This window comes from Pimephales promelas, chromosome 3 (genome assembly GCF_988280905.1).
Source record: "Pimephales promelas chromosome 3, fPimPro1.hap1.1, whole genome shotgun sequence".
Taxonomy (NCBI): domain Eukaryota; kingdom Metazoa; phylum Chordata; class Actinopteri; order Cypriniformes; family Leuciscidae; genus Pimephales; species Pimephales promelas.
The window spans coordinates 30,959,313-31,231,861 of record NC_142771.1 but is presented as its reverse complement, the minus strand read 5'-3'; the positions used below and the strand labels follow the sequence as shown (position 1 = coordinate 31,231,861).

At 38.3% G+C, this 272,549-nt stretch overlaps 4 protein-coding genes across 4 annotated transcripts; 3 read left to right on the top strand and 1 right to left on the bottom strand.

The window, feature by feature from the left end:
• Positions 1-40,612: 40,612 nt before the first annotated feature.
• On the bottom strand, positions 40,613-55,063 carry LOC148982044 (uncharacterized). Its single transcript, XM_089128741.1, has 2 exons — positions 54,580-55,063; positions 40,613-46,895 (listed from the first exon to the last, which is right to left on the bottom strand). The coding sequence occupies exon 2, from the start codon at positions 46,536-46,538 to the stop codon at positions 45,801-45,803; it is 738 nt and encodes a 245-aa protein (XP_088984867.1). The 5' UTR covers positions 46,539-46,895; positions 54,580-55,063; the 3' UTR covers positions 40,613-45,800.
• A 19,522-nt stretch (positions 55,064-74,585) lies between these two features.
• On the top strand, positions 74,586-180,028 carry elfn1a (extracellular leucine rich repeat and fibronectin type III domain containing 1a). The gene is made up of 3 exons (XM_039675077.2): positions 74,586-75,082; positions 141,637-141,700; positions 175,382-180,028. The coding sequence occupies exon 3, from the start codon at positions 175,787-175,789 to the stop codon at positions 178,178-178,180; it is 2,394 nt and encodes a 797-aa protein (XP_039531011.2). The 5' UTR covers positions 74,586-75,082; positions 141,637-141,700; positions 175,382-175,786; the 3' UTR covers positions 178,181-180,028.
• A 6,189-nt stretch (positions 180,029-186,217) lies between these two features.
• LOC120489037 (uncharacterized) lies at positions 186,218-187,959 on the top strand. Its single transcript, XM_089128739.1, has 2 exons — positions 186,218-186,376; positions 186,542-187,959. The coding sequence occupies exons 1-2, from the start codon at positions 186,319-186,321 to the stop codon at positions 187,810-187,812; spliced, it is 1,329 nt and encodes a 442-aa protein (XP_088984865.1). The 5' UTR covers positions 186,218-186,318; the 3' UTR covers positions 187,813-187,959.
• Positions 187,960-190,905: 2,946 nt separating this feature from the next.
• On the top strand, positions 190,906-196,012 carry LOC148982043 (uncharacterized). Its single transcript, XM_089128740.1, has 3 exons — positions 190,906-191,060; positions 191,257-191,825; positions 195,280-196,012. Exons 1-3 carry the CDS (start codon positions 191,003-191,005, stop codon positions 195,862-195,864), a joined length of 1,212 nt encoding a protein of 403 aa, XP_088984866.1. The 5' UTR covers positions 190,906-191,002; the 3' UTR covers positions 195,865-196,012.
• Positions 196,013-272,549: the final 76,537 nt, after the last annotated feature.

Below are 272,549 nucleotides of genomic sequence, written 5' to 3'. Positions count from 1 at the left end.
CTGTTTCAAACATGGCATTTCAAAGGAGTCATGCTTGTTTCATATGGAGGTTCAAGTCTATCTATTTTAATTTACGAAGTTTTGTTCAGGTTTTTTGATATATATATTTTTTATAATATATATATATATATATATATATATATATATATATATTATTTTTTTTTTTAATAGACAAACATACAGACATGTAAATCTATTTCACAATGTTTTGTATTATTCTCTCTATCCACCTGGAACTGCCTGATTGTGTGTGGTTTGCCTGCATAACTTTATCTTCTGGCTCCTTCACTGGCTGCCTCGCTCCTGTCAGTGGATCTAGTGTGGATGTGTCATACTTTTGCTGAGTCTAGTCCATTTGACAGTGTGTGCCATGTTCACTGAGGCTGCTCTTTGTGTTCCAGACTGTAGCTACTCTGCCAGACTTATCCTGAAGCCTTTGAGCTTTACATCTGCCTGAAAGAAGTTGCCATCTTTGCACATTCGTCACAAGGTTGACTAGAAGTGCCAATGTACTAGCTCTCTTTCTCTCTCTCTCTCTCTCTCTCTCTCTCTCTCTCTCTCTCTCTCTCTCTCTTGCAGACCATCTGGTGAATGGAGTGTAGGTGAATGGAGGATTAGTGCTGTGAAATGTCATTTAAAATGTCACTAATTCACATCAACATACTTGCTTGTTTTAGAATGAAATCAACAGTGCAGTGTCAGTCTGTCATGACTGTTATTGTAGGTTGTTTTCATTTTGTTTTTCATTCTATTTTAAGTTGTTTATTGAAGCCAGAACCTAGTCTAAAGCCAGGTGCACACAGTACACTGTATGATTTTTACGGTCCTTAGTGATTGTTGCTTGTCAGACTGTACAAAATGATCCCAGTGGGATCGGCACACGATAACCATAATATAGCTTAAGCCCTATTCGAATAGGATTAGTTTAACATGGAGTGGTGAAGTAATTATTACCAGAGCTTCTCAGTGATTTTAAGTCTCATTAATGTGCCATCTCAGTAATCATTAAGAACAATGCCAGTAAAGATTCCGGCGACATTACCTTCTGTAAAAAAGTTGCGGAAAAATTACCTCAAGTAATACTAATCCTGTGCGAATAGACCCGCTGTACCTAAATATGTACGTAATTATTCCCTCATTTTGTATATGGAGGCGCTTGAAAAAGCATTCAGTTGCAGTCTAGGTGGTGGGGCAAGTCTGTGGCTAGCATGCATTGGGGAACGCAACATGCACTGGGGTTTAGGACTGTGTTTTTCAACAAGAATGTTGTCAAAATCCAAATAACTTTATAGATCTTGATCTTCATTGTAAAGGGTTTAAACAATGTTTTCCATGCATTTTCAATTAACCATATCAATTCATTAACATGCACATGTGGAATGGTCGTAACAGCTTACAGAGAGTAGGCATTTAAGGTCACAGTTCTAAAAATGCAGGACACTAAAGAGACTTGTCAACCAACTGTGAAAAACACCCAAAGAAAGATGCCCAGGGTCCCTGCTCATCTGCGTGAATGTCCATTAGGCATGCTGCAGGGAGGCATGAGGACTGCTGATGTGGCCAGGGCAATCGATTGCGGGATCGATTTGGATGGGGGGTCCCCACCGCAAAATGGAGCTGCAGCGTTTCCAAACTTCTCCATTTTAGGTATTTGTTTTTTCCGTTTTAGTCTGGACGGGGGGTGCAAACGTAACAAAAGGTCTCCGTTTTTAAAGGGATAGTTTACTTTGAAATTAAGTTTTGATATGTTTTAGTTTACCTCAAGAGGATCCAAGATGTAAGTGTCTTTGTTTCCACAGTATTTTCAATTTTGACATTTTTTGGTCAAACCGTTGTTTTTTGTCAGTCATACACTGGAGGTGAAGGGGGTCCTCAATCGGTTCACCTCAAAGAGCATGCAGAGAAGTCAAAATTAAACATGATTTAATGACTCGTACATGTAGGTACACATTGATGGCCTAAGACACGAAACGAGCGGTTTGTGTGAGAAAACGAACAGTATTTATATTGTTTTACCTCTTGTAATCATAGCCATGACAAAATGATCTGACGGCACGGGCGCTTCGGTCTGCACATGCGCCGGAAGTGATCGCTTGCGCGACTATTTTATACAGAGATTTCTGAAGTTTTACATTTCACTAAACATATTTAGATATACGGGAAACCGCAATGGAAGACGATTTTGTTATCTAAATATGTTTAGTAAAAGGTAAAACTTCCGAAATCTCCGCGTAAATATTGAGTGACGTCACACGCAAGCGATCACTTCCGGCGTAACATTGAACTGATTCAGTTCGGTTCAGTTGGACATTGAACAACTGATTCAGATCACTTGGATTACACTAGGTAAAAACGATATAAATACTGTTCGTTTTCTCACAAAAAACGCTCGTTTCGTGTCTTAGGCCATCAATGTGTACTTACATTTACGGGTCATTAAATCATGTTTAATTTTGACTTCTCTGTGCATGCTTTTTGGTGGACCCCCTTTGCCTCCAGTGTATGACTGATAGACAACAACGGTTTGACTGAAAAATGTCAAAATTGAAAATACTGTGGAAACAAAGACACTTACATCTTGGATGCCCTTGAGGTAAGCTAAAACATATCAAAAATTAATTTCAAAGTGAACTATCCCTTTAAGCAAAAACGCAGCAGTGTGGACGGAGCCTAAAAAAAACCTATAACTAAAACTCCAATACTTGACCTTGAAGCTACATCAATTATTCCATCTGTCAGTCAAAAACTTTGGTATCACTCTTGACCCTTCACTGATCTTCGATGCTTACATTCGTCAACTCGCAAAGCTTAATTTGTTCAACTTTTCCGTTTTGCCAAACTCCGGCCCTATGTCAGCCCAAAAGACGATGAATCGCTGGTACATGCGTTCATCACATCTCGCCTCGACTACTGTAATATAATTCTGGACTACCAGCACATTCTATCTCACGTTTGCAATAAAACTCTGCCAGAGATTACTAACTTACACCAAACAAACCGCCGTATGACTCCAATTCTGTTCAAACTCCACTGGCTGCCAGTGTCTTCCTGCATTACTTACAAAATTATTTTTCTTACCTTTAAATCACTCAATGGTCTTGCTTCTCCTTACTCTCACCTTATATTCCCCCTTTCGTTTTAGCCCTAAGCTTTGGAACTCTCTCGGTCATGACACGTTTTTCTTAAACATACTTCATAACTTTGTATTACAGTCATAAAATTAAATTGTATACCATTAGTCTTTTGCATCTTTACTTCAACTGTCCACCTTCCTGTCTGTATATAGTGTTGTTTTTGATGGTATTTAAAAATGAAATGCGGTATGCAACTGCAATCGCTCGGACTGGGCAAATGTCTATTGTCCATTCATGTGTGAACTGATTGTTTTTTTGTACTGATATTGTTCAGCGTCCTTGAGCTTGGGAAAGGCGCTATATGAATTAAATTTATTATTATTATTATTAATATTATTATCATGTAAAGTGAAACTTGTTTACAAAAACAAACCTCAAATGTGCCATTTTTCCTCCAAAGCAGCATAATTACTCTCAGCTATTAGCATTAGGTAAAATGGGCATGCATGTTATAAACATGCTGTGAAGTGATTTGCTGTTCAAAGTGCTATAAAGAGGCACCAATCAGAAGCTTTATGGGTTTTGTGCGCCGGAGCCTGAGGAAGGAGCAAACGAAATGCCTATCATGGTCGATAAAAGGAAGGAACAAGCACATTCATTGTTCATGAACACCTCCCACTGAAGAGGACTATCATTTTAATATCTCTTTTATGTTCTGCTGGAAATATGCATGTCGTTTGGGTTCTTTCTGTTCCCACAGCGGAAAGATAAGTCTGATTGGCTGGTGGGATTTAATTAGAGGTACATTTTATCCTTGTGTAAGCCTCACATTTTGCCACATACCTACACTCTTTTGTTCAGACTCCCTTTCATTGATATTCTGAATGAGAACAGGATTATATACAGACGTGATGGACGTCCATTTCCATTTTTCAGGTTGGGGGACATGACTTAAAACGTGATATTTAAGATTTTTGTTTCATTCATGTCGTGAGCAATTATTCACATTGACTTGTCAGAATCATGACAATGGAAACATTAAGCACTGAATGTTGTCAGTACTCCCTACAGTTTTAGAATTTAAAGGAATAGTTCAACTGAAAATTAAAATTTCGTGTTGTTGCTGGATACAACTTTTGGGTGAGTAAAATAATGACTTTTTGATTGAACTATCCCTTTAATTCAAGAATAATCAAAGAAAACTGATGTAGATAAAGAAGATACACCTGGATGTATGTTTTGGACATCTTGATATGTCTTTCATGTGTGGAGTGCAGCTTCCTGTCAGAATGTGTGTTGTCAGATTCAAAGAGTCGGAGTTAAGGCTCGGGGCGCACCGCAGACCCACATATCCCTGAAAGAGTGCACTCACCAGGGGTTAATGAGAGCTGCCATGGGTCGGTTACCTCACAGAATGCTTTCTGCTCCATTGATATGACAACCCACCCCTGGCAACAATCATCTGTGTGTGTTCTGCACACCCACAGACACGCAGAGAACAGTTGCGGGATGGGGAATTTACACTAACACGCTAATTTATGTTGAGTTAAACATGATAAGGGTAAAAAATATAGGGTTGGACTAGGAATTGAGAGAAAGTTTTGGACTAGTGGTTAGAATCCCGCACTAAATACTGGCTCTAAATGATTTGCGTGATATTTTATATGCGTACATATTTGTGTACATCTTAATTTCTTTCGCCAGTGTGGATGGAATGCTATAAAATACAAAGTGAGGTGTATTTTTTTTTTTTTACACTGTTGACAAAAGTCGGAACACGGTTCTCGGTTTTCGGCCGATTGAGTAAGTTAAATTTGCTATTAAGCTCGTTGATAGGAGAGATCATTCTGATTGGCTGTTCAGCTTGAACCAGCATACGGTTAGAAAAACGGAAGTGAGGAAAGTCAGTCTTTTGGTTTCTCTTGTAAAATATCAAATACAGACTACTTCCACCTGCTGGTGTGGAGAGTTATGGAAAATAAGTTTTTAGCAAAAATAAATTAATTTCGGTAATTTGATTTTGATTATGAAGTGAAATTATAATTATATTTTTCTCTCTTTGGAATAACATGCACAGAATCATTAACAATGAGACCAGGAATGTGCTTAAAAAACTAAATGGAGTTGATTTTGATTTCCTGTTGACTTTAAATATCCAACAATCATCAGAGTTACTTCCTCCTCCTTTCACTGTTATCACAAACAGCCTTATGCATATTCATGGGCATCTACGTCACATGAAATACATCATCAGCACTCTTTGAGAGAGGTTGAATGCACCAGTTCATCCACGGCATCGCCGTCTCAGTCGCTTGGAGTCTGATTCATGTTGATCTGTAAGGCTAGATTCATGATGTGAGTGGAAGTCAACAATACATGTAATGAAAATTGCTCTTCTACCATCTGGAGCCTCATGTCAGGGGCTCATTCATGAAATAAGTGTACCAACGAGGACATACACACACAAGAGAGAAATGAATGTTCCCCAAGTTACCACTAGAGTGCTGTGCAACATTAGAGATAGCATTCCCACAATGTTAATGTTTGGAGTTAAACACACTGACTGCATTAGAATTGTGGCCTTTTAAAAGCAGGCTTCACATTATGGATTTCCCATAATGCTCATAGAGTCTTGAGTATTGAATCACTCTTAAATTAATGCCTGACATTTAAAAAGCTTTTTTTTTTTCCAGACGTTCTGTGATATTTAACTACTGTATAATGAACATGCTTTGAATAATTGTTCCAGGAATGCTTTTTGTTTTTTGTTATTGTTTTAGTGTTGTTGTTTAACATTTAAAGTACATGTAGTCTCTAGAAATTATTCCATTGGCAAGCTAATAGTCCTTGAAACATAAAAAAAAACTAAATAAAAAAAACCTAGGGCCAATTGAGATTCATATCAACACAAAAGCAGAACAATTTTGTTATATATCTTGGCTACATGGCTAACTTAAAGACAGTTGGAAAGATCCAGTTCAAATGAACTGTTGCCAGACCATCTTAAATGCAAATTACAGCAAAGCCTATTAAACAAACATATTTAAAAGAAAGAAGAAAAGAAAATTCAGAATGAGTACAAGCATGGTATTTTAGCTTAGAATTAATACAAATAAACTGTAAATATAAATTGAGAAAAAAAAATTGAAAAACAAATTACATTTTAAAATATAATAAAATAGAAAATACTTGTAATGATTTTTCCTAATATTACTGTAACGCTCAGTTCAGTACGTTTACACAACAACAATGTTCTTTTCTTATTTTCATAGTCAAAACGATCCCAGTTCACACGGATCTGCGAAAACGACTAAAAATTATTAGTATTATTCATGCCAGGCCAGTTGGCAATTCCACTTTGTAAAGAAACACTACGCACCTACAGACTTAACGCGTAATAGACTACGCATGCACAGGACAGGACGTCACCGTTTTTACAAATTCACGTTTTTTGGCGATGGCGGTATTGTTCACAAAAACGTTGCACTTTGAATTCTGTTTTCAAAAGTTTGCATTTTCAGGCCCCCAAAATGTAAATTCAAGGCCAAAACGCATACATTTTTGGTTGAAAATAGTGTTGTGTAAATGGCCCCAGTTTGTATTTCTGTTTCCTTTTTGTTTCCATGGTTCCTTATCATGTTTTCATTTGTTGTCATGGTGACTCATTGTTTCATTGATTTGATTCACGTGCTCCTTGTTTAGCTGTTTGGTTTCTGTTTATTAATAGCTCTTAGTTTTAGACATTCTCGGTCGATTGTATAGTCGGTTGTTTTTCTCCTGCGTGTTTGTTGTGAAAAAATGTAACTGCTGGGAACAGATCCTGCTTCAACTTTTGTACTCTCTATCTGCAACAAACCGTGACAATTACTGTTTTACTGCATTTTTTTTAAAAATCTAAAATGCAGCCTTGGTGAATATAAGGTACTTATTCCAAAAATAAATCTTTCAACCTTTAAATGTTTGTGTCTGTTTTTTCGTTCATGTTTTTTTTATATTTTATATTTTGTATTTTGTATTTCTTCATTGCCTTGGCAGTCAATGCAGTGTAGGTGAAACACTGATCTTTAACCCTCTCATCTAATTCAGTGACTGTGTTCAGTGGTGTGAGGTGACTATATCTCTAGTTCTGGCGGGCAGGGCAGGGCAGGACTAGTGGAGGTGGATGTAGTCACACTGATTAAGAACCTCCGCAGTGAGAGAGCAGGGCAGCAGCCTACTCCCATGATACCGGCTGACCTTGCACAATTCAGCTCCATGAAGCCAAGTCACAGTCATCAAGAAAAGCTTGCTGACCATATGGGTCATGCCTAAAAACACTGTTTCCCTTCCTGTGTTACAAACTGCCCCCAACCTAGAAAACTGCACACAAAGCATTTAATGTAGCAGCAGCCTATAAAATGCTCTGAGCCATAGGGAAAACATTTTGCAGAATATGACATCATTATTACCGTATTATTGTTTGTATTCTAAACTAGCCTCGAGGAAAATGAAACATTTGCCATGATGTTGGCCTACTCGCCCTCATGTTGTACCGAACCAACCCGATCTCATGGCAATTTGTACGAATTCATACGACCTCACTCATACTGTTCATAGGAATTGGTCGGGAGACAGCGTTCTCCAAACTCAGACACTGTTATCTTTTCAGAAGAACTCAAAGGAATATAGTCTTCACACAACTATTTTCCATAGCATCGATGGCACAATATTCCAAATCTGCATGAATTCAAAAATGTGAGGAACAGTCCTAAGTTTAAGTAATTATTCACAGATAGTCTTCCTCTCCAGTGAGCTGTCAACTCCAGAACTCCAGATCAATGTGAATTTGTTTGCAAAACCCTTCTTAGACTTTAGGTAACACTTCAAAGGATCCATTTATTAGTTTTAATGAACTACATTAGTTAACTTGACATAAGATTGATAAATGATGTAGAAGTATTGTTCATTGTTAGTTCAAGTTAGTTTAAAATTTATTCATATGTTTTCAAAAACCAATTTGAGCTAACATGCATAAGCAGTGAACAATTGCATTTGTATTACCTACTGTACAGTAACAATGACAAAGATTAATAATTGCTCTAAGAAATTGTTCATTGTTAGTTTTTGCTTGCTAGATGGGAATTTGCTTTAAAGTGATTAAATGCCTGTAACACCTTATTAACTAATAATAAGCAGTAATTGGAGTTTGAGGCAAAAGTTGCAGTTGGTAACATTTTACAATAAGGTTCCATCATTAGTTAAGGCATTAGTTAACATAAACCATGAACAATGCATGTAAATAGCTTCACTGTTTAAGGTTAACTTACTGTACATATTTACATTAGTTTATGTAGCAATTGACACACACTAAGTATGAACATGTCTAACTCACCATGTTACCCTAAATGTACTCTTTCATATATATAAAAGCCATTGATTTGTTGGTAAACATAATTTTACAGCAGAAAACAAATGTTAGTAACACATCAGTTAATGTTGAACAGTGAACACTTTACAATAAGCTTAATACATTTATTAATGGTAAGTCATGTAAATCAAGAGTCTACAAATGTTAGTAACACATCAGTTAATGTTGAACAGTGAACACTTTACACTAAGGTTTATAAATTCCATTCACAAATGCTTGTGATAACTAATGTTAAAGGGTTAGTTCACCCAAAAATAAAAATTCTGTCAGTGTTTACTCACCCTCATGTTGTTCCAACCCCGTAAGACCTTTGTTCATCTTCAGAACACAAATTAAGATATTTAAGATATTAAGATTGCTCCTGCATACTAGTCCATAGGCTTCTTGAGGGAATGACTTGCTGGCAGAATTATATTTACCAACAAATCAATGCCTTACCTATATATATGAAAGAGTGTTGATAAGGTACACAACAGTATTTTCACATTTAAGGTAACATGGTGAACATGTTCATACTTAGTGTGAGTCAACTGCTACGTAAACTAATGTAAATATGTAAGTTAACCTTAAAAAACAGTAAAGTTATTTACAGGCATTGTTCATGGTTAGTTCATGTTAACTAATGCATTAACTTATGTTAACTAACTGTGTTGTTAACGTAAATTGATGCATTAGGAGCATTTTGACCATGCTTCAATATCTGACGCTTTAGGAGCCCTAGGATCGCGTGTAACCCTACCCCTACCCCAGACCTAAACCTACCCACGTCATCTAACTGACACGCTTTCCTTTAGCGTCAGTTAGATGACCCCATAGGATCGCATCATCTAACTGACACTAAAGGGTGCCTATAGCGTTGAATATTGAAGCATGGTCAAAAGGTGACGCCTTGGGGTGAGAATGCGTTGATTATTAACTGCTGAGCAGAGGTGTTGTTCATGTTAACTAATGCATTAACTAATGTTAAGTAATTTCGCTGTTAATGTGAATTTATGCATTAGTACACACACGTTAAGAAATATTAACTAATGCTGAACAGAGATGTTGTTCATGGCTAGTTCATGTTAACTAGTGCATTAACTAATGTTAACTAATGGAAACTTATTGTAAAGCAGTTAATAGAGAGATTTGGACCAAGTACTTGTTCATTTATTCTATGTACATATGTATAAATGTTGAAATTAGCATTAAGACTAATACATGCTAGAAGTATTTTCCATTGTTAGTTCATGATACCAACTAATGTCAACAAATTAAACAGTGACACTTTACAAGGTCCCATTTGTCAACTAACAATGAGCAGTTTCTTTTAAACCATTTATTAACCTTTGTTGGTGATGGTCAATAAAAATGTGTATAATTAATTAACTGATGTTAACAACATTTGATATTAAAAATGTATTTGTTAATGTTGAGATTAACTTGGATAAATGCTTTAGGAGGGTTGTTCATTGTTAGTTCATAATGTTAACAAAAGGAACTTTATGATTAAACCTTATTGTAATGTGTTTAAAAAAAAAGATTTAGTTGAATTCAGACTGAACATTTTGTTCATTAATCAAATGGATCCAGTTCCTAAGTGCATCTCACTGTAATCTGTTCCAGAATTAAAATTCTTGATTATGCCTTTCAGGCAACACAGTTGTTTTTTTCTTCTTCTTCAGAATGACTTTTTGGAAAGTCTATCCTCGCAGCATGAATGTTCAGGGCGAATATAAATAAATATATTGATTTGTGCACAGAGGTGTATTAGTGTGGATGGTAACAGCAGACACAACAACTTCTGATTAGTCTGTTGGTCAGAGTACGAAAGAAAACCAGTGGATGTCTGAATAATCAAAGCCTGCGTCCCTGTGTGCTGTCTGCCAATAGACCCCCTCATTACTGGGATGTTGACAACCAGCTACAGCAATGGTGACACCATTTCCTACTCCATCATAGGCACTGGAAAGCACTTGTACAATAGAGAGACATGCTTTGTATAACAACAACAGCTTGTTTCTTCCACCTCTTTCACATATGAGTTTGCTGGCATGTTCTGCCCTGCAATGTTCTTTCCTGTTCTCTTTCTCTCGTGGCACTAATTACACACACTAAGCTATTATTAGGCATCCTCTTTGTTTACTTATGGCTGTTTTTGAGTGCACGTGTGTGTGTGTGAGTGTGTTTTGTATGTAATCTTAGTGTCTAGATGAGTACGCAACCAGGCAAATTTGTACAGTCACTAAAAAAAGACTGATAATAACTTTGAGATACTACCATTGCTCAGAAGTGTAATGAAATTCGGGATCAAAATCAATATAATTCTACTGCCTTCTGGACTGCTGCGTGAACGGATTCACACAGATTATTCACACAAAATTACTGATTTATTGAGCCAGATATTTACACTCTCCATTATGAATAATGAGGTAGGCTGAATATTGTTTTGAAAGATTTTATATAGAAACTTTCAACATGGTCAGATTATTTTTTTTCCAGCATCATTCAGATTATACATAATTTAGTTAACCTGTAACAACCGCTTTCATTTTTTCCATTTTATGAAATTCAAAACGACCTCTTCAATGCTTTTGTTTTTCAGTGTTCAATTGAAATATCATTAAACGTTTGATGCGATTTACATGGACCTTGAAATAACTTGCCATGGGCCTGTTCTATTATTGACCAATTAGACAGTAATTTAATCAGAACACTTATTTATCTATGTGTATAATGGGAAGATTTATCTGTGTGCTTTGTAAGACTCAGAGAAAGTGCCTTTAATGGAACCATTTCATCTATTATGGCCAGTGCTTTACTCTAATTTAAAATAAAGACATGAGACTTTAAAATGTAATTTCATTATTATTACCTGCACCATTAGGGGACTTTACCATTATGAGCATATTTGCAGCGAGGGAACTAAAGCATGACGACATTCAACACACAATAACCTGCCGGGGTGTCACATGGTGTATTCATTCAGAAAATGACACCATTAAAATTGATCAAGTGTATGAGAAAATATCAGGATCCATGGGGTGAACCCCTCTTTCAAACAAAACCTTCATATGCAGTCTAACGTACCTCCATCAAACCCCTGTTGTCATCTAACTCCTATGTGTTAGCCATATATAAATGAGCAGCTATAAATGAAAAGAGTGGTGCTGATGAAATTTAGGGAATGTGAGAACTTCATGTGAACTACCGCATAGATTAGGCTATACAGTGTGGAGCTATTCGATGTAACAATGTCAACGGGATGAAGTAAATTATGGGGCGGTTTGTTTAGCTATGCCAAAACATTGCAGAAATTGAGAAATAGGAGACTCATTTAAAATTATAATGGGAAGCACCGCAACACCTCTCTTGCTTCCCATGAGCCCATTGAGTTTGTTCCCCTACAGCGCGCCGTGGGTTTGGCGTGTTCTTGCTCTGCTCATGGAATAAATATATCTCTGGTTGAGCAAGGTTTTATGGTGTATTTACTTTAAATGTGCAAGAAAATGATACACGGGATTAATCGTGTGTAGCGCAATTGCTAACAGAGGCATTGCCTCCAAATCCCCGCGTGTGACTTTTCCTCATTCATTCTCAATGCTAATGTTGCTTTCTTTAACATTTGTACTAAAAACTGCAAAGTTTTTACTTTGCTTTTTTTTCGTGGACAGATTGTCAAAACAATCCCCGTTCACATGTATTTGTGAAAATGATTAAAATTCATGCCAGGCCAGTAGTTGGCGATGTCACTTTGTAAAGAAACACTGAGCGCCTATAGACTGAACACGTAATATGCAGGTGCATGGTGTCACCGTTTTCACAAATTCACGTTTTTAGTAGTTTACATGGAGACTATAACGAAAAACTTGCACTTTAAATCCTGTTTTCAAAAGTTACTATTTTCAGGCCCCAAAACGCTGTTGTTGTGTAAATGAATGTCTAAAATGTATAAAAAGTTTTCGTTATTTATTTATTTATTAAATGGTATTGTGCTAACGGCCCTGTAGTGTAAACTACAAAAACACGAATTTGTGAAAACGCCAAACGGTTATGTCATGCGCATATGTATTTCGTGTTCCTTCTATTACGCGTTGTGTTTGTTTACAAATTGACTTCGCCAACTGGCCTGGCAGCAGAATACAGCATTTTTAATCGTTGTTCCGGATCCTTGTGAACGCAGATTGTTTTGATGTTGTCGTCTGTCTGCGGAAAGCGCAAAAAAACAAACAAAAAACTTTTTTGCCTGAGACGGAGGTTCAAGAGATTTCCACGACACATGCGCGAGAACTGAACTGAAGTAGTTGAAGGTGATCGCAATTCTCACGCATGCGTCATGGAAATCTCTTGAAATCTCCTCTCAGGCTTACAAGGAAGAAAAGGAATAGTCGAATAAAGTCGTTATTTTTGTTTGTTTTTTCGTACAAAAAGTATTCTCGTCGCTTGATTAACTTGAGCCACTGTAGTCACATGGAATATTTAAACATTTTCTTCAATGACTTTCTGGGCCGTCAAGTTTCGATCCCTTAGCAGCCTATGTAGGAGTGATCCACCTCTCAAAGTTAATCAAAAATATCTTCATTTGTGTTCCGAAGACGAACGAAGGTCTTACGGGGTTGGTACAGCATTGGGGTGAGTAAGTAATGACTTAATTTTCATTTTTGGTTGAACTAACCCATTAAAATAAATGTCCAAAGCAAACTGTTTGCTGAAATACCCATGTAATTGACAACCACACTGAAATTAGAGCGTGTGGTTGTTTAAGGAATACAACTTTCACGTGCATCTGTTTATCTATTGTAGGGTTCGGAAGTTTTCTTGAACCAGCATTGGTTCAATACATTTTTACCGTGATGCGTGATTTGTAAACTAATACATCATTATTTAACACAGTCTCATCCCAAAAAGTCATATAACTGACGTTTTGGGACGTCTTTTGACCATACGTCAATATCCGCCTCTTTAGGGCCCCCTTAAACGTCGGTAGATGGCGATCCCGGGCCGTCATACAACTGACGGTTTACCTTTAACGTCAGTTAGGTGACGGGTTAGGTTTAGGTCTGGGGTAGAGTTAGGATCCCATAACCTCATCTACCGACGTTTAAGGGGGCCCTAAAAAGGCGAATATTGACGTATGGTCAAAAGACGTCCCAAAACGTCAGTTATATGACGTCTTGGGATGAGACCGGGTTGCATTATTTGTCTCACATAAACAGCTCCATAAGCTCACATTGTTACAGCACTGTTTGGGCGATTGGGTTTTGAGTTTTTATCTCACATTTACTTTTGTTTACATTATTAGTTAGGTTTAGGTGCTACGCTATTGTTATATGCGATCATTAACCTTTTTGCAACACTCACTGCACATTTTATTTCCAAACTGCTGCGATACGTACAACAACCAACAAAATAAATGTGCTAGATTCACCTTCATCTGTATCTGAAATAACAATGCGCCTTTAGGCTGCTCATTTCACTTTAAAAAAAGTATTGTGAAACGCAACATGCAATGTAATATAATTTTGCTTAAATGTCACCACCAGCACGGTTTTCCATTGAGCCTGGGTTGACTGTTGAGTGGAAATTTAACAGGGAGACCATTGAAGCTTTATCTTTGTCTTCAAGGGCAACCCAAAAAGAAAGAAGAATCCAATGCATCTCGGTGTTCGGCAGTCTCAAGGTGACTACACTTTGAATGACTTCTGATTTTTAATTGAACACGCAGAGACATTCACAAGGCCCAGGAGAATCTGTGGTCGTGGTGTGCATGAATGCATAGTGCTATGCAAATGGCTTCATTCCCCCTCTCACGATAATTAGAGTATGTTCCCTTATTCCACAGAAGTTGTTGCTGACTTGCAGTGGATTCCTCTCTAATGCAAATGTAGCTGGCAATATCGAGAGCAGCGCATCAGCCAATTCATGCGAGACCAGAGATCAAAACACGTATGGACCGCGTCATGCATACTTCATAGGGCGTATCCTTTCAGAATCTTGTGCTGCTATTAAGAGGAGATAGGCTTTTGGATTGCATCCCATGAAGAATGCATTTCTTCAGAATCCCATCATGGAAGCTACAATGTGCACAGAGAGTTTAATGGCAGGGTAAGATCAGCCAACGAAAGTGAAGCTGTAAATCAATCAATGATTAAAACAACACTGCTGGCTTCTCGTTGGATGGCCTGGCTGCTTTTAATTTCTAGCCCAAACCAGCCTCCGCGCCCTTTTCAATTTTTCAGCGATCCCTCAAAGTTGCCGCTCCGCCAACATGTCTCCAGAGAACCGCTGCTGTTGTCTCGCTCGTCCCGCCGCCAGTTCGGGAAAGTGGCTGGAGGGGCTTCTCCTGATGATGCCAGTGGAAAAAAAGGCCCTATTAATTACTGATGTGGTCTCAGAGCAGGGGCATGACAGCAGGTAAATGAGATTCAGGAAGAACAGCTGCAGCTCCTCATCTCCTGTGCCGGCTATTCTTGGAAGATAAAGAGCAGGCCGGATGGCCACTTGCCGAACGAGCCGATGAAATGAACAGTTTCGAAATATCCTCGGATAATGGACCTTTCCACCCCTTAAATGGTGTGATTCTGTGATTATTTTTTATTTTGCATGTCGTGCGGAAATGGGGGACTGGAGACCAAACAAGGGCAGAGAAATTTGAGGCGAATTCGAGGAAACATCCGAAAGCAGAAATATAGCAGATTCCTGTAGATCATTTCAACACCTGAGAACACACGCAGAGGTCGAGGTTTTGAGTTCCCACGCAGAGGTCGAATCAAAGATTCATCAACTTTCCTTGGTCTTTACTGAGGGATGATTCAAACGATGAATTTGTTCTATAAGTAAATTCATCTCCTCAAAGTGAGACACGGGTCAAACCCTTTACAATGGTGATTGATTTATGCGTCTCCTGAAATGTGGCTCATTTGCTTGTAAAGTTTCTTTCCCAAATCGTCGTCTGGGTGTTCATCCGTATGCTTGTGGTGTAATGTATTCGCATTAACGCTCCTGTCACTCATCATACAACCTGATGAATTCGCCGCAATATCTATTTATTTTGGGGGTGAAATAATGGGTTCTGCATTTTGCAGCAAAAGTGATGTTTTTGTGGGTGGGCTGAGCTGAATTTCGGCATCAATCTTTCCCTCTCCCTGCTGATGATGGGAGGTGCAAGGCGGATGCTGAGCACAGGTTAGTTGAAAGGTCCCAGATTCCAGCACAGCATTATTTACTGTGGTGGGAGACACACATACATTACAGACATCTGAGGAAAGGTCATAGAGAAAGATGGAGAGCTGCGGTAAATTGCCTCTCCATCACATTATTGGGCTTTCATATTGCCAAGTCAGTCATGCTGGCACACGAAGGGCCCTGACCTGACTGGTTATTCCGTACACTAGTAACATCAGCCTGGATGTCTCATATGTGAAATATGAAAGCCTAATAGCTATTTTGGGGATTTGTCTAAGATTATTCACACTAGTATCTGTTCTGTGAATCAAATCTGGATAGAATGAATTTTGGTTTTGCATCTTAAAACTATAGGGCTTGTTTCATTAAGACTTAACTCAACCTTTTGATTCGAAATAAGATAATTAATCAGATTGATCAACATTTTTCTGTTTATAGACAATATCTATATATAATTGTCTAGTCATTGAGGCCCTTAACGAATATGTATGTATTCTGATAAGGAATCTGCATATTAATTTGATTATCATTTATTAATTGGCAGCCCTAATTAAATCCCATCTGGATCCATTCTGAAATTACTTGAAATACTCTCAAACAAAAGAATGAGGAGAGATGACAGGATTAATGGAATATTTGATCAGGTAAGTCCCTAAAAGGGCCTGGAATCATAATGTAACCGAACAGAGTGATTTATCACTGCTGACTTCTATGATCATTGTTTACAATCCTTGAGTTCTGATTGAAATAAAGTGCTGGGAATGTTTTCCCAGGACATGCAATTTCAGAGATGAATGACCCGTCCTCATTTGCTCCCAGAGATCGAGGTCCACAGTGCATCTAAGTTCTTATGTGGCCATTACACTGAAAACGTTCGGAAGGATCTGAGACGTTGGAAACTGGGATTTCACCTCAGGCACTTTCTGACAAAAGACTGTGACTAACTTTAAATCTGACCCTGTGGGAGCCTTAATGACTTGAAAGAATACATTTTGCGTACCGCACCGCACGTCGTTGATGGACCTGCTAATGGAATGCCTCAACTCCTTCATTTATTCCTTCGTCCAAATTGACTCGGTCAACTGCTGATTCCATTTATACCGTACATATCCATGAAATTGTATGAGCGGAAGTCGAATTAAAGACTTGCTGTTTATCATACTCCATAAAGACATTTCACAGATGTCATGCTCAACCAAAATCCTACTTTTTGGCTCCACCGGCTAATCACACATGTTCAGACGACATCTATGAAGATGTTGCAGACAGGTTTTTGGATGTTGAACAGTGTTTCGGATTTGCTTGGCTCCGTGTTTATCTAACAGTGTTTTTTTTACAGCCCAGTGCCCTGAAATCCCATATTCCAGATGTAGCCGTGCATCATTTCCATATATGAATGAGCACAATCTCTCCATAGGGATGGTGTAAATTTGTGTAACTCAGCAAATCAGCCCCACTCCATCCGGTAGCTTGAGTAAATGAACAACATAACATCACTTCAGAACATGAGTGAAAAGACTTGTAGTCAACCACAAAAGGATCGGGACATCTGTACGGGAGCGTGTTTGATGGGGCGCCGGGGTGCATGCAGCAGACCTGTGTTGTGTTTGCTTCAGTCAAGGGTCTGTTTTGGAAAGATTCTCTGCTAAGCTGAACACAGCGAGCTGTGGTTTTCTCAAGTGTACTTAGTGTCCAATGCATGTCTGACAGAAGGAGGATAAATCTGTCAATTGAATGTGCCAACTGAGCAGGAAAATTACGTTTGACTTCACCTGTTCTTATCTGGCCCACATCAGGATTTTTCAGGCTCTAATTTACTTCCTCACAAACAAAACCACAAATGGCAGTTTATCATAACTCGCCACTTTAGACAAACGTAAAATTAAAAAATAAAATTCTGAGCGTGTCCGTTATGCCATTAAACAAACAAAAAAAAGCAATATATCCTTTCAGCAGGACACAGTGGTTTCACTATAAATGTTCCACCTCCACTATCAGTCTTCCATTATTTCTGTTTACTGGATTCTCTCCCTGCTGGGAACCCTTGTGGCCTCTGGCTGAAGAATCAAGTTTGGCTTCAGACAACACCCAAAGAAAGGCAAAGCTGTTGTTTTCCAGCTTGAAAGTCAATACGTTGCTGTTATATGACTTGCTCAATCTGTCTTTTTTGATTTATTTTTAAACACAGACAAATATGTCCTTATCTTCATCAAGAATTAACAGCATTCATCTTTTGTCTTCTCGGAGATGAAGAATATGCACATGGATATTTCTCAAGCCTACATCAAATAAAGTCCAACAATGGACATATGCATCACTGAAAAACGGTTTTGTTTTGTCATTATTTTTCTTAAAGTCAAGAATATTTCCACCATATCTCAAATGATGTATTGTATTCAACGGCATTCAGCGATAAAAACAATAAATGACAATGTTATCTTGCTAAGGCTAATTTCACTTCTAGCATTTTATGTGTGTAAATAGCGCAGTTTATAGCATCTAGCTTGTTATACGGCAATTATTTTGACACGGAGCTGTGGTAAACGTCGAATTAATACTTGCAGCCCCTCCGAAGAGGCAAAAGGTATGTTAAATCATTGGATAAAGATCGTTTTGTCTGTTTATATGCCAGTTTTTGCACAAATGTAAGACCGCATGTGAATGTGAACTATGTTAGCTGATTAGTACATGTTTTTGTATACATTTCAGCTCTTACGTTGGTAATATGGTGAACGGATTACGGTTCATAAAGATTAAACATCATAAAACCATCAGTAAAACTCTCATCCTTGATCGGGGGGCATGCTACAATGTGTCTTAAATGCACACTTTAAAACTTAAAGAGATGGTTACAATTTATTTTGATGGGCCACTTTACATTCTGCTGACTACAGGTAACTTTTCAACTACATGTCAACTACCTCTCATTAGAGTATTTTCTGCTATCTGCTAACACTTTATTTTGATGCTCCACAACCGACATTTTACTGACGACAAGTAACTTTGCAACATGTCAGCTAACGCTCACTAAAGTATTAGTAGACTGTCTGCTTAATATCTGCTGACTCTTTGTTGTGATGCTTCACAACCAACACTCCACTGACTACAAGTAACTTTGCAACTACATGTTAACTACCTCTCATTAGAGTATTTTCTGCTAAATATCTTATTTTAAAGTGTCCAAGATTATTTAATGTGACATTCATAAAACAGAAAGAAAACTGTTAGTTTGAATAAAAATCAACTCCTGGGACATTAAAGTGCCTGCAGTTGAAGAAACACCCACATCCTGCTGTGTGACTAATGCTGCATTTATCCAGTAAAACTCAAATGCAAATCCCTGATGTTCTTTTTTTTTTTTTTTTTTTTTTTGTATGCGTGATATATTATCGGATGACAGAGTGCAGACTTGCATCTCTCATGTGTCGTTCATCACTGTTCTTATGAGCCCACAAACTCAGAGCCAAAAGCTCTTTTGTCATAATCATAGAATTCCATTTCACTCATATGGCGTTTTGTGTTTGACCCATTGATATAATATATAGGCTCAGTATAAAAGCATACAAAGTCAATTGAAAGTCTCCACCATAAAAACAGTTTGTGTTTGGTCTTATTTGTCTATCCATCTCAATCATAATGAAATCTGAAAATTGTGAGACACTTCCTTGTTGGGTAAAAATGTATACCTTTTTTATATTGCCCTAAAATTGAATAAAACAAAAGGTTATTAACACAAATGTAGATTTCATCATGATGTGAGCATTGTAAAGGTTCTGTAAATGTCTCTAGAAACTTCTGTGGTCTAGTAAAATACTGTAGCGCATCATGTTAGTGATCGTATCTTAGACACGGAGGCACATTTTATTTTGGGATTTGATACATCTGACCTGTACTAATACCATCCCTCCCACATTTTTGGTTTCTAGCAGCAGGTAAAGGGACTGTTTTTCAAGAGCAGACTGTTCATCCTAGTTCCATGGTGCAGATAAATAGCAGCCGAACTGAGAGGTGGCGGAAAGCTCAGGAAGCTACTAAAAGAAAGTTACTTGATAGGTCACAATTCATTTTCATGAGCCGGTCGAGCCAAACATAGAGTGGGCACAATTCTGTGAAACTGTCCTGAATATGGAGCTTTTGTTTTTGATGTGTGTGGACTGAGGCAGCGCATATGAAGCCTATGCCAGGCTCCTCCACTGCTCAAGTATTTTAGGCTCAATCCCAATTCATCACTTGGCCCTACCCCTTGTTTTCGAGTGTACCCCTTGGCCCTTAAAACAGAGTTACAAGGGCCAAGGGATTGAAATATTTCCCTACGAAATGGAACAACCCTTCATCAACCCGATATGTCATCAGTCGTCGGCGATGGCTCTGCCGTTACAGAGTTTTTACAGGATTTCTCAATGACAACGACTGACAATCAGCACAGCTGCTCTTAACTCTGAGGAAACCTGATGATTATAACATTCCTTCCTCCAAATGTATGTCTTTTCTGATTCAGAAATGTAATTTATTAATCAATTTCTTCATTTAAATGACTATAGTATTATTATAAGGGTAAATAAAGTGCATGGTGGTATCATCAGGTGCTAAATTTAAATGTTTAACCGTTTGCAATGCCACCTCCTTTTTGAGGTCTACGTAGCTCTACCCTTTGATCTCAACAAGAATTGGGACACCCTACCCCTAGACATGAACATGCAAAATGGAGGGGTAGGGCCAAGGGGTGAATTGGGATTGAGCCTTAGTAATCGACTGATTATTCCATCAATTAATATGATAAAAAAAAAAATATACCGAGCAAAATTATAAATGCAAAACTTTTGTTTTTGCCCCCATTTTTCATGAGCTAAACTTAAAGATCTAAGATTTTTTCTGAGTACATGGGGGCCGGGGAACCGGGGAAACCAGTCAGTATTTGGTGTGACCACCATTTCCCTCACGAAGTGCAACACATCTCCTTCGCATAGAGTTGATCAGGTTGTTGAATGTGGCCTGTGGAATGTTGGTCCACTCCTCTTCAATGGCTGTGCGAAGTTGCTGGATATTGGCATGAACTGGAACACGCTGTGGTATACGTCGATCCAGAGCATCCCAAACATGCTCAATGGGTGACATGTCCGGTGAATTGATCCTGGCCACACAAGAACTGGGATGTTTTCAGCTTCCAGGAATTGTGTACAGATCCTTGCAACATGGGGCCCAGCATCATCATGCTGCAACATGAGGTGATGGTCGTGGATGAATGGCACAACAAAGGGCCTCAGGATCTTGTCACGGTATCTCTGTGCATTCAAAATGCCATCAATGTGTTCGTTGTCCATAACATACGCCTGCCCATACCATAACCCCACCGCCACCATGGGGCCACTCGATCCACAGTATTGACATCAGCAAACCGCTCACCCACACAATGCCACACACGGTGTCTGCCATCTGCCCTGTGAAAACCGGGATTCATCTGTGAAGAGAACCCCTCTCCAAAGTGCCAGACGCCATCAAATGTGAGGAATTGGCCACTCAAGTTGGTTACGACGACAGACTGCAGTCAGGCCGAGACCCCGATGAGGACGACGAGCATGCAGATGAGCTTCCCTGAGACTGTTTCTGACCGCTTGTGCAGAAATCCTTTGGATATGCAAACCGATTGTTGCAGCAGCTGTTCTATACTGTGCGACAGAGAGCCTATAAGTCAATTTTCACAAAAACTGCTATTATGGGGCCATAATGTAAGATACAAGCCTTTTATACATTGTCATCATGCTTTAGAAATAAACAATAAAAGTTGCCCTCTAGTATGATTTTTTTTCTATCTTTCCTTCTTTCTGAGGGCTCAGGAGACTGATGTGTTAGCATGAGGTAACTTGTCACTACAAATATGGAAGACAAGTTGGAGCCTGTGTAGTGAAGCATCTCTCTCTCTCTCTCCCCTCCCTTTTAAGAAATCATAATCTTTCAGTTTTTTCTGCTTGTATTCTGAATGCCAAATTCTAAATGTCGGGACATGGGGGTAAAAATCCACACGGATATAAATCAATTTTTTGGTTCGTTTGAGGAAAGGATTTCATGTTACAGTTAAACTCCTGTAAATAAAAATCAGATGAGATGTTTAATGTAATGCCAGGGTGAAAGGTGCAAGGCAAATTAATGGTTGCATTTATAACTTCCCTCGAAAACATTGTCAGGATTGACTTAACACATTTCCATTAGCCAATTGCTTGGTGCTAAAGCACTAAAAGCCTATAGGCATGTAAACATCCTTTAGGGAATGAAATTGTCCTCATGATATGATCATTTTTCTGTATGGAGGCGCCTCACTTACCATATCAAACAAGGATGGTTAATCTGTGTAAACAAACATGATACTTGTCTTAGGATACGTTTACACCACAATGGTGTACTAAAAACTGAAAAGTTTTTCCTTTGTGTTTTTCACATACAGACGGCAACACTGTCAAAACGATCCCCGTAAACACGGATCTGCGAAAATGACAAAAAACGCAATTACGCTGCCAGGCCAGTAGTTGGCAATGTCACTTTGTAAAGAAACACTAAGCAACTATAGAATGAACATGTAATACACATGTGCATGACGTCATCGTTTTTACAAATTCACGTTTTTGTAGTTTACATGCATAGGCGGAAATCGCGGGGGGGTCGGGGGGGTCAGGACCCCCCCTATCTGAGGGTTGTCCCCCCCAAAAAAAACATTAAAATATGTGTATTTTAAATAATGTAATGATATATTCTTAAAATAATTAAGAAAAAAAATAACACAAATGCAAACGGGGCAATATCGAAAAAAACGTTCTAAACATTTTGAGACCCCCCTCCCTTGCCTCACAGTGCATTGGTCCACTGCCTCCGTCCCTTTTACCTCAGACGCCTCCGTCCCTTTTACCTCAGACACACACATTCCGGTGGCGGGAGAGAAAAACATAGTTTTTGAGTAGTTGTGGAACTCCAGTAAAGGGGTCGCACACCGGACGAGAAGTATCGCATCGCGCAGCGCCACGTCTTTAAAATTTGAACACATTATTCTCTATGAGTGTACACACACCGGCGGCGCCGTTCGGCGTCTTTCCGCGGCGCCCAGCAACGGCTCACGACCGTGTTCAAAACCCTGCTGCGACACAGAGCGCCATTTACATAGTTTTATATACAATTTAAATTATTTTTTGTCTCAAATCGGTGCTGACGGATCCTGACTTCGCCCTATGCTGCAATATGCATTTAGTTTTGCATTTATTTACAGAAATCAGCTGCTTGAATGACAATTGCTGGTGTTATTGGATTTTTCAGGTGAGATTCTCAATTCATTCAGTAAACGGATACTCTGAGGTAAAGTTTACAGACTGCAGACTCAGGAACGATTGTATTTAATTGTACAGTACAATAATAACTTAGAACAGACATTATCTTCATGTCATTAAACATTACAATATTGCTGGCCATACACTGGTGAGAAAGTCTGGGTGCGCTGTACATTTAGATTGTAACGCTTTCACTGTGATTTAGTTGGTTTATATCATTTAATATAGTTAAAGAATGAGTCAATGAATGAAATAAAATCGCTGCGCTGCGTGAGGAGAGTATGTAAACAGATTCGCCGCTGGCTTAAACCAGAAAGACATTTTAAGAAGTATAATGAAATGGTCTCCATGCTACACTAATAATAGTAGTAAGGCTTTCCTCTGTATTTTTTTACCTGTATTATTGGTGTCCCCTTCAAAATTTGCTCTTGAGAATTGTTATGTTTATTGTCCCCCCCAACATTTTGATGAAATTTTCGCCCCTGTTTACATGGAGACGATAACGATAAATTTAGCATTTTCAAGCCCCCAAAACACTGTTGTAAATAAACAACTAAAACACATTTCATTTCACACTAGACATTTTACCTTCAACTAGCATATGTCTGAATGAATAATTCCTCAGATAATCGTTCGGTTATGCAATAATCAGCTGAAGCTTTATTTGAAAAGACTTCAAGGTACAATATTTAAGAACTTTGTACTAAAATATCCCAAAATCACTTTCACAGTGCGATATATTTCCTGCAGTTGTGTACTTTCAATATCCCAAAAGTTTCCAAAGATTTTTAACTTCAGAGAAATTTCAATTTTAAAAAAATAGGCCGTCCCGGACTCCCTGTTCCCATAGTAACCATGGCGACAGACGTGGACAACAGCGTTATGTCTAGCGGCTGGTTCATGCTGTTGTTGTAGTTTCATTCAAACATTATGACCAAGGCAAGCAGACTTTTGGACAAAAGGACAACTAAAACGAGGATCAATATCAGTGTGGTGTTTTCAAGATGCTACACCTTTGTTGCTGTAAGAGGTTAGCGATCCCTAGCTGTGAAAAAATTACTTAATGAAGTCCCAGCTCAGCCGCAACTGTTATCAGCATTTGAAAATTTTATTGTATTAATTTCAAATCAATGTTGGAATTATATATCAGGTTTAACCTACCTTAATGCTTTATTAATTGCTTGATTAATTTGAGTGTTGAGAAGACAATAATTATGACCATATATTATGTTTGTCATAACATTTCATGAATGCAGTTCAATTGTAGTGTTAAAAAAGCTGATGAAACTGAACATGGAGTTTTGCTTAACATCTGACTCATGGGAAAACAGGTACCATACAGGGAAAGTTTTTGTTCCAGACAGTTCCAGACATCTGTTAAAGCATCTCTTTATGAATTATTCTGTGCTGTATTATTTTGGTAAAACTTTATTTTGATGCTCCATTTCAAATACGCTCCGCTAGACTTTCAACTAACTAACTATAAGTACCTTTCCAACAACATGTCAACTACCTCTCATTAGAGTACTGTCTGCTTAATATCTGCTAACATTTTATGTTGATGCTCCACAACAGACATGCTGAAGTAACTTTGCTACATGTCAACTTATTCTACTAACCTGAACCCTAACCTAACAGTCTATTACAGTCTACTAATACTCTAATGAGAGTTAGTTAGTAGAAAGTCGGCATGCAATGGCAAGAATAAATGTAGGGCAGGACTTGATTTTGTCCATTGGGAATTGATTGGATGTTTGTGGTTTGCTATTGGTTGATCTCATGTGATTGACAGGTTGCCCCGCCCTCATGTGATTACAAGGGCACATGAATTTAAAGATAATTTTGTGCACAGATAAATCATAATAAATACTGTTGAAATGTCAACTTTCATTTTAGCCACATGTTTATTCACAAACCATGTGGATGGAGTCGAAAACGGATTTTTGCGACATAGGGAGAACGAGATTTCATGTACAAAGATTCATCAACCCACACAAACGGAGGCCTGCTGTTTTAACACTATGGCACTTGAAACATATCTAAAGACTACATGCATTATTCAGGGCTGTAATCTGTGTGCCACATTAATCAATGTGCGTTTTGACAGGAAGTGTCAATTTCTGGGTGCCTGCTTTGACAGATTGAATGGGATTGTTATTGTCTGTGGTTGTTAAAAGAGTCATGAAATGGGTGTAGATAGCTGTGAGAAGAAGGAAGGGGAGTGGGTGTGGGATCACTGTCATCGCCAATGTCCCATGCATATCAACGGTCACTAAAAAGCAGTGGTAAAACGTTAGTAAATGCTAGATTTTTTTATATAGCTGGCAAAGTTAAAGTCTTATGAAATACACTGACACTTTATTATTGTTCTTTTAAAAGTAACTTTGCCCTGGTAAATATATTAGCCTACAGTAATCATAATTCTATTTAAAATATATGAATGTAGGCTAGAGCCAGACCGATATATCGGCCGGCCGATATTATCGGCTGATATTAGGCATTTTCCAAAATATCGGTATCGGCAGTTATAATGGCCGATAAATGAATATTTAAAAAATAAATTAAAAACAGACGAAACACGCTTCAATCATTTCTCCTTGGCCTGTTATATTGAAAATTTATGTTTTACAATTTGCAGTATGATGTTATCCATTGCTAAATTATGGCTCATCGTAGACTAAGCTAGCTAATGCCACTATCATCAGTGGAAGACCGTTAACGTTAACATTAATGAGCTTGGAAACCACAATGAACTTTTTCTGCCTAAATAAAGTAATGATTACTGTATTTATAACTAGCATATCTCTAGTTACAGTCCCTGCATTGTAAAATGTAAGTTAGAACATTCTTGTGCAGAAAAGTTAGCTTTTCTTTTACACGTGTGTGAAATCCAACAATATTTAATAAAAAAAATAAAAATATCGGCTGATATATCGGATTTTAAAACCCAAAAATATTTGTATCGGTATCGGCCTTCAAAATCCTTTATCGGTCGGGCTCTAATGTAGGCTACATGTATAATTATAATGTCATTATAAAATAGTGGTTTATATGCAATAGTGAATGTATGGGATATAACAATATTTTTTTACTTTCCCACTCTATGCTCAGTAAGTTCAATATATGTCGAGAATTAACAAACCAGAGGCTGGAAACTAATTTTCATAATTTATTCACAAAGAGAAGGGAAAAAATAGAAATAAACACTATAAAACTGGACAAGATGCAGGCCCACTTACAGTAGATTTGAAATAATCCATGCTTAAGTTACAGTTCACTGTACTAGTCTCACACTATAAGTATAAAAACAATATACACCCTTCTTCTTGGCTTATACTGTTAAGACCCACCAAACTCCACACTTAATGCAAATAAACGCCAATTAAAAAGACCACAACATGTATAAACCCAGTTAATAATGATTAAAGAGCTACATTAATTTCTCCCCACCACAATCAACACACTAATGCGAGTCAGACAAGTATAAAGGTTATCATCATCCAATTAACTACAATAAAATTGTACAAAAGTCAGTAATATTGCACTTTGCCCTAGTTCAAAATGGTACAAATAAAAATAAATAAATGAAAGAAAATTAACAAACCAATTAGGCCTAAACCCTAACAGAGTGAAAGAAAAACAGTGACAGGCAATCACACTGACAGTCTCCTACAAGGAAAAACAATTACAAGACATTCCCACATTTTGCCAAATACATGTTTATGTACATACATATACAACTACCCAATATGTTATAGACATCATTGTACCTTTTATCACGTCGGTTGCACCCAGCCTATAGACCATTTTGCAAGATGTAAACAACACTGGTCCAGAAGCACTTCCTGTTTCAGTTTTGTAACACTACATGGGATAAAATACAACCAACAGAACATATAAAACTGAATCAAAAAGTTAAACAAATATCTTTAAGATGTTTTCTTTACATGTGAAATAAAGAAAACAGTTACAAACTGAAACAGGAAGTGTCATCTAGTAAAATGGTCTATAATGTGTGCACACCGTACGGGCAACACTAAGAACCAGAGAAAATAATTGTCACTCTTTGTATTATTGTCATTCTATTAAATATTAAAGTAAATTTAATTTATATTAATTTATACGTTTAATAGGGAAACCAGGGACCGGTATGTGGATAAAACGGCACTTTTAATGGGTTGGATCCATTTGAAATTTCCAACAAACAGTGGGAGCACAGTACGTTATGCTAACTTAATCCGGAAAAAAAAACGTGAGGGTTGACAGCTAACGTTACTAACTATCTGTCCGGATTACTGTGTTCCCACTGTTTGCCGACGCTCTTTGTTGGAAATTCCATATTGATCCAAATCGTTAAAAGTGCCGGTTTATTCCACATACCGGTCACTGGCTTCCCTATTTAACATATCCCGGTAAATTCCACAACCTTTTAGGGATTTTAACATCTTTTTTCTTTTCTTTATCTCAACTCTCCTGCTTCTCCTCGTTCGACTTGCTGTGTGTTTACATGCGCGAAGCTGCCAACATGGCCGCCACGCCAGTAATGATGTCACAATGCCCAAGCCCTATTCTATAAACTCACATGACCCCATTACATATAGACCAACGCATTCTCATCCTTTAGCGTCATATAAAACGCTATATGACAAAACGGTGCTATACTACGCACATGGTACCCGTTATTGTTAATATAACACGTGCTGTGTAGTCTCATATTATGCTAAAGGATTTATGACGCCTTGGGTTCGCGTGAATATTAACGATAAAGGGTGCCATGTGCGTAGTATAGCGCGGTTTTGTCATATAGCGTTCTATGTGATGCTAAAGGATGTGAACGGGCTGTATAGACACTATAAATGCATTTGAAAATTATGAATTTTCCGCTTAAAAAAATGTTACGTGTAAAGCCTAGATCTATGTGCCCCCTGAACCCCCATAATAAAGATGGCTCTGCGAAGGTTGACGACTTCTCATTTTAGACACACACACACCTCAGAAGGGATAGAAAGGTCCTTGGGACTTGGTACCGCATCACTCGCAAGACACAACTTGGATTGGTTGTAAACAAGGCGAATTGCACCATTATAGGCTTGTTTGAGATGCGCCTTGCCTCGCCTGAAATGTATGCAAGAGTAGGCGGCTGCAGGGAGAGGAGGCGTGAAAAAAGCGCAGGCAAGCCGGACAGATCTCACTTCTCGCCGTGGATCTGACACCTATGAGATCAAAAACTGATATCGCGGGATTCACAGGGTTCACGCTCGTGCACGGTGTTGCTAATAAACTGAATGTAATTTAAGTACTGTTGCTATTATATGAAAATAAATATAATGAACAAGACACCTAAAGTACTTGTTATTTAATTACATTCCAAATATGTGTTTATCTATCATTTTTTCTTTAATACAGACATGTGTTTTTATATCTTGTTTTAAGAAAAATGACATCACATAATAACCCATATCACACTGTCAGAGAGTTTATTCACCCATAACATATGTATAGACATAAAACATGATTTCAGAGAGTTTTAAAATCAAACATTAAGATTTTTTTGCAGTCTTGCTCTGTGACATTTGTATTTCACATAGCAAGAGTAACAAGGGCCGCCAAGGAGTGACATTGGGTCACACACAATGAGTCTATTAAAAGCACTAGAAGAAACATCTACATTATCTCACAATCCTTAGTGGGCATTCTTTGGTTATTTCAGGTACGAAAATGTCTAACATAACCTCCACCCCCCAGCACTTAGAATGATTAGCTGTTGCATAACCTTTAACAGTGCCAAAGGGTTAAAGCTCAGTTTTAATGTAATACGTACATTAATGAGCCTCAGAGGTTTTCTTGGGCTGCAATCCAAAAGAACAATTTAGAAGAATTATGGGAAGCACATTAAGTTGTCAACATCACCGTTCACTCCGTGAAAAGCTGAAGTAACGTGTTGTTAAAACGAGCAGAAAATCTGCGCCTCACCTGGGCACTATGAAGAGATAAGACACAAAAGAACTGTCATTACCTTTTCTGATGGTGTCCATTTGTTATGCAAGTTTGGGGAGATCTCATCGTGTATAAATGTTGGTGACATGAAGAGCCATTGTATTGATAACACACAGGTTGTGTGGGCTACGAAATGAACGGCTGTATTGACCCTCATGGCTAATAACAATAAAAATAGATTCCAAATTAACATTCACAGCATCATTCTGTTGCATCTTGGTAATGATCCCATTCCTGTACTCAAGGTAATAAACGACACATAAAGAACACATACCACATATCAGTGCCAAAGCAGTGAAATACGTGCATGCTTTGAATATACTGTATGATAAAACATTTATGGTGTTAGATTATTTAAAGTATACTTAAAAAAGATAAAGTATGCTTGTTCTGACAGTGTCATAGACTGCAGTGGGGAAAAAACAATGCTAAATTCAAATAATAATAAGCATTTTAATACTATATATTACTATGTATTAGATTATAGGTGTAGTTATATCGTTTTTTATTATTTATATTATTTCATATGTCAGGCTTTACAAAGTTTAATACTTTTTAATGTTTGATTTTAAAGAATTGTTTACTTTTGTACATTAAACAATTTTGGCACCGTAATGTTTATCTCACGACCAATTCGTACGAATTCGTACGAGTGATTAAAAAGTAGCTAATTCATACGACCTCACTTGTACGAATTCGTACGATTTTTCTAAACCCACATGATGGGTAGATTTAGGGGGTCAGGGGTAGGTCATTCGTACGAATTCATACAAATTGGCCAACTCGTAAAATATGTACGTGTACGATGTAGCAAAAATCGTACTAATTCGTATGAGTGAGGTCGTACGAATTGTTACGAATTAGCCACCTCGTAAATTCGTCTAAAAACTTTAAAATTGAATACATAATGCAATACACATTTTAAACAATAGTATGTTGCAATGTCACATGACCTCATAACATTTGCATGTAAAGTTCAGGAAGCTATTGTCTCGGAGATAGAATGTTTTATTTTATTTTTTTTAATTCAGTTTTATGTACAAATAGGAAATAGCCTACTTGGTCTGATCAAGAATAAGTTAAGAAGATGGTGTTAAATTTCAGCTGACAAAAATTAAATCTATTTGAGTCAGTTGTATTGTGCAATGCAGTATTCTCTGTTGTATACTACGCATTAAAAAAAGAATAGGTTACACTTTATTTCGATACTCACTTTAGACGTTCTACTAATTACAAGTAACTTTTCAACTACGTGTCAACTAACACTTAGAGTATTAGTAGACTGTCAGTAGACTGTTAGGGTGTTAGGCTTTGGGTTAGGAGAATAAGTCTTGCCAAGTTACTTATAGTCAGTTGAATGTCTGTTGGGGGAACAACAAATAAAGTGTTAGCAGATATTAAGCTGACAGTCTACTAATAGTCTAACGACAGTTAGTTAACATGTACAAAGTAGTTGAAAAGTTACTTATAGTTAGTATAATGTCTAAAGTGGACTATCAAAATAAAGTGTTACCAAAGAATAAACTATCTCCATTAAAAAAAAAGCATTTAAAATAATGCATTAACAAATGCTGAACAATTATTGTAAATATCACATTCTTTAATTGTTTTAGTTTCATTTTCAGGGACGTTTCCCTTGGGTTGTCATGGTGACAAATTTTTTAACACTTGTTTAGTTCATTTATTAGCTTTGTATATATTACTATATATTGTTTTTCTCTTATTGGATTACTTATTTGTTTTGTTTAATAAAGTGTTGCTGATATTTAATCCGCTACGTTTTACCTCATCTTCTCTGACTTGAATGTGACCATAAAGTTTTACCTTTTTTTTTTAATAAAGCACAGAGTGCGTGTATATACTGCAAAAATAGTTATCATATTGTAGTATGCCTGTGTTTCACCACTATATCAGTGACCTTGAAGCCTGCAGACCACATTTCTGCGTTCAGTTTACATTTCATTCTTTTCAATGTTATTGCTTTTTGTAAACACCACGAAATATATTAAATCACTGACAATAACTTGCTTACCACCTGAGAATATCTGGAGGGAATTTTTTGGTTATTACTCGTTCACGATCTAGGCTTGCCCAAAGTTTTTCTCCATCAAAATGCTAGGCTGAAAATTGAAAGGAGGAATGTGGTGGAGGTTTCCTTTAATAGAGCCCCCCTCCCCCCAAACTCCCCTCATGATTATTATTTTTTCCCACGCACCTGCTAGTATGCAGCATCTATGCAAATGCACTGCACATTCATTTCAACAAATCAGTGTCGGATTGAGGCATCTCTGCCTTTGAAGTGACTGGCAAGCAGCTCCCCTGGTGATCCACCCGCTGGTAGTGAGGGACGCAATACAGAAAATTGTCCTTGTAGGACAATCTGATCTAAACTCAAAGTGTCACAAAGTGCAGCTCTTTGGTTTAGATGAGAGAATTAGATGAGCCGGCGCTACTCATGAGGCAGAACCCTGGGTTGAACGGCTACTTAAAAAACATGAAAGCACCCTCAAAGGAACTGGACATGTCAGAGCTGGACATCTTCAGTGAAGTACCAACCAAACAACTGATCCTCCATGTTTTCCACTTCTCTATATGCAATCGGTAAGGTCAGTGATGATGATGACCTAATCCTGCTCAAGAATTTGTACATGGAAAATTGAAAGTCAGAAATGAAATTGTACCAATTTTTTCACCCTCGTGTTGTTTCAGACTGGTATGACTTTTAATTTTTTTTTGTGGAACATTAAATGATATTTTTTGAAAAATACATTTGTGGTGTTGTTTTTTCCTTCCAATAATATTCTTTGAAATGTCTGCAGTTTTGCCTTTACTAGCCCTTACGGGCATTTGCCTCTGCACTTTGTCCCATTCACTTTAGCATGGAAGCCTCTTTCCGCCGTGGAATAAAAATTAAAAAATAAAAAATAAATGTAAAAGGCAACTGTGACCTTTTCTCAATACAGAAAAACAAAGTGAGATACACATTTTTGAGATTATTATTATTATTTTTTTTCAAGTCAGACTTGTAAGATGTATACTCTTAGCCTAGCGGCAGCAAAAATTATTTTGCAGCAAAGTGTGGTCTAGCAACTCTCCGAAATGGAAAAACCAAACTCTGGTCAGGCCAATCACATCGTGCATAGAGTTGGTGGGCGAGCTTAATACAATGACGGCAGTGATTTCGCCGTGATTTCCCTGCTACTTAAAAACAAACAAGATGCTGCTGGTGAACAGCGGTCTTTCGATTCGGCTTTGGCCGCAACTCTGGATGACTTGGAGTTAAGAGAACGTCACTTAAGTCATTCTTGAAAAAGGAAGATGTGTTCGGAGTTTTGACGACCGGATACGGCAAAAGTTTAATATATCAACTTGCTCCGCTGGAGGGAAAACGCATTGGACTCACTCAGCCAAAGCCGTTCGTTGCCGTGGTTGGTTGTGGCGCTATCCTATATTGCTTGAAGAGGGATATTGAAAGACAACCTTTTATCCCGCCCCTCGGATTGAGGTATGCCAATTGTGAGTTCCCAGACCTAACATCTTGATAGGTCTGGCTTGCCAGGCTAGTATACTCTCAATTGCAAATTATAAAGTCTAATTCTGAGGGAAAAAAAGTCAGCTCACAATTCTGACATTTTCTCAAAATTTTGGGTTTATATTTCGGAATTCTGACTTTGAAACTTGCAATTGCGATATAATATCTTGCAATTACAAAAAAGTCTGAAAAGTTGCAATTACCTTTAGTTTTATGAACTGAGTTAGAAAGTCATGACTGTGAGATTTAAGCCCGGTTTAACAGACAAGGCTTAGATTAAGTCAGGATTAAGCCTTAGTTCATTTAAGTATCTTTTATAAACATGCCTTAGAAAAACAAACATTAATGGTGTGAATTTTGAGACAAAACAATGGCAGTGATATATTTTAAGGTATGTCAGTGTAAGTTGCTTTGTTAAAACAACTCAAACATGCATTTTAGTCTGGGACTAGCTTAGGCCTCATGTTCACAACTGGTCCATAAACTCCCAATTCTGAGAACTAAAGTCAATTGCGATAAACAAGATCATAATTTAGAGTTTATATGTCATACTTCTGACTTTATAATTTGTAATTGTGAGGATACAAAGTCACAATTATTCTTTTTTTTTCTTCAGTAGTGTAAACAAGCAATTTTTTTTAAGAATGCAGCCACAGTTAAATGCCTTATTTAGAAAGACACAAAAGTCAGTATAAAACAAACAACAGATTCTTTTGACTAAGAAAAAATATATATTTTTTATCTTTCCCAAAATGTGAACTCACTGTTCGTTATATTTCTGCTAAGATTCAAGCAGAAACATTTGTAGCTCACATACTGTATTCTGGCTTGGGAGATAATAAACAAACCATCGCAGTGCTGACTTCATATGTAGCCTACTTTTTAGAGCGTTCCTCAACCAAGTAAACTCGAGGACCGGAACTTACTGTAGAGTTTATAACTTGGTCATCCACTTATATGTTCCGTAAATTCCATAATCATTGCTTGCAGTCAGATCTTAATCACGGGCCTGTAAGCAAATAATTACAGATCTGGGCAATGATGACATTTTGTTTTCTCAGTGCTGGAGCAGAAGCTAATGGTACACAGCATCATTCCACCATTTCACTGCCCTTCTCATCTGCTCACTTTCGTTCATGAAAGCCCTAAAGCCATTGGTTTCACAAGACAATGAACATGAATCTAAAAATGCCTATTAAAACATCAGAAATTAACAGTTTTATCTATGATTACAGCAAATACCATTGTACCATGAGTTAGTTTTGAAATTATGATCTACAAGATATTTTGTGCCGTTATTGTTGATGAATTATTTCAGCCCGATCTCATGAAAGTTCGTATCTATGGCACGAATGTTATTTCTCGTGGCATTTATACGGCAAAAACAGTTTTTGCGTGTATATGGCACGCGATTTTCGCGTACATATGATACGCACTTTTTTGCGTATAATACGCACGAACTCCCCACCCCCCTCCCTCCTAAACCTAACCCAGGGTTTTTTAGTGCGTACCATATACACGAAAAAAAAAACACTTTTGGCGTATAAATGCCACGAGAAATGACACTCGTGGTATAGATACGCATCTTCATGAGACTGTGTTGATTATTTAAAGGACACAGACTGGCTTGAACTCCATTGAAAGCTTCAAATCCAATTCTCAAACATTCAAAACAGCCAAAAACAGTAAAGCAACCCTCTCGGCTTACAGTAGACTAGAGGATTGTTAATTGCCACCAATTAGCATCTGTAAGAAAATACATTAAACAAACATTTTATTCATTACGACCGAGTAAATATTGGCAGTTTGAACATTATGCGGGACACTCTCAAGAACAGAAGAGAAAGCTTAATGCATCTTAGGAACGCTGAAGGATCCCGTAGCCGTAGATGTATACAGTTTACACGGCACGCTGTGTTCCTCAGTCTCCCCTTAATTGGGATTGATGCTGCACCAAATCAAGGGGAACATTATAGATCTGCCAAAGAACTAGAGATGACAAGATTTACTGAGAGGCAATCTAGCCTTTCCTCAGTACATTTCTTATACACAGATAAGCGAATCGTGCAGCAGAAAGGAAAAACAGCCAAAGTAACAGCATTGGTAGTTTTTATTTGGACAACCAAGCATTTAACGGTTTATAAGGTACCATTTTTCAGGGGACTGCAGTGCTTGTCCTCATTGGCTGTTTGTGAACCATGAGTGTTAACAATGTTGTCACAAATCCAAGTTTCAGAATGGCTACAGAAGTCACTAACTGAACTCCTCAATGGATGGTCATTGAACATAATTGGAGGTGAAAGTTGAAAGCATATTTTATGGCGGCCTCTTGCTCAGGAAGTATGAAAACATGGCTTATCTTAAAGAAGCATGTGGTTCAAAGTGGGGATTTAATGTTTAACGGATGAAATTAAATGAACAAGCCTGAATCAAAGCCCAAAATGTCTTCTCTAGTATGTCTTTAATTTTCAAATGTACACCATTATGTCTGTGATGCGTTTCATGTGTGTGGGAGTAAGTATAGAGGGGGGGGGGGGGGGGGGAAATAATGAAGACTTTGTGCATTTCATTTAAGCTGTCCTCTTTATATTGGCTTCAGACGGGAACTTAAAAAAAGAGCTTGTCAAATGCATTACCTGTTCAAAACGATATCGGTCTAAACCGTTTACGAGTTCATTTTCTGAGGCCGTGCCACAGTGCGGTCAAGGAATTGACTTGTGGGACATACTGTATTAATATGACTATAAATCTGCTGCATGCTGTTTGGTGATTCATGATATGCTCTTTGAGGGTAATTTGAATGATTTCTGGAGGGAAAATACACTTACTCAAAGTACTTTTACTGGTTGTGCAAAAAGCACACAAGCTTATCGTCTTCATTTATTCAAGTCCATATTTTGCTCATGAAATTACCATTCAGAATGCTTCATATTCACAGGCATATTCACCTTGTGACCCTCTCAAAAGAGCATAAATGTCCATGGAATTTTAAAGTGCCAGTAATAAGATCTTTTTGTGGTGAGGTTAGAAGGTCCTTTTCTTAATTTAACCATTATGGCAGCAATCAATTGCTGGTCTGTCATGATATAGCAATCTCACTTTATGGTGACATATAATCAAAGTACAAATGGGATTTATATGAGAAATGTGCCCAAATCCATGAGTCAGCTTCTAAGATTGACAAGGGTTTGTGCCATGAGCTATTATTTAGATATAAAATTAATTAGTAATGAAAGATATATGATCCTTTTTCATGGCCTCTGAATCATTAATCTTGGGAATATGTTAAAAATGTATTCTGATGATTCTTATATAAATTTGATGAACGCATGCGAGAAATACCTTGCGGCACAAGAGCATTTGTGAATGAATTTGGAATCAATTCTCATCTTTTGTATTTCCAGGAAAGCTTGTTCATTGTTGGAGCACATGTTCATCCTCAACAGGAGGAAGAAGCAATCTACTGTGCTTTCTTTGATACATTTATTTTTCATTTCATTTGCACAACACATTTTAGAATATCAAAAAAACACTCAAAAATAGCCAATGTCATAATAACAGGTGCAATTTATTTACTTTCAGAGATTTCACAAGTCTGTGTCTGTGTTGATGTCAGAATGCAGAGTTGAATTCATTGCAGTTCTTGAGGATGAATCTTAGATGAAGAATCTAGACGTGTTCTCCCACAGATATGAACATTTTTTTTTGCCCCCAAAGCAGAGAAAACAGAGATGATTCAGCTAAAATGACACAAGAATGAGACTTGTATATCAAATTGCTCTTCAGTTTACTATCTTTATCATTTTGAACTTTTGATGAGCTGGCTGGTAAACAACAATGGCTTCATTCATTCATTTTTTGTTTTTTAGATTTTTTTATGCTAACTTGCATGAATTAACTTGCCTAGCAATTTTTCAAAATCATGAACATTGCTTGAGTTCTTTTGTAACATTATTTTGATGGATGACTCACATTTGGGTAAACTTAAATTGTACATTGAGTCACACTGACATTGTTCCTTTTTAAACTTACTGGTAGAATGCTGAATTTTACTCCAAGGGTAATGAAGCAGTCATTTTTAGAAATTGTTTTGTAACCTCTGAACAACAACAATACATTTTCTTTTGTCCTAAGAAATCTTTGTCTTTTAAGCCCCCAAAAAGTATTCTCATCACTTCATAACATTAAGTTTAAAAAACTGTAGTCACATGGACTATTTTAACATTGTTTTTACCACGTTTCTGGGCCTTAAAAGTTGAAATGAAGTTGCGGTCAATGGAGGGACAGAAAGCTCTCAGATTTCATCAAAAATATCTTCATTTGTGTTCCAGGTCTTACGGGTTTAGAATGACATGAGGGTGAGTAATGAATTACATAATTTTCATTTTTGGGTAAAACTGCCGTGAAAAAAGATTCCTAGAGTTTCTGACGTCACAAACTACCTTGTAACAAATCACGCCAACGTGTCACTGCTGTGAAGCAGTCTCAAGAGAAGACACTATATTTTTCTGTTGATATGAAAAATCAGCTATATTTAGCAATATAGCGGGTGAATAAGGTAATGTATATTACCATGTTATGATGAAATATATGCCTTTCTCCTTGATGTTCCAAGTTTTTCAAAGCGTTCTAAGGATACTGATTGAAGGCAGCTGTCTGACTCTAGATGGCGAACGCAAACATGGTTTGTGTAACATTAGTTATACCTTATTAGCTGTTTGATTATATTAATCTTAATCTAAACCTAACCTAAAGTGTTAACCAAAGCAAACATGATATAAAAAACACATTTGCTGAAGCAATCATGCCATTTTAGCTTGCTTCTTGGCATGATTTAGAACAAATCTTTTTTTGAGTCATTTGGTTCATTCAATGAACAAAATAAATGAAATGACTCGAAAAAAGATTCGTTGGTTCAACCGCTTGGCACGCAGTGAAGTCCATTATACGGTGAAAAATGGAATGTTTTCATCAAAAACCTTAATTTCTTTTCGACTGAAGAAAGAAAGTCATGGACATCTTGGATGACATGGGGGTGAGTAAATTATCAGCAAATGTTTTTAAAAAAGTCAACTACTCCTTTAAATTAGATTTTCCAAATGTGGCACTGGCCACTTTTATCTTTTGACAGTTGTAATGGTTGCTTTGTTAGACCTATAAAACAAAAGCAAAATCTTTCTAAGTATTCCCTGAAGCACCTACCCCTGGTTGAGAATCAAGGTAACAATAATAAACCAATTTAATCTCAAATCACTAACTTTCTTTCACAACTTCATGTGGCTTTATTCAGGCAGAGGCGAACTGACAAACAGCAGCCAAAGTTAATTCTACAGGTCAGGTGCCGACATGCAGAGCATTTTAATTTTGCAATTATAGCAAGAGAGCTGGGGACTGAATGAATGACTATCTAATTATTTAGCTGTTCTTGAAGGGATATTGTCTGTCACGCAACAAATGTGCGGCAGCAGAGAAAGAGCATGTTCCAGGTTGCTGGGTGTATCGTTTTTCATTAATTCAGTTTTCTGTCCAGTCTACTTATTTGTGTTAATGGGCAGAATGTAAGAGGGTTTTACCTCTTGATCCACATTCACTGGATTAGATAGTAAAATGTGACAAACACAGGAATCAATCCATGGGTCCAGCCTGCCTCTATACAGATATCATGAATAGAAATCTCGCTGGACCAAGCCCACGATGAGGCCATGCCTCTAGTGGAATGGGTCCTGATGCCCATAGAGCATTGCAGGTGCTTTGACGCATAGACTGCTGCAACAGCGTCCACTATCCATCTGGACTGGCTATGTTTCGAGGAGGCGAGACCCCTGGTGCGCCCTCCTGGATAGGGATGCAACACCGATCCGCCGGCTTGAGAGAGGAGATCTCTTCTCACCGGGATAGGCCACGGGGCTATTTGCGACAGCCTCACCAACTCTGGGAACCAGGTCTGCAGTGCATAGCCTTTCTTTACTGTGTTCAACACCCAATCTGAAGAGCCCGGGATAGCTTCCCATGCTTTTGCATGTAGATCTCCAGGATCCGATCGCCAAAAACTGTGGGCTCGAGGATCTGTGTAGGAGGCATGGGTGCAGTGCACGCACTCTCTGTGCTGGAAAACGGCGACTCGCTTATAGCGAGGTCCCAGTGGCTTTGGGCGGGGAGGAAATCGTGAGGGGAAGGGGGTACGGATAAAATGCTCTTCAGTGAGTGTGAGTGTGAGTGACCAGATTTACATCTGCAAAACGACTGGCGGGGCGCAACCTTGAAACAGAGCAGGCAGTGAGTGTGTGCAGGCACGGGGACATGGGCACATGTTCTACAATTAACACTCAAGCGGCTTTCGCCAGCTTTATGAGAGTGGGCTCTGTGAGGATGTTTCTACACTTGAAACACGCATGGTGTGAGCCGTATAACCAGACATGATGCTCTTTTCGAGATTTCTCTGAGTCACCGTAAAATAGTCAGTTGTGTGCAGGCGAGTGAGTTGTGTTACCGGCTCGTTGGCTGCGAAATACACATCTGCAGTAGCGGGGCTTAACCGTCTTTTCCTTCCTTGAACTGCTAGGAGGACTTCGCGGGCTCTGGCTTTGGCGCGATCTTAGGCCGGGTCCCCACGGAGGAAGAGGCGGCCTATGACGGCTGGCTGAGCGCGATCTACAGCGGCCGCCCTGTCGTCTCTGCGAATGCGATGGCTGGGCTGGACGCTGGGCGTAGCTCCGTGCACGCTGGTCCCGAAGGCGGTGTGCAGCAGAGTTTGAACGACGCGGCAAAAAGAGATTAATGGCCTGCGTGGTATTTTGCGCCTCCGAGAAACGTTTGTAGCGCAAAGGAAAAGGTCGTCATATTTTCCGTCTTCAAACCAAACTTAGGTCTTCATCTGACAAAGTTGATTTCCCATCTGGCTAGCACACTTCCCATAGTGTTTATGCATTAGGTCAGTAGGCGGAGAGTAGGCGGTCTTTTATGGTTGTGAGTGTTTACACCACAATCAAATGAAAGCAATCAAATGCATTTTTGACTACCTCTGGAGTGGTCAAAAGTGGACAACGTTTTTAGACCACTTGAGCGTTGTCCACTTGAGATCCGGTCAACAAAATCACATCTTAACACCAGGTGTAAACATAAGACCACAAATGACCAAAAGCAAGAGTTTCAAATTACAAGGATTTTACAGGATTAACCCAAAATAAGCAACCAACATTTCTGTTTTCAAAGTCATTTACTGTACATAAAAGAACTCTACGTTTTGAAAAATAAGGAATGAAGGCTTTGGAAAACAAGCTGCAGGGAGAATATCATCCTCCCCCAGATGAGGGCTTATGATGCATGTATGGACATACAGGGCTTGGTGAGAGCATCATTTGCCAAGTAGCAAAACACAAGAAGCATAACTAGAAAATTCACTGAGGCCAGCAGCAAAGTCCCAAACACTAATAATGTAAATTCACTAACTAATTGGCCCCACACCATCTGTTTCCAGATTAGAATAATGAGAACTATTGTGTTTGCGTTTCCGTGGAAGACGTTCGGAGGCTGATATACATTCGTTCATTCAATCCCAGCAGAGTGTGCTCAAGTTATGCAAAAAGCCAAAATATTGGCTGTAATAAATCACAGTGCCATTATGCAGAGAGTTGATTTCATCTGCTTTGAGGGGTTGTCTTTGATAAGTATAGACAGTGGTGTCACATTCTCAGCGCTGCTGATTGACTGATAATTTCCCGCCTGGATGTTCCGGTGGATGCCGACTCCTCATCAGTCTTGCAGATTGTCCTAATCCCTGCACCTCTTAATGGCTGGCTGCACTGTATGATTGTATGCAGATGAAGGAACCTGATGAAGTCATTATGGGCTTATGCATAACTGCTGGCCCTTTGCCGCTTGAGTCCCACGTATTAATGATCTGTGTGAAGGCAGCGCTTATTTAACGAAGTGCAAGACGAAGGAGGGAATTTAATATCGAGTGAGTTGTGCCCACTGATGGCGCCGTTCACGCACACGTGCTGTCTGGGCTGTTGTAGCTCCCGAGTCACTGAAGGAATTAGGCAAGTAACAATGCAAACACACCCACAACAATCTGTGCTGGCCCGGATACAATTTGCATGATGTTGTTTCGGAGCAGGTTGTGCAGGATGCAAACTACCGATCTGACATGCTTCAGTGGGACTGTGGAGCATCACTTCACCACTCCGATCCAATAACCTAAATCGGCTCCTCTTTAACATGCAGAGAGAGCACTTGTCTACTCCACAAGTCTGGATGTATAGCCGCCCAACGCTGTTCTTCATAATTGGATCATCATTTGATGAATAACTGCTGCCATGATCAATAGAAAATGTAAACAAATGTAGACAGGAGGCGTTTGAGTTGAAAAAAAAAGGGCTTTATTCACTAACACTTTCTTTCAAATCTGCAAACATTTTCAGACAGATCATGATCCATCAAGTTCGCACTTTTTTCCTCTAAATTTCCAAACTGAAACCACCACACATACTGTATATGCAAAAATCACATACATTAAAATGAGCTTAAGCACAGTTGGCAATTTAATATATGCACATATAAAAACTTAGGTGATGTACAGAAAGCCCATATGGACACATTTTGGGCACTATGGTATTATGTGCAGCAGGGATAACATATTTTTGTAGATCAAAACTCAGAAACAAGTGACATTAAACGTCATCACACCGAAAAGGTAAAGTAATCTATTCTAAGCGGCAACAGTCTAATCTAAAAAATGAAGCCTACTCGGAAGTGCGAAAAACTGCATTGCATCGAAAATCCAAATGCAAATGTCCATAGACCCCCATGTTAAAATGTCCGTTTTCACAGCATAAATTCATGTTTTTACAGGATGGTCCCATGGACTTTTATTGTGTTTTTCGATATGTTCCGAGTGCCTGACAACTGTGAGGGGGTGAATTTTTTTCTAACTCGTTAGTTTAGATCGTATTTAGATATAAAATGTATGACAAATAAGGTTAACTTTGACTAATAGCTTGATTGAGAGCTGATAACGGGCTGCGCGCCGAGTGAAATTCCTGAAATTTGACGTCTTGGCCATGATCTGACAACACATCATACCACCTCTGTATCCTTTCTGAAAAGATTTTCCAAGATGGCGCCGCACATGCCCCCCATAAACGCTCTCAAAACTGTTCTCCAGAAAGTCTATGGGTGACGTCACAGCTTTGTCCATATTTTTTACAGTCTTCACTAGCCTACGTTTACAGCTTCATCAAGTTAATACAGTGTAAATTCAGCTGAAAAACAGTGAAAAATCAACCTCATTAATTATTCAAGGGCCAGTGCATGTTGGGCACCAGTATCAGAAAAGTTGAGTAGTTTTACTTAATCTTATAACGTTGATATTTACGCTTTCAATTCTACACACTTGAATTGAATATACTAATATATAATTTATAATTTATTTTGTTTTTTTTAATACATGCCTGAACTAACTTTTTCATGTAAATTACATTGTTTTTTTTCTGTAGTATCACCACAAAAACATTTTTATCGGTATATGCAAATTTGCAGGCATGCAATTCATTATTTAGACTATAATGAACTGGTGATGAATGCCCCGTGATGGTCCTCTGTTGAATAACTGTGTTTATTCTGTGAATTCGCTCCAAAAAAAGTGAGTAAATTAATTACACCTTCCTTTTCTGCACCTTGCAATTGCAATTGTCCTGTAAATGCAAACCATATAGTGAAAATTATATATTTGTATATTTCCCCGTAACAGCTTCAAAATTGCTCCTGTTTCGTTGGAAGGTATTTTACCTCACATTTATTTGGATTATTGCATTTAAACAAGGCTGTTTATGCAAATCACAATATCTGCAAATCCTTGGATGTAACTGCACCGATGCCGACTGCAGAATGACAATTCTACTGTCAAAGTACCAACAATTACGGATGGAGAAAGGTTGACTGAGGCATGTTAAAACAATGATAAAGAGTTTGAACCATTATTTGGCATTTGGGGTGGGTGGAGATACTAAATCACTGTCATTATATGTGCACATACACCACAGACAGCACATGTGATTTATGTGCACATTAATGAAAGATAATGTTTCATGGACTTGTGCAAAACATGTTAAGATTAATGCATATTTGAAATGAATAGCAATTGTTCTTTATCTCCACCATGAATTTAAATCACAGAGAATGACTTTGTGACCAGGATGTCAGGGACATAATGAAAGCCAGCTTTCCTGTGCATGACCCTGTTTTAAATCATTTCAACAAGGTACTTTTCATTGTCATTAAGGATTGTAGCTGTGGTGTGCGGTATAGCGGCTCGTAACAAATGCTGTGGTTATGACTGTAACATTGATTCTCTGAAGAGGGATCGAGACGTTGTGTCAACTGACGCTAAGGGAACGTTTTGCGTGATAATGTATTAAAGCAAATGAAAAATCAGTCCAATGGTGTGACGGGATCTCAGAGGCGGGTGACATCTGAACCAGGAAACTATATAATCCGGTTCAAACCCAGCTGCTACACGGTCTGAACAAGTCACTTACAGGCACGTAGGAGATATGTCAGGTGATACAACATCTCATTCCCGAGGTTACAGTCATAACCGAGGTGTTCCTAATGAATGACTGAGTTGAGGACCAGCCTGCCGCATCACAAACGTCTTGTAGCGGAACTCCTGACACATAAGGCCTTAGAGGCCACCATACTCCTAGTAGAGTGAGAAAGAACAGCCATAGGGGAAGGCTGTCCGGTTGACTCATAAGCAAGTGAGATAGCCTCGTCCACCCACTTGCTCATCATTTGCTTAGATGCAGGGGACCCTTTGTTAGGGGGTCCAGAACAAACAAATAACTGTTTGGATTTACGCCACAGGGCAGCTCTGCGGATGTAAGCATCCAAAGCACTAGTAAATTGTGCCTTTCCTGGTCCGCATCCTGGCATGGAGGAGGACAAAAGGCCTGCAGCACTATAGATCAGGCCACATTAGTAGGGAACTTAGGAACATGACCTGGTCTATGATGAAGGAATACTTTGACCATGCCAGGTGCAAATTCCAAGCACGAGGGTGCCTGAAGATCTTGTATTCTTTTAAGGGAAGAAATGGAGAGGAGGAACCGAGTTTTTAATGTAAGAAAACTGGCTGGAACTTCCTCCAGGCGCTCGAAGGGAGCCTGGGAAAGGCCTTGGCGGACAATTGCCAGGTCTTAAGTAACAATAGTGCGCACAGCAGACCTCAGCCTCAACGTGCCACATAGAAAACGAGACACCAAAGGGTCTTTTCCCACAGATATTGTGGAAATAGCTGGCCAGCCGGTCCATATTATATTCCCCATACAGTTCGGCTCAACCAAAAGAGCCAGAAATGCATGAGAGTAGTCTGCGCATGACATATATGGGCAAGACATACACACCGCTCATACTGGCAGAAGTCTAGCCTGCAAGGTGGGAACTTCCAGGTTTTAAAACCTAACAAATGTAGACAGAGAGGCCCAGCCTGCCGCCTCTGGTGGAATGTGCCCTAATGCCCAGGAGGCATTGCATACCTCTAGATTTATAAGCAGATGCGATAGCTTCCACTATCCATCTAGACACGCTCTGTTTCGAGGCAGCGAGACCTTTGGTGCACCAACCAAATTAAACAAAAAGCTGTTCTGAACCCCTGAAAGGGACAGAGCGCGTAATGTAAGCCCTCAACGCCCTGACAGGGCAGAGGAGATTAACATCACCCTCACTACCAGATGCTGGCAGAGCCGAGAGAGAAATGACCTGTGCTCTGAACGGAGTGCCAATAATTTTTGGGACATAGCCGGGCCTTGGCCTGAGGATGACTTGAGTCATTTAGCCGGAACTCAAGACATGCAGCGTTAACAGATAGTGTGTGCAAATCCCCTACGTGTTTTACTGATGACAGAGCTGTCAGAAAAATTACTTTGAGCGAGACTTACTCTAGGTCCACAGAGTCCATTGGTTCAAAGGGGAAAGCTTTCAGGGCCTCAAGGACCAATGAAATGTCCCACATGGGAACCGATGGCGTTCGCGGAGGGTTTATCCTTCTGGTTCCTCTAAGAAAGCAGGTGACAAGCTTGTTACTTCCTATCGACTGACTGTGTGTCGACTCAGTGAACGCTGCAACGGCCGCCACATATACTTTAAACGTGGATGGGGACCTGCCCTTATCCAACAGCTCTTGAAGGAAGCCAAGCAACCACGGGACCCCACATTTTCATCGGTCTGGATCTCTATCGATACACCGTTTGGAGAACACCGACCATTTAGACACGTAAAGCCGCCTTGTAGAGGGAGCTCTGGATTGCGTAATCGTATTCATCACTCCTTCTGGCAAGACAACGGGTATCTGTTGATTACCCATGCATGCAGAGACCAGCGCTCTGGATAGGGATGCCAGATGCTTGAGAGAGGAGATCTCTCCTCACCGGAATTGGCCAAGGGGCTGTGTGTGACAGCTGCATCAGTTCCGGGAACCAGATTTGATTCTCCCAACGCGGGTCAATAAGGAGCACCGTGTGGTGCATTTCCCTGATCCTCTTGATTATCTGTGGTAACAGAGAGAAAGGAGGAAAAGCATAAAGAGGGAGGCTGGGCAAGGTTTGGGCCAGCGCATCCTCATTCTTTGAAAAGAACAGCGGGCAATGAATGTTGTCTTTTGATGCAAACAGGTAGACTTTTGCTTTGCCAAAAAGGCGCTACAGTGACTGGAATGTTTGGGGTGCAGGGGAACCTGGGGGAACATGGTCCCAGGATAGCTTGTCTGGGCCGTCGTTTAGCTTTCAGCGAGCGCAGGAGGTGCTGAAACCAAACGAGAAGGCGTTCTGTCAGACAAGAAGGCATTCTGTCAGATGGCAGAGTCTCCTGACACCACCCTGACGGGTTATGTAGGACACCACAGACATGTTGTCCGAGCGGACTAGATCATGGTGGTCCTGTATGAACAGGACTAAGCGCCTGAACAGGTTTTCGACCATTATCATTTCCTGACAGTTTATGTGGAAACGTCTCTCTTGGTCTGACCATAGGCCAAAGATGGTCTGCCCTTGAAGAGGGTGGTACCCCGCTGGTACCAGTCGGCCGCCAACCAGAGCTAAAATGCTGCTCTGAGTAACTCTGATCTGTTTGCGGCCTGAGGCCAATGCCTGGTGAGGCACTCGGACGCATGCGCAGCAGACCCAGCTGAAACACAGCCCAGTTCAATGCCAGACAGCCCAGCATTTTCAGGAATGTTTTCAGAGAAGTCCTGCTGCCCTCCTGGAAAAAAGCGGCCAGCTTTTGGACACAGCGTGCATGCTGTGCTGACAAGTGGGCCGTCATGGACACAAACGGGGAGACACTTGGGAGAGCGCCAAGGAGACATGTGATTGGAGCCTCTTGGAGAATGGTGCGCTCCAAGATTTTGAGAGCTCAACATGAAGTTCCTGCAGAAACGGCGCAGATCTGGAAACGGGCGGTGGGCAGTGGCTGTGGAGGAAACAGCCGTGGAGCCTATTGGGCATGGGCTCCTTAGGCGGTGACCAATCCAAGCCGAGTTGGACGACGGCCTTCGAGAGGAGGCACAAATGTTCAGCGTCCACGCCAGCCCGAGTCCTGCTGGATTCCTGGACCGAGGAGGAGGCGGAGTGATAAGAACTCCACCACTCCTCAATATCCGATGCCAGGATGGAACAGCTGTCACCCAGGTCAATTCTTTCAACTTTGTCCCCTGAGGCGGCGGCAGTGTGGGCCGAAGACGGCAGCTGTGCGTCCGGAAGGGGCGGAGAAGGAGAGTGTGAGGTTGGCCGGAAGCAATCCGGCGAGCCCTTCACCGTGATCTCAGTCTCCGGTATCCTCTGCGAACGGCGCTGCTTGCGGAGTGGAGTGACAGCAACCGTGGTGAAGGCTTCAAGTCGAGCCCACAGGGTCGACAACAGAAGCACTTCACAGTCCATGCAACCTCCTGAATCCAGGGCGAGGGCTGCGTGGTGTGGGCCCAGGCAGAGAGTGCAAATCACGTGGCGGTTTCCGGCGCTAAGCGGGGCTCGGTACGAGCCACAGGAAATGTAAGGCATTTTGAGAAAAGCGCTCACGGTCTTTTAGAGAAGGAAAATGTCTCAGTGCGAACACTCACGAGATAATAGCACAGTAAAAAGGATACTTGACGCTGGATGGTTGGCCAGTTTCTTCTTCAGGCGCTGTCATCTGCTTTCTGGTCACTAGTTTCAACGGCGGATGGCTTCTCTTGCAGTCCAGCAATGCGGAAAGCTTGTTGAAGATGTTGAAGACGCTAAGCCACCCCCCTTCTGGTGGGCTGTGATGTGTAGAGGGTGCGAAGTCACGCTCGAGGCTCAGTGATAGGCTGCAGCAATTGCTGCAGGGGAGCCAATGAGCACGCGAGATAGCCTGTTCTAGGTCTGCTGGCTGCGGCACTGCGTTGAAAATATATGAAAAATTAAGGATTATGCTTATGCTTTGGCTTCAATATCTCGAGAAAAGATTACTTTACCCATAGTGTTAGCTAACTTACGCAATACGAGAGAACCTGTCGTAAGAGAACCTGTGCTGTTTCCATTATACGCCAAAGCGCCACAGGGTATAAATCCACAGCATATTTCAAATAGCACTTGTGCTATTAATGAACTGTTGAAATTGACCTTTTTTTCTGAACTCCAGCCAATTAGGACAAGGGCAGTGCAAGCTAATACAACAACTATACAAGAAAGAATGTCATCGGTTGTACTTTTTATATAGTTCACCTAAAAAAAAAGATTAAAGATTATTTACTAAACCTCATGTCATTTCAAAATTGTTTTTTTTTTTTTTAAAGTTTATTTCTTTTTCATGCATTACACAGGGCTGAAACAGGCAAGCCATCAAAGAGGGCAAAGAATATTCACTATATTCAATAAATTATAAATCTTCTAATTTTTGGGAAACATACTGGTCAACTTTCAAAGTAACACTTTTTACATATTACATAGCATTTTTTGTTGTTGTTGTTGTTGTTATAATAATGTTATAATAATGTATGATTTTTTTCAATATATACATATTTAATGCTCAAGAAACATTATAAATCACAATATCACCATATTAGAATGATTTCTGAAGGATCATGTGACACTGAAGACTGATGCTGAAAATTCAGCTTTTGCATCACATGCAAAAATTACACTTTAAACTATAGGGTATAAAACAGTTATTCAAATGTATAACAATATTCCACAATATCATCTTTTTACTGCTTTTCTGATCGAATAAATGCAGTCTAGGTGAGCATAAACCCAGCAAACACAGAACATTCCCCTAACGTTCCCCAAATGGTCCCACAAGGTTATTTTTTTTGGGAACCAAACAAGAACGTTATAGGAACTTTCCATGTAGGTTATTTCTAGGTTCCATTTTTATAACATAAGGAGAATGGGAACGTTTCCCTAACCTTAAGGGTTAGTTCTAAGAATGTTCTGGGAGCCAAAAACTAACGTTCCCAGAACCTAAATTTGTTTGCTGGGAAAGAGTCTTAAATTCATGATTCAAGGATATTCAAGTTGTTAAAGGATAACAATGACAACTTTTCAGTGAATAACATCTGACATTTTCATTACATTTTATGCTTTAAAAAGCTATATGTGGTATGTGGTACTTTTCATTCTTTCTTTTTTTTTTTTAAACTTGAGCTCTCCAGCAACCTTCATTGCAATTGCATCTTCAGAATTGTTCCATTTTGTGTACCACAGAAGAGTACAAGGCCAAAAATGTTTAGATAGAAATGAAGTGTAAATGATGACATACATTGTTAGATAATCTATTCCTTTAACTGACTGCCTCCTCCCATTTGGTCTGTGATCTTCATTGATCAAGTGTTTCCCAGCCTCTGCATTTCTCTTCTCTTGTAGGTTTAGCAGCAATTCACTGACTAGGCAGGAGCAACGACAAACCAACACATCACCGTGAGTCACCCTGAACTGTCGAATCACAGTTAAATAGGTAGAACTTTTCTTGACATGAAGGGCGAGGCTTTTTGAACTGCCCTGAAAGCGTACTTCGCAGTTCGCACTAACCTGCCTTGTTTTGATTGGAAAATATGCCTAACTGTCATAAATAGCACAGATGTTTTCACAATCTGAAAATGCTCTTACGCATGAAACAGAATGACGTCTGTTAGAACAGGGTGGGCTGATGTGGCTATAAAAGAATGATGAGCGCTGATCCACTCTAATGTTACCATGGTGCAAACAGAGTTGTACTCAGTGTGTCATCTTTGTTCGGCTTTTCAGTCCACTGCTTCCATATGCTGCATTCTTCACACATGAGAGCCACGGGGGCCTGAGACAGGACAGGAGCTGCTCTCAATGGACATGTCCCCACACTCACTCTGTCTCCAGGGCTTCCGGCGGGTACTATGTGTGACACTTCATCCACATGGAGCACTGAACCTTTCTTCTACAAATGGGTTGTAATCTTTCTCAAGAATGACACACCTGGAAAACGCTTTGAACAGACCGTGGATGACAAGTGTTGTCCGAGAAGTTTTATGCACAGTTTTATTTGTGGTATATTCTGCTGCAGCTGCACGAGTCATTCATGGTCATTAAATCAAGTATACAAGGTGACAGTAAAATTGAAGCAAGTATAGTGATGCACAAAATAAGACTATAGTGTCAGTTATAATCATTTAATAATGAATTGATGTGAACTGCTTGAAAAGACTTAAAAAAACAAGTTGTTCACAAAGCAGACAGATTGCATCTATTTTTATTACCACATTTGATCAGATTACTCGATTAATCAATGGAATAATTGGTAGAATACCCGATTACTAAAATAACAACGCATTCTCACCCCAAGGCATCACCTTTTGACCATGCTTCAATATTTGACGCTTTAGGCGCCCTTCAGCGTCAGTTAAATGACGCGATCCAACGGCATCATCTAACTGACGCTAAAGGAAAAGGGGTAGGGTTACACGCGATCCTAGGGCATCATCTAACTGACGCTAGAGGGCGCCTAAAGCATATTGAAGCATGGTCAAAATGCTTCGCAAAATGCGTCAGTTATGTGACGCCTTGGGGGTGAGAATGGGCTGAAAATAAGCAGCCCTACTCGGCCAGCCTCACTCTCATCACTTCTAAAAGGACACAACAGACAGGAATAACAGAATATTAGAAAACGTTACTTTTGTTATATGAGAAACCAAGGGTTGAACCGGAACAAATTCCCACCTACCAGGATTCCGTTTTCAATCAATCAATTAATGAGTGGCTTGTCTTTGAATACTAGCACAGCCTTATTCATCCAAGACTCCTACATCCAGCAGTAGGCTACATCTTCAACCGAAACTCCCACATTACTAACACGTCTGAATGACAGGGATGATGCTCCCACAAGGCCCGATTTCCAAATTCACAACTTACAGAATGTTTTAATTTAAGTTTTCCCAAAGTTATAATGAAATAAAGAGAAAATTAAACAGACCATTTTTAATTTCCTTCTCACCAATGCGCTAACTTCCCACTTCCCATGCATGCACCAGAGAGAGAGACACCATAACCTGTGCAAAAGTTAATTTTATTTATCCTATATAGTTAACGGAAGACTGTGCTTACTTGCGCATAAAAAATCTCATAAAAATAATTTTAAAAAATCACTAAACAAGATGAGAAAGTACTTCAGAATTGAATCTCCAGCATTTGTTGCTTACTTTTGAATATATGCAAAGTTTGTGCAGCAGGTCCCTGATGTTCCAAACATTGTGGTTATATAATGCAGATATAACCACTCGTTTGAAGTTAACACCAGTTCATTCAACCTATATTCTCTGTTTTATGTTAATCACTTGCCGATTGTAAGATAATGCAAATGTTTGCTGATGGCCAGAGTGAAAGCACCTCCCCAATAGCACACAGGAGGTGATCCGTGTCACAGCGCGATGGCATATTGCAGTGCAAATCATACACAGAAAAATCAAAGATATAATCATGCCAACGGATGAGAAGAAAGCCTTCGCAGCATGACATTATACAGCCATGCCCAGCAGTAGAGTTTGTCCCTATCAATTAAAATGTACGCATCTCAGAGCAGGAATGCCGATCTGAAGTGCTCTTCTAAAGGTCGGATCAGTTTGCCAAGTGACATTGGGTGCACTTTTAATTAGTGCATGTCTACAGTTTTGCTCATTCATTAGCAGCCTATGGACATTTGTATCTTTTAGTTTGGACAGTATCTAAGTAATCATTCATTAAACTTCTCAAGCTAAATACTGTAGAGTAATACAACAAAGTGCTAAATGACAACCATGGCTTTAATATGCTGTTTACTTAATCAAGTTATAAACATTTTAGCTTGGATCTCACACTTTTTCTTGGCGCGAATGAGGCGTGGAGCGCGGCGCGGAAGACGCGAACGATGATCCCCACGCCACTGTTCTGCTCTCCAGAGTAAATACAGAGCGGTAACTCTCTTGATGAATGCTCAGTCGACATAAAAACAATGGCCAACGGATTTCGATTCTGACGCGCGTAAATTTCGCTTCAAACTTTTGATTTTATGCGCGCCAGTTTCGCTCTTGACACGCGAATTAACACAAACTGGTCAAGCGTCAAACTAGACACGTCAGGCGTGAATTTGACGCGCAATTCGCGTCCGGTGTGAACGTAGCATAAAGAGCATGTCAAAGTGTACTCTCATAAACTGACAACTAAAGTAACAGCAAACCTATGCAATCACTTGTAGTTCATTGTGTAGTTCCGATATAAAAGACAATTTATTCTCAAGAAGTATTAAAACATTACACTTACACTACTAGATTTCAGTATACTTACTACATTAAGTTCCCTATACTTGGAAAATATGCTTGAAATTGACTTGATAAAATTCATTTGAAGTATACGTCTACTTTTTTTTATAAGGGACTTCAGATGATGTAGTTATCACATCTAGCATCTGGCTAGCAGGGCCATACTAATCAACCTTGATTACTTGATTTAAAGTTTCATATGCACTTGTTTTTCAACAGTGTTCCAACATTTGACAATGTCGACAGCCCTCATTGAGAGCTCTAGTCAGGGATACCATGCCATTCATTTATTAATTCTATATCTCATAAAATAAGCAATTTAGCTTCCAAGACGCTTCAGTTACTTTCCCTAAAGGTCACAGTTTGACAAACAGACACTTAGACTAACTACCTATATCACATCGGATCAGGCGAAGTGAAAAACAAAAACATCCTGTTTTCGAGGAGCTTTAATTGACTGTAGTTACGTGTAGCTGCTGAGTCATTCGCATGAAAAGATCTGCTATGCACAGTTGAGTTCTTTCACTTTTTGTATTCATTAAAGATGGTTCTTTCACTTGTGTATTCATTGAAGATGACACTTTTGTCATACAGTATAGTCCTAAGAGTTATCCATTCAAGTTCTGCTTTTAATTTTCAAAGCGCTTGCGTCAGATGGAGGCTGAGGTGTTTAGAGGTACTAAAGGTCTGCTGAGTTAGATGACCGTTCAGATGACTTCACAAAACCCTCTTATTTTCACCACCTGGTGTAGATGAACCGATCTGTGCGGTTTATTTGGCATTAGATCAAACTATATTTATACCTTTCCAGATTTCCTCCACAGCTTGGCCTCCTTTCTACCCAGGAGGTTCTAGCCTTTTGAATCTCATCCAAGAGAAGATCGATAAGAACGACCAGGCCATTAATTTGTCATTATGTAGACTATATTGTTACAGTAAATGGAAAGTTCTGCAGTATGCGTATGTGTAATTACTCCCGATCTCTCTGAACAAGAAGCCTGGCTTCATGACTATACACTTGGTTAGTCAAATACAACATAATCTCTAGCATCTGGTACATATTACTTCATCCATGTCCCCTATGGGTCAAATGTTTGGACTGATGTGGATTTTTATATTTTACATTTTTCTTTTAAAATGAGCCAATTCATTAAATTCATCGAATCTTCCTGTCATCATATTTAAAGAAATAGTTTACCCAAAAAGTAAATTAGTGCTTTTTTACCATTGTTGTCCCAAGCCTGTATGCTATGATTTTATCTGTATGTACAGTATGCAAGTCAAAAATGCAGTAAAAACAGTAATACTGGAAGATATAATGATAGGGCAAAGCAAAATTTAAGCTGTTATTTCTCCAGTATTGGCTAGTATTGAAGTTTTGCACTCCAATACTTTATGATTGACAAGCCGATCTCACTAAAGTGACTCACTGTGTCATTGAGGTAACATTTTCCAGGCAGAAAACATAAAAGCTTGAGCTCTGAAGAGTAACTGCACTTGTGACGGAATCGCATAATAATTTCTGCTTTGCTTTTGTGTTAGAAACAATGGCGTGTGGCCTGAAACAGTTGGCATATCTTTGAGCAGATGCTTCAAACTGAAAACAAAAAACAAACAACAACAGCCCAGCAATGTGTAAAGCTGTTTGAGGCTAGAATATCACCTGGGTCAATTTCTCAATGCTGTACCTTTTAAACTTCATGTTATATTGAAGAAAATCTTGTTTGAATTTTTTTGTTTTCATTGAGCAATTTTACATTGCTTCATAAGAAGAATGCGTTTTCTTTCTTTCTTTTTTTTTTTTTTTCAGAAAACCAAACCGATTGGGAACTTACTGATTTCTGGATTGTATCATCTACAGTAATACAGCCAGCACAAGTGGCTCACTTTATTTCATAACTGTCCTTACAAAACTTAAGCCCGTTTCACACAGAGATTACGGAAAATACACGGATAATGTGACCCGGCATTTGTCCCGGTATTGTTTGATTTCGTTTCATTCACACTGCCAGTGATTTGCCGGTGATTTGATCTGTGAGAGCGTTCACACACAACCCGTAAATATCCCGGAAAGACACATGACTTTAGGATGAGACGTGTAACGTACGCATCGAAAACATGTACACGCGCACACCGTTCCACAACGATCTCAGCTTCAGCTTCATAGTGAGGAGCTCCTGGTCTCTGCTTCGTTCCAGTTTGCAGACATTTGTTTGTTCTTTCTTTGTTGATGACGAACACAAAGATAGTCCACTTCGTGTATACGGACAGGAGCCATCTTTGAAAACAGTCTCGATAAGTCGAACCACGAACGACGTGCCAAGTGAGCTGAACTGTATGAAGTTCAGCGAACTTCTGAACTGTTTGAACGGTGTTCGTGGTTCGACTTGTCGAGACCGTTTCCAAAGATGGCTCCTGTCTGTATACACGAAGTGAACTGTCTTCATAAAGTATCTTCTTATTAAACGGTCTGTAAACTTACAAAGTTCTCAATGCTTCGTTTTGCATGCAGGGACCCTCATTATGTTACCGTGTTAGTGTGGGGCTATTTTGAGCCGTGTTATTTGTATTAACTAGCGATTTCTTTTTACCTATTATATGCCCCCATACACTAGCGTTATATGCTGAACAGTTTTAGAGATGTAGCGCTCCCCTCAGTATACTGATAAGGGTAGGGCTTTTGGGCTCTTTTAATGTTTCAAATGTTAACCCTGATTAACTCAGTTTTAGATATTCTCTTGGATCTCTCTGTTAAAATACTCACTTGAACTATTTTAAACCTATCTATGAATTTACCCCTTTTAAATTGAGTTTTTAATAAAGCTTTTTAACCAAAAGTGTCTGTATGTCTCTCTCAAAATAAAAAGATAACCTCTTTGCAGATAGGAATTAAAATAACACACCACAAGGTTTTAGAAAAATATATCTCAATTATTTACTCAAAAAACAATTATATCCAAACAAAATAAGAAATTAAATAAAATAAGATTGTCCTTTGTTTTAAACCCTCAACACAAAATATCCCTCTTTCGTAAAGGGAAATATACTTAGTACTATAATTTATAAATGCACAGTAACAAGTTAAACCCCAATAACCTGCAAATGCATTAATTCAGCAAAACTCAAATACAACAAAGTCACTTAAAATTAATATATTTTGTGGGCCCACAACACCTTAATGAAATCTAAAGCCGGCAGCCAAATGATTATTAAATAAAATACCGTAGCAGGCCTGATGTGGTGCTTGTGTTCGTTGTGGCCCAAAACTCAATGGCCGCTTCAATCGTCAGTGAGCAAACAAAATAAAAGAAAGATACCTCGAGTTAATGTTTCTGTCCCGTCTTCGCCCCAGTAATCACTCGAACAGGCTCAGCATCCGATTAGCATTTCCACACGAACTCCGTTTGTTTCTCTTTTCTCATTCACGTCTCCAGCAAACTCACGAGAGAAATCCCAGTTGCTCCAAACTCCGTCTGAGTATCTTCCTTGTCTTCAGGTCGAACACAGCAGATAAACCCCTCGAAATGTTCAACGGAGGGACTCAAACTTTAACTAGAAAATGTCCTTCACTTGTAATGAACAGACTTACGTTAGCATTAGCAGTAGCACAAAAGTAAACAGTCTCTGAACTTCGTGTAGAAATTCATCCCGCTTCACAATGTACAACTTGTCACTACTCACTGGTTGTTGTGCAAACAATCATCAAATACGAGTTATACACTGGCTTGTACACTACTGATTCACAAATTAACTCAGAACATCTCTGAGTCACGCTCACTCGTGTGCTTCACTCTCTCGAACTTTTTTTCTCTCTTTCCAAACGTCGCGCTCACTCCACCCACCTGCGCTTAACCCCATAAATGCTGGTTTAGACAGTTTTCAGAAATACATTATCTCTTGACTAAAACAATAAACATAATTTTAAAACTGCTTTTAACATTTTTATAATAACTTTTCTTTTTGCATGTTTTTCAACCTTTTTAAATCACACAACTTTTATGCTCTAATTACTAAATGATAGACCTACAACTAACATCACTTATAACTTTATGCATTTTTAACCCGGGTTACAGAGATAACACTCTTTACATTCGATTATCATGAAAACAAATCTCAGAGAACGGTCGACCAATGTGTTATTAGACCAAAGGTTCATTTTGCGCTATAGTTCTCCTTTGAGCCCCTTTCACACAGCGCTTTGATCCCGGGAAATTGCCGGGAAATTGCCAGAACGCCTTCTGTTTTTGTAGAAATTTGTTCGTCCTTTCTTTGGTGATGACGAACACAAACTTTCTTCTAAGAGCAACAGAGTCGCGCGATGGCACGAGCGTCATCACTATGACACACCCCTTACGGCATTGGTCCTGGCTTTTGTTCACACAGCACGCGTTCCAGGACTGATTCCGGCAATGTTACTAGGTCCCCAACCCGGCATCGATGCCGGTATCAATCCCAGGTTGTGTTTACACAGAAGGCGTTCTGGCAATTTCCTGGCAATTTCCCTGAATCAACGCACTGTGTGAAAGGGGCTTTACTGTAAGCAAACTTTTTAACCTATAGGCTATGGGTTAGCAAATTCCCAAAGTAAAAAAAGAAAAATCAGCTGAAATTGGCAATAATACATTTTTATTGAATGGATGTCATGAAACAGAGAGGAGACACAGAGGTTAGCGTAACAGTTCTTTATTAAAGGGTTGGTGGTGATCGGGAAGATCTTCAGACAGGTGAGTGAGGGCATTCAAATGACAGTCACTCACACTTAACTGACAAGTCTTTCTACTTTGAAGTTGAAGACGAGCACGATAAAGATAACAGGTCCAAGGAAAAAAGCGTCTGGAAGAGGATGATAAAGGAAGGTGTATAGTCAAGTAAGTAACTCTCGTGTAGAGACTGATGAGACCTGAGAATGAGTGTGTGTGAACTGGGTTCTTATATTGGGTGCTTGATGAGGGTGTGATGGGTTCTGGTGACTGGGAACGAGTGGGTGGAGCTGAAGGACCCAGCGCTGATGGTGTGTTGGTTGAATCCGTGACAATGGAAAAGAGCAGCTTTGGTATTTTGTTCCATGTAAAAAAAAAGTCATAATGGCTTTCATTAAGGGGGTTGATGATGTCAAGCTGAAAAAATAAATCAATAAATAAAAATTCACTGTTTTCCCGAGAGATGCTTTATAGATTAATTTAACTCCATGATTGATTACACTTTCCATCATTATTCAACCTAATTAAACATTTTATTATGTTATTAAAACATTTTTACAGCAAAATTTAATTTAATTCTGCTTGCATCAATGAATCATTATTTTCTTGTTTATCCCTGTAAAGCTGCTCTGAAACAAATAAAGCGGACCTGATAATAGATGTGTTTAACAGATATTTACTTTCAGAACTTTATTAACTAAGGTAGCATTTCTGTAGGGATGAAAAAAGCACCACACACGTACACTCATTTTCACAAGGTACCTCATTATCCGTACACAGCACATGCTTGAAGTTTTGTCAGTATTTATCGTTAATTACTTGTCATTTTTTGACTGTCATTCTTTCTCATCCATGCAGGAGATAAAGGCCCCATTTACACTGCATGGTTCAAGTGACCCAAATCCGATTTTTTTCCTCTCATGTGGCACAGATCGTATATGACATAAGCAGAAAAAAAAAAACAAAAAAAAAACATGGATTCTGATTTTCTCAGATCAGATTCATGCCTTACTCATATCTGGTAATAAATCGGACATAAATCGGATACGCGCATTTGCGTGTGTCATGTAAGCAGGCAAATCGGATATTCCCCAGTAAATGCGAGTCGTACGTCGTTAAAAAAGTGACATCAACACAGGTGGACATCACCAACTGAGATCACATGACGTATTATAGGCGCGATGGAAGACGCACAGTGGAGCTATGCAGAGGTTTCATGTCTTCTGAATGTTTGGGGCGAAGAGTGCTGGCAAAAATTCAGGGTTGTTACAGAAATAAATCTGTGTTCGAAGACATTTCACAAGATATGTGGAGGCACGGTTTTAAGCGCCCGTGGCTACAGTGCCAAAAAGCGCTCTCCTCTTTTTTTCTCTGCAGTAAGAGACCAATGTTTTGATGACTTTTCAAAATATTGTGGAAAGAAAACCACTGGATAATTTTATTCGCATCTGCATCCAGTTCTAGTTTTCAGAAAATCGGATTTGGGCATCAAGACCTGCATTGTAAAAGCAGCCAAATAAACTACTTTACCTTTGATTTATGCATCATCATGTATTAATACACCACATAAAATCTCTGCCAACTGTTAGCATAACTAGTACATCACAGAAATGTACAACTGTACCAGGATACATTGCCAACCACCAACTTTGCTGAGATTTCTCATTGTTGTTTTCTTGTTTTGCTGCTTTAGTTTTCACAAAACTTCTGCAATCCAATCACGCAGCTCTTTAATAGCCATGTTGTAAATATTACATTTCAATGCAAGTAATATTTTAAGTACAGTGAATGCCTCTTTAATTAGACTAGAATATATTCTGTTGACATCCATATTGTACTCTATACAGTACCTTAAAACTGTGGATTGCACCACAAGGATGCTAGTATTAGCGGAGCTTACATTCAGTATGGGCAATGTCAACACATTCTCATCCCAAAAAGTCATATAACTGACGTTTTGGGACGTCTTTTGACCATACGTCAATATTCGCCTTTTTAGGGCCCCCTTAAACGTCAGTAGATGGCGATCCCGGGCCGTCATACAACTGACGCTTTACCTTTAACGTCAGTTAGGTGACGGGTTAGGTTTAGGGTTAGGTTTAGGTCTGGGGTAGAGTTAGGATCCCATAACCTCATCTACCGACGTTTAAGGGGGCCCTAAAAAGGCGAATATTGACTTATGGTCAAAAGACGTCCCAAAACGTCAGTTATATGACTTTTTGGGGTGAGACTGCGCTGGCAATGTATATACGCTTTTACTGTACACATAGATTCGGTAATTCATTCAGCAATACTAGTCTTTTGACATCAAAAGGCTGATAATGAAACACCTTCAGCCACTTGACAGGTCTTGTCTCTTCTATTCAACAGTGTCCACAAATAATTTCATACCACCGATGGCTTAAATTCCAGGTCGGTAAACATGAAAATGTCAAGCGATGCAGTTACGGAGAGGAAATGTGAAGCCAAGCTCATTTGTATACAATGTAAGCCTCCATGTACCTAAAAGAGGTCTCTTGTCAAAGAGACATCAGAGTGCATCATGGGGTTATAACAATCCCATTGCCCCGCATGCCTTGTGATCATGAGATTCGGTCGTGAGCAACATAAATAGTATGACTGCAGAGGAAAAGAATCTAAGGAAATCCAGTCTCCACTTTAAATGAAGTATATGCATGTATAAGGTCTGTAAATGTATTAAGATGTGCGAGACTGACTGGGCTGCAAATAACTCATGAATTCTTGAGAGCACTTGGCTGTGACTACTGAAGCATTTATGTGACTTCACATCTCTCAAAGTCGTCAAGCAGGGGGCTCAATTCCCTCTGAAAGGATTCCGAGATTCGAAAAAGCAGCGAATTTGTGTGGCTCTGCTTATGTGGCTGTGAAAGACATGCCAAGTACCGTGTCCATAAGTAAGCTTCTGAACTGATGTGGTTCTGGCCAAGGGAGAGACCTTTGTTGAGTCTTGAGAAAGATAGAGACAGAGACTGAGATAGAGAGAGAAAGAGGAGGATGGGTGGGTGGGAGATGAAGACAACTTTGAGCTGATTCTCTTCGTGATCTGACAATCTAGATCTGAAGCAATGTCAAAATTCACATTTAAAAGATGTACTCATTCAAAACTTGCAGTCTCCCACTTCTGCCAATATGGATTAATTTACTATTTTAATGACATTAAAGGGCACCTATTACGGAAAATTTGCTTTTACATGGTGTTTGAACATAAATGTGTGTTGGCAGTGTATGAGAAAAACCACCCTAGAATGATAAATATCCACTGTTTTTTTTACAATCTCAATAAATCATATGCACTGTCTCAGAATGAGCTGTTCTAAGATTTAGCGCTTCGTGACATAGAATTGAGCAAGGGGTTTGATTGACAGTGTGGTTGTGGCATAGACCCCGCCCTCGGTGATCTGTACACCATCCTCCATTGTTTCAACGACAGCCGGTAATGTCTCCTAGAATCATAAGTGTTATGTTGTGGGATTGGATGTAATAATGACATACATAGTAGTTTTCACTTATTTCCGACATCAGAGCCACTGAAAACACAGTGGATGTATTGCATTTTGGAAGTTTAAGTGGCGCCTTTCCTTCGTAAATAAGTTTATGTTTGAGCGAATCATTTTCTGACTGACTTTTTTGTGAACGAGGGTCAATTGAAAGCAGGTCTTGCTTCAAAATTAATCCTCAAGTTTGGATCATCGTCTATGTATTTTATGATTTCAGTCGATGTCAGCCAATTCGGCAACAAATGCGTCTAAAGTTGTTGTTGTTGTCGTCGTCGTAGGATGTCTGTGTATATAATTTAAACCTTGTTTGTATAGTGTGTAACCACACGTTTACAAGTATATATATATATATATATATATATATATATATTTTTAAGATATTGTTTTAATAACTGCATATATGTTCTTGTTCTGTAAGTTAGACATCTTCTCACATTTGCCACAGAAGCACCTGTATGACAGTAATGTAAACATGACACAACAGGTCCCTCGCATAAATGTAATTTTGCTTGTACGTAGTTAACTTTATCACAGTATGTGTATGTAGTTTCAAAAAATACGCAAACGTTAGTGTTTGTGTCAAATTGTGTGTGTCTGTGTGTTACACATCCATAATTTCAAAGGGGACGCGATTACAACTCTATAAGTGCATAAATGTATCAAATAACCATAACGAGACGTCCTGGTCCATTCTCATTTGTGTTTATTCTGCTCTTCGTCATCTGGGTCTGATCAGAGACTATTTATATATTCCGATTCAAACGTGTATGGCTGAATGACATTCAAAACAGCGGGTCTCTCACTATCTCAGGCCTTCTGCTTACCGACTGCCATAGGTATGCAAGTGATGCCCTCATCCAAAGGCAGGGCAGGATATGCAGCTCATTTGCATTTAAGGTTGTATGCACCAAAACAGGTCATTTTTAAACAGGCCCCAAAAATGACATTTTCAAATGGTTATAATAAATGAACTGTGTGGTATTTTGAGCTGAATCTTCACAAATACATTCTGGGGACATCCGAGACCAATATTACATCTTTTAAAAAGGGGCATAATAGGTGCCCTTTAAACTGTACTTCAGCTTCTCATAAGATTTAAACGGCGTTTACCCTAAAACGGCGGATGTTGACGTATGGTCAAAAGCGTCAGTTGTATGACGTCTTGGGATGAGACTGCGTTAGGCCGAGCTTATGAAATAAACTAAATGCTATTGACTAGGGGAGGAGCTGCTCGATGTATCCTGCCCTGTCTTCCTGTTTCAGTGGAAATTATTAACACATTGAATAATGCTGCACATTTCAAGGCACTTCAGTGGGGCTTTAAGAACTCAAATACAGGACTGACAACAGGACTGTTGAATGTGCAATGGTTAATTGAATAACCTACTTTATCTTATGTGCCCTTGAGTCGGAAATATCACAGTTATGATTTCCAAGCACATGACTAACTAAGTCTTGTTTATGAGTGGGAAACACTGATCTATATAAATGATCAGAGGTGGGAAACTAGGAATTCTAGATTAGAGAGTTGTCGAGCTGAAGTTTGTAGGGATATGCAGATTTGAAACATTGCAGAAAGATTATATTATATTATACTATATTACTGATAGCACACAATATAGGCCTAAACAACCTATAGATATCAGTGAGAGAAAAGAGGCAAGTCTGCAGTTAATTATAATTAATGATTTTGCAAGCTATTTTAACTTTACATGCTTTTAAAGATTTTGATGCACATTGCTGTTGCTGTTTTTGGACACATAAACCTACAAATAACATATTATTATGCATATAATGTGACAAAAAATGATAAAAAGTAAAAAATAAAAATCAACAACAACCAAAACTTTGAGATTTGAATGGCTCAGCTTTCCTTTTTCATTTTCCCCAAAACAATTAATAAAAATAACACACACAAAGACATTGTAAATCAATATGTGTTTTATTGAAGATTTAAGTGGTTAGCACATCATTAAGGCTAATCGATTGAAGAGGAACTCAGCGGCTGAAATTTATGGACACGGGTTCCATTTTGATTAATCTTTCTCTACAGTTGGTAGTAGCTCTCTCAAATAATTAATGGTCTAAAACAAAAGAATTACGCTTTATTCAGTGTGTTTCAAGAGCATTGTATGAATCTTCACGGTGGTCTATGTGCGTAGGTGTATGTACAGCTTGCTTAATGGCTGTGCTGAGGAAACGGAGGTAGTGCAGTGTCACAGAGGGGAACATACAGTATAATTATAGTGCTATGGTCAGGCAATTGCCTCCGTAGGTGTAGTCAAGAGGAACTGATGATCACACCTTAGCATTAGTTGTCTGCTTAGTTGGTACCTGGTTTATGACCTTTAAGCGATCATTTTAACCTTCAGGGATTTGGTAAAGTTGCTTTAATATAATTGCTCAGGGTGAAATTTTTTTATTAAAATTCTCTCCCTCATGTTGTTCCAATCCTGTTGTGTTGCTTCATTGGGGAAACTAACTAACTAACTAGTCACTACTTTTTTCCCGAAACCTCATGGTCGCACGTCTGTCGTTTAAACCTCATTCAACAAGGACTGTTGTTAATGATGTCACACGCAGGTGGAGGGGTAATAACTTCTGCTAATTCATCTATTCAAGATCACAGAGATGAAGCTGTATCGAACATGGCACCTTTATGCCAGTTGGACATGGCTGGGGTTACATGAGGTAAAAACTATATAAATACTGTTCATTTACAATGTGTACTTACATTTACGAGTCATTAAATCATGTTTAATTTGGACTTCTCTGTGCATGCTCTTTGAGCTGGACCCCATAAATCTCCATTATATGACTGATAGACAACAACGGTTTGACCGAAAATATCAAAATTGAAAATACGGTGGAAACAAAGACACAAATCTTGGATGCCCTTGAGGTAAGCTAAAACACATCAAAAATTCATTTCAAAGTGATCTATCCCTTTAACAAGAAACCATGCTTCTAACCACTGGTCGAGAGATGTAGTTCCAACTACGTAAGTTTGCAGTTCTAATTTGCAAATGTTCACTGGAACTTTTTGTTCGAGAGGGTTGAAAAATAGTTATATACAGTAGCTGTCATTGAAGCATTACAAGAGATGTAGCTTAGAAAAATCCTATAGGCTACTCAGTGCAAACTAAACTGTGAAGTTACGCAAGATGTATTAAAACACCCCACCAGTCAAACACGGAGAGGCCAGCATCCTGCCTTGACTTTAAAAAGTAGCCGAGTTCGTATCATCAGAGGAGTCCATTATCTGCTCCATCTCTGGCTGCAAGGCATATTTAATTGAAAGGAATAAAGGCAGAGGAGGGAATGAGTCAGGTATTTTTCACTCATTTTGGTCCTCCCTCTACACTCACTCACTTTTCAATCTGTTTTCCCCTCAGCATCGTGAGCAGGGGATCACTTTGACGGTGAGATGTGGGTGGATGTGTCTGTGTTTGCGCTCACAGAGCCTGTGTGGTGTCACAGAGGTTTTGGAATCCGCCTCAGTGCTGGGGTGGGCTGGAAAATATGGAGAGAGAGAGAGAGAGAGGTAGGGAGGGAAACATGCTGGCAGCCTCTTCACAGACAGCTGCAGACTAGTGGGCGACATGGTGAGAGTGTCCTAAACCTGTGCCAACGGAAGGGAGAAAAAAACAGGATGGTGAAACACCGTAGAACTGATCTATGCACAGATGCACACTTCCTTGAAGGTGTCAGATTACATCACTCTCACACTTTATAAAACAATGTTTTTGTTAAATTAACTTTTTTTGTGTGTGTGTCTTAATTTTACAATAAATGAATACATGTGAGTGTCATTTCAGACTGTATATTCTATATAACTTGTATAATGTTGGTAAACCAGCCTAATTGAACCACAATTATCTGCTTGATACCTTTACATGTACTGATATCCAGCATGATAATTAGCATAAATAATCAGTAAATGTCTTTTTTTTTCAGCGCCTGTGGCCATTAATCAATTACGGATAAACATAGAGGGTGCACAGAATTACCCACAATACAAAAAATCACATACTGTATGTATTACATTAGAATAATACAACAAACATGAACTGGTAACATGAAATACTGCAAAAAAAAAATTCACAAGAATAATTAAGTAATATTAAAAATAAGTAATAAACTGGAACCTTGATTTATACAGTTCAACTGGATCTCAAACCGTGGTACACAGATTGATATAATTGACAAAAGCAGCAACACTGATGCAATCAACTGATTAATTGACTCGTAACAATAAATAAACTGATTGTGTTAACATTACGTGTTTGGTAAAAGTCTTTCTGTTCCCTCTCTTCACAGTCAGCTCATTTAGGTTCATAATTAAACCTAAATTAAAGCAGTAGTGAAATACAAACAAAATAGCAGTCTGAAAAAAATATGGATCAGTGAAAGTGAAGCTGATTAAGATATAGAGTATAACTAAAGCTATGTAAGATACTATATAGATTTAAATGCTACAGGACTTCAAGGGACTTCAATTAATGCTTTGGTATTATAGTAACATGATACTTTTTGTTAGTGGTAGCTTAGCCTTTACTCTTTCACAGGTACACTGTAAAAATCCCAATTGATGGTTAAAGGGGTGATGAACTGAGGAATCAAATTTTCCTTGAGATTTTGACATCTAAGAGGTCATCATATTATAAGAATATCCTCTTAGTTTTAGAACTGAAAACGTCCTTGTTAGTCCAATAAAAGCTTTTATTGACACCAGCCTCAGCAAACGACTCGTTTTTCAAAGTGGGGAACTATGACGTCAAAGAGGATAAAACACCACCCCCTCAGAAGAAGATCAATGCCTACTTCAACACGGCCGGTTTAGCCCCGCCTACCGATTTGCACATTCCACGCATAGCTAAATAACATAGGCCTACCTCGTGATGACAAACCGGATCAAGCTACCGAGCGAGCAATACAAAATATTGTGCAGTGCCTGGTTGTGGAAGAAGACAGTCGCTGCATATGCTTCCTCTGGATTCCAATAGGACTGCATGGATTAATGACGTTCCAGTTGATGAGGGTAAAACATCGTCCGTCTGTTCGCTTCATTTCACTGAGGATTGTTTTGTAAACAAGACTGGATTTGCAGACCAGTTAAGAGTAAAGAACGGTGCTGTGCCGTCTATATTGGATCTGAAAGGAATGGTACAACACACCGACTCTGGGTCGAACATGTACGGGCGAAACATTCCGGTTGCCATTTTACAACATTGGACGTTTTCAAAACAATTTCCCCCAAGTGCATCAACGGGTGAGTTCAAACTCATTATAATATGCAAAACTGTTATCCACTCACAGCAGTAGGCATTTACTTCCAAGTCTTCAGACGCCCGTAAAAACCAGGCTATTTTCAGCTTGGCTCAAAACTAGGGTACAAAATAGCCTATTACTTAATCATTTTGATGTTTTTGAATGCAAAAACCAAGCGGACGTCATAAGTTGACCTCAGACAATAGAATCAAATTTAAAAAGCCAGTTCATGACCCCTTATAAAAAAAAAAAAACGGCCATAAAAATATTGTCAACCAGTGCATTTAAATTAAAAAAAAAAAAATGCAGATTTTGGTAATTTTGGCACCAATGTTAATTAGTATAATAACATTATATCACTTAATGAAATATACGGTTACAAGAATGCCAATACTACATAAATTAATTACAGTTGCAATTACATGCTGGCATTTTTAAAATATAAGAAAAAATATGTATGTACTCAATAAGTCCATTTTATCAAATTATCGATTTCAATGGAAGTATAAAGCCACTTAATAGAAAGTGGGACCAATGATTATGTGGTGTCATGCAGAGACTTCTGGAAATTACCTTTTATTGTTAATTTGACCACAAATTAATTAATAGTTTTTGCTTCCAGAAACCTTTAAAGCTACACAGTGTAACTCTTTTAGTTTATTCTTAGCTAAAAACACTTAGTTCTTTCAAAAATATGTGCTCATTAATGTACATTTATTTGTTCAAGTAATAAAGTATTCTCGTGAGTGTATAATATGCCATTGAAAATACATTCGGGTAAGGGGTTCTAATGTCGGTCGCCATGTTGCCCCTCCATCTTGAAAGTACATTAGCCAAAGAGGGACATACCCGTTAATTCAAGCTTTGCCTTTCGCGTTTATGTTTGAGTTAACACTCATGGACGAGGTCGAACTGGAAGCCGTGTTAATCTTGGACAACATTGGCCACCGTAGGAGTTAAAACTGAATCGGAATTGAGAGGAACAGAAACTAATATTCACTGGATGGTCATATGCCTTTTCACCGCAAGATGGGGGTAAAAATCACACAGTGTAGCTTTGATTTTACAATAGTCGAATTACATATCTTATGACTAAGTCATTTACAGTTTTTCCACCCACATTTGATAAGGTATATTAAAGGTTTTTACAGTAAAATTTTACAGTACTCTCTGAGTGTTTGATATAGTAATCTGACAATGTTGATATGCTTGATCTTGGTGGAATAGATCTGCTATGCTGCTGCTGTTGTTGATTATTTCTGCCGCTTCAGTAGCAAGTACGTACGGGATTTGCTACTGCCCACACTTTTTTTTGTCTTTATCAGCCCATGTGTACATCAATGCTTTATACAAATGCTCTCCTGAATTGATACGCACCTAAGCACCCAAGCATGTGTGTGTTTGTTCTTGCATGCTCAGCCTATTCCAGCTTGTTTCCTTAGGCCTAATTGAACAGCACAATAGCATGGAAGATGTTTAATGAACAATGAAATCAGGTCGTTACAAAATGGCCACGATATAGAGGAGGCCCTACTCTGTAGAATGCTTATATTATCAATATTGACTCGTAAATTTGTCCTAGGACAGCAGGGATAGTAAATTACAGCGTGCCACAGGCGCAGCGATAGATCCGCTTCTCTCCTCCGCAGGTAGATGCATAGCAGCAGCGTGCCAGTGCAGAGGTGAAAGGATTGTTGACTGCATAAGCGAGTTCTCTGGCAGGAAGTCAAAGGTTCCCGTGGTTTATCAGGCCTGCTGCCAGCCTGGCAAATGAATGCCTTATTCCCATGCATGCATTGAATTCAAATGCATTTGAGCCTCGTATACCCCGAACCGAATCCAGCCCCTTCTTTCAGACTGCTTCCTGTCTTCTCAAGCCCTGTAATGTGCCATTGTGCTGAGTATAATGCCACTGACTGATGACCAGACAGCGAGAGTGATTCCAGAAAATGCTATCACACCCTGATAAGCCATTCAACTAAGAGTAGCCAGACATCAAATCATTCCCAGGGGCATCAATGGACACAAAATTGACAATGCAGAGACTGGAGACTCGTGCACAATCAGGGAGGCGATTGAAAAGAAAAAGAGGAAAAAAGGCTGCCCTTTCAAAGCTCTGAATATAGATAGGACCGAATGGGTAAAACAAGTACATGCTATATTTGCCGGCCAATACTCGCAGATATAATGGGAAACAGGAAATTTCATCTTTAGCTGATGGACAAGGAACAAGCTGGCAGTAATGACCCAAACCCTGTGCAGAGGCACTTAGCCAATTTTAATTATGCATGCCATGCGTCCACTGCCCAAATAACCCTGTGCGCTTGTTCCTTGTAAGTGTATCAATCTGATGCAAGCACTATTTACAGCCGTGGAGTAGGCCGGCCCTTGGGGACATAAACTCCCGACTTGGGCTGCGAATGGCTTGAGTAACCTGAAAGTACACACATCAGACATCACACAATGCCTCCATGCTGCCGCAAATAAGGGCCCTCTATTCCGGAGTCTGGGGAGAAAAGAGGTATGTCACTGCTGGCTGAGAAGATGTTACACTTTTGTAAAGCTTTTAGAGTCGGTGGTGTGTTTATCCCAGCAGTCAGGACGCAAGCTGCCACTGCGGTGTCACGGTGCATTTTGCGTGAGTCTATATATGTTTTTGAGACTGTGTGCGTGTGTGTACACATACCTCTGGCTTGTCTACATCGGAGTTGGATTTGGAGCTGTACTGAACTTTGAATGAAGAGCTGCATGACTCAACCAGATGCCTTCAAGTTTCCTTGGCCTCCTGGACAAATTCGGCTGCTAAACAAAATCAGATGTTTCTGTGGTCAAAAATGTCCCTCTCACTGGTGCAGTTGAGTTAGAATGATGAATTGATCGATTTAGGTCTGTCTCATTTCTAAAATTCATGCACATTTTTAATTTGTAAAAAAATAATCTGTTAGCATGATCATCAGAGCAGTCCTAAACTTTGCTATTGCCATGACAAAGTATACATTTCATTTCATAACTCATTACAATAAGATGACATTAGTTAGCATTTAAACAGTGTTTATTAATCAATTAGGTTAATGTTGATAATAAATAATAGTATTGTTTATAACTATATAATTATAAATATATTTTTGTTATTTAATTCGCTTTCATTTGTAATTATTTGCATATTTAGAATTAGAAATGAACATTAACCTAGATACTGTTTATTGTTTCATGTTAGCTATATTATATTAATATTGTAAGAATCATTTCCAATATTACAATGTTGTCAGAATTTAGAATTGTTTCATAGGGTATGTTTTACAGGACAACTCCTGTACAATTTTAGCATGATGACGACATTGTAAAGATGATTTCCGTTCGCACACCCTACCCCACCTAACCCCTTATACGTCCAGAATACCCATTGCATGACTATGGACAAATTTACAAATCAACATAAAATCTTACTGATTGCCCTAAAATTGGAAAAGTATAAATATATTTGGTGTTTTATTTGTTTTATAATATTTCTAAGTACAGATTTTTGTAATCTATAATATTTGGAAACAATAACTATTTATTTTATCAAGGATAGTAACATGAGTTATGTTTGGGGTCAATCTCGCAAAAAAAAAAAAAAAAAAAAAAAAAAATGTTTTCCCCGCTCCATGGCACAGGAAAGAATTATTAGTTCGCATGAGATTTTTGTCACGTCATGTGAACTACTAGTGGTTCTCACAATACTACAGATACTATGGTTATGTTTGGTTAGAGCACTAAAACAGAGGGTGCTAAAACAGTTTTTTTTGAATATAATATTGAATATGCAAAATTACAATGAACATTATAAAACTAAAATTATAACATGTTATAGTGACCTCCAATAAAACAACCAAAACAAATGTGTGAAATTTGAATATTTATTCTGTTTTATTATACAACTAAAAGAGGGTCAAATTGACCCCAAGGAACACTGATGCTACAAAATGCGTACAGGACTTTAAATAAAAATATCAGCAGGTTAATTTGATGCTGTCCCCATTAAATTAGGAACAGTCATTAAATCTGAAGTAAAAGAAAAAAAATTGAATGGGGTCAGATTGACCCCAAAGATGATAGGAGGGTTAACATGACTTACCATTAATAAAGCAGATACAGCAGAGAAGAAGACTTATTTATAGACCATTTTGCAAGATGTAAACAACACTGGTCCAGAAGCACTTCCTGTTTCAGTTTTGTAACACTACATAAAAGCTGGGATAAAATACAACCAACAGAACATATAAAACTGAATCAAAAAGTTAAACAAACATCTTTAAGATGTGTTCTTTACATGTGAAATAACTGAAACAGGAAGTGTTTCTGGACCAGTGTTGTTTACATCTTGCAAAATGGTCTATAGAAAGTGTGTTTGTTTGAGAATGAGAAGATAAGTGCTAAGATGCTATTTCTTGAAGGTTGTGAGTGGAGGTTTTTGAAGCTCAACCAACTATGCTTTCCAGTAACCGGTTTCTATAAACTGTGTTTATTTCTACATACGATTCATTTTTATTAAAGATTGAAATGCCTCAACTGTGAAATATGACTGTGAAAGTATAAGCTCTAGCAATTCACCAAAGAGATGTGTACTTAACTGTCTCAAAGGAGGTACAGTCTGTACCAAACCCGTCCGGTGTCACTGCATATTCAGATCTATGCAAATGTAACTCCTACGTAATGAACTGCTGTTACCTCAGACATGTTCATATAAATGCTGGTTCGTCACACACCACAAAATATGCTATGATTTCTTTCCTATTGTTAGATTGAAATTTCCTATTGTTAGAACTCTTAAAGTCCAAGGCTCCGCAATCATGATAACCCAATGTTTTTCTTTCCACTGGCTCGTGCTGTATACTTAGTAAAAGCCTTGATTTTTTTATGCTGTTACATCATGTTGCTTTACAATTCTGCTGATGTTGAGGAATGCTGCACGACTGAAACTCACAGGGAACGTTACATATTCACCAACTTACATCGCCGCTTAACATTTATGCAGGCTGTCATACTGTTGCATATTCATGAGACTTTTAAATCCAGAGGGAGGAGCAAGACAAAACACTTATCAAAGACAATCCCCCTTTTTTTCCCTCACACTTTTGCCGAGTGAGAAGTGACAAAATGCTTCCGTGTCTTTATGAACATACAGTACGACACACTCACATAAACAGACTCAGTTCATTGGATTTACCATTCATTCATGGAATGTAATTCTCATATTTTAAACACAGTAATCCTCTAAACATGGATTAGCGTAATGCAATTATAGCTGGGAATTAAAAAAAAAAAGAAATGGAATAATAACAATTACATTTCTTTTTCAAATTGAAAGTCCCACATATTTTCCAGTAGCGACGCATGGAAATATTAGAGGTGCCCTACAAAGAAAAATCAGGGAAGGTCCATATGGCACGACAATCTGTAATCAATGAGCACTTCACACCACCAACGGCAGTCATCCACATCTGCTGTGAAGGAAAAATGTTGAGCCACTTAAACAAATGGCCAGCCATTGCTATACGGCACTTAAATCACACATTTGAATAAACATGTACCTAATAGTATCCCATCTTTCTGACATTTCCCAAGCAATAGGAGGACAGCTGCAGGCATCTGTCCTATAGTCCAGATGTTAAGATGGATCTCCCACGTTCAGGGGTGGCAGATGCTCCATTATATCGACTGCCACTAAACATTTCCTCTTCTGAATTATAACTAGCCTCCTCTTTCTCCTCGCCGTCTAATAGGCTTAGCAAATAAATGGAGGATTTGAATAAATCACAACCAATAACTCACCTCACAGCCTGTCTTCTCCTCTCCCCAAAACCCATTTACGGACATTAGAGTCCGCTCTCCATAATATTGACAGCTATTAAAATATTTAGCCTTAGTTTAGACAGCTCAGTGCAAATATAATAAAACCCATATCCATGCTTTGTAGACTGATTGTAGGTGAATGGGCAATTTGCAGAGTGTCTGTGTGCATCTTCTTCCCACCACACTGGCTTCACGTTTAATCAGTCAGATTTGCCATTCTGTTTTGCTCACTGGGATTTCCAGTCACTCATCTCGGATTCAGGCGCAATAGCTGCTTTGTGATATGTGCATACCTTAAAATGCCTCATTTTAGCATTTGATTGTAAAATACATGTTTAACCAATTGTGCAGGATTTTTCATAAAAAACCAGTGAGAAGCACTATGTGAATTGACTATGAGCAAGAGAGAGCATGCAACTCCTATGAAGCACAGGTTGAGGATCCAAATGCAGCTTTATTAGGGCAATCCAGAATCATAATCCATACAAGAGACAATAGGTCAAAACCACAGGGCAAACAATCAAGAGTCCAAAGCACAGGCTTAAAGTAAAATAACAGGCAGAAGATAAAGACCACAAAATAGGAAGCAGAGTAAAGCGCTCAGAATTGCAGTGTAACAGACAAGACTGAGTGAGTGAAAACAGAGCGTATAAACGCAAACCCATGAGGTAATGACGGAAAGGTGGCTGTAATCCGAACAGCCAATGGGTTATGGGAAATGCAGGTTATATAAGCAGTGCCCTCTGTATTTACATTTGACTCTGACGCTTTTATAGCCTGGGAAAAAACCTAGACAACTTTGGGCAAATTTAGATTTGCTCTGAAAGTTAGTCTGGCAAAGAGGTCATTCTAACCTATTTAGAATCTGTCGTTGGGACGGGCTTTACACGATGACGACAGCGCTGGGATTTTAAAGCAGATTTTGTAGCCTACATTACAAAGATGGATGCCGCCGTCAAACATCACTTGTTCGAATCAGCTATCGTGTCTGTTTTAAGCGATTTGAACGTTTCCTTTTTGTTAAAAAACAAGCAAAGAACAACACTCGGAGATGTTTTTCCGCCGGACGGTTTTTCTGCACTTAATGCCTTGTTCACACTACATGATTTTAAAACGTCAGGCTGAACTGTGCGGTTTACACTACACACTACATGACAAATCAGGAGTGTTCAAGTTGTTGAGCTGTTCACACCACACGACAGACACAACGTGATTGATCCACAACAGGAGGTAACGCACTACACGAGTTGACAACAACTCTGTCACCCAACGATTCTCTCTTGTCTACAAACCACGTTTTGTCACGAAAAATCATGCGATAAGACGAACCGGAAATGACGCAAAACAGCCTAGCGAATAAGAGAAAAACACAACATGCGAATATGGACGTCAGACATAAAATATAGTGCTTCAAACTGTTTGCGCGATGATTTGCTCTGAGAAAAAAAATGCAAAAAAAGAAAAAAAAAAGATTTATCTGGTGACCTCAACCCATGCCTTGCTCTGATTGGCTGGAGCTAATGACATCACTAAGGTTGAGTCGTGCGACAGCTCCGAATATCTAGCATGCTAGATATTTTTTCATTTTTTTTTTTTCATTTTTTCATATTTTTTATTCTTTCATACTAACAGATTGGCAGGTGTTCATTGTCCGCTAATCCCCCGCGATTTGCACGCGATAACACCCTGACCTGTCGGCGAGCTCAATGATTTGCAAATCGGGCTTAAAATCCTGTAGTGTGAACTTGGCTTAAGGGAACACGTCACTGTTTTTTTTTTTTTTTTTTTTTTTTAATGGGGTTATTCAACATCTCCAATACATTTAGATAGGTGGGCAGTTGGTAGCGCTGCCGCTAACTTAGCGTAGCATAATGAATGGAATCCTTTTGTTGCCGGATAGCATGCCATGAGTAAAAGTGATAACCACACAACAACTGAAATCCCCCAACTTCCATCAACAAACCGGCACCAAATATCTTTGATATCTCTGCGCCCAAGTAGCAGTGCTTCGATCGCTTTTACTCACGACATGCTATTCGCCATACAAAGGATTCCATTCATTATGCTAAGCTAAGCCAACGGCAGTGCTGCCAAACTAAGACAATGCATGCACTGAGACAAAAATGTGTTTGCCCATCTATCTAAATGTAGGGGAAACGTTGAACAACCTATTTAAAAAAACAGTGGTGTGTTCCTTTAAACTAGCATACAGACCAATAGGTATTTAGCAGTAGAACTCTTCCTTTTAATTCGCTGGAATTAGCTAGAATTCATTAGAACAGATACAAATTACAGCCCTGTCCACCTTCTTATCTTAAACATACTGTTAAATAAAGTGAAAAAGTGAACATTTGTGACACAAGATGAGCACAGACTCTTACCATTGGCTGTGTTGCGTAAGACTTATGAGGGATCAATCACCCCCCATTTGAGTCGGTGCGATTGATTGCTATAACTACAACAGGAATAGCAAGCATTTAACCTAACCTCGTCACATCAGCCTGCCCACTCTAATGAGCAGTCAGCGCTGACAGCCCCAGCAGACCGCTGATCCTCAGCAGGAACACACACAAAAGCACGGCCACTCTGTAGGTAATGCACCAGATCACCAGCGTCTCTCTACAGATGGATGCCCACTCAATGTATGCGTGCTTCTTTGTGAGTGCTGCAGAGAGCTAGGTACCGTCAGCCTCCACAATGCATCCATCCTGTGCCAGACACTTAGGCAGCAGCCCACCACAGCTCCCCCCTGCCCTCTTCTTCAAGTACAGCCCCCCAGAGACTACTACGGCTACAAAGTATGAAGAATGGCTGTCAATCGCATACCTCAGAAGATTTACCAACCTTAAATTGTGACTGAGTGCATTTGGAGGATGTGGTGGATTGGTGCTGTTCCCAAGAGTGCAGAAAGTCAATATTAAATGATGTTTCTCATTCTTTTCCCCATCCACTCCCTGTATGATTACAGCAAGAAATTGTAAAAATGCATTTTACAGTAGTGTGTGTGGACAAGGGATCGGAATTGCTAAAGAATTTAGTGGTCATATTTCTGTTTTATCGATTCTGGTTCAATAACAGTTCCACTTTGAGGAAATCAAATCAAAAACAATTCAAAAGCAGTCTGTTGAAAAATTATGAGACCCTCGAAGTATAGTATACGGCAGACAAACAGAGATACATCGAAAAGAATTCTTTAAAATGTTCGTACTGCAGTTTTTTAATGGCATTTCCTGAAATTCAATTATTGGTCCTAACTACATATTAAATTTGTCCATTCATTCACCCTTGTGTATCTTTAATTGAACATTTGAATCATATCAATCTGTCTCAGTGATGTCACGGGATGGGAAGTAGCATACTGATCTGAGTCAGATTAACTTTATAAACACTGACTCAAACATTCACACTCGTTTGTTCGATAGTTGGACTGGACTTTGTATTTTGATTTACTACAACCAGCTTGCCATTTATTCAGAAGTCGTATCATATACATTATGACGAACTGCATCATTCCTTCAGTATGTGGACTTGCGCAATAGCCTATTTGATTCACTAAAATAGATGAGTCCATTAAAATAAGTCTTGAAAGAGTCATTTTTAAGTCTGTTTTTGATTCACTTAAAAGAACCACGAATTATTAAGTCAGTTCGAGAAATCATGAGATTTGTGTAGTAGTTAGATTTCTTTAGATGCTTCTAGTAGTTGTAAAGCGTCGTTAAAAATTAGTGCGTACTGCACCTCTCTACAAATGCCCGTTCGAAAATCTGCAGCTCAACCGAAGAAGTCTCGACCAGAAGTAAATACCTAAATAATTTAGTGTTTGCCAAAGGTTTATTCTACATTGTCTTCTCTGTTTAGCTCCACGTGTTGCTTATAGAATTACAAAGTCCAAAATAAGTCGCAATTTTCTAAGTGCTTTCTGCGTACAGTGATGTGTTAAAATCTCTGATCAGTTCTCTCACGTGGCACACAGCCCTCTTCCCTTAAGTGTCGAACCCACACCATTTATAGCCTCGCAGTAACCTACAATCTTATTATGAGATTTAACTTTGCCTCAACTGGACTTGTAGATGAGCAGTGCTCTAGTCCCGCTCCTCAACTCAACTCAACTCAACTCAACTCAACTCAATAAATGACTGGAAATAGTTGTAAGGCGCTATATCGCTCGCGTTATGACAGACAAATCAACCCTGCCATGTCTCTGTCTGTGCGGAATACATAAAGGCTCTGTCTTGAATTAATCACTCGCTCTTTAATGGATCTTTGAGGATAGCGCTTGACGCAGTGAGGAGCTGCAGCTCTTTGTATTCCGAGGCCAAGAGGAACCTTGTGTGTGTGTGTGTGTGTGTGTTTTTTGTTTGCTTGCTGTTTGCAGTTTTTTTTTTGTGCCCCCCGTCCGATATCTACTGGCTCTTAGAAAATGTCAAGGGGATACATGGTGACATAGGGACCCCGGTTTGGTTACGGAGAGACTCTAGCTTCGCTCTGCGAAAAAGGTGAGTGAGAAATGCTTTAGATTTTCGCATATACGTCGCTTCTAACGTTGGGTTTGTTGAACGAGAAATGAAACGAGTGCAATTGTTGGCTGAGACATGTAAGTTATAGGCTACGTGTGGCTTTTGTACAGCCACGTATTTGCAACAAATGCCTCGGTGTGACTTGTCTAACTTATAAATGCATCGTCGAGTGTGTTGAGTTTGACAGCGCGCCTTAACAGACTCGAAATGAACATGAATTCGCTTCGTTTTGCACTAAGGCGTGATTGTATATAGACGTTCAAATGTGCACGCGAGTTCTGAGCGCGTTTCTTTTGGAGTCATTTGGCATTCTGCATGGAATAATTTGACACATACTGACATGATGTGGTCATATATGGAATTCTAAGATACATTAACCAAGGAAACTCTATATGAATTTAGTTGATGGGTTGTTGAACTCTAAAGCGTCTCAGAGATGTTACAGGACTGAATATCTCGTGCTTTAGCCAACATTTCCAGAATGTCGCCAAATGTTTCAGGACCTTGGACAGCAGATAGGTTTAATTTGCCGCTAGAGTTCGCCTTTAACCATAAAAATTACAACTGATGGCCCCTTTCAGCCCTCAGTCGCTATTTTATTGAATCGCGTGAGTGCGATTTGTACATGGCAAATACGCTTATCGTAGCTAAGCCTATCTGTTTACACCAACACAGCTCCGAAAGTTTGCCAGTCTAGTAGCCTATTTCCAGTATGATTATAACCATGCAAAAGCGCTGCTTACTGTATCTAAAATACAATTTGGTTTTCCAGTTGTGTGTAGAGTTGCTGTTGAGTGAAAAAGCCGTGCATGAGTTTCTCCCTGAGGACTGCACGTTAAGATTGCTAAATTAAGAAATCATTTGAAGCTAGTGGTCTAATAAATTATTCAGAAACATTATAATTGAGTTGAGATTGAATATATGGCGCAGACATCCTTTGGAGTAAGTCAGAATTCAAAGAATTAGCCTATATGGAGTAGATTAAGTGATTTCATAAAACATTGAGATCAGGAAAAATAACACTTTACAAACATACTCTGTTTAAAAAAAGTGCTGAAGGGGTTTAAATAGAAAAGACATGAAAAATTCCCAAACCTAATCTTGTATACTAGGAGTATCAGTGCAAATGCCTAGTTATCTGTGTTGCATTCTTGAAATATTTGCATCCAATTGGATATGCATCCTAACTGACATAACTGTACAGTTAAATGAACTTTGAGAGTCACTCTCAGAAATATCCAAAGCATATTAGGTCACCAAGTAACACAGTTCATAATATAAGAAATTAGCTTAGTCCGGCATGCTACTGTCAGAGCAGTGTATTGTAAGAACTCGATCAGCAAACGAAAAAAGGTGTTTCAACTTATAAGCACCCCTTTAAAAGACACAAATGCATTTAGCAGGACAAACATGCACATTTGACAGGCCAAAACGTTTGTTAAATGAAAGATTTTGTATGTTGAGACTGATAAATGACTCTCTGAGTTCTCAAAACACAAAATATTAGGATTTTAAAAGCTTTTTCAGTGGAAATTAACTAAATAATTTTGGTCTTACAGAGCTGTTTTATTTTGACTGTAACAGGTTGCATATCCTGCAAAGTATTGTTGTAGCTTAAAATAATCAATGTTTTTTTAATTGTAATAAATGCCATGAACATGCAAATCGTATATGTGTTAAATATCTTAACTAAAGACCCTCTGGAGTATATTCAGGGTACCTTGTGTCAGAATGATTATTATTATTATTTGGGATTTTAGTGCATGTTGGTATCATTGCTGAAAAAATCATTCACTACAGCCTGTACATAGATGACCGATGGTTAATCGCACTCTTTAGGCAACATCAGATACACTGAGAATCTCCACCCTCACTTTAATTCATTGGTAAAGGGCAAATCTAAATCATTCTGAAAATCAAATCTAAATAAGTCGTCAGGAGGAATTACTCAAGAGCTGCGCCTAACCATAACGTAACGTTCAACAAAGAGTTGCGTTGTTCAAAAAAACCAAACATAATTTGCTAGATGTGTGCATCTGTCCTCCCCTCTCTCTCTCTCTCTCTCTCTCTCTCTCTCTCTCTCTCTCTCCCTCCATCTCTCTTATCTTGATTATGCAGCTTGAAGATTGAGTCAGCTGTTTTGTATGCAAGGTGTCTGAGCCAGGCTCTTTGTGGAGGAGAGAGCAATCGTGCCGCGGATACAGAGAAAGAGAGAGATGGATAGACAGACAGATAGACAGACAGAGTGAGCAAAGATGGCAAGATGGGAGTGAAAAAATGGTATGTCTATGTGCGGTGTTGCATTAGCACTCTCATATTAATATCATATTATCTAGCTTTATAAAAAGCGTCCTTTTTGCCTGCTACACTCACATAGGGCATAACGAATGATAAATTATGTAGCCACCCCAATGTGCTCACTTAATACATAGAGTCATAAAACACAAGTGCAATTGTTGGTGATATGTGAGGTAGAAGGCTTTTACAGCCCCACTGAGTGTGTTGATAATTGATAAAGACTGTTCCGAACCAATCATTCTGAGAGATGAGTGCCGTGATCCAGAGTACAGAGGAGAATAAAAGAGAATATTTAGGTGAATAAAAGAGAATATTTAGGAACACATAGGTGAGGCAAACGCACACTCTAAAAAATGCTGGGTTGTTTTAACCCAATTGTGGGTCAAATATGGACAAACCCGAAATGTTGGGTTAAAAATGTAATGTAAAAATTTAACCCAACGGCTGGGTTAGTCCATATTTGACCCAAAGTTGGGTTAAAACAACCCAGCTTTTTTTAGAGTGCAGCTATCAAAACTATGAGATATTTGAAATTATAGCTTCATTGTCATAATGTTAGTTTGTTTCTGTGTCTATAGCTGCGGTACCAATGGAGTATTAGATAACTACTGAAATGCTTTGGCTGTTAAAGATGTTAATAACTAGAATTTTAATATCTAATAGAACTGTTTTTATGAAAAGATTTTATGTTTTTGAAAATAAAAATCCCTTATGCTCATCAGTGTTGCATTTATTTGATTAAAAAATACAGTTAAAATAATAATATTGTGAAATATTGTTTTCTCTGTTAATATATTTTTAACGTTTAACATATTCCCGTAAAGCTGAATTTCCAATCGCTATTACTCCCGTCTTCAGTGTCACATGTCACATTCTAATAGGCTGATTTCAAGAAACATTCATTATTATCAATCTTGAAAACAGTTGTGCTGCTTAATATTTTTGTGCAAACCAGCATCATACATGTTTTTTCATGTTTCTTTGATGAATAGAATGTTTAATGCCTGGTTCAGATTACACGATTGTAAACCGATTTTGGCACGATCCGTTTGACGTAGGGCGTCGTGGGGATTCGTAAACGACAATGGGGGTCGGGACGCAAGATTCGATCGTATCATCTCGTATAGTGTGTCATAGTGGGCGACAACCTACGCCGCGTCTGCGATGCTTCACGACATCACGACAAAAAGACTAGCATGTTTATTTTTTTAACGGTCGTCCACGACGGTTTCGTCACGTCTGAAGTTGACCAATAGGAGCACAGAAGCTTTTCTGTACACAACTTTCAAAAATAGTGAAACGAAAGAGAGTCGATGGTGCTAACGTTAAAACTAAAAGTAAAAATATATTAGAAAACAATATTTTACCTTAAGTTCTCTTTTTGGATTGACAGCCTATACTGTCCTCTTCGAGCAATCCAGAAACGTGTCCATTGGCTGGTTTTCTTTCTTTTTTTTACTTTTTTCTGAACACAGGACAGCCAATACAACACTCACCGCTTCATCCATTGTTTGTGTTACGTTCGTAGTTTCTAGTAGTTTCTACTACTTTCGCCTTCTCGATGACATCACGCACGCCGTTAAAGACTAGCTTGCCACAAGACTAGCTTACAGCAAACAACGAAGCAGACTATATACAAGTTGAGCAAGCAATCTCATTGGCTGCAGATGAATTATTCTTAATTAGAATAATTAAAAGATTAATGTTAAGACATAAAACATGCATCTGATTAATTTTAGACATGCATGGTTTATTCATAAGATACCAATTTTGCTTGTAGCTGTATTTTAGAAAAGCTACAGGTAGGCACTTATCTGGGTATAAACACCGCGGATAGACCTCTTGGTATCATGCAGGAATGTGACATGACTATATGAGACTGGAAGGACCCTATCTTTATTCATACGCCAGTCTCCTAGAACTGAGGCGGAGGAGGTTGAATAGGGAAGGAGGGGCTGTCCGTGGTCCTGAACACCCATGAGAGGCTGTTGGACTGAAGTGGAATATTGGGCTTTGATTTGTTGTGATATGAAGTATGTACTTTAGATAGATGTTTTGTGTTTACACATTGAGACGGCAGTCTTTTGATTTTTAAATTGATGGGGATGTTGTAAGCCTGTGGCGATGTCCCTTGCGCTTCAACGCACATTAGCAGCTGGATATGTCTTGTTGCAAACAAAGGTTTTACTATACCTGAATGCTTGAGGGCCTTCAATACAGTGACATGGACATTCAAGGTCTGTTTTTGAATGATTTGTTTTTTTTTTTCCACTTTTCTTATCCCGGGCACAATACCTCTTGGCAGCAATGCACGGCCGTGTTGGGAGGGACTGACTGGAGGCTGACAGCAAGTGTTAAGCCTTGCGACAGCTTGAAATTGACAAGTAATTAAAATTTGAAGCAAATGTTCAGAAAGGGGAAAATGGAGGTTTCAGTGAGCATCCGGTGGCCTACAGTGTGTTAAATACGTGACTGGAACTCGCAGATAAGGCCGAAATTACAAATCTGATGTCCTTACAGCCTTTGCCCTTGAGTTCTGTTTTATTTCAATTTAGCAAAGCAAAGATTGCACAGTTGTTGCGATTGTATCTCTTGGAAAGCACACAAATGGCATTAACAGCTTCACCTTGAATCAGCAGCTTGTATGAGTCATTAAGCGCATGGATAGCGATTAGAGAGCGGTATGGGCCATTCTAACCCTGCAAGCACCGTGGCGAAGTTTGCTTTGGAGCACACTGAAGATGTCACTGTCAGTCGCAGCTGTATTAAATTCAAATGATGCTCTTGCTATTAGGATAAGATAACATTTACTAAGCGGGAGCAGTGTTTTGGAACTGTTGGTGAAACAGATAGTCCCTAAATAACCTATGTGTAGTTAGTGAAGGATACAGTTCTGGAGAGTGCATGCAAATTAGTTTTGCAATAGATCTGGAATCTTGCTTACAGCATAAAGCGGTTGCAGTTAAGTCCAAACAGTATTTCATATTGCTAAATCGATGTGGCTATGGCATGGGTCAATTGAGCTTATTTTTTGTCTAATCTATTTATTTATTCAATAATACAATTCATAACACACACACACAGTTATGTATATATATATATATACATATAGGTGCAACCTATACATACAGCAAAAATTAAAAATTATTACAGGAAATTATATTATTTTATTGTCATATAGAATTCATTTATATGGTGATTGAGATCGGTTCAGTCGCATAATGAAGCGCAATGAAAATATGTTATTGCTACTTGATTTTTTTTTTTCCATCTTTAGCACTTATATATCATTGACCCATACACTGAGACCAGTTTAAGCATCTCTTTTCATTAATGTCTATTGCTAGAAATTACTGTGCAGTTTGCTCTTATTATGGGCAAATCCTTTAGTGATCAGGCATGACGACCGGGAGCATAAGGGATATTGAACGTTTCCACCCCTTCGTCGTCGTCATCCCTCCTGCGAAGTAATTAGAGGTCTGGATACAGAGTAGCATGGCTGCAAAATCCATTAAAGCTGGTAATACATAACAGGTTTGTCAATGCTCACTTCAGAGGTTATTTTATTGATTGAGTTTTTGAGCAGCCATTCACTCTCCTCATGAGTTCTTTCTCTCTTGCTGTTATATTCTCATGTGTGCTTGGCTGATGAATATACATAGTGCAGATATCAATCAGATTGCCATGCTTTTAGAGGTTATAAGATCAGTGTAATCATAAATCATGGGTGTATCGATAAAATGTGTGATTCATGTGACAAAGCAAAAGTTGTATCATTTTTCTTTACTATCATAAAGGTCACTTCCACAAAAACTTTTACATACATGCTGCTCACATATTATTGTATCAGAGTTTGTGCTGAATATAGTGTAATCAGACTTCAGCCATTCAAAATGTTATAAGCCTTCATGTCAACTAGACTGTCTGGTTAATATCTGCTAACACTTTATTTTGATGCTCCACAACAGACATTCCACTAACTATAACTTTGCAACTACATATAAACTACTACATAAAATAAATAATAAGCACAATAAAAGTGAATCTATTTGAGAAAAGCTTCCTTTTTTAATATAAAAGTGTGTGTGTATACACTGTAAAAATGAATACGCTATATCTAATCAATAAAATTGTGACAACAGATTACAAGCAATATTATTAATTTATCAAATTAGAACTGAGTAATAAATAATCAAATTAATTCCTTAAAAGTTAACCATTTAAAATGAGTAAAATTTACACCAACAATTTACACTCTTTATTGTATATTTCCAATATTGAAGACACCTGATGTTAACAAGCAGAATCACTGAAGGAGAAAACCAAACGTTTTAAGTCACCATTATGGTGATCAATGTTTGTTTTAGTTGGGCTCTTGTCACTTTAAGTTTTGTTAAAATATACCTGAGTTATAACAGCCAGGTGAACAAATAGAAAAGGTTATCTGATGGTGTTGGTTATGTGTTGACATATATATATATATATATATATATATATATATATATGAAGAGTTCAGATGCAAAAGCCTCTAAGTGCCGTTTGAAATTTTCTTCTAAAATGAGCATTTTTATCAAGCTTGTATATCTAAGTTCAGTAATTTCACTTAAATGGCAATGAAGATTACCTATTAATTGTCATTTAAGTGAAATTACTGAACTTAAATATACAAGATTGATAAAAATGGTCATTTTAGAAGAAAATTTCTAATGGCATTTAGATGCTTTTGCATCTGAACTCTTCATATATATATATATATATATATATATATATATATATATATATATATATATACATTTTGTAACAGCATATATATGTATATATATTTATATATGTATTTTAACAATCACTTGACTGGTTAACTTAATTTGGAATTAATTTGATTAATTATTACTCAATTCTAATTTGTTAAATTTAATTAATAATATTGCTTGTAATCTGTTGCCACAATTTTATTGCTTAGATATAGCATTTTCATTTTTTCTCAGTGTACTACAGTTCAAAAGTGTTTACAAATTTTTTTATGCTCATCAAGGCGACATTTGTTTAATCAAAAATACATAAAGATTGTTTGCTCAAATAAAAGTATTTGAAACATTAATACAATTTAAAATAACTGTTTCCTATTTTAAAATATGTTGAAAATGAAATGTATTCCTGAAATGTCAAAGTTGAATTTTTGCTGCTAAATTTGAGCTTTTTTAATAATAGCTTTTTTTTTTTTTTAATATATATACATCTTTTGTAACAGCATCAAGTTATTCCCTCTTTGTTGAATACAATTATTAATAATAATAAAAAGAAAATTGTACTTACCCAAATCGTGGGAATGGTATGAATGTATGTTTTCCATAAAAATATTAACAGCAAAATCTTTGTTTTCAACCATGATAATAATAAGAAATGTTTCTAAAATCCAGTTAGAATGACAAATAACTTTAGTCAGGGTTCCATCATAGTGTCATAGTATTTAACAGGATCAATATTCTTGATCACTCTGCATGTCAAGCAAGAGCTGACGCTTGCATATACTTCACATACTCACTGTAAAATTGCTTCCTATTGAATGAAATGTCCATATAGCAATCACTGTAATTAGTTCACATTGGAACTCAAGGTCTGTGAAATGACTCCAATGCCAAAGCCAATATAATACTTGTGAGGCAGTCCAAATACACCGTCTAAGAGTATTTCAGGGAACTCTCAACATAAAGCATGAATCCAGTAATGTGCAGTTCTTAATAATGCTTTTGGCTGGATGGAAAAGCGTTGTGTCCTTTCATACTCTTCTCATGATCAATACTTTCTATTTCTACTTTCTTGAATGAACGACACGCTGGCTCACTGTGAATGCTGTGTTTTTAGTTCAGTGACAGACACCATGAACTGTACATTTTGTTTGTAAAATGCATAGTTAAAAAACTGAAAGTGTGTGTTTGTAAACTACAATATAACAATGGCAATAGTTTTGATGGTGATGTTGATAGAGATAGAGCTTTAGAGATGATAGAGATTTTCTTCATACAAAATTATTTACTATAATTAATTACATATCCATTATAATTGTAATTCCAGTGTAGGCAAACTCAAGTCTTTCTTCTTACATTCTTAAACAACTGTAGGTTGGATTCAAATGTAGTAGGTTTATTAAAGATGCAGTTGAGCGTTTTTCCTCTTTGTCGCCATCTCTGTTTGAAATATGCAATTGCAGTCATTCACGGAATTATCAACTTTACGTGTATATATATATATATATATATATATATATATATGTATTATTTTACACTAATAATCAAATGTCAGTACACTGTTATAAACATATTTTTGAAGTAAGTAAACATTATTTTAATGTTTTTATGAGAAAATACAAGAAATAGTGTTTCTACTTTAAATTTTCATGTTTAAACTGAATGTGTTACTTGCAGTTTGTTTGTAATTACTTAAGATATTTACTAGCAATTTCTGAGTAAAAACAATTATCTGTGCCATTCTTTTTCAGTACACATTTTCAAGTCATTTTGATTGTATATATGTTAATCAGACCACTTCGTTAGCTGTGTGTCAACTCACTCTCATTCGAGTATTAGACTGTCTGCTTAATATCTGCTAACACTTTATTTTGATGCTCCTGAACAGACAATCTACTGGCTATAAGTAATTTTGCAACTACGTCAACTTATTCGAATCCTACCAGTCTACCGATAGCACTCTAATGAGAGTTAGAGATTTAGGTGCAACAGTCCTTATTGTCAACAAAATGTGTTAAAGGGACCATCAAAATTAAGTGAAACCAAGTTTAAAATGTCATTTTGTTTCAGAGCTGCATCGTTTGTTTCATGAGTAGAACTACGTGTTAAGCAATAGTTTTAAATCTCGAACACTTCTGGAAACATGGTCTGTCACTTTGCACTCCATTTGAAAATGAAGAAATTGCAACGGTTCGTTTATTACGTTTCAAGATTTGACTCATTGCCTAGTGGGACAGAATAAGATGAGATATTAGAAATGTGTTGAGAAAGAAAGTGTAGAAATAAATTGAGAAACAGGTGCATGGAAACAGCCAAACTACCATCTGCTAGAAAATGCTTTAGGCCTCTGGAAGAACAACAACAACAAAACACAACAACACTGTCTCATACTTGCAGATCTGATTAATGTCTTTGTCTGCTCACCAAAGACAATTCAAACAGATTGGAAAAATGTGTATAATGGGATGTCTCTCAGGAAATGAAATGGGAAACAAAGGTAATATCACTCACTGTGTGGTGCTGTACATATGGTGGTAGAGAAGGAAAAAGCTGTGAAAGCAAACACCATGTCTGTCTTTGTGTCAAGTATGTCACTGTTTACCCTCTCCTGGGGAAAAGCTCATTTATAATCTGACTGTGTGGCTTGTTCATCACAGTAAATAATAGGCTACTTCATGCCCACATGACAATTCAAACAGTCCACTCTTCAGATTTCACTCAGTCCCATCCTCTCCCCCTTTGAATCTGCAGGGCAATTTATCCGTGTGTAGAGCCGTATCACGTTCGGACAGAGCGCCTTCTTTTTTTCTTTCTGACAGACTTATCTTGTTCATGGGGAGAAGTTTACGAGAGGATGTTTTTCTCTGACAGCATCACAAAGGAAAGAGTCGGGCAGGTCATCGGTCCATAGTCAAACACGCCGTTAGCGTGAACTGTGCACTCTACAAAGAGCGGATATCAAATATTTTCCATCCTTTTAGGACGTCTTTTTGTGTTCTTTTGTAAGCGGCCATCACAACATTTACACAAAACTTGAACATCAAATACAAATGTTGGTCAGTTGGAATAACGTGTTTCTATGACCTATTTATGCAAATAAATCAGCCTGCAAATAAACAAAAAAATACAGTTAAAGGTACAATATGCAGGATTTTTGCCGTAAAATAACCACTAGGCCAATGTTATATATTTTGTTTAGTCGATTACTTACAATAGCCCAAATGTTTCAAACTATTTGTAAATCATGAGAAAATTGCGATTTTTAACCAAGGAAATAGGGCGTGTGAGCAGGGGTGAGGAGTCATATTCACGTTACCTCCGTTTTCCACCAGGTTTGACCTCGTACTGCAATAGTAACCATGGCAACAGACGTGGACAACTGGGTCGGTTATGCCCGATATGCGTGTTCAACAGCGTGAGCGTCCCTAGCAGGGTTTTGTTGAAACATTATGGACCATGGCAAGCAGACTTTGAGACACAAAGAGGACTAAAACAAAGATCAACATCTTTCGAGATGCCGAGAGCTCCACGTCCACGGCTAACTTCGACTTGACAGAGACGCGAGTGTTGCATGTTACTTGAGCAAACAGGTGAGCAAATTAATGTATATAAAACTGATCAATGTTATGTAGTTCAACATGATGAAAAGTTAGAATATGATCTGTATGTTAGTCTAGCTTAGTCTCAAAGAGCCAACAAACAACCTAACTAATATTCAACACACTCAAATGCCGTTTAGTGTGATAGTGAAACTGTTAGAGCAAGTGAAGCAGCGCTGCGTTACCTCAAGTTTAATTCCTCTAATAAACTGACCTGTGTGAGTAATTCAGCGTGTAGTTCGGTAGAATTAAATGTCCTTATTCCTTTATATCCGCGGGACTCACGTTGCGTGAGGCGCTGGTATACGTCTAGCAATCGCTAGATTGTTAAAAACATCAATGTATTCACTCATCCATAAAAGATCGACGACAAGATCCATAATTCCGCTTAAAGCGGAATATACGTCATTAATATACGCCTTTGTTATTGTAAGAGGTTAGCGACCCCTGTTGTTGAAACAATCTTGCATATTGTACCTTTAATTTTTTTGTACAGTTTAGATATTTTCCTAGATTGTTTTTGAGAACCTCTTGACCCAATTGAAATGATGGACCCACATTTCTCATGCAACTTATCAATGCCACTTCCTCCAATAAATAAATCAATATAAAATCAGCACTGTGGAATGTTTAAAGTATGAGGAAACGTTTTCAACGACTTTTGCAACCAACCGTTCAGAGAAATAGCTTTGATACTTAACAGTGAGGAATATTTTCCGAGGTGTCTGTAGAGTTGTCTAGCAGGCATGTGGAGCATTGTTGATGCTGAATGTGAGCAAGCCCTTAACAAGAACCTGTTACATATTAATATGACAAAGCCAAAAGGGCAGAGATTCTATGACCAATATCTTGCTAATGTGCACCATTGATCCCTGCTTTTTCCGGGATACCATTAAGGACTCCTATAGTTGTTCAAAGTTCAGGAGATAATTAAGTAAAATGTCTTTTAAACTCTATTGAGTGCAGATTGCACCCACTGCCAAGATGGGTTTTAATGCATCAGATTTTAAGGGCCTCTAAGCATTTCTGCCACGATGGACCATAAATTTCACTTTTGGCTGGCACAGGCTTACCTCAGAGCAAGCATCTGTCCATAATTAAGGGCCGGGGATTGTTTTATATCATTTATCTGATGCCTATTTAAGAGGTCACATGATTCTTTCATTAGAAATCGTTGGGAAATCAACTGATATTCCCTTGCAGTGTGGAGATAAAGAGCACAGTTGCCATAGAAACTGTCTCTGAAGTTGCCGGAAAACATACAGTCCTAGCGTCTACTTATTAAAAATGTGCCAATATTCACACAGTTTGTTGGCTACGCTCTATGCTAACATTCCAATTAGACTGTATCGCTACACCGAGGATGGGACCTCTGCTCAGACCTCTTTTAGCGTTAATTTCATTCAGAGGTTTACATGCATCTGTATATAATTACAGTGCGTACATCACTCTTGAAAGATTCAAGCTCCATATTGGTTAAAAAATTAGTTGTTAGCTTGATATAAGCCTGCTGGTTTGACAATCTGCTTTAATGTCACATCCAGACACTCTTGAAGTGGAGGCAGACATCTTAATCGCTTTAATGAGTTTATTGGAGACTCAGGACTTTTTTTTATATAAATTTAAAAAAATATATACACACATTTAACTATTTTCATCTCAACTCTCTCCTATTATCCCTAGGCCATCTTTTTTTTTTCTTTTTTGTTGTTGAGCTCTGAGAACTAAATGAGGTGTATTTGACAGAGTAAGAGTATAGAGCTACAAAATGAAGCAGATATCACCGTTCAGATAATTTGATCTTGGAAGAATTTGATGAAAGATGTTGGAGTTTATATCTTAGCAAATCTAATCACAGTGTCATTGTTGCTATCTCTTTTGAAACTCCGGAGGACACACATCTGAGAAAAAAAATCGGAAGAGAAATCTTACAAGAAGGTGATTTGAGCATTTAATCTCATTGTTGTCTAGCAGAAACAATTGGGATATTAGAGAGAGGTCTCACTGGCGATTTGTCTTTTTCCTGTGGCCTTTTCTTGAATCCGTATTGGGAATGAGTGAGACGAAACGGCAAAAAGCTACAGATTATTTTGCAGCCTTTTAAAAAGTGTTTGTCACTTGTTGTTTTGCCTCGAGTGGTTCCAGCCATGTAGACCCCTGCCTAGTCATTTCCACAAAAGCGGCCAATCCGATGATGATGGATTGCAGCCTAATGAAGGTGGACGTAGCATTGGGCTTTCAGGGCAGCAACTTCACACAGCAACACCTACTGAATTAAATCAATTTAACTCAGTATATTTGTGTGCCCTTAGCAATAAATTCGATCTCACTGCATGCCAAGCTTAAAGAAAGCCTTTTTTACGGCTTTCCCAATTCAGATTACACTGTGACATTCATTCAACCGCCTTTTCTTCCCCCGTCTGTTCACAGGCTTTGCCAAAGTCCAGGTGGATTTCAGTAATTACGTTGGCATGTCGATGCGAAATGATCAAAACCCATCCCTCGTTTTCACGTAAAAACAGTCTCGCCAAATGAGACGATAATACGCGAGTCCTTCACGTGTTGCATGAGGATGATTTGCAGGCCTGCGGTTTTAATGATCATTATCCTGGCCCGACAGCTGGTAGAAACAGTGGTGCCTCCCCAGCTGCAGCGCGTGAGACTGATGCTCCACCTGTTGTCTCCTTACCCACATGCCCACTGCTTCTCATTAAACAGCGCCGGCTTTCACAGCCAATCAGAATGACCCACTGATTACCTATTGTGAAGGCGGGAAAAGACTGGAAGAGAGAGATACTGTAAAAGAGAGAGAGAGAGGGAAAAGGGGAACACGGAAAGCACTTTCTCACCATGGGATTGGAGATTGCAGCGCGTGTGAGGTGTTATCCTGAAGATAAATATGGATATTCACAAAAGTACTGCGTGCCAATTACAGCTTCTCACTTCAGCGCTGGACCACCTGAGCCAGAAAGCAGTAAGAGAGTTAAAGATGTGAGAACGATCTCCTCTGGGCTCTACTTGAGTAAAAAAGCAGGGAAAAAGAAAAACGTGATCAGGCTACGCTGTGGGTATTTACCTCCATCTGATCCTATCACTTTTACACAGCCGTGGAGTAAGTGTACACGCTGTTAAAACGTCCCATAGATTTAATCCAGGTACACTCCAGTTTTACAGAGCTATCAGATGCCAGTAAAGAAGGATATTCCAGCCTAATTTTGTCGTTTTTTTTTGTGCTTGTGTGTGTGTGTATTCTTGAATAAGAGTAAATGATCAAGCCATTCTCAAATGAGGCTTTTAAAATCTAGATCGATTAGTAATGAAATATTTAACTTGCAGGGTTATAAAAGGCAATCAATGAAATGTGCACTTGATGAAAAGTCAGGGGTGGTTTGGTGCTTTATTTTTCCATTTGTATTTTTTTTTCTGGCGTCTAAAAATGTAAAGAAGAAATCAGTCTGTAAATAAAGGCTCTACATTTTGGACTGGATAAAAGAAAAGCAAGTAAAGAGGTTACTGCTGGCCTTAAATGGGAAGGCTATGCCATGGCCAAAAGCGTAGTCTTTCTTAAAAGGGCTTTAGAATTATGTGGATCATTGCTCTAATTCTTCTTTTCTTGTTGATATTTCCCTCATAAATGCATGCGAGTGTTCTCTGCTGTAGGTTAGCTTCAACATTTTGTGCTTATACAGAAAAACTAATTGCACAACCAAATTGATGTCCAATTTTTTTTAAGGTTACCTCTCCCACCTCAGAGCACCTCAGAAATTCACTTTTTCTTTTACCTTCATTGTGGAAAGGGTTATTTGCTTACAAACATTGCCCACATTAACTTTCCTAGTAAGAAATGCAATGCATTTTCTATTCTCTCCACCCCCAACAAACCCAGACCAATTCCTTCCTTCATTCGTATTTCCTAAATGTAATAACCAAATCTAAAAATCCCTCCAAGGATGTGCTCAGGTAATCGGCAAGACAATAACAGAAGTGCTGTCCTTCCTGCGGCAAACCAAACCAAATCCAATCTTATTTGATTAACATTACATAATTCACCTGATTAGCTATGACTTATGACCTTTGAATTAATCAACCCACTCAGTTCATACGCTGTCAACCTTATTTGTTATGAGTGTGACTTTTATTGCTCCTCTCCACCCATGAGAGTGAAGCATGCTGGTGAAAATACAGTAAAGCGCCGAGGCTCTTAAGGCACCAAGCTGCTTAAAACAACGAGGGGTGGGCACATTAATCACGTTATAAAAAGGCAGAAAATCCAATTAATTCTATTTGATATTCCAATAAGATCTGGGTCTGATTAAACACTCTAATCTCTTCTGACCACCATACAAATCTACATTACCCATATTCAGAACAGTGGGGAATATCTCCCTAAGTGGAAAAGAGACTTTTTTTTTAAATCCAAACAACTGTATCACTAACTGTCTGATCACATTTTCACGGTTAAATGCTTATCTCTGGTGGTTCGTGCTTTTTTCCTGTGTACTTTTAATTAGAGCGGTTGTGTCTTTCACCTCTCATTAATCACATTGCTCCAGAAACCCCTTATGCTATGAGCCTTGGTAGAGCCAATGCTTGTTTCATCGTATATATATATATATATATATATATATATATATATATATATATATATATATATATTTATGACTCAGCCTCTCTGTATCCCAACAAAGCGGTGTTTCTCCTTGTGGAAATGTTGTGAAGAGAGCATGGCAAAAGCAGGTCTCATCTCATCAGCAGAGCACAGTCCTGGTTAAATATGCAAGAAGCCTTTCTGCTAGACATTCCCTCAGGAGATGGACCAGAAGCTGCTCCATTTAATCTGTGAAGAAGAGGAAGGGTGCTCTGAAGGATACACTGTCCCTTGTCCCTTGTTGCACATATCTTACACGTCACCTATGTTTACACCAAATGGTCACAAAATGTGCCGCGTTGAGTGACATAGAAAACTTTTATCAATACTCAGTACTGTAAGTTCTTACGTCGAAATGATGACTAAATGAAAGCTTTAGCATAAGTTCTGCCAGGAAGACTTAATTACTGCGTTACTTAGTTACATTTAAATCTATTAGATCACATCCTTATTCTTACTGCATAAGAGTGGTACTTGCACATGTTTGACCCCGCTCGTACAGTTTTGGGAACCTGGCTTCAGCTTCCCAACCTGTCCTGGTGGGTCGTCAGGACCATCAGACTTGACTATGCGATTCAGTACGCATAATCTCCTCCCAGCTTCTGAGGAGTCTGCTGCACTATGGTCAGGAGCTATGATTGCGAAAGGGAACGTCTCAGTTACGTATGTTACCTTTCGTTTCCTGAGTAGGTAACGGAGACGCAGTGTTGGGGAGTAGTTAACTACAAGTAGCGAAGCTACTAACTTAACTACATTTTTCAGTAGCTTGGCAGTAGCTCAGTTGCTTTTTAAACAGTGTAGCTTTTCCAGTAGCTAACTACTTTTTGCAGCAAGTAGCGGTGTAGCGCGAGCAAAAGCTACATTGCTACATTGTCGAGCCTGCACGAATCAGCCCGATGCAAGGATATTCTTCTTCTTGTTAGATTACAAACTCATTTTTTGCCATTACCGCCACCTGTTGTTTAATCACGCATCTTGCGGCTAACGGTTCACTGACGTAAAGAAGTGGGTTGACAGTGACACACCCAGGTGACGGCAGATTTTGAGGATGGAGAAACAAACGTTAATTACCCATGGTCTTATTTGTCCAAGTTCAATCGTTATTTTTGAGAAAATGTTCTAAATGCAATTTATGTTGAATGTATATTTCGTTCTTGCAATGTTGTAGGCTATTTGTTGCAATTTTGCACTTTTGACAAACAGTCTGAGATATTTGAGTGTTGTGTGTAATAAAACAATACTCTATAAAATCATAATTGTATTGCATTGTTTTAAACACTAAATATTTGAATTAAAACATTCATCAGACACTTATTTAATTATTTATAATTATATAATTTATAACATCTTATGATGATAATTGATAATATAATATTTATAATATGTTGTTCAAAAAGTAAAAGTAGTTTCAATGTAGCTAGCTACTTTTGGATAGTAACTTGTAGTGTAGCTAACTACTCTTCCAAAAGGGTAGCTTGACTGTAGTTTAACTACTTCAACGTACGAGTAGCTTGTAGCTTGTCAAACTACAGTTTCAGAGTAGCTTCCCCAACACTGCGGAGACGTTACATCTTCCTGCCACTTCCGCTATTCTGGTGGAACACCAAGCTCAGTATTGGCTCCTCAGCAGGGAAACATGTCTGCATTGTGCCAACGTTCTTCCTTATATACCCACGAGGTGACGAGTTACTCTATGCAAATTCAGCAGACCCATGGCATTTCTTTGCCATTGGCTCATTTTGTAACAATCATTTTGTAATCATAAATAATGAGTGTTACTTCTTTTACTTCTTTCTCCATGAGTGCCACTAAAGGAGAAACCACAACGACCACAGGCTTTTCATCACGTCCCATCATCTTAATGACCGTCAGAGCCAGCTGATAAGTTACACTTTTCCCGAATCATTTAGGAAGGACGCCAAAAATATCTTTCCGATCGACAAATGCCTTGATTTCAGTTCTCTGTTTGTCTATTAAAATGAATGCGCTGTTGATTTTTTTTTACAAAAGAGGCGACAGCGGAATCTATACATCTCAATTCTCCAGCTGCAGTCATCTTTGACAAGCGCACTTTGATGACGTGAGGATTACGTTACTGAAGACCACCTGTCAATCATCGTATAAAGCCCGCCCTGGCAATTTGATTGGCCCGATGATTTCTAAATCATAATTACTCCTCAATGGATCGAACTTCCCGTCCAAAAAATGTTGTGGGCGGAGTTCGGGCTGGCATCCAGGCTAGGCTCGAGGCCCTTTCCTGATCTGTTTCCTATCATCTGTCTATCTATCTATCTATCTATCTATCTATCTATCTATCTATCTATCTATCTATCTATCTATCTATCTATCTATCTGTCTGTCTGTCTGTCTGTCTGTCTGTCTGTCTGTCTGTCTGTCTGTCTGTCTGTCTGTCTGTCTGTCTGTCTCTTTGCTCTTTTCAACAGTGATGTTGTGCAATTTTTGGTCACAAAAAATGGATTTGGTCCAGACCTCAACATTTAAAAATATATATCCGTCGTGTTACGTTATCATCATTCTACAAGGCACATCTGTTGTAAGTAACAAAATAGTATAAAGCCAGACAGTTCTCCATGGCTCCATGTGCTTGCCGGTGTATATTTTGCTTGTATATGTGTGTGTGAACAACACATTTTGGCAGCAGGTGCATAGTTCTAGTGTAAGACGCTGGCAGTGGGCCCTGAGGATACCGCTGCCTCTGTCATGCCCATGTTTGCGCTGGATTGCATCTGCGTTCACTCCTCTCAGGCTCTGAACAGCTCATGCTGTAGCAGATCTCAGATGCTCAGTGGTAATATTAACAGTTAGTGTGTAAGACAATAAAATGCAGATTGCTTTGACCCCTGGAGTTGATCTCTCTTGCTTGGTCTGTTTGTATCACGGGGGAAAAAACAGGCATGAATGGAAGCTCTATTGCCTGGAGAACCAGTTGTCTTTGCGGATACAGAATAATGAATTCAAAGTCAAAACATTGCTTTAAATGACATCATGTGAGGCAGATGTCCTATGACCCCTGGAAGGAGTTTTGGAAAGCACAGATATCAAAGGGAAAGTCAAAATACCATGGCTGTGGAAATCAGTATATGGCTTTACTTCTGCTTTAGTGAGCCTGGGGATATTTAACAGTGCCACGGCTCATTGGATTTGACAATTTTTACATGCTGTAATTTGGAGTTTTGGTGCAAAGAGGAGCAAAGGCGTTTTTGAGAGCTGTTTAAGAATTTAAGACATTTGTGCCTCTTTCTCATCAGCAGACTTGGTTTTCATGTTGCAATGGAGACTGGTGCGTGTTGTCACACGGGAATGTAATATATTTTAAAATGTTATTCATTCCTGTGATGTCAAAGCTGATTTTTCAACATACTCAAGTTTCTAGAGTTACCTTCAGAAATGTCTATAAGTCTATTGTCTAATATGATGATTTGCTGCTCAAGAAACAATTCTTCTTATTATTATCAATGTTGGAAACTTGATATGTGTTCAGCATTTCACTGTCAATTTTGATTTAATGTGTCTTTGCTGAGTAAAAATATTCATAAAAAAGTGACTGACCCCAAACTTTTAAAAAGTAGTGTACATTATTATATTTTTGCTCTATATCTATTGGGTAACAAGTGAGCACAATAAAACCCACACTGGTGTTCATTTCATAAATAAGAGTATTTTTCATTTGTTTTGTTGTCACATAATAGTCCCCCCTCCCCCATTTTTTTGTCTTTTGAAAGTATGTTTTTATGTTCACATTTTTGCTTTTTTTCTTAATTTGTTTGAAATGCTATCATAGGTTGTTTAATGTGACAACTTCCCCCCAAGCCCCAATACGCCTAGAGTAACGTGTTCAGTGCCTTTTTCCCCATGGACCAAGTGTGCCGCACAAGCCCTCAAAAGTGAAGTCAAAACGTCTCGATCGCTCCCCTGTGACCGGTCCAAGTATAGCTCATAACCCCCCCGCCTCCCCATGTTATTCAATGGGACGCGAGACCAACTAAACAATTAAATTACACTTCACATATCCTTTTTCCAAAGATAGTTTCTGTCATTTACTGTAGTTTCTATCACGTTGATGTAATTTCAAGTGTTCGTCTTTAAAATAAGTTTGTTTTTAGTTAGTTGTGTGATGATAAAAACGGTGCTCTGACATCATGGTTGACAGCTGTGATGACGACTATGTGGTTAGTAGTTGTATTTAGCTTATTTTAACGAGGTTCTGCAATCAGCAGACATCATTGGAGAAGAACGAAGCTGAAAGTGCGGGGTGTGTGCTTGCGTTTGATTCAGCGAGAATGAGGGCGCGGCCTTGATTTCGCGGTTTTACTTCCTGACTGCGCATGTCTGGTCCCGAAAACAGCAACTGCGCAGACTCAAGTTCCAAGATGTCAGCGTCATATCGCGACACTGGCGGCTTCAGTTCTCCGTCCATCTTTTTTTACAGTCTATGCCATGGACATGTTCAACAGCTTGTTTTATAGCTATGAATTTAAAGTAAGTGCAGATCACATATGTGTGCTGGAGTAAAAGTGTTTATCAGGACTGGTGTGTTGTGTTTTCTGCAGCAGCTGATCAGGGAACTAGAGCATTGAGTCTCAGCAGAGGCTGGAGAGCAGCCAGCAGCAGGTGAGAAACCCCAGTAAACCACCTGCTCAGTCCACGACTAATGACAGTAATGGAGAGATACAGTACGCACATGACTCATCTAATGGCATTCGACTGAATGCGTCCAAAGCCAGAAACAAATACGCTCGTTGTCTTGACTTTTGGAGGGATTCATTTACGAATCCTCCCCAAATGCTTTCAGTTCTTTTGAGTCATTCTCAGTTTGCCGCTCTACATGCCAAAGAGCTGTTGGTATGTTTTCTCGGGGGTTTCTCTGGCAGGTTGGAACAATTAGGGAGTGAATATAGGGGTATTTAAACACAGTTCTACTCATCACTGCTTGTTATTAGTAATCTCAGCCCTGGCTCATGTGGATGATTATGTTACATAATACCTGTTGTTAATGCTCCTGCTCTAAGTTTGTTTGATTAAATTGCTGTGGGTGTATATTGGTATGTGTGTATATTGCCTTGCAGTTGCCATGCAGCAGTGCGGAGCTGAAAACAGTCAGCTCTCTCCAGCTCTCATCTGAATTACCTGTCCACATTGATTAGAGGGACTACACTCGAATGAGATCTTAGATTTTTTAGCCTTCAGAATTAAGATAAGCCTCTTTCTTGCCGTGCAAGTTACACCCAGTTGACCCTCCTTCAGAGTGGCACATCAGCAGCTGTGGGGCCTTTAGACTCACAAATCACCAAGGGTCTCGAACTGTTCGACTAACTAGCGCCGTGACTGTTGTTTTCCCCAGTTCTCTACCTTGTGCACTCAACCGTTTCTTTCCAACCACTGCTGCCTCAAATCCTCACCTGCTTCACAGCATCCCTCATTACTAGCATCCTTGCACTGAAAAAAACAAAAACAAAACAAAAAAAAAAACATTCAAACTTTTTTTTGTATTTTTTTGTATATATATATATATATAGCAAAAATATCCAAGCAAAATTTACTTGCGAAAGTATATAAAACTTTTTTAAAGTACATCTTGCTTTAAGCATGCACACACACACACACACACACACACATATATATATATTACAGACTGCAAACTGCAAACCTACTACATTACTGTGTGGTAAAAACCACTCCACCTCAAACAGAAGGGACCCTGCAGCCAGTTGTAAAAATGACAAAGTCCATTACTATTTTCTGGGTATTATGGACACCTACACAGAGAGGTGTAAAAGGATGGCTAGCGGCATCAGGAAAGATTCGTCTCACTCGTCCCATTGTGTGTTCACACTCCCACCATCTGGAATGAGGCAAAGGATCATCCAGTCCAGAATAAGCAAGCAATGGAAGAGACTTTCATAGCTAAATGATAGAGCTTTAATTAAAGCTAAAGTGTGTAATCTCTTTAATGTTAAAATACAGAGACAGCAATAAGTAAGCCATTTTAAGAAGATTTTATGTACACAAAGAAAAGCTAAGAAAATACACATCTTGACCAGCTCAACTCAGCAACATTGCCCCAACCAATGGCGTGCTCTATTTGGCTGACCAATAGCAAATGGAGGAAATATTTTGCAACCTTAGAAACATGTTTGAAAAAATTATAAATTCAGTGTTCAAAAAGTTTGAGGTCAGTAAGGTTATATTTTATATTATATTATATTAATTTATACCTGTGAGGGCAAAGCTGAATTTTCAGACTCATTATTCCAGTCTTCAGTGTCACAAAATCCTTCTGAAATTATTCTAATATGATGATTTTATTATGTACTCCAGTCAGTGTACATTGTGCTTTTGTTAATTGGAATTTTAGTTGGTCCTTTCCTGTTTCCTGTTTCCAGTGCCATGTTGTAGTCAGTTTGTAGTATTTTCTGTCAATCAGCCTGTATAGATTTTGCCTTGTGTCTGGATTTACGTTTATGTTTGTTGATAAATGTCTTTTGTTGCGTTTGGATCCAACTGCCCCTCATTTCTGAAACATCTCACAATACAGATTTGCTGCTCAAGGAACATTTCATACTATTATCAATCTAAAAAAAAAAAAAAAAAACGTTTTAACAATGTAAATCTTTTTTTTTATTATTTATTTATTTTCGTCAGGATTCGTATTATACGAAATAGACTACTATAATAGACACCAAAACTTTGAGAAAACTTTGAAAAGTTTGGGGTCTGTACGGTTTGTTTTTTTTTCTGTTTTTTTTTTTTTAAGAAATGTTTATTTTTATTCATTAAGTATGCATTAAATTGATCAAATCCTATTTCGGCTCAGAACGATTAAACTTGGATTAGTTTTTGTTTATGTTCCTGTTAAAATTGTGTTCGTTTCCGGGGGTTTATTTTCGTTCTTTGAACCGGTTGAGAACCCTTACCCTTACTTTTTCACCATTCAAGACAATCTCTTAGTTATTGTCAGTTTAGCACCACATTTCCGATTTCATAACAATGATTCCCCACAGGAAGACAATGAACATGCATGTGACACTATAGGCCGATGACAGAAAGTGCCTAGCTGTTGTAATTCACATTCAGTCAGGAGGTGAGGAGTCAGTAGTGCTATTGTTCTTCCTCCTCTCGTCTTCCTGCTTGTCGGTGTCCTGCAGTGGCCATTTTTTCTGCTTTTATTCTCTGATTATAAGCCATTCATTCCCACAGGGGTTGCATCGAAGAGCTTTATTGTCTGCTTTCAAACTTGGCACAGTAAATTTAAAGTGTCTTCTTAAAGTGGGTTTGTTTCCGTACTTATCGTTTCTTAATCCCCGGGTAATCGTTTTCTTACCGCCAATCCCATGAGCCCGGCGGCCCTAGACACTTTGGTGGCTCCTCGGACGCTCAAGACGATCCAAGAGTAGGACGGGCATATGTTTCTATTAGAATCAGGAGGGTTGGCCAGCTTGTCCGTGTTTCTTTCGCAGGGTGACCGTAAATCCTTGAGGAATACACAGTGATTCATGGGGTCTGAGAATAACAGCTTCTTAATTGGATTCATTTAGTCCTGATCACCATCCTCATTAGCACCATTTGTGCGTAGCGATGTCGACTCATTCTTTTATTGCCTTTCAGTGCCTCTTCCCTTCCCTCCGGAAATGTACAATTATCTTTCGTAAATGAATTCCAGGCTTACGCGCCGCCCTCTTTTGGTTCGCCGTGTCATTGCAACTGGCGACATGCGCACACATGCAGGCTTTATCTCTCCTTTGCATGCACATACATCTAGGTCAGGAGGAGGTTGGAGACATATGGCTCTTCTCATGTTCGCCTGCCTCTAATCCCCGTAATCCATTATTTGTCATGCTTGAAGTGCAGGGTTTGTATTGGGAGTTCAGGAGGAAAAGAGGATCAGGACAGGTCTGAGAACAGAGCAAGGGGCCTCAGTAGCTGGCGTTATCTGATCAGAGGCGACAGCAACTTTTGCATGTACCTGCATCCCTGAGGGTGCCGCTGCTCCTCTCTTCATGCGGAACATACATCTGCCAGCGCTCAGTGTGCTGTTCTATTAAAAGCTGTCATGAGTCGTGACTTCTCCATGTCAGTCATGACTCTATAATTGCACACGTGTTGGACAAAATGCCATTTCTCTTGTGTAGCTGTCTTAGGTCTGTCAAAAAGTTGCTAGTGTATTTATACGTCATTTATGAAATTGCATTTATATTTGGAAGACTTTACAGTGCTATTCAGTTTGTTCAACATGAAATATCATTAATATCATTTTTCTTAGCATGACTGTGTTGCAATGGGGTGCAATATAACATGTTTTCGTGGTTTTTCTTTTTTAAAAAGGCTTGTTTTTCATAAATTTCACCTTTATTGTAAGCCGCTTTCTCCTGTCATTTGAATGACCGGTTGATTTCCTGATTCTACGAAACTACTCCCTCAGAAACAGGCAGTGGGCTCAGATTGGTTAGTTTGGGCCGGTGTGTTGTGATTGGCTAAACTGTAGTGCAGTAGAGTCAAACAGAACCTCACCACACACGGCTCTTAAACGCTTCTGAATGGTAATTTGCCTATTTTTTAACTTTATACACGTTTGTTTTACACAATAGCATCGAACTGACTGGCTACTATATACAAAAACAGCGTTGGCATTGGTTTACGTTCTTGATCAAATCGAAAATAACGTCATCAAGTATATATACATGAAAAAATACATTTACAACATTTGTACATATACAAAATTCAGGTCCAAAATGTTTGTACGCGTTTGTCGTAGACACAAAATAGCATAACTAGTAACGTTAGCCTAGTGGCTATAAAGCCAGCGCTGGCATTTGATAAAACTAAAACATAACGTTTAAAATTATACATGCAAATGCAGAAATTTTTTTGCATATTCCAGAGGGAGGGTTGATGAAAATGTATGGGTTAGTGACGTCTAAAACCCGTTGTCCCAATCGAGTCGTTTTTGTAGGCAATATACTTCCTGATTTTTAAAAGACAATATCTCTGCTTACATTGAACTTTCAGCGCTGCAACTTGCAGAAACTATTCATGCACCAACAGCAACATTACACACTATTTAAAATGAAAAAAATAAAAATAAAAAAATAATAATAATAATAAAAAAAATGAATATCAATCAATCCCCCCTTTAATAAAAATGCATTTTTACTGCACAAATTTATCTTGGTGAATGTGAATTCCTTCATGCACCAAGTGTTTTTAACATTAAATTAAGTTTATATATTATAAACAAACATGAATTAGCAATGAACAATATTTTAAATTAACATTAACCGATAGTGAATTCAACAGTTCACCCCCCCCCCCCCCCCGCCAAAAAAAAAGAAAAGTTCTGCCAGTATTTACTTATGATATTTACATGATCCTCTGTGTGACTTTCATTCTTCTGTGGAACATAAAACAAGATATTTTTTTCCAGAATACCAACCAGTTCCCATTGACTTCCATTGTATTTGTAGTCCATATAATGGAAGTTTGTTTTCCGAAATTGTTTGGTAACCAACATTCTTCAAAACATCTTCTTCCATGTTACACAGATCAAAAAGAAAGCAATAACGGTTTGGAACAAAAAGAGGGTGAGGACGCAATGACTGAGTGTTGTTCATTGTTAGTTACTGTATATACCCTAATTCCTTAATTTATTGTTAATGCACAAACTGATCCTTATTGATAAGTGTTACTAATATACTAATAGTTGAGGAAAGCCCTCTAATGAATATCATTTAAAGATTTTATTCTGTGGAAGAAGAAAGATCATTGCATTGACAGGAGCAATCTGAGGTCGACATTAGGAGTTCACTCAGCGGCTTGATTCACTCATGCAAGACCAACTCTTATCTGCTTCAATGGGTAGACACTGAAATCTCAAAAACTGTTTGCAATATTCATTTTTAAATAACATATTTCAAATTTGACATGAACTGTCTTGTGAATGTTGTTTTAAGCTCTTTTATAGGTTGGTCCAGCTAATGTGCATGTGCAGTCCCAAATACGTATCTCAGGACACTGATACCAGAGCTTCTAGGCAGCTTTAGTGACGCGAGGACTTTCCCAATTGCAGAATAGCTTGTTTTCCCCCTGGTGGCCGAGAGAGCTCAACGTGATGTTAGGAAAAACATGCAGGTAGAAAAAACACATGTGCTGCAAATACTCACAATGCAACCAAATCCAAAAACGCATTCAAGGGGACCCCAACAAGTGACAAATGCTTATTGGTCAATGTCTACTCATCAGTGGTGTGGCCGATGTTTTTTGTTCATTTTAACATTCTGATTGTATGCGTTGTGATTATTTCCAACACTTTTCTGTATGCTGTATTTTTTTTTCTATTTTTCTCAGCCTCTGTACTTTTCCTTTAAAAAGGCATGACCTCTTATTCTTATTATATCTTTTTTTTTAATTTTTTTTAATTTAAAAAATAATATAACAACTCAGATAAATTATTTGATAATATTAAAAATGAATATTTTTATTTCATATTAATTGCATTCAATTTACCGTTTTTAATTTTTAAAAAAAAAAAACATTTTTATATCAAGTATCAGTATATTTGACTTGTATTTCGATAGATTGTGAGACGTCTTGAAAAGGTGAGCAGTGAGGAAATTACAGTCATGTACCGGCATCAGTTCTTTTAAATTAGATATTGATTCGTATATCTAGAATACATCATTGGAATGGTTTCCTCTGTGTTACAGATGATAATATGAGGGCATGCGCTGATGATGTGTGAGGTTTTGTGTGATTTATACAGCGCAGCGTGAAGCTGCAGGGAGATGAGCTCTGTGTGGGTAGCTGAAACACCCTGTGACCGTCCGCAGTGGTACAGCATGTCAGCGCGCTTGTAAAGGAGTTCCTGTCTGACTGTGTGGCCCAGTTGTCACAGTAGGGTTTGTGCCCTATGCTGTTTACACCAAGAAAATTGAGGAAGAGGAGGGGTAGTCTGAACACAGTACACAAATAAGACCATAACTCAGTCTACTCGCACTCCGGGCTCTTTCCATCCATGCATGATTCAACAACTGCTGGATCCACGTCGCCCATCAAGACTTGAGTCGCCATCGCTCTTTCAGGGCATTACGCTGATGGACGCATGTCAGGCGGTGCGTATCAGTGGCGTGACATACGAGGATAATTTGCTGTCTTACATCCCAGCTGCTTAATGGTTTCGAAAGACAGGAGATCTAACAGGCAGAACAGAGAGATATATCTCTCATTGGCTCTGTCTATGTCCGTCTCCTTCTGCGGTTTACCTGTCAAACAGGTAATATATGCAGCTCTCGCTACAATACAGAGGGAATGTTATTCAGAATGGCAGCAAAATACGGTTGTCAGTCATGTTTTACCACCCTAAATACAGTTACATTCACACATAGGCTAGTGTAGTTCTGAGTGTAACCCAGAGTGACGTGCCTTTATGTAACCAAACTGACTTCCTTGAATCTTCAGGACTCGCATTTTGAGGGTGAGATGAGGTTGTGCTTCGTCTGAAGCTTTTAGATCCAGCCGCTTTTTTCCACCAGAGCTGCTCCCGCCAGTTTTGTGGTCTGAGCACGAACCATTGATGCACTCTGCAATCCAAAACTGCTGCTTGTTAATTAATATTTGATGGATAAACTTTTGATTGGACTCATTTATTAAATAACATCCTGTCAATTGATAAGACTTTACAGTGTTGTGGATGTCACCATCTTAGATATTTACCTCTGTTGTTATGGTTACAGCGGTGGCAGAGGTTTTCTTTGAGTACGTGGGTGCAAACTATAAATAACAGTCAAAAACACTATGTAAAACTGTGAATATTATACAATTATATTGAACAGATTTCAGCGTTGAGCTCATTGTGTTTTGTCTTCCGGTTTGTATTTCCACAGCATGATAAGGTATCTTGCGGATTTATGAATGAACTGCTATTTAAAAAAAAAAAAAAAAAAAAAAAAACTTTTGTTAACTTTTGTTGGACTTTTGTTAATGTCAAGTTTTCATAACAAAGACATTTTAAACAATGTCAAATTTGCATTAAAAGTGTCATAATTTACCAAATGACACTTAATGATAACAGTCATAAATATTTATAAAGACTCCTTCATGTTCATGACAGGTGTTATGTCATATTTATGACAGTAGCCATGTTTCCATGACAATTTTTTATCCGAATGAAGTGATATCGAATGAAAAATGCCTTATGGAAACAGTAAAATTCGATGAAATTTCATGAAAATCGACTAAAATGAAATACGTTCGGTCTCATCGGATTTTCTCTTGATCGATATACGGCTAATGCGATAAAAGCTGATGGAAACGTTATTTGCCGAATAAATAATTAATTGCGATTAAGTTTTATGCCCTTTTATGGTTGCAACACGCCAGAAGACGAGTTCATTTCCGGCCAGTCTGTTTGCGCACACATGGCGGATGTCAACAAAGACAGATGTAAGTGGACAAAGCAAAAAAAAAAAAAAAAAAATGCTTCAACCAAAGGGTTTCCGTAAACCACGATCTCCCAGAACGGATGGAGCGCTCGTTCCCACACCATAGTCACCTCCACTGTCGTCGGGCATTTACGTGCATCGGCATCATCATAGCAATGTTTATAGCGTCATTGTTTTCTTAGGTTAGTTTTGCTTGTTTTTACGTGGCTTGGTTGAATTCTAATGTAGAATGTGGTCTGTTATTTCTGGTTAACAGACTGCGGCGTTGCTATAACACACCGTTGCTATGGACGCAGTTCAGAGACGGGAACAGACTATTTTCTTTAGCAGAAGCAATACTCGTTTTTAAATCAATAAACTCGTTTTTAAGTCAATATTTTGTGTCAAATAATTTATTTATTTATTTATTTGGATGATGAGCAGGATAATATATAGCGAGGCGGTTGTTATAGCGAATACAACCGCTTCAACAACCGCCTCGCATACATTATCCCATACATATGTCGCTATCAACTGGCACATAATAAGCATTATTAGGCTTCAACTTGTGAATTTGTTGGTAGATGGCGCAATCCGTTTTGTCTAACAAAACTTTGTTCGCAAACGTTGCTTGAATGTTGTTCGATTCAGTGCGAAAATGAATGGAAACATCTCAAAATGTCTCAAATCAATTCGATATACCAAGTTGATCGCAAAACAGCATGTGACGTCATTACGTACAGGTTTTTATTCGCTTTAAAGCCGTTTGATGGAAACACACTTTCGCCAGCTTTATTCTCATGTGTTTTTTTACCGAACTTCAGATAATTCGATTGACAAGTGGATGAAAACATGGCTAGTGTCATGTCAGTCTTATGCACACCCCTGCTTCAATATTTGACGCTTTAGGCGCTCTTTAGATCCTACGGCGTCATTTAACTGACGCTAAAGGAAAGCGTCAGTTAGATGACGCGGTTAGGTTTAGGTCTGGGGTGGGGATAGGGTTACACGCAATCCTAGGGCGTCATCTAACTGACGCTAAAGGGCGCCTAAAGCGTCAGATATTGAAGCATGGTCAAAATGCTTCCCAAGGCGTCAGTTGGGTGACGCCTTGGGGGTGAGAATGGGCTGCCCTTCAAATAAAGTGTTACCAAGTTTGGTAGGAACAGGATCGTTTGAGAGTCACACACCTGTTAGTAAATACAGTCGTCAATCCCAAACACTTTGATTGTGTGAACATAGCCAATTATCCGAGCCTCTTTAAATGAATACCCAAACAATAGATAATTAGCTATTTTCTCTTAAGATCTTGTGTACTGTGTAACTAATTACATTTCAAATCAACAAGATGATTAGAGTGTTGCTCGTGATGCCTGGCAGGTGTGACTAAAGGAAGAGGGAACCATGGTGACTTTGAGAGTTTGAAAGTCTTTGTTTAGGAAGAAACAGCTGAGCTGACAAATCTTTTCTTCGTTCATACCGTGATGTTGCCGTAGGACTTATCAGTTGAAAAGAGAGATGTCCTTTGTTGTTCTCCAAACGCTTCCCTGCATTACATCACATTTATACTACAGTGCCTAATGAAAGGGAAGCGGCCCAAAACACACAGGAACAACCAATCAAATTGTCTAAAATACTAAAATTCCATATATGTATTGGAAGTGTCAATAGCTGTACTTTATCCCCCGGTTTCACTGAAAAGGCTATAGTTCCACAATAAAATGCATACGTAAGCTGCTTTAACTGAAAGCAACTTGCACTGATATATCTTAAAATATGTCAGTGCAGTTGTTTTTTCTTACACTGTAAAAAATATTGATGGTTTAACTTAAAAAAGTAAGTAACCTGGTTGCCTTCAAATTTTATGTTCATTGAACTGGAAAAAGTGAGTTAATACAATGAAGGAGATTAATTTAACCATCAGAAACTCAAAATTATATGTTATCTGAACTAAATAAATTATTTAAGTCGATTTGACAAAAGAAAAAATGCTGTGATTACTCAACACATTCTCACCCCAAGGCGTCACCTTTGACCATGCTTCAATATTTGACGTTTTAGGCGCCCTTTAGCGTCACTTGCATGACTCGATCCTACGGCGTCATCTAACTGACGCTAAAGGAAAGCGTCAGTTAGAGGACGCGGTTAGGTTTAGGTGTGGGGTGGGGGTAGGGTACACGCGATCCTAGGGCGTCATCTAACTGACGCTAAAGGGTGCCTAAAGCGTCAGATATTGAAGCATGGTCAAATGTAGTGTTGTCAAAAAACTCGGTACTTCGGTACCAAGTCGGTACTAAAAAAAAAAAATGTTACGGTACCAGCTTTTCTAGGTACCGAGTACCAGGTTAATCCAGTTCTGTTCTAGACGCGATGTCTGAAACGTGCACAGTTGCGTCCTCTTTATAACGCTGATATGGCTCTCTCTCTCTGAATCCACTTGTTGAAACGAAAGGAGGAAAGAGCCACATATGGAAATATCTTGGATTAGGCTAATGTCACGTTGCCATAAGAGGCCGATTACATTCGCAAATTCGCAATTTCAAATATAGGCGCGATTCAAGCGCGCTCATAATAAAAACTCGTTGGCGTTGCATAGCAACGACAGACGCCGCGTGAGAGCAAGCGCTTTGGAAAGAATAAGCACGCGCAAAAATATAATTAAAAAACACGCGCGACATGTGAACGGCCTCTAAAGTGCTTTCGGGGTAGTTTTACAAGTACATGAGCACAGTAGTATCTACCCGACACCAGAGTACTATTGGTATTAGTATTGTCATTTAATGTCAGTGCCAGTTCTAGGCGTATCTTGCCTTTATAACTCAGCAGGTTTAAAAAGCCTTTTTACAATTAAATATGAATGCAGTTTTAGATTAAATAAAAGGACAGTCAAGTCAAATAAAACATGTTTTATGGTAATGCTACAAAGATATCATTCATCAACATTATTATCAACACATTGAGTGAACAATATATTTTTACAACATTAATTAATGTTTGAAAATGTTATTTATTACAAACACCTGATTGTTCATGTTTGTTCACTTAATTCACTGTGCATTAAATAAATAATGGATTAAAACTTTACAAACAACTTTAAAAATGTGTTAGTGTATACTATTGTTTATTTTAGGTAATTTTATCTAATCTTTTTCTAAAGTGTTTATAATACAAATGTACAGTTTCCATACTTGTAACCGTGATAAACACATAAATATATGTAAATTTAAACTAAGCTTTGGTACCGAAATTGGTACCGAGAACCGTGAATTTTAACTGGTATTGGTACCGAATACTGAAATTTTGGTACCGTGACAACACTAGTCAAATGCTTCCCAAGGCGTCAGTTAGGTGACGCTTTGGGAGTGAGAATGGGCTGGATTACTACACTGTAAAAAAATATTGTTGGTTTAACTTAAAAAAGTAAGTAACCTGGGTTGCCTTAAAATTTTAAGTTGATTGAACTGGAAAAAGTGAGTTAATACAATGAAGTAGATTAATTTAACCATCAGAAACTCAAAATAATAAGTTATCTCAACTAAATAAATTATTATAAAGTTGATTTGACAAAAGAAAATATGTTGTGATAACAAATCTTGAAAATATTTTTTAAAGTGTAAGATGCACACCAGTAATGTTTTTTTTAAGGCTATGAAACCAGGTCTATGACTGTTGACTTGATTAAAATTATATTTAAACTGAGCCATGCACTCATTTTATATGTTCAGGACAACAGTAGAAGAAATCTTTGTCAACCAAGCATTAACAAAGATCACTTTGAGGGAAGATTTTGAGCATCATTAGTTGTGTACATTTCAGACTTATTTACTGACTGAAGGCATGGGAAACTAATTAAGTGAAAGACACTGAACGGGCACTCATTAGGCAAGCTATCCATTAATGTGTGCAAGCGTCCTGCTGGCTCCTACTGGAATAGGCCGCTTGCGGATTCATTGTTCTAATGAAGTTGGCAAAAGCCACCCGGTGCCAGTATAGTGACAAATCACTGTCAAGCTCCCACCAAGTGAGACATTCCCACCAAGACAAACAGTAAAAAGGCAAGCATATTCATTACTGAATAATGAAACATGACAATATGTGACCATTAGAGGATAGTTGTTATAGTTAAAAAAAAGAATTTAGACATTTAGACAGTTTCATTTTTTAATGCATTTGCATTTGCATTGCAAAACAAAATGTCAATCTAAGTGCCAAATAAGAAATGTAGGAGAATGTGTTTTATACTTTTTGAGTGTTGTAATGGAATTGTGACTTAAAGGGTTAGTTCACCCAAAAATGAAAATTAAGTCATTAATGACTCACCCTCATGTCGTTCCAAGCCCGTAAGACCTTCGTTCATCTTCGGAACAGTTTAAGATATTTAGATTTAGTCCGAGAGTTTTCTGTCCCTCCATTGAAAATGTATACATGCTATACATTCCTTGTCCAGAAAGGAAATACAGACATCATCATAGTAGTCCATGTGACATCAGTGGGTTAGTTAGGATGTTTTGAAGCATCGGAAATGCATTTTGGTCCAAAAATAACAAAAACTACAACTTTATTCAGCATTGTGTTCTCTTTCGGTTCTGCGTTCACGAGACCACAGTGATGGTTACTGGCTACCAGAGAACACTTTAGCTGTGTCACTGCGAACAGAACCGGAAGACAATACAATGTTTAATAAAGTCTTTGTTTTTGTTAATTTGATTATAACAAGAGAAAAGTCTTTACTGTTTACTGTCACTTTGATCTGTTGAATGCACTCTTGCTGAATAAAAGTGTTAATTGCCTTTGAAAAAAAAAAATGACCGTGTTTTTTTTTTTTTTTTTTTTTTACTCCTGGCCACTGTTTACAAGCTGTACACTGTAGTCTGAGAAAAGGCACTTTATTTCATATAAGGACTATATGCAATGTTATATTACATATCAGCTAACACTGTTTGAACAACAGATAATTAAAAGGCCTTAAAAGTAGTAGCATTAGACATTATTTCTGCTCCGCATTACATCTAGCAGTTGGCTGGAGATATTGGTAACACTTTACAATAAGGTTCTATTAGTTAACATTAGTTAATGCATTAGTTAACATGAACTAACCATGAACGACACCTCTATTCAGCATTAGTTATTAATGTTAATGTTACCTCACACATGTACTAATGCATTAATTAGCCTACCATAACCATGCTGTTAATGTGAATTGATGCATTATTACATGTGTAAGTTAACATTAACAAATATTAACTAATGCTGAACAGAGATGTTGTTCATGGTTAGTTCATATTAAATAGTGCGTTAACTAATGGAACCTTATTGTAAAGTGTTACCGAGATGATGATATGGAATGAGAGGCCTATATAATATAATACAAGTACTGTAGCTTGACTACGGGAAAACACTAGCCAGGGCGTCTGTCCTCGATAAGATCTTTTCCTGCATAATGCAAATTGATCTGGGACTCAGTCCAAACAAGATGTATCCCTGTATGTGTGTGTGTGTGTGTGTGTGTGTCTAGGGTTGCCAGAGAGAGGTCACTCATAGGTGAAATCACCATCTCTATCCCTGTGGCATTTTTACTAGTTTGGTTTGGCATGCAGTTTACAAGTTGTGGTGTTGAAACCAAAGATTGTTACACTAACATCAATTACACATTTATGATACATAGAAAGGGAACACTCATGTTTTCCACTATTGGAGAGCTGTGGACATGTGGAAAAAATAAATACTGTTGATTGTAGTGGTAGACCTATATTCAATGATATGGAAACAGAAGAAAGAATATCACACATCTGGGATGAGGGTGAGGAAATGATGAGAGCAATTACTCTTTACTTTAACAGTCCACTTTAAATATTTTACTAACTAAAAGTAACTTTAAAACTACATGTTATCTAACTGTCATTAGAGTATTACATTTACATACGTTTTAGCTGACGCTTTTATCCAAAGTGACTGCTATAAATGTCAGAGGTCGCACGCCTCTGGAGCAACTAGGGGTTAAGTGTCTTGCTCAGTGACACATTGGTGTCTCACAGTGGATTCAAACCCAGGTCTCTCACACCAGAGGCATGTTTCTTATCCACTGCGCCATCACCACCCATTAGTAGACGGTTTAGTAGGCGGTATTAGTAGACGGTTAGGTCAGGGTAATGTGTATGGGTTCATGTTAGTAGAATAAGTCGACATGTAGTTGCAAAGTTAGTACAGTAGATTGTCTTTTAGGGAGCATCAAAATAAAGAGTTAGCAGATATTAAGCATACTCTAATGAGAGTTAGCTGACATGTAGTTGCAAAGTTACTTATAGTCAGTAGAATGTCTGTTGTGGAGCATAAATATAAAGTTTAACACTTCAGAATAGTGGTCCGTGATTAATAAAAAATGCAGGACTAATGAGTTGTACTACATTAACACTTCAGTTATTAACAAATATAGAAAGAATCTTAACTAATCAGTAAGTAATATCAAATTTAGGAGATAGTTCCTTGTTATGTAATCAATAATTACTTAATAAAATAAATCTTATAACTATTAACTGACAAATTATAAAGGACATTATCGTGTGTCTGAGACATAATCAGTCATTTTTACTCTGATATTGTCATAAAATGCATCACTAATTACTCAAGCGTTACCTAGTCACTATGCAGGACCTACTAGTGATCTGGACCATTATTTAAAAAAAAAAAAAATTTAAAAAAAATGATGGTTTCTGATGATTAAATCAATCAGCTTTATTGTATTAACTCAATTTTTCCATTTCAACTTAAAATTTGAAGGCAACCAGGTTCATTTTTTTTAAGTTGAACCAACAATATTTTTTACAGAGTAGTAGTAAAAAAAAAGACAATTGGTAACGTTTCAGATACGTACTGTATAACTAATTCTTGATAATTTGTCAAAATTACCTATTAGTTCTTAATGATGACAATCTCATTTATTAATTATTGATTACCTAATAAGGAACTATCTTAGTCCTACAGTAAATTCGATAAAGACACTTGTTGTAATGCCTAGTGAATGTTTTGCTCATCTTCTCATCTCTATATGTATTAATTTAATTTGAAGGATTTGTCAATAAATAAATAAATAAAAATGTTGTGTTGAAGCCGAGTCCAAGGCTGCATGGACTTGTCTCCACTACAACACATTGTGATTAATTGTATGCCTTAATCAGCATTTCATGTGCTTAATTGGGTTCAATTCTGAATCGATTGACAGTGCTTGTAATTCCAAGTACAATGAGTAGCACCTCCTCATCAAATCTCTGAGTTCAAAGGCACTCTGGAGGACAAAGTTTCTGAGTTCATTTGCTGATGCCATTTGAAAGGCTCTCTTTTAAAATGGAGGAATCAATAGTGGGATTAAATCCTTAGAGCTGGACCAAGAGGGAATGAAACTGAGGTGAAGAGAGACAGATCTCTCACTGTGATCTTGCATCACAAGCAGTCTCGCCAGCACTCAAGCCTTATTTAAAGCCATTGTGCTGGAGACATAAAGCCATATTTCACATAAAAATAAAGCAACCACACACGATAATGCACTACATGGGTGTGAAACGGATCCAAGTCTGGTGATTTTATGGAGTGTTGGAGCGACGGGGTATCTGTCACCCTGAGCTCATGTGTGATGTGGAACAGCATGAACGTGGAAACGTTGAGCGTCGTTCTTTGAGAGTCGCACTCAGGTGCCCACAATTTCTAGCACGGCGTGCAAGGGCTCGATGAATAATACATTTGGTTCAAAGCAAAACATTTGGATTACTCAAGAGCAAAGACAAATACCTTTTAAGTTCCATTTGATATGACTTGCTCATGTAAATTATTCATTTTCTGAGGGGGAGGATTCGTGACGAACCTGACAAATGTTGCGTTGAAACTACACGTCTCAGCTAGGTAGACCTGTGACTTTTTGCGCCACTGTCTATATGTTCCTCTGAAATACTCTCGGTTTTGGATGTTTAATCCAACCTGCAAGACTGTGGTGTTTTTATGCATTTAACAGTAATTTAACAGTTGAGGTTTGTAGTGTAGAAATTGCCAAATGATGTTGTAAACCACTTTAACAGGCACGCTCGGGACAGGATGCCTGCATGTTTTTTATTGTGTCATTAGTCTTGTTATATCGAATCCGTGAACATATTATATTTGCACACACAGACATAAATGCACACATGCGAGACAAGACAGAATGAAAACTGAAGAGGTGTTAAAACAACAGATCAGATCACAATATATTGGTACTGTGGGTTATCGGTCAATATAAGAGGATACTCTACAGTATATATATTTTGTTAATTTTACCCTTTTTTTTTAGATTAGATTACCTTTGCCAATCTGTAGCAAATATTACAATTAATTTCCAGTTTTCATACTGTACATTATAATGCTGTGATGCCTGGATTCACTTGTAGCTAATTTTAAAATTATTTTATTTATTTGTTTATTTATTTGACATTTATAGAAGTCTGTGTAAGTTTTTTTTTTTCAACATTATAAACGCAATCTTGATTTAAAAAACAAAAAACAAAACAAAAAAAGTGTGTAACTGCCAGTGTTTGATAGATGGCTGTGAGGAGATATGACTGTCTAATGACATGTAAATGACTTTTTGATCAGCAGTGGCCTTTTGGATGAATATTACACGTGTGACTGTGCAACAGCTGTCCTAATAGTTTTGAGGAAAAGCCCATTTGCTTTGAAATAAGCTCATTTCATTCACACTCACAGATGCGCCATGTTTCAGCGCCCCTCGCCACATCACATAACCAACATGGTGAATGAATAAGCCATTTATGTGACTTTGGCTGATGGCCGGCGTATTCAGTCGAAGAAATCTTGCAGTTCAGATTCGTGTAATGAATCACATTGATAACAATAGTCTCAGAATTACAGGAGAACCTCAAAATCTCATCTGGCGAATGGATTGGGCCTCGGCCTCCTCCAAACAGCCTCGGCCCATCAATCTTTCCTGAAACATTGATTGGCACATCATTGCTGTGAGATAGTTGGAGCAGATGATGTGATTGACACTACGGGAGTCCCTATTGGGCGCCAGCTCTGTTGGCATAGTCACCCTTTTCTAATGAGGAGGACCTGGTGTAGATGCACGTAAACAATACGGCGAGTGGAGAGTGCAAAGCAGGAGGGCAGGAGTGAATGTGCTGTCAACAAGCAAAATATATAGACTAGTGTTATTTGTTGGGGGGAAAGCTATGCTGCTTCAAAGCAAATGAAAAACAAATGTGGCGTCTTGGCTGATGTTTCTAGGCTCATTTCCTGTCTCTCTCTGATTATGATTGTTTCAAAAAGCAAATATCATAAGATTTTAATCACCTACCTGTTTAATCGCACTTCAGAGTAGCATTACGGTTCGCGAGCAGCGTTTTTGCTCTTGTTTATGCTATTTAGAGCCTTAGGTTTGATGGTAATGTGCTTGAAAAGGGGTTCAATTTTCCACTAAGAAATATTTAATGGATCAAGTTTAATCATGTCAGGTTATTCATTTAAAGAAATCACCTCAGAGGGAGTGTTTCCATTTCTCTGCAGTCACTCTTGAGATGCATTCGTCCTGACATAGGCTTAATCGACGAGCGTTAATTGCTCTTCCTCCTTCTGAAAGTCTGAAAAATTATATTCATTGTGCCACAATCTATTTCAAGTGATTTAAATGATTCGAATGAGAGGAAGTAGCGTAATAGACAGATTGCTGCCAGCAATTATGTTTTATTAAGTCAAACTGAAAATGCACTGGTGAGAGTCACTGTGCCAGGAATTCATAAATTATTATCTGGGAATCATTACTCTGTGAATTTTATGTTAAAAAAAAAACAAAAAAAAAAACTGCATGATTTTCCAAACCTGTGTGGTTTTCTTTCTTCGGTTGAACACAACATGAGAAATGTATTATTTGTTAAATTATTTGTAATGGTGAATGTAGACTTTAAGCTTCAAAACTACCTTAACCGCATCATTTAAGTGGTCTCCTGTGCTTTATTCCACACCAGTGAACTGTTCTGATAGATTAAATTCAAGAATCAAATCAATCAGATTCAGGGACAAATCCTGTTCACATTATGGATGAAAATGGAGTCAACATCAACATTATAATTAGAACAGATCAATTTCAGAGCGATTTTTTTTCCAGCCGATTAAAAGATAAAAACATTAACAGCCAATCAGATTCCAGCCGGCAGCTATGGCATAAATGCAGCGCGTGCGTATAATAACCAATGTATGTGTAGACACTTATCATAATTATCGTTAGGGCCTTTTTGTCACTGTCATTGCGACGAGAATACTTTTTGTGCGAAAAAACAAACAAAAATAACAATTTTATTCGACTATTCCTTTTCTTTATTTTTTCTTACTCTCAGTTCAGTTCTCGCGCGTGCGTGCGTCGTGGAAGTCTCTTGAAGTCTCGTCTCAGGCCTACAAGGAAGAAAAGGAATAGTCGAATAAAGTCATTATTTTTGTTTGTTTTTTGCACAAAAAGTATTCACGTCGCTTGATAAACATATAGTTGAGCCACGGTAGTCACATGGAATATTTAAACATTTTCTTCAATGACTTTCTGGGCCATCAAGTTTCAGTCCCTTAGGAGCCTATATGTAGGCGTGATCCACCTCTCAAATTTAATCAAAAAATATCGTAATTTTTTTTCCGAAGACGAACAAAGGTCTTACAGGGTTGGTACAGCATGGGGGGTGAGTAATTAATGACTTAATTTTCATTTTAGGGTGAACTATCCCTTTAAACACTCATTTAAGCACTCATTTAGAGCTTGAAGAGCATAAAATGTTACAATAAATTCTCAGAGAACAGCCTCTTTCCACGGTATATAATTTATCTGGTTTTGGATGATTAGTTTAAACTGAGCTGAACTTCAATTTACATTTAAATAAATCTCACGATTCTAATTCATTTCGAGCGGGAGGTGTCTGTAGGAGTCTGTTTTATATGCACAGCACAGACATGTGTGAGGTCTGCAGCGGTGCTTGTTTTAACACTGCTGTATGTGCGGCATGCATGTCTGATGGCAGGCCGGCTTGCTGAGCTCTCTGTTGCTGAATGTTTGGCTGCGTGTCAACATTGTGGCTTTATCTGATCCACAAGTGCATTACTAGTTCCTCTAAGTCCCTTTAATGAATCAACTGTGGCAAGACCCATCAATACCCAGACGTTGACTAATGCCCTGAGTGCAAACACTCCGCAAGTGAATCTTTCCATTATTGAGTGTTCTCCAAGTAAACAGGCAAAACAGACTGCATGAGACCTGCATGCAATTATCTCAATATCGATTGAGGAATTCCATCACACTTGGGTGTTTTCTGCTTTTTTTTTTTATTTATTTGGGTCCGGAATTGAATGCTCTCTAAGGACAATATGCAAAACCAAAGCAATATTTATGTTTGCCCAAGGAAATGTGATTGGATTCCTTGTACTTGTAACTTTATTTCTGGTTTTTCGGCTGTGCAAAGGCAAAATACACTAACTACAGATTAAGTCTTGAGTCATGGCCAAAGTTGAGTCTCTTAGACTGTGATGTGACCTGTGACTGACATTTTTTGGCTCAGCTGTGCTGAGATTCAGAGAAAATGGAGTGTGAAAATTGAAATCAAATCAATCAAAATTCAATCAAAAAACCTCTAAAACTTTTTCACAGTTTCATTGTTGGTGTAGGTACGTGGTTTTGCCTGTTTAGGGCGGTATTAAAGACCCCATGAAATCCAATTTTCCAATCCTGTTAGTTCATTTCGATCATCTATCTCAGTGGTTCTCAACCTTTTTGACTCAAAGGCCCTCCACCCCTTATAAGCTTTGAAAGTATTTCTGTATTTCTACTTCTTCCCAGTATTTCTGCTGTAATCATGACAATACAGTTCTCATTTCTACTGCTTATTTTCAGACTTCTTTGTTAACAGAATATATATGTTGATATATTAAAGGAGTTAGCCATCATTTTATGTTTCCAGAAAGTTCAAGAACTGTGTGATCTTCAATAAGAATAATAGTTAGTGAGAGGAGAAAAAAAGTAATCTCATTCTAGCTTACAATTAAATTTTTTTTGTTGTTGTTGTATTTTTAGGCATTTAGATTATTAGATTATTTAACTTTATTCATTCATTTAAAAGTGGCCCCTCTGAAAGTTTGCTGAGACCCCTTAATGGGCTCCGGACCCCTGTTTGAGAACCACTGATCGTCAGTGGTAGGAGTTGGGTTTTAAAAATGGGGGGTGCACAATAAATTTGCATGGTTTCTACCAAGATTTTTTTTTTTTAATAAATGCTTTAAAATAGCTTTTTTGGTTGTTTTTAACTAGTAAATGTAACGAAAATGACTCATCCAGCAATACAGTATAATTTCTCTCTCATAGCCTCTCCTATTACTTTTATTCCTTTTAAATGTCTGTTTTAAAAGAGCACGTTTGGTTGTTTATTGAAGGTGATGATTGTGGCATTTAACAGTTGCACTTCAGCTTCTCCTCAGATTTGCCAACACAGTCTCATGAAGATGCGTATCTATACCACGAATGTCATTTCTCGTGGCATTTATACGCCAAAAGTGTTTCGTGTATATGGTACGCACTAAAAAACCCTGGGTTAGGTTTAGGGGGGAGGGGGGTGGGGAGTTTGTGCGTATTATACGCAAAAAGTGCGTATCATATGTACGCGAAAATTGCGTGCCAAATACACGCAAAAACTGTTTTTGCCGTATAAATGCCACGAGAAATGACATTCGTGCCATAGATACGAACTTTCATGAGATCGGACTGGATTTGCTGTCCAATCAAATGCTCTATATAATCTAAAGCATCCCATCCCCCACACTATAAATACGCTGAAGCTGCAGATAAACTTGTTCACACATTTACACTTGATGCATGATGAACATGATGAATGGCACATAGGGCTATGGAACGATTCAGACAGTGTAAATATGCTTTCCATTGGGGTGAATGAAGTGTGGTTTCACACTATTGTCATGCGAACCGTCGCAGCGCGCAGACAGTCTGCTTCGATTCAGAGGCTTGATGGTATATCAGACCCATTTGAATTCTGCACATAATGCTATATTTTAAAGTGATATTCCTAATCTGAAGGAGATTAGGAGAAAACTCAACTGCTCTGGTCAAGCTGTGAAATAAAATAAACACTTTTTGCTAATTTAAAAAGGGGAGGAGCTGTTCGATATGCCCTGCCCTGTCTTCCTGTTTCAGTGGAAATTAAGTCAACGCATTATAACGCTGCACGTTTCACTTCAGTGGGCATTTAAAGGAGTGTTTAACCCATTTCATCATTAATCTTTATTGAAAGTGGGTCATATATGTAGGCCTAGTTGAAATGGAAAATAAATTTTGAACGAGAATAGACAGAAAATAACTTTAGGGCGCATTTTTATGCAAGACAGCAACTCCCACAATGCACCACATTGCTCCGCAAGCCACTTCCACTAATCCGGAACAGCGCAAACAGAGAAATCACTCTTCCGTCTACAAGGCTAACGTTAGCTGTCACCAGAGTTTGAAATTCATTTCAAACTAAATTTCTAATTAGTTGGCAAATCCATTAGTGAAATACTCCTTGTTTATATTTATTTCTATTGGGTGAATTATTGCATGATACCGGGATGTTCAATCAGAACATATGCGGTGCGAAACTAGGATGGTTCACATCACAACAAAAAAATCCGTGTGCTCGTCTGATTCAGAGATTTCGTCCAGGAGAAATTACCATCGTTGAAATTCTCTGCAGCAGACGGACTCTATCTGTGTCCATAGCGCACAGCGAAAGCACAGGCACCAGCAGTCCGCCCACCTCAAGCCAGTCCGGGCTCCTCGTTTCTAAAGATACGAAGCTTAATGCAAATTGGTGAAGTGTCCCTTTAAAGATGAACTGAACTGAAAAATATCGACGTTGAAAACGTGTTGTTTATGACAATTAAAAGTAAATTACACTAAACATTTTTTAAAAATATATATTACAACGCATTCTCACCCCAAGGCGTCACCTTTGACCATGCTTCAATATTTGACGTTTTAGGCGCCCTTTAGCGTTACTTACATGACGCGATCCTACGGCATCATCTAACTGACGCTAAAGGAAAGCGTCAGTTAGAGGACGCGGTTAGGTTTAGGTGTGGGGTGGGGGTAGGGTACACGCGATCCTAGGGCGTCATCTGACTGACGCTAAAGGGCGCCTAAAGCGTCAGATATTAAAGCATGTCCAAATGCTTCCCAAGGCGTCAGTTAGGTGACGCCTTGGGGGTGAGAATGGGCTGTATATTAATATAGTTTTTTTAAGCAACGCAAAATTGCGCTTGTTAGCGCTGGCAGTTCCGATGACGTCACTGGCATGGTAGGACCCGCGGAACGCCATAGACAACAGCTGTAGGTTCTGTATACACAGACGAAAATGAGCGCTTTTAACGGCATGGATTACGCATTTGAGCCCGTGAGGGACAGGCCGGTAGTGTCTAACTACCACCACATGGAGGACGATCAGTTTCAGGCTTCACTTGCAGTACAGGATCGTTTGGGGGAAAGTGACTGTGGGCGCGAGCACTGTGGAGCATAGACACTGAACGGAGACGATCTGTTGCAGAGAGGTCAACATGGACATTTATTGATCGGCGAAAAATGCATCACCATGCACCGTTCATTTCGGATGCTGTTCGGTGAGAGAAACGTGTTGAAGGAGGCTATGCTGTCTCTAATGGATGTCCGAGCTGAGACGCTGGACCGCCCCATAAGTAGCAGGGTATTTTACGAATAGGTGACGGCTGGGCTAACTTGTTACACTTTTCTCAGATTGTTTAGATTAACAGCGTACTGGCAGTTCACTCTATGGGCAAGGGTGCATTTAGGAAGGAGAATCCCATCCTTTACAGTGAACTATACATCAGGGATCTTTTCCCCCTCACCCGAATATCAAGGATTCGAGTAACGTTAACGTGATGCATTGAACTTGTAACTTGTGTAAATAAAACATTTCGTGCATTGTCAGACGTTTCATGTACTCATTGACGAAAGTACACATCTCTGAATAGTGTGTCGCTAAAAAATCTGTTTCCTCAGCCATGTCAGCGAGCCTCAGACTGTTTACAAGCTACGGCTGTTCTGCTGGTGCGGGTAGGCAACGGAGTGGCTTACCATGCCAGTGACGTAGTCGAACGTTGAAATCCAACATGGCGGCGCCCGTGTAACAAAAACAACACTTTCAATGTACCATTTTATCCCTTTTAACAAATTCTGCCATTTTAAAAATTGTACCAATGAGAATAAATAAAATACATCTGTTATATCACCTTTTCAAATTTCAGTTCAGTTCATCTTTAAGAAACCATATTAACATGGTTCCTTGTGAGTGTTAATTGTTGACGGTGAAAGTTTTCCACACTGGATTATTGTTAATTAACTCCAAAACGTTATTCCTCCTGGTTGTAAAAGCTGAATGCCATTATGAATATGAACATTTATGGTGCTGTGTCTGCTAACATATCCTGTGGGAACTAAAAGGGTGAGGGGAAAGCATACAGTGGTGCATGTAAGAGCATGATATGTGACCATGTGTGATTACTGAGGCTTCATTCAGTCGTTTAGCTGCACAGGCACAATGTGTTTGGATGGAAACAGGCTCACGAGGGGTTTAATGAGCACCCAGCGGATGAGATTCAACACCGGCAAATTGATTTTCCGCATTTATCAATGGGGAATGTTTAAATGGGCAGGAATTAAAGCATGAAAGAGCTGAGAGATAGTGCTCTCAGAGCCGTAACCTTAGAGATGGAGCATGGGAGAGAGCTGCCTGGTGCGCTTACAGGGCAACAGCATGTACGCCACACATTACGGAAGGTGAGAGGGAGCTTGTTAAGCACACGCTGAAACGCCTTGCTCGGCTATTTCGCTCCCATCATGCCTCCTGCAGGGCAGAGAGAATGCATTCTCCTTGCTGAACACGAACCCGATGATGGGCCGTGCCTGTAAACCTGGCCAGGGCCATGTCCTCTCCCCATGAACAAGTTTTAGGTGAGCTACTGTGGATGACCCTGCGCATGTCAAAGCTCAGTTTTTATAGATTGTAATGGAAGCGGCTGCTCCGTTGCACTGTTAAATCTGTTTGAACTCCCCGTCATGCTGGATGCCCCCAATAAATGCTTTTAATTTGCAATCTGCACTTGTTTTGTTTGGACTGCATCCGATCGTTTGCTCCTCGCTGAGAAGCATGATTAACATTTAGAGGGCATCTGTACGCAAGAAACTTGATCTGTAGGCTTCCTATCCTGCACTTTGGCCTTAGACACACACCTCTTAAAGGCAGGTCACCCAAAAATGAAATTTCCGTTGTTGTTTTTGCAAAGTCTGTTTTACAATAGAAATCAATGGAGTTGGTGTATTGACAAAAAAGTTGTTTCAAAATATTTTTGGATTTTATATTTTTTTTTTTATTGAATTTTGATATATTTACACTTTCCCCGCCAGCTTTTGTTATTTTTAATATCCATCACCAGCATTTTTAATCATTTTCACAAAATGTTCATGGCCCCCAGTGTAACGTTGAGGCAGGAGTGAAGCGGAGGGAATCCAAGTGCAAGCATTCATTTATTAAACAAACAGGTAATCCAGGGCAAACCAACAGAACATGAACTCAGGACACGGAACTCAGGACAGTTGCAAGAAACAGCTACACAAAACAACGACCGACAACCAACAACTGAAGCACAGAGTTTTTTTTAAGCTTCGTAAAAAAATAAATAAAATAAAATAAATAATAGCGCCCCTGTATACCTTATACAGAAAACATAATACAATAAAATAAATAAATAAATAAATGGATAGCGAGAAAGTTCGGTTAATGGTGGGGAATAAAAAATAAAATTATATATATATATATATATATATATATATATATTACCGCCACCAACACAAGACTTTGTCATGCCATTGATTAATTTACAGTGTTAATCGTAAATTAATCAATGGCATGACAAAGTCTTGTGCTGATGGCGGTAAGCTCCATTTGTCAGCTGAGTGAAGAAAAATGTTTGAAATGTGCTTTGCTCACTCAAAATTGAATCACTTTGCACAAAAGTTCATATTAAATGTCAGCGCTAATTCATCCAAGTTGGCTAAAACACGCTTTATTCCTCTCCGAAGCGGAAAATTGTGCACTAGAATCGGATAGAGTAGGGATGTTCAGATCTTATCATGTAAAAAGATGGACTCAGCAGCGCAGTGTTATTCAATAGAGCTCCAGTGGTCTTTTTCATTGTCTGTGGAATTACCTCAGCTGAATTAGAGTCCAGCCACACTAATGGCCCTGATGACAATACTTATCCCACATCTATTCCTGCCAGGACTCGCCAACTGATTGGACATGCCACAGGCCTTCATTTCATTCCCAGCCAGAGATTATCGCAGCGATTGATCCAGGGCCGTGCAACACGAACAAACGCATTAAGGATTCCAAACCCTCATTCATTGGTCAACTGATGGCGTTATGTAGGAGTGCAGAAAATGCACTCCTAATCTATCCATCCATCCATCCATCCATCCATCCATCCATCCATCCATCCATCCATCCATCAAATAATTGTCTTTTTTTTTTAAATAAATGCTGTTCTTTTGAACTTTCTATTAATCAAAGAATCCTGGGAAAGCGGCATTGTGATTTACACAAAAATAAAAAGCAGTGCAACTGTTTTCAACATTAAATAGTAATAACAATAATAATTCATTACATATATAGTGCCTTTCTGGACACTCAAAGTGCTTCACATAGAGGGGGGAATCTCCTCAACCACCACTGGTGACAATACATTGACAATAATGTGAAATACTTTTTTGAGCAGCAATTCAGCATATTAGAATGATTTCTGAAGGATCATGTGACAAAATATTGTTGGTTTAACTTAAAAGAAAAATAAGTAACCTGGTTGCCTTAAAATTTTAAGTTCATTGAAATAAAAAATTGAGTTAATAAAATGAGCGAGATTGATTTAATCATCAGAAACTCAAAATATGATGTTATATGAACTACAGAAATTATTTAAGTTGATTTGACAAAAGAAAAAATGTTGTGATTACAAATCATGAATATATATAGATATATATATATTTTACAGTGTGGAAATATGATGCAGAAAATTCAGCTTTGAAATTACAGGAAAATACATATTTACAAAGCAAAAAGATTCACTGACTCTTGAAATATTTAAAAGGCGGTATATTTAACTGGTTTATTAACTTATCTGTTCATTTATAAAAAAAATAAAATAAAACTAAAATAAACAAGCAAAATTCATTTTAGTTTTTAAATGTTCATCTGCAAGGTGTGGCTAAAGTTAACTTTAGTCCTTGAATAAGTGATTCATATGTAAATTACAGTGGCTAAATTTAACAGCAGAAGTAGCTCATGTACAAACAACTAAACTAAATACAAACTATTTTTGGCTAAGAGGCAACTTAGAGTAAGTTTATTGTTCCTGGATACTGGAGCTGTGAGAAATTCCCTCAGCAAAGCAGGCTCCTTAAGGACTCAGGATAATTATTTCCACTTTTGTCTTCCATTTCCTGATTAGACTCCAAAATGCTGCACTTCTCTCTTTCGGGACCGTAAGGGAGACTACGGAGGAAATTAATCTTCCACGTAAATAGAAAAATATGATACGAGTCCATGTTTAATTAATAGCTAGCCCAACATCAAGAGTTGTTTTGATCTAAAAATAGACATACCAGCACACTCGCACATTTATTAGGGAACTGTTGGCCTTTTAATCCTCCATTTTACGAGTGTATGTTTTTAGTGCGCGTCGTCTTATCAAAAGAAAACTAAATTTGAAAAAAAAAAAAAAAAATGAAAACAAATGCTGGTTTTGTTATGACTTGAAATGTTTTACAAGGTTGTTTTGGTTTCTGAATAACTGGCCTCTGATGTTTTCTCATTGGTTAATGGATCCTCAGGCTAACACTCCACAGCCTATATATTTTATGTATACCTTTGTGTCATAGATATATACTCTCTTCAGATCTCACAGTGACATACAGAAGCATGCTTTGGGCGCATTCACCCATAGCCAGTTGAATGCCCTTACGGTCATGTCTAATGAATCACCTCCTCAAAGAATCCCTTTATACATTAACTATGAGCAAGCAGTCTCGTCTTTGCCATGCTCCAGAAAACAATCCTAGATTACTTATTTATCATGAACTCATTTCATAGCTCTATATGCTCTGAAAAGAAGATGCTCACAGCCATAGCCAAAGCCAAGAAACGCTTTTGATGAATGGACCCGTCCATCCTTCCACCCTACATACTCAGTATAATAGCTAATTACTGTCTGTGTCACTCAAGATATCTTCCATAGATTAAGCACAAAAGTCATTACAGCACTTTAGTTACTGTAGCTCTATAAGAGCTCTGTCGTCGTATAACCCTCGAGAGAAAGAATAGGAGGGTCGTACATTAATCTCATTTTCACAAAGCTGTAATTCGGGCCATCCTTTGGAATATATTACAATTTCGACACAAATCTTCCTTATAAAAGCGGCCTGAAAAATGAATGATTTCCCTCGACCAAAGATCACCACAAAGCCACAATCATACATCCTCTGCATTCCAAAACACAACGCTTGCTCTTTCTTTACAGAGACGTGCACGCTTTGCACTCCTTTAAAGTGGCTGTGACAAAAGAACGAGATGCTTCTGCTTTAAGCTTACATCGCAAAACTGTAACGTGCTTTTATAGGGCAGACGCTAAGCGTACATCTTTTAAGTGGTTTTGCGTTGAGTTTGACATTTGTAATATTGACAAGTGGAGGCGTTCACTTTTACATAATGGAGAACCTGAACTGACAAACTTTAAGACAAAATGGATGTTTTACGTGTACACTGTAAAAAATGTCCGTGATTTTAACAGTAAAAGACTGTAAAAATGCTACAGTGCAAAACTGTTAATTGGTTAACAGAAAGTTTCCGTACTTTATACGGTAAATAACTGTGATATAATTTTTACAGTAAAATACCGTTAAATTTACAGTTTTTGAAAGTGAAAAAGAACAAATCGTTGTATAATTTACAGTGAAAAACTGTAAATTTACATTCCCACAATTCCCTGTGTGACACTTCACATTTGATGTATTTTTGTTGAAATAACTTTTTTTCTAATCAGTTATGTACATTAGGGTTTTATGTTTCATTTAATGTTGTTAAATTAATGTTTATTGCATTTTTTAATTTCATGTGTGTTACCATGATGATGTTTAATGTTTGTGTGAATGACACTGTGCAGCTTCTTTATATAAGTATTACTTAAATAAATAATCACTTATGATGAGCTGTGATTGCTCAAGTAACTGCTTTGATGATTGATGGTTGTCAGTGTATTACAATGGTCTAAAACAGATATCAATAAGTTGGTAAATCAACATTTTATCAGAAAATAAAATACGGTTTATTACTGTAAATTTTAAGTTAAGTCTGTAAAAACATTCCTACCGTATTTTTAACGGTAAAAGTTCTGGCAACCACAGCTGCCGGTTTTTTTTTACCGTAAAATTTACGTTTTATTTTTTACAGTGTATGTAAATTACCGTTTGTTTTATATCGGAAGTTAACGTGGATGGTAGAACACAAAATGTGTTGGGAACTCACACACACATACACAAAAAGTGGAGTGCAATGTGCAACATTAATGGCACCTGAAAATCTAAAAATGGGAGAAAGAAATACAAAAGCAAAAACTGTTTGAAAATTGCTTCGTGTAATAAAATGGAACAATAAAAGCTGACTTAAAGAAGCAGTTAGTGCAGGTGTTGATATAATCATTCTTTTCATTTATTCTCATGTGTACTCCAGGCTATTTTGTCTCTTACAGCAGAAATAATCTTCAGACGTTCCTGTTTCTCTTTGAAATTATGTTGTATATATTACGTTTAGGAAAACTGCCAGGGCATTTTTTTTCTATACTTTTATCACGCCTGTGTTTTATTCAGTTTATAACAACTTCCCAGATTTTCTGCAATGCATCAAAATCTCAGACATAGATCAAAAGCCATCTTTATAGAGAGCCTAAGTCCCTCCCTTTCCGGTCGACCACCATGGGACCTTATTTCGGAAAAATGTTGTATGGTAGTCAATGGCGAGAGACAACAAATATTTTGATCTTGTTTGAATTGTGCCCTGAATTACACATATGATGTTTGTCAATTTAAAAGATACATTTTAAAGTAAAGAAAGTCGCAGTTTAATGTAAAACTGTTGAAGACTGAAAATACGTAATTACAAAGACTACAACCCCCAAAGGTGCACTTTCTCTATTGAGATCTCTCAATGAATGAAGCTAACTTTACTGAGGCTTATGTCTGTCATTGTTTCTATAGTCTTACGTTATAATCGTAACGTTACGCCGTCATGCCTGAGTGTTTTGTACCAGACTGCACACACACGAGCAGCGGATCTAGCTCGTTGTTTCGCTTCCCGGGAGATGTAGTTCATTGAGCGATTTTCAAATAAAACTAAATGTTACTCTTGACTGCAACGTTTTTGACTTTCAGAATTATCTTTTAAATTGACAAACATCATATGTGTAATTCAGGGCATAGTTCAGACGGACTAAAAAGATAAGTTGTCTCTCGCCATTGACTACCACACATATTTTTTTTTTACCGAAATAAGGTCCCATGAGCCGGAAGCGGAGGGGCGGGACTTAGGCTCTCTATTCTTTATGGGCTGTGATGAATCAATTAGCATTGTGGATTTTCAAAAACCTGGTGAGTCAACATGGAAAATAGCCGTTTCCAAGATGCCATTTTCAATAATTGAATGTGTACATCTGCTGTGAGTAATACTGTAGGTCTGCCTACGTATTTTGAGTCTGATGAACTACAAATAACAAGAAAGGAAATCCATTGCAAGCATATGGCTGTGCATCCTGCATGATACATCACAATTACGCTAATGCTCCGTCCGGCTCTCAGAGGCCAATTAGAATATCCAGAGCATGATGTCAGACATCATTGGGATTTTGAGACAGATTACACCACGCTAAAACATTCCTCCTCTCTCTTATTAGAACATATGACCACTTCTGTTTGTAGTCAGGTTCCATTTTCAACAGTAATTCCTAAACTCGTACAGATGGATGGTTGTGACTCTGAGCCAATGCATGATGCAATGATCTTACTCTCGCGTAACCACACCCCAGCAAGTGGTCTGGTCCACATTGCTGCCTATTCTGGCCAATAACTGCACATTTAGACAGGAAGAAGTGTGAAATGTAAAGTTGCCAGTCATGGTTTGTTTTGTTTTAAGGGCTTTTTAGTGGAAGATCTATCTGAAATAGATTTGACCACAATAGCTGAGCTAAAAAAAAAAAAAAGTATTATTCAAGATCTATATTTATCACAATATTCATTTCATACCATTGCTAGACCTCAACCTGGGTTGTTTGCAAGTAAACTCGACAGAATAAGGGTAGTTTTTAGTGTAGGACCCCATAAAATCCATAAATCTTTCCCCCAAATTCTGTGTTTTCTGCATTTTTTTTTCATGATTCGATTTTATACAGTATGCTGTAAAATTGGAATAACGTTCTATATACACACACACATAAATATTTATATAAACGTAATGTCCTTTGTTGAATTATTCAGATCTTCTGCTACAATTGATCATCCTTGTGTATATAAAACTCATTGATTTACTGTGAGTCTTTTATGGTGGAATTCTCTATGAGAAAATGCCCCAGTATGTTGCCCTCTCTGAACTTGTGTTGTCTTTGTGCCAAAACTGAGGGTAAAGGCATACAGCCCTCTCTAAAAAGAAAAAAAAAAATCAATTCAGAAAGGCTGTTCTGTAGCAAATAGCAGATTTTATACTTTTATTTTTGGTCTGAGTGTTTTTGGAGGTCCAACAGTTCAATCTTTACTCTCTCCTCATCTCACTAGGGGGAAATGAACAGTGTGGCTTTTGCTTTTCTTCCTCCAGGCCTAACAGACAGAGTCACTCAGATGTGAAATCACATTTACAGAGTCTCTTTTTCTTTTTTTTTTTGGACCTTCCCTGTCTTCTACTGCTGCCTGTCCACACCATGAGGAAGTGTGCAATGTAATCAAACTGCCTTTTATTATAATTCTCTTGATGGCTTTGTATGATCCCACGAGTGTGGTATTGATAGCTCTCTGAGTGACAACACAATATAACAATGCCTTTTTTTTCAATTAAAGTCACATTTATTATGTGGTGAAAATATTTCCTGTGATACTCGATCACTGTCATATACAAATTGCTTCTTTTTGCCTCTCTTACTGTGGCGATCTCCCTGTAGATCTGCAGCGTTGAGGTTGGTTTAAACCACATGTCAAAGAAGCCAACCACAAACGCGGGCTCGTGCATCCGTAGATACCACCGTGAAGCATTAAAGGGATTCTCTGAAATGCTCAAGAGATGAGCTTTCCGTCTTAAAATAACCTGAAAATCAGCATTAGGGGCAGCCACTAGAGGAAGCCCCATCAGTCCTCGACAATGGCATCCTTTCATTCAAACCCCCTCCCATCATCCTCTGACACTTGCACACGCTGTGTGGCTTCAAAGACTCAACCCTGCTTATTCTCTCTCCTCTTGGTTCCCTTGGTTAAGAATTTGCTCTCTTTTCACCTTTCTTAAAGCACCACTATGCAGTTTGTTTTGTTTACCTTAAAGGGTTAGTTCACCCAAAAATGAAAATTAAGTCATTAATTACTCACCCCCATGCTGTACCAACCCCGTAAGACCTTCGTTCGTCTTCGGAACACAAATGAAGATATTTTTGATTAAATTTGAGAGCTGTATAACTACCACATTGGCTCCTAAGGGACTGCCTCTTGATGGCCCAAAAAGTCAATGAAGAAAATGTTTAAATATCCCAAGTGACTACCGTGGCTCAACTATATGTTTATCAAGCGACGCGAATACTTTTTGTGCGAAAAAACAAACAAAAATAACGAGTTTATTCGACTATTTTTTTCTTCCTTGTAGGCCAGAACGAGACTTCCTTATAGATTTCCACGACGCATGCGCGAGATTTGCGATCTGAAGTAGTGTAAGCAGTGTACGCAGATCGCAAATCTCGCGCATGCGTCGTGGAAATCTATAAGGAAGTCTCGTTCTGGCCTACAAGGAAGAAAAAAATAGTCGAATAAACTCGTTATTTTTGTTTGTTTTTTCGCACAAAAAGTATTCGCGTCGCTTGATAAACATATAGTTGAGCCACGGTAGTCACTTGGGATATTTAAACATTTTCTTCATTGACTTTTTGGGCCGTCAAGAGGCAGTCCCTTAGGAGCCAATGTGGTAGTTATACACCTCTCAAATTTAATCAAAAATATCTTTATTTGTGTTCCGAAGACGAACGAAGGTCTTACGGGGTTGGTACAGCATGGGGGTGAGTAATTAATGACTTAATTTTCATTTTTGGGTGAACTAACCCTTTAACTCAATAGCTTTGGAGTTATTGCAATGGTTATATGACTATTTTTGGGTTGAATGTTGGGCCCCCCTGTTGCCTGTGAGCAGCAAAAAAAAAAAAAAAAAAAAAAAAAAAACACACACACTTGCAACTTTTAGCCGCCGGGCCGCCGGCCACAGCATCAGCATCATGCAACGAATTGCTTTACGGCAAGACAGATCTGCTAAAATGAGCATCAAACAAAGATAACCCAGCGCCGTATACCTGTGGTGTTCGAGGCGCATACAATACAGACTGCCAACAGTTCAACAGGGCGCAGCTCTTAAAGGGGCCACACCTTATTTCCTCTCGTCACAGCGTCCATCCTACTGAACAGGTACCGGTATACAGGTGGAGGGGATCAGGCCGTGAGTGCAGAGACATCTCTGCGTGAGTGCTGTTTACGACACTACAAGTACTCAACAGCAACTCTAGGGGTCACAGTTTGACAAAAACGGATATCCTGCATAGCGCTGCTTTATGTTGCTGCTGGTCCAATTATTTGTATTTTATTTTATTGAATTTATTTATTTATTTTGAAAACCCACTATTTACAAACCAAAAATTAAAAAAAAATTTTTTTAAAAATGATCAAATTGCGAACTTCACTGTTGATGAAATAAAGAATAATTTTCGCTAAGGGGGTTATTTTACAACAGTAACTGATTGAATGTAGGAATACGTTTATAAAAGTTATTAAGTAAATTATTTGATTATATTTTATCTTACTTGTAAATAGCATCAGTTTCAATTAAGAAGCTTAATTGGAAAAGCAATCTGCCCAGCAACAAGACAATGCTAAAACAACATTGCAACATATATTTATAAATTATTACTGATCTGTAATCTGTTACTTCTACCTTACTTTCAACGTGGCCATTTCTCAGTAGAATGTGCAAAGCTTTATTTGTTTATTGTTTTAAAGGAAAAGTTATGTATTTTTACACTTAAAGGAACACTCCGACTTTTTGGGACTTTAGCCTATTCACCTTACCCCCCAGAGTTAGATAAGTCCATACATACCTTTTTCATCTCCGTGCGTGCTATAAGTCTGTTTGACGCACCCACCGCTAGCCTAGCTTAGCACAAAGACTGGATGTGAATGGTTGCAGCTTTCATACTAATCCAAATGAGTGACAAAATAACGCAAACGTTTTCCTATTTACATGTTGTGGTTTGTATAGTCACAGAGTGTGCAAATATCAAGGCCATATGAGACAGACATCTTTTGACCGTATAAATACTATATTTTCTGAAGGGGAAGCACTGCTACTTGGGCAGAGTGATAACAATCACCTGAGACGCACCGTGACGAGGAGCAGAGAGTTCGCTTCGCTCAGCGTTGGAATAAAGAGTCAGCAATTACTAACGTTAGATAGAAAAGCATAGTTTATCATGGGTGTTTGCTTTATTGTATGAGCTGTGACAATAAACAGGGGAGACCAGGTAATACAGTACCATGTTTCATTGATTTCCAACCAAAAACGCACCCAGATTTATAAATATCAGATGAATAAATAATTATTATTACAGGAATCAATATATTTTAAATGCAATTTATTAGCTGAACCAAATGTAGGCTATTCAACAGTAGCCTATATAATATACAGTATTGCATTACTATAGGATAGAATAAGGGGAAAGTAATAGCACAAATTGTTTTTGCACAATGAACTCACAGCCTATCGTACCCTTTTGCACGCTCAAGTTCGTTATTTCCATGGTTATTTCAAATTTAGGCTACTAGGCGCGCCGCGCGCAGGGTGCAAGTTCAACGCGGTGAACGCGCTCGTTTTTTTTTCCCAAGCGCGTCCGCACCGCATCAAGATAAAAACATATTCATACCCTAATCATATAATAGTGTCACTAACGTTACATTAGATCTGGCTAAAGGCACTGTTACAGTAGGTCATCATCTAAAAACATAACGGATCACTTACCTCAGCCGCAGGTGATCCACTTGTCCTGTCTGTGCTATCGATGGGATGGCCGTATCCTTCAGCACATTATGGTCCGTGTGGCAAATTCCACTTTTTCAAAATAGTCGTCCTCATTGAAATGTACCGAGCAAACATAATGTCCCTTGATAATCTTAGGTGTGTTTGGATAAATATCCAGAGTAAGTAAGTTAGCCATTTCTTCATCCAGTCAGCGTATTTAGTTGGAATTCTGTGAAACATGGTATTACCTCCCCTGTTTACAGTCGCAGCTATTTACAATAGAGCGAAAACCCATGACTCTAAACTACGCTTTTACTATTTATAAATTGCTGACTCTGTTACCCAAACACCGAGCGAACTCTCCGCTCCTCACCACGGCGTGTCTCCGGTGATGAGGTTATTACGCCGTCAAAGTAGCAGTGCTTCGCCTTCAGAGAATAGTTCCCAGGTTTTATACGGTTAAAAGATGTCTGTGTCTCATTTGACTTTGTTATTTGTACATTATGTGACTATACAAATCACAACATGTAAATAGGAAAACGTTTGCGTTATTTTGCCACTCATTTGGATCAGTATGAAAGCTGCAACCAGTCACATAGAGTCTTTGTGCTAAGCTAGGCTAGCGGTGGGTGCGTCAAACAGACTTATAGCACGCACGGAGATGAAAAAGGTATGTATGGACTTATAACTCTGGGGGGTAAGGTGAATAGGCTAAAGTCCCAAAAAGTCGGAGTGTTCCTTTAAAGCCCTGTTTTAAGATCATTTTTGATGAAATAGAACGGTTATGATTGAAATTGAAACTGCTGGCCCGAGAATTTTCGGTTTCTGTGCCCGGTTTCTGTTCTACTGGAACATTGGAACTGAAACTTTAGCTTTCAAAGACGTGAAACTCACAGAGTGGTCTAGGGTGTTCACTGATATGCTCAGACAAAAATCGCTGCAAAAGATGCTTTCCAACAGGTTTTATCGTAGTTTTTGTACAACTCCATTGACTCGACTTGGACAACTACAATTGCAATTACAAATAAACAGGGTTTTAAGTGTAAAATGCCGAACTTGTCCTTTAAGTTATTATCATATTCATAAACACTGGTTTGTAGCGCAAATATTTGTACCATTTACTTGTAGCTATTTCCCAATAGCAGCTAATGAATAAGTCTCACACATTCCAGCCCGTTCTCATCCTTTAACGTCATATAGAACGCTATATGCAAAAACGGCGCTATACTACGCACATGGCTCCCTTTATCGTTAATATAACACGCGAACCCAAGACGTTATAAATCCTTTAGCGTGAATATGACACGTACACCCTACCCCACACCTAAACTTAGCCCTCACAGCACGTGTTATATTAACGATAACGGGTGCCATGTGCGTAGTATAGCGCCGTTTTGTCACTAGCGTTCTATATGACGTTAAAGGATGAGAATGCGTTGCACATTCACAGGATATACCTCCACGTTAAAAAAAAAATACAGTGGATAGTTGCTAACATACAGTATTTAGCTACAATCGTTTTTTAACTTCAATTTCTAATTTATCTCTATTTTCTTACTCAGCTCTTTCTCTTTCATAGTGTAAACGCTCATGTGGTCGAATGCGTTCAAACTGCAACAAAAGACCGCCTCCATCTGTCTACTAATGCTTAAACATTGTGGAAATATACCAATTCATACACCAACATATACCAATCATACCAATTCCTATTCATAGACATACCACCCAGATAGCAAACTGACATTGAATCAACGTGGAAATATGACATCGAAACAACGTTGATCTGACATTGTTTTGCTCATCGAATTAACGTTGAACCAACGTCAGATGCGTCATTCTTTCAAAACTAACGGAAAATCAACTTGAAATCAACGCGTTGTTTCAACGTTATGAAAGCAAACCAATTTTCGATTTAATTTAGCTTTGAAGAATGCCGCGTCTGACGTTGGTTCAACGTTAATTCGATGAGCAAATCAACGTTGTTTCAATGTCATGAGAGACGTCGTTTCCACGTTGATTCAATGTCAGTTTGCTGTCTGGGCAATCACAATGTTCTCCCACCATTCCTGATTTCTAACACACACTTTTACTGGATTTGGCATGGTCTTGTCACTGTCAGAGAGATGCTGTGTCAACAAAAGCTGATGCTCTCTGTGTGTTATCCTGTCATCTCCAGTCTCGTTCATATGTAAAGTGTGTGAGCTTGTTACGAAATATGTAAAAAACAACAAAAAAAACCAACAACATACATTTACCTTCCAGTGTAAGAAATCAGGGCGGAAAACGTGATTGAAAGTGGACAAAAGAGATGGATTAAATCCATCATCCACTTGTGATCCGATCCACCAAAAGGCATCTTAATACCAGGTGTAAACAGGGCCTATTGGTGCGGTCACATTTACCGTTATTCAACAAAACCTTGAGGGCGAAATCCAGTCATTCCAACGGGATTCCACACAGTTGGGAGTTTCATGTGAGGATGAAAACGTTTCCCAAGCAACAAAAAGCTTGATTTGAAAGTGACTTTTGTCATACACATGTTGACCATGCATGGACCTTTTATTTTGCACACAATATTTCATGTTGCCATGTAAAGGTTAAAAAACAATAAACAAAAATATTCGATTTTTTTAAAATAACTTTTTAAATGACAGAAGCACAACGATCTCTAGATAAAAGTATCTGCATTAGAGTAATCAAATAAACCATACGTACCATTTCTACTTCCATGCACTCATGGATGTTCGTGGATGCCTTTACAGAAAAGCATTATGTTGCTGGTGCTTACTGAGTTGTACTGAGAGTAAGATAATTAATGAATATATTAATTATTATATGAAATACATTACTATATGCAAACACACGGTCTGTATATTTCATAATAACCACATGCAGAGTTCAACAGTGGAATGAGAAGTGATGTCAATAAAGCCCAGCTGACAGTGTATTTCCTTTCTGTTGTTTGGGTTTGCCAGGCTTCTTTTTGGAACAAATACACTGACACACACTGACAATAAAAAGGCTTTGTCAGTTCTCTCCAAAAAAGAAAAGAAAATATGACCTTCATATTTTCTCTCTCTTTTTTTCCCCCTTTTGTTCATAGTTTTCCTCATTTTTCTTCTTTTTACCTTGCAACAAGGCCCTGTTTGTATCCGTGAGGATGGATAGAATTTTAAATAACTGTTAAGTGAGGTGTAAAAGTGTGTATTTTTATCCCAGACTGCTCTGTTACAGAGAGCAAGTGCTAAAGAGGGCAAATGTGCATTGGACCAGTACAGTTTCTTAACATAAAATTATGCCTCTACCCAGAGAGTTCCAGACTTTAGCAACAGCCCCAAAGGTCAGGAGCACCAGGATTCTGAGGATAATGAGATTATATTGAAATCATCCAAAAGCCTGTGAGTAATGCTTATGCACCAGGGAAAATCCTTCTAAGAGGTTTCTGTACAGTTGGCATCAGTGCTATGTTATAAATGTAAAGAAACAAATCATTTAGCTCTGTTTCTTTGTGGGACGGGATTTGTTGTGCAATTTCAAAGACAACATGCCATTAATAAACATTTCTATTACCAGTATTGATGAATGAAATCAATGGCGATTGTCTGCTGTAAACACATCCTTACTCTCCTAATGAAGGAGATCAGTTCAAATCTTTAACCCGAGGGTGATCCCATTTTGCATTTCAAGGACCCAGGTTTCAGAAGACATGCATTTGCCATGTTGTTGTTGTTTTTTTTTTATCTGAAGCAGCTGTGGCAAAGCTAGGCAGGGCTATTTTTTCCCACGTACGCATGTGTAGCCTCCTTCCCTTGTCAGTAGCTGAACGGAGGCTATCAATCAGAGCTGAGCGGCAGGAGGATGCACGGGCTGCTGCGGCGCTCATGGTTAGTGTGCCGGTGATATGCTCCTCGGGACCATATGGGGTCTGATCTCCTGTGAGCGCCGTCCCTTTCAACGGCTCTCCTTGTCATGCTCCCATCACATATAGGTCAGAGTCTTTTCACAACTCCACATGAGGCAAACGTTTAAGATGGCCATGAAGTGGCTTTCGTTTTGGAAATGGCCTGAGTTTGGGGAATGGGGGCTCCTAAAATACATTTACACACTTAATGTAGAATAGTTAGTCGTGGTTTAAAAATGGCTTTCTGAAATAAAGATTGAGTTAAAGATAAAACTAACTGTACTAATCTGAATAAGACATATAATATATGCCCCCCCGCATCCCCCATTTGCCAAGTGTGCCAATAATTCTGACCACGTCTCTTTGCATCCAAGTAATACATGTGTCTTCTTTGAAACGCAATGTTAATCTGAAGTTAAAACCATGACAGAGAAAGCAGATTTCTGTTAATCTGGTTTAAAAGGTCATTTAAGTCTAGGACCAGGTTTAACTGTCTGGGTTCTAAGGTATTTTTGGGGCCCTTGAGATGTTTTGATATGCTTTTTTCAGTTGCTTATAAACATATTAATGACACAGGTGAAATTACACTGTATTTAGCACAAACAGGGCTACCATAATATGTGAGCAACATGTATGTACATGTTTGTATTTTTGAGAGAACATTGTTTATGCATGGTTATTGAAAAAAAAAAGTTTCTGAAATAAGGCCACAAAACACATGCTAAATATGTGTCCACAAAACATTTGACTAATGGACGTTGTTGCCTAGAGTTTTTGCTTCGAAATGATCTAAAAATCATCCTGCCTAATTATTAACATAAAACAATAGATTGTTTTAAATTGTGAAAAACATGTGTTTGTTTGGAAAGGCAATATGCGGATGGGCGTGAATGGCACATGCACACACACACACACACACACACACACACACATATATATATATATATATATATATATATTCTTCTCGAAATAAAACTATCAGCACTTCCTGAGGTAACTTTTCCAGGATTATTACAATAGTATTATTATAGCTCACAACACAGCAAGATGAGGTAAAGTTCATGGCTTGCCTCAACATTTGCATTTAATAGTGCGTGCTCTCCATGGCCGTGATCACATTGACACGTAATAAGCTATAATTAGCTGACAGGAAAAGACTGGCATCTCTCTCTTTTCATACAGATTATATAAACTGGCAATATTTGTTTTTTATATAAATAACTTGATTTAGAAAAAAAGATAATTTCAACTTCATAATGAATATTTCGTGCCTGTGTGACAAGTATTCACTGACTTGCAGTTCATTTTCGGATGCATTTCAGAATAAACTTCACTGACAGATAGAAAGAAACATTCACATGACAAAAAGCAGAATACTTTGTTCTATTGTGAGTATCCACAAAAAAAGAAAATAGACACTTAACAGGACCTAATGATGTACAACACTTATATGGAAGTCTCTTTTGCACTGATAAGGAAAAAAGTGAGCTCATTGCGCCGACACGATGGGCGACCCCAGAGGGTTAAAGTTCAAACACATTATTTTTCTAACACTGTACATTGGTGCAGCACCTCTTTTCACTCTCTGCCTGAAATGCTCTGTTTTAGTACCTGTCTCTTTAAAGCCCGCTTTTGTGAAAAGTCTGTTTTGATCGTTCAACCGCTTAGACAAAAATGCAGCATCCCTCAACATTGGTTATCAGATCCCAAAGCTTCATGACTAGCTGTAAACAGTACTGTATCTATGGTAACAGCATCTGTATAGACCATTTCACAAGATGTAAACAACACTGGTCCAGAAACACTTCCTGTTTCAGTTTGTAACTGTTTTCTTTATTTCACATGTAAAGAAAACATCTTAAAGATGTGTGTTTAACTTTTTGATTCAGTTTTACATGTTCTGTTGGTTGTATTTTATCCCAGCTTATATGTAGTGTTAAAAAAACTGAAACAGGAAGTGCTTCTGGACCAGTGTTGTTTACATCTTATGAAATGGTCTATTGAAAGTCTATGCAACAGGTCTACTAGACAAAGCTAAATCACTTACCCAACTGTTGTTTAAGTGTGGCCAGTAGGCGGGGCATTATGCAGATGTGTAACATGATGACGTAACTAAATCATGGAAACAATGACAGGACAACAAACAAAGCAAGGCAAGTGTTTTCTGTTGAAGGGATCAACTCTTTTTGCCGTGGACTTTGTGATTTGTGACTTTATAGATTGTTTACTTGCAAAAACAGCTATAATACACAATAAAGGAAATGTAAAAGGAATAAAAACTTTAAGTAAACCACATATTATATTCCGTACAGTTTTTGCATACATAGCTGTGCTACAGGTTTAGAAATCTGGAGCTGCTTTTGGTCCCCCACATATATGGAATGGCATGGATGGTGGGGTTGTTGAGAGAGGCCACAGTTTGGGTTAAAGGTATACGCCAGGGCAGCTGCAAAATCTGCCCTGCCAAGGATGCAGTGCTTCCAAAGCCTGATCTGCGCCATTAAATGGTTCATTGACCAGCTAAATGGACTCATTATGATGAGTAAGTAAAAGAATAGCTCCCAAACCCATGAACCTCGTCTCTGCAGAGCTCTGGGTTCCGCTGCTTTTGGGGTTTCACAGGCTTTTGCTAAATGACAGCTGCCTGAGACTTCTTTCAAGGGAATGCAAATGACACACTGACCAGCTAATACCACATCAACAGTGCTTTATTGACAGTTGCAGTGCTCGAGATATCCATGGGAAACTTTTTTTTTTTTTTCAGGTTCGGTACTATCTATACTGGTGTAATCCTGAGATCTCTTTTCGGAGCAGTCTTGTGTGAATCCTACAGTAGCAAATGAAAGCTGATCATATAGGCGAAAGAGACATTCATATACAGAAACACTTTAAATATGTTTTCACATATTAATAGTTTTGTTTTTTGTTTTTTTGCAGTTGATTGTATAGTGTATCAAAAGCTAGTGGCTAATCACAATTGCAAAATCTTTAAAAGTTCGATGGGAAGTTAATTTCAAACAATGTTGGTACCCTTGCACTGCTTGATATGAATTTGTGAAGTGCCAGTGAACATGAGTCAACAAGTCAGCTATTATAGATTAAAAAAAAGTGCTAATGAAAAGCAACACAAACATAATTTGTAATGGTAATTAGTGTAGTGTTAGTGTTAGAGGACTTTTCCAAATTCAAGAATAAAAAAAAATAACAGTTGATTTTGCTATTGTAATGGCCATTCCATTGTGAAATATTTGCATATTTTTGCATACTTTTCAAAAGAGTGCTTATTATGGAAATAATATACTTGGAAATGTATATGGAAAACATATACTTTGGTGCAAACTGAATGCAATGTTTTGGACACTTAACTGCATTTTAATTTCAATTAAATCAGAATGTTTTATTGTTTAAATTTATATAAAATGCAAATTGCTATACTAGTGCTAATTTTGACCCACATAGTTCACTTAAAAAAAAAAAAAAAAAAACTTTTGCTGATAACTTACTCACCACATGTCATTCATGTCATTCTTTAGTCGAAAAGAAATTAAAGTTTTTGATGAAAACATTACAGGATTTTTTTTTTCATAAAATGCAATTTACTGGGCACCAAATGGTTCAAGGTCCAACAGACAGTTTCAGTGCAAACTGCAAACTGTTCAAAGGGCTTGGTTACCAGTAAAGTGCATTGTATGGAGAAAAATGCTGGAATGTTTTCATCAAAAACCTTAATTTCTTTTCGACTTAAGAAAGAATGACATGAATATCTTGGATGACATGGGGGTGAGTAAATTTCAGCAAAGTTTTTTTTTTTTTTGTGAACTACTCCTTTAAAGCTTGTTAAGGCAAAAATTCAATAAACAGACATCACTTCGTAAGAGACACTCTGAGTCAAATTAATAAAGGAAAAGGTTTATTATTCTTGCAAGAACAATAAGGCTCAGTCACCAACACAGATTACTGCGAAGTGGAGTGACGCCCAGAACACAGGCCGGGGTGAAGACTAAATAGCCCTCCCCAAGGTTATTTACTGCAAGCCGAGCCTTCTCTGTAAATTTCCACAAAGTTATAGGATTCATGATGCCAGGTTAGATTTACTAACCCCCTCAACCCCTGACAGTCTAAGATGACCCCTGACCCGGCCGGTCCTCTGGTGCCTAGCTCCACTCTTGATAAGGGAGAACAAATCACTTCCCCCATCCCATAAGACTTTCCTCTGTGGTTACATATAGAAAGTGAACATAATAAGGAAATAATGAGACATAAGATCCAATAATCATATTAATATATGTGAGATTAAAATTTCCACAACAATTCCCCCCTGTTTATCATTAGGTTACCCATAATCATAATAATAAACAAAGACAAATTTTAAGCCCAACATAATCTTCATCATTATTATTGACAGAACATTCATTTTCATAAGCCGCATCGAAATGCTCAAAATATTCTAAGTTGTTTTCACAAAGTTTCTTAACTGTACTCCCAGCATAGCTGGACCCTTTAGGTTCAAACAATGGTTGTCAAACCAAAATTAAACATAATTTCAATCATTATTTTACCACTAAAATATAAAATTGTTCCCCATTCTGCTTAATGAAACATTCCTTATCTTTATATAACTGTTAATCATACTCAATGCCTTATTGTTTTATCTGAAACTTATTTTCATATAAATTCAACTTAACCTGACTTAACAGTCGCTCATAAATAGTTCCATGAATTCTTTCAGAATTTTCTTTTCTCTCTACCAGCTTCCTCAAGCCAAATGTCCACTGTCTGTTCACATTTTTACATTCATGATGAACGCAGCCACAACAGCCTGTTTGCTTTTCGCTGTCCTGTTCCACTGATTCCTTCACTACTTTAGTCTGGTAGCGCTCAGTGTTCCCTCACTGGGAAAATCATGATACTTTATCAATTTTTCTATATCCACACATTTCTGCCCATAATGTTTTCTCATTTGGCAAAACACCGGTCTATCATATCTGGCAAGCTTGCTCTGAGATTTCCCCATACTGGCTGTTTCTATTTCCCCCGTGGATTTTCCTTTCGACGCGTCTAATAATCTGTCGGAAGTCTCCAACAGATCCGATCTCTTAACCCAAGATCGGTCAAGGTGCACTACCAGCGCTTTATCTACTGGAAATCTTTTGACCCCGCTGCAGATCTTCAATTACCCCACAGATTAGAGTCCACCTGAAATCTCTTGACCTGCTTTCAGCTCTCAAGTGATCTCGGACCGTAATCTGGGCGAAATCTCTGACCTGACAAATGTCAATTAATTTCAGATTTACGAAAACTCAGTGTCCATGTGAAATTTCTTGACCTGACAACAGGTCTCAATTAATCTTGGACTACTCTCTTATTCGCAATTTACGAAAACTCAGTGTCCATGTGAAATCTCTTGACCTGCCAACAGGTCTCAATTAATTTTGGACTACTCTCTTATTCGCAACCACCGAAATAGACCCCAGCCAGTACAGTTCCTCTCAATTATATACCCAATATAAAATGAATTTAGCTGTGTCTTACCAGGATGTCTTTTCGCTGTGCCTCGGGTTCTTTTTGATTCCAGTGGAGCCTCTCCTGGGCCTGATAGCGGTCGGCCCCTCTCTCTCAAGCTTACGAGGTAGAGCTGGAACTGCTCAGTCCAGGTGGCCAAACACCGTCCGCTCTCAGGTCCAGAAGGCACTTCCAAGGAATCCCACTTCTGACACCAATTGTTAAGGCAAAAATTCAATAAACAGACATCACTTCGTAAGAGACACTCTGAGTCAAATTAATAAAGGAAAAGGTTTATTATTCTTGCAAGAACAATAAGGCTCAGTCACCAACACAGATTACTGCGAAGTGGAGTGACGCCCAGAACACAGGCCGGGGTGAAGACTAAATAGCCCTCCCCAAGGTTATTTACTGCAAGCCGAGCCTTCTCTGTAAATTTCCACAAAGTTATAGGATTCATGATGCCAGGTTAGATTTACTAACCCCCTCAACCCCTGACAGTCTAAGATGACCCCTGACCCGGCCGGTCCTCTGGTGCCTAGCTCCACTCTTGATAAGGGAGAACAAATCACTTCCCCCATCCCATAAGACTTTCCTCTGTGGTTACATATAGAAAGTGAACATAATAAGGAAATAATGAGACATAAGATCCAATAATCATATTAATATATGTGAGATTAAAATTTCCACAACAAGCTACACTGTGTAACTCTTCTAGTTTATTATTAGCTAAAAAAAACATTTAGTTCTTTCAAAAATATATGTGCTCATTAATGTATATTTACTTCGTTCAAGTAATAAAGTATTCTCGTGAGTGTATAATATGCCATTAAAAATACATACGGGTAAGGGGTTCTAATGTCGGTTGCCATGTTGCCCCTCCATCTTGAAAGTACATTAGCCAAAGAGGGACATACCCATTAATTCAAGGTGGGGCCTTTCGCGTTTACGTTTGAGTTAACACTGATGGGGAGGTCGAACTGGAAGCCATGCTAATCTTGGACTACATTGGCCACCATAGGAGTTAAAATGAAATCAGAATTGAGAGGAACAGACACTAATATTTACTGGATGGTCATATACCTTTTCACCTCTAGATGGGGTTAAAAATCACACAGTGTAGCTTTAAGTAAGACACATCTTACTCATAATAAAACTATATAAAAAAAAATAAAACTACTCATAATAAAACATTTCATAATCCCTTCATATTTTTTCTTTGAATAATATAAACTATAGGACTTACTTAAATGTCATTTCTATTGAATTTGTACCGTGCAAGGACACTTACCCCCAGTCTCACAGACCAGGTTTAAGCTAGTCCAGACTAAAATGAATGTTTGAGCTGTTTTAACTGAAAGCAACTTGCCACGGCAGTAATGTTTTTTTCTTTTCTTTCTAAGGCATGTTTACAAAAGCTACGCAATTGTCCTAATTGAATTAAGGCCTTCTAATCCAATTTTACTCTGCTATGGAAAGGAAAGGATTCTGACATTGTTTATCAGTGTGTGGTAAGGCATTGCTGACTTCTTAACAACAACAACAAGAAAGAAAGCATCCTCACTAAATCCTCAAAGGTCACAAGTACAGATCTCCCCTCAGCTGAATCCATGAACTTCCAAAACACCACCACACATACTAAAAAGACCCATCTGACCCAGAACATAACTTTCAGCTGCTCCCCTCAGGCAGATGCCCGAGACTACCAGCATGAGGCATATTCTGGTTTAAAACAGTCTAACTTCAGCTTGGCAGTCTAAGCTTCAGCCTAACAAGTGTCAGACTGCCCAGTAAACATTCATCGATTAACTCAATTAATCCTCAGGTAAACGCTATGTTCCTTGTTTACTTTGCACACCAGAAGTGTTGTAACCTATTCTATTGAAAAAAATCACATTTATCTCTTAATCAGATTATATATTGATTTTTTTTCATACAGTATTTTTTTTAAGTTTAAAGTCACCATGAAATCATTTTATTTATATAACTCATTATGATTTTTAAATTCATGTGCCCTCGCAATCTTTAATGAAAATTAACTTCCCCTCCTTCTCGCAGTGACATCTCTTCTCTGATGATGTGTTTACTGCCGTGAGGGCGGGGCAACCTGTCACTCACATGACATCACAGCAATAGCAAACCACAACCAATCAATTCCTTATGGAAAAAAATCAAGTCCTGCCCTACATTTATTCTGGTTCGAGCAGCCGTTTCACTTTGATGTATACGTCAGGCTATAGTGAAGAAAAGACTATCACAATTTCTGTTTCATGTCAACTTTCATCGAATATTTAAATTAAATTTCAATTCATTTTTGAAGTAATGCTGGACATTAGCAAACAGTCTCTTTTAGGTTAAGCTGTACCTAAATTGTACTTGTACTCAGGCTTCTCATACTTTATCGTATGTTCAAAAGTCATCTTCCTGTAGACTGTTTTTCCATTTCCACAATTAATTGTCTTTATGTTGGATATGCCGAACATTCATTAGCACTCTGTGTGGATGTGCACGCAGCTCACAGAAAAAGACGTACTGAATTAATGGAGTGTTAATAATCGCTAACTCATTAGTGTCATCTTATTTGCATAGCATATCATTGCATCTTTTGAGCAGTGAATATTAATTTCTAAAGGCATGAAGTATTGCATGATATAAATAGAGGAATTATCCATGGGTAAAACACTCATCAGGAAAAAAGTAAAAGCGCTGAAAAGAGCTGCTGCTATTAATATTATTTGTCTCATGTTCTTCTTTTTAGGCAAGTCATGAGAAGTTGCGCTAATAGGATTTCCATGGCTGCTTGATTATTGTTATTATTCTTTTTTTTTTTTTGGCAGTTTAAAAGTAAATCAGTAAATGGCTTTACACAAGGAAAGTCCATCTCACATTTTGCGCTTTTGTTTTGATGTTTAAGGCAAAGTCATTGCTCTCATACATTCTAATGCAAAAAGTGACATCTTTTCTGTCTCCTTTTTTTCCCCCACAGGGACCGGCCAGCTACCAGTGGTGGATCTCAGACATGCTTGCGATCACTAGACAGTTTAACCAGGGTAAGTTAATTTTGGAATGGCTCCATGACCTGAATAGTGGCACTGCGGGAGCCTGCTCTAAAGCCCCAGTGTCCTCCTCTCTGATTGGATCTGCCCCTTTTTAAATCAGCACTGCATGTGAGCTTAAAGACTTCACATTCAGTTATTGCTCCGATGTCTATAGTCTCTCAGACACTGAATAAATGTATACTCACATTTGAAGAGGGATAACAGATAATTTTTGTTTGTTTCTCATTGTTAGTTGTTTTTTTACTTCATTTCTAGTTTTGTCAGTTGATAAAATGTTATCAAATTTGTTGCATGTACTGAGAAAATAATCTTGTTAATTGCATATATCAATGTTTGCCTAAACAATTTCAAGAGACTATCATTCAAAGACTACATTATTGTGTCATATGTGTACAACAGGGAATAGAAATTATAAAAAAATTGGCTTTTGGAGTCAATCTGTTGATCCTTTATTTTATTTTCACTGCCCATGTTAACAAAAATGTTCTATAAGAATGTTTTGCTAACATTTCCATTAAGTAAAAAAAAAAAAAAGTTATTTCTAAATGTTACAATTTTTTTCATTTTAAACATGTTTTAAAAACGTATTTAATTTTAGCATTTTGCACTTTTAGTCCAATTTAGCATTTTGACGACATTTTGGGAATATTAATTTAAATCTTCTCTGAACAAGTAACAAAACAAAAAAAAGAATAAAAATGCAAGGTAAAAGTTAAAAATGCTACATTAACAATGTATAAATAAAGTTTTAAAACTAATATTTTTAAAGACCAGATAACATTGAAATAATATTTTATTAACATTACTGGAAGAACATTTTTTCATAACTTTGAGAGAACCTTGTCAGTAGCTAAAGTTCTGAAAACATCCCTGTTAGCTGTGTCTATCAGTCCCCAATAATAGGGTTGTTCACAAAGATAAGATCATGCATTTATTCTGTGCTTTAAAAAAAAAAAAAAAAAAAAAAAAACTAAAAAAAACTAAAATGTAATTCATACATGGCCACTGTTTTTCATGTACCAGTACCACTGACTCTATGAGACGCCATTTCAAGATACATTTTAGTTCAGCTTTGAAACCTTTGGAAAATTCATTATCACAAAATGTCAAATGTTTCAAAAAGAAAATAATTTAAACACACCTTAATATAATGTGTCAGTATGTTTAAAAATGCATTATTTTCCAAAAGATGAAAAGATGCTTTCAGTGCCTGAAAAAAAGAACAAAAAAAGATGAATATCATAATATGGTATTTCAATTCAAAGCCACATATGAGGATACTGAAACTCAGATCTATTTTCATTCATGTTTTGAATCATCTTTGTCAGTTGAATTTTCATCACAGTCTGGATCTACAGCTGACAGCCTCTGCCCTCTTGATCGGTGACATGGACGTCTAGAGAAACCGTTATGACAACTTAATTTTAGTACGAACGGGCCAATCCTTTGATGTGTTCCTATAAATCACATTAAGTGGCAAATATGAAAGATCTTTAATATTTGATCACAGTGAATAGCCCAAGCAGTTTAATTTGCTTAGTTCTTATGGATATTTCTCTAGACACCATGCACTTGCACCGTTCCACCTCTGAGGCTATTCACTGACAGCATAGCAACCATGTGTGTTGACTTATTGCACGAATCTGTCGGTTTAGTCTTGGTGCATTCATTCTAGTTCACACTGGCTGATGCAACCCTAACTGTCAGTGGGGCAATGCCAAAGAGATTAGATGCTGCTTTACACTGCTTGTCTTCACAGGGGAGAGAACTGAGCTTAGACAATCCTCCAAATATGCACCAATTCATTGGCATCCATGCATTCTCTAATTATCCATTCTAGTGTGACGGGACAATTCATCACCACAAAACCTGTATGAATGAGACCAATCTAAATACTTGTAAGGAAATGTTCAGATTCACTACAAGTTTAGCTTCGGAATTTTGCTTGTTGTGTCAAATGCTGTTGTTAGAAACTAGTATGTAGTTTCTGCAACACTAGTGGAACCTAATGGAATTACAAAAATACAGCGACTGAAAAAACCCCTGTGAACTGATGCATTTTTTGATGTCGCTATTGTTCCAATAATCCACTCAAAATTAAGGCCTGTGATTTTTACCACGGCCAAGGGGCTTCTCATCATGTCCCAAAACACCCCGTGGTAAAATCACTGTAACACACAGTGTTATAAAATAAACTAAACTTGTAGCTTATTGCTTTTATAGACATCTCCTCAGAAGCTTTCTAGCTCTCAAGATTAATTTCTCCCCAGTAATTCAGAACATCATCAATATTCTTCCTTGCCTCTAGGGCCCTCGCTCACTATCACTTTCACATTGAGCAAGGGAAACTCCAGACTGTTTCACATCAAATCATTCTACTTTCTTTGCACAACACTGTTTTTGGTGTGGAATGATTTGGAACATAAAGAGTGTTTGCGTGTTGTGTGACTTTTTAAAACCCCTGAAGTCTAACATCTCCAGAATAGGTAAATATATTTCTGTTGTGCCGCTAATGTTATTCATTGCAACAAATCAGTCGGACGCATTTCTTAAATGTCATCATTTTTATTTCCAACTGAGAAGAGGCATCACTCTCACAGCCATGGCCATTAGCTCTGCCATACAATCATTTCATCTATGTGGGGCATGAAAAAGAGGTTCAACGTGCTGCATCAGCTTAAAGCAATTGTTCATCTCTAATGACTTACATTTAGAAAACTCTCTGCAATGCTAGCTGAAAGTAGGGAGGATTAATAAAAGCCAATTGCATCTCCAAAACCGGCACGGACGTGATAGCTTATCATCTCGAATGCAGTTTCAAATTCCTTTAACTTCCACGGAGCCTATTTAAAGCAAGTCTCCCAATGAACCCCTATGATAAGAGATGAACTGTAATGTTTTTTTGTTTTTTTTTTATTATCGTGTATTTACAATAAACTAGACACTGTGGTTGGCGCCATAACAGGATGCTATTGATATTATAAACAATGTATTTACAGTTTATTTGACTTTACACATATTCAAAATATTCTGAAACATTCAGAATATCCATTGATGTTCTCATCACTTTAATTTTGCCAACATATCCTGTTCAAGTACAAACAAGCATCAAGTCAAATATATGTTACATATTACTTCACAATACACATCGCTTCCAAGTGGCTTTACAGAAAGTCTATAATGTCTGTAATGTATTACAGAATGTCTAAAAAAAATTAAGGGCTGTGTGATATGATGGGATATCAAAATTATATTAGTAATTATCCAGATTCCCCGTACATTTTACTTAAAAAAAAAAAAAAACTATATTGCACAGTATTTTTTTCATTTAAATTAACCAATTATTACTTTGAATATATATATATATATATATATATATATATATATATATATATATATATATATATATATTACCTTTCTGTAATTATTAACATCAACTCTGCCATACAATCATCTCATCTATTAAGATGTAACAATGATAATAGTGATCATCCGGATGTTTACCAATTTATCCAGCTGGGGACATGTCCCGGCGGGAAAGTGACATCAATGCATACCCTCACATTGAACTGACATAAAATGAATAACAACACCATTGTCTTTTGTAGAGCTGCTTATAGCTCAATGTATCTCATTTAATAATTTAGAGTTTTTCAGTTATTGAACTGAACTGAATCAACACTGTGCTTAATAATGGCACAATTGTCTTCGAAGACTTCACTTTGAAGACGTATCACTGTAAAGCTTCTTTGAAACTATTTGTATTGCAAAAAAAGCACTAAATGAATAAAGGTGACTGACTTGACTTGATAAAATGGGAAAATTAAAAGAAATATAATCTAGTGTGACAATTAATGCAGGAGCTTCTTATTTAAGATATTTAACATTTACATCAAGAAACTACCATATCTCACACAGTAACATTTCATGTATTCTCTTTTAGATTTATACATTTCGATTTTTAATTTATATTGTAAATTAACCAAAATTTTTACTTTGAAAAGTCTATTTAATTTTTCTGGAGCAGCTGACAAACAGTGAGTGAAGCACTGCTATAACTAGAGGACAAATGAGTGTATCCACACATAAATGTGTATGTTTAGAGGTCACTGAGGCATGGCAATGACCTTGTGATTTATTTGAGGTTTACTAAGTGCATCAATCCTTTTCACATGTCAGAGACAGAGAGGTAGGAGAAACATTTTACCAACAAGCAGTGCTCAGAGTATGTGACCAGTAATGGATCTTGTACACCATGCTTCACACAGCTTTTTTTTTTTTTGGTCATAAACAACCATCAAACCCGACTGTCACAACAGAACATCTCCATCAAAACAGACCAAGAATTGCACTACTAGTACAGAGCCTTCCCTACAATGTCACAAAAATAATGGTCAGATGTGTACTATTGTGTTAACATTTTATTGACTAAAAATGGGCTAGAACATGGTCATCTCGAAGACGAGTTCGTTCAGAATCAGCTACATATAGCAGGTCGGCTTACTCAATCTTCTCATACATTCCCGTAGCACAGTGCATTTCCCTATGGCATTTCCCCGTTGAAGCTCAGCATCCATTGACTTCAATGGGGCTGCTTTGAACACTTTTTTCAGTGCTTCGAAACATTAGATAAATGCTGCGATTATGTCCCGCCCACGGACGCTCTGCGTCTCTGGGGTGAATAGGGAAGTGGGCTAGCCTGGAGACCAGGTGTCTGTGTGATGATTGGCAACGCATTCTCATCCTAGGGAGTCATATATATGACGCTTTTGACATTGCGTCTAAATCCGACGCACATGGCACCCTTTAGCGTCAATATAACTCTTCGGTTATGGGTAGGTTTAGGTCTGGGGTAGTGTTAAGGTTAGACCACAAGGAGGCGCCTTCTGGCACATATATATCTGCGTCTCATATTGACGCTACAGGGTGACTTGTGCGTCGGATGTAGACACAATGTCAAAAGCGTCACCTATATGACACCTTCGGGATGAGACCGGGCTGTGATTGGAGGACTGCATCTCCTTTTGATTGACAGCGATTTCACACAATAAAAAGTTGCTGAATCAGAAGCTATTCGAGATTTTGAGCTCAGTCTCATCGCGGAAGTGTACTCGAAAAATTAAGTGCCGTAACATATTTCTTGGTATTTGCAATGCATTTTACAGTTTAAAGGGATAGTTCAGCCAAAATCACCCCCATGCTGTACCAGACCTTTGTTCGTCTTCGGAACACAAATGAAGACATTTTTGATTAAATTTGAGAGGTGGATCACTGCTACATACTGTAGTCTGCCTGTGGGATCGAAACTTGATGGCCCAGAAAGTCAATGAAGAAAATGTTTAGATATTCCATGTGCTCAACTATAAGTTTATCAAGCGATGAGAATACTTTTTGTGCGAAAAAATAAACAAAAATAATGACTTTATTCGAGTACTCCATTTCTTCCTTGTAGGCCAGAGACGAGAGTTCAAGAGATTTCCACGATGTATGAGCAAGAACTGCGTTCTTCTTCTACTACGTCTTGTTCAGTTCTCACGCATGCATGTTTTCTGTATTATCTATGTGAATTTTAAAATCTCCAGCAATGGCAAAACAGTCAAATTCAGAGGCAATTGTTGATAACGGTTCTGTAAAGTCCTCAGCAAAGGCTGGAGAGTATTTTGGAGGCCTGTAAACAATGATACCTAAAATGCGTGGAGCACCTTTTAACACAATACCCAGATATTTAAATTCCCAAATTATATTTGCTTACATTGATAAACATCTTTAAAAAGAGCAGCTAAGCCCCCGCCTCTCTTACAAGCTCTGCAGACACTCATAAAAGTAAAGTTAGGAGGGGATGTTTCGTTAAGGACTGTTGCACTACAGCTGCCTTCTAGCGAAGTTTCATTTAGAAACATGAAATCCAGGTTGTATGTGATTAAGTCATTGACTACAAGTGATTTATTTTTAAGTGAGCGGATGTTTAAAAGTGCTAACTTAATAGTCTTTTTGTCTAATACTTTTTGTCCCCACTGCAATCTTAGTTTGGCTTGTAATAGGCACCAGATTTGATGGGTTTGTTGTACAGCTTTTGAAGGCATTAGTCTTTTTATTATGTAATTGAACAGCAATAGAGAAAGATACAGGCGCACTGGGTTCCTGCTTAATCTGTAGACATTTGATAAAGTTACTGTTTTCATAGCGGGGACCCGACACCTATAACTGAGAGCTGGTATCAGTTGTTTTTGGTTTACCTCGAGCAGATGAAGGAGAGTGTGAGCCCTGGCGCTGTGGCAGAGGCTGAAGAGCTCTCACAGGAGGAGGGTGAGGGTGAGCTGTGCCCGCAGGCTTTGGTGGTTGCGGGGCCTGCCGTTTTTTTGGTTGGTACCTGGGGGCTTGCAGCAAAAGAGTGGGATAGTTTGGTTCCAGCACACACCAGTTGTTCCATTTTCTCTGGGAAGCACAGAAGTGTCACCGCTCTTGCGTTCCTTCCCTGACTCCCCAGGACACCTGGTGATTGTTGACTTTGTCTGGGACATAATCAAGGTTTTCTCTATGGTAACTTGCTGTGTATCGCTATGACAATCCTGCGGACTTGAGGCACCTAGATTATGATGCCAGACATAGCGACTCTCCAGGCCTACACATACACATCCTCCTACACATACATACAGATATATGCATTCACCCACCCCACACCCCATCCCTCGCCTTCGCCACTTTGTACCCTCCAGTCTGACAGGTGGGTCTGTGACCAGAACTGGAAATGGCTGCAGGACCAGATGGCTGCCTGCCTGTGCTGGGCTACCTCCATCACCCAATCCCCAACCCTGTTGCAAGTTTTGTTCATGTTGTAGAATGTACTGATTGTGCTAATGTTGCTGAGGTGTTTTTTTCCTGTTCCCACACTGCACTCCTTACAGGAGCATAGTCTGGGGGTTACCTTTTTCTCCTCACCTCTCCTTATGTCATGCTGTTTGTTTCCCTCAATTCCCTGTCTTCCTGTCCTGTCTACCCCCTTGTCATATCGTTTCTATCTTTGTATGGGCAGGTTGATGGCCAATTTCGTTGGTACTTGTGACCAAGTGAAAATAAAGTTCATCATCATCATCAAGTGGAGATGCTGGGGAGAGGGATAACGTGTTTGGTGAGAGGGGCTGTTGCTCTGGTGCTATCAGAGGCTGTAATATGCTATCCTGGTTTCCCTGGCTGTTTTCCAGAAAGTTGTCTTTGGGTGCTGAATCTTGGAGCAGTTCTAGTATGTCATAGAGTCTGTCTGTGGTGAGCTCTGTGGGCAGGGATCTGCTGAGATTGTGTCCATGAGCAGAGGTTGTTGTGGCTGAGTGGTGTTATCATTGTCCTAGTGTGATGTGTCAACCATATGTCCATTCAGGTACTGAAGTTAAGTGCTGTGGTCATTCATACTGTATCCAGGTGTGTGTGTGTGTGTGTGTGCGCGCGCGCGCTATTAAGGTTGAGTGGATTGGCAAGGAAGATAATGAAGTTCACTCCTTTTATATTGCAGGTTTTTTTGCAGCCATCTATTAAGCCCAAGCAACTGTGAAAACTGGTTTGTTCCTCTTGCTGGGAGTGATGAATGTCCACTGGGTAAGGCTGATGAAGGCTGATGAAGAAATCCTTTTTAAGGAGTTCTGACCGCTCTTTATGTATATCATGAGGAGTCGATTTTCAGTCTTATGTTTCATAAGAATGTTCTGAAGTTCCCTGTTTACATCAGAAGTTGTTGCTTGTGGAAGGCAGCACATAGTTGTATCCCTGCTACTAATGTTTCTGATTATGGAGTCCTGGGCCCGGCTGCGCTCTGAGCTGAGTGCCGCTGTCTGCTCGACCTTGAGCCCCAGTTAGCATCAGTGTTAGCTACAGGCTGACTCAGTCTGTGTTCGATCACATTCATCAAATTCAGGGATTCCTCATTCATTAATACTTTAAATCTGTTCTCAAGATGTATAGGCGGTGGCAGTAGACCAGTGTTTGCAATCCTTGTCAGAGCCGTATCTTGGGTAGATGATGCTACTGCTGCAATATGTGATGCTCGTGACAATCTGATGTCTTGAGTGCCTTTGGGTCTCGCTCCCTGTTTGTCCCATCGATTTGTAAGTTGATCGGCTTGTTTCTCTACACTCAGTATAGCCTGTCGAGGAGCACTAGATTCATGAGACTCACCAGCTGTGTGCTGAGGGCGTCCATGACAAAGCTCTGTTGTGCATTCTGGTTTGGCGGTCCCGCAATTAACTTTGTTTCAAGAACTGCAATCCTTTGTAAAAGTCTGTGGTAGTTAGAGCAGCAAGAAGATTCCAGGAGAGGCATTTTCTTATCCTTATGAATGTAGGGAGTTGTGTTTTTTTCTTCCCAGGAATGTTTTTTTTTTTTTTTTTTTTTTGTAATCCAAGCATTTGAGCACTGTGCTGATTTGCTGAAGTCAAAATTAGGTAAATAGCGTCTGAACAGTAGCTGAGAAGGAAGCACAGATCTGAAGCTGTTCAGCTGAGCAAAAAAGAAGGGAAGTCATTGTTCTTCATTTTGTGTGAGCACAATTGCTTGTAATCTGTTTTACTGGCCATGTGTGTGTGTGTGTTTGTCATGTTTGGTGTGAGAACATGGCTTATCATGTGTTTTCCTTGTGCCATGTGCTCTCCTGTCGATTGTGTTGACTCCCATCTTGTTTCCTGATCCTGATTAGTTATTTAGCCCCACCTGTCCTACCTCATTACCTGACTTTTTTGCTCCCTATTTATTCTCCCTGTCCTGTGCTGGTTTGCAGTTTTTGTTGGTATTTTTTCGAGTCTTCGCACTTTTCACCATCCCCACACCTGACTGTCAAGAAAAAAAAGAGCTTCTCCTCTTTGAAAGACAAGCAACCGCCACTGATATATATATATATATATATATAATTAAACTGCTATACAGTCCCTTTAGTTTCCAGCATGCTTTACTGTTGAGTGTCTGATGTCTTGATCCTCAGACTTATTTGAATGGATTACTGTAGTAGATCTGAGATCAGCCTTTAAAACACTTCTTTCTTTTTTTTCTTTTTTTGTTTAACAAATCTAGAAATTTAGAGGTGATCACAAAGCAAATCTTTTATTTAACTCCTATTGCATTTCATTCAGAAATTAATAACACACTTTGCAGAGAGGGAAGTCGACTACTGTGTAGACTGAGCTCTCACGTGGGCCGGTTCCCCGGCAACAGCCATTTCCAAATGGTCAAAATGAACAGTGCACCGGCGGAAGAGCTAGAGGCATGACATGGCTGAGCAGACATATTAGTTTTTACTTGTCAAGTTACAGCTCTGGAAACCACAGATTTGTGCACCACTAGCTCAAAAGACTATAAACAGTCATTGAGTCATTATTAGGAACACTTGTTCAATTTCTCATTAATGCAATTATCTAATCAACCAATCACATGGCAGTTGCTTCAATGCATTTAGGGGTGTGGTCCTGGTCAGGACAATCTACTGAACTCCAAACTGAATGTCAGAATGGGAAAGAGAGGTGATTTAAGCAATTTTGAGTGTGGCATGGTTGTTGGTGCCAGACGGGTTAGTCTGAGTATTTCACAATCTGCTCAGTTACTGGGATTTTCACAAACAACCATTTTAGGGTTTACAAAGAATGGTGTGAAAAGGGAAGAACATCCAGTATGCAGCAGTCCTGTGGGTGAAAATGCCTTGTTGATGCTAGAGGTCAGAGGATAATGGGCCGACTGATTCAAGCTGATAGAAGAGCAACTTTGACTGAAATTAACACTCGTTACAACCGAGGTATGCAGCAAAGCATTTGTGAAGCCACAACACGCACAACCTTGAGGCGGATGGGCTACAACACCAGAAGACCCCACCGGGTACCACTCATCTCCACTACAAATAGGAAAAAGAGGCTACAGTTTGCTCAACAAAATTGGACAGTTGAAAAAAAAATGTTGAAAAATGTTGCCTGGTCTGATGAGTCTTGATTTCTGTTGAGACGTAAACAGAACATGGATCCATCATGCTTTGTTACCACTGTGCAGGCTGGAATCTATATATTGTATTGCCCATTATCTGCATGGCAGGATAAACAAAGATTCCAATGAGATGATGATCATCTCAATGTAAGACTCAAAATGCTGCCTTACTGCTCTATTAATAATTTGAGTAATTAGGGCTTGGTTGTTAATCGAGGCTCACTCGGGCCTAAAGAGGTAATGATGAAGAAAATAAATGTGAGTTGAGGCTGAGAGGCAGCTGTCACATGTTCATTACAGTAAGTGTGACTTCTCTCACTGCTGATGCTGATGAGCACATGGAGCCAGACACTGAGCTCTCATCTGTGTCCTCTCATCACAGCACGGAATCGCCGCCTGCTGAAATCCACAAGAAGTTGTGTTGTTTAGTTCATATGTTGGATAATTAATAATGCTTTTAGCTGTATATGTAGAAACAATTATGTGGTAAAATTTGGAAAAAATTGTGCATATAACCTGTTCAGGCATACTTTCCCTCATCCATTCTCATTAGCTGAGGAAAATCATGACTTACAGCATACAGAGAGATTTGTCTCAGTGTGGACCATTGGAGGCTCTCTGTCCTCCTTCCGAGTGAAGTGATTGAGTGAAACTGGGCAGTTCTAGGATTTCAGTTTTAGGTAGGCTTAACCTGAGCATGAGCTGATGTGGCTCAGGGGAGTATTTCTTGCTTTAAGTGCAATAGGTCATAAATGTAAATATTTTCAGTCAAGCTTTGTAAATAAACATTAATATTGCATCTGTTTGTCAGATGTATATCACTATTGGAGGCATATTTGGCTGTATTTTTTATTGTGATTTCATTTGAACGAAAAGCCCTCTGAAAGGGAAATAATCAATGATTGCAGTCACATTTATTTATATAGCACTTTTTACATTACAAATTGTTTCAAAGCAGCATTACAGAGATAACAATGGAAATATTGCAAAAAAAAAAAAGCATGTCACAGTCCAGCTTAAGTTCAGTGATGTTTAATTTTTGTATATGTATATATAAAAAAATAATTTTGTATGTATATAGTCACTCTGGAGTAAACCATGATGTCATCCTCAAGCTCAGTTCATATAATAGTTTCAATGCAGGCAAATCAATATTATTGTTGGATATTATTTTAAATGCTAATTTGAATGCCCCCTAACCCCCCACCCCTCCCTTAGAAACAGCAAACACAGTGAAAAAAAAACTGTTTACAAGCAAGTATTCCTAAATAAGCCTCCTAATTGGTTAATCAAATGGGTAGCCCCGTCCCAACCACATGCCATTGATTGAGCCCCTGTTGATGTTGTGAACAGAGCAATGTTTTGAAAGCACCACAAAGCCATAGTGTTTACACTTTTAGGAAATCATTGTATATGGCTTAATTATAAATCTCTCTAAATAAAGACATCACAAAATGGCTTAGTGATGTTATCAATTATCAAATCACAAAGGCTGTAATTTAAAGGTGCAGTACGTGAACACTGCGAAACACGAAAGACTGTTGATACAGTATTTTATCATAGCTGAAGCAAAGCAAAATAATGCTTCACGAAAAATAAAATGAAGATGATGAAGGAACAAAATCACAATTCGACAAACTCTTACAGCCCTAACTACACACACAAGATGCTATTTTAGTTACAGAAGGAAATCTGCTTCAACTGCTTCAGCTTTCAGTTGCAAATAGATGCAAATTTAGAGGCAAGTATATGCTGACAAACACTGTAGTCTCAGGAAAATTGGATGATTTAAAGCTGAAGAGAGCACCCTGTCTTAGGATGTGAGCAATACAACGCCGGTATAAACCCGAGGCCACACCTCTAAAGAGGGATGTCTGACCATCTGCCATTGCTTTTTGTTGTAATTTAGATGTAAAACTATATATCAGATATTGCTTTTGCTTACAATACACTTTAATGCATCAAATGGTGATTTTATGCGGTCTGCTCCTGTATCCAGAGAGTATGGTTGGCCATTGCCTGCATGCTGAGACTTGAGTACAAACACTAAGAGGCAAAGTAGACAGACTTAAGCCATTCACACCATAATCCTATGTAATCCTTAAAGGGCCAGGTAACTTCTTTGGCCCAGGTACTTAACCTGCTGTCTATAAGAACATATTGAGAAAAGGGTTAGTAGAAAGGCCAGGCGGCCTTAAAGGGACGGATCAAACTAAGAATGAAAAACATGCGGTTTGCTCATCTTTGACATTTCAACTTGTTTTCATTTGTTTACGTTTGTGCAAATAAAGAAAGTAATGTTTGACTTTTAAAAGTTAATGGGGTCCAAAACAAAATGGACCCCATTAACTTTCACTGTATGAAAAAAAGTTAAACATTTTATATTTATACAATCATATTCTTTTTTTTTTTTTGTATGACATTGCAACGCATTCTCACCCCAAGGCGTCACCTTTGACCATGCTTCAATATTTGACGTTTTAGGCGCCCTTTACATGACGCGATCCTACGGCGTCATCTAACTGACGCTAAAGGAAAGCGTCAGTTAAAGGACGCGGTTAGGTTTAGGTGTGGGGTGGGGGTAGGGTACACGCGATCCTAGGGCGTCATCTAACTGACGCTAAAGGGCGCCTAAAGCGTCAGATATTGAAGCATGTCCAAATGCTTCCCAAGGCGTCAGTTAAGTGACGCTTTGGGGGTGAGAATGGGCTGGACATTGGTGAATAAATGATGACAGAATTTTCATATCCCCCTAAATGAAAACCCTGTCTTCATTTACTTATCATCATGTTATACCAAAGTATAAACTTGAATAACTTGCATTTAATATTCAAAATTGTGAAGGTTAAAAAAAACCCCATAAAGATACTGTAAAAAAAAAAAATCCAGATTTTTGGGTGAACTATCGCTTTAAGATGTTCCAGGTAGACTAAAGAGGTGAAAATGTGAGGAATATTTACGCAGAATTCCTTGGTAACATAATTGCTTTATAAATAAAACCAGCTCTTAGTATCCACATCCAACTCATGTTATACTCTGTCATGCTTTGTCAAACTATTATTTATTCATGCCGCATGTTTTTTTATGTGCTCTTGAAAGGGTCTGGTGCAGCACTACAGGTTTTTAGCTGAATGGACTCGCAGGCCGCGCTCTGCGGATTAGAAGATGGAATGCTTTTTGGCGTCTCAGGCTTCGAGTACTCTCTCTCTCAGGCATGAGATGCAGTAGTAATGGCTGTATAATGCCTACGGTGATCTCAGTGATGACATGAGATAGAAAGGTGTGAGAAAAGGGATGCTTTGTGTGAAGTGTGGAAAGTGCCATCTAGTGGCATTAAAGGCCAGCTCTTTCATCTTGCTGTGCACATCATCATAGCTTGCCTTTAAAGCTTGAAAGGACTTTCTCTCTTACATTTGGAAATAAATAGGCCTGCCATTAGATAGCTCACTTAACCATGCTGAATTTGCATCACCTACTTAACCACTAAAAACTACTTACCATCTGTCTGTCTGTCTATCTATCTAGCTATCTGTGAAATCCCACAATTCCATCAACAATTATATCCCATTCCTTATATTTCCCACGCTTGCAAATGATCAGACTCATTGGTGAAGTGTCTTGTGGCTAAAACGATCAACTAATACCAACATTTGAGACTTCAAATGTTTGCTGCAGTCACTGTAAGGAATGGATTTAGAAGAAATCAAAGGAAACACAGTGTCAAGAGCCAATGAACTGAGGAGCTTGATAGTTTCGAGATTGATTAGATGTTGTCATCTGATATGGAGTCCTCATCATGTTAGAGTCACTGACTGTTTCTGAAGACAAGAGGTAGAGACCCAAAATAATTTACAGACTTTGAAGAGACTGTCACACAAGCTTAACTGATCTCTCATAAAGATGTCAAGATAAATTGCCCTCATAAGATTTGAAACTCAAATGTCTGTGCTGAGCTGTAAAGGCGAGATGAGACATTTAGTTTACTGTAATTGCCATAAACACAAAATTACCCCTAAACCTAACAATTTAGAATAAACAGCTAAAAAATTCTGGTGTCTTTGTTGTTGCCCCTTGTTTTTCAGTAACAATATTTGATTTTTGCAGTAACAAGGGCATTCACACTGACAAAACAACTGAAAGTCATTCTGTTTCAATGAGAGCTGTCGATTGCAGCGACGTGAGTGACAGTGATCATTGCAGCAAACTTCATACAACTTAGAAGTAACAACTACCAATGAGAGAGAGCAGACGGTGAAGCCGGGTTGTCCGCCTTCTGATAGGAATGGATACAGTAGAAAATCTTTTTTTCCCCCTTTCATTTAAACATGAAAGTTTTTTTTTAATGATTTTAAAACGATAAAATGATAGAATATAAAACAAAAAAAGACTGGTTTCATAAACCAGTGCAATTCTGGACATCTTGGGCTCTATCTTGCACCCTGACGCATGTCCCATTCGTATTTTGCAACCACAGACGCACGGCGGTAAACTAGGAAATGAACTTGCGCTCCCTGGGCGGATCGGCGCAAAAAGGAGGCGTCCCTAGTGCTATTTTGCAGTTCCAGAAAACAGTTGCGCCACTGACCAGAAAAAAAAAAAAACTGGTCTAAGGTCAGTGGCTCGTTGCGCGTTGTTCACAATGCTATTTTAAATGCACATGCTTGGCCATAATGTAGCGGGTGCACAACGCGCATACACTTTGATTCTCTCATCAACACAGATGCAGAAGTTTTTATTTTTGCAAGTCATACATTATAACAAGGAAAAATATTAACACATGAGGGAAATCATTGTGGTTTACATGAAGATAAAAAAACAAAAACAAAAAAAAAACAATTACCCATTTTTTTAAGGCTAATTGTAGTACTGAAGGATCGGACCTGTTTGACCAATAGTGGCAAGAAACATGTATATAATGTTTAACCAACACTGATTTGGGTGGGTTTCTCCCATTGCCATACAACGTCACATCTCTGTCTTTCACTGCCCTGACAAGAACGTCGGTCTCCTCGGCTGTGAACCACTCCTGGCGCGCGCCTGGTGAACCCGCCATTATAATAACAATCCATCATGCAACATGCGCACCTGCTCTTAAAGGGTATGTTGGATGACGCTCAGGGGTGCGTTTCCCGTACAATGACATAGTTCGCTGCTTCACTACCATAGTACGATGCATCGTTGGAAAAATCAACTAGCTAGTCACGACTGTTTCCCGAAACCCACTGTCGCAAAGTATCGTTCAACCACGTTGGTTTCGCACGTGGTGGAGTAATAACTACTTTTAATGAAACTGTTTGAGAACCAATTAACGCTAGATTTGTTTTATATAAATTACAGACATGTCATCTGAGGACTATTTCTAATTGTTCTCAGTTGTTTTGCTTTATTACCAGACTCAATATTTGGCTCGTTCTTAGCCTACATACAGTAGTAGAGCACGTTCGCACATGTGCACTCTTCAAACATGTTACTTCAAATCTTTTGAAAAACTAAAAGACGTAAATTACATTTGTATGTATGCTGAATAAAAGGCACCGGTTGTACTGAATGTCAGCTTGCTTATTTTGCTCAAGATAAGGATTTATTACCTAAAAATGTCATGCAATACAGAAACGATGCCTCTAACCACAGGTCGAGAGCTGTCGTTCAAACCACCCAACTTTGCGATGCTGTTTCCGAATGTTCTTTGGATTGATTGTTTCGGGAAACACAGACTCGTTAAACTATGGAGATAACGACGGAACTTGCGACCATAGTTGGCTAACGATGCTTTCGGGAAACGCACCCCTGATTGGTTTATTTCACGTTAAGTCCAAACCACACCTATGAATAATGAAGCTATTTCAGACCAACCCCTTTTAAACTTGCGCCAGACGGTTAAGTGCCCAAGACCATAGCTGTCAACATTGAACATTGAAAATAAGGGAGTTTTCCCGGAATCCATCCCCAAAATAAGGGATTTTTTTTTTTGCACGATTCTCACCCACAAACTTTAAAAATAAAGCACAATCCTTAAAAGTCTAAGGTGTTCATAACTAGCCTATGTGTGAGAAAGAAAGAGACAGTGTCATTTAAAGGGAAAAAAATCTACATTTGGATTAGCATGTGTTGCTCTAGCATTTGGACAACAATTTCAACATTTAGCCTATCACACATCTTCCAAAATCCGCAAAATAGGGAAGTGGGCTGTGTTTATTTTAATTACATTTACACATTTTGTGTAGCTTTAAAGAGCCTATTTAGCCTGATGGTGGACCATCACTCAGAAGACACACTATCTTTATATCCTCCTGAGGCCCAGAACGTTTTTTTTTTCAAGTTTTTTTTTCTTCTTCATGTAATCACATTGTTAAGAGCTTAAGAAACAAATGGAAAAAAAGAAAATATATTTTATTTATATATTTGAAAATCTATTTATAATAATTATTATTTGTTTAAATTACATTGATATCTGAATGTAAAAACCTAGACTTTCAAACATCAAAATGTAATGTATTAATATGTATTCGAGTACAAAATTACATTCAGCTGAGCTAGCCTAAACAACGTTTCCTATTTTTTATTTATTTTTTTGCCTGGAAACGCAAAGAAATTCCAGGCAAAGATACACGCCTGCCTGTCGCGTGAAAAATAGGCGTCAGTTCTATTTCTAGCATGCACGCGTTTTCTGGAGACGCGCGTGTCACGCAGGCCGCGTGCAATAAAAACGGACACACCACGCAGCCAGTGTGTCTCCGGCCAGCGCGCGCGGCACCGCATCTGAGGATAAACGACTTCAAGCCGAATCTGTCCGAGCCCGTACGTCTCACACAATCAGAGAGTAAAAATACGGTATATTTTACGGGAAAATACTCAAACGGGAAGACAGCGGGAAAAGAGCTAAAATACGTAAGAAACCCGGAAAAAACGGGAGGGTTGACAGCTATGCCCAAGACCCGCCCACAAAGTTACTTGCGTTCATCGTTAAAATAGGGCCCCTTATCTTCTATCATTAAAAAAGATATGTTAACTACAGTGGTGTCCAGACACCTGAGACCACGCTGAAAATCCATAACTTACATAAAATGTAGAAATATTAAGATCAATATTATATAGTCTAGTAGAAATGCCTACGAGTAGACAACAACAAAAACTCGAGATATAATTTGTCAGGGGTTTCGTAACTTAAATACTTTTGTCGTGAATTCTTAAAGTAAATATTATGTGAAAATGACTGCTATTTTGTTTACATCCAATTTGATCCTGAACAAAGTTTTAGGCTTTTAAAAACGTTATGACATAAAAATTCTGAGAAATATGTAGACTCGAGCGGTTTGACGGCTGTCAGTGCGAGTCGGAGCTTAATGCTGCTGAACTGTTTCGCGAGTGCTCAGGAAGCAGGTATTTCGAACCGTTCCTCGATTCTCCGTGCCTCTTTCATTAGGTGGTTTGTAATGTGAGAGCGCACGTGACAGCGAGAGCAGCGTGTTAGTTATGCAAGTAGACGAAGTGCCTGTGGAGGTAATAGCGTGAGCTCAGCTGGGCAGGAATGGCGACCGAGGTCTCCCGGGGAAGCGAGGAGGCAGTGGACAGCTGCAGTCTGCGAGGGGGGCTGGCTGACTCACATCTCTGCAGGAAAAGGGAACCTGGGGATGGCCGTGGGGCGGTGGAGGCGAGGAGGAGGTGGGCTGCATTGGCCAAGGTGCCCTGTCAGGGGCCTACTGATAGAAATTACTTAGACCTTAAAGATGATTTCCCACAGAAGGGAGATTATGCCCGCCACATTTCAAAACACATTTCAGACTTAATGAATAGCATGAGCATTGTAAATTACACATTCACCAGGCTCCTCTCAGTATTGAACACGTTTCCCTCCTCGCCATGTCTGATTCTAAAAACATCAATAAGCAACAGCAATAAAAATGCAAATTCAAAGTTTCTAGTGCAGCCGTTATCAAAATGTGTTGCTTCTTCCTTGACGTTTTGCTCAGCACTTTAAGGACACTTAGGTTCAATAACATGTCCTGAATCCTAATTGGTATGATGCAGAAATCATCTTTCAATCTTTACAAGAAGAGTGCCACAAACTCTATGTTCCTGTTTGCTGTCCCGACGTTCCATAACTCTCGACTTTCAGTCGCAATCGCTTCTCCAGCTCGGTCGCTGCCCTCCAGAATTATGCCATGTCAAATGATTTCATCTCAAAAAGCGAGGGGGAAAAGAAACAACCTTCTATTCCAAAACAGCCATCTGGCAGGACAGCTCTCAATGTTTCTATCCACCTCCATCCAATTTCCCATTCCGGTCTCCACTCCACAGTCACTACGTCGCTGCGGATAGATCACACATGCAGGAGCTGGAATATTCTGACAGGCCCAATGTCCTCGCTGCCGCCGAATTCTCTGCGTGATTGATTCCATTTCTCCATCCAACATCCTCTCCCCCTCCCCGAAGCTTTCGCCTCATTCCTCCACTCGCTGCTGTCATTTGCTATTCATATTTCCTGTGCTCTGGGAAACTGTTTTTTCGCTTATTTCTTAAATTAAAGTGAAATAGATCATACATTGTGCTCTAGGTGTTGACATTTTCCAGCTCTTGTTTAGCTGCAGTTTCCTTTCCACCGTTTTATTTATTTTTTAATGTAACTCACATCTGGGTTACAGTAAAACAACCCAGAAGTGTGTGGGTGGTGCAAAGTGGAAGCAGATTAGAGTTTATTCTTATTCTTGCTTTGACTTTTTTTTAGAGCTATTTTCATTCACGAAAAAGATCTAACTCGACAAATTAGTAACTCTGTTTATAGAAGCATTCTATAAAATAAAATATCTCTTTTGCAATCAAGCTTTTGTTATATCAGCACGGGTGTGATAACCTCACATTTGGCACCATATTAATATGCAGCACAACAGAGCTCTTGCTTGTGATATTGCTTGACTGTTTATATACTTTCATGATGGAAGCGTTGCTGCCAAAATGGCTCATGTAGTTGAGGTTTGACTGTTCATGGGAAAAAAAGATGAGCACTGCAGAATTTCAAATAAAGCCTCATGAATTAGTTTAGCTGTGGGCTCTTATGTTAATGCATCCTCAACTCTTTATGTCATAATTCTGAAAAAAATCATCATCTCTTTTAAGTCTTGACATGACAGATGGAGAGAAGGCTGTGAGATTGCACGGCATCCCACTGCTTACTTACAAACACCGTACAGAGACACCTCTGCAGAGGATCAAGGCCAATTCATTTAGACTAGAGAACACTGTATTCTGTGTTGCTTAGATGTATTTTACAATATAAGTATGTATCCCTGAATATTGTGGACACAGAACATTTCTTCATTGAATTACAGGATGTCAATAATTGTTAATGGAGTTGGATGTGTTGGATTTTTTAGAGAACAGTTTTCTATAATGAAGTGCCTTTTTCTTGTTCACAAGATTATACAATTTACAGAGTGCAGAACATATCTGTATTAATTATTCAGTCAGATTTTGTGACTGGCAGCCCCTTCTAAATGGTTTTATTTTGGTCAATTTAGAAAGGGCTGCCAGTCACAAAAAAAGTAGAGGTCAGAGGTCAGTCTTCATTTGTTTGTTTGTTTGTTTTAACAATGAATAGGCTAATTGGCCATAATAGACCTGCACTGTAAGCATTAGTCTTAATTTTTTTTTATTTTGTTCTTATTACAATTTATCTGATGGCACTTTATTGTAACTGTAGATGCAGTAACTGTTACATTTGCTGTTCTATTTGCAGTGCTTTGAGCACAACATGCACACAGTGAATAGAATACTGTTTCTGTATTCTCAATAAAAGGCAAAATTGATTTATTTGAAACTTATATCATGTAAAAATATCGAGTATTAATTGTATCGAATCGTATCGCGGGGAATTTTGAAGTATCAAAAATAATCGAATCGTTGGCTTAAGAAATCGGTATCGTATCGAATCGTCATGAAGGCCCCGATTTACACCCCTATTTGTGTTGGAGATGAGTGGTACCCGCTGTTGTTGCCCATCCGCCTCCATGTTTTGCGTGTTGTGGCTTCACAAATGCTTTGCTGCATAGCTTGGTTGTAACGAGTGTTAATTTCAGTCAAAGTTGCTCTTCTATCAGCTTGAATCAGTCGGCCCATTCTCCTCTGACCTCTAGCATCAACAAGCCATTTTCGCCCACAGGACTGCCTCATACTGGATGTTTTTCCCTTTTCACACCATTCTTTGTAAACCCTAGAAATGGTTGTGCGTGAAAATCCCAGTAACTGAGCAGATTGTAAAATATTTAGACCGGCCAGTCTGGCACCAACAACCATCCCACGCTCAAAATTACTTAAATCACCTTTCTTTCCCATTCTGACATTCAGTTTGGAGTTCAGTAGATTGTCTTGATCAGGACCACACCCCAAAATGCATTGAAGCAACTGCCATGTGATTGGTTGATTAGATAATTGCATTAGTGAGAAATTGAAATTGAAATATATATATAAGATAGGCCAGATTCTAAGGCAGCATTCCAATTCACTCCGCTCTGATGTTCTGTTTTGATGAAAAAGTTTCTGGACATAGAGCTATTTCTCATCAAACAACAATTCCAAACAGGCACTTGTATACTACATTTCTATTGTCATCCAGTCTGCGATGACATTTTCTCGAGTTTCCTTGTGAACACTCTGTCTGTTTGATGCTGTTATTTGTCGTGATGGTGATTTGAGCTTAATCTCTGTGGGGGTGAAGTGCATGCTAGCAATATGCTCGGCTCCAAATAGCCAGATGTTATGCCCAGAACCCATTATGAGTTCACTTGGTAATAATGAGGCTTTGTAAGAGGTTTCCATGGTAGCAGCACAATGCCTTTACTTTCTGTTTTGCTGTGTCATGTTTACATAAGAGGGATTCCTTATGCAGGTTATTCAGTCTTAGGCTTTTAAACGTAATTGTCCAGTAGGCTGTTGTGTCCTGCTGTAAGAGGTTCCACTCTTATGAACTGCCTGTATTTTCTGTACATCCAACAGCTTGGTACATTCATAATTTCCAAACTATACCATTACGAACCAATACAGAAATACAATACTCATAACAAAAGTAGGGAACATTTTTGCCATTTTTATCTTCTTTTTTCTAGTCATGCCAACCTTTTCGTGCTTTATCAGGATTTTGTCACAAAAGGTCAGAAGAAAGTTGGACAAAATGGAAATTCTGTCATCATTTACTCACCCTTATGTTGTTTGAAATCAGAATGAGGCTGCCAACCCCCCAAGATTAATTTTTTGTTTAATCGGAAAAAATCTTGACCATTCCCTGTGCCCTCTTTTGTTTTGCGTTTTTCGATTGACGAGCTTTTATTCGTTGGTTGACTAAAAACAAAGAGCTTCCAAATGGTGCACAGGGCCACATTAACCTATCAGACGGTGTCTCTTCTTTCCATCTCTGTTCTCTGTGATTATGTGCTGTAGGCTTCCATATCCTGAGTCAGCAGTAGGAAAGGAGTCAGCTCCCATCCTTCTGCCTGCAGCTACTCCACGCAAAGGCCACAGCACCGAGCGAACGAGTTGATGGTCTGGAAAATTGCATTAAAACCTGCAGGTCTTATTCTTCCGTCCATCACGCACATCATGTGCTAAATCAAATTAGTCCAGTCATATATTGACACCATTTCTATGGAGAAACAGGTGATTTACAACCTGACTATTGTCGTATCCTTAAGTTTAATTACATGCTGGGATGGAAATGGGCCTTGGAGGTTTTTTTTTTCCTTTCTCTCAGCTACATTCAAGAATTTTAGGGCTCAACAATACGTCTTTGTATTGGATAAATCCTGAACATAAATGATAGTGTACCTGCTTGAGTTGCATAAAGGAGAAGTGTAACATTTCTACACCGTATTTTTGAAGAGCAGATTTTTTTTTAACCTTAACACCATCAAACATGCCATTGGTTGAGCAGATGTTGTTGCTGGGCTTATCGAGATTGTCACACAAACAGAGCAATGTTTTAATAGCGCCACAGGTTGTGTACTCTTTGATTTACTAATAGTTGTCTTTGCATAAGTAGCCTACTGTATGTTAACAAAATGACATACTTCACATTTAAAGAGTCTTGGTCTGGATGGCATCTGTCATTTTCTGACTCCATTCTTCCCTCCCTCTTCACTGGCTTGTCCATCCATTGTTGCAGTAAACTTTAAAATTGTGTATTTGATATTCAAATATTCCTCCTTTCCTTCTAAATTAAACCCTAGAGGTTTACTTAAGTCTACATTGGCCAGTTGTCTGGAGGGCAGACTTATACAGCATACACCTCCAATTTTGATTTTAAAAGTGTACATTTAGCCTTGAATAAACAAGTACAATGATACAGCTGTGACGGGTAGCGTGTGTAAACACAACGCTAATTGATGGACAACAGGTGAACATAATGACTAAATCAAACACACGGGAAAACTAAGTCACAGGGGAAACACAATGAAACATATAACTATGGCAACTGCACATAATGTCATCAAAGGTTTTCCTCAAGGTGCCATGAAATAGCATGTATCATACTGACTAAAAATATGGCACTTAAAATCTTGGTTTAAAAATATATATCCCATGCAATGTGTTATATTTAATTTTGCTATGAAGGGGAAAAAAAAAAATATATATATATATATATATATATATATAGGTTTTTTTTTTTTGTTTTTTTTTTTTTACGTATTATAGTTGACCCAAAAAGGAAGGGACTTTTAGCGCTCAGTAATATGCTCCCAGAAAATCCCTATTAAATACAGCATATCTAAATATTCAGAACCCGTGAAAGAAACTGAAATTGACAAAAATGACAAGGTGACATTTAAGAGAGTCATCCGTTCATCTGTGTCACCTTTAGTTTATGTTTGCAGGTGACGCCAATGGCCATGAGGAAATAGGCTTTGTCTCACAAACAATTGAATCCGACGTACCCAGAATCGTCAAAATGCTGCTCACTTATCAGCAAGGAAGCGTTAGATAAAGATAATTAGTGTGCAGCGCCCCAAGGCTGTCCGTGCTCCTGACTGAGGCATTGGGACAAACCTAAAAAGCGGACTTGAAATTGCTTCTCCGCAGTTATATGGAAAAGTCCAACTCCTTTCACACGGAGAGGTCTGACCACGGTCAGAACAGTGACACTCAATTCCAGCCAGTCCTTCTCTTGTAATTAACGTACAGCTCTAATACCATCTGATACCAATAAAGCACGCCTCCTGCCTCCTTATAATTCTCTCTCACTCAAAAGTAATTCAAGGTTTCAATGTGCCCGAATGTCCTCCTCTCCCACGAGAGCTGGCTTCATTAGACTACAACTGAATTCTTTCAGCACCTCTGAGCCCCTTCTGTGCAGTTCTTTTATGTTTTCCTGTGACACACATATGAATTCTAAATTACCTCAAATAAGCAGGAGAACATCATAAATGGACAACCTCAGAGGGGATCAAACACCTTCAGAAGGCCACCAAAGGAAGGCGAAAGGAGCTGGAAATATAAGGGAAATGACAAGGAGGAAATAGGAATGTGGGGGTAGAAAGAAGGATGAACAACAGGGAGGAACTGTGGTTCAGCTTGTGTGGAATTCAAAGGTGAATTGAGAATTAATTAATTAGATGTAGGATATAGAGCTGTGATATGGATTTGAATTTAAAAAAAATAGTATAGACTCAAAATGTAATGTACTGTATATTACTGTTATAAGGGTGAGTTCAGATTGATTGGGACACTTTAAAGGCATGCATTTTCAGATCTTTATATTATGTTTCTGGAGGTTATAGATTTTTTGCATCAAAAAGGTTCAAATATTTGTAAAAAAGTATCTATTTTTCCATCCTAATCTTTACTTTTTTGTATCCAACACTTCATTTCAAGGGGTGTTGCATCTTTCAGAAACGCAAGTAACCCTTTGATTGGCGAATTTCATCGCACCATATAACAGGAAAATTGTGAAGTCAAAAATTGGGCAATTTCAAATCATGATATTTCAGAGGGTTGCTCATATTTTAAACCGGAGAGTTAGCTTTGAGGTATAAAACTTGCAGCAACCACGTAAATGTGCAACTATCAAGGAAATGTTGATATTTCATGACCCCTATAAATTGTGTAACTTTTTCCAAACCCTACTATGGTTAAACAGACAGTTCTACCCTATCTCACGACCAATTCGTACGAATTCGTACGAATGATTCAAAAGTGGCTAATTCGTACTAATTCATACGACCTCGCTCGTACAAATTTGTACGATTTGTCTAAACCCACGTGACGGTTATGTTTAGGGGCGGGGTCAGGGGTAGGTCATTCGTACGAATTCATACGAATTTGCTAATTCGTAAAATATGTACGAATTAGCTAAATCGTACTAATTCGTACGAGTGAGGTCGTACAAATTGTTACGAATTAGCCACCTCGTAAAATTCGTACGAATTCCCGTGAGATCGGGTTGGACAGTTCTGCTGACAGTGGTGAGATAGTTACAGTAGTCAGTGAATCTGCGTCGTCCATGAAGCGTGAAGGTCCAACCAACCTCACTTTGCTCAGAGTGATGTCAAGCCCACAAAGCTCTACAGAAAATCACAGCAGAATTTCTACTCCGATCAGTTCAACAGGATTTGCACCAGCAATCATCATTATACATGTGGCATTATACAATACTGAATTGAATAGCCATTATAGGTATGTGTAGGATTCAGTTAATGCAGATCTAGAACATTTAAAGATCATTATGAAACATGATCCGATGTTTCTCCTGAGATTATAAAAATATATTTTTAAATGGCAGATAATTCATGATATTACAATTTATACTGTACTTCTGATCAAACAAAAGCAGTCTCGGTGAGCATAAGATTGGTACCTTTAGAATGGTAGTGTAAATCAAAATCTGAGAAATTGATTCACTTGATTGCAGACTTAACTAAAAAGTCCCTCCCTTTAATTGTACTGAGAAATGACCGAGATATTAAAGACATCTCTCTCTCTTTTTTTTCCTAATGAAATTATACCAAACAATTTCAAATGGCCAGAGCAAGGGACATTTCACAAGTGCTTAATGCGTGGTAAAAACCTTTGAGCTCATCTACTGCCGTCTCATTAGGTTTTGCACAGGAAACAACAGAAAAAAAGCCATCACTGCTCTGCATGCTCGCCAATGCGAAATGTCACCCAGACCAGGGAGCAGCTGTGCGCTCCCAGAGGAGGCTCCGTCTGGCTTGAAGACCCTGACTGTTCTGGCCTATAGCACACATGGCCTCCGCTGGACCATGGAGACTCTCAGGCTATTAATGAGGAATGGACAAAGGAGAAAGCAGACACTATTACCATTTGTTTATGCAGGCTTCCTCAACAACAGACGCCTCATTTTGTCAATGTAATCATTTATATTAATGTTTGCAAGAGATTCAGTATGTTTTTAAGGAGCTTGGGGGCAAATGCAAGCAAACACACTGGTAAAAAAAAGTGAATATAAATGATGGCTTATGCAGATCAAGTATTATTATTTTTGTCCATTGCAAACACTTTAGTGTTGACTCTAACAAGTCATGCGGCTCATCAGTAATGAATGCAGACACTTTGCAGTAAAATCAGTTTAACTGGAGTGAGTCAGGCTAGACAAACAGCATGTCTATGTTATATTAATGAGCCCAGTCTCTATTGGTTTACCCAGAACTTACCTAGAGGCCTAAAGGCCTCCGTATCCTGCTGGCTGAGGTTATGCATGCTCTTGGCCTTTGCCATTCTATTGCTTTAAAGGTCACAGCCTTGGGAGAATGGACCGCAGGATGGAGTCTGTTTTCTTATGCCTATTAAAGCCATCAGTCATCCCACTTCACATTTTTCCACTGATGGATTTCTCATATTCATTTCATGGACATTTGAGTTTGGAAGGTAAAGTTTTTGTAAAGGATAGAGGAAAGTGCCGATAATTTGCCTCTCTGTTCTCTTTTCATGCTCAGTTGGAGACTAAGCTGCGGAGGAACTTTATTGCTTTAAGATCCTGAGTGAGCCCTCCACTAGTCTAGGAAAAAAGCATTTGTAGCTGTATTTATAAACTGCTTATTAATGTCTATTAATGCTATGAATGATGAATTAACTGTTTACTCATGCTTAACAAATGATTAATAGCGTGCAGTTATTATAAAGTGTCACCCAAGTTGGTTCATATTTTTTTGTGTTTATATTATATTATTTTGTTATGAATATATTATACTGTGTGTGTGTGTGTGTGTTTATAATATAAACACACACATATATTACATAAACAAAATGAACTTTTATGTTAGACATGATTAATCACGATTAATAAATTTGACAACACTAATACCAACAAAAATTTCCTTAAAGGGTTAGTTCACCCCAAAATGAAAATTTCGTCAGTAATCACTCACCCTCATGTTGTTCCAACCCAGCAAGACTTCCGTTCATCTTCGGAACACAAATTAAGATATTTTTGATTAAATCTGAGAGCTGGATCACTCATCCATAGGCTTCTTAAGGGATCGAAACTGGCCGGCATCACACACATGACCAGCGTCTGCCAATAGTGAGCCTACGTGTGACGTGCAACCTAGAAGCTTTGCGTAGTTTCACTACGTGAAATCTCACGGCCCACGGAGAAGGAAATGAATAGTTGAATAAAGTAGTAATTTTATAGGTTTGATCATGATGTTCTTATCCAGTATGAGTCTAGATGATGGTTTAGCTGCATTTCACGAGTTTTGCAGCCCATTTTCACCCCCAAGGCGTCACCTAACTGACGCCTTGGGAAGGATTTGACCATTCTTCAATATCTGACGCTTTAGGCACCCTTTAGCGTCAGTAAGATGACGCCCTAGGATCGCGTGTACCCTACCCCCACCCCAGACCTAAACCTAACCGCATCCTCTAACTGACGCTTTCCTTTAGTGTCAGTTAGATGAAGCCGTAGGATCGCGTTATGTAACTGACGCTAAAGGGCGCCTAAAACGTCAAATATTGAAGCATGGTCAAAGGTGACGCCTTGGGGTGAGAATGCATTGAGTTTTGATGAGATCCACACTGGTTCCGTTGCTTTGTCCAGTCGTCATGATTGCGTTGGTAATTTATCCGCTCTACTGTAAACGGCATTTGCATTTTTAGTATTTCTTATTGTGATATTGTGATTTCAGGGAAGCTTGTGCGTTGTGGGACAAAGCTCCCAATTTTGGGACTATCCCACAAAATGCGGGGCAGCCAGTCACAATGTTCACACCTTCATCTACTTTTTCGATTTAAACTGAACTGATTTACCTTTTTATTTAACGGACTTTAAAAATTTAGAACCAATCTTCAGAAAAAAAAAATGACTAACTTGTAAGACTAATATAAGCAGATTATGCAACTTGCAACAGGGGACACATAATATATGGTTTTGGTGATTGTGCTTTTGACATTTGGAGAGTGCAGGAATTCAAATTCACAAAATTTTAGTAAACCCTTTTTTGTGAGAGATTGGCCCATGTGCTTTTCTTTGGTTTGATGAGTTTTATAAGTAGTACAAAGATACTTTTGAGCATCAGTGGGAGTTGGGAAGAATTATGAATTGCAAAGTTTATAAATATAAGCGCCAGCGATTAATCAGAATGTGCAATATTTAAATAGTGAGAGAAGTAGGTTTGTCATTCTCTGAATCCGTTTAGTAAAGAGAAAAGAACAAATCTGAATTTTATAAGTTCATTATTTACTCACCCTCATGTCCTTCTAAACATGTGTTTTACAGAATTTGTCCATTTTATATAGTTTATTAACTCTTTCCCTGACAACGGTTTCTGTTTTGGCTGAACTATCGCTTTAAGGCCGTAAGTGATTTTTCTCCCTGTCCCCTATTCTTCCTGTTTGTATAGGAGGCATCTGTTCTGAGTGACTCAGGATCCATATCAAAAACTGTTCCAACCCAAACTATGGTCGTGTCATTGCATAGCACCATTACTGATGTGAGAGGCTCTGGCCACATCCAGACAGGTTTTTCAGTCCAACCAATTTCACATCCATCCAATAACTGATGCCAAGCAGCTCTCAACACATGGCTGTCTGTGCCCCTCCTCAGGCTCCCCTAAAAAACAAAGTGAATTTCTCTAACCCTGCCTGCCAGCAGCCACTAATGGCATATGCAGAGCGAGAGTCATTAATATGTGTGGATGAACATGCAGAACAGAGCGATGAGAGGGCACAAATTTGTGGGTAGGGAAGCAGTAATGCTTGGCACAATGTTTGAGTTTGGGATAGAAATGTGCATTGTTGGTAAACCACAGTTAATTCCAAACTCAAACCCAGCCGACACTGAAAAACAATTCCATATAATCCCTCCCTTAGGCCTCATTCTGATGTCAAGATTGACCACTGGCTCTCTGAAATGGATAAAAAAAAATGAATTGATTGAAACATGCTGTTTTTAGGCAATGGATTTTTTCATTATTATTTGTATTTTATTTTGTCTCTGTGTTAAAGGCATGCAATATTGTTTAATTCATAACAATTAGTTATTTAATAGTTATGTCAAATAACTAACAAGTTATTTCATACTCGCTGCATTGTGTCTGAAAGTGAACCTTTGTTCATGACCATTCCTCAAGGCCCAATTGGCCTGCTTTGAACCAAGGTATTAGGCAGGCCAAAACCCCTTGGCCATTGGCCCATAGAAAGCCCAGATCAGGCCCGATCAAGCCCCAGAAGTGACGGTGGAAACGAAACTGGCCCTGGCAGGCAATTGCACAATCGGTTCTGGCCTGACAGTGGAAACATGGCTATTATTTACCAAGTGTTAATGACCCAACTTTAAATTTTCAACTTACATTGCTGATTATGCAAGCTTTACATTGATGAGTGTCCGCGCAGCTGAGATGGTGTGTGGATATCTGCATTGCCACATTTGTTACTTATGTTGTCATTAACAATTCAAAAACAGTCATGTCGCACTCGCTTTAGCTTCTATAAGCCTCTGGGTGGTTGGAACAAATTGCTTGTATGTGAAGATTCTAAATTAACTCTAAATGAAATAAGCAGACCATCACAGATGCCTACAATTTGTTTATAATATGCTTTGTGACTGCATAGCCCTCTAGGTTCACTTTATTTTATTTTTTATGCAACTCCAAAAATAAATTTGTCCGTTACAGTTTACAAGACTAATGAAATTCAGCTTCACTAGGAGAGTTTGTGGACAGGATTTTTCCTCCAGCTATTACCATGTATGGAACAAGTGCAAGTGAAGTCAGATGATCAACAATAACACAGGGCCAACAGAACAATTAGGGGCAGACTGACTTTATGATTAACTGTTTGCAATCATTATTGTGTAAGAAATTAAATCTGATCTGTTTGTTTAGACAGTGTTGCTAAAATCTGGTGTCAGATGTTAAAGATGAAATGATGAACACTAGTATTCAAAAGTTTGGGTTTTCTTTTTAAGAAATGAATACCTTTATTTTGTAAGGACACATTGAATTGAACAAAAGAGGCTGTAAGGCATTGATAAAGTTACAAATAATTATACTTCAAATACATTTTCTTTTGAACTTCCTATTCATGTATGTAAAAAAAAAACCCTTGTTTTCCTCCAAAAAAAAAAAAAAAGTTAAGCAGCACAACAACTGTTTTCAACATTGATAGTAAAAAAATACATTAAAATTAAATTGAATTTCTTGAGTACCGAATCAGCATTTTGTAAAGATTTCTGAAGGATCATGTAACATTGAACGGCAAATTTTATGATATCATGCTTTTGTGCTTATCAGACTACATACATACATACATTGGTCCCTATCTTGCACCCAGCACAAATTACTTTGCACACCGACGCATTTATCATTCCTATTTTGCACCCGCGCAAATCAGGCTTTTCCCTCCACAGACGCACGTCGGTAAACTAGGGAGTGAACTTGCGCTCCCTGGGCGGGTCGGCGCAAAAAAAGGAGGCGTGTTTCGGCGCAAACATTCCCTAGTGCTATTTTGCAGTTCCAGAAAACAATTTGCGCCACTGACCAGAAAAAAACCTAGTCTAAAGTCAGTGTTGCGTTGCGCGTACATTCAGATGCTATTTTAAGCGCGCATGCTTGGCCATATTACTGAGTGTGTATAACGCGCATACACTGTAGATGATTCTCTCATCTACACAGATACATTTCACTTTTTGCAAATGATACATTATTATAAGGAAAACTATTAAAACACGAGGGAAATTATTGTTGTGATCATGACGATTGTAAAAATAGGTATGAAGCTTACACATTTACCCAAATTTTTATATGCATGTTAAACCGAAACTAATTTGGGTGTGTTTTTCCCATCCCTAATGTCACTTCTCTTTATTTTCTGACCCTGACGAGAACACCGATCTCCTCGGCTGTGAACCGATTGTGAAGCGCGCCTGGTAATAATAGTATTGCGCCATGGAACAAGCACACCTCATTCATCATGCTCTTAAAGGGAATGTGATATGGCGCTCATATTGGCTTGTACACCCAAACCACACCTATGAATAATGAAGCTACTTCAGACCAACCCCTTTTAGATTTGCGTCGAGCGCAAGAGTCATTTATCCCGCCGGTTAAATAGCAACAGCGCCCAAGACCCGCCCACAAAGTTACTTACGCTTCGCGCTTGACACTTGCGTTTCAGATCGTTTAAATAGGGCAACCATAGGTGTAACCCTGGAAACCAGAGACAAAGGATTATTTGGGGAATAAAAGAACACCCTTGTGCAATTTTTTTTTAAATTACAGAACAATACATCCTATGCTAAAAGTTAGTCGGTGCACATCTGTCTTGTCCTGTTGCTAGTCTTTTTAATGTCTGACTTCATTAACGTAGACAACAGCTTGCAGGTCTGAAAAAAGAAAAATCAAACAGAGAAAGGTCAGCTGACTAAGAAGATGACCTCTGACCTTCAAGTGTCATTGATGGATCCAGTCGATTGGAGCTGTGGCCACCCTTACCATGAGTTGTCATTCTGATCTCCATACACCAATATATCCACCTGCTAAGGTTCCTGCCTCTGCACCTGTCCGTGACACTGGGGGATCTCGTGTCAGCAGCTGCCATTCTGGACAGCAGGATATCTGTTTGCACAGGGCAGCTGAAAGCAGGCAGCAGCACGGCCTGAGGATTAAACCATCGAGAAAGCAGTGTGGCATGATGAAGCTGTCTATCAGCGCATCGTCTGCCTGTCCTGTCACTGTCCTAACAGTCGGCAGAGAAAAAATATGGGCCGTGAGCAGGCGCGGTGGGTGCGTGCTGTGGTCCTTGGTAAAACGTGTGTGTGTGTGCGTGTGTGTGTATGTCTTTTTTTCTGGGGGGTGGGCGGGGATGGGGGTGGTGGCTTATGTTTTTTTTTTGTTTTGTTTTTTAATTTTCCAATTACATCACCCTCCTGAATGTTAAAACTGTTTTAGAGAGGCCTGGTTGCATTTCACAAACCTAAGAGTGTGAAAACCATTGAACATATATCCACAAATCTCTTTAAAATCGGGTTGCATGAAATTTTTCACAGATATATTCTAGAATTTTGAATCTAAAACCACACAATGGGTATTTGATTGCAGTGTGGCAGTTTAGTGGCAGGACAAAGGTAGTTAAAGGAAATGGGATATGATTATGTGTGCTTCGGTTCACAGACATAGTTAAATTAAAATTAGGGCTAACTACCAATAAAATAAAACAACACAATGAATTTAAATTACTTCCATAAATATACATTTAGTGACTGCAAGTTATATTTATATGCATGATGAAAGTTTTTGCATTTATTTAGCAAATATGCAAATAATTACTCTATTTTATATTTTATTATTTTATAATAATTACTTTAAATTTATATTTGTATGCAGATTATGAAAACCATCTTTCTCAGTCTGATTAAACAGGAAGTATTTCTCAAAAACAAATCACTTCAGTGTTACTTTGTCATGAATGTATTTTTTTTTTTTTTCAGTGGCAGAATCTTGCAAGTCTCAAAGGGAAAACGTTGGTGTATTTGTCATGTGTATCATATTTCTATAAATAACCACATGCAGTCTTTTTTCTTTGTGAAACATGCATGCACGGACACACACACAATTAAAACTTTTGTTTCTTAAATCCTAAAACCCATATTATCAATGTTTTCTTAGACTTTTGAATCTCTCCAAATGCTTACAATCCAGTTCAGACTCTGATTAAAATAGATTTCATTAGATGCATGACAGGCAATTTGTGGTTTACACCAGCGCGTCATCTTACACATAGACAATCTAACACATCAATTGGGAGGAGCCCATGCAAAGCCCAGTGCAGTCCCAGCTTTGATCCACTGCCTTCCATAGTGAGCTTTATGAACCGCGTCCATCTACAGTATACTTCTTTCCTCTTCAGTGAAAGCATGCCTTTCTTGCATAAATCACTACTATATGGCTTGTGTAAAATCAGTGTGCTCCCTCTCTTCCAGTCATTGCGGCATCCACACAGGGAAAGAAGCTGCTGGAGTTACGGCTTACAGATGGCCAATCAGACAGCGCAATTAGAATGAGTTTTTAGTGCAGTGGAAATCACTGTAAAGAACTCAATATTGTCCAAGTCTTTGCTCATAATTCCTCCATCTAGCGAAGAGGTTTTAGGAGCTTTCATCAGCTTTAGGGATACAGAGTGCAAAAATGAATGACTTTCACTTTGTACTGACATTGTTGTGTTCTTTTTTTTTCAACACACATAGTTGTATCCATATTATATGATGTAGGTAACATGCACATTACTTGTCCTTGCTGTGAGGGGACAAAGTGGTCTTTAGTTACAGGACAATATATTGCAACTGTACAGAGTAAAGCGAAATAAGGATCATTCATAGCACTCAGGTTATTGCAAAATGCAATTACACACAGGAAGTGTGTAGGTGTGTCTGGAGTGTTAGGAGAAGGAGTGCAGTGGAAAGAAAAGCCTTTACTTTCAAACCTGTTCCCATCTTCTCTTAACTCACAAAATGATTTGCGATACAGCCAACATTGCTTACAGCTGTCTCGATGTAGTTTCAAAGACTGCCAGGGATGACTGTGAAATCAAGCTCCCTCTTGTCTCTGCCACCCCAGGGAAGATACCTTCTCTCTGTGAGGGCAGTGTCTTTCAAAGAAATACTATTCCCATATGATTTCCTTCTGTCTTCATAGCTGGGTATTTCGTTTAAAAATAAATTAGTATTCAAAAAAAAAAAAAAAAGCTTGAGAAAACTTTAGAGGCAAAGCAGCTTGTGAAATACAGAATCGATCTCACCTACAGTGTTATCTAACATCAACATTATTTTATAACAACATTATCTTTAATGTTTTTTTAACATAAAATGCAACTCCCCCAAATATTTGTTCTGCACATTTTGATGGTTTCAGAGTTAATGGAGGGAGAACAGGGACACTTTTTTTTTTTTATCTGTCAGGTGGAAATTGGCTAATGTGTTTCCAAAGATAGCAGTATGTCACAGGAACTGAAGGGAAGGAAAGTTGTGTGCAAAATAAATTGATGGTCAACTAACAAAGTTAACTTATCTTCCATAGGTCCACGGACATATGAGTGAGGCATTGGGGAAATAAATACAATGGGATGATTTGAATTAGCTGTATTAGGTTGCACACTTTTGTATAGAATGAAACATGCCTTCACTGCTGCCCCATGTTGAACTGTATTTCGAATATTGCTTTTCTAATTTAAAGACTTTGTGAGCATCAGTCAATGCTTTCTTTTTCTTTTCTTTGTCTTATTCAGGGTGTACCTCTGGGCCCATAAATGAGACTAAAATGGTGGAAGAGAAGAAAAGACAAGAGGATGAAAGCCATCAACAATGCTCTACCCCGGGGAAATAAGCACAGGCCATTTTGAATTGGTGAAACACTAAGTCCCAGCTCTAACACTCCACTAGCGTGAAGACTTCTCCTTTGGAGACTTGACCTGTAAATGCGTAAGCTATGGTCAACGGGTTTAATAAGGGGCTGATATATCAGTGCAGAAAAACCCAACTCATGTGAAATAATTCTCTGGACCAGAGACTGAACATTTGTGTCCCTTGGCTATAGGGAAAGGGTTTATTGCCCTGCTCAAATACTGTGAGGCTCCATCCAGCCTAGTTCAAACTCAAGTGTTACCCCAAGCTGCTACCAACTGGCATCGCTCATGGCTTCCAGTAGGGCACCAGGAGCTTGCAATGGAGGCATGGTGAAGAGTGCCTTCTTCTGGTCTGTGGCCATAATCTTTCTGAGTCAAATAGGTGGTGTGAGGGGGGATTGCTGGCTCATAGAGGGCGAAAAGGGCTTTGTATGGCTGGCCATTTGCAGCCAAAACCAGCCGCCCTATGAGGCCATCCCTCAGCATATCAACAGCACCATAGTGGACCTTCGTTTGAATGAGAACAAGATCAAGAGCATACACTACTCTGCCCTTAGCCGCTTTACCAACCTCACATACCTGAATCTGACCAAGAATGAGATTAATTACATTGAGGATGGGGCTTTTTCAGCCCAGTTCAATTTGCAGGTTCTCCAGTTGGGCTTCAATAAGTTGCGTAACTTGACTGAAGGGATTCTCAGGGGTTTGGGCAAGCTGCAGTACCTCTACCTCCAGGCCAACCTGATTGAGACTGTGACACCCAATGCCTTTTGGGAGTGCCCAAACATAGAAAACATTGACCTTTCCATGAACCGCATTCAGGTGCTAGATGGGTCCACCTTTACCAGCCTGACTAAGCTGACCACCTGTGAACTCTACACCAACCCATTCAACTGCTCCTGTGAGCTCTTGGGGTTCGTTAAGTGGCTCTCTGTCTTTCCCAACAGGACAAGTGAACGGATGGTGTGCGATTCTCCTGCAGGAGTCTCGGGCTACAGTCTACTAAGCCAGAATCCAAACAATCCCACGTACCGGAATGCTCTGCATATGCTGTCCACTGTGTGCACGGAGGACTACGTGACTCCGTACATCCCTGTGCCTCCTGAGACCACAACTTTCCCTCCGGACTCAACACCGTGTGGGCTGGAAGACTGTCCTTCAGGGACTGAGCCGGAGGAAATCAGCATCAGTCCTACGTACATAGACTTGGATTTGAAACCAATCATGAAACTCAAGCAAGTGTCTCACACGAACGCAGTAATCACTGTTCAGATCCCTTACCCCTACAAGAAAATGTACATCCTTGTCCTGTACAACAACAGCTTCTTCACTGACATACATAATCTGAAGCGGCAGAAGGAGGACATTGAACTGAAAAACCTGAAACCCCACACTGATTACACCTACTGTGTGGCTTCCATAAGAAACTCGTTGCGTTTCAATCATACTTGTTTGACACTGTCCACTGGGCCTAGGAATGGAAAAGAGCGAGTAGCTAGTAATGCAACAGCCACTCACTACATAATGACTATCTTAGGGTGTCTTTTCAGTATGGTAATTGTTTTAGGGATTGTATATTATTGCCTGCGAAAAAAGAGACAACAGGATGAAAAGCACAAAAAGGCAGGTAGTTTGAAGAAGAACATAATTGAGCTTAAATACGGTGGTGAACTGGAGGGAGGAACAATATCCAGGATGTCTCAAAAGCAAATGATGGCTGGGGAAAGCATGAGCCGCATGCCCTATCTACCCTCCGGCAGTGAAATGGAGCAATACAAACTGCAAGACATCAGCGAAACTCCGAAAATGGCCAAAGGGAATTACATGGAAGTGAGAACAGGGGAGCACCAAGATCGAAGAGAATGTGAGATGTCCATGCCTGGCAACAGCCAAGGCTCGGTTGCCGAAATCTCAACAATCGCGAAGGAGGTGGACAAGGTCAACCAGATTATTAACAATTGCATAGATGCTCTCAAATCAGAGTCAACCTCCTTCCAAGGGGTGAAATCTGGTGCTGTGTCAACAGCTGAACCTCAGTTGGTACTGATCTCAGAGCAGCCTCAGAGCAAGTCTGGCTTCCTGTCCCCTGTCTACAAGGACAGCTACCACCACTCTTTACAAAGACATCACGGATCAGATGCTTCTCCAAAGCGTCCGAGTACAGCCACTGGTGGTCCGATGCGTAGCCCGAGGCCTTACCGTTCAGAGGCCTCATACAAGTCGGAGTCAAAATACATAGAGAAGACTTCACCTTCAGGGGAGACTATCCTGACCATTACACCCGCAGCTGCAATACTAAGGGCAGAGGCGGAGAAGATCCGTCAGTATAGCGAGCATCGACACTCCTACCCAGACTCCCACCAAATTGAGGAGCTGGAAGGACCGGACAGCCGGAAAACCTCCATCTTGGAGCCCCTTACGCGGCCTCGGGCCAGAGACTTGGCTTACTCGCAGCTCTCTCCCCAGTACCACAATCTTAGTTATTCATCTAGTCCCGAGTACTACTGCAAGCCGTCGCATAGCATCTGGGAGCGCTTTAAACTCCATCGCAAGCGACACAAAGATGATGAGTACATGGCTGCAGGCCACGCTCTGAGGAAAAAAGTGCAGTTTGCTAAGGATGAAGATCTACATGACATTCTAGATTACTGGAAGGGAGTGTCAGCCCAACATAAATCTTAATCTACTCAAGTGTTTGTCAGTGTCTTTTTCATTTCCGATGGACCACAAAGAACAGGACCAGAATGAATCCTTAATCTTGTGAAATCACACTCTAAAGGATAAATATTACACTTCAGTGAATTTCAACTTAGGGAAAGAGGTTTATGTACCAACATTAAAAGATGTTCCTTAAAGCAACAAGAGGAGAATATATTGCAAATATAATATATATATATATATATGTTGAAATGGAATTTTAGTATTTGATTACCGCATGGCCAAGTCCTGTGACAGTGGATTTGCTGTTGTGTACTGTGAGACTAAAAGAACCCAACAGTGACAGACATCTTCTGAAATCTTACTATTTCTTCTGCAGGACCATTGTAATTTATGGACCTTTTTTTTCTCCCAATATTTGAGTTTGTTCTAAATACAATTGAACTATGTACAGATACTGTTTCTATATTTGCAACATTTGCTGTTAAAAAAAAAAAAAAAAAAAAAAAAAAACTATGAGTATGATTCAGGTTTAGACCGTGGATTTCGGAGTTAGCTCCAGTGATATTATCTGTCTTTAAATGAATGTTTACCGTCCTGATGGATAAACATTGCACTGGTCAATGAAATGGCATATTTTCCTTTAGGCCACAGTTTACGCTACCCTGCTTTGCCAATTTTCTTTTTAATCCATGCCACTGATCAGACCGCACAATATTACACAAAGGCTTATATTATGTTACATTTGTGTATCATAACCACAATGTAAATCCGTTTGGTTGGGATGGTGTAGAGGAAACATCTGCATACAAGACTGCAGTGTCAAAGTGGAAGAAAATGAAAAGCAATGGAGAAGTAGAACATTTTGATACACATTCAGTAGTTATGTCCGGTTTGTTTACCCGTGAATCGGTCCACAAAACATGCACTTCTGCTTTTTACCTTACGATGCCTAATAGTGGTGAGGGGTTATCTGATCGTGAACCAAAGTGCTTGGGTGGCAGCTCATCACACATTTTCCTGCAGATGTTTCCACCAGTCACGAGCCAACAGCCCTATGGATGAATGTATTACATACATAAAGCAGCCTTTTCAGCTGTAATTTCTTTGCATTTTTTTTTTACAACCACATGATTCCCATTTTCATGCTGTATGCTGTGTTTTGATATTCATACTTCTTTTCAATTTCATGCATTTGTCATATCTGTCAAAAATATTTAATCAATCAGAAAAAAAAAATGTTTATAAACCTAAGGGTTTTGTTTTAGGCTTTCTTACTGTTTGGCGGGTAAAAATGCTTTTATAAATGTCGAATGCCACTGCACGGACCTTGTGATGATCAGCGCTGATCTGGAAGATGAGGCATGTGAGAAAGACTAAATTACCCAGCTGAACTATTGCCACTGGAGTTGTACATCAGCTATTTAGAGAAGTACAGGAAGTAACTGGGTTGTCCAATTTCTTTTTTATTATTATTTCAACCGCCTTAAACTTCTGGAACTATCTGTATAACTGTATTTTTCTTTGTTTTTTCTTTTTTTCTTTTTGTTTAAGTGTTGATGTTTTTGAAAATCTTCATCTGTTGTAATTTTTTTTTTTTTTAAAAAAGACAATACATTTCCGTAGATTTTGAGAGCTGTCAGGTTTATAGGTAATCTAGCAAGTAACTTACATGTTTTTATATTGCATAGTGTAGCACTCCTGTATCTCATTCAATTTAGAAATGTTGGAAAATCTGTGAACGGAGAGTATCATATACAAACAAGAGCACAATGAGTGTTATTTTGTATTTCTTAAAAAAATATATATATGTTACCTGCTTTCAGACAAGTACTGTGAAATAAATGAAAGGGGGCACCCATACTGTCAAGATCCTAATGACAAATTTTCTTTGGAGTCCTCTGTTTCCCCCTGTAAATGTTTCTTCGCAAAATCTCAACACACATTCACAAAATAAGTAATTAAAAAAGTAAATAAATAAAATACAAATAAAATACAAATAATACATATAAATTAAATACTGACTAACATTTGCGAGGCTTGAAGATAGGTTGTCAAACCAGAGAACCCAACAGATTTTATTTTTCAAAGCCCAAAAATAATGGAAGAAAATAATAAAAATTGTAGCCAGTGAGTCAAGAATCTCTTGCAGATACATGCAAAGCTGAGAGAGAGAGAGAGAGAGAGAGAGAGAAAAGCAGAAATAATGATTGATGTTGTTTATTCTGCATATCTGTACAAATATCTGTAGATGAATGTGTATAATTAATAATAATAATTTGAGTACAGCCACATAATCCCCAATATCTACATAATGTAACACTGATAACATATTAGAAGTTAATTTTAGAATATGTGAAGTTTTTGTTTTCTTCACATGACATCTAAACAGCTAAAGAAACAGATTTTACCAACAGTCTTTAAACCTGGGTCTAAATATTTATAGATTTAATTTATAATTTATTTTAATTTTTATATTTAAATTTATTCTTGAATAGTGGGGGAAAACAATGACAGTTTAGCAAAAAGTATATATATATATATATATATATATATATATATATATATATATATATTTATATCTATATCAATGCTGCTCACACTAGAAGCATGTTATATATATATATATATATATATATATATATATATATATATTATTATTATTTTTTTTTCTGCTTCAGATGTCATTCATTTTGACAAGAATGTAATCCAATACAGGAGAAAGAAAAAAAAAATCTCACCTGGCTGTCATACCATATAATTCAAGTGAACTTCACCTCTTGTTGCAGCAAGTCTCAGTGGAATTCTGTGCAGAGATTTAATTTCATTGACCAAAGGCTAAAGGCTGTGAGAGGTATTTAATCTAGTCGCATTCAGTGGGCAGTTCAAGCACTCTGCCTCCATCACTGGATGCACAGTGAGCATTCAAAAGCAGTATGGAGAAATTTGATAGCTGAATGAGTGTTTTACTGCTGAATTAATTGAGGTATTCACGTGGTTCCAAACTTGAATTTGGTCACCAGTAAAGTGCATTAGCCTATGTGGAGGAAAATCCTTGAATGTTTTCATCAGAAACCTTAATTTCTTTTCGACTGAAGAAAGAATGACATGGATATCTTGGATGACATGCGGGTGAGTAAATTATCAGCAAAAGTTTTTTTACTACTTTCTACAACCTAACTTTTTACTACTTAACTACTCCTTTAATCTAATGATTATTCTTATACAAATATCATCGACAGAAGGTCTGCAAGTTGCAATTGGATTTTGCGACAAATGCATAAAGTACACTAAAAAGTTAGATCTATTAAAATCAGGTTGGCTTTGCATAACCAGAGGTGTCAATTTGCCCTGTCCATCAGAGTTAGAGGTTTTTGAGGACTTTGCCACTTGTTGGATAATCTTCTTACAGACTTGAAACCTGAGCTCATCCTGACAATTCTTCCATCCTGAAGTCTTTTAATTGAATGTACCTCATGCATGCACAGCCTCTACTTTCATGTTAATGACTCTGCATAGTAGTTGATTGCAGAGGGCCCTGTACATCTGAATAATAATCATTTAATTAGAAAAGACTGTTAACATCGGGAGGTGTAGCAATTTGAATGTGACATTAAGGACTGTTTTTCGTTTACCTTTTGGGACATGATTTTAATTCACAGTGTGAGACTGATACACCCACTGTCAGTGGTGGGACAATGACGAGAAAAGGAACCAAACAACTCAAAGTGACTTGTGTACTTTTATATCTGACAATTAAAAATTGTCAAAATAAAAATAAAATATATATATATATGATGAATATAATGCATCAAGGACAGTGTGGCATAAAGCCTAGTCCCACATGATGCTTATTTATTTATTTATTTAAATGGGACTGAGTCAATAACGCATAATGAAGAGGCCGTTTCGAATGCTCTGTGGAGTGTTTTGGGCTTAGTCTAATGATTGTAAGCTGCAATTAAATGTAAATTGTAGAGTGAACTATAAAGTGGGACAGTATTAGATCCAAAATAAAGATAAAAGTTTTGTATAACCTGTCAACTAAATGTTTTATTTAGTTTTTAAATGCAAGATACTGAAGCAATATTTATTGTAATTAAAAAAAAAGTACTCAGTTATATTGTATATAACAATAAACGTGCAGTTATTGTTGTTTGAGGGCATCCAAATATGTCTGTCACGGGTCTAAAGAGACTTGAAAGAGGAAATCTCAGACATATAACTGAAAAAAAGTGTGACCACTTCTTTTACTTTTTTATAAATCCAATAAATCAATCAAAAATTCTTAAATAAATAAAACCAAGGAGCACAACTGAACCGAGGACTCTAATTCATCTGTAACCATAGAAACAAACAGATGGGGAAACTGAGAGAACAGAACTAATTCAACTAGAGACAATGACAAACTGAAACATGACAAGGAAACTGAATCAAACAGAAAAACAAACTATAACTACGACAAAAACGAACTCCAAACAGGACAGTACACCCCGATTATAGGCAGCAATATGGTCTCTTAATGAAGGAATGCAGGCCAGGTGAATGAAAAATAAAAATACTGTCAATAATTCAACTAAACTCCATATTTAAAGCTAACATTAATCAGGGAATAACCAATAAAATAAATAACGGGTATGACACTTAAATAAAGTGAATCAAAATTAAATTAGTACAGTAGTTGAGTAACACACCTTATGCAAGGAACATGGATAGTAGATGTGATCATCAAGCAAATCAAAAATTCAATTATCAATTGTTTAACACGTCATATGGGAGGAAACAATAGTGAATAAAAAAAAAATAAAGCAAACATTTTCAGCAAATATGTGAAACAACCCAAAAGTAAAAATAAGACCTTCCTCATATAGATACACCAATAAATAAAACCGAAGATTTACACAACGATGAAGACCATACGATCACATTAATCTACAATGGCATGGAATTCAGATTAAATATACATTTAGGACTGCATACAGTACAAAAAAAAGCCACACAGAATAACAAAGGAACAAATAAATCTCACATTTTGGCGGGAAAATAAACAGAAGCCACTACGCCCATGAAGGGTTTGAGCTTTAATGTACATACAAATCAACATATTCCACAAATAAAACAAAGCCATTATAAAATACTCACTTACCGTGACCGTGAGATGCAGCCGTCTCTTGAGAGGTAGAAGTGAGTCATTCACTCAAATTAAAGGTTAGTTCACCCCAAAATGAAAATTACCCCATGATACAGTATAGGCCACATCCACACAAAGCCCACATCCACAGCGAAGGCAACTCGATCGACACAACTTTAGTCAACTTTCCACAAAAGTAGAAGATGGATTCAAAGAGACCAGCTTGTAGTTCATTCCAAACCCCAACGCAAACTCCACGTAAGACAAAGAAAATAAAACTTGTGTCTAGTGCCAGGCCTCGGAATGAGACGAGAGTCAACATCGGGAAGCTTTCAACAAATGGAGAGATCTCCGGTCTGCTGTAGGTAGGGGTGAAACTACCCAGTTTCAGAGGGGTATGCAGCAACAATTTTTGGGTGAACTAACCCTTAAAGTCATCGAATCCAAACACAGAGTCACACACACATACACAGCTTATAAAAGGCCATCGGCAATGGAATATTCCTAATATCAAATATTGTGAATATGTACTTGCATATCTCCTGACAATTACGACTCATATAAGTAAAAGTATGTGTCTACTCACTTTAAATCGCCAAATCCAGCAGTGTAGGAAAACAAACACACTAGTTCGTCAGAGGAAAAACAAAAACAAATGCTGCTTTATCAATAGTAGCGAGACTTTAAACTTCATCTGCCCTATCACCTCACCTGTCAAATTAAAGGCACAGTCTCCCCATTCCGGTTACACATGCAAAATAAAAATCATTTCAAATGATTCAAATTTCAAATGAAAAAAATAACCACTTCAGAAAACAATATACTACATATCAAAAACAGTTAGTATGCAGCTGTATTCAGAACGTCTGTAAGAGATGATAATCTCAACACCTACCGATATGCTGGATATTTTATTTTAGGACAAAAAATAAATAAATATGGTAGTACCATTAAAGATTACTCAGGGAAGTAGTGATAAGGGTGCAAAATGAGGTTTGAGGCTTTACGGAAAATGAGATAAAGCAGAAGCCCTTTGAAAGCATCCAAGCATCAATTTCACACCGTCTTTAATCTAGACAGACTGGAGCTTTCTGAAGGAATAGAAGAACTGAGGGAAAGTGGAAGAGAAAGAGCCCAGGGCAAGCCCAGGCGTTTGGCAGGGGAAACGTGGCCCACACTCCAGAAGTCTTGACAGGACGCTTGAACACTGAGATGAACGTGCATACTAGAGTACCGAATGGGTGATGGGGACTAAGAAGACATTTTTTTTATTATTTTTTAATGTTAAAACACAGATTTGTGTGACTGACCTTGGGCAGCTTCTGTACGTAATTTATGCTGATGTCAGATTACTGCTGCACTCTTCCAAACATACTGTATTTTTAAATCATTTATTTTTACAGTATATCCTCACAGAGCTCTTTTGATGGAGGAAATCACACATCCGAGTTGGCCTATAAGCAAAAAAAATAAAAATAAATAAATCAGAATTAAAATGAAAAGCTAACAGTTGAAAAGAAAACTGCAAAAGTTAATTGAAACTGCAAAAAAAGTGAAATGTAAAGGAATGGAAGAATCTAATTAAAATGAACAGAAGTTAATGATAAACTAATCTCAATACAAAAGAGGTTTAATGTGTACATTGTGATGCCAAGCGGTTCACACATACAGCATCTTTGATGCCTTGCTTTTCATTAGCACAGACGCACTGTTATTTCACAAATTGACAAAATTAGAAAACGTCTGGCACATGAAACAAACTAGGCCTCATCATCAGAATCTTTCTGTTTAAATGAAAATTTTGGCTCAATTTCTCCTGTAGTACTGCCAGCAGCCTTGACCTAGATCAGTGAAACGCTGTGATAACTGCACAGAAAGACAGTGACAGCTGCTTGGATGCTTGTTAGTGCCAGACCTCCAGACATTTTAAATTCAAGCATGTTGTAATCGGACTGTCTTTAGGAAGGTCTTTCATGCCTTTTCTTATTTGTTCTTCTGTTGTTTTGGATAAAGACCACACGGAGTTCTTGATCAGCACAATTTTAATTCAGATTTTCTCACAAGAAGTTGGGGTGGTGAAATATAAACAGTCTGTCAGTTTTTGGAGGCATAGTTGACTTCAAAGCTAATCATCAATATCTAGTAAAACACCCTGTACGGATGGCCTGCAGAGCCATAACAATTTTTGAGATCTGTTTTCTCTCGTTTGGTGGGTGTGTCAGAACTGCAATCCAATCAGCAGCAACATAAAGCACGCTGTTTTAAAGTGAACTCGCACAATAGGTTAAGGAAAATAATTTACAAATGTGTTCAATGCAGATCGCTATATGCAACAACTGACGATATTAGAAGATATATTTGTCGTTTATTGTAAAAACATAGGATATCAACATGATGTAGTTTATTATATTTTTAGCTTCATTGCAAGTGTATGACATTTGGTATAGAAATAAAAAATAAGTGCTTTTCCTAAAAATGAGAAAGAAATTATGTTATTAAAACATTATGAAATACAAATAAAGTTAGTGTGTGGGGCTAAACAGAATGTGTTTTAGTCTGAATTAGGTAATGTGTGCTTTCAGTTTCCACAAATCCCTTCAATTGATTGGGATGTTCTCTTGTGTTCTGGGCGGCAAGTGCAGTTACTGTAACATCAGGTATATTTTGTAATATTAAACAAATATTTATACCGACTTCATCAGGCTCCGAAAATTCTTCTCAAAGAACATAGAGAATGGCCTTATCGGGCTCCATAGTTGCAACTCTTGCGTCATCAGAACGGGGTGTTCAAAAAAAACGTTGTGCAACGTTCTGTCTGGGTTGAACGCAGCCCTGGGCTATAACGTCAACTGTTATGCTGATTGATTAATTAATCATTGATCTTATTCATTACCAGATTCCAATTATGTGTTAATGAGTCATCCAGGTGGTACAGATTTCTGTTTGGATTTCTTTAAAAGGCCTGGTTGTTTTGAAACTTTATCGTGTCTTCTTACATTGATTTTCTTAGTGTCTCAGTTTCTGATATAGAATGGGTTTGATTAAAATTACTGTTTTGGTGGTTCTTTACCTTCAATTGGTATGGCATGGTGAGTTTACTTTTGCTTATAGTAAATTTACTTGTCATTTTGTTGAAATGTCTATGTGTTTTTCAGCTTTTGGCTCTGCAGTTGAAGATGGATTTCTCTTTTCTTGTGTGTTCCTTAATCTAACATGCTCTACATCCACAACTTTCTTTCTCTCCCTTTCTGCAGATGATCAAGTTGGTGCCTCCAGTCCTAACTCTGTCCAACTGCAGGATGGCCAGGATGATGATCAGGGTTCTGGTTCTGTGAACGCCACCTTCAGCCAGGATGATGCTCAGTGTTCTGGTCCTGTGAACGCCACTTGCAGTGAGGATGATCAGGGTTCTGGTTCTGTGAATGCCACTTGCAGCGAGGATGATGATCAGGGTTCTGGTTCTGTGAATGCCACCTTCAGCCAGGATGATGCTCCGTGTTCTGGTCCTGTGAACGCCACTTGCAGCGAGGATGATGCTGAGGGTTCTGGTTCTGTGAACGCCACCTTCAGCCAGGATGATGCTCAGTGTTCTAGTCCTGTGAACGCCACTTGCAACGAGGATGATGATCAGGGTTCTGTGAACGCCACCTTCAGCCAGGATGATGCTCAGTGTTCTGGTCCTGTGAACGCCACTTGCAGTGAGGATGATCAGGGTTCTGGTTCTGTGAATGCCACTTGCAGCGAGGATGATGATCAGGGTTCTGGTTCTGTGAATGCCACCTTCAGCCAGGATGATGCTCCGTGTTCTGGTCCTGTGAACGCCACTTGCAGCGAGGATGATGATCAGGGTTCTGGTTCTGTGAATGCCACCTTCAGCCAGGATGATGCTCAGTGTTCTGGTCCTGTGAACGCCACTTGCAGCGAGGATGATGATCAGGGTTCTGGTTCTGTGAACGCCACCTTCAGCCAGGATGATGCTCAGTGTTCTGGTCCTGTGAACGCCACTTGCAACGAGGATGATGATCAGGGTTCTGTGAACGCCACCTTCAGCCAGGATGATGCTCAGTGTTCTGGTCCTGTGAACGCCACTTGCAGCGAGGATGATGCTGAGGGTTCTGGTTCTGTGAACGCCACCTTCAGCCAGGATGATGCTCAGTGTTCTAGTCCTGTGAACGCCACTTGCAACGAGGATGATGATCAGGGTTCTGTGAACGCCACCTTCAGCCAGGATGATGCTCAGTGTTCTGGTCCTGTGAATGCCACTTGCAGCGAGGACGATCAGGGTTCTGGTTCTGTGAACGCCACCTTCAGCCAGGATGATGCTCAGTGTTCTGGGCCTGTGAATGCCACTTGCAGCGAGGATGATGCTGAGGGTTCTGGTTCTGTGAACACCACCTTCAGCCAGGATGATGCTCAGAGTTCTGGTCATCTAAACACCACCATCAGCCTGGTTGATGCTTATGGTTCTGTGAACGCCACCTTCAGCCTGGATGATCCTGAGGGGTCTGGTTCTGACTGGGTGTGACTGAGTGGTCTAGTTTTGGGCCACACATCCACTGATGTAATAATTTTTTCAATCAAGGGAGACTTGCAATAAGGAGTTTAGCCAATATTAACTGGAGATTTGTGATCACTGTCAATCAAAAAAAAACATTAAATGATGATTCATTCAGTCTGGTTTTGTCTTCACTGATTCTTTGTTTTGATGTCAATAGTTCTGCCATGCAAAAGGCAGTAACTTTGTTGTCAAATTAGATATTGATCTTTTTGGCACATTCAAGACATCCTTTTCTTTTATTATGTAGATGAGTATTTTGAGTCAAAGCAATTTATTTATTTTTTTTTTAAATAATGGGTTTCCTTCCTAGCAAAAAGCATGTTGGACCATCATTCTAACATGGTCAAAAGGTTGCTCTGACTATGTTGTGTGGTAAGGTTGTTGCACTGCAAGCAGTGTTGACACTTAACTGGATTGAATGATGTATAATGGTAACATTGAAATCAACAGTATTTTGAGTCTCTCTTGCACTGATAAGAAAAAAAAGCAGGCTATAACATCAGCTTTAATGCTGATTGATCTTATAGAAGGATCTTTGTTGACATCTTTGTACGCATGCGCGAGTGGTTGTGTGGCAACAAACAAACAGAATGGCTGGCTGTAAAGAAGCGACAAGCACTTTCAAGAGAGTTAGTAGGCAAAATCCACAATATATAAGCACTTTAACATCTGAAGATTGGAGGAGGTTTGGAGAGAAGTTCAAAATTTATATTAGTGACAAAATTGAAGTTATTCAAAGCCCATCTGTGATTTGGGATGTAAAAAAATGTTGCTCCGACTCGCCCGTGTTTTACCAATCTGCTGGGGATTGGTAACCCTTCACTCATGAAAGATTAAAGGCTTTCAAAAGTCTGGAGTCCTATGATTAATTTGTTTCTCGAAAAGTTGGACTCGAAAACAGTGATAGTGCTAAAAGTAACATGACATCATGACTTTTGCGTAAACATACACGCCAAAAGTTTCTAATCAAGTGGCGTATTATCTCTATGCATTTTGAGCTATCCGCGTGTATGCATGTATCTATGTTAAATGTAAACTTGTTTGCCTTCTTTGTTGGACTGTTGTTTAAAATCAATTCATTTACAATCACTTGAAAATGTCAATCTTGTGTGTGATACTAAGTTACATCTTATGATGCAGGTTGGACACCCCTGTATAACATACATGTTGATGATAAAATAACTAGATTTTCTGAACTGGAGTAATATATTTAGCCATTAACGACATTTTAAGAAAAATTGTGATAAAATATCTTCCGCGTCTATGAAGCACTAACCGGAAGTGAAGATCGGCGAGGGAGTCTGTTCAAGTTTAAGCACAGTCACAATGAATGCGAATGAAGAAACCAAGTTCTCCGATGTTGACGCACATGCCTATGATGGCCCACAGGCATATAATTATGAGCCTTCTAGGCGAGATAGAAGTCAGGGGGAGATCGGGGGAGGAACAATGGGCAGAGGAGAGAAGTAACGTTACAGTTGTGGTGTCAAGAAAACCAGTGGCGAATAGGGCAAGTTACTTGGTGAGTTAATGTAAATTAGCACCGTGGCTAACACAACAAATGAACAATGACAATACCTAAGCTACAATAACAACAGTCTAATGGCGCTTTTCCACTGCATGGCATGGCTTGGTCGGTCCGGTTCAGCTCGCTCGGTATAGTTTGGCTCGCTTCGCTTTTCCACTGCGTGGTATCGGCTTGACACGGCTTGGCTCGCTTTAGCTCGGTTTGCTTTTCAACTGCAGTTAGTGATACCATTTAAAGCGAGTGATATGTGCGCCACAAACGACCGAGTGTGTGGTAACAGACGTGGCAGTGAAGTCTGCTCTCTTCACTTGCACAAAACGCACCCAATACCGAAAAGCCTTGTTTTTCCTTGAAGGAAAATGATGGACACGATGTCCTGACAGGCTGGAATTATGGCTTCTCTAAAACTCAATCTAAAACTTTCTGTCTCTCACTGCTCTAACTACATCAACACCCAACAGTGAGAAAGCGGACCACGAGCTCTTTTATTTGCCTCGGCCTACGTCATATGATGCTTTGCTTGCGGGAAAGGTCGTATTCCAGAGCCTAGCGCGTTTTCATCAAAATCTCTACATCAAATGAGATATTAGTCATTTCTACATATGTGTTTTTAAAAGACCTCTGCAGACAATTTAAAGTATTAATTCAGAAATAAATTCAACCTGCATGTTGCTCTTAAAATGGTTGCTCTTATTAATTTAATCTTAAAAAAAATTAATACGAGGAATCGACACTTTAATTTTATAACAAGGATACATTTATTAATGTTTTGGATAAAGACCACATGGAGTTCTTGTTCAGAACAATTTTAATTCCAGTTTTCATCACAAGAAGTTGGGGTGGTGAAATATAAACAGTTTGTCAGTTTTTGGAGGCATACAGTTGACCTCAAAACTAATCATCAACATCTAGTAAAACACCCTGTATGGATGGCCAGTTTATTGCAGAGGCATAACAATAAACTGGTTCAGAGGCAGAGCTAATCAGCATGAACTAAAAGCCACAAACATCTTTAATAGATCAAGTTTGTGTTATATAATTGGTTTTGGTCAGATTAACTTTTTATTTATTTTTTTAACAATGAGACAACTTTGCTTTTTTTTTGTCCTCTTTATTTGGTGCTCAGTGGTCCAGTTTCACAGAAAAAGCTTGAGCCTAGACTAAAATATAAAATGTATGTTTAAGTTTTAACTGAAAGCAACTTGCCCTGACAAACATTAAAATATGTAAGTGCCATTTTTTGTCTCAAGATACACTCCAGTAATGTTTTTTCAAGGTGTGTTTATAAAAGGTGGTTAAATAATTGGACAAAGGCTTAATCTAAGGCCTGTCTGTGAACCCAGGCCTAAGACTGTGTGTAAGAGTGTGTGTTGGGCCTTCATTCAGTGGAGGTCAATCACAAGACATTTTTAGACATTAAAAATTTAGTTACATGGGCTATAAGTTATCAACTTTTATGCTGATTGATTAATTAGGCATTGATCTAATTCATTACCAGATCCCAATAATGTGTTAACGAGTCATCCAGGTGGTACAGATTTCTGTTTGGCAATAAAAGGCCTGGTTGTTTTGAAACTCTATCTTGTATTCTTACATTGATTTTCTTGGTGTCTCAGTTGCTGATATAGAATGGGTTTGATTAAAATTACTGTTTTGGTGGTTCTCTACCTTCAATTGGTATGGCATGGTGAGTTTAGATTTCTTTGTTTTTTGCTTTTAGTAAATTTACTTGTCTCTATTTTGTTAATATATCTATGTGTTTCTTAGCTTTTGGCTCTTCAGTTGAAGATGGATTTTTCTTTGTGTGTGTGTGTGTGTGTGTGTGTTTCTTAATGTAACATGCTCTACATCTGCAAAAAATTTCTTTCTCTCCCTTTCTGCAGATGATCAAGTTGGTGCTAACTCTGTCCAGGATAGTTTTAGCCAGGAAGATGCTGAGGGGTCCGGTTATGATGACACCACCTTAAGCCTGGATGATGCTCAGGGTTCTGGTCCTGTGAACTCTACCTTCAGCCTGGATGATGCTCAGTGTTCTGGTCCTGTGAATGCCACTTGCAGCCAGGATGATGCTCAGTGTTCTGGTTCTGTGAACGCCACCTTCAGCCAGGATGATGCTGAGGGTTCTGGTTCTGTGAACGCCACCTTCAGCCAGGATGATGCTCAGTGTTCTGGTTCTGTGAACGCCACTTGCAGCGAGGATGATGCTGAGGGTTCTGGTTCTGTAAACACCACTTTCAGCCAGGATGATGCTCTGGGTTCTGGTCCTGTGAACACCACCTTCAGCCAGGATGATGCTCAGGGTTCTGGTTCTGTAAACACCACTTTCAGCCAGGATGATGCTTATGGTTCTGGTCCTGTGAACACCACCTTCAGCCAGATTGAGGCTTATGGTTCTGGTCCTGTGAACGCCACCTTCAGCCTGGATGATCCTGAGGGGTCTGGTTCTAACTGGGTGTGACTGAGTGGTCTAGTTTGGTAGATATAATCATTCTCTCAAGTCTAGGGAGAATTGCAATAAGGAGTTTAGCCAATATTAACAGAAGATTTGAGACTGTCAATCAAAAAAAAAGAAATAAATAAATAAAAAAAATGATTCATACAGTTTGTTTTGTTTTCACTGATTCGTAGTTTTGATTTTTTGTTTTGCTGTCAATAGTTCTGCCATGCAAAAGGCAGTAACTTTGTTTCTTGTCAATTAGTTATTGATCTTTTTGGCCCATTCAAGATGTCATTTTATTATGCGGATATGTATTTTGATTCAAAGCTTTTTATTTTTGGGGGGATGATGGCTTTTCTTCCTAGCAAAAAGAATGTTGTACTACCATTCTAACATGGTCAAAAGGTTGCTCTGACTATGTTGTGTGGTAAGGTTGTTGCACTGCAAGCAGTGTTGACACTTAACTGGATTGAATGATGTATAATGGTAACATTGAAATCAACAGTATTTTGAGTCTCTCTTGCACTGATAAGAAAAAAAGCAGGCTATAACATCAGCTTTAATGCTGATTGATCTTATAGAAGGATCTTTGTTGACATCTTTGTACGCATGCGCGAGTGGTTGTGTGGCAACAAACAAACAGAATGGCTGGCTGTAAAGAAGCGACAAGCACTTTCAAGAGAGTTAGTAGGCAAAATCCACAATATATAAGCAGTTTAACATCTGAAGATCGGAGGAGGTTTGGAGAGAAGTTCAAAATTTGTATTAGTGACAAAATCGAAGTTATTCAAAGCCCATCTGTGATTTGGGATGTAAAAAAATGTTGCTCTGACTCGCCCGTGTTTTACCAATCTGCTGGGGATTGGTAACCCTTCACTCATGAAAGATTAAAGGCTTTCAAAAGTCTGGAGTCCTATGATTAATTTGTTTCTCGAAAAGTTGGACTCGAAAACAGTGATAGTGCTAAAAGTAACATGACATCATGACTTTTGCGTAAACATACACGCCAAAAGTTTCTAATCAAGTGGCGTATTATCTCTATGCATTTTGAGCTATCCGCGTGTATGCATGTATCTATGTTGAATGTAAACTTGTTTGCCTTCTTTGTTGGACTGTTGTTTAAAATCAATTCATTTACAATCACTTGAAAATGTCAATCTTGTGTGTGATACTAAGTTACATCTTATGATGCAGGTTGGACACCCCTGTATAACATACATGTTGATGATAAAATAACTAGATTTTTTGAACTGGAGTAATATATTTAGCCATTAACGACATTTTAAGAAAATTGTGATAAAATATCTTCCGCGTCTATGAAGCACTAACCGGAAGTGAAGATCGGCGAGGGAGTCTGTTCAAGTTTAAGCACAGTCACAATGAATGCGAATGAAGAAACCAAGTTCTCCGATGTTGACGCACATGCCTATGATGGCCCACAGGCATATAATTATGAGCCTTCTAGGCGAGATAGAAGTCAGGGGGAGATCGGGGGAGGAACAATGGGCAGAGGAGAGAAGTAACGTTACAGTTGTGGTGTCAAGAAAACCAGTGGCGAATAGGGCAAGTTACTTGGTGAGTTAAAGTAAATTAGCACCGTGGCTAACACAACAAATGAACAATGACAATACCTAAGCTACAATAACAACAGTCTAATGGCGCTTTTCCACTGCATGGCATGGCTTGGTCGGTCCGGTTCAGCTCGCTTGGTATAGTCTGGCTCGCTTCGCTTTTCCACTGCATGGTATCGGCTTGACACGGCTTGGCTCGCTTTAGCTCGGTTTGCTTTTCAACTGCAGTTAGTGATACCATTTAAAGCGAGTGATATGTGCGCCACAAACGACCGAGTGTGTGGTAAAAGACGTGGCAGTGAAGTCTGCTCTCTTCAACTGCACAAAACGCACCCAATACCGAAAAGCCTTGTTTTTCTTTGAAGGAAAATGATGGACACGATGTCCTGACAGGCTTATGGCTTCTCTAAAACTCAATCTAAAACTTTCTGTCTCTCACTGCTCTAACTACATCAACACCCAACAGTGAGAAAGCGGACCACGAGCTCTTTTATTTGCCTCGGCCTACGTCATATGATGCTTTGCTTGCGGGAAAGGTCGTATTCCAGAGCCTAGCGCGTTTTCATCAAAATCTCTACATCAAATGAGATATTAGTGATTTCTACATATGTGTTTTTAAAAGACCTCTGCAGACAATTTAAAGTATTAATTCAGAAATAAATTAAATCTGCATGTTGCTCTTAAAATGGTTGCTCTTATTAATTTAATCTTAAAAAAATTAATACGAGGAATCGACACTTTAATTTTATAACAAGGATACATTTATTAATGTTTTGGATAAAGACCACATGGAGTTCTTGTTCAGAACAATTTTAATTCCAGTTTTCATCACAAGAAGTTGGGGTGGTGAAATATAAACAGTTTGTCAGTTTTTGGAGGCATACAGTTGACCTCAAAACTAATCATCAACATCTAGTAAAACACCCTGTATGGATGGCCAGTTTATTGCAGAGGCATAACAATAAACTGGTTCAGAGGCAGAGCTAATCAGCATGAACTAAAAGCCACAAACATCTTTAATAGATCAAGTTTGTGTTATATAATTGGTTTTCGTTCAGATTAACTTTTTATTTATTTTTTTAACAATGAGACAACTTTGCTTTTTTTGTCCTCTTTATTTGGTGCTCAGTGGTCCAGTTTCACAGAAAAAGCTTGAGCCTAGACTAAAATATAAAATGTATGTTTAAGTTTTAACTGAAAGCAACAGTAATGTTTTTTCAAGGTGTGTTTATAAAAGGTGGTTAAATAATTGGACAAAGGCTTAATCTAAGGCCTGTCTGTGAACCCAGGCCTAAGACTGTGTGTAAGAGTGTGTGTTGGGCCTTCATTCAGTGGAGGTCAATCACAAGACATTTTTAGACATTAAAAATTTAGTTACACGGGCTATAAGTTATCAACTTTTATGCTGATTGATTAATTAGGCATTGATCTAATTCATTACCAGATCCCAATAATGTGTTAACGAGTCATCCAGGTGGTACAGATTTCTGTTTGGCTATAAAAGGCCTGGTTGTTTTGAAACTCTATCTTGTATTCTTACATTGATTTTCTTGGTGTCTCAGTTGCTGATATAGAATGGGTTTGATTAAAATTACTGTTTTGGTGGTTCTCTACCTTCAATTGGTATGGCATGGTGAGTTTAGATTTTTTTGTTTTTTGCTTTTAGTAAATTTACTTGTCTGTATTTTGTTAATATATCTATGTGTTTCTTAGCTTTTGGCTCTTCAGTTGAAGATGGATTTTTCTTTGTGTGTGTGTGTGTGTGTGTGTGTGTGTGTGTGTGTGTGTGTGTGTGTGTGTGTGTGTGTTTCTTTCTTAATGTAACATGCTCTACATCTGCAAAAAATTTCTTTCTCTCCCTTTCTGCAGATGATCAAGTTGGTGCTAACTCTGTCCAGGATAGTTTTAGCCAGGAAGATGCTGAGGGGTCCGGTTATGATGACACCACCTTAAGCCTGGATGATGCTCAGGGTTCTGGTCCTGTGAACTCTACCTTCAGCCTGGATGATGCTCAGGGTTCTGGTCCTGTGAACTCTACCTTCAGCCTGGATGATGCTCAGGGTTCTGGTCCTGTGAACTCTACCTTCAGCCAGGATGATGCTCAGGGTTCTGGTTCTGTTAATGCCACCTTCAGCCAGGATGATGCTCAGTGTTCTGTTTCTGTGAACGCCACTTGCAGCGAGGATGATGCTGAGGGTTCTGGTTCTGTCAACACCACTTTCAGCCAGGATGATGTTCAGGGTTCTGGTTCTGTGAACGCCACCTTCAGCCAGGATGATGCTCAGTGTTCTGGTCCTGTGAATGCCACTTGCAGCCTGGATGATGCTCAGGGTTCTGGTCCTGTAAACACCACCTTCAGCCAGGATGACGCTCAGGGTTCTGGTCCTGTGAACACCACCTTCAGCCAGGAGGATTCTCAGGTTTTTGGTTCTGTGAACGCCACCTTCAGCCTGGATGATCCTGAGGGGTCTGGTTCTGACTGAGTGGTCTAGTTTTGGGCCACACATCCACTGATCTAATCATTCTCTAGTCTAAGGAGAATTGCAATAAGGAGTTTAGCAAATTTTAACAAGAGATTTGAGACTAACTGTCAATCACAAAAAAAAACACATTAAATGATGATTCATACAATCTGTGGTTTTGTTTTCACTGATTCGTTGTTTCGCTGTCCATAGTTCTGCCATGCAGAAGGCTGTAACTTTCTTGTCAAATTATTGACCTTTTTTGCACATTCAAGATGTCCTTTTGTCATATGGATTAGTATTTTGAGTCAAAAGTGATATTTATTTTTTGAGAAAATAATGGGTTTCCTTCCTACTGTAGCAAAAAGAACATTGTACCATCATTCTAACAACATGGTTAAAAGGTTGCTATAATTGTGTGTGTGGTAGTTTGTTGCACTGCAAGCTGCGTTGACACTTAACCGAATTGAATGTATAACGCTAATATATATAAGATTGAAATAACAGTATTTTGAGTCTCTTTTGCACCAATAATAATAAAAAAAGCAGGCTGGTATCGCCGGCACGACTGTTGACCCCAGTAGTATCCAATTCATGAAAATTGGGCACTTCTTTTTTTTGGTAACTGCCAAAGGTTTTCAAAAATCAGGTACTAGTTGGGGTGCTCTGGTCTCTCTGGTAGTTGTCCATAAATTTCAAATTGGCCCTCACTAAAAAGAAAGAAAAGTGTATCTTTCAGTTTACAGTCTTAAATTGTTAAATGTATGTGTGTGTATATATATATATACAGTATATTATTTTTTTCTACTTTGTTTCATTCAACCCAGAGAGCATGGTAACATTAATTCAAGGTTGAGTTTTTATCCAAACCTTCTTTTTGGTTGAGATTGGCATTTCAATGTTTAAAATTGTTTGTATCATCATTGAAATGTTGTTGAAAGCCAACAGCACACATGGGTGGAGACAGTGACATTGATCTAACGCAGGGGTGCCCAATCCTGCTCCTGCTGGTGATCGACTGTCCTGCACAGTTCATCTCAAACCCTAATCAAACACACCTGAAGTAGCCAATTAAGGTCTTTAGGATCACATTCAGGTGTGTTTGATTAGGGTTGGAGATTAACTGTGCAGGACAGTCGATTGCCAGGAGCAGGATTGGGCACCCCTGATCTAACGGTTATTTGTAGTTGATGAGCACAAGATCATTCAGACATTTATCTCTGAAGAACACTAGTGGGTTTTTCTCAGTCAGTGGGGTGTTTAAACTACAATGGGCATTTTCAACCGCTTTATCCAATTTGCTCTAATCCACTGGGGGCTTGGTTTAGGGGTGGGGCTTCATGTTTTTAGTCTGTTGAAAAACATTTATTGTAGTTTGAAATTGGCACCTGATTGGTAATTTTTGCTTTGCAACTGCAGAACGGCTGCAGATTGGCTCTGCTGCCTGTCAGATCTGTGCTCCGCCGTCCTTCAATACCTACCAGATATGGATTTGTTGCGGAACGGCTGTGGCCATGACTGACAACTGAAGTCATGAGGACACACGATATCTTGTGAATTTACGTTTGATTGCGTTATATAACAGGATGCAGTTTCGATAAACAGAACCACAAAACCAGCAACAGTTTGTTTCCATTCAGAGGAGTACAGGGGAAACAACTACAGTGGGGCCAAATAGTATTTAGTCAGCAACTGATTGTGCAATTTCTCCTACTTATAATGATGATAGAGGTCTGTAATTTTCATCATGGGTACACTTCAACTATGAGAGACTAAATGAGAAAAAAAAATCCAGAAAATTGGATTTTTAAAGAATTTATTTGTAAATTATGGTGGAAAATAAATATTTGGTCACCCACAAACCAGCAAGATTTCTGGCTCTCACAGACCTGTAACTACTTCTTTAAGAAGCTCTTCTGTCCTCCACTCGTTACCTGTATTATTGTACCCGTTATCTGTATAAAAGTCACCTTTCCACAGCCTCAAACAGTCACACTCCAAACTATGGCCAAGAGCTGTCAAAGGACACCAGGAAGAAAATTGTAAACCTGCACCAGGCTGGGAAGAGTGAACCTACAATAGGCAAGCAGCTTGGTGTGAAAAAATCAACTGTGGGAGCAATTGTAAGAAAATGGAAGACATACAAGACCACTGATAATCTCCCTCGATCTGGGGCTCCACGCAAGATCTCATCTCATGGGGTCAAAATGATCATGAGAACGGTGAGCAAAAATCCCAGAACTATACGGAGGGACCTGATGAATGACCCGCAGAGAGCTGGGACAAAAGTAACAAAGGCTACCATAAGTAACACACTACACCGAGAGGGACTCAAATTCTGCAGTGCCAGGTGTGTCCCCACCTTAAGTCTCTACATGTCCAGGCCTGTGTGATGTGTGCCAGAGAGCATATGGATAATCCAGAAGAGGATTGGGAGAATATCATGTGGTCAGATGAAACCAAAATAGAACTTTTTTTTTTGAGTTTTTACATTATTTAGAAACGTTGGACCATATTGATAGGTTAACATCTTGCAGTTGATGGAGATTTGTGGGATGCATATCCAGGGCACGAAGCTCCCGTTCCACCACATCCCAAAGATGCTCTATTGGGTTGAGATCTGGTGACTGTGGTGACCATTTTAGTACAGTGAACTCATTGGCATGTTCAAGAAACCATTTGAAATGATTCAAGCTTTGTGAAATCGTGCATTATCCTGCTGGAAGTAGCCATCAGAGGATGGGTACATGGTTGCCATAAAAGAATGGACATGGTCAGAAACAATGCTCAGGTAGGCCGTGGCATTTAAACGATGCCCATTTGGCACTAAGGGACCTAAAGTGTGCCAAAAAAAAACAAAAAAACATCCCACACACCATTACACCACCAGCCTGCACAGTGGTAGGAAGGCATGATGGATCCATGTTCTCATTCTGTCTACGCCAAATTCTGACACTACCATCTGAATGTCTCAACATAAATCGAGACTCATCAAACCAGGCAACATTTTTCCAGTCTTCAACTGTCCAATTTTGGTGAGCTCTTGCAAATTGTAGCCTCTTTTTCCTATTTGTAGTGGAGATGAGTGGTACCCGGTGGTAGCCTGGTGCAGGTCTAAAATTTGCTTCATGGTGTCCCCTCCACCTCAAGGTTGTGCATGTTGTGGCTTCACAGATGCTTTGCTGCATACCTCAGTTGTAACGAGTGGTTATTTCAGTCAAAGTTGCTCTTCTATCAGCTGGAATCAGTCAGCCCATTCTCCTCTGACCTCTAGCATGACCAACTGGATTTGTTTCCCTTTTCACACTATTCTTTGCAACCCCTGGAAATGGTTGTGCATGAAAATCACTGTAATTGAGAAGATTGTGAAATACTCAGACCGGCACCAGCACCAAACAACCATGCCACGCTCAAAATTGCTGAGTGTATTGTCAAGTGTGAGCTCAAGATTTTTTTTTATGGAGATAATTTTCATTTCTAAAACATCTAATTGTCAGATTTCTATGTCCTACCTATAATAAAATTGGCTAAGAAGTAATTTTTTCTCAGTTCCATACTCGAATTATGGTATTTTGTCTTTGTAGGACAGGGTTGACCTACACTGAATGAAGACCCAACAACGCATAGGACAGTTTTGACCTCAACTGAATGAAGATCCAACAACACACAGGCCTGCTGTGTGGTGTTGGGTATTTATTCAGTGGGTCAATGAATCCCAAAATGTCCCCTTCTGTCAACACCACCTTCAGCCAGGGCAATGATGAGTGGTCCGGTTCTGTTAACACCACCATCAACCATGACGATACTGAGGAGTCCGGTTTTGTTTTGACCCCTGTCTATTTAACTTAACATGATTCAAGATTCTTTGTAACATAGTAAAATTGTGTGTATATTCGAATGGGTTGCTTGGTTGTTTTTTGTTAACTTCATCTTGCTTTTAGATTTGCTATGATTTTACAGCCACTTAGATTAGTTGGAATGGCTGTAATTGCCATGTGGATAACAGGAGGCCTGCCTTTTAAATCTTTTGGCACAACAAATCTTCAGCTGTGAAGTTCAGTGAACATTGATTCTTCTTTAATGGGCTTTATGCCCAGCTGCACTACTTCCTGAACTTCAGCCAGCTCCTTGTTTCCTGTCTGCCATTATTGGCCAAATTGATTAATTCAGGTGTACCTGACCTCAGTAGTCATGGCAACAATAATCAGACACACCTGAATTAATCAATTTGGCCAATAATGGCACAGGAAACAAGGAGCTGGCTGAAGTTCAGGAAGTAGTGCAGCTGGGCATAAAGCCCATTTCTTTGAAGACTACGGTAGGAAATAAATTCAGCAATTATATTTTACAGATATTGCGATATTCATAGTAGATATATACAGTTCCCTGTAGTCCAAGATGTCCATGTCTTTCTTTCTTCAGTCGAAAAGAAATTAAGGTTTTTGATGAAAACATTCCAGGATTTTTCTCCATATAATGGACTTCACCGGGTACCATACGTTTCAAGGTCCAAATGACCATTTCATTGCAGCTTCAAAGGGCTTTAAATGACACCAGACGATGAATAAGGGTCTTATCTAGCGAAACGATCGGTAATTTCAAAAATAAATAGCAAAAGTTGTAGTTTTGTAAGTGTAAATGCTTGCCTGCTCTGTTCTGTGTGGCTCTCAGCTGTTCGCTCTCGTTCATGAAAATGAACAAATCTTTTTTTGAGTCATTTCGTTCATGACTTGAAAAAAAGATTTTTCATTTTGATGAGCAATTTCATTACATGAAGTGATCAGTAATGGGTCTGTACTCATCGTAAATAATAAACTAGTGTTTGTAGTCTCAACCCTTATACAATGAAATGGGACTTCCTGCTTTTTATGACGCAAAATGACGATTTTGGAACACTTAACACTAGAAGTGCCAGAATTCCAAAACTACTAGAACGGCCACAAACGGTCATTTTGACCGTTAGATTCAAAACAGTGTTTATTTCTTTGACGAATAATTTTCGTAATTATTTTCGTCAACCACATTTTTTCAAAGACGGAAACGAGACGATAACTAAATAAAAACTAGGTTTGAATGACAAAAACTATGACGAAAATGTTAGATAGTGACGATATGCGAAGCGGTCAATAGGCTAATAATAATAATAGGACTCGCAGAACTAGTGAACAGCCCATGCAGCAAAACAAACAGCGCAGGACAGGGCAGCAGAGCTCACCAGGATCCGATATGAATTGAACATCTGGATCCACCGTGTCTGATGATAGCAGCCGTCTCTTTTTCCTTGATGTGAACTCTGACTCTGAATCACTCTCTGATGATATATAGCCTATAACGCAAGTATTGATAACTGTAGTCTGGTTTTGTTTGCTTCTGATCAACAACTAATGTAGAAATTATTATAAAGCAAACACCACTACAGAGGTGACCGGACGGACCTTTCTGTTGACAGTTGAGAGAGAACACGATCAACCGCGGGATATTTAACAAAAAAAATATCGCGAAATTCAGTGCGGTCAATATGACCGTCTATGGCCGAAATAGGTAAATATGTATATATATGTAAATATATATATCTTAATTTATATGAAAATCATTTTAAATGAAAATACAGACAATTTTAGGAAAAGTCAGGTACCAGCAGGATTCTATTATTTTTTTCAACAAAGTTATTGTAGATATAAAATTCAAAACGGTCAAAATGACCGTTGTGGCCGTTCTAGTGTTAAATCCTTACTTCTCCCATCTCAAGGGAAATAAGGGAATAAACCATGACCATTCAGAAATATGTCTGCATTTCTAAAGATTAAGCGTGAAGCAAATGGGTGAAGAGTCTTATTTCGCTGGGATTAAGAAAACTTCCATCAACAGCTTGCCAGGTATTAAACTGAACTGTCTCAAATGCTTGAAGTGTCAGTAACTGAAAACAAGTGTAGACAGCATCTGTGGTTATATTGGGTTCTACCACTTACATGATACTTACATTGTAGGCAAATGTTCACCCAAAAATGAAAATTAAGTCATTAAATACTCACCCCCATGCTGTACCAACCCCGTAGACCTTCGTTCGTCTTCGGAACACAAATGAAGATATTTTTGATTAAATTCGAGAGCTGTATAACTACCACATTGGCTCCTAAGGGACTGCCTCTTGACGGCCCAGAAAGTCAATGAAGAAAATGTTTAAATATCCCAAGTGACTACCGTGGCTCAACTACAGTATATGTTTATCAAGCGACGAGAATACTTTACGCATGTGCGAGAATTGCGATCTCTTTCAACTACCTCATCGCGTCGTGGAAATCTAAGGACGTCTCGTTTCAGGCCAACAAGGAAGAAAAGGAATAGTCGAATAAACTCGTTATTTTTGTTTGTTTTTTCGCACAAAAAGTATTCTTGTAATAAAGTATTCTCGTAATCTAATAAATAATGGGCGTTCCGTAGCCGACAATCTCTGCCTACGGTTTACCAATAACAAAAGACTGGGTCATTTGACCAATCGCCGCAGATTCGCGTCACTCAAAGGAGGTGTTTGGGAAAATGAATCGTCGAACGAATCATTTGGGAGTCGTTGAGCAAATCGGGTAAAAATAAAAGCATATTATAAGACAAATAAAGTGTTTTTTATCCTTGCATGCACGTTAAACTGTTTTTGGGAACTCCCAAAACAAAAATAGGAACATTTCAAATGCTATGATAGGGGATTCTTTAAAGATTCTTTAAATTTTGGCCATTAGGCAGGTTGTTATTAATTAAGTAAATAACTTCTTAAAAGCCTGGAGCAGGAGCAGTCCAAAGTGATTGCAGTTTTATGCCTTTGGATGTTTTCAAGACAACACATTCTACTTGTCTAAATGGTCTAAAATGTCTACATCGTTAAATAAACAGAACCAGCACTGCATTTTTTAAATCATGCAGTGACACATGACTGCGTTAACACTTCCTGATCTCCATCTATGAAAATTAATGAGTTGTTTCTAGCAAAACTTTCAAAGGTCATTAAAATGGTATTGAGGAGTACAAGTCCATGAGGACATATAAGTCATATCAATTAACTAATGCTAACCATTGCTGCCAATTAAATGGGTTTAAGGATGTGTGTGTGTGTGTCTCATATACACAACTCAGGTAAAGTGAACGAGAATGTGTGTTTGTGTGTGTGTTAAACAAGACATTAAATCAAGACAGATGACATTTTAAAAAAAAATAGTTATGGCAATTATTGGATGAGCATTATGACAAAATTAGGGATGAATGTTATTCTGGGTGAATAAATCATGCACACATGTATGAATATATGAATTACATTAACACCCCGTTCATAATTAGACGGGTTACAGGCTTCTCTTCACCTACTGCAATGCAATGAAACAACATTAATAGCAGGGCCATCCTATAAAAATACATACATTGAAGCAACTTCAAAGAGGGGACACAATTTTATATATAAGCATTTGATGTTACAATTGAAAAACAGTAGTTATTTGCTTACAGTATATGAAAGGGCTACACATTAATTAACTTTCTCCCCACCAGCATTTTTTTTTTATCATATTATTCACAAAACTTGCATGGCCCACAGAATATTCCTTTGTATGAAAAAACAGTCAGATTCAGAATGATGATCAAAATATAGACCAATTCCATAAACAGCCCCAAAGCTTGCATACTGTAGTTGTATACCCCTTTGTGGGTTTAACATTTCATTTGGTAACATTATGTAGTTTTTTATTTATAGGCTGTTGAACATTTGATGATCCCGCTAGCTTACCCTGCTGATAAATCTAGCATTGCTGGTCAACAGCATAAGGGATGATTTGCATGCTGGGACTAGCATGGGATCCTTGGTGGACCACCTAGATCGGCACTAGCTCTAGCCATCATAAACCAGCGTGTGGCAACCTGCAATCCATGCTGGATAATGCTGGATTTTTCAGCATGCTAATCCTATCTACTCCTTCTGTTTCATGCAGATCTTCTTCTTTGTTTGGTTTTGGATCTGGAGATGTTGTACTATTTCAGATGCATAACAGCACCCACTACCATATAAAATTGACTGCTGGAAAAACATATCAAAGGCAGGTAAGCATTGAATCATAAATGGCGTAACATAATGTATCACAACAGGGAGAGAGTTAATTAATTAAAGAAAAGTATTATAAAATCAAATTTATTAAAGGATTATAGATATGTATAATGCATAATATGTAGATCACATCAGTGACGCCAGTGGCCGTTAAGTGAACTGCAAACAACAACTTATTGCTTGTGCTCACACTCGTGCACACGTAATGAACAAGAGACTAAACGTGATTCAATCCCTCGATAATATAATCACAACATTTTTTTTTTCTTCGTTTAGAAGTAAAACAGGGTTTCAGGATGTCAGGAAAGGTCTAATTTTTTAAGGTTTCATTACAAGCTGTTCACATTGGCAATGAAAAAAAAATCTAAAATAGGTTTCTTAATAATATTATTCTGAATACTATTTTGAATTAATAAAATAATGACAAAATATAATAAATAAAAATTATTTTATGGAAAATCTGAAATTTGGAGGACTGAAAAATATCTAAAGTAGCACAAGTTTAGTAATTTCAAAATAAAACTAAGTTTAGTCATTTCTAAATAAAACTAAAAGGTTTTAATAATTTCTAAATAAAACGAAACGGTTTTATCAGCTCACTGTAATTGTGGACTTAATTTAAAACCATCCTCTTCTCTGACTCTGGATTTTGATGTCCCCATTGTGGGTGGAAAATGTATTACAAACACTCTCCTTCATTCTAAGTGAATGAAAAAATGTATGAAATGGGAATTCGAGCTAGTAAAAATCAATAGCCTCAATTTCATTTGGACATCAGGGATGCTGCATAAATGACAACGCATTCTCACCCCAAGGCGTCACCTTTGACCATGCTTCAATATTTGACGTTTTAGGCGCCCTTTAGCGTCACTTATATGACGCGATCCTACGGCGTCATCTAACTGACGCTAAAGGAAAGCGTCAGTTAGAGGACGCGGTTAGGTTTAGATGTGGGGTGGGGGTAGGGTACACGCGATCCTAGGGCGTCATCTCACTGACGCTAAAGGGCGCCTAAAGCGTCAGATATTGAAGCATGTCCAAATGCTTCCCAAGGCGTCAGTTAAGTGACGCCTTGGGGGTGAGAATGGGCTGTAAATGAACAACGCTTGTAAGGTGTGGGGGGGGGGGCATCTTATGGCATTTTGCTGTAGTGGTCTGCCGATATATACACTCACCGGCCACTTTATTAGGTACACCTGTCCAACTGCTCGTTAACACTTAATTTCTAAGCAGCCGATCACATGGCGGCAACTCAGTGCATTTAGGCATGTAGACATGGTCAAGACAATCTCCTGCAGTTCAAACCGAGCATCAGTATGGGGAAGAAAGGTGATTTGAGTGACTTTGAACGTGGCATGATTGTTGGTGCCAGAAGGGCTGGTCTGAGTATTTCAGAAACTGCTAATCTACTGGGATTTTCACGCACAACCATCTCTAGGGTTTACAGAGAATGGTCCGAAAAAGAAAAAACATCCAGTGAGCGGCAGTTCTGTGGGCGGAAATGCCTTGTTGATGCCAGAGGTCAGAGGAGAATGGCCAGACTGGTTCGAGCTGATAGAAGGGCAACAGTGACTCAAATAACCACCCGTTACAACCAAGGTGGGCAGAAGAGCATCTCTGAACGCACAGTACGTCGAACTTTGAGGCAGATGGGCTACAGCAGCAGAAGACCACACCGGGTGCCACTCCTTTCAGCTAAGAACAGGAAACTGAGGCTACAATTTGCACAAGCTCATCGAAATTGGACAATAGAAGATTGGAAAAACGTTGCCTGGTCTGATGAGTCTCGATTTCTGCTGCGACATTCGGATGGTAGGGTCAGAATTTGGCGTCTACAACATGAAAGCATGGATCCATCCTGCCTTGTATCAACGGTTCAGGCTGGTGGTGGTGGTGTCATGGTGTGGGGAATATTTTCTTGGCACTCTTTGGGCCCCTTGGTACCAATTGAGCATCGTTGCAACGCCACAGCCTACCTGAGTATTGTTGCTGACCATGTCCATCCCTTTATGACCACAATGTACCCAACTTCTGATGGCTACTTTCAGCAGGATAATGCGCCATGTCATAAAGCTGGAATCATCTCAGACTGCTTTCTTGAACATGACAATGAGTTCGCTGTACTCAAATGGCCTCCACAGTCACCAGATCTCAATCCAATAGAGCATCTTTGGGATGTGGTGGAACGGGAGATTCGCATCATGGATGTGCAGCCGACAAATCTGCGGCAACTGTGTGATGCCATCATGTCAATATGGACCAAACTCCCTGAGGAATGCTTCCAGCACCTTGTTGAATCTATGCCACGAAGAATTGAGGCAGTTCTGAAGGCAAAAGGGGGTCCAACCCGTTACTAACATGGGGTACCTAATAAAGTGGCCGGTGAGTGTATATGGTGTGTTGATAAAAGTAAATGCAATCACTCTGTTTCTGTCCGTCACAACAAAGCTCTGCTCCCTTAAGCTCCCGTGTCCTTCCTGTGGCCGTGTTTGGAGGTGGAGTCCGATGAGCTTCCCCTGCTGCTTGGACATGGTGTGGAGAGCATTAATCAGGTGTCCACAGAGCGTGACTGCAGGCTCAGAGAGGCTGACTGGCTTAAAGGGTCTAAGAAGAAAGGAGTTGAGAAGTTCCCTAACTTTCAGACATATCGTTTAATTGGACACGGGTGATTGGCTGGACGGCCTCAGATGGAGCTGCTCAAATCAGATGACAGTAATATTCATTCTTGGAGTTGATGAGACAGTTCTCTAAGCAAGGAAAGACAGGGTAGCAAAGGAGCAGATATTTCGGACTCCCACTTAATAGAATTTTTTTATTGTAGAGCCCTGTTCCTTCAGTATATAAGGATGGCATCGTCGACTTTGTGCGACATGCGACAAGGTCGTACTTTATCTTGTTCGCTCAGGGAAGGTAGGGCCAAACATAATATAATTTATTGCTGTTAACTCCAGTCTAAACATAGAGAGAAGATAAGTTAATTACTGTCCTCCATTCTGAGTACTACATCAAAAGTCTCTTGTAGTTCAAAGAACACTCATTTTGAAAGAACCAAGGGTATATATGACTTATTTCTCAAAAATATACTACACTTTCTTAATATGTGCAGCTTAAAGAAAAAAAAAAAGTTAATTGGAAAAGAGTAGCATACAGTAAGAGTACATTACATTTACTTTTTTTTTTCATTTAGCATGCTTTTATCCAAAGCAACTTACAATTGCTATATATGTCAGAGGTCGCACGCCTCTGGAGCAACTAGGGGTTAAGTGTCTTGCTCAGGGACACATTGGTGTCTCACAGTGGATTCAAAACTGGGTCTCTCACACCAAAGGCATGTGTCTCATTCACTGCACCATGGTGTTTCTGTTTCTGCAAACTGCAAACTGTTCAAAGGGCTTAAACAATTCCAGACGACGAACAAGGGTCTTATAAAGCAAAAAGATCACTCATTTAAAAAAATAAAGTTTAAGTTTTATAATCTCAAATGGTCGCCTTGCTCTGTTCTTTGATGCGCGTTCATGACTCTCCTGTTCAAACACGTTCATCAAAATGAACTAATCTTTTCCCGAGTCAATTCGTTGTTTCGTTCGTTGAAAGAACCAAATGACATGAAAAAAGATTTGTTCATTTTGATAAACGAGTTCGAACAGGTGAGTCACGAACACGGAAAGGGAAAATCTGGTTGCCTCATTAGATATTAAAACAGTTCATATCTGTATTCACAGTAAAATAAATGAGAAACTTGTGCCTAGTGACAAAGATGCTTTTCCAAAGTGTTTTTTTGTCCCTAAATATAGGAGAATATTCTGGAGGTTTTTTTTTGGAAAATGTATCAGACATTTATTTATATGAAATTCGACTGAAGTTCGCGTTCGGCTGTGGCGGTGACAACGGTTGGGACTGATGGTAAACCTTGCCTTCCTGATGGGTTATGTTGGGGGAATGGGGGTATAAAACATTTAGGAGTTTATCTACTGTAGGTGATTACAGTGTGTTACAGAAAAATTGGGAGGGGCTGGTGGAAAAAAATTAAGGGGCGCTTGGATAAGTGGAAGTTCATATTACCGAATGTGTTCTATAGGGGGCGAACTCTCTTCGTCAACAACTTAGTGGCATCTTCATTTTGGCATAGATTGGCATGTGTATACCCTTCCCCACAGTTTTTAGTGGAAGTTCAAACTGCTCTTGTTAACTTTTTCTGGGACAAACTTCAATGGGTCCCTCAGAGTGTTTTATACCTCCCCAAAGATGAAGGTCGGCAAGGTTTGATTCACTTACAAAGTAGAATGGCTGCTTTTTAGTAACAGTTTTTTAAAAGATTATTTGATGGTAAATTGATGAATGGACTGCATTTATATATCGCTTTCACAGATCCAATGGCCACCAAAGCGCTTCACATTTGCCTCACATTCACCCATTCACTCCCTCATTCATACACCGATGGCGGTGTCAGCCATGCAAGGTGCCATCCAGCTCGTCGGGAGCAGTTGGGGTTAGGTGTCTTGCTCATGGACACCTTGACACTTGGTCAGGTGGAACAAGGGATTGAACCACCAACCTTCTGGTTTGTAGACAACCTGAACATTGAGCCACTGCCACCCCACCACGGTTCTACAGATTTCAGCTGGCATGCTGCAAGTTGAACACTATTGGGGTTTTTGGACTAGATAAATCCCTCTTTTTAATGGATCTAATAAAACTGGTTTTATCTGAACTGCCTGCAATCGAAATCTTTTCAAGGAGTTTCTTCGTGTTGACTGAGACTGAAAACTCATATTCTTTCCACTGGCTTTTGCAGGAACCACTGATACTTGGGGCTGACTTGGATATTGCTACTCACTGCTATCTGCACCATGTTTTTGAGATCATATAATATAATAAAGCAATCCAAGGTATCAGGCACATTTTTTTGACATGACATGCCACAACTATTTTAGGGTATGTTAACACAATTACTACATCCTTTGCATTTTCTTTGCATTTAAGTTTGTTTCCATGGTATTTGCTTATTCTGCTAAATTTTTGTCAGCCTGCATTATTTCAGCTTATTTTTTAGAATAATCATGTTTAATTGCAGTATTCCTGGTGAAAAACTACATGACCTAATGCTGTATAGAAAACTACACCAATCAGAGAGTCGGGAAAAAAAACAAAAAAAACATGAAGCAGGGCGAATGATGTAATCAAATCGAGGGAAGCCCTGAACCGCAACCTAAAAAAAAAAAAAATTCAGTAAAAAAAAAAAAAAAAATCAGTAAAAAAAAAAAAAAAATCTGTAAAAAAAAAAAAATCTAGCATTTCGAGATTAAAGTCGAAATGTTTCGAGATTAAAGTCGGAATGTTTTGAGATTAAAGTCGAAATGTTTCGAGATTAAAGTCGAAATGTTTCGAGATTAAAGTCGAAACATTGTGCATTCATAACAGTGCGCGTCCACTGGCTCAGAGCATTCTGTATCCAATCATTTGGCCGGATCCTGTGATTTCCTAAGATTTAATAACCATTTATGGCTGAGGAGAGATTCTCTGATATGATTGTAAAGCACTTTGAGTGTAGGCATATATGAAAGCGCTATATAAATGCCCTATTCATTCATTCATTCATTCATTCATTCATAAAGCTGGATTTCTCCATCCAGTCTGAAAAGTGTTTTCCGTGTTGGTTTTCCTATAGGCTAAAGTCTATTCCGGCGCATTATATTTTATAACGATAAAGTAAGATAAGTAATTCAGATAAAAGTAAAAAGCTACTATTTTGTGTTTATCCATGGCAGTTCGACTTCACACGCACATGCGCGCGTTCTGAGCCAGTGGACGCGCACTGAATGCACAATGTTTCGACTTTAATCTCGAAACATTTCGACTTTAATCTCGAAAAATTTCGACTTTAATCTCGAAACATTCCGACTTTAATCTCGAAACATTTCGACTTTAATCTCGAAACATTTCGACTTTAATCTCGAAATGCTAGATTTTTTTTTTTTTTACAGATTTTTTTTTTTACTGACTTTTTTTTTTTAGGTTGCGGTTCAGGGCTTCCGTAACTTTGTACCTTATTTGTATATGTATATTTATACAAATGCTCAGCAGTACCCTGGAGATCTCTAATGCCTCAAATGTGACTTACAGACCACATGACCTCATTCTCTCCACTGATATATACACAACAACATTTGTAAATGCAGCTTAAAAAGGGGGCGGAAACTGTTGTACTCTATAGGTTGAGCTGGAAAGAGATTGACAGACCTAGGCAGACCGCAGATGGTGCCTGGGAGGCTCAATGTTTACACTTTTGGGGGAGATAAGCCCATGAATGGCACTCATAGTAGTCGATGAACAATAGGAGAATGTACTTTAACATAAAATAATCTTACAAACTTTTTTAAATCTTACATTACACACCTTTAAGAAGAGTAACCTACTTGATAATAAATGACACATCAAGCAAGAAAGCTATCCTAACATGAAATAAACCAGAAAATCAAAACCTTCTCCTGATGATCAGTGGAGAGAATGAGGTCACGCAGTAGAGATGTGCAGGCAACCGCTGAGCGTGCAACAGGTCAGAACAGGATTAAACTATATTGCTCATTATGATATAAAAGCGTGAGTGTATCAAAGAAACCTTGCGCAGCAGAAGCCAATAAAATAAGGAGTGTTTCCCACACAGTTCACACGACTTTTTGTTCCAGGAACTTTTGTTTCTGCTGATAATGAGCGTGGTTGCCTTCCATCCTCATTGTGGTCCCTCTTTTTATTCTTATCCTGTCATACAAAGGCTCCTCTGATCACAGCGCCGCTCTGGCAAAGAAGATAGAGGAGAAGGAAATCAATGGCTCCGTTCCTTTAAGAGATAAAACACTTTCAGGCTTTAATTATTTCCTCCTTGTAGTTTTATGAGTTTGCTTACCACTGGATACAGAGGTGAAAACTTCCCAGTGAATGCTCAGCAAAGATAAAATGTTTTCACTTTCCACATCCAAGAAGAAACGTGCTAATTTGCCAAGACATTAAATAGCAGAGAGAAAGTGCAAGCAAATGGGATCCACCCAGTGCCCCTATCTGGAGTGGTTGAAGCTCTCACACTTGAGTCTTGTTTCTAAACTGCAATGCTTTTCTGCTCTCACTTTATCTGCTGTGCATCACTTTACCTTTCAAACACAAAGTACGGATGAGAGCAAAATTTATCCTTCACTTACTGCACAAGCCAAGCATTTAGGGTTTTGCTACTAGCATGGATAGCCATTAGCCTCTGCTGGAATCAGTGGTGGAGGAAGTACTGAATCTCAGTACTTAAGTAAAAATACAAATAACCAGATAAATATTTACTTTAGTAAAAGTAGAAGTAACACAATGACAACCATACTTAAGTAAAAAGTAAAAAGTACTTTATTTTAAATGTACTTTAAGTATTAAAAGTATAACAATTTATTATCTTAATGTCTATTTTCTAATGATTAATAACACATTTAATTCTAACTCATTCAACCTAATACTCCTATAATGATGTTCAATAATGATGGAAAAAAATGTCACCATTTCTGAAACAAGCTTGCAATTAGGCAATATCATGCTTACTATATGTTAATATCTATGTTTGGCAGTAAACGCGATTCATTTATGGTGTAATTCTGAACCTCTTGGCTTGCCATAATCCTAACCAAACGTATATTACACACGGTGTGTTTCCTATGCACGTAAAAACAAATTTTCGCGTATGAGTTGCATGATAAACACACTGCGCGCGAGACGCATTTAGTGTGACCGGGTTGATATACTGTATCTATGGCAACCAAACGTCACTGGTGAGACAAACGTGCAACGAACGGATGGTCAGATTACGTTTTGTCAGGGGAAAAACTGATCAGAAAATGTAATGAAAATGTAACAGAAGTTGTAGAAATGTAGTGGAGTAGAAAGTAAAATAATTGCTGCAAAATGTAACGAAGTAAAAGTAAAAAGTATGCACTATTTATTGTACTTAAGTAAAGTAAAGATAGGCCTACGTGAAAAATGTACAAGTAAAGTAACAAAGTATTTGTACTTCGTTACATTCCACCACTGGCTGGAATATGCTGCTGTCAGGAACATTTTGGTCAGCATGTTTATGCAGAAATGTATAATACCACCATTCAAAAGTTTGGGGTTGATGAGATGCTTTTGAAAAATTATGCCCACCAAGACTTTGTTTATTTAATCAAAAACACAGTAAATCCATACAATTGCAAACTGTTATTGTAAGGATGATAAAATTGATGTAGTAATGATACATTGAATGGGTTGATGCAAGTTAAAAGATAAATAATATTGTTTATAAAAAGGTGCAAGTTAAAAATCTTTATTTTATATCTTCAGGTTAAAGTTAAAATGTTTAAGTCATTGCATTGCTGCACTGTTTGGTTAAAATATTTTAATTCATGTCTTTATAAAACGAGAGGGGAAAGTACATGTATGATCGGTAGATCAGTGATCCATTGCTTTGTGAGTCTAGGAGCTAAATAGGATAAAAAAAGACAATATGTGTTTAAAATACTTATTTAACTTCTATAACATTTTTGGGTAGTGTACTTTAATTCACAATATGCTGTGTTTGCTTGTTTATATACGTTTCACTTTCTTTTGCTGTAAGTTTAAGTTCCGGTTTGTGATCAGAGGATCTGTGAACAATTGCTTATGCCTTGTTCAGCCTGTGTACGGAACGCGTGGCTTACATTCGTCCATTACAACATTGGACTTGACTGAAGCCACATCGTGTCCGTGTCATATCTTTCTATTTCCCTTTTAACAGGGGCACAACATTATTATATTTCAAAAGTGTTGTACTTTAATTCATTTTAAAATGTTGTTTATTCCTGTGATGCAAAGATTATTTCCAGCATCATTACTCCAGTCTTCATTGTCACATGATCCTTCAGAAATCATTCTATTATGATGTTTTGCTGCTTTAGAAACATTTCTCAATTTTCAAGATTCTTTTTAATAGAAAGTTTTCTGTTTAATAGAAAGCTCAAACAAACAGCATTTATTTAAAATAGAAATCTTTTTTTAATATTATAAAATGTCTTTATTGTGTCACGGTGTCCACACCTTTTATATTCTTTACCGAGGTCTCCTTCTGTTGCTTTTCCTAGTAGTTTTCCACTAACTTGGGCACACTTTTGCACATGCTCATATTCATTACTACTTCTTACTGGGATCAACAAATTTAGATGAAACCTAACCTCTGAGGTCAGAAGGTCCCTCTTCAGCTATCCCCATCCTGTTTCACTCAGCACGGAGACATTAAAAAATTTAAAATCCATCAAAAATTGTGAAATTGTTGTGCGCCAAAATACTTGGGTTAGGCTACACTTTATTTCAATAGTCACTTTAGACGTTCTACTAATTATAAATAACGTTTCAGCTACATGTCAACTAACTCTCATTAGAGTATTAGTATATTATAGTAAACTGTCAGTAGACTATTAGGTTATGGTTAGGTGTTAGGCTTTGGGTTAGGAGAATAAGTTTACTTGTAGTCGCCAAGTTGCAGTCAGTTGAATGTCTGTTGGGGGACCAACAAAATAAAGCATGTAAAAAAAAAAAAATAAATAAATAAATAAAGTCATATACCTGCTCTGCTGGGAAAGCACTGTGCAACCACATTGGGGCATTATTGTTTCAAAGTGTTGACTATGGGCTTCAAGACAGTGCCATTGCCACTGTGATGCACCAGCTCACTTCAGACCTGGCACCGGCTTAGGAAATATGCAATGCGTTAACATTCATTACATTTAATGATGTTGGATTAGAATTGAAATGTCAATAATTTATCATCAATATATTACAGGAAATTTCTCCTGAGGCAACAAATGACATGGTAGTGTAAACCAGTACCAAAAACCAAGGATCATGCCCGAACAAGTGTGAAAACACTGTACAGAGCATTTGGTGGTAAGTCTGAATGAACACCTGTCCAAATATTTTAATTTATAACAGAACAATGATTAGTATATTTTCCCTTTAAGCCTTCAATTGATATTATCTTTTGCAAATTGTGAACATTTCTTAATATAAGGGTTTGGGGCAGCTCAAAACATTTTCATGTGTACTTATTTAAAAGGTGATTGATGTCTGCTAAAATATGAAAGGTCAGGTGATAATGATGTGCAAATTTAACTTGACATATCTCACTTTTTTGTCAGGGCCTCTTCCAGATCCTCGCATCATTGCCAGTGTTGATAAACTGCAAGACAAACGCCCACAACCAGGTATTTTTAAATTGCTGCACGAGGCCCAACTACAAGCAACAATACCACTTAGAGAGCCATATGGTGTCAAGGGAGATCTCTGCTTCTATTGAGGCTGACACACCGCTGCAGTCAGAATGCCAGCTGTGGACCCAGGTATGCAAAACCCCGACTTACAGCCAGCAAATTTGGTGAAATATGCCATGTCCATGGAGAGTCTACTGCTAAATCCTTAGCTGCTTGCATTCTGAGAGGAACTCCTCAGGCAGCTGCTATAAAAAAAGAGGGCTGGACCTGGAACCTGACATACTGAGGCAATATTCTGATGTTTGTGATGTCTCTGTGAAACAGTGTGGGGTCATCATCCACCCTAATGCACCTCCACTTGCAGCCAGCCCTGATGCTAAAGTCTTCAACCCTAGACAAACGCCGCCATTTGGGTTGGCAGAGGTAAAGAGTTGTGATGTTGAAGATGTTGCACAAGTTAAACACCTGATCACAGTTTGTGGCCAGGCCTGTCTTAAGAAAATCAACAAATATTATAATCAGGTTCAAGGCCAGCTGGCCTTAAGCGGACTTCAGTGGTGTGATTTCATAACAGACACCCACACTGACTTCACAGTTAATATTTAGGGAGGAGATCATCAACTCGATGCGACAGAAGCTGGATTATTTTTATCACAACATCTATATGGATGTATTATCACATCGAGACAGACATTTCAAAAGTACATCCGTGATACATGTAATTCCTATTGTAATACAGTATATTTGGGCTTTATTGTCTATCACTGGTCCCTTTTTGCTTATGTTATGGTTGCAAGGAACTGCTTCCAACCTTGATTGTAGCTTTGAGAAGCTATGGAAGCTTTTTATTAGTTTCCTTCACCTCACTTATACGCTATAACCAAATGTATAAATAAACATAAAAATGGCAAGTTTAAAAAACGTTCTTATTTTTTTAATGGTTAAGATATAAATGCATTTTACTCTGGATACACTTGTTATAGGATGCTTTACAACATGAATTATTAATAAACATAAAAATATACTAATCCCTACATACAAAATGTAACACATTTAAAATGTTCAGTATATTACCAAGCACTTGTATTTACAGTATATCTACACAGTGTCAAACAGCTAAATGTACTGAAGAATTAGTATCACCCAAGAAAGGAAACACTTCAAACAGGTTTGTCAACTTTGATATCAAGAGGTCTCTAAAAGTTTGAGAGTAGGCAACAGGCCTACAGCCGATTGACTGAACCTACCACACCATCAACCTGCATATTGCCCTCTCAACTAAAATTCTCAGACGGGCAATAGCCTGGGTTGTCTGGGTATCCTCTGTGCTGAGCTGATTCGATTTATTCAGTGGAGGGATGATGAAGGTTGCCCCCCACCTGTGACAGCATCTGCTCAATTTGGAACCCCTTGTCAGCCATTACTCCATCTGCTGGCTGAAGGAACTGAAATATCTGTGTTTGCCGAGTTATTTCTATATCGAAGATGGAACCTGTGTACAATTTAGCTACAAATGTGATAACCCCACATGGAGCAATGCCAATTAGACCTTTAAAGCTGGTGTGGATTTTTTTTACTTTATAGTTTATAGCTTTATTACGTTTCTGACTGTCTTGAGAGAGAAGATTGTGTTTTACAACGGATCACGGTACAGTCCAATATTACTCTCATCTGAGGGCAGTAGAGCTTGAACTTGTCAGGCATCGTGGTGACGAGACTGCACTTGCTGTCTCGTCATCAACAATGGTAGCAAGCCAAGAACGTGGTAAAGGTAGCTTGTCCATGTTAGGATGATGCGACCAATAGTAGACAAGCTGACCTCGAAAATGGATGGCAAGGTCAGCTGCAACACGACAGAAAAACATGAACAATTCATCAATGAGAGGAAGTTTTTGCTGAAGGCCGGGTGTCTCTGTGCTGTTCGCTCTGCTTTGGACCAGTACAAAAGCTTTGAAGCAGAAGGGCAAACTGACTCCCAAAACACAGTGAAGACTTCCTTTGAGCTGAACCTAGTGTAGTTACAAAAGTCCTCATCACACAGAACTTGAAAATCAGAGGCTGCAGCTTCTTAACTGTCAGCTGCTGGATTTTCAAGTTCTAGTGACAAAACCTGAAGCTCCAACTCTTGAATTCTCCATGCAGCAGCATCCAGTTTACCTTAAAAGCAAGAGGAAGCATACAACTTCATCTTTACCATTCAGTATCTATCTACTAGTTTTCACTTTGTCTTCATTATTGGATGTTATTTGTTAATGAGCTTGACAGTAATTTTTGGATCTTATGAGACTTAAGAGACTACAATAACTGTAGTGGTTCTCAATCATCCAAATCATTATCATAGTGTGTGGCATTATTCAGAGTAACTGAGCTTCCTGTAAAAACATTTCACAGTAAGCGCAGCTGCTCTGAATCTGACGAACCCTACACAGTAGTTACAAAGTAATTTATTGCCACATAGAAAAACCTGTTAGTGTATTTTGTATTACTAACCAGGAGAAGGATGGTAGAAATGGTCATGATCTTTTGCCACTCCACCCGCAGGCAGTGCCTCCTCTGTGATGTGTCCTGCGACTGGCACCTCCTGAGATGAATATAGGACTGCAGCCCTAAAATGCATTCTTTGAGGAGCTTGTGAGGCACTTCCTAGAGATTTGAAATAGATATACATAAATTTATGGATATTTAGAAATCATTTCTTAGGACCCAAAAAGTATGTATAACACCACCACAAATGAAATTAGAACAAATGGCAATTTTAATGGCAACGGGGTGATTTATTATACTTTTTTATATGGACTAATGAGCTGAATAAAAAATGTACTCACTATTTTTGTATGTAATAATTGTAATTGTATGTAATTGTATAATTGTATGTAAACTATAAATATTGTAATTCATTATGATTTATTGTTATTTTAATGTACTAGCTGGCTTAATAATGTCCTACCTTTATCCCAGTCATTCCAGGGGAATCTAGACAGCGTTGCTCCTTACTTACTCCTGATTCGTCCACTGGCTGATGTACATAAATCCTCTGGGAGAAAGTGTTGACGACACACATAGGTGTTCCCACGGAGGATTTTAAAACGTACAAACGCAAGCAATCACTTCCGGCACATGTGCAGACCAAAGCGCCCGTGCCTTCAGATCAGATCAACATGGCTGTGTGGTTACATGAGGTAAAAACGATATAAATACTGTTCATTTTCTCACACAAACCGCTTGTTTCGTGTCTTATGCCATCAATGTGTACTTATATTTACAAGTCATTAAATCATGTTTAATTTGGACTTCTGTGTGTATGCTCTTTGAGGTGAACCCAGGGTGGACCCCCTACACTTGCATATTATGACTGATAGACAACAACGGTTTGGCCGAAAAATGTCAAAATTGAAAATACTGTGGAAACAAAGACCCCTACATCTTGGATGCCCTTGAGGTAAGCTAAAACATATAAAAAATGTATTTCAAAGTAAACTATCCCTTTAAGATCAGATTGATCAGAAATGCATCAGAAGAAGTAGATTATAGTACATTACAGTATGCCATGTGAGACTGTAAACTGAACATTTCAATTAATTGATTGTTAAAAGTATAAAGGGAAAGAAGATTATACTGTTGTGTTCTGGTGATTAAACCAAAAGTTCTCATTATTACATATTATAATAATCTTGTGTTTGAAACAACAATTATGTGGGCCGAAATGTGTATAACTGTATTGAAAGCATGGAATCAGGTTTTGAAAGAATAACTACAGTAGCGTTACAGTGTGATCAGTTTGAGTTTTTGTACTAAGAGTTTAAAAAATTTACACCTTACTGTTAAAAAAAATAGTACCAATGCAAATTAAAAAAAAAAACTGTAAAGGGTTTAGGTTTAAAACACAGAGACAACTACCAACAGGGACTATAATGACATTTTATTACCGTTATCCCTCCTCGAACAAACTTTACAGTTGGCACAAGGCAGTCAGACAGGTAAAGTTCTCCTGATATCTGCCAAAGCCAGACTCGCCCATCTGACTGCCAAACAGAAGCATGTGATTTGTCACATTTTTCCACAGCTCTAGATTCCAGTGTGTTTTACACCTCTCCATCCAACACTTTACAGCTGCTTTGCTATTGAAACCCCATTCCATGAAGCTCCAGCCCAACAGTTTTTTGTGTTGATATTAATTCCATTGGAAGTTTGGAACTCTGCACTATGGAATCAGCAAAGCATTGGCGACTTTTACGCACCATGTGCCTCAATCAGCACTCTGCGACTTTACCTGGTCTTCTGATTCGTAGCTGAGTTACTGCTGTTTCCTAAACGCTTCCACTTTTCAATAATACCACTTACAGTTGACCATTAGATTTCTTGCTGGGATGAAATTTCACAAGATTACTTACTGCAAAGGTGATATCTTACCACTCTTGAATTCACTGAGGTCTTCAGAATTACCCCTTTTCACTTCTTTCTTTTTTAATGCAGACTTGTTGAATGCATGGCTTGTTATGTCATTTTACACACCTGTGGGAATGCGTTTGTAATGGGTCTGGCAATGATACACTACAATTCAAGAATTAAGAGGTGTGCCCTAAAACTTTTGACCATATAGTGTAAATTTTGCAAGCAACATTCACCAAGTGGTTTATGTATATATACATTACATGCCTTCTTTTTAAAACTCTGAAAACTTGCAGTCAACAGACAAAACAGACAAGAGCAGATGTAAATATCCCAGAATGTTGGATTCAGTTTCCTTAGACGCAATCCAATGGCTTGGCGAGCGCAATCGACAAATTCTAATGAGCAAGTATAGGCATGTTATTGCTCTGCCCATGTTTGAGTTAATCTATCCAGCCCTGCAATCACCATCTTGATTTTGCCCCGGAGGAGGCATTTGGTGATTGCTGCACTGTTTAATTTGCCCTCAGTCGGCCGCCGTCTTGATGTGTCTGCCAGTGGCTGCTCTTATGTGCATGTCGTTCAATCAGGCTGTCTGAGAAGACCAGGGTACCTCTGATTGTCATTCTAATGATCAGAGAATGTTTGTTTCATTCACCCGAGGCGAGAGATGCTTTCAAATAACACAAAGAGACAAGGCTTCATGAGACAAGTGACATTTTTAATCTAATGGTATGGCCCATTAATGAAGTTTATAGACAATCAGTAAATGCTTTTTGGGAGGTACTTGATATATTCATCTTATTTAAAGATATTCATGTCTATTTGTGAGTTTGAAATGCGCTTCTGTCAACATGAAAAAGACCCAGACCACATGTTGGCATCACTGGGAATGGGTAATGATTGTTGACTTGTCAGCCAGCATCAACCCGGTTGATAATTGAGGCCAATTTTTAATATTAAGGTTAACATTCCAAATTTTGTGGAATATTATTATTTTTTTTAAGGAATTAATATTTCTATATAAAATAAATGCTGTTCTTTTGAATTTTGTAAATTATGACACTTTTAATGCAAAGTTGACATTGTTTAAAATGTCTTTGTTAAGACAGCTTGACATTAACAAAGACAAAATGTCTTGATTATGACAATTTGACATTAACAAAGACAGAAATGTCTTCGTTATGACAACTTGACATTAACAAAGACAGAAATGTCTTCGTTATGACAACTTGACATTAACTAAGAAATCATAACTAGTCCAGCATGTTCCACTTTACTTGAGGTAAAGGGAAATATTAATGACACTGTTGTTAAAGCATTTGACAGTGTAATAACCCTTAATGACATCTTTATAACTAGTACAATGTGTTCCACTTTACTTGAGGACAAGTAAAATATTCATGTCACAGTTATAATGGTGTCATGACAACCAAAGTTAAAACCAACCATAACATATGACAGGGTAATGTAAAGTTAACACAAAGCTAAATAACTTCTTTAAGTTTTATAATTAGACCTGTTATGACATTTGTGACAGGTCGACAGGTTATGATTTCTTGGTTAATGTCAAGTTGTCATAACAAAAACATTTTAAACAATGTCAACTTTGCATTGAAAGTGTCATAATTTACCAAATGACACTTAATGATAACAGTCATAAACATTCATAAAGACTCCTTTATGTTTATGACAGGTGTTATGCCATGTTTATGACAGTGTTATGACAGTCTTATGCATACCCCTTCAAATTTCAAATAAAGTGTTACCAAAAAAGTTATTTTAAACTGTAACTATATTTAACTTTTTTTTATATTTCATAATGTTTTATTAACATTGCATGATGTTTTATTAACACTGCATGATGTTTTATTAACAAAGTTCAGGAGGAGCACGTTCAGTTAATTAACACAAGTGGGACTGCACACAGCAAGCAATGATAAGAGGTATATAGATTCAACAATCTCACCTCACTCCATCGATAGTTTAGCAGCATCCCTGCACCGCCCCTTCTCCACACTTCCAGTCCTAAACACTTACATTGGGGGGAGTACTCTGACTCGGGCCAAACTCCGAGCTTGTAGCCCTCCCCCAGACAGCACGCCAAATACGCATTTAATGGCTAGATTCTAATTATATTTAAGTGTGAACTCAATGCAGCCTTTAATGAGCAAAAGAGACTTCTTTCAAAAACATAAAATAAAATGTAACTATTTGTAGAGATGCATACTGTATATATGAATGAGTATTTATTTACCTATGGGCATTTATATCTTTTTAATTAACCCCCACTACAACAATACACAATCAGATTAATATCTTTGGCTGTTTTAGCATGTGTTTTAAAGCATACCAGGTAAAAATATTTACTCAAATAAAACTATATAAAATATGACCCTGTATTTTTGTTCCATTCCCTGTTTAGAAAAATGCATCTCATGCAAATGAATCCCCTCTTCTTCTTTTTTTTATCTTGTAATCCAAGAGCAAATAATCATTCAGACTATCATTGACAAGTTTATTTAAAAAAAAAATCCTCTTCCCTAGCAGCATTCATATATTTTTATTTTTATTCCATGTTAATCAGTCAATTCAATAGTTGACTGAATTCGACTATTGCATACAATGAAGTGGGATCTAGTGCCAAAGCATCCACAATCCTGCAAATACAACCAAGTGCTCTATTATTACATTCAGACATTTGTAAGACTAGGGTCTCGTGCTTATAAAGGTGTAATTACCATATCTACATCATATCATCAGCGAGCTTGTTTTATCATGCAAATGGACCTCTTTAGTAAAAGCACCCCAGTGCAATACCACACACAGCTGCATGAACTGACATGCTAATGAGACACTGTAGACAAAAGTAAGAGAATAGATGATTTGCTTTCAGGATATACTGCATCAAACCACAGCCCCATATCAGAAAGCTCTCTCTGAATAATACATATGTGGGCCCCAAGTGAAAAGTAATAACTCTGATTCATTATGAATGGTCTCAATTTTTATAGATGGGTATGCTATAGCATAAAGGCATGCATGAATCTGCATTTAAGTCATACTAAATCAACAGAGGAGCTTTTTACATGGTAAATACTGTTATTCGTCTCTGCTAAAAGGCTTTCAGACTGTGAGGATGAAACCCGAGTTTTCCAGCTGAATGCAATCTATGACTTTGGAGTGGCAAGAACAATAAACACTAATGAGTGGTCCATCTCCAAAATATTATTGTAGGGGCATGAGCACATGTAGCCTCCTCAATATGCCTTGGTTGGTCGCAGCTGCTTTTAAATTGTTTTAGTACCATTTTCTCTTGAGCTCTGCTCACATCAGCAAAGGATAAAAGGGGAAATTAAGGCATCATCGATGGAGGAAGCCGTTGTTCCTCATTCTCTTTCCCAGACACACAGTTTAGGGGATGGAGCTGGGGATTCGTACTAAAGACTTGAAAGCAGTTGTTGATCAGCCTGTTTTCTCCCTCGGTGATACAAATTATATTCTTTAAATGTGCTCATGAGAACATGAATATGTGGCCAGCCGGGAAGCCTAGAGAGAGAGAGAGAGCACTCTTTCGTGACTTGTAATCACTCCTTATGTTCTCTTATTTTAATATTGATATTCATTATCAACTGGCTTGAAGTGAACAAGTGAAGAAGCAGTGACATTACATTGTCACAATCCATTCAGTTTGTAGTGTTAAAGTGCTCCTATAATGTTTTTATTTTTTTAAAGTTTCCTAATATTTTTTGGGGGGTCTCATACAACAGGTTTATATGCAGCAAAGGTCAAAAAACATTCTTTTTCTCAAAATATACATTTGCACATCACCACATTTTGCAATGATTCTCAAACGACTCATCAGATGAATCAATCTCTCCAAATCCCTTCTTGCTGCGATGTACTCTGCTCTGATTGGCCAGACAACTACATCTATTGTGATAGGTCAACTGCATCGAGATTAAACTAAACACATAGAGAACGAATGTTCATTTAACGAACGAAATGAACGAGTTGACTCGAGAAACGATTCATTCATTTTGATGAACGAGTTCGAATAGGAGAGTCATGAACGCGCATCACAGAACAGAGCAAGGGGACCATTTGATCTTATGAAACTTAAACTTTGTTTTTTTTTTTGTTTGTTTGTTGTTTGTTTTGTTTTTAATGAGTGATCGTTTCATTTGTTAATACCCCTATTCATCGTTTGAAATCGTTTAAGGCCCTTTGAACAGTTTGCAGTTTGCACTGAAACTGTCTTTTGGACCTTGAACCGTTTCCCATTGAAGTCCATGGAGAAAAATCCTGGAATGTTTTCATCAAAAACCTTAATTTCTTTTCGAATGAAGAAAGAATGACATGGACATCTTGGATTTTTTAAGTAAACTACTCCTAACCAGTTAGCAGGAGACCTACACAATATAAAACTCAAAACGAAGTATTTTGAACACCATCTTTCAAGAGCAAGCGGTTTGAAAATCCTGCATTTAACTCAGGAACACAGCAAAAGTTTAGGATTACACTGCTGTGATATTGTGGTAAGGATTCATTTTAATCACTGATTCTTCACATGCTCGTCATTGGGCAGTGAAAAAAAAAACTGGCTTCACCTTCACACCGTAGAGAACAGCGTCTTCTCGACATGATGCCGTCCAGTATCCACAGGAATCAGCAGAAATGTTTGAGGGTTCAAGCTTTCCCTGGTGTCTGCGCGCAATAAGTGGGCGGGCAATATGCTAATGTTTCATCTTGACATCACAACAAAACGGCTTAAAACTCGTTTGAAAAACGATTAATTTCATTGACTCAGAGTCGACAATAACTTTAAATATGATGCACTTTCAGATTTAAAACTTTGCAGGATATTTTAAAAATAAAAAAAATCATAATAGGGGCACTTTAAAACAAAGAGAAATGGTAGTTTAAGATGTAGGAACTCTCAAATTACCAAGTGTTGAGTAAATTATTTGTTAATTTATTAATTTATTCGTATTGTCAAAGGATATTATTCCAATCACGGAGGAAAAAAAAAATCTCAATAATATTCATATTCCCTTTCAGTCTTTCTAGCTAAATGATCATTTTGGAGGCAATGGTATCTTTTTTTTTTTAGAATATTGATTTGAATTTATGTGTAAATTAAGGGCTGTGGCTAACATTACTTGAATAGACTTTCAGGTTTTGTCCCACAACACAAATTATACACAGTCAATCTTCAATTGTGAATTTATTTAAAAGTTCTTGTTTTTTATCAGGTCTACAACGTATTTAGTAGTCTCAGACTCTCATGTTTAGTTGGTCCTGTAAGACTGTAAAACTGGTTAAAGAGAAAATATCTGACCAGTTGTCTCTAAAGACAATGGCAAAATTAACATTTGACACCCTACCCTCTTCCTCTGAGCTACATTTCTCTCTCTCTCTCTCTCTCTCTCTCTCTCTCTCTCTCTCTCTCTCTCTCTCTCTCTCAGTAAGAAACACACACAAGAATATATATATATATGTTTTTAATGTGAATGTGATGTCACAGATGTCATTGATAAACCTTGGCCATTGCAATCTGTGATTGAGGTCTTGATACGCAAGCCTACATGTTTAGAAGCATGACTGCAATTTGCTAAAACATAAAACCCACACCTGAGACTGTTATCCACCTCATTTTTACTATATAAATTCAGAAAAAAAGAAATTCTGACAAATGGTCAGGATAAGTGTGATTGAACAGCTATATAAGAGCTTCTGCATAAACCGGTTCACTTTCAGTGTGCGCTTGTTCCTGTTCAGATACGACAGTGATAATTGTACTATATGATATTCCTGACAGGTAAATGGAGCCAAATGTGTTCTCTCGCCCCGAGCTGTGCTGTGAAAAGGGACATCTGAGGATTAATAACTTTAGAACTGAATTTTTTCTCCATGATGATACAATCTCATATTCTTGGAATGAGCCACTTGGTTTGGGCAATCAGAAAATCTCCGTCCCTGAGATGTGATTGTACATTTCTGGCAGTTTTCAGTGCAATAGTAGGCAGCGTGCCTGTGAATCCTCTCCAAATAAACCTTAAGGGATAAAAAGGTGAACTGATAAAATTGTCATCAGATAGTTAGAAGTTTCACTGTCTTCCTTGAGATTCAGATGGAGAATATAAGAGGTGTGAAGGGAGATTGAAATAGAGGAGGAGGATAAATCCCCTTGCTGAGAGAGCTGTGCATTTCAATCAGCCCCATCTCTAGCCCTCAAGACTATGTTTAAGGTAACACATCCAGAAGGCATTTAACTAATCAGTAACGTCCTCGACTCAGGGAAATCAGTGGTATATCAGTTTTTTTGCAGGATCACTTTGTTCCTACAAGAGGGTGTGTGGGTTGTAAATGTTCCATTACAAAAATCATTCAAGCTGATCACTGTTCCATCACAAATTACCACAAATTTTCTTTTTTTCTTTTTTTTTATCAGATACCAAGTACTATCTGTAATGTTTAGGTTCTCAAAAGAACGATGAAGGCAACGAGATACAAGTAATGAAATGATTTATTTCAGAACATGAGACACAGACATGTGCACTAACCACAAACAATAACCAACACTGACATGAGAGGAACTTAAATACACAGAGGAATGATGAGGACAACAACTGAAATAGTGCAAATCGCGGGGGATTAGCGGACGATGAACACTTGTATGATCTGTTAGTATGAAAGAGCCAACAACGCATCAAAGACGCTCTGATTGGCTTGCTAACGTGTTGCTGAGCCCAGAAAAATATCTAGCATGCTAGATATCCAGAGCTATCACGCGAATCAACCTCAGTGATGCCATGAGCTCAAGCCAATCAGAGCAAGTCATGGGTTCACCAGGTAAATCTTATTTTTTTCTTTTTTTGCATTTTTTTCTCAGAGCAAATCATCGCGCAAACAGTTTGAAGCACTAGTTTCTGTCTGACGTCCATATTCGCGTGTTGTGTTCTTCTCTTCTTCGCTGGGTATTGACGCACGTGCTGTTTTGCATCATTTCCGGTTCATCTTATCGCGTGATTTTTCGTGACAAAACTATGATCTACAATAGTATTTTTTTATTATTAGATACTAGATAATACTCATATTATTCACTCATTTTACACTAGTTTAATCCCTAGTTGTTTGGTTTGTATTTTTGTGTGCTCCTCTCACAGCAAAGGTATTGTTGCTCCACCAGACCTGCACGCTCCGCCCACTTGTTCACTCTCCCCTGATTACTGATTCACAACACTTGCACCTCATCACCTGCTTCCTATAAAACATTCTCATTCCCTTCATATCCTCGTTTGGTCTTGTCTATGCCTAGACACGCAGACTCTATCTCAACACTTACTGCTGACTCCCATTCTCCATTTGCCATCAGCAGAGACTCTCTCCACTTTCATCCAGTCTGTCCTGACCACCATTAGTGATGGCAAAATGAAGCGTGTCGAAGCATTATTGCATTCTGATACAATTGTGTCGAAGCTTTATTCAGATAGAAATTGCAGCACCATCGCCTGGTAAAGTAAATGTAATGCAACAAAGCTGACAACCATAAAATGCAAGTAGGCGTGTATGTCAACACTCAAAGGAGTTGGTTCTTTATGGAAGTGAACCAGTGTTTGTGTTTGCTTCAGACGTCATTTTCACGTGACTACTAATGTAATGATACAAGGATACGTACAGGACCGTTTGAGTTTGAAGCACGTTTCGGAGTGTCGGTGTCAGACGTAACATGATCACCAACCGCCATCTGTAAAGGACAGTTTTAATTATTCATCAGCTAAGTACCATCTGTCATAATTATCTTCATTGCATTCTAACTTACCAATTATATCTGCTGGCCTCTGCGCTTCTGTTCCTGTTAAATCACTATATTGTAACTCACCTGTCTGACTCTTCACTATCTGTGACAATTGTAGCTATTGCTAATTTTAAATCAATCTTTCCCATCCTCTCCATCACAATTCTTCTTAGAGACTTAACTGTACAATCTTGAGAGTTTACAGATAAAAAAAGAAAAACGCCAATGCGCATGACTGCCTCTCTGAAATACCTTTGTGACACTGGGTGCACAGTTCATTTTACGCTTGCTTTGCCATCAAGTGTGATGAGGTACCTTATCAACCCTCCAAATCAACCACCTGTGATCTACCGCCTCAGGGTGCATCTACTCCATTTACTGGCTTTAAACCCTTCAGGTTTAAAGATTTAAGCAGCACTGGGCTGCTGTGAATCACAATTAATCAGGCTTTTGCACATCAGTGTCTCACCTCATACAGACATGCATTAGTTAATTGCTGTGCTGTTTACCCAGATGAGGCAAAACTTACTCAAAGTGGTGCTTCCCACCATGCAGCCCCATTAAAAAACTCTTAAGAAAGGGACCACAAATAAATAGTATTTGTGAAGCATACTGTAGATAAGGCCTTCCTGTTTCACCAATCTCAATGCAAAGTTGTTGTTTTTTGTTTGGCTTCCTCTATGGATAATGTGTACAAGTTGTCGTATATAGCAGCTCACCTCCTCACCTCCTACCACATGTACAATGGTGGAGCAGAATCAAAATGAGCTTGAAAACCCTGAGGGTGAGTTTTCATGCTTTGTGACTAATATACACCTTTCATATTTCACAGAGCTTGTGGTTTCATATGGAGTGTGGTTAAAAAGTACATTCTAAGTGAATACATACATTGTTATTAATTTACAGATAATATATTATTAGCATAACAACTTGAATGAAAAGTAGAAAATTATCATGAACGCCATCCACACACATTGTTTTTTTGATTGTTTTTCTCTCCTTTATTCTGAAAAAAGAAAACCAGACCAGAGCAGTCCTCACAAGATGATGGTAAAAAATCATTACTTTTGGAGTTTCTGAAGTTTTGCCCAATCCTGTCCCCACATTGCTCAGTCATAGCCAGCAGTCCGCCCAGTCTCCACTCCACCCACGCCTGTGCTCTCAGCCTTTCACAAGAACAGATCCGAGCCATGTAGATATTAATGCACTGTCAGGTCCCTTCACAGTGGCTGCCCCCGGGACAGAGGATCATCAGTCTTACACCATGGTTTGCAAATTCTCCAATGACCTCCTTCGGCTGGAGGTATTTTGTGAGTTTTCTCCTGTGGCTAATCTAACTTGTTCAGTCAACCCTACTCACTTTACATGACTCACTCTTCCATAGGTTTTTATTTATTATTTTGGAAATCCTACCATGGAAGAAGAACGTAGAATAAATAGGCTTAATTTCCGCTTTATATAAAGTAAAAATCTATCTAGTTTAATAAACTTCAAACAGCTATAACCTACACTTAATTTAAGTCAATGAACAAACCAAAAAGTAGCTAACTATGCTGAAGGTGCAATAATCTTTTAAAACTGTCAGATGAGATGTGGCAGATTCTTCATATTCAATGATTTTACTGTATGTCCCAGGCGTTGCTTTTTATTCAAACTTATTAAAACAAACCTTTTTTTAATTATTATTATATTAAGGTCACGAAACGTCTTGGAAATTTTACCATGTTAAATGGGCTCCTTTTAAAATTATATTTAGGTATTGATTAAATAGTTATTGTTTTAACCTTGTTCTACTTTCTTAAACTTAACTTTCTTAAACTTTTTTTAAATACTAGAAAACATGTAAAGGGAAAAAAAGAAAAAGAAAAACGAGACATATAGATCTGAGACATCGAACTGACTATTGAACCATCCAATCCAAATGAACTAATTTTGTAAAATGTAGCATTTAGTGTGATTATTGATATCTGCCCAATACAATAACTCAAAAAGTAATTGGCTTCAATTACCTATCCATCCATCCATCAGTCTAGATCGTATTTACCCTAACCTGTTTAACCTTGTGAAAAGTTTCTTTGATCTTTAATTTTTAATGGTTCTAAATGAAAAATGCTCCCGACAAGTGTTCTTGTCCATTGGTGCTGTGGGACAGCTGACATATGCTCAGAGCAAATAAAGAGATGTAGCAAAATTGTCAGAAGGCATTAGACTAAAAGCATATATGTTGTCCCCTGACAGTCATGGTTGACAGACATAACAACATCATGCAAGATTCAGACACCGACCATCCCACAAGTCCATCCTCGGGTACAAAATTCCGGTGTTTTCCTACACATAGACTTCAATTGAGACACTTTTCCCTCTCTATTTTTTCTCCCCTCACACAACCAGCTGTTTATTTTGCCCTCAATAAGCCTTTCTTGTCACCAGCAACTGCCGGCTGCCATTCTTAATACAACTTCACACATGCCACGTCGCCCTCTCTGTTGGAACGCTCCTTTTACCAGGTGCGTGAGATATGAGAGTCATTTACTCGCCGTCAGGAGACAAGTCTTCAGAGACTTGAGTGTCTTTTCAGATGCTCTACACGAAATCACCACTCTTCCCATTCAGTTCATCGGATGAGCCGTTTTCTTGACATCCTCAACAAAAGCAGCATCTAAAGCCACAAAAAAGCTTTTGTTATTTTTTTTTTTTAGTCCGCTTTTACGGCAGACGCATGTCAAAAATAGAAGTGAAGAGCAATTTCCTCGTTTCTCAACTCCTGTTCAACTGTATGGAGTTTGATTAGAGCCAGGCAAAGCTCCTATCTCTTGGATTGTGAGCAGCTACCTGGGGAGTAGGCAGTCGAAGCTTCTGTTCGCCAGTAATTGCACTTCAACAAAACCCCCACTGACTGTTGAAAAATTCCCATCCCCGGCTCGGAGCCACCACCCCACCCCTGCTGAGTGAAAACAAGCTCCTTGGTCTACACGGGGGGCAGCTCTCACTCCATTCCCCTTGTGCAGGAAAGAACCGCAGTCTCTGTGAGCATATAGATCTTCTCATAGATCAGGCCTGTTTGTGTGATTACTATGTTGATCATTGGAAAATTACATACAATTGCTTGAGAGTGAAAGGCCTCCTGAAGTAAGTACTGAAGCGCTCGAGGGTGTGTGCAGCCAAATTGCTGGTCCTAATGAGAAGACCATATTAAGCAGCACAAATTCACTATCCGCGCTGGCCACGTTTTTGACTCCCCCCTCATCAGAAAACGCAGGGGGTGAACAAGGGGGTGAACAAGGGGGTGAACAAGCTGGCAATCTCTCCAAGAAGACTGAGGAAATCAGCTGTGAAATGGAAATGCTTGAGTGTATGACAATCCCTAGAGCTGGAACCTAGTGTCAAGGTTCATTTGTCCAGCAAACATTCGTGACCTTGAAATGGAGACAGAGACCACCGCTATGAATGAATAATTGACTGAGCCTCATCAAAAATGTCCAGGGTTATAATTTCAAATGAATCGATTTAGGTGAAGAGTTTTTGATGGCCGTGTCCTTGGAGACATAAGGGAAACGGTGTGAAGACCCGCAATGAGAAAGAAGGTGCTAAATCCACTTTGGCTGAGATGAAAATCACATATATAGATTGAAATCAGCAACAGTGCTAAAAGGTCTTTAACCTTCTCACTCCAGAGACAGAGCCCATCACTTAGAGCCTATTTCAGAACATTAATTATAGAGAAAATGTGCAAATTATATACTTCTACATTGATAATTGGATTTCACAAGTTGTATGTAAAGCCTATGCTAATAAGGGCTTGGGGGGTTGAAATCATTTAAAATGCCTTATCTGTGAATGGACTTTTCTTTTGACTGAAAAATGCAATCCATTAACCTATACAAGAGGCTCCTATGCACCACTTCTGAACACTGCCCAGCCTCGATCCGCATCTGCTTATAAACTTTACTCATATTGCTTATCAGTGTACAACTCAATTGACAGAATCATAAGCATATTCAATTAAAGTCTCACTTAAACACTTTCATATAACTTCACAGAGTCATGCCTCGCGTTTCTTATCTTGAAAGACTCCTCCAGGCCTTGAATATAAGTCTCTTTATAAATACATGAATGCATCACTTCATTGATCTTTTTTCTTCTTCTTCTTTTAAGTAGAAGACAGACAAAAAGGACCAACAGTTATTGTCACCAGCTACAAAATCTGTGGTAAGCGAAACATACAACAAGGTGTTTGTGCTGAAAACACTAACAGTAACAGAAAAGATTAAAGGAGCAGTGCTGTTTTAGTACATTTAGCACCTGGTTCAGAGTATGTGAGCAGTGTTGACTGAATTTATTCAAATCTACTTTATTTTTTCCTAGTCACTGACTGCATTTTCCGCTATCCATGTTTTTACTGTTAAGCGAGAGGAAGTGCTATTACGCATCTTCTAGGACAGAATCTACAAATCAAAATACAGGTGAAGAAGAAGTAGAAATAAGCGACAGCAGATTGCTTACGCAAATGTCAAACAACTCGATCATCAAAAATTAAATGGCATATATGAAAACTGCCTAACGTTACCGAATGAAATGTCGAACCCATGAAGAGGAAACAACTGTGAAGCTTTGGAGGTGTTGATGGACTCGTGTTTTGATCATTATTCTGAATTCGATCTGGACATAGTCTTTGACAAAAGGGCGGTTTTCTTAGTGTTGATAAAAAAGGTTGCATTAAGCGAGAAAAACAAAATGTTTTAAAATGGAAAGTTAAAGTACAGTTAAATGTAGACTGTATTGCAAAAAAAAATATATATATATATAATAAATTATATATATATATATATATATTGCTGTAAATCCTGTTTCAAGAAATCGTCACAGATCTAGGCTGAAAACAAGCCACTCTGCAGCAGATCCCTGGGTTGTAGTATGAAGATAGGACTCAAACCAGATGATAGGCCAAAAGCTCAGAAATATAACAGAGTAGGTTAAATGAAGGCACTGTCTGGATTATTTCAGTGAAAGGTGCTTTAAAAACCTTTAAAAAAGTTAAAAATGGACAGACAAAGAGCAGACAGAAAGACATGCAGCCATCTTGGAAAAAAAAAACACTACTGTAGTCAAGTATAGCTCCACACTGTAAAAAATATTTTCAAGATTTGTTATCACAACATATTTTCTTTTGTCAAATCAACTTTCTAATAATTTATTCAGTTGAGAACTTATTATTTTGAGTTTTTGATGGTTAAATTAATCTACTTCATTGTATTAACTCACTTTTTCTAATTCAATCAACTTAAAATTTTAAAGCAACCCAGGTTACTTACTTTTTTAAGTTAAACCAACAATATTTTTTTACAGTGTAGTAATCACAACATTTTTTTCTTTTGTCAAATCAACTTAAATAATTTATTTAGTTCAGATAACATATAATTTTGAGTTCCTGATGGTTAAATCAATCTCCTTCATTGTTACTTACCAGGTTACTTACTTTTTTAAGTTAAACCATCAATAATTTTTTACAGTGCATAATTGCTCAAAGTAAAAAAAAATATCATACTTTAGTTTTAATAAAAATATCATTAAAATAATGATATCAAGGACATTTCTCAGGCATTTCTTTCTTTTTTCTGTTTCGAAAACGTACCGAACCGTGACACAAGTGTATCGTATCGAACTGAACCATGAATTTTGTGAACCGCTACACCCCTAATAAATAGTAAACAAATTCACTTAAAGAAATTGAGCTTTAATGTAGTGTGTAATATAGCTCTAAGTGAATAAAAACATCCTGCAAAGTTTTAAAGTGCATTGTATACAAAGTTATTGTCTTTCAAAAGTAAGAGTTGACTCTGAGTCAATTAAATGAATCGTTTTCAAACGAGTTATAAGCCGTTTCGTTGTGATGTCAGGAAAAACTTTAGAATATTGCCCGCCCACTTATTGCGCACAGACACCAGTCAAAACTTGAACACTGTTGCTGATTCCTGTCAATACTGGACGGTATCATGTCGATAAGACGCTGTTCTCTACAATGTGAAGGTTTAAAGCCATTTTTTTTCATTGCTCAATGACGAGCATGTGAAGAATCAGTGGTTAAAATTCATCTTTACCATCACGATATCACAGTAGTGTAATCTTAAACTTTTGCTGTGCAGTGTTTTCTCTAGGATTTTTTCCAGCTGTGATGGTAGGCCCATTTCCCAACAGGGAGGGGGCGTGGCCCATGAGTGATATTCCCTTAGGCCACGCCCATTGTCTCCTCTAAGTATTTTAATATGAAAGGCTCCACTAAGAGCAGCAAAGCGATCATGCGCATCCCGTGAGCAGAATGATGCACTTGAAGCAAAGCAAAGTCACAGTGCGCAACGCTTCACATTGAAAAGTTCATAGCACATAGCGAAGGGATTATATCTATCTATGCTTTATTGTATTCTATCTATGCAACAGTTTTTTGAGCCTTTTCTTTTAACAGTTTTAATTTTCAGTTACTGTGCACATGAAGAACAATTCATAGCGCTCTTGACTCCAGTGCTGTAATCTTACAGACACCCTGGAGAAAGGAATATGATTTAGAAAGGGCAATAAACTCCAGCAAGATAAAGTCATTTTATGCAAACCATAGACCTTTATGCTTTATCTACAAATAAAGTATAATAATGGGAACATTGATCTTGAAGAGAGTGTCGTCATGTTACTGTCGAAACCGAACACAACGCGCTGTTTGAATGCTGAATGGAGAATGATGAGAGATGACTTTCCATTAACTTTAACTTAACAACTTAAATATTAATTTTACCTCACATTATACTATTGAATGACTTTAGAAGTCTTGGAATAGTGCGAAAACTTGATTGTGATTTACAAAGTTTTTTATGCCTTTAGTGGGGCTTAACAAAATAGCACAATACTTTAACACAATATTTTGTTGTTGTTGTTGTTTTGTTTGTTTCTTTGTTTAGTTCTATGTCTAATTATAGCCTACATAGTACCTGAAGCAACTCTTCGCAAATAATATTTAACTTAAAAATATGCACACATTCAATCTTGTTCATATGTCTTATATGTCAAAAATGTAAAATAAATAAATAAATTTAAAAAAAAAACATTCTTTTCTCATCACATTCAGTTATGAATGACATCAGACCAGCCTAAAAATGTAAATGAAAAAATGTCTGTCCTCACAACAAACAGAGTGATGCGTAATGGAGAGCAGCATTAGGACATTTTGAGGGCACAATTTGGCCATTTCCAATTATTGTGGGAGACTGTCTGTGGTGGTTACCTAGCGGTGCAAGAAACACATTTAACACACAAAGTTTAATACATCACATAATGAATACAAAATTCCAAACAAGATTCAACAGTTCTGATCATTTCATTAAAACTGAATGATTTAAGGCCTGATGAAAAATAAAACAATATGACCAGTGGAACAACAGGGGTTGAATTAAGCAAATATATTATTGAATGAGTCAGTACAGTTAATTCAATCCAATCTATTATTCCAGCAATCTTCCCTCACTGTGAACTGAAGAAGCCTCGAGCCATTTTTCAGACTGGTATAGACATTCAGTATCAGCTGCCACTGCACGTTCACAGGTCTCTGATCACATGGTCGGAGCTATAAAGGCACCACAGAAACACCCAGAACGAGTAATCTATTCCATTTGGTCTGCTCTGCTTGACGTCCGTATGCTCATGTGAAATTAAACCTGTAAATCTTTGACTCAAGGTGGCCAATTTTAATAAGATGAGCACACATTACAATGTAGCCCATCTCCCCTGGAGTCTATTTAATAAATAATAGATGCTCTTTGCTCAAGATTGCAGAGAGCAAACCATGGGTTAGCTAAAGAGTGGCAAAGGGCTGAACTCCCTTGTGCTTTACTGGACTGCAATATCATACGTATTGGTTTAATAACTATTATGTTTATTTAATAGTTAGGTCCACTTCCTGTGGCTCACCGAGATGCATTGTAAATGCTTCTGAATGCAGATCTCTTCATGTGTTTTGTGAACATATTAGTGGCAAAATAATGTAATCGCATCACTTTAGCACCTGTCTGAGCGCTTCTGGTGTGCAACGCTTTCCAGAAGCCTCTCTTTGAACCTAATTGATGGCTGCTGGGGGCAAGATGACAGGTAACGCTGAAACTGCCACACTCTTTGAAGTCGCGCCTCTATTTGTTGAACAGCATCTGATCTCTGACTATATGACGCCAGGGACGGCTGTTTGTCCAAACCTGTCAAGGCTCATCAGTCAACTACAACCACAGCTGAGAAGAAATGGATTCGGCATGTGATAATATATTTAAAAGGATCGCCCAAGTGAAACAGTGTTAAAATCTTATCAGTTCCCAGGCAACTGCATGTATCGATTCTGTCTTTACTGTGGGATATACGCCTAAAAAGGACAGAGGGGAAAACAATGTTATGATCCAGTGGATAGATTTGCGAGGTTAACTGCTTTCCTGATGTAAAGGAAAGATGTCAAATGTGCACTGATTCATGCGAAATTTAAATCTCCAGCTTTAAGGCCTTAGTCAACTGTAGCCTACCAAATTGACAATGACCGATAGCAATGACATTATGATTAAAGCAATTAATTAATATACAAAAGGTAGGCCGTGTGGTCTGTTTTGAGGTGTGTGTGCGTGCCCTCGGGAATCTTGGTTTCTGATCCGTTGTGCTTGGAGTCGTTGCTCCTGATTGGGTGACTCAAGTGCACAGCTACCTCCGCCAGTGGGGGGGCACCTTTAAGAAGTGCAGACTCACTGTCACATAAGGTTTCTGTATCACCTTAGTTAGTTAAATGTGTTTGACTTGAAGCAGCACTCTGCAGACCGATTGGTGTAACATCAAAGCAAAGCAGAGAGCTGATGGCGCTGTAAACTCTAAAAAAATGCTGGGTTGTTTCACCTCAATTTTGGGTCAAATATGAACCCAATGTTTAGCTTTGTCTGTATTTGACCCAAACATCCCAGCATTTTTTAGAGTGTTTCGAAGTGCTCTCGCTGTACTTTGATGTCATACACTGATCAATTCCGCTTTAAGTTGAACGAACCCTTTGTTTCCTTTGTCCCTGGTGTCATGGTCTCTAGGTATGTCCCCATTTGTTTCCATGGTTAGTAATCACTCTAAAAAAAAATGTTGGGTTGTTTTAATCCAATTTTGGGTCAAATATGGACAAACCCAGCCATTGGGTTACATTTTTTTTTTTTATTATTATTAAAACAACCCATCATTTTTTTGAGTGTAATTGTTTCACCGCACCTGTTCCTTGTTTTCTCCCTTCACGTAGAATGTGTTTAAGTAGCCCTCAGTTTCAGTTGATATTTCTTTATTCTCGTCTATGTTAAGTTGGTTGTGTTACTATTGTGTTTGTTAATTTTTTATTGTTCACAACTAAATCAACTGGTGGAAGGGAAAATTAAGTTTTACTTATTTATCAAGTAATATTATTTGATGAATTAAACTGAAACTCTTAAAAATAGTACGTTTTTTCAAAACCATATGAAATCAACAATCCAAATATTAGATTTATTTTCTAAAGTCACCACAAAAACGTTTTTATTTTTTTTATAGAATATTAGGTAACACTTTATTTCGATAGTCCACTTTAGACATTCAACTAACTATAAGTAGCTTTGCCACTACATGTCAACTAACTGTCATTAGAGTATTAGTAGACTGTTAGCTTAATATCTGCTAACACTTTATTTTATTGGTCCCCCAACAGACATTCAACTGACTCAGTAACTTAGCAACAAGAAGTCAACTTGTTCTCCTAACCTGAACCCTAACACCTAACCCTAACCTAACAGTCTACTGACAGTCTACTACAGCCTACTAATACTCTAATGACACTTAGTTGACATGTAGTTGAAAAGTTACTTATAGTTAGTAGAATGTCTAAAGTGACTATCGAAATAAAGTGTAACCGAATATTGCAGAATTTATTATAAATATTTATTATACTATAAATGATTTAAGATCCAACAATTATATAACTTCATGATGGCCAAAATCAAGTCCAGCCCAACCTTTTTTTTTCTTCCTTGAGAAGCCATTTCACTCACAGGATCACATGAATTCTCTGAGAAATGACCTGAAAAATATTCACCATGCATTAATGGATTCACTATTCAGAAAACTTCTGAACAGGCTGTGAAATACTGTTGTTTTATGCCCTGTGTTTTAATGTTGTTTGATGTAAAAAAAAAAAAAAAAATGGGTCATGGCCGCAGCTACTGCGCTGATGGACAATTTTCTCCAGTTTTTCATCCAGCGTACACATGCAATATGAAAGTAAATGACTGCTGATGTTATCAGAAACTCCCTGTTCCAAAACCACAGACACAAAGAGAAGAAACATGACTTGCTCATGCTAAATATAGTGCAGACTGCTGACAATTATTCTATTCTTAATTGATACCTCACACATTCACACCCCACTTACATACACATCCCAAACATCAGCTGTGAGAAAATCCACAACACATCATTCTTGACACAAGCGGCTGCTGTGTCCTTGTAAAGAAGTTGAGCAAGCGCAAGAGAAATGGATTTCAGTTTCCCTGATGTCTCTAACTGTCAACTCTCTCCCTTGACGGGCAATTAAAAAGATAAAACAAGATCAAAAGTCAGCAAGACAGCAATGCACATTAATTCAGCCAGCTAATAAGAATCCAACACAATCAATACCACACTGCAGGACTCTGCCTTGCTCACCACATTAATGGGGAAAAATCATGTCATCTAATTACGCATGCAAAATTACACATCTATCTATCACTATTTGAGTTAGTGTTTTTCTTTCTGACAACAGTAAAAACGTGGCTGCAGCTAAGGAAAATTATTGTTATTGCAAAAATGATCCTCACTGAAAAAATGATCCAAAGTCAAAATCATTATAGGTGGTTTTGACATAAACAAATCAGTGCAAACGCCAACTATCTTACTTTATTGCTCAAAGTGGTTTTGCTGTATGTAAGAAATGTATTTCAAATAATCATAAAATGGCCCTGATATGTCACTAGACATTAAGAAATCATGTTCATTTCAAATATTTATATCACTGACAACAGTAGTCCGGCCAAGATATTGTCATTTAAAAAGTGAAGTTGCAGCCCTCAACTTATGTTGATGTTTTGGTCTGATGCTCCACCCTCCACTGATCCACCAATCACAAAGTCAGTAGTGTTGCGGCATATGGGTTGCCAGCTCTGCTCTAGTTACCACAGTAGCTACAAACATGTCGGATAAAATAAATTTGGATCCTGCAGCATATCTGGCAACCTTGAGTCAGGGGGGAGGGGGAAGGGATACAACTGCTCTACAGTAATTTGAAAGTGATTGCAGTACCAGTTTTGGCCACAATCTTACATACGACTCCTTTAACTGCAATACAACTCTATTATGCACAGATTGTATTTCTAAATGAGCAGAACATCTTTTCATATTGTCAGCAGTGTTGAGAGTAACATAATCCAAATCTCAGATTACTTTTCCAAGTAACTTGTCATTTTCATCACCTTACTTTTAAAATAACAGCAAAATACCAGAGTTACTTAAATAAGTAACTCAAGTAACTTTGTATTCCTATGTATTACTGACAGCTCTTCTGTCCCCATGTTCAAGAGAAATCATGAGTAAGTTTTTGCGTTGTGCTCTGTATGAACATGATGCTGACTGTAGTTCTAGACTAAATGTGAGCTGGCATTTATTCATCTCACTTGCACAAAAACAGATTCAGTATTCCTCAATTTAAAAAAAAAACATAGTTTAAACTCAGAATATTTTGCAAACCTGCAATAATTAAAAAATAAATATTAAATAATGCAAATATACTTTATTTATATACAGTATATCTCACTTTATTAACCAATGTCTTTGCTGCTGACCTTCGATGATACAATACAACCAAACTAATAAAATAACTTTCCCCAACACTGATTGTTCGTACAATTTTGAAAGACAACAACAACAACAAAAAGGGGGGAAACTTCTAGTGTGCATGCACCAAAATTATTTTAAATGACATTTCAGTCTGTAGAAAAGCTGGCCTGAGCAACACAGCAATGACATACTTTTGTTGAGTCTTTAGGGACTCGTTGCTTTCCTTAGGTTTGTGTTGTGTTAAAATACAAAGCACACTTCATGTAGAGCCAGTTTTGTCTCCTGAGCCTGTCTGATTCTCTCTATTTCTACAGAAAGCTGCAGGATCACAATGATTTTACACACGGGAGCCTTAACCATTATAACTTGAGGGGAAGTGTCCTCCTTTCAGAAATCTGTTAGAAATGTGCAAGCGGTTAATGGTAATAGGGTTGCGCTCATTCACCTGACCAGCAGCGAATCTTCTAGGACTACTTGGTGAATGTTACATCAGCTAATAAATATTCATGAGGCAGACTAATGCATCTCCCCAACTTTTTAGAGTGTTCCTACACCCCTGGTCTCATCAGTTACACCCTCAGGTTTAATTATCTCATTTAGCAAGTCTACTCTCAGGCACATCCCTAGACAAGACCACTAACAAGTCCCTGAAAACTTACTACAGATACAGGTGTGCTGGACTTGATTCATTTTAGATTTTCAAAGACTTAAATATATTCAGTACCACCTCAGTGTAAAGGAATCCGAGTTGTGCATCCTGATGGGATTGCGAAGCACTTCTTTTCTGATCTTGAGTCCCACTGTATCATATGACTTTTTATAAAAACTTCTAAAAGAGATTTTGAACATCAGAAATCTGAACATTAAACAAGACCAGCTTTTGATAATCAAGTTCAGCTGCTTTAAATGAATAAAGCAAAATGCAAATAGACGTTTTTTGCATTAAACAGGGAATATTTGCAATAGATACAAGCCGTTTTTAAAACATTTTAAAGAACCTATGACTGAAATAAAAAAAAAGACACAAAAAAGAACTATGCTTGAAACCCCAGCATTTACAGATTGCACAAACTGCAACAAGAACAACAACAACAACATTCTCAAGAACTCTTTTGACTGCAAAATGTAATAGAGGCATACAAAGTCAAAGTAAGATACCACTGAAACAAATCTTTAATGGATCTGTCAAGCCGTGGATCCGTCAACTGCTTGACATTCAATTCCACTAAAGGAAATTATATTGTGCCAAACGTTTTATGAAATGCTACATCATATAGGGTGACCAGTGATACTAATATAGAGTGCTTGTTCATCCACTGTGTTGGCATGTCATCTTTTTGCATCTGGCCTTTGCAGTGTTATTACATAAGATGTTTTTGCAATGCTCGTGATTATATAATGATCAAAAAGTGTGCATCATATAGGACCTGCAAACATACTGTGACCCTCCAGGAGCACCTGCTGTGCACGGAAACCTGTCAAACCTGCCGATATTTCCTCAGAGCGAGTGACTAAGCAGCCGGGCTTCCATCTGTCTTTCTGTAAATTACTCCCTGAGGTTGTCCTTCCATTCTAAATGGGCGGTGGTGACCTTCTCTGCCACCTTAAAAGCCACGTTACATCATAAACTGTCCAGCATCACCACCATCAATTTCCACTAGGTCTCAACCATAAACCCCAACTGTATTGTGTTTTAAACCAACCACAGCTCGATGGCCAACATCACAAATCTACTCGTAACCCTTTGCCGTACCACGAAAGCCACCGTAAGGCCTAGGGTCAAGCTCTTTTTATTCCATATGGTATGAATTCCACTGTTGAGCATGAGCTGCAATAGATCTGTGAGGTGCGATAGGTGGCCTGGTGAGCAAACAGGCCGAGTGACACTAATGGCGATACTAAAAACATGACATGGTAATGAAACTGCATGCTGTAATTTTATAATGGGCTATATGCACGCATAAGTTCTGCATTTGATGCAAGGATGTTCGTCCATTTCCGGTTGTGGAGATTTAAGCGGAGGAAAACCGAGGAAAACGGGATTATGGCAGAGTCTTCAAAATTTACTGTCCTCCCGTTTTTGAAACGAAACGTACATGCGTTTAGATGTAATTTTATATATAGTTACGTTTATTTAATATATTTTTAAAAATAAGCATAAACACAACGAGGGGTGTCTGTTTTATCTGTTTTTGTGACTAACATTTCTTTAATATAACCATGAAGTATAAAATTTAATATAAATTCTCGGTATTTGCATTGGACGAGTTATCGAGCACCCTTACACCTTCACCGGAAATACCGCCGTGCATAGAGCCCATTACAAATTAAACAAAATATTGAATCATCCATACAATAAAAAGTCCTGCATGTTTGTTTTTTTACTTAAAAAATGTATTAATAGCAATAATAATAATATAAAATGACAGTAAATTAATTAATGAAACTAATACTACTAAAAATGCTATAAAAGTATTGTGAAAATGTACATTTATTAAAAGAGAAACATACCAATTCTCATATTCCTTAAGTACTGTATTATACAGTCTATTTGTGAAACATCTTACATAACTACACTCTAAAAGGTAGTAATTGGGGTTCTATACATCAGTGTTTCCCAACCCTGTTCCTGGCGGCACACCAACACTGCGTGTTTTCTTTGTCTCCCTTATCAAACACACCTGACTCAACCCATCAGCTCATAATCAGGTGGGTTAATGAGCTGATGGGTTGAATCGAGTGTGTTTGATTAGGGAGACAAAGAAAACACGCAGTGTTGGTGTGCCGCCAGGAACAGGGTTGGGAAACACTGCTATACATGAAGCATAGGGTTCTTTACTCGACTCCAAATGAACTTTTATGCTAAAAAAAAATGACAAGAAAGAACCCTTTTGGCTCAAAGGTTCTTTATAGGCTATTATTCATTCATATATTACAGTATTCTGCAACATTTTGTAGTTGTAATTAAGTTATTGTTTATTAAATTTTTGTAGTAACTTAATGTCACATTTCAATCATGCTGCAGCACCGTTACCTCCTCAGCCTCAGTCATTAGGACCATCTTCAAGTTTGGTGATTCCTTATGTATTCTCAGCTCCTCATATTCAACCACAGTCTATTGGTCAGTCAGGAAATCCATTTGTACAACATCCTTTTCCATATATTCAAACAATTGTCCCCACTACCCAGTTAACTACAATTCCATTTATTCATCCTTATCAATATCCCAGCCATATTATTATATCATACCCATCTCTTTCCTCTCCTACTTATCATGTTCAGGAACCTTGCTTTCCTTTTTTGGTGAATGATGACCCCCAATAATTTTAGCCTAGACAAATTTGTTGTCACCTAATGAGCCACAACATTACAAATATCATATGCTAACGATCAGGTCTTACAGTATTTCTATTTTTGCACTACAACAGAAATATGGGCAACCTCACCAACTTGTTTTGTGAGAAATCAATTCTAGCTCTTTCCAAGGTGTGAGAAGGTGGCAGCAAGAGCATTTTGTAGCTTCGCACTGAAGGTTCGAACTTTGGTTGGCATGCTTCAATCTTTGGGCCTGTCAAAACATGCTTCAACAAACCAGCTGTGTGGTCTTCGTAGTGTAGAACAAAGTTACCATGGACTGCTTTAATGCTGGCCCCTCGTCAGTCACTCTCGAAAAAACTCCTCGGGATGACAAGACTGTATGTGCATTCTCAAGTTAGATGATGTGGAGTGAATTAGCAGTGGTTTCTTACACAAATTACAATTGAAGTTGGTTTTTACACCTTCTCCAGAAACCAAAGAAACACCACACAGCACTTTTAAGATGTTTTGGTGTTCGCAAGATTCTCTCCGATTCCAAGTCCTCTCTCAATTTCTCCGCCATTTTTCAATATACCAAAGCAGCCACACAGGGCTGTACTGGATAGGCTAACAAAAACGCGCCTCATCAGTTACATCATTATGTCCCGTGCACCTCTTGACACAAAAATTCGAATGCAAGGTTTTTTTGCGAATGTGCTAATTTTAAAAATGTTACATTCATCACAGAATCCTGAAAAACAATGTATCACAGTTTCCACAACTATATTAAGCAACAAAACTGTTTTCAACATTGATAATAAGAACTGTTTATTGAGCATTAAATCATCATATTAATAATTTCTGAAGAATCATCTGACACTGAAGACTGTAATGATGCTGAAAATTCAGCTCCAACGTCACATGACTAAAATAAGAAGCAATTAAATTGTAGTAATATTTCACATTCGTATTTTATTTTGAAACAAAAAAATTCAGCCTTGTTGACGCATAAAACATTAAAGTCGGCATGAAATCAAATTTGACAAATCATCTTTTTATATGTAATATTGTAGTGTTTATTATAAATGATTTATCTGTGCACTTCATTATTTTTTTTAAATTAATGTTATAATATTTAATCAAAGACATTACCCTTCCGTCCCCCATCGAAACGACCTCTCTTCTATTTCGTTCACGTGGAATGGCGAAAGGGTGCGGCCAGATCCGATGAGGGTGTGGCTATCGGTGAACCGCCTCTCAGAGAATTGCATTCAAATCTGCCTCCATTTCTATGCAACACCCAAACTCCAACGATCCAATCAATTCCTGAAGGACGAAATCAAGCCCTGCCCAACATTTTTTTTTATCCAATTTCAGAAGCCGTTTCACTCGGATATACGTAAGGAAAAAATGTCAATCTCAACTTCCGTTTCACGGCGACTTTAATAAAATAAAAAAAATCATACCAAACCCAAACGTTTAAACAGGGGGTTATTTTATTTATTTATTATGTTTTTGATTTTATTTAAGTCAGAGTCCTCCATGTGTTTTGTAGCATTAGGTGTCTGTTTACAAAATCTTGAAATAGGTTAAGCAATTCATGCCTCCATTTAATGAGTCTGTGCTCAATCAAAAGCACCTGCAATTTGGGGATGAAAAAACACCTGTTTTTTTATTTATTTATTTTTTTAGACCACTTCTAACCAAGTTTTGGTATCTGATTAGTGATTACAGTATCTGCTCCTCTCATGATAGAAAGGTGCTGAAGAGACTTGTGACCTTCAGGCCCCCACTAATTATCTCCATATCAAACTAGAAGTATTGAGTGCCAGAGACATGTTGGGGGCTAGACTATAATTACTACCGCTCCCTAGAAGCTTAATTGGCCACTACCTATGAATCTTCCCCAAAAGAAAGAAACAAAACAGGGCAGAACAGCACATACACTCTTAGAAAAAAGGGTTCATTGGGTTTCTAATATGAAGGATAGGGTTCTTTACTCAACTCCAAAGAACCTTATATGCTAAAAAGGTTCTATAATGACAAGAAGAAGGTTCTTTATAGGCTATTATTCATTCATATATTACATTATTCTGCAACAGTTGTAATTAAATCATTGTTTATTAAACTGTTGTAGTAACTTAATATCACATTTTAATTATGCGGATTTTTGGAGGAGAAAAACTGAAATGGCACTCTTCGTGTGATATTGATTAACTACATAAAATCATATAAATATATACATTTTCTAACCCCGATATCTTGAATTTTGTGATCATTCATAAATACATTTTAGGTTCTTGATATTTGTCAATAACATGAAATATTTAATCCGGAAAGGACAAAACAAATGAGAATCAATGAACCCAAAAGGTTCCATATAGAACTGTTTTCCTGGTTACAAAGAACTCTAAAGGGTTCTTTTTATTGAACCCTTAAAAAGGGTTCTGTAAAGAACCTTTTAGGGGTTCCAGATAAGTAGTGCTGATAGAACCTTTTAAGGTATTTAGAACCTTTTCTTCTAAGAGTGTATAAATGCAGGTCCATATGTTATGTGCTCCAGCAAATTACATGTGTCCATTTTAGCACCCAGGAATAATGTAATTCACTGCCTACTATGAAATGGGGCGTGCTTATTCCTTTGGGAAATCTTGTGTTGTTGCACACTTTGAACTCAATGGATATGGGAAGTGTTTTTTTTTTTTTTTTTTTTTTTTGCAGCCAGTGTTTTAAATGAAACTGCAAGACTCATTAAAGATAAGCTATAGAGCAGGCTAACAAGGAAAACCAAAGAAAATCCCAGTCTTTATATAATGAGCACCGCACCTCAAGTAAGCCTGGTAATTGCCATGAGATAGACCAGCGGTATTAGTCCTTAAACAAATTCAGCATCAGACGTGCCTAACAGGCTTGTGCTACACAGAATGTTTCCATGTCAAGATGAAGTATGCAGTGCCCGCAATATCACTGTTAGGATGCCCACTGGGGCACAAACAAATCCCCATCCATCATTCTCCTCTCAGCCATTGCTGTTTAACTGTTAAACAGACCCTTTATCAACACTGACAGGCCCAGCGCGGTGTTAACAGATGCAGGCTATCTTTCCTTCTGGAGGGAAGGTTGGATGTTTGCTGTGTAGAGGGTCAGAAACACACTACCTGGCATGATGAAGTGTAGAGCATGTACAGTATGCATCAGAGATGGAAAGTTCATCAGCATCTGGATCCATTTGTCAAGCTTTTTACAACTTTTCTCTTTCACTGCACTGAAATACTGATCTGGGGTAAAAACATATTGGACACTGGCGGCTTCACTTCTCACCAATGGAAGAGAGCGAAGGGGCGTCGTCCATCTTTTTTTACAGCCTATGGTCTAAACCGTGAAAGTCAGTGGAGCCCACATTAGACCTCACTGACTTTCATTGCATGGACAAAAAGAAAAGAAAAATAAATCTGATTTCTCCCCTTTCTGCTCCACAGAAGAATGTCTTTCCAGCCCGTTCTCATCCCAAGACGTCATCTAATTGACGCTTTTGACCACACGTCAACATCCAACGTTTTAGGGTACCCTTTAACGTCAGTTAGATGATGCTATCTAATCCTAACCCTACCCATTAAACTGTTGTTAAAGGGTAACCTAAAACGTTGGATGTTGACATATGGTCAAAAGTGTCAGTTAGATGACGTCTTGGGATGAGAATGTGTTGTCTTTCAGGTTTTGGATGACACGACGGTGAGTAATAAACAACGTGTACATAATTTCACACTGTATACTTAGCATTGCACTTTAATGCAGGGTTTCAAAACACAGGGTTCATTCACCCTCTTTGGAAAATTAAAGTGTGAAATGTTGCTTTTAAAGAGCACATATTGACGCTCCACTATTAAAAATCTCAGTAATACCAATTCAGAAGCACCATGCCCAGACTGTTTAGCAGTTGCTGTCAGCTCCACTCATTTGAGTCAGTTGCTATATCGATATTGATTAGCCTTCTTTGGTATTCCCTTTGGCGGACTGTCTGTCGAAAGTCTCTACTGTAAGTCATTGCTCGCCTACACGTCAATTAGATAGTAAGAGGGCAAAAAAAGCTGTCTCAATGAGAATGGATGGGCTGAAAAGTTTAACAGCTCACCACAACTTTACAATCCCTGCCTGGCACCAGAACAAGAGGTAATCTGAGGTCACGGCCAATACTGTGGAGGAAACAATTCCAGATTAAGCTATTAAATGTACAACTGAACTGAAGAAAAAGACATATTCCCCTAAGTAGGAGAGAGAAAGCAATAGAAAAGTATGAAAATCTATATGCTTTCACTTGTAGGCCTTTGTAGCTCATATGAAGTGTGTGGGATTTACATACTGCTCAAATTGGGATATAAGTCATGTTTGTAACGTTACTTAGTTCGAAAATTATTATTTTATTATTTCATTATTTTCAGGGGAACACGAAAGGAAAAAAAAATTTGAATCTCCACGTTGAACTTTTCAGGCAAAAGTCTCATCCCAAGACATCATATAACTGACGTCTTGGGACATCTTTTGACCATACATCAACATCCGCCGTTTTAGGGTACACTTTAACGTCGGTTAGATGACGTTATCGGATCCTAACCCTACCCCAGACCTAAACCTACCCCGTCACCTAACTGACGTTAAAGGTAAAGCATCAGTTGTATGACGTCACAGGATCGACATGTAACTGACGTTAAAGGGTACCCTAAAACGGCGGATGTTGACGTATGGTCAAAAGACATCCCAAGACGTCAGTTATATGACGTCTTGGGATGAGACTGTGTTAATATGTGGGTAAGGTCTGTTAAGATTTTCAAAAATAGGTTTTTATTTTACAGTAAACTATGCCTGTAACTTACATCAATAAATTATGGGGGCAAACTATTGTTTTAAATGACACCTTTTTCACCCAAAAAAGTAAAAGTAAAAAATGCTGAGCTAATGAAAATAACTTTGTAAACATTAGTCAAGTAACTTTAGTTCAGTCAGCAACTATTTAAACATGTACTAGGGCAGCAGACAGGTCTGTTTGGCTTTGGAAGAAATGTATTTCCCCATAATTGAAATCATTATTGATTTGATAAATAAAGTACAGCTTTGTGGTCATATATATATCACGTTTTCCTCTTACAATTGTTGCTGTGGTGCAGAGTACTTATGGACAATCGGTGTAAATATCACTTAAGAGTGAAATGCAATTACTGGCTATAGGAGACAATGCTGGTCACATCCATTCTGCAGATGAACCTGACAACTGCACATTGCATTTGGCCTTATGAGGGGAAACAGCCCAGGGTCTCAATTTACAGACCAGCGAATTGTTGCACTCTCAGCTGTAGTAAAACACATACAAGTGGACATATCTGCTAATGTTGGGCCATTTCTTAGCAGACAGCTTTGCTTCCTCTAAAGTGGTTTTAAGGCAGGCAGGAAAATAATTGGTTAATAGAGATAACCTTTACCGTTCTGCTCTATGAACACTTCTGAGTAAGCAGAACTCCTATGTGTGATATCTTAGAAACATGCTCATTTAACATCTCAACAAAATAAAATAAAAATTTAATGTGAGTGGTGCTTGGCTGCATCTTTGGTTAGATTAGCATAAATTATCTGTTTAACTGTCTTTTGTCAATATTGTGTGTATGAAGCACTGCTCAGTCATTTTAAACCAAGTAGCTTTCTCGAATGGGTGTAACCAACTGGTGAATGTGATTTTGCCAAGTAAGACATGTTACAGGATCAACATATGTCCGATAACATAGTCCCAACCCTAACCCTATCCCTATACCCTAAACCTAACCCTACAACTTGTCCCTAAATCAGAGGGGAATGACAAGCAACACTGATGTAGAAGCACCTATCCTTGGTTGTAAGCATAAACTTTAGATAAACTGTAAACTAGTACCTCAAATCTGATTGGTTGGTTGGAATGTTTTTCAAGGATCAACATAGAGGTTGATGCCGGAACATGTTGTATTTGGTAAAATCACATTCACCATGACGAACTTGAAAAAAAAAATCTTCATGGTCTTTCACCCCCATCCATTAAAGGGATAGTTCACTTTGAAATTAATTTTTTGATATGTTTTAGCTTACCTCAAGGGCATCCGAGATGTAGGTGTCTTTGTTTCCACAGTATTTTCAATTTTGACATTTTTCGGTCAAACCGTTGTTGTCTGTCAGTCATATAATGCAGGTTTAGGGGGTCCACCTCAAAGAGCATGCACAGAGAAGTCAAAATTAAACATGATTTAATGACTCGTAAATGTAAGTACACACTGATGGCCTAAGACACGAAACAAGCGGTTTGTGTGAGAAAACGAACAGTATTTATTTCGTTTTTTTACCTCTTGATAACAGCTATGTCGAACTGATCTGAATCATATGTCCAACTGAACCGAACTGAACCGTGTCCAACATTACGCCGGGAGTGATTTCTCGTGCGTCTACGTCACGCATTGTTTACACGGAGATTTCGGAAGATTTACCTTTCACTAAACATATTTAGATTTATCGAAATTGTCTTCCATTGCGGTTTCCCGTATATCTAAATATGTTTAGTGAAAGGTAAAAACGAAATCTCTGTGTAAACAATGCGTGACGTAGACGCGCGAGAAATCACTCCCGGCGTAATGTTGGACACGGTTCAGTTCGGTTCAGTTGGACATCTGATTCAGATCAGTTCGACATAGCTGTTAACAAGAGGAAAAAACTATATAAATACTGTTCGTTTTCTCACACAAACCGCTCGTTTCGTGTCTTAGGCCATACATTCACGAGTCATTAAATCATGTTTAATTTTGACTTCTCTGTGCATGCTCTTTGAGGTGGACCCCCTAAACCTGCATTATACGACTGACAGACAACACCGGTTTGACTGAAAAATGTCAAAATTGAAAATACTGTGGAAACAAAGACGCCTACATCTTGGATGCCCTTGAGGTAAGCTAAAACCACCAAAAATTAATTTCAAAGAGTCATTGCTGAGTGATTTTTATGGTCTTGGTTGCTTACTGGCCCAAGTGAAAAGAGCTTTGCATAAACCACTATGATATTTTGGTTACTACAATAGATATGGCTAACCCTTAGTAAGCAGTACCACCACTACTAATAAACTTCTAAAAGATTTCCAAATGTTTGGCTTTTTCTGACATGGCTTTGCCAGCATATTGTCAGTGGTATCACATCCTCACTTAAGACTTGCTTATGCAGCAGAACAGTGGTTCCATTATAAGGTACTCTAGTGGCATGACGAGTCAGAGCAATCATCTCAGATAATCAGTGTAAGTGAACTGCAAGCAAATGTAAAGTGACTGAGTGTGGCTCCATCCCTCCTGTCCGGACTGTCCGACTGAGTAAGGCACAGGGCTCTTCAGAGTGACACAGGTGCGCCCGGCACACTGAGTGCAGGGCACACAGCCAGTCTTTAATGAATTGGCTGTGCGTCACCAGCATATGGCCACGTTCCAAGGCTAAGCTCGGGACGCAGCTCATCATTGAATCTTTGACTCGCGTGAAAACGCCAGCCTGGTGGCATTAGACGACTACCAGTGTGGCTTGGCTGGATGTTGTGATTGCAATGAAATGGCGGCCTGGCAGAATCACAAGGACGGATTCCTTCAGCATCTCATCTCATCAAGAGAACCATTAATATACCCAGATGAAGAGCTGACCTGAGGGCGGCATTCAGACACGCTGATCACAGAGACTGTCAAAGGTGAGAATAACAGGAAGGGGTGGCCTTGGAAACGCAGTACAGCCCGTCAACTGCAGTGCATATTAAACAGAAGGCACACAAAGAAAATCTCATAATGTTCTATAATTAATAGATAACGTGCAGGCAGCTAGTCATTATCACAAAATAAACCCCTTCAGTGAGATCAGGGCTGACGTGAAGCAGAGGTCTTCTGTCCCCCTGAAGGGGTTTATTTTGGGATCAGATCACTGTATATAGTCCAGAATGTCTTACCTAACTGTCCATTACGGCGAAGGAAACAAACAGCCTAAGAACAGAGGGAACCCTGCAACAGTATAATGTAACTATTCTTTTACAAAGCAAAAGTATCCCAGCAAACCAATTTAGGTTCTGGGAACGTTCTGGGAACGTTAGTTTTTGGTTCCCAGAACGTTCCTAGAACTTTCCCTTAAGATTAAGGGAACGTTCCCGGAACATGCTCCTTACGTTATAAAAAATTAAACCTAAAAATAACATGGAACGTTCCTATAACGTTCTTGTTTGGTTCCCCAAAAAATAACCTCATGGGACCATTCGGGAACGTTCTGTGTTTGCTAGGATTATGCTCAACATTAAATGAATACTACTTCAAGACCATTTTAAGCTAGGTGCACACTGCACACTGAACTGTGACGTATGAATCACCAGCTGTCAAGATGCATTTAAAAACTGACGCATGGAAGAAGACCCGTCCTGAGTTTTACATCAGCAAGTCTGTGAGCTGCATTTACATGTGGGATCGAAATGGTGGCTAGCAAACAAAAATCTCTTTTATCAATCTCATGTTAATTTTGATAATGGCTTCTCTTGAAAAGAAAACTGGATGAAAATTAAGATGTGTCTGTCTGTATAGGGGGGGAGTGGTTGTTTTTTGTTGTCTCACTAATTTTGTTCTGTGTTTGTATCGGTTTTTCGTGAGTTCACACTTTCATATCATAAAGGTTATGCGTATTTGGCATGCTAACCGAGGGGAGGGGTCCGAGCTCAGAATTTGGCCCTCCCCCCATCCCAGGTTGGGATAGGAATATTAAGTTAGGAGATGGGTGGTGGAGGGATGCTGGAAAACTGTCATTGAACAGAGGTAAGTCTGCTTTTAATAGAGTTGATTAACTGAATGTACTCTTCCTGTGTTAATTAGGTTAATTATCTGAACGTGCTCCTCCTGAACCTTCTTAATAAAACATAATTTGATTTGATGTTTGCCGTGGGAGAAGTCACACTACAGGACTGAGCGTCAAATCTATCCGAAACTACCACATCTGAGGACAGATTTTATCGCAATGGTCATTAATCGGTTTTTGGGCACAGATTTTGGGCTAGGATCCGAGGAGTCTTTTAGGTTTCACAAAAGTTGTCACAGACAACCAAATCGTGGCTAAAATTGTACGATGTGAACCCGGATTTAGGCCCCGTTTACACGATGGGAAAGCCCTCTCATTTACACGAAAACGCCGTTTTTATCACTGAAAACGATTATTTCTAAAAACTCTGGCCAAAGTGGAGATTTCTGAAAACGCCGGTTATGTGTTGTCGTGTGAACTGGGAGAAACAGAGTTTTAGGTTCTCTCTTGTCATTTCTGAGGATTCTGATTGGCTTGAATGGCTTTATCCTTAACCCCTACACTGCCGCCAATAGGTTTGCCATATTTATGATGGCGCTCGACAGCGTATTTATGTGGGTGTGTAAACAACGTTATTTTTGAAAACGGAGAGGGTGAAATATTCGTTTTGCTAAATACCCGGCTTTGTGTAAATGCGGCCTTAGTCATCATAAGATGTCACCTGGCTGTTCTAAACTTGGGATGAAAAGAGAAAGACTTTGAAGCGATATGAGAAACAAAAGTAGCAACAGGCTTGGAGAACAGCCCAATGTTGTTTATGGCCATTGTACAAATTGTTTTGGCCATGGTTGATCAGAATCAAGTCAGACGCGTGACCTGCAAAGATTAATTGATGATTCAGGATTATTTCAAATGTAATGTACAACCCATTAACAACACAAATCTCAAGACATTTCTCAGATTATTGATCTTAAAAAGCATTTATGTGCTTCTCTGTTTGGATCCTGGATGAACTGGGCTAAGTTAAGTGCCATCAAAGTGTCTTTTAATATGAAAAAAAAAAAGTGGAGTATTACTTTAATGACAGACAAATCCTTAATTGCCAGTTAAAAAAAAAAATCTATGGAAAAAAAGATGATATTAATTTTATATTACTATTAAAATTTAAGAAGCAGTGCACCAAAATCAAGCATTCAGCAGTGTTGTGGCATAAACAGGGTAATTTAATCCTTTCACTTGTTCTCTTTGCCTGTCAATGTCACTATCTCACTCATTCTTTTTTACCAAAGTGGCATACTATGATTCATCATAATCAAGGTTTCTTATGTACTTTCCTGTCCTGAAAAGCACAGTCAAGATATGTCACGCTATTTAACATGAGACAACGCACGCCTACTGCAGTAGTGTTGGGTTAACAGCTGTCTCAGGGTGAATGAGCAGGATAACAGGAGGCACTCCATGCTCACAAACCAGTCTGCTTAAACCCTTATGCGCAATCACACTCCTTCATGCTTCCATATTGCATTGATTAGTAGAACAATTTGGCCTGATTACTGATTACAAGTCAACTGATATCATTGTTACGGATGTTAAGAGGCACATTTCCGAACCACCTGCAGCTATGATACAAGTTAATTGCGGAGGAGCACTTATGAACATCATATCAAATGTCAAGCTTGTTGGCTTTTATGCTCCCTTGGTTTCAAAAGCAGCAATAAGGCAACTAACCTCTCTAATCGCCTGCCGTCAAATGTAGATGCATTGCGAAATGTGATCTTTTGAACTCCGGCGGCTCCAGAGGGAGCAATATTAAGGCATTAACAACGCAAACAAAAGTTGACAACATCTAAATAAAGACTTCTATTTAACTTTTTCTATTCCAACCAGTTCCACACTATGCATTCATTTGTATGTGTTTTCTTTCCGTTTACTGTTTCATTGTTTGCTATGACATTGGTTTGTTGCTTGCTTTCTATTTAAAAATAAATGCTGTTCTTTTGAGCTTTCAATTTATGAAAGCATCCTTTATTAAGCAACCCAACAGTTTTCAACACTGGAATCTTTCTTGAGCAGAAAATCAGCATATAGACCATTTCACAAGATGTAAACAAAACTGGTCCAGAAGCACTTCCTGTTTCAGTTTGTAACTGTTTTCTTTATTTCACATGTAAAGAAAACATCTTAAAGATGTTTGTTTAACTTTTTGATTCAGTTTTAAATGTTCTGTTGGTTGTATTTTATCCCAGCTTTTATGTAGTGTTAAAAAAACTGAAACAGGAAGTGCTTCTGGACCAGTGTTGTTTACATCTTGTAAAATGGTCTATAAGACTGATTACTGAAGGATCATGCATGTGACACTGGAGAATGGAGTAATAATGCTGAAATTTCATAGAAATAAAATTGAATTGAAAATGTTTACTTTAGCTCAAATGCAGGTAACCATAAGATAATTATTTCAGAACACAGAACACAACTTTTGAACAGTATATACAAACTAAGTCTAAGCTTGTCTACAACTAGAAGTCATAAGTGTGAAGTGTCATGGAATAAAAAACAACTCTGCCCCTCTAATGGTGTAGACTTACTCCGCGACTGGAATGACCTGTGAATCAACAGGAACCCTCATCTGACACGCTGTGTGGGGAACTGGTGGGCGGGTTAGCTGCTTAAGATCGAGAGAGGGAGACCACTGGGACATCGATCCAACACAAAGTATCACTCCTGGCCTGTCTACACAACCAATCAGGGCCCAGCTGAATGATGGCTGGATAATTGAGCTGTCCTTAGGGTGTTCACGTCTCAATCTTCACCTATTTATCTTCCTCGCCCATCTGACAGTGAAATCTATCGTATTTTCCTTTATATATCCTGCAACACAGGACCTCCTAATGTCTGTTTGCATGGAAGCAAACGGGAACAGAGCGATTACACCTGCTCGGGCAATGCGATAGACCAAAACCATGTCCAGAATAATTCATCTGTGGAGAAAAGCCACCTGCTGCCCCAAAGGGCAAGCACCCATGTGTTCAGTCACACACACTCTGCAGATACTCAATGTAGGTTCTTACAAATGTGATTTTAGCTGTTAGGAAGAATTTTGTCAGGTGATGTCAGGTTTTGTTTTGTTTTTTACAGTTCAAATTAATGCATATAGCAATAGGCAAAAATATTGTTCCTTTAGACATCTAGATCAGTGTTTCTCAATCTTTTTGATACCCACAGCTCCATCAGTAATAGAAAAGCACCATCAATGACACTAAACCATAAACATGATAATATATCATCTCTGACATCATTTAGCATTGTCATTAATACTATGTTTGTAATTTTCGATATTTTGATTTGCTACCAAAATGGGGAAATTTGGTCTATTTTACCCTAACCCTGACAGAAAATGTCATAGCATTTTTAAAAACAAGGAGGACATCCCCAAAATAAGACTTTAGGAGATTTTGTCATGTTTAGCTCAATTATGGGTATGTATTCCCAATTACGGTTAAAGGTTATGGGTAAGTACTTCCAGTTCTGTAAGTTTTGTTTGAAAAACAAAAACAATATATATATATATATATATATTAGATTCAGATTCTCAATGAATGACTATGAATGACTATTTGAACACTTAAGCTACACTTGAAAATGTATTGTATAGAAAAAAATAACATAATTTTAAGTGGAAAGTGTCTTGTATCTTTTTTTTTAATAAATGCCAATTGTTTGAAATTTTGTTCTCCAATAAAACATAGCACATCCATTAAAAAAAATTATATAATAAATTATATTTACTGTAATACATTTTATCAAACATAAACATCACAACATATGAAACCTGCACACATTATATTGTTTTCCTTCCTTAAAAACGTTAACTACTAAAAAAAAATAAATAAAAAAATAAATAAATAAATAATCATGGTTCAATCTGACAGCTCTACTATTGTTTTTCCTTTTATACCATGTCACCACCAAAGGCTATTTTCACGGCAATAAAAGAATCATTTAAAATACAATGACAATCGATAACCCTAATGTTGTTATTTTAAAGTCATTTATGTTTTAATATAGTTGTAAAAAAGTAAAATGGAAATCTAACCACGTCCCCCGCCTAGACCCTGCTTCAGTACCCTTGGGGTACACTTACACCTGGTTGAGAATCACTGTCTTCGAGAAAGGTGTTATCAATCACTGAGTGCAATGGTTTTATTGCCTCTTAGTTTCAATGTTTCAAAAAAAAAAAAAAAAAACACATTTCTGTCAGTCTGGACATGTAGCACTGCACAACACACTGGGGGCTAAACCAGCCATATCTGACACATAACACTCAGACCTAATGGCATACACAACCCCCCAGAAAAACACACTCACACATGCACACAAGCATTTCCTTAAAAACAAATGAATGCACAAAAGTCACGCTCCTGTGGGGGCCACGCTCAGACGTGTCGCACCATGTTTTGTTATTAGGATATTCACCACGCCTAATTCAGATGATGTTGCATGCCACAGTACATGTCAGCAGCACGGATGTTGGGTCACGGCAACCACCTCTGCTGCACCGCCGGAGAGTATTAATGTGAAAGAGGAGCAGAGCACGGGTCAGCCAGAGAGAGCAGCGCTGGGCGTGCCGACGGAAGGTGCTTGAACTGTGCAGGGAATTAATTATACGGAGTAGGCTCTGTCGCTATCTCTCAACTTCAACACCTGTGCATAAATCAGACATGCCACACAGTCTCTGTGCGCGCGGCACAACAACAGCTCTGGAAAGCAAAAGTATTCCTCTGCCTTTCTGCCATCACAAATAAGGGAGATTCTGAAAAACTTCAAATATGTTTCAAAGAGTTTTTGGCCAAGCAAGGAAGGCCCTCTTTTTGTCAGAAAATGACTCACAATAGAGAAATAAAGTAAAAAACAAATATTGTAAAATAGGAGAGGCAAATAGTAGTATATGGCCTGGTTCCACAGACAGATTTTAGATTAAGCCAGGATTAGGCCTTAGTTTAATTAGGACATTTAAGTTGCTTTTATAAATGTGCCTTAAAACAAATGGTAACACTTTAGAATACGGTTCCTTCGTTAATGAATAACTACACAAGAACTAATGAGTAACACAATATTAACAATCTAGTAACTATTATTAACTAACAAGAAACTCTGATTAACGAACTAGTAAGTAATAGCGCACAGACGAAAGTGGTAGTTCACTATTAAGTAATCAATAACTACTATTTTTTTAATACTTCCCAGAGAACTACTGAAAAAGTTTATTAACAATCTAGTAACTACTATTAACTAAAAGAAACTCTTATTAACAAATTAGTAAGTAATAGCTCACAGATGAAAGTGTTACTAGATACTTCTGTGGGAATTACTAATTATTTGGATTCGTATTATAAAGTGAAGATCATTGGAACTAACTAGTAATTACTCAAGTGTTAAAGACATTTTCTAAAAGTATACTAAAGTTCACCAAAAATCTCAAATGTTTGCACAAATCATGACTAGATCATGTAGTAACACTTGAGTCATTACTAGTTAGTTCCAATGATCTTCGCTTCGCTTAATACGGATCCAAATAATTAGTAATTCCCACAGAATTATCTAGTAACACTTTCGTCTGTGCGCTATTACTTACTAATTATTTGGATCTGTATTATAAAGTGAAGATCATTGGAACTAACTAGTAATGACTCAAGTGTTACTACATGATCTAGTCATGATTTGTGCAAACGTTTGAGATTTTTAGTGAACTTTAGTATACTTTTAGAAAATGTCTTTAGTAACACTTGAGTAATTACTAGTTAGTTCCAATGATCTTCACTTTATAATACGAATACAAATAATTAGTAATTCCCACAGAAGTATCTAGTAACACTTTCATCTGTGAGCTATTGGGGTGAGAATGCGTTGAACATCATCACAAGTTGGTGGTGATTAAAGCAGTGCTCCAGTGGTTATTTTCAAGTTTGTTATTCACCAAGGATGCATTCAATTAATCAAAAGGGATTTCTATTTCAAATAAATACAGTTTTTTCTATGCAATGAAGTTTCTATTCGTTAACGAATTCTGAAAAAAATAACACCGTTTGTACAAAAATATTAAGCAGCACAACTGTTTTTTAACATTGATAATAGTAAAAAAAAAATGTTTACAGCAAGCAAATCATATTAGAATGGATTGTAAGAAGGATTATGTGACATTGAGGACTGGATTAATGATGTAGGAAATTCAGCTTTGACATCACATTAATTACATTTTAAAATAGAAATAGTTATTTTAAATTATAATAATACGTTAACATATTACCGTTTTACTGTATTTCTATCAAATAAATGCAGTCTTGGTGAGTATAAGAGACTTATTTCAAAAACATACTGACCCAAAACATTTGAACGGAGTATTAATTTTATAAAAATCTTTTTCTCTTAATACCTCACATTTTGCTATTAACTGTAACTTCACTTTTAACTGTTCTAAAAATAAATGAGAGTGCTCTATTTAAACAAAACACTTTTTCACTCTCTACATTTCTTATTGCAGTATTTTGAGCAATATCTTCAGTCGGCTGCACAGACTGCTAATGGATTCATTCAAAAGCGCAGTAACAGAGCGCTGTGACTTTCTTTCTCGAACACCAGCGAGGAGCACAATGAGCGGGAACATTAGCCGAATGAACAAACAACAGGACAGCCGTGTCCACTGGGCTCTTAATGCGCTCTGAAACATTGTTTCCCACCCTCGTAACGACCTAGATGAGCTAGCACTTCATAGGAAAAAAAATAAATAAATAAAAAAATGTAAAACCTTGGCCTTGCTTGTTCTGAATTTACATCCGAAAGTCCCGCATTGATGATCACGAGAATGTGTTTTTACTCCTACAGCTGGTCAAGAAAGGTTAGCCAAAAAGAGCCCATTAGAGGCCCTCATGGAGTGTGTTCTCTATCAGAGAGGCCCACTGGCAGGTTAATGTAGTGACGGCTTCACCAGGCTGGACATAATTAAGAAATTTTCCTTTAAACGCACCACATTGTCCCCCTTTATGGCAGCCATAAGAAGCTTGATTATATTTTCTCGGACACCCTGCAGGATGAACATCTGCAGCCTGCTGATACAACACTCATCATTACAAAGCTAGACTTCCAGTGGCCTGCGACGCGATTCTCAAGCTCTGAGCCAAGCCATCATCAAGATGGCTGATGATAATTTTATCTCTCCGAAGATGCTTACGGAGGAGATAAATCCATGCCAGGACTCAGATGTCAAAGAAATTCAAGCTATTCATTCCTGCAAGCACCATTTGTACTTTTCAAACCATCTGAAGCAAAATTGTAATTTAAAAAAGGGAAGAAAAGAATGCAAAAGAAAGTATCCTGAGTGGTACCATCGGTGATAATGCCATGTTTGCACTGTGCCTTCTACCCTGATCGACAGCTGGTCTGACAAAGGCACGTCCACCAGACGCCGGAAATAATCACACCTAATAGCATTGTGCAGTGGAGCAAAGGAATTCACATGAAATTCTAATGCTGCCTTTTGCATTTTCAATGCCTTCACTGCTTCATATTGTGTCCCTTGAGTCAACACGGTCCAAAGTAAAGGAGCCAGGACAAAGGAGGATAAAAGAGGATGTATTGGCCACATCCTTATCTGAGAAAAGCTACTGCCAGTAAAGAAAGGGACCGCACATGTTTGCCAGTGTTCGGACTCAAGGGACTGAAGGTGGCTGAAGGACACACATAGGCCTATATGTGAATGCTAAACATCGACCATGTAATGTTAAGTCCACATATATACTTGGCACCTAGAGGTTATGGGACGCAACGTACAAAAAAAAAAAAAGAAAAAGAAAAAGAAAAAAAATGAATCCAATAGAAAGTTGTTTAAAGTAATATATTTTTACTCTGTTGAGGAAATGTGAAGTGATAAATTAAGAAACGGGCAGAGACTACATTGAATTTGTACTTGCTTTTATTAAGTAAAGTAGCCTGGATGCCAGCCCGAACTCCGCCCACAACATTTTTTGGACGGGAATACGATGATTGACAGGTGGTCTTCAGTAACGTAATCCTCACGTCATCAAAGTGCGCTTGTCAAAGATGACTGCAGCTGGAGAATTGAGATGTATAGATTCCGCTGTCGCGTCTTTTGTAAAAAAAAAAAAATCAACAGCGCATTCATTTTAATAGACGAACAGAGAACTGCAATCAAGACATTTGTCGATTGGAAAGATATTTTTGGCGTCCTTCCTACATGATTCAGGAAAAGTGTAACTTATCAGCTGGCTCTGACGGTCGTTAAGAAGATGGGACGTGATGAAAAGCCTGTGGTCGTCGTGGTTTCTCCTTTGGTGGCACTCATGGAGAAGTAAGTAAAAGAAATAACACTCATTATTTAACTTCTAAAATAAATAAAGTAGGCTACGTTCTGTATTTGAAAACTGCGCTATGCAAAGGAGTTGACTTATGCGTTGCTCTGATTGGTTGGTAGGTCTACCGACTATTCAATTGAGTGCAGAGGTTTGTTTTTGTCCTGGTTCGGTTACGACACGGCTCATAATCAAAGCCCAATGGAGGAGTTTCAGACTCATATTCTTTCTTGAATATGAGTATGACGAAGTCAGGCTATAAGTAAAGTGGTTGGATGTCACAAGACACCCAATAACAAAAAAAAGAGAAAATACACAAACAAAACAAACACTTTAACTAAACCCCAATACAAACACTAAACTCAAGTCAAGAAAACAAGAGAAAGAAATAATCTTCAGCGTAGATGCCACTAACTTACTATCTAACAAACATGAGGACAGCATAGGTTAGCACCCGCTAATAAGTGTGTTAAACAATTTTACTCTATGTGTTGTGAAAATGTAAATCGCGTGATGTAGGCTACTAACCTGTTCCCATCACTGTGCATCGAACATGAGCTCAGGGAAAAATCAAGAGTCGGACCACAGCATAAATGCAGTAAAACAGCGTTACTAAAAGCACAGTTCCAACAGAGTAAACTTTAACACACAAAACTAAAACAAGCAAGAACAAATAACCGCAAAAATGCAAGAGAGCAAAACAAAGGAGAAACGAAAACGCTCCTATTGTAACGCCTTTGAAAAGATTGCGAATTCTTTGGTTTGGCCAAAAGAATTATGGTCATACTGTTGCTATTGGCTGGGAAAGCTTTAGAGATAACGGAATGTAATTTTATGGAGAAGTTGTTAAACCTTTAACGAAGTTCTTTACCACCTTTGGTTTACCAAAAATTGTTCAAACTGATCAGAGACGGGATCTGAGTGGGATGAAGGTGTTCCTTTGCTTTTATTCTCCATCTGTGAATCAGTAATATTGTCAAGTCCCATTGACTCCCAGAGGGACTGAAATTTCATCCTTCGTAACACCAGACTGTTTTCTTCAGTATCGAGTTATGGCGTTTGGTCTACAAAATGCTGCAGCTACTTTTCAGAGAGCTGGTTAATTTGGTTCTTGCTGACATTTGAATTGTAATGCTTACCTCTAGTGTTGTCACGGTACCAAAATTTCAGTATTCGGTACCGATACCAGTTAAAATTCACGGTTCTCGGGACCAATTTCGGTACCAAAGCTTAGTTTAAATTTACATATATTTAAGTGTTTATCACGGTTACAAGTATGGAAACTGTACATTCGTATTATAAACACTTTAGAAAAAGATTAGATAAAATGACCTAAAATAAACAATAGTATACACTAACACATTTTTAAAGTTGTTTGTAAAGTTTTAATCCATTATTTATTTAATGCACAATGAATTAAGTGAACAAACATGAACAATCAGGTGTTTGTAATAAATAACATTTTCAAACATGAATTAATGTTGTAAAAATAAATTGTTCACTCAATGTGTTGATAACTAAGTAATGTTTATGAATGGTATCTTTGTAGCATTACCATAAAACATGTTTTATTTGACTTGACTGTCCTTTTATTAATCTAAAACTGCATTCATATTTAATTTTAAAAAGGCTTTTTAAACCTGCTGAGTTATAAAGGCAAGAATACGCCTAGAACTGGCACTGACATTAAATGACAATACTAATACCAGTAGTACTCTGGTGTCGGGTGGATACTACTGTGCTCATGTACTCGTAAAACTACCCCGAAAGCACTTTAGAGGCCGTTCACATGTCGCGCGTGTTTTTTAATTATATTTTTGCGCGTGCTTATTCTTTCCAAAGCGCTTGCTCTCACGCGGCGTCTGTCGTTGCTATGCAACGCCAACGAGTTTTTATTAGGAGCGCGCTTGAATTACGCCTATATTTGAAATTGCGAATTTGCATGTAATCGGCCTCTTATGGCAACGTGACATTAGCCTAATCCAAAATATTTCCATATGTGGCTCTTTCCTCCTTTCGTTTCAACAAGTGGATTCAGAGAGAGAGAGCCATATCAGCGTTATGAAGAGGACGCAACTGTGCACGTTTCAGACATCGCGTCTAGAACAGAACTGGATTAACCTGGTACTCGGTAGCTACCTAGAAAAGCTGGTACCGTAACATTTTTTTTTTTAGTACCGACTTGGTACCGAAGTACCGAGTTTTTTGACAACACTACTTACCTCTATGACATAGTGGTTTATTCACAAAGCTGGGAGGAGCATATATATCTCCTAGAGGCTGTATTTAAGTGTCTGCAGGAAGTTTCACAGACCTTGTATCTCGCTAAATGTGAAATCGGTAAGGCTATGGTGACTTACCTTGGTAAGAAGGTGGGGTATGGTCAGGTATGTCCAGTAATGGCAAAAAAAAAAATTCGCCTATAAACAATTTCCCAGTACCTAAGACTCAACGCAAGTTGCGTAGATTTTTAGGAATGGCTATTGTTTAAATTATTATCTGTGTTTTTGTCTCAATTTCTCCTCGGTTGCTGCACCATTAACCTCTTTACTTAGTCCTTCAGAACTCTGTTTGGTCATTGGAATGTCAAACAGCATTTAAAGTGTTACTGTGTAGTGAGCCTGTTTTGACTGCTCCTTGGTGTTCAAATTGGAGGTGGACGCAAGTTATTTAGGAGATGGTGCCGTACTTCTACAGGAGGATAAGGATGGAATTGACCACCCTGTTTGTTACTTCTCTAAGAAGTTTAATAGAAGTCAGTTTGGTTTTGTTGTTGGCAATCCAGCATTTCAAGCATTTCAAGGTTTATGTCAGTTCTTCTGTTTCTCCTGTGATTGTTTCACTAGTTCACACTTACATAAAATTAGAGGGAGAAAGTTTAATGTGTATTTGGCGTGCTGTCTGGGGGAAGGGCTTCAAGCTTGGAATTCAGCCCAAACTTGTAGTACTCTCCTGGTATGTAAGTGCTTATGACAATAAGTGAGGAGATAGAGGGATGCTGCAAAACTGCCAATGCAACCGCTGGGTAGGTGAGACCGCTGGGTATATTTACCTCTCTTCGTTGATTGCTGAGTGCTCTCCTCTCATGTTAATTCTCTGCGCGTGCTCCTTTGTTAATAAAACATTAACATTAACTTTGTTAATAAAACATCATTTATAAAGACCACAATCCATTAACCTTTATTTTACGAATGCGTAATCAGAACCAGAGGCTGATAAGGTGGTCCCTTATTTTTCAAAACTACAATCTCGAGATCCGGTACAAGAAACAGATAACGTAGTGGCTGATGCTCTGTCTCAGGTATAAGATGCCAAAATATGTGGATGTAAAACTTAGAGCCAAGCTCAACCAAAGCCCCTGGAGTCAAACCATCATACTGGGTGCACATGCATTCCCTACAGAGCCACAAAAAAAAAAAAAACAGCATTTGAGCAGACGTTCATAGGTTCTTTTTCTTAATTTTTTATTTTTTTGCCAATTCACACTCCCTGCGTCCCAATTCGCATACTATTCGTCCTAAATAGTTTTCGAAAATAGAATTTGTACGTCCCAAATCGTAGTATGTTGAAATGAGTGTTTCAAAGATACCCGGATGGTCTACTTTTTCCGGTCAGAATCCGAAATGTAGATCGATGCACACTCTAACGGCTGATATTGCCCACAAACCATTGCGCGTTGGACGAGGATTTGGTTAGTACTACAAACACGAGTAAAAAGTGTTAAAAAACTACATACACCCGCAGTTGTGTAGAGAGGTTTAGATAAAGAGCTTTGAGTAATTAATTATCGGTATCTAACCTGACGAAAATGAATTTATTCAATGTGTTCCACATTATATTGCATTTGCAGCAGCACTGTGAACTTTTGTAAAGACACGTTTAGCCATTACGTTTTAAATGCATCATTATATTCAAATTGCAAACACGAGGAGAGCATGAAAGACCCACAACTGGCAGATGAACGTGCTCTCCGAAATGGTAGGAAATAAAATTAGATAGAATGGAGGATTTTAACTGTGACAAGATGATTGACAGGATGCACGCAGCACGCGACAGAGCTGTCCGTTAACAGCCCATTCTCACTCCCAAGGCGTCACCTAACTGACGCCGTGGGAAGCATTTGGACATGCTTCAATATCTGACGCTTTAGGCGCCCTTTAGCGTCAGTTAGATGACGCCCTAGGATCGCGTGTACCCTACCCCCACCCCACACCTAAACCTAACCGCGTCCTCTAACTGACGCTTTCCTTTAGCGTCAGTTAGATGACGACGTAGGATCGCGTCATGTAAGTGACGCTAAAGGGCGCCTAAAACGTCAAATATTGAAGCATGGTCAAAGGTGACGCCTTGGGGTGAGAATGCGTTGCCGTTAAAGATGACGTGATAGTATGTCCCAAAGCTTGCCTACTCTTTTGTTACACACTCAAAAGAATGTACTTTTTCCTCACAAAAAGAGTACATACTTTTAGGGCGTAGTATAAGTAGGCGAATTGGGACGCAGCAATTGACTTCGCGCATTACCAGGTTCAAGGGTTATGTCACCGTGTTTTGTGTCCTGTCAGGTTCTATGGTTCCCTGTCTTGTCTCTTAATTATCCCCAGTTTTTCTGATTAACCATGCCCCCTTGTTATCTTGTCTAGCTCGTTTTTCCCTGATTATTTAAGCCCTGTTTTTTCAGCATTGTCTTTGTGAGTTCTTGTATGTCTTACAGTTCGCTGTAGCACGTTAACGTTAATGTTTGTTCGTTCCTGTGCTCGTACCCTGGTCTTAAGTCCTGTATCCAGTCTAATTTGTATAGTTTGTGGTCTGTTGAATAAAGCGTGCTGCATTTGGATCCTGCCTCATCTCTGCTTCAGCCACACCTCGTTACAGGTTAAGACTTATTCTGACATTTGTTTCGGAGGTCATCCCATCCCTGCATTGATCGATATTCTCCCCCCCTCAATTTCACATGAGTCTGAGCCAAAAGCAAACACAGCCAGAGGGTTATTACTTTGCTCTGCCTGCATCAGTTGGTAACAGGTCTCTGGACACCACAGAAGAGTGCACAGGGAAATTATTCCGCTATTTCTCTCCAAATACCCTTGGGAAACTCCTAGCCATCCATGATGGCTTGACCTGTGCTCTGAAAGCAATTTAGTTTTGCATCGTGCATGGTTGTTATAACCGAGAACCATCATAAAACCAATGTTAATCTTGGTGCTGGTGGATTAAGCGATCTAAAGGACCCTTAAAGATTAGTGTGCTGCTCCTCTTGAGGTTTTGTTCCATATCAATTGTCCAAGTAAATCAAAGGAACACATCTCTTTATATATTTACAACTTATAAATAAAGTCATTACTCTTGCTGACATTATTGTTATTGGATGCATGTTGTCTGGCATGTCGCTTTGGTGCACTGAGACAATAGAAATTGCACTGTGCTCGATAACTGCAATGTTTCGGGTAATATAGCTGTAATTGATGCTTTAATTGCAAAGTTAGTTGCTAAAGAATGACATTTAAAAAGAAGAACTGTCTACATGTAATTCCTTTACAAAAACAAAAAAGGAATTACATTTATTTAAAAATCAATAGATGTAAACAAAACTCAATTTATTAGGCTTATTACTTGCCTGTGATCTCAACTATTGATCAAAGTGTTTGTGCATCAAGTGCTGTGAGGAGAGCCCATAACTAAATTTGCACATTCAGTTTAGGAAATCAAAGGTTTGAGAACCTGAACTGGGAATTGGTTTGGAACTGTATGGTGAAATATAGAAGTAGAAAAGAGATGCTAATTATGGAACACCTTTGCATATTCTTCTGTAGACAAAAAGCATGAAATAATAGGCTGTCTTGAGATCACAGTATAGTTTGCATCATTAGGCAAAGGGAACAGAGATAAACTACATGCGATGATGTAAATATGGATGTTTATAGGTCATTAATGTAAATGTTCACCACCACAGGTGGTTCCCAGTAGCTTAACAGAGACTGTAAATTATACACAGCACCACAAAATATAGTCAAACCCAATCTGGCTTCCATGTAAAGATGCATCTCCCATATTCAGTGTTCTTAAAAAAATCTTTAGCCCTGTTTGGGCAATTCAGTATTTGTTCTACATGGGAAAATAATCTGAAATGTCAACTGTTCTCGCAGTTCAATTCAAGAGACAATTACTGACCTGGATTTTTTTTTTTTAATAAAACAACACATACAAGTAATGTGGTACTTTAATTTCCATTGAAATCTGTTTAAATTCTGTTTATTAAGCTTTATATGGCTGCTTTTTGGTACATTATGAGCCTTTGGATATTTGGCACCGTTTTTTTTTTTTTTTTTTTTTTTTTTTTTTGTAATGGCCAAGCCCACAGTGGGAAAATGCACAACTGCCTTTAAATACAGATATTAATTCCCTAAATTATTACGTTTGACATAGATAACCACAGAAATCTCGAACAAAGATAGGTGCCTATAGTTTGTTTTTCTTAACAGTGGCATGTATTGTTGAACATGGTTGACACACTTGTTAAGCCAAATAAACCTGTATAGTTACAGTGTCATCATCTATAAAATTCTACTATATTACTAGCTTATCGCTATGTAAATTACTTTTTTTGTTTTGATTACGGAAGAGACATTTAAATAATCCTTAAAAAAGTGTCACCCTAAGAAACACGTTGGACAGTGCTAAATTCAATTCATGAGAATGAAATTTTCATTTATCTTGTATTATTAATTATAATGCCATTCTGTTCGTTCCAGATGCTTTTGTGCTTTTTTTTGCCAAACCATTGATGAAGATTGATTACTGAAACAGAAACAAAAGAGGGGTTGGTGCTCACTGTTGAAAATATGTTCTTCCACTCCATTAAATTTCTGATCAACAATCTAATAATCTCCATAATATGTTTTCACCATCACTCAGTAACCACCAACACCCTCTGAAAAGAAACTACACTCTTTAATACAGGTCTCATAGTCTCTATTTCCTAAAACATGTCTGATCTGATCTACAGTGACTGCTTGTCAAATCATGTAATGCAGACCGAAAAGTCATCTTGGGTTTCTGCAACACAGACGGTTTGAATTTAAGCACTTTCGGAAGTGAACAAGCGTCTTTAATGCTGGAGGGGACTGAATTCAGCTAAGCCCGCTGCCAAACAAATACAGAGAAAACCCTTGACCCTAAAGTAATCTCGGGCTATGACAGACCCTAAAGTAATCTCGGGCTATGACAGAATGACTCCGGTCCCAGTTGTTTGGTGTATCTCTGTCCTTTAGCAGAGCCGGGGTGAAAAAGTTTACATAAATAGCTAACATAAAAAAAATAATATCATACTTTGTAGGGAACAGGACAAATGTGGATTTAAAGGTACAATATGTACGATTATTGTAATGAAATATCCAAAAATCAATTGCACAGTGTGATATACTGTATATCCTGCAGTTGTGTACAATATCCAACAGAGTCTCATGAAAGTGCGTATCTATACCACGATTGTCATTTCTCGTGGCATTTATACGCCAAAAATGGTTTTTGTGTGCATATGCTATGCACTAAAAACCTCCTGGGTAGGTTTAGGGGTAAGGGGGTGGGGAGTTCGTACTTATTATAATACGAACTCGCCAAAAAGTGCGTATCATACTTTATGAAGATTCAAGCTTGCTTCATCAATATACACAGGTACTCATAATGATGTAACATGGTATTTAGCCCGTCTTGTAGGGGAAATTTGTTAGCGCTGCCCTGGAAGACTTAGATCTTTGTCCCCGCTTCCAGTGCTTTTAGTCTCATTACACACTCAATGTATGTATGTCGTGTCCTACTTTGGTTTGAGTAATGTCACAAGATGGCCTCTTGATGTACCATTATATGACCCCTTGAACAAATCGCAACTCCTTTAGTCTAACAGAGATTCTCTCAAAGGGTACTTTGTATACTTGCTTCATTCAGATTGCTTTTATCCTAGTACACGATCAATTGTGGAGAAGACTGCATTGGTGGACAGTTGTTTGTCCTGTGTTATTCTTTGCTGAATTTCTTTGAGGTGGAGGGTGTTGTTCTGGACCACCATGTCAACAATGGCATGCTCTTGTTCACTTGAAAGAAGTCTTGTTCGTCCACCTGGATGTTCTCTAACTTCAATTCAGAAAAATGTTTGGACAAGCAGTAACATAGTGTAGAAATCTAGACCCATGTCAAACAAGACTAGATAGACTCTCATTGTGGAAGTAGAATTATATAGTTACCTACCGGTTTTCCCTCAGAAATTTGCTGATAATTGGCTTTATGCACAGCTGCACTACTTCCTGAACTTAAGCCAGCTCCTTGTTTCCTGTCTGCCATTATTGGCCAAGCTTGATTAATTCAGGTGTGTCTGATTGTCAGGCACACCTGAACTAATCAATTTGTCCAATAATGGCAGACAGAAAACAAAAGAGCTGGCTTAAGTTCTGAACTCTATGGCACTTAGAGGCTTTTGCATCTGAACTCTTCATATGATATTTATTCACGGACATTTGAAGACAATATTCAAAATTCATATTGAGTCCCTTTGTTGAGACAAACTCTGAACATGGAAATATAACACTGAAACCAAAACCTTAGCAGCAGACAGGGAGGATAAACGATATTGAAGGTATAGGGAATAACTTTGGAAAAAAAAAAAATTGAGGAGTGTCAGGTCACAATCATTCTAAACAACGCCTCTGCGATTTCAGCCAGAGGGAATTCCAGCAGTCCTCAATGTTAGGGCAGCTCAGTAACAGTCACACTGCACCGCACTTCATCATGGTTAGAGTACCAATTAGTCTGCCCATCTATGGATGATCAGTTCGCAAGGCGCTAACGCATTTAGGCTCAGCTAGCCTTACATTAACATTAACTTAAATCCAAATACTCTTTTGGTCTCAGCTCAGTGAGTGATGAAAGAGAAAAAGTGCTGGAAAAAACGCAGCACACATTTGCCCAGGCATGACAGCTCTAAGAGGGACAGTGCAGTAAATCTCTGGTTAGAAGTTTGCTAGATGAGAGGCTACGGTTAATGCTCCCTAATTACCAACAGAAAACTTTCACAAAACCTCTAAAGCCGTTATATCAGCACACACACATTTAGAAGATTTAGCCAAATCGGAGTGCCTCGTGTTACTTTCCAAATGAATTGGTTCAAGGACTGTTTGTCCTGATCGATTGGCCTCAATTTTCTGATTGAAGCCACTGAAGTTATCAAAAAGGTGGTTGATTAGGAAGCCCACGCAAGGTGATGACACGGCACAATCAATTTGCTTTAAATGGTTCTTTCAGAGAATCTTTACCCTTTTATTCTAATGGAGAAGTTTGGTATCTCCCGTTTGCAATCTACAAGTGACATTTCAGTTGGGTTCATAGATTTGAATTGAGGTAGCAAACAGGAAGCAGAATTGTAATTGGAAATTTTAGAAAGTAAAAGCAAATTCATGAAGTGCAGTTATCTGTACATTTTGTGTTATGCAATTTTGTAATTAAATGTATATTTACAATGCTACATATAACAAATTCAAATAAATGAATGTACTTTAAGTATTAGATTATATTATTATAATATTATTATATTTTACTGTATTTGGAAATAAAATGAACCGTAAAAGCACATGTATAAAAATTCTGTATATATAAATTAAAAATCAAATGTGTATAAAATATTGTATTAAATAATACATTAATACGCATTTGAATTTTATTCATATCGACTGTATTAACACACACACACACATATATATTACTGTATTAATATATCTAAATAAATGTATTGTTATATTACATTATATTATTCAGTGTAATAAAATTAACAAGTTATTCAGCATTTTCAATATTTGAATGAAGTTTAGAAAATGTTACCTCAAAAAAAATAAATTCAAATTCAAAAGCAATTGAATTGTACAGGAGGCAGTTCATATTTTTTTTTAGTATCATCAAACCCTCTCCTAACACAGATGCATAACTATCAAGAACTGCTGTTTTGTAGACAATTTCCAAACGATTTTGAGAGCTTTCAAATGAGCAATGTTTTTCATTAAATTGTAAAAGAACAGCATAACATCACATAACAGATTCTGGACTCATATGCTGCATACAACTCTTTCAGAGCACCTCTCATCATACATCGGTCCATGGCCATTGGTTTACTGCCATGCCTCGGTTCATTGAGAGCTGAAAATCAGTGACCTCAGAAAGCAGATAAATCAAACACTGATACGCCCTCGTAAACTGTCAAGCTGGGGCTTGTCACGCGTGCAGCCTTCGGCCTAGCAGATTTATTTCTACTTTATACAAAAACATTTCTCACTGAACCTGTATTGTTTTTAAAATAGAAACAAAATGGTAGGTCTGCTGTGGCTTGCAGTTGTACGTTTCTTGTGACGTTCTATATGTCAGTGTCTATTAGGTGAGTGGGTGATGGGGGTGGGGCTAGCTGAAGGGAGGAAATGTCAGAGCCTGGCAGGGATGAGCCGAACTGCTGGGAGGTGTGAGGACAGTGGAAATGATTAACCACTTCCCTGCTCTGTCCTTAATACGCCTTCAAAGGCCTGGGAACGCAGAATACCAAAAAAAAAAAAAAAAAAAAAAAAAAATGAGAATCCTATTATAAATACCATTCTTTTGTTGCATAGGATTTATCCTCAAATTCCCCACCTGTCACTGTTTGAAGTGGTGCGTAGGCCAAAGAGGCAATTACTGAGCCCACCAGAGGTTAAATGGGTCCTGCCATGAGAAGAATTGGTGTTCTGCTGCAGTGTGAATTTGAAAAGCAAAGGCTGATTCTTATATTTGCAACAGATGGAGACACTCAACCTTCCCCAGGTGGTGTCACTAGCATATATTAAAGGCTCATGGGACGCTTTACCAAAAACTAAATGTTTTATTAACAATTATTTAGTCACCCTTGGATGTGCGATATGTGTTGTTTACGATAATATCGTAATTGTTGTTTTTTGAATTTAGTCTGTCTGAATTGCTAAAACCTATTTCTTGAAGCCATCACTCACTTTCTCAAAACCATAAACACAAAACCAAATTTTATTCACAGAACCTCTTACTCTTCTGGCAAAATCAAACAATTAGCCTCAAAACTATTTTATCTGTGCTCAAAATCGAACAATGCTCTCACAGCTCGCGCACAGAAAAAAAGTATATTGAAACAAAGTCAAAAAAATTTGCAATTTGGTGAAAAAATGAGATTGTCTTGCTTTACAAATAACAGAATTGTATTCATGAAGTGTCCCTTTATGGATCAGAGAGTCTGAATTAGAAACTGGAAGTTATTAGTTAATATATTTGTTTGGAACTTATTATAAAATTATTAGTTTTATTTATTCATTTTAACGAGATGAGATGGTGATGTTTGTCACATTGATAAAAGGCTCAACCTCAAGTTTGCTTGTCACATAATAAATCACATTCGTTTGTTGCCTATTTGAGAGAATTAGCATCATGTAGGCTAATTATGTTATCAATCATGTTTATTAACCTGTCGCTTAGGGGTGGGCGATGTGACCAAATTTTTTATTTAAAAATAATATTTCACAATATAACCTATATTTAGTTTGTGTGTGTGTGTGTGTGTGTGTGTGTGTGTTTTAAGAATTTAAACTTATATTGTAATTGATATAATGGTTGCAAACTCGTTCTTTTGAAATTTAGTATACACATCATTTGTCTTGTTTAAAGAATTTATTTTGGCATAATTTGCTATATCCAGTAAAGTAAATTGATCAGATTGAAGGCTGATTCTCACAAAACTGTATTTCTGCAAGCTTTTTTTGAAGTAAATGTAGGAGTCTTTCTAAAAAAGAATAACTAGAGACACTAGTAAACTACAAAAGGACACACAGCCAAATGATATATGTCCATATAGAGTCCATATAATTAATTTAAATCAAAACGTTTCAGTATTCAGTGTAGCTACAGTACAACAGCAAAGAGCTCGTTTCTACATTTTTAGAGCTTGTATACATTTTAGACATGTCAATTTGCGACACCGATGGAGATACCAAAACAAATAAACTAAACCAACCACCTTGACCTGGCTACATATACCTACACGGATCCATTCTGAATTACTAAACACAGCAACATACACATGACAGATAAAAAACATTATCCTGAACTCGTGGAAACAACTTGATTGTACTGAAATGTACCTGTACATAACGATAATTATACTAAAAAATAACTGGCGGGAACTGGTAAACAATCAACAAGTTTAATAACATAAAATAAAACAAATACAAGTGAGAGTAAAGTAAAAGACAGCAGCCCCTCACGGATGACTGCTGTCACGTATAATAAAACAAAACATAGCATAAGTTCAGGCCTTTTCCTCTCTCAATCTTCACTGCCGTCGCTCCTCCTTTATGCTTCCGCTCCTCCGTGAGAGATACGAGACTTGTGCGTCTCACTGGTGGCGTTTTTCATTAATCACACCACAGATGCGCCGTTCTCACGTCCCTCAGCCTAGTCCTGCTAACCACATAAAATTTCATTGATTTTCATTTGCAAATATTGATATCATTCAATATTCATTCTTTTAATGTATTTATTTTATTAATGTTAGATTAGAATGATATGGATGAATAAATTATTATTTGTGGACGAACGGTTCCTTTCAATTAATTTCATAAGTAATCTTATAATATGAGCTGTCCAAATGCACCCCATTATGCACCAACTGTGTCACAGTGTCAGAATGTTAATTTGGTATCGGAGGGCAAACACACATAGTCCTGTCTTGTTTTGCTTCCATTCATAACCAACAGAGTAGGACACTCTGTTGTTTAAAAGTGCCAACAGGGTGCGTTCAAGAGAACAGGCATTTAAATATGAAAATGAAATGCGGAGCAGTGTGGCCATGTCCCCTGTAGATAAAGTCTCACACTTACAGCCGTAAGCATAGTGATGGAAAATGGCCCAAGGTTAATGAATATTGACACAGAATAATCTTTCCAGCCAGGTCGCAGGTGCGCTCTCTCCGAGTCACATTTAACTCCCTGGATCTGACAAGCACAGATCAAAGGCACACTCGGGCTCAGAGACCGATCAAAACCTGATGTAACACAGACGCTTAAGGATTGGATCCAGACTGAGGCCTGTTACAACCAACCATCTTGCTGAAAGGAAAATTGAACCCCAAAAAATTATTTTCTATTCATTTCTTGTTTGTTTTCTATAAAATGTATTTCCTCAACAAAGAAAAAGTTAGATAAATCAGACAGAGCTCTCTGTATCTGTTCTGTGAACTCACTGGGCTCCTAGCATTATCAAAAAGCTGCATATTACTAGAGTACTTAATATTTCTGCCTTTTTTATATGGTAGAAGTATTTTTCCCCATAGAGATTTTATTGTTTGTTTGTTTTATTGATTGGATAGTCAAGGAGAATCAGGAAGCTATAAAGGAGGAGAGAAGGGCAGAGGATCGGGAAATGACCAAGACGAGGACTCAAACTCAGGTTGCCCTAACGTTGTTGCACAATATGTCAAAGTGCTGTCCACAAGGCTATTGCTCAGACAATCGTTTTTTTTGTTGTTGTTTTTTTAATAGCCTTTTTTAAAGACTCATAAGCAAAGAACCAAATACCAACCATCTAAGGTGAACTACAAACTTCTATTTAAATCAAAGAGTTGGAAATCAGTTAGGAAATTCAAGTTAGGGCAGGGTATTGATACAAAATTTCACAATTCTCAAGGAAAACAAATCTCAACTAATGCTGTAAACTGGGAGTCAGGTTGTAGCCCACTGTTTCATTACCCTACTATAATATTGAAGGTAAAAATGACCTGATTTGTACACAAACACTTAAATTAC

Coding starts and splice junctions, on each gene's coding strand:
- LOC148982044 (XM_089128741.1), bottom strand. CDS start 46,538: ATGCCTTACATTTCCTGTGGCTCGTACCGAGCCCCGCTTAGCGCCGGA.
- elfn1a (XM_039675077.2), top strand. CDS start 175,787: ATGGCTTCCAGTAGGGCACCAGGAGCTTGCAATGGAGGCATGGTGAAG.
- LOC120489037 (XM_089128739.1), top strand. CDS start 186,319: ATGGGTTTGATTAAAATTACTGTTTTGGTGGTTCTTTACCTTCAATTG. Junction 186,377..186,541: donor CCTTCAATTGGTATGGCATG/GTGAGTTTACTT, acceptor CCCTTTCTGCAG/ATGATCAAGTTGGTGCCTCC.
- LOC148982043 (XM_089128740.1), top strand. CDS start 191,003: ATGGGTTTGATTAAAATTACTGTTTTGGTGGTTCTCTACCTTCAATTG. Junction 191,061..191,256: donor CCTTCAATTGGTATGGCATG/GTGAGTTTAGAT, acceptor CCCTTTCTGCAG/ATGATCAAGTTGGTGCTAAC. Junction 191,826..195,279: donor AGGGGTCTGGTTCTAACTGG/GTGTGACTGAGT, acceptor AACTCTGTCCAG/GATAGTTTTAGCCAGGAAGA.